The 288,358-nt window shown below is 34.0% G+C and overlaps 1 protein-coding gene across 11 annotated transcripts; it reads left to right on the forward strand.

Moving 5' to 3' along the window:
• Nucleotides 1-371: 371 nt before the first annotated feature.
• On the forward strand, nt 372-206,376 carry PMCA (plasma membrane calcium-transporting ATPase 3). 11 transcript variants are annotated; one of them, XM_088273876.1, is made up of 26 exons: nt 372-939; nt 1,187-1,327; nt 46,557-46,600; nt 100,797-100,872; nt 107,913-108,081; nt 113,637-113,828; nt 115,946-116,066; nt 118,061-118,226; nt 120,097-120,307; nt 125,674-125,709; nt 129,894-130,060; nt 131,050-131,265; nt 132,204-132,446; nt 133,868-134,106; nt 135,436-135,598; nt 136,664-136,765; nt 137,923-138,102; nt 139,766-139,960; nt 141,549-141,755; nt 142,416-142,614; nt 143,945-144,156; nt 145,274-145,425; nt 146,904-147,039; nt 191,859-191,927; nt 194,276-194,290; nt 206,047-206,376. In XM_088273876.1, the coding sequence occupies exons 5-26, from the start codon at nt 107,925-107,927 to the stop codon at nt 206,257-206,259; spliced, it is 3,591 nt and encodes a 1,196-aa protein (XP_088130002.1). In that variant the 5' UTR covers nt 372-939; nt 1,187-1,327; nt 46,557-46,600; nt 100,797-100,872; nt 107,913-107,924; the 3' UTR covers nt 206,260-206,376. The 11 variants fall into 11 exon arrangements, with proteins under 11 accessions (XP_088130002.1, XP_088130022.1, XP_088130056.1 ...); XM_088273880.1 differs by having other exon boundaries at nt 919-975; XM_088273888.1 differs by having other exon boundaries at nt 919-954.
• The last annotated feature ends 81,982 nt before the right edge of the window (nt 206,377-288,358 follow it).

Below are 288,358 nucleotides of genomic sequence, written 5' to 3' on the forward strand. Positions count from 1 at the left end.
GCTTAACTTCTTAATAATTTTTCTACATTACCTAAACGAAGACCAATATGAATAAATGATAAAGAGAGTGCTATATTACCATGCCTACTACAAAGTTAATTATGCTTTCAATATACAAAATTTTAACAAACCAATAGCGTTGATAAGTGTGATACAGAAAAGAGTAACAAAACAATTTTTACATTTATTGCACTGAAATGAAATGGCAAACAGTATTAAGGGGATGAAAAAATGCTTTAAGGACAAGAGAAAAAAAGGATTAATTGTTAAATAATTTATTGATTTTTCATTGACTTTGGGGAATAACATAAGGATTTAAATATAAAAATAAAACACATGTATAAGATTACTCTTAAGTTTATTCATGCAAACAACTAACATTGAGAACTACAGATGTTCTCATCAACAGGTGACAATTCGAACTGTAATGATGATACTAAATGAAAATATCAACTAAAACGATTTATGCAGCTCGACGTGATATTTTGAAATATAAAATAGTGTCAAATCACATAAATTAAGTCGTAGATAATAATGTTGTTTCAATTATTTGTTGATGAATTGATTTGTATGCAGTTCGTTGGCTTTCAAAAAATTAGATTTATCATACATGATTTTCAAATTGCAACATCCATCAATGAAAAGAAAAAATACACAGTCGTAGATTGAAAATGAGGGTAGGTACTCGTGAAAAGTGGTTTTTGAACAAATTTTTGACGTTTGTTACGCGTAGGTACTTTGAAGAGCGCGCATGACGTGCGGCCAGCGGCCATATTGTCTCTAGCCGCTCGGCTCGACGAATCGCCGCTCGGCTCGCTCCGTCGTCCGTCCGAGCGCGGAGTAGGCGCACGAAGCACAAGCGGCGGCTCCGGGCGAGTAGCGGTAGCGGTACCCGAGTGCGAGTAGCGAGCAGCGCCCAGTGCCAGCCAGCCAGCCCAAGTGAGATGGTGTAGTGTGCGTGTGCGGCCAGCCCAGGTGCGGGGCGCCGCGCCCCCGGCGGCGGCTCCGGGCGAGGGCCGAGCCGCGGCCCGACCCCCGCCCGGCGCTATATATAGCGCGCCTCCAGCGGGACTATTTCCGTCCAGTCGCCGCCCCCTGGCTCCCGATCGATACTCGCTATCGACCGGGGGCCCCGGCGCTGCGCCCCGAACCTGGCTGACCATCGCGCGTGTGTTCGTTCTTCCAGTTCGCGGGACGATGCGAAGGAAACCTATAATTAGGTCGAGAACTCTTTAGATCGTTCGCGTTATGAAGATCCACAGTGTCGTACGGTAACCTGCTTGGGATTATACTACTCGAGGACTGCTTCGCGAGCCGGCGGGCCAGGGTAAGTCTCCACTCTCCGCTATCCACCATTACGTCTCCGCGCCCGGATCGATACCATACCCTTCCGCGTAGTGACTTGGCCACTTCGCACTGCCTGCACACTCTAGCGTGCCACACCGCACGATCGATAACCCCTTTTTTCCTAAAACATTCGCCAAATTTTCTTTCCAGTCGTTCAGCTGTCAGAATTCGCGATAATGGCTCCCCCCGCGAGCCATTTGACAGATCGATATCTGACGTCCCTACCCCAAACCGTAAATACCGACCCGATTCTCATATTTTGTTCCAAATTTCGATCGATAAACTTAATACCGACCCGATTCACATTCTTGACATCTTGTTCCAAACTATAAACTTCGATCAATATTTGGAATGTAAGAAAATAATATTGACACAATGCGCCGAAAGTGTTCCGAGAATTTTCGTACATTATCGAACGTCAGCTGTTCGCGCCCATCGATTTTTTTTTGTAAACACCGATATTTTTTTACGGCCAACGAGCGTCCTTGACTCGGGTGCGAAAAATTAACTGGTACTAAATAAGTACTTACTCGAATTTAAATGAACCCGCATTTATGAGTTTTCCCTTTGAGAAATGTCTCCCGTTACATAATATGGCGCTCGAAACGAGACGTTAATAGATTTGTATAGATAATAAAAACAATGGAAATACTTGACGGTTTTGTCTATCCGTTTTGTCGGAATTAATGGACAGTTTAATATGCGTTACTATTTTTATCGTTTTTGAAATATTGCCAATTCGGCTGCCGACAAACGAATTATTCGAAATACGTTATATCTCCGCTCTCCGCGCCTACTGGCTCATAGGGCACTTTGCTAGATTAATACATAATTACGTACTACTACTACTACCATCACGCCGTTTCCCCGCAGGGGTAGGCAGAAAAGATGGAACGCCACACTCTTCTATCCTGACATATCCTCGCCTCCTCCACATCCATACATCTAGTCATACATGCCCTCCGATTACGCAGACTTTTGACACCACCAGATTTTAGGTTCTGATTGATCTGATATTGCCAAGTCTTTTTCGGCCGTTCTAGTTCTGTTTCCCCGCTCACATTCGCCGCATATATTTACGACTATTGCGAAAAGGCGTTATGCTTTACGTGCCTTTTCAAGGTAACATAACTGAAAACACAAACCTACTATACGAGTAGGTGTGTGATAAGTTTTTTAGCCAATTAGAAGATTAAACCTTCTACCGATTTGAGATTTTTTGAGAGATTTTAGAAAGTGAACTGTCCATCGGCATAGCGAGTGTTGCAAGAGTATTCATTTTTTGCATTTCATTTTATTCCTAACATAACGAGTTTTGGCAGATTGTGTTAAATATGGACGTCGATATTAACTAAAAACTATTTTTTTAAAAAAAAGCGTGGTTTGCAAGTGGACTATTCATATGTTTTACAGTACCATTGGCAGATTTTAATGGGAATTATGTTACATTGGGATGGATCATTTTCAGGCGGGAGGAATATCTAATTTAACATACTCAACCTATAAAGAATTGTATTAGACTCGTTTTGTGTTTATAACAGCCGATATACCTAATCAATATTTTCATTCACCATTTTCTTTTGGAAAATTCGCCTTCGTAAATAGGTTGTTTTCGTAAGTTGGTAATGAATGACGTCACAGAAACGATGGACTTATTTTAATATTGGTAGCATTGCTAAATTATTGGCGGCTCTATTTGTTGATGTCTATGGACCATCCTCCCTCCCCTCATATTTCTATGACACAAATGGTAGTGTAGTGGTAAACAAACAATCCACACTACTACTATTACAGCTCTATAAACCATAGACAATAAATCATACGATGTCGTAAAACGTTCGATGACGGCAGGTTAATGACGTATGCGGACGCACGTTTTTCGTTTTATTCAAATATCTAAAGTTTAAACCTTCATATCTCCCTTAGTTCCCTACAGATTTCAATCAGAATGTATTGGAAACAGTAATACCTCAGTGTTGTTACGAAGTTTTACTTCACCTATACTTGTACACTGTGCAACATTGTGCAATATCTGTTGCCATTAATAATTGACTATTATTTTTGACATCTCATCAAAGATGAAGAAGAATATGGAAGTCTGGACATTTACGGGGCTGACGACCGCCATAGGCTGGCTTAAGCGATCACTTTACACACGTGCAACATTCACCAATTCTGTCCATGATTGACAACCGCAATACTATTTTTTGAATTACCTAACGTCCAAGTGACAAGAAATCTGGCTACGGCTTATGCAACACCGTTTATCATGTCCCTACTCAGGCTTCAACTTTATAAGTTTCATAGCCTATGCCTACTTGTGAGTGGATTTACTCTTTATGTTAAAAGTTACTATAATTTCATGTAATTCATGAGTGAAAATTCTAGGCAAAAACACTCGCACCGCAATACTAAAATTCTTGGAAGTTCTATATATATGAACCAGTTTTGAAACATTGTTCTTGAATCACTAGAACTTCACCAGAGACATCTATTGGTGAGATGAAAAGAAGCTTTTTATTGAGCAGAAACTCTTTTATTAGTCGATGTAAAAGAGTTTCTTCTCAAACACAGATTTTTTTAGTCTACTGAGTTGTATAATATTTATTGTTAAAAACCATATTTTTTTTGAGAATTGTTTCGCCTAGTTATGGCATTTAAAATGCCTAGTAGACTCAAAAAAACAGTGCTTGATTTTATATTGAATATATAAATTCAAATTAATTTCTACAAATTAAACGCCAAATCTATAAATAAAAATCGTAGTGTAATACTGGTCGGAATGTAACACGGGTCTCGGTGTAACACTTCCCCCGCTGGTGTTACACTCGCGACACATTGACTCTGATATCACCGATGACCTCACAGATTGTGTCACAATTCTGTTATAGCATCTGAATGCAAATATTTCGCATCGCTATTTGCACTTTGAATGACGAAGAGATTGCAGTGTATACATTTTTTTTTACAATTTGCCAACTTTTAATGTGTTTTTTTTTTATCAAATAAAAAATTTCGAATGTATACTTACAATATTTTGAATGTGTCCAAATACTTGTTCACAAAATCTGGACTATCTCCAATTACAGGAGTTATTTTCATATTATTTTTTTGACATCTCATCAAAGATGAAGAAGATTTTTTCAACTCACCAATAGATGTCTCTAGTGAAGTTCTAGTGATCCAAGAATAATGTTTCGAAATTGGTTAATAGATATAGAACTTCCAAGAATTTGAGTAGTGTGGTTGTCGATAATGTGTAGAATTGGTGAATGTTACACGTGTGACAAGTGATCACTTAAACCAGCCTTTGACGGTCGTCAGCCCTGTAAATGCCCAGACTTCCATATTCTTCTTCATTTTTGATGAGATGTCAAAAAGTAGTATAAATGTAGACTTATTTATTTATTTAAATTTTACTTCATGTACAGAAAATAAATAAGTACATTGGCGAGTTTATTGCTAAAAAGCAATATCTTCCAACCAACCAAAAACAGACTAGTGATATTGGTCAAAACGTTTGATACCACATATCATAGTCACACAGGAGAAAGTGACCATATGCATTTTTTACAAAAACGTGATCATTGACTATTTGATATCTTACTAGCTTAATATTGCCCTGAAAAAACCCTAAAGTGATTTTAAACTTGGGAGTATATTACATTGTTTTTTTTTAATGTAACTGCATTGATTTTTATTTTGTTGCCAAGCAAAAGTGACTTAAATGACCCTCCTGAACATTTTCCGTTTAGTTAGTTGGTCACTTTCTCCTGTACGACTACTTTATACACAATAGGAGTTTGTGACACCTGTAGTATTGATATCGCTCACTCCTTTCAAGAACGTCATTAATCAGAAATCGTCAATTTTTAGTTGTGCATGTTTTCTGAATGCCCAAAAAATGTACTACATCCCAGCAAAAGTGGCATATTTTTAACTTAATATTTACCCGCTACAGGGCAGAAAGTGTTGTTTTTGTATTTTGAAGAAAATGTATTGTTTAATTATTTTTTTGAATATACTAAATATTTTTCAAATGGAGAAATAACCTTCAAGTTTTACCTAACAAGATCTGTTGCACAGTAAAAAATTTTAACTTGGAAGTATAATATATTGACTTGTTAAAAATGACTAACTGCATTGATGTTTATTTTGTTGCCAAGCAAAAGTGACTTAAATGGCCCTCCTGAACATTTTACGTTATGTTAGTTGTTCACTTTCTTCTGTACGACTACGATATAGCTGTTTGCAATCAGAGGGTAGATACAACATTTTGAGTGTGTCCAAATACTTGTTCACAAAATCTGGATTATCTCCAATAGCAGGAGTTATTTTCATATTATTTTTTGACATCTCATCAAAGATGAAGAAGAATATGGAAGTCTGGGCATTTACGGGGCTGACGACCGTCATAGGCTGGTTTACGTGATCACTTTACACACGTGTAACATTCACCAATTCTACCCATTATTGACAACCACACTACTCAAATTCTTGAATGTTCTGTATCCATGAACTAATTTAGAAACCTTGTTCTTGAATCACTAGAACTTCACTAGAGACATCTATTGGTGAGATGTATTGTGAGATGTACAGAGGGTAGATAGTACTTTAACCTTTCAAAAAAACATAAATCACAAATTGATGATAACGAGGAAGGCAAAGGAAAACAGGAGTTTGGGGAAGGAGGTAGAGGGAAAACTAAGGAGGTTTGATGGACAGTTAGGATTCTAATGACAGATAGTAATGTCTCACGCGTTTAAATAACTTAGTTGTTAATTTATTATACAAAATGCAGATTAACCGACAAATGTCAATACAAACCTAAATCTATCCATTCATGGATGAAGTTTCCGATTGAAGTTATCTTAGCAGAATATATTTATCATTTTATCGATAACCCTCTACTCTGCACTTCACTTGGGCTTCTGTTTCTACATGTACAACAATGCCTCGGCATAATCGTCCGTGAACAATCGAGACACCTTCCATCTCGGCCCGAAGAATCGGTTCCCAGAGCCCGCATTGATTACCAGATGCGACATCACCTGTTCAAGCTAATTGTCTCCTTTGTGCTTTGGGGGTGACGTCACACGCCGGCGAGCATTGTGACGCTCGCGCACAATCGGGTACGTGTTCATTTTTATGTGTAGATTCATTTCCAACGATGTACAGGGTGGCGCAAAATCAATCACCCTATCGGAAGGTGTCATCATTTTTGCAAATGGCGTCGTACGCCACTCATATCGCTCATTCCTTACAATAACGTCAAAAATCAAAAATCGTCAATTTTCAGTTGTGCATATTTTCGGAATGCCCAGAAAATGTACTAATATCCCAGCAAAAGAGATATATTTTTAACTTAATATTTACCCGCTACAGGGCAGAAAGTGTTGTTTTTACATTTTTAATAAAAGGTATTGTTTAATATATTTTTTTAAATATACTAAATATTTTTCATATGGAGAAAATACCTTCAGGTTTTACTTAAAAACGTTCTCCTGAAAAAACAAGTTTTTTGATTTATGACGTTCTTGAAAGGAGTGAGCGATATGTACGCCATAATACACCGTTCTTCAGTAATTCCTTCTCTGTCCAAGCGACCAGACTATGGAATGAATTACCTCTCCGCGTAAACAAATGCACCTTCTCTAATATGTTTTAAGAAACGTCTGAGACATTACTATCTATCATTAGAATCCTAACTGTCCATCAAACCTCCTCCCTCTACCTCCTTCCCTAAACTCGCTTTTTCCTTTGCCCTCCTTATTATCATCTTTTGTGATTTCTCTCTCTCTGGTCTCAATCCTGCGGATTGGTCTGTAGCAACAGATGACATCTCTTTCGCCATTCTCGCCTATTTTCGGAAGTCCTCTTCAGCTCCTCATACGTCGAGCAGCCCGTGTCTTCGTATAAGTCGCTAATTTTGTAATTTATGTTTTTTAAATGTTCAAGTACTATCTACCCTCTGATTGCAAACAGCTATATATGGTATCAAACGTTTTGATCAATATCACTAGTCTGTTTTTGATTGGTTGGAAGATATTGCTTTTTAGCAATAATCCCGCCAATGTACTTATTTCTTTTCTGTACATATTGTTTAAGTAAATAAATATTGGACATTTTTAAAGCTGTATGTTTGTAGTTTCGTAATATAAAATGCAGTTCCACCAATAAATTTCTCTGCAAAACTTAAACTTTTTAAAGTATATTAGATGTCGTACATCCCGTTGTAAACTAAATAGCTTTCCCACTCTGAACATTTTGTTAGATATACATCGCTCACTCCTTTCAAGAACGTCATAAATCAAAACACATGATTTTTCAGGAGAACGTTTTTAATGTTTAAAAATATAATACAATGTATTAAAAATAAATATCAAGCCACTTTTTACTGTGCAACAGATCTTTTTAGGTTAAAACCTAAAGGTTTTTTCTCCATTTGAAAAATATTAAGTATATTTAAAAAAATAATCAAACAATACCTTTTATTCAAAATGCAAAAACAACACTTTCTGCCCTGTAGCGGGTAAATATTAAGTTAAAAATATACCTCTTTTGCTGGGATATAGTACATTTTCTGGGCATTCCGAAAAAAGACATCCACAACTGAAAATTCACGAATTTTGATTTATGACGTTCTTGAAAGGAGTGAGCGACATGTAAGTTATCTCAAATGAGACTTTTTCTTTAATGTGAAAGTATGATATGCCACCTGTTGATAACTTGGTGAAGTTCATAGCTGTTTCCTCCTGACTCTAATAAAGAATTCACCCAATATGGAACTCTTAGCTATGAATTAATTCTATCAATATTTATCCACTTCTAATTTTGTTATATCAGGAATATTTTTGAAAAGTTGAAACACATTTATATTCTAATGAATTTTATATATCGCTCACTCCTTTCAACAACGTCATGTATCAAAAAACTTGATTTTTCAGGAGATCGTTTTCATAGTTTAAAAATATAATGAAATTTATTAAAAATAAATATCAAGCCACTTATTGAACTTTTTACTGTGCAACAGATCTTTTTAGGTAAAACCTGAAAGTTTTTTTCTCCATTTGAAAAATATTTTAAATATTTAAAAAAATAATTAAAGAACACCTTATCTTCGAAATGCAAAAACAAAACTTTCTACCCTGTAGCTGGTAAATATTAAGTTAAAAATATGCCGCTTTTTCTGGGATATTGTACATTTTCTGGGCATCGTCCGAAAACGACGATTTATGAAATATGACGTTTTTGAAAGGAGTGACCGATATGTGGTAATTTACAGAATTGAAAATAAATCGAATGTTGTGGTTCTGCGAACGTTACAGATGGTTGCCTAGAATAATAAGGCATAGAAACACGTTGTTATTTTCTTTTATTATTTATTTATACACGGCACAGGTGCCTTTTGCAAATATTACAGAAAATATAAATATTATAAGTACGTTGGAAAACTGCGAGTTAAATAAGAGTAAAATAGTACAATAATGAAAGTTTATTTTTATTTTATTTATATTTATGTACATAAAAGATATTGTAAGTAAGAAAAAGTATATTGGCGGGCATATTCCCAAAAACTAATATCTTCCAACCAACTATAAACAGAATACTGTAGTGATATTGGTCAAAACGTTTGATACCATATATAGCTGTTTGCAATCAGAGGGTAGATAGTACTTGAACATTTAAAAAATGATAAAAAGGAATGCAAAGGAAAAATGGAGTTTAGGGAAGGAGGTAGAGGGAAAAACTAGGGGAGGAGGTTTGATGGACAGTTAGGATTCTAATGATAGATAGTAATGTCTTGTACGTTTCTTAAAAGTTATTACAGGAGGTGCAATTTATACAAGGAATAAATAAATAAAATTGAAAAAAATCGTAAATAAATAAATAAAAATATGAGTTACACCAGAGTGAAAATAGCACAAAAACGAAACAGTAAAATATGAGTTAGATTATAGTAAAATAGTATAAAAACAAACAGTAAAACGTGAGATAAATAAGAGTTAGATAATGCAAAATTAAACAGTAAAACAACATTTTGAGTGTGTCCAAATACTTGTTCACAAAATCTGAATTATCTCCAATTACAGTAGTTATGATTACATTCTTTTTTTACATCGTGCTTTTTATTGAGTTTCTGCTCAATAAAAAGCTTCTTTTCATCTCACCAGTAGTTGTCTCCAGTGAAGTTCTAGTGATTCAAGAATAATGTTTCCAAAGTGGTTCAAGTATAGAACTTCCAAGAATTTGAGTGGTGTGGTTGTAAATAATGGGTAGAATTGGTGAATGTTACACGTGTGTAAAGTGATCACTTAAACCAGCCTATGACGGTCGTCAGCCCCGCAAATGCCCAGACTTCCATATTCTTCTTCATCTATGTATTAATTTTAATTTATGTATTAATTTTAAATCAAACACAGATTTTTTGAGTCTACTAAGTTGTATTTTATTAACAAAAACACATAAAAAATTATATTGTGACAATTGTTTCGCCTTGTTAGGGCATTATCAAACGAATGTCCAAATAATGCCCTAACAAGGCGAAACAATTGTCGCAATATTTTTTTTTAATGTGTTTTTGTTAATAAAATACAACTTAGTAGACTCAAAAAATCTGTGTTTGATTTAAAATTAATACATAAATTAAAATGGAGTTCTACAAATTAAACGCCAAATCAATAAATATTCTTCTTCATCTTTGATGAGATGTCAAAAAATAATATAAAAAATCAAACAGTAAAACGTGAGATAAATAAGATTTACATAAAGCAAAATTAAACAGTAAAACTTTACGACTAATGTAGTAGAAATAATTCACAGTAAAACACGAGTTGAACTATATATATATATATATATCATACGTGTAATATTATATTATACACACATAAGAGTAAATACACGTAATAAAACCGCTACTAAGAAGCCAACCCCATTTACCCAGTCAATAATTTAAATATAATTTATACCCTGAGAGCTTAACCTAAAAATGTCGTGTTCATGTTACAACATAACGTGTCTGGTTAGGTTAGGTTGTGAGAACATTTCTTTGGGTGTGAGTGTGTGTGTTGCAATATACCGTACGTCGTGTTCGGTCAGGTTAGGTCGCTCGGATGAACCGTCCTTGCAGTTAGGTTAGGTCACAATGATTAAAGAAAACACTTGTTTTATACCATTTGAGTTTTATTAAAGACTTCTAGTTTCGGAAGCTAAACTTCCATCATTCAGGTCTGAATAATAAAATAAAAATAATAAAACCCTTATCCCCACCGCAATGGTGCATAGGGCACTGTGTCATATTAACGCAGTGTTATCTTGATCGTTTACACATGAAGGAAAGGTGATCAACCCTCCGCTTCAGGTACCAGTCCAGGGTAATATTGAATAAATATTACAGTGAAAAAATCACTTATATTTATTTTACCCCCCTTGGGAATCGAACCCGGGACCTCCAGAACGGTAGCCGAGCGTGCTGACCATTACACTACGGAGCCGGACATACTGAATAATAACTATAATATAAAATGTAAAATTGTTCTATAAATAAGGAATAAAACTCAAGTAATATAAAAGCAGTGTTCGGCTGTCCAAACTTAAAACACAGTAAGGGACATTTTTTTTGTAGTACGTTTTTTTTTTTTGCATTTTTGGACTAAGTAGAATCTACTTAGTCCAAAAATGCAAAAAAAAACGTACTACAAAAAAATGTCCCTTACTGTGTTTTGAATTTGAACAGCCGTGTTGTCTTTAATCATTGTTACATGTCTTACCACAATGTTAATGCCGAAACAATCAATAATATTGGTTAGGTTAAGTTGAGGGAGCATTTCGCTATGTGCGTGCTGCAATATACCGTACGTTTAACTAACTAACTAATTTACATCACGCCACTTCCACACAGGGGTAGGCAGAAAGAATAGAACGGCACACCACTTATCCTTGCTAACATTCTTCGCCTCTTCCACGTTCATGCATCTCCTCATACATACCCGCCGATTGTCTCGACTCCAAACCTGGCTGGCCACTTTCAAGTATTTGACATACTTGATCGTGCCAAGTTTTTCTCGGTCTTCCTCTGCTCCTTTTTCCAATTACATTCGCCTCATAAATTTGTTTTACCGTTCTTTCTTCGCTCGTTCGTTCCACACGTCCAAACCATCTCAACACACCTTTCTTAATTTTATCGATAATGCTTGTCTCAGCTTTGCATTCCTTCCTTATTTCACTATTTGAACATCTATCATACATCGTTTTGTCGCACATTCTTCTGAGAGATCGAATTTCGACTGCATTCAGTCTACTTTCATCCTTCTTTTGCCAACTTAGGTTAGGTCAATTGATTTTTTTGGATTTTGATTGATTTTATCATTTACCTCGCTTACAAAGTTTAAAGATCATTATGTGGATTTTTGTTTCATCTAACTAAAATAATGTTTTATATTGGTCTGTGTTGGGAACAGGAGGGATAATCTAGTGTGGGCCAATCAGGAACTTGTAAGCATTTGCTCATTGCTGGGAGGAAACCACGTTGCACTCCTCAGGAGAAGCCGGACTGCTGACTGTCGTCAACAGGCCTTCCGTTCCACTAGAAGAGGGTTCGGCATTTTGTGTCCTAGCTTGGTTTATGGTACCAATATCCTTCACTAGTTTTATCATGTATGATACCACCTCTCGTGACAGTTCCTTATGAACTTTCACGGATCCGATGTCGGTTAGGTTAGGTTAGGTCTGCCACCCACGTGACTAGCATCTGATCGGGTCAGGCTAGGTTGAGAGAGAATTTCGTTATAGGTGTATTGTAATATTTTTTCACTCAAATATTTAATCAATATTACTCTGGACTGGTACCTGAAGGCTGATCACCTTTCCTTCATGTGTTAACGATCTAGATAACACTGCGTTGATATGATGCAGTGCCCTATGCACCATTGGGTTGCGGGTAAGGTTTTTTTTTAAGGTATTGTAATATACCGTATGTCGTGTTCGGTCATGTTAGGTTAGGTTAGGTTGAGGGAGCATTTCGTTATGCGTTTATTGCAATATACTGTATTTCTTGTTCGGTAAGGTTAGGTTCGTTGATCAGGGCGCTGTCGGGTGAGGTTAGTGGTGCCTACGTCACCGCGGCCCGGTTAGGTTAGGTTATGCCGCCCGCCCGAGGCGGCGGTGGCACTGGGCCGCGCTCGGTCGGGCGGCGGCGGCGGCGGGGGAGGGCGGGAGGTATTTATTGATCTCCAGCCTTGTCCCAGTTCCGGAGCCACCCCGCCCCGCCCCGCCCCCCCGCGGGCCCCCCGCCCGGCCACTACACCCGCCTGGAGAGATGTGAGCCGGAGTACGTAACCGCCGTACATACATACATACTCGAATACTAATTCAATAAGGGTTGAAACCAATTGAACTTTTGCATTGCCTTCTTTAGTTACTGACTAACTAACCAGCTAGAAATGCGATCCCTCAGACGAATGTGCGGCAAGACTTCTTTCGCACATTCTGTTTCCAATTTAAATCTCTAAAATTGGACATACCCACACGAAATGAGGGATACCTTGTGATGACGTCTCATCATATTCACAATTGGGGTTTTGTCCAATTTTAAAACGAAAGAGGTATTCTTGAAATGCACCATGACCCGTGAAAATTTGTGTCAACGCATGGTTCAATTTGTGTTTTTTTTTTAAGACCGACCACATTTCTCATCATTTGTCTTTTCCGCTGGTTAAAATTTGAAAATACAATTTAAATCATTAACCCCGTAGAATGCTCCCTCCGATAACGCGGTACCTATCTCAGCGTTATATGGGGATTAAGACTCAAGGGGTAAATAACAAACGGTGGAATTACTCATCTCGATCACTCCTTTCAAGAACGTCATATATCAAAAATCGTCAATTTTCAGTTGTGCATGTTTTCGGAATGCCCAGAAAATGCACTATATCCCAGCAAAAGCGGCATATTCTTAACTTAACCTTTACCCGCCACAGGGCAGAAAGCGTTGTTTTTGGATTTTGAAGAAAAGGTATTGTTTAATGGAGAAAAAAACATTCAGGTTTTACCTAAAAAGATCTGTTGCACAGTAAAAAGTTCAATAAGTGGCTTGATATTTATTTTTATTATATGTTTGAACTTTAAAAACGATCTCCTGAAAAATCTTTTTTTTTAAATATGACGTTGTTGAAAGGAGTGAGCAAACTGTGTTGTTTGCATATTTGTTTATTTTCTCGGTAGCGTTGTCATTGTTTGATTTCTTGATTCACGTATTCCTAGATTCAGACAACTCCACAATTCCGGGTATTCTGATGACGTACTTCGTCATAATATTCGCTCTGCATTCGGCTTGATCGATTTGACACAAACGTCATTTTTATAATCACATTTTACTGACATCGGACTGTCTGTCAATTCAAAATTTGATAACTCCGAATTGAATTCTCTAAGTATCGTTCATCAAAATTTGGTATCGTGGTTTCGTACGATTTGTCTTTGATCTTTCCCCTTTGCCCCCACATACTTTCTTGTTTATTCTCTCGTTATCCATTCGCTCCACATGTCCATAACACCTTAAAGAACTATTATACTAAATCTTTTCAATTATCCCTAGTTTAGCCTTACATTCCTTTCTTATATGTTCGTTTTTAATTCTATCATATATATATATATATATATATATATATATATATATATATATATATATATATATATATATATATATATATATATATATATATATAACGTGGTAATATTTTCCTTTTGAAAATTAAGTGTAAATAATATGTAAAGTGGGTGTATAATAATAAAATAAACAATGTGTTGCTTTGTAATTAAAGAAACGACAATAAAAGTTTATTCTTAATTAATCTTTATAATAATTTTTATATCTATCTATCTATCTATCTGATTCTGACAGTTAATAATATTATCGGAAGTCTTTTGTTTTATTCTGAGCGACGCATGCGACATCTAGTGGTAGAACTGTTTTGTGTAGGTACTTAATAAAATGTATAGGTAGGTACCTAGTTATTTTATTACATCTCCCCCCTTGGGGATGAAAATTCATAGTAAAATTTTCACTCGTCCTCCGGATCATCTTCTTGTAGTGAAGGGAATAAGTTTAGTGATATGATAAAGTTTTTTTTTCTTTCTTTCTTATTTTTCTTTCTTTTTTTCTTCTTGTTTTTTTTTTCTTCTTGTTTTTTTTTTCTTTCTTTCTTTTTTTTTCTTTTTTCCGTTCTTTTTTTTCTTTCTTTTTTTTGTATTTTTTTTTTCTTTTTGACCCTTTTAAAGTAGACACAGTTTTTTTCAATCCATTTGTTTTTTTCTTTTGAATTCCTTCCTTTTTATTCAGATCTCTTAAAGTATCTTCTAATTTAACCAAATTTACATCTTTTAATTGTTCATCTGCATTTTCATTCGAGTTTAATTCTGGATTCCTGCTTAGACAATCTACTTCTAAATTCTTCTTTCCTGGAGAATATTTTATTTTATCTTTCGTAGAAGTTTTTTCTACTTTATTTTTATTTTCATTTTTCAAGCACTGTTTCTGTGTTATTTGTATGTCGTTATTTTTATTCTGATCTTTTAAATTATCTTCTAATTTAACCAAATTTACAACTTTTAATTGTTTATCTGCATTTTCATTCAATTTTAATACTGGATTCCTGCTTAGACAATCCACTTCTAAATTCTTCTTTCCTGGAGTATATTTTATTTTATCTTTCGTAGAAGTTTTTTCTACTTTATTTTTATTTTCATTTTTCAAGCACTGTTTCTGTGTTATTTGTATGTCTTCATTTTTATTCTGATCTTTTAAAATATCTTCTAATTTAACCAAATTTACAACTTTTAATTGTTCATTTGCATTTTCCTTCGATTCTAATACTGGATTCCTGCTCACACAATCTGCTTCGAAATTCTTCTTTTCTGGGGTATATTTTATTTTATATTTTGTAGAAATTTTTTTCACATGATTTTTATTTTTAATTTTATCACTAGTTCTTAAATTTCCACGTCTTCTTTGATTATCTTCTAATCGTTTTCTTTGATCATCTTCTAATTTTTCTCTCTCACTCCGAACATATTGTAGTAATTGTTTTAATACATCTAATGTTTCATAATCCATTTCCAATTAACAAAATTGTCGTTTTATAACGTGGTAATATTTTCCTTTTGAAAATTAAGTGTAAATAATATGTAAAGTGGGTGTATAATAATAAAATAAACAATGTGTTGCTTTGTAATTAAAGAAACGACAATAAAAGTTTATTCTTAATTAATCTTTATAATAATTTTTATATCTATCTATCTATCTATCTGATTCTGACAGTTAATAATATTATCGGAAGTCTTTTGTTTTATTCTGAGCGACGCATGCGACATCTAGTGGTAGAACTGTTTTGTGTAGGTACTTAATAAAATGTATAGGTAGGTACCTAGTTATTTTATTACATATATATATATATATATATATATATATATATATATATATATATATATATATTTTGTCCGCCTCCATAGTGTAATGGTCAGCACGCTCGGCTACCGTTCTGGAGGTCCCGGGTTCGATTCCCAAGGGGGGTAAAATAAATATAAGTGTTTTTTTCACTGTAATAATTATTCAATATTACCCTGGACTGGTACCAGAAGCGGAGGGCTGATCACCTTTCCTTCATGTGTAAACGATCAAGATAACACTGTGTTTAAATGACGCAGTGCCCTATGCACCATTGGGGTGCGGATAAGGGTTTAATAATAAAAAATAATATATATATATATATATATATATATATATATATATATATATATATATATATATATATATATATATATATATATATATATATATATATATATATATATATATATATATATATATATATATATATATATATAAATATATATACACACATATACATATACATGTAGACAATTTATTTATATGGCTGTATAAGGGATTAAATTAAAAAGGGTGTTTTGAGATGGTTTGAGACCTAGCAAAATTTGACACGATCATGTGTGCCGAATACTTGCTCGTGGTCAGGTTGGGTTGATTTCGTTTTAATTCTGTCAGTACAATAATTTTCCACACATTAGTCTGAGGGAGTGCATTAATCGCAGCAATGTATACTGTATATTAAAAATTAATTAAATTAAACGGTTATTTTATTTCTATGTTTATTATGCAGCGGTGAGAAAACCTTGTGACGGTGTTCAATTATGCAACAGAATGAAGTTTTCACAAGATCTTCATTCACGCTACAGTGTCGTCAGATTGGAACCGGCGACATCAATCTCCAAATGCAGGCACGCCATCAATTTATCTCTCGGGCGTTTCAATCATCGCACGACGTGTATAAATTGTTTACACGCATCGCCATCAGGTCCACTTTGGTCACCTCGCGTTGTCGCACCGCCCGTTTAGTGGACTCTATTACAAACCCATTATTGGTTTATCAAATTATTTTCATATCACGATTCCATGATGGACAGGGCTGCCAGAAACAGTGGCGTGCACGGAGTTTTTAATCATGATAGGATGTTTAATAAACTTTATATTTTATTCCTGATAATTAGCTCTGTAGACTTCATAATTTCCAGTCTCTCAATGGCCAGTATTGCTGATGTCCTATATTTCAACGACCAGTATTACTGATGTCCTACACTTCAACGACCAGTGTTGCGTCTATCTCATATTTACGACTAGACTTTATTCAAAACTTCCAGTCTCTCAATGGCCAGTATTTCTGATGTCCTATATTTCAACGACCAGTATTGCGTGTTTCTCGTCCTTTCAACGGCCGACTTCCATTGCCTGTCTTCAAAATTTCCAGTCTCTCAATGGCCAGTGTTCCTAAAGTCCTACATTTCAACAACCAGTATTGCTGATGTCCTGTATTTCAATGGCCAGTATTGCTGATGTCCTATGTTTCAACGGCCAGTATTGCGCGTGTCTCATCTTTTCAGTGGCCAGACTCCCGTCAGGAGCAGAGTGTCCCCTTGCGATGGCGGCGCCGCGCGGTCTAGCGACTGGCTGCCGACACAATCATTACTGCCAATTCGCGTGTTTGCGTCTTGAATCCAAATGACGAATTGACGAATGCGTTGACCTCCGGCTGACGCGCGACGCTATCCACTGACCTGCGACCTTCCCTCGACACATCTTCAATTAGTGAACAAATTAAAAATGAAGATGAAGGAATAGTAAATAAAATTTTAGAATGAAAGAGGAAAGATCATGATGAAGATGTCCGCTTCCGTGGTGTGATGGTTAGCATGTTTAGCTACCGTGCTGGAGGTCCCGGGTTCGATTCCCATGAGGAGGGTGAAAATAAATATTAGTGATTTTACACTCTAATTTTTTTGACGAAGAAGCTTTTTTTTATTGAGCAGACACTCTTATATGTCTCACCAATAGATGTCACTAGTGAAAATTATAGTGATTCTTTTACAATGTTTCAAAATTTGATAATATATATATAGAACTTCCAAGAATTTGAGTAGTGTGGTTGTCAATAATGTATAGAATTCGTGAATATTACACGTGGTATAAAGTGATCACTTCAACCAGCCTTTGACGGTCGTCAGCCCCTTAAATGCCCAGAATTCCATATTCTTCTTCATCTTTGATGAGATGTCAAAAAATTATATGAAAAATGACTCCTATAATTGGAGATAGTCCGGATTTGTGAACAAATATTTATGAACAAGTATTTGTGAACAAAATGTTGTACATCCCTAGTTCAGTATTACATTCCTTTCCAATAATATCCAGTTAAGTACTGTATGGATTTAGTTGAGTACAATACAAAATCGTTAGACGAAGGTAAGTCTGGACTCTCCGGTATTAAAATATATACATATGTCGTGTAGTAGGTAGATTTTCCCAAATTAACGCGCTTCTAACATCTGCACAGTGTCCATCGTTCACACGGCTCGAAGCAAAAAGGTCTACTGTTAATTATTTATTTATTTAATATTTTTTAATTAAATAAGGTGAAATAAGGAAATAGATGCGAGGCTGTGATAAGATAATATTGATATAATTAGAATGTCTACCGGTTTCGAAGCTAACCGCTTCTTAATCAAGACTAATTAGGTAGTCTTGATAAAGAAGCGGTTAGCTTCGAAACCGGTAGACATTATAATTAAGTTATAATAAAATATTTATATTGATTTTAAATCAAAGTTACATTTTAATTATAAAATGGAAAATCACAAAGTTAGTGCTTCAAATATAAATTATTGAAAAAAATCACATTAAGAAGAGTTCTTTAAGGTGGTATTGACATGTGGAGCGAATGGATAACGAGAGATAGTGCTTCAAATATAAATTATAAAAAAAAAATAAAAAAAATATATGAAGAAGAGTTCTTTAAGGTGGTATGGACATGTGGAGCGAATGGATAACGAGAGAATGACTTAGAAAGTGTATGTGGCGAGTGTGAATGGGAGAACAGAACGAAGATAGCCGAAAATTACTTGACTTGACCACGCCCAAGTATTGGACATACTTGATCATGCTTTTTCCTCGTTCTTCCTCCGCTTCTATTTACAGCTACATCCGCCTCATAATATTTGCTTTACTGGTCTTTCCTCATTTGTTCCATATGCCCAAACCGTCTCAACACATATTTAAAAATGAATTAATAATGATAATGCTGATCTCAGCCTTGCATTCTTTCCTTGTTTCACCATTCGAACATATATTAATGGATAATTAAGGTTATATGTGGAAATTTTTAATTAATTTATTTATACGCCGTTATTCGACATTTACAATTTTTTTTTTTACACGATATGTATTATTCATTCTCCCAAGGCAAGGTATATGTTTGGAAGGGGAATATTTTAGTTAAGAGAACAGCAGTTCGATAGGGCACTAGGTTTTGCATACCCGTTCTCGTACTAACTTGTTAAAGACACTATAAATAACAGGAGTATAGTGGATGTTTTATTTTTCTATCAAAATGATATAAATAATATAACATTTATTTTTACGACTGAGGGAGTGACTGATTTTAGATACAGTCATCGAACACAGTAAGAATTTAAGTATAAAAAAGTTTAACACATTGTAAAGAAAAGAAATTAAGATAAAATATAAATTTCGGTAGTTTAATGAGGGGAGAGAAATACAAAATGATGAGAAATACGTATTATATTACAAGGTAAAGTGGAAGGTAAACTGTGCATAGGAAGAAGGCGTATATCCTGGCTGGGCACTTGAGAGAGTGGTTCCACTGTGGCACTGAGGTGCTGTTTAGAGCGGCTGCAGACAGAGTATTGCCATGACGCTTGCCAACCTTCAGCGTGGAGTGCCACAATCCTATTCTTCCTGACTCCATCTCAACTTATCGTCTCTGTAGACTGTTGGGGTCAGTTCTCCTCGTCCTCAGGTTGTAGGTCCTTCTGTCATGGGAAACGTCACCTAAGTCATATTTTCTGCAGCAACCATGAATTATTTGTTCTACCTCTAGATGTCTTTCAGGGAGGATTCTTGAGCGATTGCCTGGTTCACAATATGATCAGGTTCTCTGTGTCCTATATGCCCATACCATCTCAATTGCCTTTCCTCTACCTTAATGTTGACGCCTGTTGCAGCCAGGCTTCAACTCTTTATTTTGTCTCTAAGATACACTCCAGCTGACCATCTAATCATTCTCATTTCAGCAGTTTCTAGTTGCCTAGAGTAGGTGTTATACATCGTCCAGCATTTCGTGGATGTACAATTCGCTCACTCCTTTCAACAACGTCATATATCAAAAAACTTGATTTTTCAGGAGACCGTTTTTAAATTTAAAAATATGATAAAATGTATTAAAAATAAATATCAAGCCACTTATTGAACTTTTTACTGTTCAACAGATCTTTTCAGGTAAAACCTGAATTTTTTTTCTCCATTTGAAAAATATTAAGTAAGTATATTTAAAAAAATATTTAAACAACACCATTTCTTCAAAATGCAAAATCAACACTTTCTGCCCTGTAGCGGGTAAATATTAAGTTTAAAATATCCCGCTTTTGCTGGGATATAGTACATTTTCTGGGCACTCCGAAAACATACACAGCTGAAGATTGACGATTTTTTTTTATATATATGACGTTGTTGAAAGGAGTGAGCGGATTGTTTGGTGTACTATTTATTCTCTTTAGCTTGGATGGCATTTTTGGGTCACTTAGTTCTCTCGAAATGAAAGAAGATATACAGTAAGAACAAGAAAACTTTCTGATGTATTCTGAATTTTGAATTGTACTTCGTTTTTAATGTTGGTCTAGCTAATACATTTACCTTAACACGCCAATTCATTAAATATCAATTAAAACGAACTTTCCTTAATTACTCTATCACTCCTTGCCAACATGGCATGTCCCACCGCGGCCTGAATAACACATTTCGCTCACTCCTTTCAACAACGTCGTATATCGAAAATCGTCAATTTTCAGTTGTGCACGTTTTCGGAAGGGCCAGAAAATGTACATATCCCAGCAAAAGCGGCATATTTTCAACTTAATATTTACCCGCTACAGGGCAGAAAGTGTTGTTTTTCCATTTTGAAGAAAAGGTATTGTTTATGTAATTATTATTTTAAATAAACTAAATATTTTTCAAATGGAGAAAAAAACATTTAGTTTTTACCTTAAAAGATCTCGGCTGTCCAAACTCAAAACACAATAAGTGACATTTTTTTTGAAGTACGTTTTTTTTGCATTTTTGGACTAAGTAGATTCTACTTAGTCCAAAAATGCAAAAAAAAAAGTACTACAAAAAAATGTCCCTTACTGTGTTTAAAATTTGGACAGCCGATCTGTTGGACAGTAAAAAGTTCAATAAGTGGCTTGATATTTATTTTTAATACATTTTATTATATTTTTAAACTTTAAAAATGATCTGAAAAATTAAGTTTTTTGATATATCGCTCACTCCTTTCAAGAACGTCATAAATCAAAAATCATCAATTTTCAGTTGTGCATGTTTTCGGAATGCCCAGAAAATGTACTATATCCCAGTAAAAGCGGCATATTTTTAACATAATATTTACCCGCTACAGTTCAGAAAGTGTTGTTTTTGCATTTTGAAGAAAAGGTATTGTTTAACAATTTTTTAAATATATGAAATGTTTTTCAAATTGTGAAATAACCTTCAGGTTTTACCTAAAAAGATGTGTTGCATAGTAAAAAGATCAATAAGTGGCTTGATAGTTATTTTTAATAAAATGTGTAATATTTTTAAACTTTGAAAACGTTCCACTGAAATATCAAGTTTTTTGATTTATGACGTTCTTGAAAGGAGTGAGCGATATGACGTTGTTGAAAGGAGTGAGCGATTTATCGTTCCAACCTCTACGAATATTTTTCGCTTTCTCATGTACCCCTTCGTACATCCATAGCGACAAAGTATTATGCAAACATGTGGAATTATCATATTACGTCGCGTGTTTTTATTGGGATCGATTTTTCCGAGTACAATTCGTGTACGCTAGCTTCGGCGGTCTCGCCAGGACGACGCTTCCAACAGCGGCTTTCTGGAGAAATGGAAACTATCTACGTTGGAAATGAATGAACCTTGATTAAGACGGGAGTCCTAGTTTAAAAAAGTCATTATTTGCTTTTATTTATTAATGAAGAAGTTGGTATATCGCGGGCTTTCTTTCGTTATAAATTAATTGAAATTCATGTCGCACGAAGTCTAAATTAATACAGAACAAAATAATAATTAAAGAAAACACTTCGTTTTTTACCACTTGAGTTTAATTATAGACTACATGTTTCAGAAGCTAAACTTCCATCATTCAGGTCTGTATAATAACTGACAGTTATTATACAGACCTGAATGATGGAAGTTTAGCTTCTGAAACATGTAGTCTATAATTAAACTCAAGTGGTAAAAAACGAAGTGTTTTCTTTAATTATTGTAACATGTCTTACCACAAAGTTAATGCCGAAACAATAAACAGAAAAAAATAATTAAACATTCACGAATACAGCCCTAATTATTATCCTTGTCTTAGGTGTGTTGAGATGGTTTGGACATGTGGAACGAATGAGTGAGGAAAGAACGGTAAAACGGATTTATGAGGCGAATGTTAGTGGGAAAAGAAGCAGAGGAAGACCGCGAAAAACATGGCACGATCAGGTATGCCAAATACTTGAAAGTGGTCAGATTAGGAGTCGTAACAATCGGCGGGTATGTATGAGGAGATGCATGAACGTGGAAGAGGCGAAGAATGTTTGCAAGGACAGAGTGGTGTGGCGCTCTATTCTCTCTGCCTACCCCTGCGGGGAAGCGGCGTGATGGTTAGTTAGTTAGTTAGTTAGTCTTAGCAAACAACACAACAAGAGCAATTTACTAACGAGGGCCGTCGTAACCGTATATTTTTAAACTTTCTCATATATGATGAGAAATTTATACCATGGAAGAAATATATCGCAGTCATACAGGAGAAAGTGACCAAGTGTATTTTTTTTTACAAAAACGTGATCATTGACTGTTTGATATCTTACTAGCTTGATATTGCCCTGAAAAACATCCCAAAGGCTTTTAAACTTGGAAGTATAATATATTGACTTGTTAAAAATGACTAACTGCATTGATGTTTATTTTGTTGCCAAGTAAAAGTGACTTAAATGGCCCTCCTGAACATTTTACGCTTTGTTAGTTGGTCACTTTCTCCTGTACGACTACGAATATAAGTTTTAAAAATTTGAGTGGTGTGGTTGTCAATCATGGATGGAATGGTGAATGTTGCCCTTGACAAATAAGCCCTGTAAATACTAAGACTTCCATATTCTTCTTCATCTATGTTGAGATGCTAAAATGTAGAAATGAGAGAGACGTATCAAAAAAGAACTCCACCGACAAGACACACAAGGTGGCTTGGTGGGTCTCTGCAATAAAAAATTCTAAAATATGTATAATTGTGACTTAAATAAATGTATAGGAATAAAAAAATAAAAAAAATTCTTGAATGTTTTTCGCAGTTAGTTTGTGGATCATTTTATAAACTCTATAAAATAAAAACAACCTTGTTTTAACCACTTTTTATTGGTACACTTTATCCAACCGGTTTCTACAAGAACCTTGTCATCATCAGGGTTTATGTACTAAATTCTAAAACATTGAAATACTCATAGTCAATTACCCTTCCCTTACCAAAAACTTCCACTCGCTCCGTACACCATATGAAAATATGATTTAAAAATATGATTTAAAAATATGATTTAAAAAATGTGATTTTAAAAACTCCTAAATGTTGTTTTTATTGTTATTATAAAATAATACAAATTTGTTTTATTTTATAAAGAGAGAGATTATATTTCTTATAACGAGAACTGATGCATTACGTCTGTCATTCTAACACCGCGAATAGCTCCTAATGCCAAAACATTATGACCAATTCAGCACGCATTGATCTGCTGCTACTGCCAATTATTGTCACACACTCTACAAACGAATATATTAAACGAGTTATTCAAATATCGCTCACTCCTTTCAACAACGTCATATATAAAAAAACTTCATTTTTCAGAAGATCGTTTTAAAGTTTAAAAATATAATCAAATGTATTAAAAATATATATCCATCCACTTATTGAACTTTTTACTGTGCAACAGATCTTTTTAGGTAAAACCTAAATGTTTTTTCTCCATTTGAAAAACAATTAGTATATTTAAAATAATAATTAAACCATACCTTTTCTTCTAAATGCAAAAACAATAATTTCTGCCCTGTAGCGGGTAAATATTAAGTTAAAAATATGCCGCTTTTGCTGGGATATACATAGTACATTTCCTGGGCATTCCGAAAACTTGCACAACTGAAAATTGACGATTTTTGATGTATGACGTTGTTGAAAGGAGTGAGCGATATGTGTACAAGCGTCCATTGAACAAGCCGCTGTGATTTATTGCTTTCAGTTTGCAAGTGGGGAACGAAGGTACAGGGTGTTTAAAAACGTTATTATATAATTATTTACAATAACGCCAACGCTCGGCTATCGTTTTGGAGGTCCCGGGTTCGATTCCCAGGGGGGGATCAAATAAGTATAAGTGATTTTTTCACTCTTAATATTTATTCAATATTACCCTGGACTGGTACCTGAAGCGGAGGGCTGATAGATAACCTTTACTTCATGTGTTAACGATCAAGATAACACTGCGTTTAGATTATGCAGTGCCCTATGCACCATTGGGGTGCGGATAAGGGTTTGAATGAGAAAATAAAACAAAACCATTTTTTACTAGTGAAATTTCTAGTGATGCTTGTACTATGTTTCAAAATTGTATAATATATATAGAACTTCCAAGAATTTGATCAGTGTGGTTGTCATTCGTGGGTAGAATTGGTGAATGTTACGTGTTGTAAAGTGACCACTTAAACCAGCATATGACGGTCGTAAACCACGTAAATGCTCAGACTTCCATATTCTTCTTCATCTATGTTGAAAAAAAAAAAAAAACACACAATATAATATAATAAGTCATACATGTATCATTAATCTCATGATACTGTACATTTGAGTTCACTAGAGCCGTCTATGGTTGGATTCGGAAAACTTTTATTTAGCAGAGACCATTTTATTCGGATGTATGCAAGATCCTAACCGGATTATTTTTATACTGGGGAACGTCTGAAAACATGATTTGTGAACGAGAATTTGGACACAGTTAAAATGCTGTGTTTATTTACTTTTGGGTAACCCGGTATGTCTCATAATGCAACATTGATAAAATTTAATAATAATATTTCCACTACTGTAACTGCTGATAGTGGCTTTATTAAATTGAGTGTGCTTCTGTATCAGTGCTGTTCGTGGACATGTCGTCAGGGCTGCCACAAAAAGCGACGAAACGAAATAGTCGAAATAAAAAAAATTAAAAACTTACATCATTCTGTGTGTTCTAATACTTGTTCACAAATCTGGGTTCACAACGTTGTTTTTGACATCTCATCAAAGATGAAGAAGAATATGGAAGTCTGGGCATTTACGGGTCTGACGACCGTAGGCTGATCTAAGTGATCACTTTACACACGCGTAATATTCACCAATTTCACTAGAAACATCTATTGGTGAGATGAAAAGAAGCTTTTTATTGAGTAGAAACTCTTTTATTAGTATGTGAGATCCGAATCCTGGATTATACACCAAATATCTCAAAATTGACAAAAATGTAGTTAGAGCACTTAACATAGGGCATGTCGATATGTATACGTTCTTCTTTTCATCGTCATCATTTAACTTTTTTTTTTTCATCTTAAAAAAATCAACTGTCAACGTTACACGAGTGTACAAAGTGATCGTTTCTGTCATCATACGTAATTCATTATCGCGTTTTTGCGACCCCTGTCTTGTGGTACGCTCCTCGTACAATTGTGCCGAATGTCAACAGAAATTACTAGGAGACGACCCGTCTTGCAGCTTGCTGTTGCCCTAGGCGCCTTCGCGCGCTGATGCAGCACCGTGACGTCAGAGTGACGTCACGTCCGTCATCTTTGGCAGACGCATCATTTGTTGGATTTGGAGCATTTTCAGAAGTTAGTTTTTATCAGCTAAGGCAAATTAAAAGCATTCGCAAGAATCTGCCAGTTGATGCTGCCCGTCAATTAATAAATGCGTTTGTAATATCGAGAGTAGATTATTGTAACGGTATATACACGGGTCTACCAAACGATAAAATGACTCGACTGCAATCAGTGTTAAACGCAGCAGCGAGACTAATTTTTGGAATTTCTAAATTCAGTCACATCACCCCACTACTTCACAAACTCCACTGGTTACGCTTTCCCGAAAGGGTTGAGTATAAACTCTGCCTACTCATGTATAAATCAATACACAATATGGCTCCAGAGTATCTTAAGGAGCTGTGTATTCCAGATGAATTGGTTGATAGACGTCTCACGCTTCCATCGGCTACAACATCTGCAATGGGCAAAGTTATCTTACCAGCTCGCAACCAACGCACTAAATTTGGCGAGCGTGCCTTTGCTGTTGCAGGACCGACGGCGTGGAATGCTCTTCCACCAGTGGTTAGAAATAGTGAGAGGGAGATGATCTTTAGAAAAAAACTAAAAACACATTTGTTTGCTAAATCATTTCCACCATAATATTTTCCCCAATTCATTCACAGTGAAAGCGCCCTTGAGGTATTTTTTTACGAAAATGGCGCTATATAAGTTATCCAAATTTATTATTATTATTATTAGTCTGCGATATCTGTCATTCATCAGATCTCGAACCTCGGGTTTAGGAAACGTTTGGCCTTAGCGAAGTTCGTTGAACGGAGGTCCGTTATATCGAGGTTTTACTGTAATCAAGTGTCGGATAGAGTATTATATATATTTTAAAAAACAAAAAAATATCCAATCAACACTCTTCAAAAAAATCTGGCATGAAGAGACATCGCTCACTCCTTTCAAGAACGTCATAAATAAAAAATCGTCAATTTTCAGCTGTGCATGTTTTCGGGATGGCCAGAAAATGCACTATATCCCAGCAAAAGAGGCATATTTTTAACTTAATATTTACCCGCTACAGGACAGAAAATGTTTTTTATGCATTTTGAAGAAAAGGTATTGTTAATTTTTTTTTAAATGTACTTAATATATTTCAAATGGAGAAAAAACCTTCAGGTTTTACCTAAAAATATCTGTTGCACAGTAAATAGTTCAATAATTGGCTTGATATTTATTTTTAATACATTGTGTTATATTTATAAACTTTCTCCTGAAAAATCTTTTTTTTTTAAATTTATGACGTTCTTGAAAGGGGGGAGTGACATGTGACCTCTTTGGTGGAATGAATTCTGTGCTTGCGAATATCCCCTTAACAGCCCATTTAAAAATAAACTAGAACCGTCGAAATTCGTCATGATTTTTTTCCAAACCGCCATCTGATCGGTTCTGCTGGCAGCCAATGACAATCGAGAACGGAAGTGACGTCAGAGTGAAACGGAGATAACCGGGAACACTATCGGCATTCGGTGGAAACACGGGTACAGGAAAAAGGGGAGCCGATGCAGTCAAGTCACCGCAAATGGTTCAGAATGAAATGGGCCAAACGACTATTCAATTAAAATAAAGAAAAAAATATGCATGTGTAATAGGATCAGAGGAAGACCGATGAAAACTTGGTCGAGTATTTCAAATACTTAGGCGTGGTCCGCTTATCCGCAGGGGTAGGCAGAGCGTTAAGATATTTATTTTCCAAATAGCCGCAAAATTTTATTCATTTATTTTTTATTTTTTTTATTGTAAGGAAGAACAACAGTTACAATATATAATAAATCAGAATACAAAAAATATAATCATTAGTTCCAATTACAGTTCTTCACAACTATGCATAAGAGAGGTCTATATAAAGGAAGAGACATGAGACAAGGATGGGATAAAGAGAAAAGGAGATGACAGTGATAGGAAAAGAAGAAAAGGAAACGACAGGGAATAGAATTACCTTTTTAGGTTTATAAGATTTCGAACAATTTAGGTTTAAAGTTTGAAAGATTGGAGTAAAACATATCGAGGTGGGAACAACATTCATTGAATTTCCCATTTGATACATCGCTCACTCCTTTCAAGAACGTCATAAATCAAAAAACTTGATTTTTCACGAGAACGTTTTTAAAGTTTAAAAATATAATACAATGTATTAAAAATAAATATCAAGCCACTTATTGAACTTTTTACTGTGCAACAGATCTTTTTAGGTAAAACCTGAATGTTTTTTCTCCTTTTGAAAAATATTTAGTATATTTAAAAAAAATAATTAAACAATACATTTTCTTTAAAATGCAAAAACAACACTTTCTGCCCTGTAGCGGGTAAATATTGAGTTAGAAATATGCCGCTTTTGCTGGGACGTAGAACATTTTCTGGGCATTCCGAAAACATGCACAACTTTGACGATTTTTGATATATGACGTTCTTGAAAGGAGTGAGCGACATGTTTTGGCGAAAAGCATCATTTGAAGTTAACTATGAACTCGTTTATCTCAAAACTACTGTTTTTAACTTGCGGCTATTTGCCCGTGCACATTAGCAAATTTTTGTGAATAACTGTGAATAATGTTACATTAATGATTAAAGAAAACACTTGTTTTTTACCACTTGAGTTTTATTATAGACTACATGTTTCAGAAGTTAAACTTCCATCATTCAGGTATGTATAATAACTGACCTGAATGATGGAAGATTAACTTCTGAAACATGTAGTCTATAATAAAACTCAAGTGGTATAAAAGAAGTGTTTTCTTTAATCATTGTAACATGTCTTACCACAAAGTTAATGCCGAAACAATAAATAAAATGTGTTACATTAACAAAAGTAAAGAAAAAAAAAAATCAAATGAAATACTGCAGATATGGCAATAATTAAGAACCAAATAAATGGCGTCTAAGGAAGTGGTTTTGCGATTAGAATATTAAAATTTACGAGTGGAAATTATACGCAGATATTAGTTTACGACTAAATACAATATTTATTCTATGCGATATATAATTGGAGATAATCCAGATTTGTGAACAAGAATTTGGACACACTCAAAATGTCAAAATGTAAATAAATTATCTGGTCAAAAAAAATATGTGCTAAAATAGTAAAAATGAGAATGATATTTTCTGGAGTTTCTCATGTGTGTGATTGTAAGCCAGGATTCGGACCTCACATACTAATATAAAAGTTTCTGCTTAATAAAAAGCTTCTTTACATCTCACCAATAGATGTCTCTAGTGAAGTTCTAGTGATTCAAGAAAAAGGTTTCTAAATTGGTTCATATATATAGAACTTCCAAGAATTTGAGTAGTGTGGTTGTCAATGATGGGTAGAATTGGTGAATGTTACACGTGTGTTAAGTGATCACTTACACCAGCCTATGACGGTCATCAGCCCAAACTTCCATAGTCTTCTTCATCTTTGATGAGATGTCAAAAAATAATATACTTTTCTATTGGTACACTTTTTCTCCGACCGGTTTCGACAAGAACCTTGTCATCATCAGGGTTGATGTACTAATTCTAAAACATTGAAATACTCATAGTTAGGTGAGTGGGCGGGTTTAACCCTTCCCTTACGATGCCAAAACTTCCGCGCGCTCCGTACACCATATGAAAATGTGATTTAAAAAACGGAAAAAATGTGAAAACTCATAAATGTTGCTTTTATTGAGCATTGTTGAAGTTGATATGCATTTTTGTATTTAACCCTTCACTGCATAGTGTATCATATTTGTTACATACCCAAAAGTTAGTGTTAAAACGTCCTTTAAAAGTATAAGCAACCATTCTTTGTTGTGTGTTGAATATTAAAAGCATTAACTTTGTGGATCATATTGATATATTATTTCGAGAATTAAAAATACTTTGTGTTCTGATCCACTCACATTTTTACTAACCAACTAGTTTCGACAACAACCCGTTGCCATCTTCAGTCATAAATTAAACCCTGAAGAGGGCAACAGGTTGTTGCCGAAACTAGTTGGTTAATAAAAATGTGAGTGGATCAGAACACAAAGTATTTTTATTTCTCGAAATAATATATTCTTTGTTGTAACTGATTAGATACATTCATATCTCACGTACATAGTTTATAATTTAGCCAAAAGACGCGCTATGAACGCCAAAATAATAACTTCACTCGTCTCTCGAAGACGAACTGTCAATGCAGTTGTGCAGTCATGCAGTGAAGGGTTAAAACGGAAGAGGTATTCTCAAATGACCCGTGAATATTTTTGTCAATGCATAGTTCAATTCGTGTTTTTTTAAATGACATTCCTCTCCTTCCATTACCTACCACATTCGCGTCATAAATTTGTTTTACTTATATTTTCTTTGATAAGTACAGTGAAACCCTCTATAGCGTAGAGACAGGTACCGCGTTATCGGAGGTAAATTAGCCAAAAGACGCGCTATGAACGCCCAAATAATAAGTTCACTTGTCTCTCGAAGACGAACTGTCAATTGAGTCATGCAGTCATACAAAAAAAGTCATACAGTGAAGGGTTAATTTTTTTCCGGTGACCTTCGAATGGATGATAAATTGGAGTCGCCATCGTGTCTTGTTCCAGTCTCTCGATCACTAACTGTCCGCACTATGCAGAGTGCGCAGAGTGCGGCGTCGCGACGCCTGCCGTTAAATCATCCGTGAGTCGCTAATGCGTCCCTTCCGGGGTGGGGGGTGACTTTCCACCCAATCGAAATACGCCCCGAGATTAGAATATGACCGTCGAGCGGTATTCACTGATGCTGAGAACATTGGTACCATAAACCAAGCTAGGGCACGAAATGCCGAACCCTCTTCTAGTGGAACGGAAGGCCTGTTGACGACAGTCAGCAGTCCGGCTTCTCCTGAGGAGTGCAACGTGGTTTCCTCCCAGCAATGAGCAAATGCTGACAAGTTCCCGATTGGCACACACTAGATTATCCCTCCTGTCCCCAACACAGATTTAAATAAAACGTGGTTTTTAGCTAGAAGAAACATAAATCTTTTCTTAAATGTTTTTCGCAGATACTTTGTGGCACATTTTATAAACTTTATAAAACTAAACAACTTTGTTTTAACCACTTTTTATGATTAATACACTTTAACCTAACGGTTTCGACAAGAACCTTGTCATCATCAGGGTTTATTAAATTCTAAAACATTAAAATACTCATAGATAATTACATTCCCTTACCAAAAACTTCCACACACTCCATACACCATTTGAAAATATGATTCAAAAATGATTTTCATATGGTGTACGGAGTGTGTGGAAGTTTTTGGTAAGGGAAGGTAATTAACTATGAGTATTTGAATGTTTTTAATGTTTTAGAATTTTACTAAACCTGATGATGCCAAAGTTCTTGTCGAAACCGGAAGGTTAAAGTGTATTAATAATAAAAAGTGTTTAAAACCAAGTTGTTTAATATCATTTTTTGACATCTCATCAAAGATGAAGAAGAATATGGAAGTCTGGGCATTTACGGGGCTGACGACCGTCATAGGCTGGTTCAAGTGATCACTTTACACACGCGTAACATTCACCAATTCTACCCATTCTAGACAACCACACTACTCAAATTCTTGGAAGTTCTATATATATATGAACCAATTTAGAAACCGTGTTCTTGAATCACTTATTACTATTATGAATTATTATGAAAATAACTCCTGTAATTGGAGATAATCCAGATTTTGTGAACAAGTATTTGGACACACTCAAAATGTTATTAAAATGTAATTCATGATCTCTAAAGCTTGTACCTAATAAGCAAAGTAAACAATAATAAATGAAATTCCCATAAATATAAAAAAAACACTCATGCTGTTAAAATTTTAACTTGTTCGAGAAATTGATTGACTGTTTAACTTCGTCCAAATCTCTTCTTTCATCGCCGTTCCTACTCTTTCAACGCCAATCTCTCCGTATAGTTTACAGACTCTCGAGTCACCCTGTGGAGAGTGTGACCTCGCGACACTACGCCCCGTGACTCACCAAGCCAGATAACCCCCCCTGCCCACACCACATTCCCGCCTCGTCATAACGTCTTGTATTTCATTTTCTCGTCGCTTTTCATTCTATCACCTCCCCCCCCTGCATTCTTGGCATCGTTCCTCCGCTATGCGTACACGTAGGTACTGGGTTCTATGTACCCACATAACGCGCTTCCATTACGCCGGCTCGGTAACAAAAGGGACCAACTCCTCTAGCGGATCGTCTGTATATATCGGGATGGGTAAGAAAATTTCCCGGATAATCGATATTTGTATATTTTTATATTAAATGCTTTGTTGACTTTGTGGTATGGTCATATAACGCTCTTTATAAAATTAATCACCACTTTTTTATTCATATAATTCAACCTACCGGTTTCAACAGTACATTGTCATCATCAGGATTTATTTTAAATATATAAAATAAAACAAAAACATTAAAAATATTAGAATACTTTCACAAAAAAACATCCACACACTCCACAAAAATCCTAAAAATCCACAAAAATCCTATCTTTTTTAGAATTTTTATTTTTATTCCATAAAAATCCTTAAAAATCCGTAAAAATCCTATCTTTTTTAGGATTTTTATGGAGTGTGTGGAAGTTTTTGTGTGAAAGTATTCTAATATTTTCAATGTTTTTTATTTTTTTTATTTAAAATAAACCCTAAAGATGACAATGTATTGTTGAAACCGGTAGGTTGAATTATATGAATAAAAAAAGTGGTGAAAACAAAGTCTATTAATTTTATAAAGATATTGTAAAATGTACCGCAAAGTATCTGCGGAAAACATTCAAGAAAATATAACGCTCTCCTTATCTTCTATCTTTCACTTTGGATTATTGACCTACGGATGATGTACCAATATTGTGTTTCTCAATTCTCAACTAATATTTTTTTCAAATCTATTGTGACACGTGTTTCGACGCATTCAGCATCCTTGTCATTGCAATCATTTTCTGAACAATGATGGGCGGAATGGTGAACGTTATACAGGTGTGTAAAGTGATTACTCGAGTGATCACGAAATGCCAGGTCGTAAGCCCTGGGATGTTCAGACTCCCTCCTATGAACGATATATCGCTCACTCCTTTCAAGAACGCCATAAATCAAAAAATTGCTTTTCACCCTTCTTGGGTGTTATAGCCAGTGTCGAGTTATTTTTTATTTACACTTTTTACATTTGACTTTCAAGTGTTAGTATTCCTGTTAGTTGGGTTAGTTTTTTTAGTAATGTTAGTTTGTTTAGTGAGTTGTCATACACCTTTACAGATTTATACAATTATTTTTTTAAAGATATTTACAAATTATTTTATAAATAAGTTTGTTAAGGGAGGTTAGTAAGGTTAAGATGTTGGTGGGAAATGGAACGTTTATGCTGGAGAGGTCTGAAAGGAAGCTCGGGTAGCCGTCATTCAACGGGCACCCAAAGAACATGTGATCTAGATCCTCCTCTTCGAGACGACATTCACACATGGCAGTATCTAGAGATACTTGTAATATTACTGTATCTCTGTAGGGTGAATAGTCCAGTGTCCGACAGGGTGACTGACGGTCAGCATCCGTAGGGTGATCGGTCCAGTCACCGACAGGGTGACTGACGGCGAGGTGTAGACTGTAGACGACACGCTCCCGCCACGTGGCCGCCGCGACTGGCAGCCAGCCCGGCCCGCCCGTGCTAGTCTATATCCGGACGCAGCGCCCGGCCACGCGTCTCGACGCTTCTCGGCGCGTCGCGGCGCGCACCACTCGCGGCGGCGGACGGCGTCTAGCGAGGATGGACAGTGTCTAACTAACGCATTCCTCTTAAAGTCAATAGAACTTGTTGAGCTCTTTTGACTGAAAGAGGTTTGTGTTTTTTTTTTAAGTTTTTTTACTAGAATTTCGCTAAATAGGATTTTAAAAAAATTCAAACTTTTGAGCAGCGTAGTTGTGGTCATCTTGTGTATGGGTGAATATTACTACACGTGTGTAAAGTCATTACTGAAATCAGCCTTTGGTCATATCGCTCACTCCTTTCAAGAACGTCATAAATCAAAAAACCTTGATTTTTCAGGAGAACCTTTTTAAAGTTGAAAAATATAATACAATGTATTAAAAATTAATATCAAGCCACTTATTGAACTTTTTACTGTGCAACAGATCTTTTTAGATAAATAAAATCTGAAGGTTTTTTCTCCATTTGAAAAATATTTAGTTTATTTAAAATAATACTTCAGCAATACCTTTTCTTCAAAATGCAAAAACAACACGTTCTGCCCTGTAGCGGGTAAATATTTAGTTTAAAATATGCCTCTGTTGCTGGGATATAGTAAATTTTATGGGCATTCCGAAAACATGCACAACTGAAAATTGACGATTTTTTATTTATGACGTTCTTGAAAAGAGTGATCGATATGCTGTATAAATATTTGAGTAAATGCCTGATTGACAACCACAGTATTCAAAGTTTTGGAAGTCATATTTATGCTTCAATTAAAACCTTTCACATGCTCCTCCCCAATGCCACCTATCGTTAAGTTCAATAAGTTTTCATAAAGCCGAGACCTTTGTGAAGTGTATGCAAGGTTCTTCCCGAATTATTATACATACCAGGAGACGTCACACTACTTAATTTTTTTTTGTGAACAAGGATTTGGATACACTCAAAATATTGTGATATTTTTTGTTGTTGATTCTTTTTAAAACTGACTAACTAACCATCACGCCCCTTCTCCGCAGGGGTAGGCAGAGAGAATAGAACGCCACACCACTCTGTCTTTGCAAACATTCTTCGCCTCTTCCACGTTCATGCATCTCCTCATACATACCCGCCGATTGATACGACTCCTAACTTGACCACTTTCAAGTATTTGGCATACCTGATCGTGCCATGTTTTTCTCGGTCTTCCTCTGCTCTTTTTTCCACTTGCATTCGCCTCATAAATTTGTTTTACCGTTCTTTCCTCACTCATTCGTTCTACATGTCCAAACCATCTCAACACACCTTTCTTAATTTTATCGATAATTTAATAATCTTTTTTAATAATAATATTTTTTCCGCACCCAAATGGTGCATAGGGCACTGTCATATAAACGCAGTGTTATCTTGATCGTTTATACATGAAGGAAAGGTGATCAGCCCTCCGCTTCAGGTACCTACCAGTCCATGGTCATTTTTAATAAATATTTCAGTGAAAAAATCACTAGTATTTATTTTACCCCCCTTGGGAATCGAACCTGGAACCTCCAGAACGGTAGCCGAGCGTGCTTACCATAACACTACGGAGGCGGACAGAATTAATTTTATAAAAATAATATATTTTTATTTTGCGACGTTTCGACTCTGGTCACCGCTAAATATTCTTCTTCCTAGTTAATGAATTCGTCCGCCTCCGTAGTGTAATGGTCAGCACGCTCGGCTACCGTTCTGGAGGTCCCGGGTTCGATTCCCAGGGGGGGTCAAATAAATATAAGTGATTTTTTTCACTCTAATATTTATTTAATAATATCCTGGACTGGTACCTGAAGCGGAGGGCTGATCACCTTTCCTTCATATGTAAACGATCAAGATAACACTGTGTTTATATGAAGCAGTGCCCTATGCACCATTGGGGTGCAGATAAGGATTTTATTTATATTAGTTAATGAAACTATTATTCACCAGTCTATAGTACCGCGCTCCCCACTCGACACACCACACCAAACACTGGTGCTGTCCAGAAGGCGCGTGTTGACCCCTTCACCTCGACTTTTAAACACTTTTATATTCACATTCGATATCTCAGCATAGATGAAAACGGATATGGAAGTCCGGGTATTTACAGGGCTTATGACCTATCATAAGCTGGTTAAATGGTCAATAGCGAGTGTTTTTGCCTAGAATTTTCACTCATGAATTACATGAAATTATAGTCACTTTAAGGATGAAGAGTAAATCCACTCACGAGTAGGCATAGGCTATGAAACTTATAAAGTTGAAGCCTGAGTAGAAAACATGACAAACGGTGTTGCATAAGCCGTAGCTAGATTTCAGAGTCACTTGGATGTTAGGTAATTAAAAAAAATATATATATCAAAACGTCACTTGATGCACGTGTAACATTCACCATTCTACCCACGATTAACAACTTTACTCGTAATATTTTGGGTGTGGTCAAATCCTCGTTTACAAATCTTCTTCTTCTTCATGAGCTCTCTGTCCTCCACTGCTAGATATAGGCCTCTTCCCCTTCTTTTCATTTCCTCCGGTCGGTTGCTGCTTGCAGCCAGTTTCTACCCCCCACAGCGACTATGTCGTCGGACCATCTATTTTGGGTTTTTTTCCACTTATAAGTCAGTCCTCAGTCACTATAGGTCAGTCCTTACCATAAGATCTGTGACGAATGCAATAAAGAAGATCTCTCCCACCCGTTCAAGTGATCCGATATTTGGAACCGGATCTTTTGGTAGATCAGAATGACTGGTTCTTGCTCACCTTCCAGCAGTTTCAGGCGCTCGACTGCGCGGCTGAAAGGGTTGAATGTCGGTATTTGGGTATTTTTGTTCGGCAGCCGCAGTGTTTGTAGTGTTTAGTGTCGAGTTTCGGCAACGCGCTCCAGTCTGCACTTCACTCCTCACCCTTCCCCCTCTTTGCTCCTCGTTTCGTCATTGTTTCACTTCAAAGGGTTCGCAGAAGCCCATTCTACAGCCGGATACATAAAAACCATCTCTCACCGCGATTTTATAGCTTTTCAATATTGATAAATATGAAACTTTAATATTTTTATCGTGTTTTGTTAGTTTTTTCAGTGTTTAAATTGATCGGTTGAACCGGCCAGGTCGTAAGCCCAGTAAATACCCAGACTTCCCTTATGTCCTTATCATTTATTCTTTATAATGATGATTTATGTTGACATGGAATAGGTACTATACACACACACATACACACACACACACTCACCCCAACCAACATTACTTTCATAAGAATAGCATTATCGGTGGATTTTTTTAATTGGCTGTAGATTTGTTAATTGCTTTTGTATATTGTTTTGTAGTGGCTTTAAAAATCCCAAATAAATAAAATATAATAATTCAAATGTAACTTTGTTTTAAAATCACTATGAATATTTTATTTTTATAACTTAATTATAACTTAATTAAAATTAAGTTATAATAAAATGTTTATAGTGATTTTTAAACAAAGTTACATTTTAGTTTTAAAATGGAAAATCACGAAGTTAGTGCTTTAAATATAAATTATATTTATTCTTGATTAAGATGAAAAAATCCATCTTCTGAAACCGTTTAAGCTTTCAGCATTTTCATCAACTGGGCTGCAGAAGTCGTCTAGAACACTGAGGAATTGATGGTTTTTTTAGACGAATGCGTGATTTAGTCATTGAACACCAGTAAGGTTCATTGGTTCAAAAGTCAATTTCAATTTTTTTCAGGTAATATATATATATATATATATATATATATATATATATATATATATATATATATATATATATATATATATATATATATATTTATATATATATATATATATATATATATATATATATATATATATATATATATATATATATATATATATATATATATATATATATATATATATATATATATATATATATATATATATATATATATATATATAATATAAGTGATTTTTTTCACTGTAATATTTATTCAATATTACCATGGACTGGTACCTGAAGCGGAGGGCTGATCACCTTTCCTTCATGTGTAAACGATCAAGATAACACTGCGTTTATACGACACAGTGCCCTATGCACAATTGGGGTTGCAGATAAGGGTTTTATTATTATTATTACTTCATTATTGATCTGGCAGTCACTGTGGTAAAATCTATCCATTTTTACTGTAAGTATTACTTGGTAAATACCATTTTTTTCGTAAAATCTATTGTGACACGTGTTTTGAATACGGTGTTTGAAAATGATGCGGAATGCATCGAAACACGTGTCACAATAGATTTTTAGAGATAGTGTTTCCTTAATCATTGTAACATGTCTTACCAGAAAGTAAATGCCGAAATAATAAATTAAATAAGTAAAACTTAATTTTAAAAATTATCGATTTAATCAGTCAATAAACTTAGATTCTTCCGGGACATTAGATTGAATGCGACCGAGTTACTCCAGGGTATGCTTGGCTACAATAGTTTAGAGACTAGAAGGAATGTGTATTTGATTACGCAGTTATATCGATTGTTGCGCGATATGATCGATAATCCTGAAATTATCCGGAGCATTGGTCTGTATGTTCCCAATAGTTACCTAAGACAGCGTCGGCATAGACTGTTTCACATTCCTATACACAGGACCAACCTGCCGATGGTTATGCCTGTAGGAAGAGCTACCGCTATGTTGAACAATATCACATTGGATATTGATCTGTTCCATGTGTCTGAAGGAGTCTTCCGAAGCTGAATTCTTCTACACATTTAACAAGAGTCTTCTTGCTTACTTTTAATTTGTTTTTTTAGTGTATACGTCTTAAATGTTTGTAATGTATATATTAATTATTGAATTAATTGAAATTGAAATTGAAAAAAAGAAAGATATTGTGAAATGTATGTTGCATTCGTGAGTCCATTTTTAGAACTGGGACACGAAGAATGTTGCATAAAGTACATACTCGTCAGAATATTATTATTAGAATTATTTCGAGTAAAGTGATAGCGCTAATTAATCTACATATTAATTTAACTTAAATGTTGAATTTTCTGCGATTATTTTCGCAAACGGACGTTCTAGATAATGTCTTCGTTTTAAAGGTTGTTGTCCCGTGGTTAGTGTCGCGGGGTCTTAAGTCAGAGTTTCTCGGTTCGAGCCCACTCTTCCACAATTTGATAGCTATTTCGAATAATTAGCCGCTTAGGCTCACAGAAATAGTATGAAATTTAAATATTTGTGTAAATAATAAAAATACAAATATTTATCTTTAAATAAAAAAATATTAAAAAAATTAAATGAAGAATTTTTGTAAATAATAAAAACACAAATATTTCTTTCTTTAAAAAAATAACAAAAAAATAATTTTTTTCACTCTCATATTTATTTATAATTACTTCAAACCCTTATCCGCACACCAATGGTGCATAGTTCACTGCATCATATAAATGCAGTGTCATTTTGATCATTAACACACGAAGGAAAGGTGATCAGCATTATTATATATATAATCAGAAATATTTTGTAACAAATATTTCACTTTATCAATAAAAAAGTTTGATTCTAGCGTTACAAATGGACATCTCTAACGCTAGAAGCATGGGTGTCTTTTTGGAATAGGAAAATGTTGACGATTTAGATACCATTTTTGGAATAAAGAGTTTATTTTTTTTTAGTTGAGATCTTTTGGCATTTAACCAGCGACATGTTTTTATTTTTAAATCGTTTTTTATACTGTTTTAAACATAATAACATAATGAACAAATTCTTCCGAAAAAGGTGCTTATGTTTGATGAAAGCAGACTGAATGCAGTAGAAATGTGATCCCTCAGACGAATGTGTGGCAAAACGATATTTGAATGATGAAACAAGTAAAGAATGCAAGGCTGAGATAAACATTATCAATAAAATTAAGAAAGGTGTGTTGAGATGGTTTGGACATGTGGAACGTATGTGTGAGGAAAGAACTGTTAAACAAATTTATGAGGTGAATGTAGTTGGAAAAAGAAGCAGAAGAAGACCGAGGAATTATTGGCACAATCAAGTATGTCAAATACTTGAATGCGGCCTGGTCAGGAGTCGTTATAATCGTCGGGTATGTATGAGGAGATGCATGAATGTAGAAGAGGCGAAGAATGTTTGCAAAGACAGTGTGGTGTGGCGTTCGATTCCCTCTGCCTACCCCTGCGGGGAAGCGACGTGATGGTTAGTTAGTTAGTTAAAGGTACTTAAAACACTCGTTTCACTCTGTGCCTTATTTTTCAAACTTAGACTGGACTTAGGCGAATTTGATATTTACCGAAACACATTTATCACTGGAATAACAGCGACGATTTGCAGCTTCTAAAAAATTCTACAAATGTGAACTAGAAACATTTTTTCTCGATGACAAAATCGTCAAAATTTTGTACCGGACTATTCCACAGAGAGCCATTTCTCATTTTTTTTTGCTAGGCAGTTATATTACACATGAATAAATATGTTGTTTGTCCTTTTAGGGGCCATATGTCGCCAAAATCTTTGAGTCATACGAATTATATACAGGGCCGAAACGTAAAAACACTACACACTTCACCTTAGAAATTAATATTGATGGTTTATGTATTCATTTTAAATCAAACACAGATAGATTTTTTGAGTTTACTAAGCTGTATTTTACTGAAAGAACGCATTAAAATTAATATTGTGACAGTTGTTTCGCCTGGTTATGGCATTTTCAAACGAATGTGAAGATTAAATGGACAATTGTATAGAATTATATCGCTACATATAGCGGGTAAATATTGAGTTAAAAATATGCCGCTTTTGCCGGGATATAGTACATTTTCTGGGCATTCCGGAAACATGCACAACTGAAAATTGACGATTTTTTATTTATGACTTTGTTGAAAGGAGTGAGCGAAACGCCCTATATCTTACAATTTAGGGCGTTTAGTCAGTCAGTATGAATAAATTGATTTTTATTTTTATAATTCGTCTGTTTCACGTCGCGGGCCATGGCGGCGGATGGAGCTGCCCTCGCGGCTCACCTAATATTAGAGAATGCCAGTATCGCGTCGGGTAAACAATGGCGGTCCATTACGCTGTTTTGTTGACCGCCGCGTAAACAATGGCAACTTGGCAACGGGTCCGCGTAAATATATAAACCTCAATCTTTAATTAGACACCTTCGTTCGCCCCTTTTTGCGAGCCTGTAATCCGACACTGGCGCATATCGCACTGTCGCACATTCCGTACAAACATGTGGACAATTTTTTTTTAAATCTATTTTTTATTGGAAAAACAACAAAATATTTCACAAAAATAATATAATATAATAAAATACAAAAAAAAAACAATTCCAATCAGAGATTTCCACCTAAGTAATCTGAAAATAAAAAAAAAAAACAAAATAAACTGTTATAAAAGTATAACTATATCTTCTTCTTCTTCTGCTTGAAGGCCTTGTGGCCTGTTTTCAAGAGGGATTAGCCTCCTGCGATGTCGATTCCCAGCTGTCGATCCATCTCTTTGGTGTCTACCATGGGGTTGGCCGTACAGTGCAATGTGGGGGAGTCTGGATGGTTCCATTCTCCTCACATGCGCATACCATTGTCTCCTTCGTTGCCTTTCCCACCTAACGACATCTTCCATCTCGCATATTTCCCTGATCCTGGCGTTTCTTATTCTTCGACAGGAGACAATGCTCCTCTCGGATGAAATTTCTCTCTTCAAATGTTTTGCAAAAATCTTATTCTTCTTCTTTTGTAGGCCTTGTTTGGTCTGTTTTTTAACCCTTTGGTTTTGCTAAGAAATTGATAGGAGTGAGAATGTTAAATATTTGGATTAGTCGATATATAGAGGCAGAACAGGAAAAATCACGGAAATTTTGCTTCCGTACTTTGTAAAATTCCTCTCCTATTCCGAGAATTCTAAGACATGGCAATGAATACGGGCCATTGGTTGATAATTTTAGTACATCAATAATGTCTCCAAGACAAATTTTTATAGAGCACTATTTGGATCTTTTGCCATGAATTTTAAGGTGATTATTAGCTTTCCTAATCTGTATCAATTCTTTTTTTTTCACTTGTTTTTTGAATTTTTATTATATATCATTTATTATAATTTTGTGACTCGGTTTTTTCAACAACGGCAGTCTTATTTTATCCTTAATTCTAGTAATAAAGTCATGATAATTTTTGTATTAAACTATTTTATCCTTAAAATGTTTTGGTAATTTATCGTTAAAAATTTATGTATAAAGATCAGCATATTTAATTTTCAGAGTTTTTTATTTTATTTTTGTTTTTAATTGTCCGTTTTTATTTTAGTTTTTAATTGTCCGCCTCCATAGTGGAGTGGTTAGCGCGCTAGGCTACCATGCTGGAGGTCCCGGGTTCGATTCCCAAGAGGGTCAAAATAAATATTATGAATTTTTCAGTCACATATTTATTTAATATGACCCTGGACTGGTACCTGAAGCGAAAGGCTGATCACTTTTCCTTCGTGAATTTAACGATCAAGATAACACTGCTTCTATACGATGCAGTGCCCTATGCACCATTGGGGTGCGGATAAGGGTTAAAAGAAAAAAGAAAAAAAAATTAGTCTCTTTTTAGTTCTTCTCTCATTTTTTCCACATTATTATATTTATTTTTAGAAGCGAAGACGGATTAGTGTGGCGATCTATCATCTTTACGACGATTATATCTTGTCCTCTTGTCGAGTAGAAGCGACCCACAGTGCGGCGGCCCAAACGACAAATGCGATCCTGGCTTTTCAATTAACTGGACCTGTCAGAATTTTGACGTCGGTTTACATATTTCCTATTTACCGTAGGGCGAAATGTCTGACGGGCTGTTATGGTTTAATTTAAACAAGCTGATGTGTATATTTACGTGTGTGAAAATATAGGAAATCGTTTTCTCTCTGATATTACGGAAATCGTTGGGCGGACGCCATTATTGAAAACCGTTTTCAAACGTGAAATGCGATCCCTCAGACGAATGTGTGGCAAAACGATATTTGATAGATGTTCGATATGGAAAGGAGAGTGAATGCTGGGAACAAAGTGAACGGTGCACTGAAATCAGTTATAGCAAATAAAAACCTATCAGCGGAAGCTAAACTGGCAGTGCACAACGGAGTCCTGGTTCCAACTCTAATGTATGGAAGTGAAACATGGAGTTGGCAAAAGAAGGATGAAAGTAGACTGAATGCAGTCGAAATGCGATCTCTCAGAAGAATGTGCGACAAAACGATGTATGATAAATGTGCGAATAGTGAAATAAGGAAATAATGCATGCTGAGATAAGCATTATCGATAAAATTAAGAAAGGTGTTTTGCGATGGTTTGGACGTGTGGAACGCATGAGTGAGGAAAGAACGGTTAAAGAAATTTATGAGGCAAATGTAGTTGGAAATATAAGCAGAGGAAGACTGAGGAAAACTTGGCACGATCAGGTATGCCAAATACTTGAAAGTGGTCAGGTTAGGAGTCGTAACAATCGGCGGGTATGTATGAGGAGATGCATGAACGTGGAAGAGGCGAAGAATGTTTGCAAAGACAGAGTGGTGGGGCGTTCTTTTCTCTCTGCCTACCCCTGCGGGGAAGCGGCGTGATGGTTAGTTAGTTAGTTAGTTAGTTTTATATACCACTTTAATGAGTTTTATTTATATATGCGACTAGTTTCGAAAACTTACAGATGTTTTCATCTTCTGGTAAATGTTTTGAATTTTTACCAGAAGATGAAAACATCTGTAAGTTTTCGAAACTAGTCGTATACATAAATAAAACTCATCATGTGGTATATTCAAATGTTTAATTTAAAAAAAAAAAAAAAATAACGGATCATTCCACAAAGTTAATGCCGAATCAATAAATAATATGATTTCTTGAATGTTTTTCGCAGATACTTTGCGGCACATTTTAAAAACCCTTATAAAACAACTTTGATTTAACCACTTTTTATTGTTAGTACACTTTAACCTACCGTTTTCGACAAGAACCTTGGCATCATCAGATTTTTTTAAATTCTAAACCATTAAAATACTCATAATTAATTACATTCCCTTCAAAAAAACTTCCACAGATGAAATAAAATGAATTTACGGTACTAACTGATTTGAGATGCGAAATTTCCGGAGATTATCCGAAACACAAGTTATACAAAATAGAGATATAAGAAATATGGTGTTTGAATCTTTATGACAAGGTGTTTGAAAATGATGCGGAATGCATCGAAACACGTGTCAGAGTATATTTTAAGAAATAACGGTATTTATGAAGTAAAACTTCAATTAAAATTTTGAAATATATTTCGTCTACCGTACACCAATCATGTAAAATACATTTATTTGATCACCAACATTATTTCAATACCTTTTGACATTCTACCAACTTATGAGATTACAAACACAATACTTCAAATAATTATGTATGACTCACAGGATCACCTAACCGATTTTTAACAGAGAAATTGATACTTATAATACAGGAAGACAAGAAAATACATCGCTCACTCCTTTCACCATCAAAAAAATCAAAATACAGTATTTTATATTTTCTTCTTCTTCTTCTTCTAACCCTTATCCGCACACCAATGGTGCATAGGGCACTGCATCGTATAGAAGCAGTGTTATCTTGATCGTTAAATACACGAAGGAAAGGTGACCAGCCTTCCGCTTCAGGTACCAGTCCAGTCATATTAAATAAATATTGGACTGAAAAATCACTAATATTTATTTTGACCCTCTTGGGAATCGAACCCGGGACCTCTAGCATGGTAGCTTAGCGCGCTAACCACTACACTATATTTTCAGTATGTACCTACATTTTTTTTTTCATATTCTGGATTTTTATCCACTTGGGAGTTATTTATATAAAGATTTTTATTTATATCTCAACATAAATGAAGTTTACAGGGCGAATACGACGTGTCATGGGCTGGCTTATGTTTTTGTCGAATAATTTTTATTTTTATTTTATCAAATTTTCTTTGAGTGAGCGATATACCTTAGTTAAGTTACGAAATTAACTAAGGTATATCGCTCACTCCTTTCAACAACGTCAAATATAAAAAAAAAACTTGATTTTTCAGGAGATCGTTTTTAATGTTTAAAAATATAATAAATTGTATTAAAAATAAATATCAAGCCACTTATCAAACTTTTTATTGTGCAACAGATCTTTTTATGTAAAACCTGAATGTCTTTTCTCCATTTGAAAAATATTTGATAATATTAAAATAAAACCCTTATCCGCACCCCAATGGTGCATAGGGCACTGCGTCATATAAACGCAGTGTTATCTTGATCGTTTACACATGAAGGAAAGGTGATCAGCCCTCCGCTTCAGGTACCAGTCCAGGGTAATATTGAATAAATATTACAGTGAAAAAAACACTCATATTATTTTTACTCCCCCTGGGAATCGAACCCGGGTCCTCCAGAACGGTAGCCGAGCGTGCTGACCATTATACTACGGAGGCGGACAAAAAATATTTAGTATAATAAAAAAATAATTAAACAAAACCTTTACTTCCAAATGCACAAACAACACTTTCCGCCCTGTAGCGGGTAATTATTAAGTTAAAAATATGCCGCTTTTGCTGGGATATAGTACATTTTCTGGGCATTGCGGAAACATGCACCACTGAAAATTCACGATTTTTGATATATGACGTTGTTGAAAGGTGTGAGCGATGTGTGTGCGTGTGTGTGCCATGTTCGCTCGCAGTAGCGATCCATCGCGCATGTTTATTTTCATTGTCTTGTATAACCACTGGAAACACATTCCGGCATGTCGATACCGCGCGCGCTTGGCAGACACTACATTTTTCCACTACATAAAAAATAATTATCGACTAAATAACCTTTTTCTTATCCAACGCTGTAAACAAGCTCCTTAACCTTTTGGCACCGCGCTTAAAAATCTGAAAATTATGATTTTTTCGCCACCTCAACATAGACGAAGAAGAATAAAGGATTCACCAGAGAATATAATTTATAATATTCTCAATATTATTAATATTTAAAGCATTTACTTTGTGCTTAGTCATTTTTACTTATTTACTTTTTTTACAAAAATGTTACTTATATTAGTATAAAACCACTCACCGAGATTTTTATGTCTACCTGTTTCGAGACGTACCCGTCTCTTCGTCAGGACAATCACCATAGCACCATTTACACACTCAAAACTAAACAAAATTTCTAACACATGCGATGTTTGGTCGACCCGAAGACCAACATGCACTTAAGTGTTCGACACAGACGTGCGTTACGAGCCGAGGTTAAACATGCAATATAATTTATATTTACTTATATTATTTTTTGACATCTCATCAAAGACGAAGAAGAATATGGAAGTCTGGGCATTTACGGGGCTTACTACGTTATTCTTCTTCATCTTTGATGAGATGTCAAAAAATAATATGAAAATAACTCCTGTAATTGGAGATAATCCAGATTTTGTGAACAAGTATTTGGACACACTTAAAATGTTGTAATTTATATTTGACTAACTTTGTGATTCTCCATTTTGTAATTAAAATGTAACTTTGTTTTAAAATCCCTATAAATATTTTATTTTTACTTAATTATAATGTCTACCGGTTTCGAAGCTAACCGTTTCTTTATCATAACTGATTAATACTAAAACACTATCTACTTGACAAAATTCAAAATATTTTGACGGCTAGGCAAAGGAGCTTGGGTAGATCTCAGGTGGCTTTATTTTTTTTTATATTCCTCCCAGCAATGAGCAAATGCTGACAAGTTCCTGATTGGCCCACATAGATTATACCTCCTGTTCCTGTAACACATATTAGAATAAAACATTTTTTTGAAGTTATAAGAAACAAAAATCCCCTTGATAAATATGTCAATAAAATATAAAATCATATGTGTAACTTTCACTATTCTGCTTATCGATCATCCATATTGCATCAATTTTTAAACTTGTCTGCACTACGTAGTTAAACCGTCATCTTTTCACTTCCATACCAGATTGATTTTCTTTTTCTTCTATGCTTCTCCTACCCTCAACAAATGGTTAAAACTCTTTATCATCTCTTAGTTAACATACGTTTTTTTTTCTTTCCAGGTATCTGAGGTTGACAGACGTGCCTTTTTCCTAGCAAGATTAGGGTGAGTTTACATTTTACATTTTAAATCTCACGATTTCTTCGTCGTGTGTATTGGCGTCACGATCGTGTGTGGTGTGGCAGGATAATGTGTATAGTTATACGATCGTGTGAAGCATGACAGGGCAATATATATATATATATATATATATATATATATATATATATATATATATATATATATATATATATATATATATATATATATATATATATATATATATATATATATATATATATACACCCCTGGACAAAAAAATTTACGAGTCCTCAAAAAAACTAAAATTGACACATAATGAATTATTCTTGATATTTAATTAGTTTTTTTTTGTATTGTTTGACATATGTGATGACTACTCGTTACTTCAAGGTTAAAATAAAAGATCCTACTCATGAATTGTACTTGGAAATTGCCATTATATACCAGGTATCAGATTACCCGAACCTTAGAGACCCATAACGGTTCATTTATGGTCGAGTGTTTGTGATGAAATAATAAAAGACATGTTTTTTTTCAATTCATATTTAAGAAGTAGGTTCTAATCGCTTTATTTTAAATTCAGGTATTTTACATTAAAACATATTTATAACATTTAAAAATATTTAATACTTAGTGAATTCACCTTTATTTTTTATAACATGTAAAATTCTATTATTTAACGAAGCGTAAAGCGAATCTAAAATTTCTGAAGTTATTTCTTCTTCCCAAACTTGAATCTAGTTTCTTTTTAATTCCTCAATGTTTTTTGATTTTTTTTTTCCGACTTTTTTCTTCATAATAACCCATAAATTTTCTATCGGGTTCAAATCAGGACTATTCCCGGGCCACGTCATCGATTTTAAGCCAATTTTATCCTTGAATTCATTGATCTGTAAAAAAAACAATAAATTATTTATCAAATGGTCACAAAATGCATTAAAAAAATAAATATTTGTACTCACAGTGCGGGCTCTATGGCACGGCGCAGAATCGTCCTGAAAAATCGGGTCCGCGGTATACTGCGTAATGTCCTCGATTGTTGGAATAAGATGGTTTTTCAACACTTTTTTGTTCTGGATGGCATTCATCGTACCTTGTACAAAATTTAGAGGTCCCAAACCGTACGCTGTCATGCACCCCCAAATCATGACGTAGGGTGAATGTTTAACGGTTCGAGTGACGCACGACGGATGATATCTTTCCCCAGATTTTCGTCGAACTATCTTTATGCCGTCTGGACCAAAAAGGTTGAATTTTGATTCATCGGAGAAAATAACATTTTGCCAATCCTCCAAGGTCCAATTCTGGTGCTCCTTCGCCCAATCCAGTCTAGCCTTCTTCATTTTGTTCGTCAGTAATGGTTTCTTTGCGGGTCTTCGTGCTTGGAAACCATGCTCCAACAGCCGCCTGGACACTGTTTTTACTGAAAATGTTGATGTGCTGGTAGACTGCACCTCTGCGCGTATTTCAGATGCCGTTAAAAATCGATCGCGCATAAGTATTTTTTTTATTAAGCGATCATCTCGGGCAGATGTCACGCGCCCCCGTCCGCTTCCTTTTTTCCGTTCTATGGATCCAGTTTCTTGGAATTTTTTTAATAAAAACCTCACTGCACCTTCTGAATACCCAACTCGACGAGATATTTCACAATTAGATATGTTTTGTTGCGACAATGTGATTATTTTGGATTTTATCGCAATCGACATTTTCTTTGCACTTTTCATGATTGTCGTGTTATGTTCACTCAAACGCGGGTAAAACAAGACTGTTTGAGACATTTTTAAATATAAATATTGTAGAAAGGTGACACATAGTGTCCTTAATTTATCGAACAAAAGAAAGAGGTATCAAAAAAGGATTTCTTAGAAAAAGAGTTCAGTAAAGTCAAGGCGTGCGGTAGCAGGTAAACTCGTAAATTTTTTTGTCCTGCGGTGTATATATATATATATATATATATATATATATATATATATATATATATATATATATATATATATATATATATATATATATATATATATATATATATATATATATATATATATATATATATATATATATATATATATATATATATATATATATATATATATATATATATATATATATATATATATATATATATATATATATATATATATATATATATATATATATATATATATATATATATATATATATATATATATATATATATATATATATATATATATATATATATATATATATATATATATATATATATATATATATATATATATATATATATATATATATATATATATATATATATATATATATATATATATATATATATATATATATATATATATATATATATTATATATATATATATATATATATATATATATATATATATATATATATATATATATATATATATATATATATATATATATATATATATATATATATATATATATATATATATATATATATATATATATATATATATATATATATATATATATATATATATATATATATATATATATATATATATATATATATATATATATATATATATATATATATATATATATATATATATATATATATATATATATATATATATATATATATATATATATATATATATATATATATATATATATATATATATATATATATATATATATATATATATATATATATATATATATATATATATATATATATATATATATATATATATATATATATATATATATATATATATATATATATATATATATAAATATATGATGATGATCATGTGTGAGAGGACAATGTATGTTACAGTTCGTCCGTCTGTAGAATGACAGGACAATCTATTCGATCGTGTGTAAAATGACAGTACAACGTATGAAACGATGTAAATGTGTGTAGAATGGCAGGACAATGTATATGACGATGTCATCGTGTGTAGGATGACAGGACAGTATATATGACGATGTAATCGTGTGTAGAATATCAGGACAATGTATATGACAGTTCGATCGTGTGTAGAATGACAGTACAACGTTAAAGACGATGTAATCGTGTGTAGAATGACAGGACAATGTATTAGATTAAATATAAAATGTCATTTCAAAGCATAATAATTGACAGTTCAATCGTGTATAGAATAACAGGACAGCGTATATAATGATTTGATCGTGTGTAGAATGACAGTACAACATATCAGACGATTCGATCATGTTTAGATTGACAGGACAACGTGTACCGCGATATTATCGTGCAGATTTATCACAAATCGATATGCCACGATCGCCGGTACGTCGATACGACTTCGTGTATCGACATTTTAAAGCGTGATGAGCGATACAGCAGCAGCTTGTATCTTCGTCGAGCATTCCTCTGCTATGTGTGCACTGCCATTTAGCATAGCGTATATATCGCCACCGGGCCGTTATATCGCGAACACATTGTTTCTGAAGAAGATAATTGGTCCGCTGACAGGTTTATCGCCTCCCAAGTAAACCAATCCCCAATTATATTCGATGCAGATAGATACATTTAGTACATGGACTCGTTTGTTTATGTAATTACTACCAGTTCAGTTTGTGTTCATCATTTAAAAAAATCGATCGTATGTAACATATTTGATAAGTTATATCGCTCACTCCTTTCAAGAACGTCAAAAATCAAAAAATTTGATTTTTCAGGAGAACGTTTTTAAAGTTTAAAAATATAACACAATGTATTAAAAATAAATATGAAGCCACTTACTGAACTTTTTACTATGCAACAGATCTTTTTAGGTAAAACCTGAAGGTTTTTTCTCCATTTGAAAAATATTTATTATATTTTAAAAAAATAATTAAACAATACCTTTTCATCAAAATGCAAAAACAACATTTTCTGCCCTATAGCGGGTAAATATTAAGTTTAAAATATGCATCTTTTACTGGGATATAATACATTTTCTGGGCATTCCGAAAACATGCCCAACTCAAAATTGACGATTTTTGATTTATGACGTTCTTGAAAGGAGTGAGCGATATGTTGATCTGATTGATGTGTGATTACGATCTACAACCTAAACTCCTACTTTTAATAGCTACCTAAAAATGATTTAAGGGGATATTCGCAAAGACAGAACTCATTCTCCGGCCAATCGCCGAAGTGGTAACACGTCTTTCCACGCCCGATTTTTTTTAAAGAATGCATATTGGATATTTTTTTTTACAAAATATATATATATATATATATATCGTAAAATGTTCAGGAGGATTTTTTCATGGCAATACTAAGCTAGTAAGATATCAAATAGTCAATGATCACGTTTTTGTAAAAAAAATGCACTTGGTCACTTTTTCCTGTATGACTATGATAAAGTACATACATAAATATATATATATATATATATATATATATATATATATATATATATATATATATATATATATATATATATATATATATATATATATATATATATATATATATATATATATATATATATGTATTTTACCTCAATACCTTTCAATAACTCTTTTCTTTTTAAAACCATATAGTCATATAACGAACGTCATTCGTTTAAAAATGCCATAACTACGCGAAACAATGTCACAAAATTGATTTTTATTGTTTTTTTTAAACAACAAAATACAATTTCATTAATTGATTCCGCAGTCACTTTGTGGTAAAATCTATCCATTTTTAATTAATGTTTTACTTAGTAAATTCCACTATTTCTTAAAAACACGTATCACATTAGATTTGAAGAAATAGTGGTATTTACTAAGTAAAACATCAATTAAAAATGAATAAAATACAATTTAATAGACTCAAAAAATTAGTGCTGGATTTAACATTTAATACATAAAGTAAAACTTTAATTAGAAAGCTTCATCTACGTTGAGATGTAAGGTATACAAATATTTATCTTAAAAAAACATGCTATGTGAATTGAAGCACGCATGAGTCACGGGAGGCGGTCGCAGCTAACTAGAAGCTAGGAAATAAAATTTGTAAAGTGCGCCACTCGCGGTAATTCGGCGTTATGATAATTGCAGGAAATAGTAATTGGTGTGGCGGGCCGTCGGCCGATGGCTGCCGGACGGATGGACCAAAATTCACATCATTGTTAATTCAATGCCACTTGTTTTATCTTCAACGACTCCCGGCGAGATATCCAGCGCGGCCGCCGCGCCAGAGCCATCTGCATAGGCGAGTTGCTCGTCGTGCTATTGGTAATGGTTACTTATTGTGGTGGTAATCGTTACTTTATCGGTAACCCGATTGGGACGGTAATAGTTACTTTATCGGTTATAGGATTGGTATGGTACTGATTACTTTATCGGCTACTTACTTTATTAGTATCTGGATTGGGATGGTTATCGTTAATTTTTCGGGTTTTCGATTGGGATGGCAATCGTTACTTTTTCGGTTACCTAATTGGGATGGTATTAGTTACTTTTAGATTGCCTGATGGGAATGGTAATTGTTACTTGTTCAGTTATACGTTTGGGATGATAATCGTTACTTTTTCGGTTACCCGATTGGGATGGTAAACGTTACTTTTTTTGGAAATACGATAGGGATGGTAATTTTTACTGTTTCGATTACTTGATTGGGACGAAAATCCTTAATTTTTCGGTTATCCAATTGAGACACAAATCGTTACTTTTTCGGCTGCCCGATTGGGATGGTAATCGTTACTTATTCAATTACCCGATTGGGATGGTATTCGTCAATTTAGTGGTATCTTGATTAAATTTTAAAGTGATTTAAATTATAAATAAGACATATACCTACTGATTTTATAACAAAGTTATTTAAGTAATTTCAAGTTTTATAATGGATTTTGTGCAAATTGATCACAGTACGTCACTCGTCAACCGTACCACCCCACCCTATAATCGCAAGCTGCAGAGTAGACTGACATTTTAAATTTTCTTATATTTTTTCCATATAATAGACTTGCATTTTAATACAATATGTACATATAGCATCGGTGATATTAAAATAAATTAAATTCGTATTTTATCGTCCATTAAATGCCTGTTTATTTGCAAAATTTCGGCTTCATCTCCAGATGTGATCGATTCGAGCAATAAAATAACCATTTTATTATTGTAAAACAAATAATATCGTATAGAATCCCATTCCGATTGAAATGGAACAAAGGAAAAATATGTATTTCTATGTCGGATTATATTTTTAATGGATTCGCCAGTCCGTTGTGTTTCGCCGAGCTATCGGCGTAAATCAATCAAATTTCGGCGTTTTTTATCGCCGGGGATTTATTTTATTTGCGAATCCGGTCATCACTTTTATTTCTCATTTGCTGCAGTCGTAAAACCGCCCTAAATGTATCCAATCTCCTCGACGGCTATGGAAAATCGGCGGGCGAGACGTCATTTTCTCTCGAGACGGATTTTGCGCAGGAACGAAGACGTCTGGGCGAATTTTCAGTGGTTATATACCCGATCCAGGCTGAAATTTCAGAAATAAACTTACTTTAGACATGGGCAGTCGAATTACACAACCATGATACTCGATTTACCCTTTACAATTTTAATTCATTTTATAGACATTTCTCTTACAATCTTAAAATTAATAACACAGTTTTCTCTAATAAAGAGATTGAACTCTTGTGCTTGGAGAGGGATTTACACTTATTATTTACTGTTTATGTTTGTTGGTAATATAATTTATATTTATTATATTTTTCATTTTTCTTTTTTTTTATTTTTAGATTAACACCTATATAATTCATTCTTACATTCGACATTTTTTTCATCATTTTGAGCATTTTAATGTCTTCAATTTTTTTTGTATCTGTAGGAAGGTTTTTGAAGTACTTAGTTTCCAAACATTTAAAATTCGTTAATTTATCGATTCGGCATTAACTTCATAGAATGACATGTTGATTATTTAAAAAAAATACTTGTTTTATAATAATAATAAATAATAATAAAATTGGATAACTTATATAGCGCCATTTTCGTAAAAAAATACCTCAAGGGCGCTTCACGGTGAATGTTTATACCACTTAATGAGTGGTTTAATGCAAGTGTTTAATTTTTTTAAATAATTTGAAGTTGTGTTGGAATTGTTTAGTATTGCATTTTGATAGTGTAGTCATCTTTACATCTTGAAGATGAACTTTTCTCTAGATTCAAGTATTTTTCACCCTTAACCCTTACTGGTCCAATGTCGAATCTCATTCAACATCGATTTTTCCTCCCCCCATGTCGGATGTTATTCGACATTTTTTTCATCATTAGTATTTATTTAAATTCCAAGCTTACATTTTTGTCACTCGTATCTATTACAGCAGTATGTGGAGCAGAGGACAAAATATTTTTTTCCAATTGGACTGTAACTCAGCTGTCCAAACTAAAAACACAGTAAAAGACATTTTTTTGTAGTACGTTTTTTTGCGTTTTTGGACTAAGTAGAATCTACTTAGTCCGAAAATGCAAAAAAAATGTCCCTTACTGTGTTTTGAGTTTGGACAGCCGAACTGTCTACCTAGATTTTTTTTAATTTTGGGGGACCGGAAAGGTTTTCATAGATGGAGAAATGCTGTTTTTATATTCATATTTTCGATATTTTCCGTTTACGCAGTGATATTTTTCGCACAGTGTATTTTTCTGCGCCGTGAGCAGTACGCAGTAAGCAGTAGGCAGTATTACCTAGCTCCGTTTGGCGTATCTCGCGCGGATTGTTCTAGCGGTGAGTCGGCTATTTCTCGCATTATTTCCTCGTAAACCGGCGTTTGTTTGATGCCTATCGCGCCCGGATATGTCCAATAGCCGTTAATCAATCATCCCTCCCCGAGGGTAGGAGTCCCACCCCCCTACATCACCCCCCATCAACCGCCATCAACCCCGTAACACTAGCAATCCTATCTAGTCGTGTTTTATGTCAGCGAAATGTGTGGCGAATGTTGTTGGAAAAAGGACTAGAGGAAGACGGAGAAAAACTTGGCACGATCAGGTATGCCAAATACTTGAAAGCGGTCACGTTAGGAGTCGAAATAATCGTCGGGTATGTATGAGGAGATGCATGAACGCGGAAGACGCGAAGAATGTTTGCAAAGACAGAGAGGTGTGGCGTTCTATTCTCTCTGCCGACCCATGCGGATAAGCGCCGTGATGGTTAGTTAGCTATTTTTTTATGAGTAAATCTTAATTGATTGCTTTGGTTGTTTATACTTTTTCTAGATTATCTAAGCGAAGACCAGTTTTATTTGCATGTAAAATTTCTATACCCTTTGATTTATTAAAATTATGGTCTTCAATTTTGCAATGGATGATAAGGATAGTATTTTATTACCATACCACAAAGTCATCAATGCTTTTAATATACAAAATATCTAATTTATTTTTCTGCGTCCCATTTTTGTCTCTCTCTAGATACATATAGTAGCCGAATGCGTATTCTGCCTTCCCCTGTGTAGGGGTGGGACGGGTGGGAAGGGTGGCATTTTATTAATGTGTTTGCTCCGTAGGGGATGAAATCCCGACGTAAGATTGATACGCAATTAACGATTGCGATTTTACGAGGAACAAAACAAGGCTATGTACCCCATCCCTTTGAGATTCAAATACATAATGAAACTTTCATAAATTGTTTTGGCTTTTTCAATCACTTTGTGGTGGTAAAATCTATCCATTTTCAATTAAAGTTTTCCATGGTAAATACCAGAGGAAGACCGAGAAAAACATGGCACGATCAGGTATGCCAAATACTTGAAAGTGGCCAGGTTAGGAGTCGTAACAATCGGCAGGTATGCATGAGGAGATGCATGAACGTAGAAGAGGCGAAGAATGTTTGCAAAGACAGAGTGGTGTGGCGCTCTATTCTCTCTGCCTACCCCTTCGGGAAAGCGGCGCGATGGTTGGTTAGTTAGTTTTGGTAAATACCACTATTTCTTAAAAGCTGTTAAGACACGTTTTTCGATGTATTCCGCTTCATTTTCGGTACGGTCATCACATGCGATCCTAAGCGGATTATTTTACATACTGGTAGACGACAGAAAACGTGATTTTGAATCGCGAAAGAAGTTATGCAAACTTTTTTAGTTTTCATCTCATCATATTGCATTATAGACTGCACTTACGTTATAATGTTAGTAACTGCGTATAATGCATCACGGGGGGCCTGTGGATAAGTGCACTCCTTCCAGCAATGCACTTAACTCAATGAGGACGCGTTGAGAGGTAGAAGTGTGGGTGAATTCTGTTATACGAGTATCAGAAATCGAATTAAGTATTTTTTTCTTCATCTCACCAATAGATGTCTCAAGTGAAGTTCTAGTGATTCAAGAAGAAGGTTTTTAAATGGGTTCAAATATATAGATCTTCCAAGAATTTGAGTAGTGTGGTTGTCAATAATGGGTAGAATTGGTGAATGTTACGCGTGTGTAAATTGATCACTCAAACCAGACTATGACGGTCGTCAGCCCTGTAAATGCCCAGACTTCCATATTCTTCTTCACCTTTGATGAGATGTCAAAAAATAATATGAAAAATGACTCCTATAATTGGAGATAGTCCGGATTTGTAAATAATTTCTACCAGTATGTAAAATAATTTCTTCATTACAAGTAGTCGTCAATTCATTAGATATTTTTTCTATTCGATCATTCAACGGTTATCAGTGCACTAATTTGATTGCGTAGTGCATATTCTTTGATTCAACGATAAGATTATTAAGAGGTAAGGACAGTGTTATTTTTATCTTCAAGTATATCCGACAATTCCGCAAAAAGAAATTGAAATTGAAGGAAAAATAAATATAAATAAAGAACAAAAAAACAACGAAAACCATCCCTATCGGGTATTCGATAAAGTAACGATTACCGTCGCAATCGGGTAACCGAAAAGTTACGATTATCATCCTATTTTTTGACATCTCGTCAAAGATGAAGAAGAATATGGAAGTTATGTTATACTTCGATATTCTTCTTCATCTTTGATGAGATGTCGAAAAATAATATGAAAAATACTCCTATAATTGGAGATAATCCAGATTTGTGAACAAGCATTTGGACACTCTCAAAATGTTGTAGATTACCATTCCAATCAAGTAATCGAAATAGTAACGATTACCGTCCCAATAAAGTAACCGAAAAAGTAACGATTACCGATGGCTTGATGCGCCAACCCAAATACCATACATGATGATGATAACTAACAAACCATCTTGGCATTATTGTTGCGATGTGTTCTACTTGACTTCACCTCAAATAAAAGTAACAGTCCCTCGATTGTTTTAACTCGTTCCTCTTATATTTTTTCTTCCCTTGCCACACGCAGAGCGCCAATCGATAATGGATAAAATTTATACTCTGAATTTTAACGAGGGAAATGTGCCTATGAAAAGTTGTAGCCTGTTATTATCGAAGGACTTGTGTGGAATATGATATTATGGAAATAGATGTCTAAAAATACCATGGAGATACGTCGGCTGTATCGATTTGCCGGACACGGCATAGTGCCTCGTTTGCGCGCTGTACAATTTTGAGAAACAAACGTCAATTTCTATTAGAGTTAAAAATACAATTATTTATTTTATTTCTTTGGGAATTATAAAGCCACTACTCGGCTGTCCAAACTTAAAACACAGTGAGGGACATTTTTTTTGCAGTACGTTTTTTTTGCATTTTTGGACTAAGTAGATGCTACTTAGTCCAAAAATGCAATAAAAACGTACTACAAAATAAATGTCCCTTACTGTGTTTTGAGTTTGGGCAGCCGTACTACTACTACTACCATCACGCCGTTTCCCGCAGGGGTAGGCGGAGAGGATGGAACGCCACACTCTTCTGTCCTGACATACACTCCTCGCCTCCTTCACATCCATACATCTAGTCATACACGCCCTCCGATTACGCAGACTTTTGACACCGCCAGATTTAAGGTTCTGATTGATCTGATCGTGCCAAGTCTTTTTTCGGTCGTCCTCGTTCTGTTTTCCCTCTCACATTCGCCACATATATTTTCTTAGTCATTCTCTCGTTATCCATTCGTTCCACATGTCCATACCACTGTAAGGAACTCATCCTAATCTTTTCAATTATTCCTCGTTCAGCCTTACATTCCTTTCTTATATCTTCGTTTTTAATTCTGTCATACAATGATTTTCTACAAATTCGTCTGAGGGAGCGCATTTCAATTTATATTAGCTTGTACATAAAAAAAAATATAAAAAATAGCTGGATTATTTATTGTAACAGCAGACAGTTGGTAGAATTTCTTTTTAATTTTTTGGGTAATATATCCAAAATTAAAGATAGTACTATCAATTTTGGAGAGCCGATTCTTACAGATTGTCGATAGATTTTCAATTTAGTTTATGTCTGTCAAAATACTTGACCAGTCCAACACAGTTCATTGTTTTTGTGGGAAAATTTTATCTTTTTTTTGGATTTGCGGCAGGGGGTTAAATGCTGCTGAAATATTCCATTACCATATGACCTTCGTTTTAGTATCTCTGGTAGTATCTTTTCCAGTAGAATTGGGTGATACTTCTCGCTATTCACCATCTCAGTCACCGAAAGAAGCAGCCCTGGTCCATAATACGAGGAACACCCCCAATACATTTTTTAGAAGGTGTTGAAAATACGAAAAAAGCTTTGTTTCAATTAATCTGTTCGATACTTTATCGCCCACTCCTTTCAAGAACGTCATAAATCAAAAATCGTCAATTTTCAGTTGTGCGTGTTTTCGGAATGCCCAGAAAATGTACTATATCCCAGCAAAAGAGGCATATTTTTAACTTAATATTTACCCTCTACAATGCAGAAAGTGTTGTTTTTGTATTTTGAGAAAAATGAATCGTTTAATTATTTTTTTTTAAAATATACTTAATATTTTTCAAATGCAGAAAAAATCTTCAGGTTTCACCTAAAAAGATCTGTCGCGCAGTAAAAAGTTTAATAAGTGGCTTAATATTTATTTTTAATACATTGTCTTCTATTTTTAAACTTTAAAAACCAAGTTTTTTGATTTATGACGTTCTTGAAAGGAGTGAGCGATATGTATTAAAAATTTAATCAAACACTGATTTTTTGAGTCTACTAAGTAGTATTTTATTGTTTAAAAAAATACACACTTAAAATCTATTTTGTGACAAACATTTCACCTAGTTATGGCATTTTCAAACGAATGTCAGCATTCGTTTGAAAATATCATTTGATTAAATTTTTATTAAGTGTGAAATCAAGTTTTTTTTTTAGTATATCCGTAAATTTATAAAGGTCTAAAATTATATTCAAAGATAACTTGAATTGCAAACAGATATGGCTCTAGAAAAAAATTTATCGCTGTAACGTACATACATATTTGGCTCTAGTTAGCCGACTGCTGGTTTAGTTGAAAATCAATAACGATTGAACCAATTTACGTAGTGTCAGTAAACTGGGCTTATACCGAATATATTAAGGTATAAAATACGGTATAAAATAGTAATACGGCTACCGTTCTGGAGGTCCCGGGTTCGATTCCCAAGGGGGGTAAAATAAATATAAGTGATTTTTTCACTGTCATATTTATTCAATGAAAAACATGGCACGATCAGGTATGCCAAATACTTGAAAGTGGTCAGGTTAGGAGTCGTAACAGTCGGCGGGTATGTATGAGGAGATGCATGAACGTGGAAGAGGCGAAGAATGTTTGCAAGGACAGAGTGGTGTGGCGCTCTATTCTCTCTGCCTACCCCTGCGGGGAAGCGGCGTGATGGTTAGTTAGTTAGTTATATTTATTCAATATTACCCTGAAGTGGTACCTGAAGCGGAGGGCTTATCACCTTTCCTTCATGTGTAAACGATCAAGATAACACTGCGTTTATGTGACGCAGTGCCCTATGCACCATTGGGGTGCGGATAAGGGTTTTATTATTATTATTATAAAATACTTATATGGTAATATCTATACTTCTTCTTCTTCTTTTTGTAGATCCTAGGGATCTGTTTGTGCCTCCGCATGTCGCTCTTGGGATGTCGACTCTCAGCTGCCTTTCCATTTAAATACATTTAAAAAATCTATACATTTTAAATTAAAAATTCACTTGGTAATTACCGCTATTTCTTTAAATCTGTTGTGTTTTTTTTTAAATTACCTAACGTCCAAGTGACTCTGAAATCTAGCTACGGCTTATGCAACACCGCTTATCATGACCCTACTCAGGCTTCAACTTTTTATGTTTCATATGCTTATGCCTATTCGTGAGTGGATTTACTCTTTATGTTTAAAGTTACTATAATTTCATGTAATTCATGAGTGATAATTCTAGGCAAAAACACTAGCTATCTATTGTGATACGCGCTTCTAACCACCACGCTACTTCCCCGCAGGGGTAGGCAGAGAGAATAGAATGCCACTTTACCGTCTTTGCAAACGTTCTTCGCCTCTTCCGCATTCGTGCATCACCTCATACATACTCAAATTACTGTAGACTTTGATAATAAACATGACTGTAGTTGGAAAAGGGAGTAGAGGAAGACCAAGGAAAGTTTGGCATGATCAGGTATGTCAAATACTTAAAAGCGGTCGGGTCAGGAATCGAAATTCATTAAAGAACGCCATAATATACATACGAGAGGGCCAATATTATCTTCTTCCTGGCTCCATACCAACTGATAGTCTCTGTAGACTGTTGGGGTCAGCTCTCCTCGTCCTCAGTTTGTAGGTCCTTCTATCATGGACAACGTCACCTAGGCCATGCCTTCGAATCGTGTTATCTTTCTGCAGCATCCATGAATTATTTGGTCTTCCTCTAGATGTCTTTCGAGGAAGATCCATGGCGATTGCCTGGTTCACAATATGATCAGGTTCTCTGCGTCCTATCTCCCCAAACCATCTCAATTGCCTTTCCTCTACCTTACTGTTGATGCCTGTTACAGCCAGGCTTCCATGAATGCGTGAACTCTTTATTTTGTCTCTAAGGGACACTCCAGCTGACCATCATGCATTCACATTTCAGCAGTTTCTAGTTGCCTAGAGTAGGTGCTATACATCGTCCAGCATTCGTAGCTATAAAGAAGTGCGGGTCTGACAATTCGTTCACTCTTTTCAACAACGTCATATATTTAAAAAAACTTGACTTTTCAGGAGATCGCTTTTAAAGTTTAAAAATAGGTTAAAATGTATTAAAGATAAATATCAAGCCACTTATTGAACTTTTTACTGTGCAACAGATCTTTTTATGTAAAACCTGAATGTTTTTTCTCCATTTAAATAATATTTAGTAGGTATATTTAAAAAAAAATAATCAAATAATACATTTTCTTCAAAATGCAAAAAACAACACATTGTTTCCTGTAGCGGGTAAATATTAAGTTAAAAATATGCCTTTTTTTATTTTTTTCCATGTATTTATTTTAAATCAAACACAGATTTTTTGAGTCTACTCAGTTGTATTTTATTAACAAAAAAAACATAAAAAATTATATTGTGACAATTGTTTCGCCTTGTTAGGGCATTATCAAACGAATGTCATTCGTACATTCGTTTGATAATGCCCTAACAAGGCGAAACAATTGTCACAATATAATTTTTTATATGTTTTTTATCAATAAAATACAACTTAGTAGACTCAAAAAATCTGTGTTTGATTTCAAATAAATACATAAATTAAAATGGAGTTCTACAAATTAAACGCCAAGTCAATAAATAAAAATATGCCGCTTTTGCTGGGATATAGTACATTTTCTAGGCATTCCGAAAACATGCACAACTGAAAATTGACGATTCTTTCATATGACGTTGTTGAAAGGAGTGAGCGAATTGTTTGGTAGACTTTTCCCTTTAATTTCGATGGCATTTTTGGATGTTAAAATGTTCAATATTCGACATAGACCGTTATTCCTTCTCGCCGACGTTTAACGTGGTGGGGAGGGGTGATATCGATTAGCCTCCGGCGAGTAGCTCGCCGCCAGAGCAATACGACCCTTACGGCCAGCTCGCACAAGGGATGAGATCGCCCGGCAGATTCTGACTGCGAGATTTGCGAGCGGATAGCCAAAGTGGACCTTAGCAGGCTACGGAGGGCCAGCTCCGTAAGGGCGCAAGGCATTCAAAGCGATTGGCACTCAAAATTATGGCAAATGAAGTGTACTACTTATTGATGTCTCAACATAGACGAAGAAGTCTGTCGAGATTGGTATGTGGAAGTCTGGGGATCATACGTTTGCCTCATAAATTTGTTATATTGCTCTTTTATCACTCATTCGTTCCACGTATCCAAACCATTTGAACACACCTTTTTTTACCACTCTGTAGGCCAGACATTCTGGCCCGTATGATTCTAGTAGGCAGCTCCGTGGGCCACAATGTCTGGCCCGGCGAAGGTATAACTTTAATCACTGATTTCTCTATCACCCAAGTATATTCTACCAAAAAATATTTCAGATAAATACAGTTGATCTTAATTAACATGGTCTTAAGAATTGCCAGACAGAGCGTCCTAAAATAAGGGAAGCAAAATATTTATTTTAATGGTAGAAAAACGTCGCATTTTTTTGATCAGAGTAGCTGATCAGTTGTGAGAAGAAACGGTCAGAGTGGAAAGGGTTAATGTTATCGTATCCTTTCCTTATTTCACCAGGTCAGATCAGACGTCGGATTTAAATACTTGATCATGCCAAGGTTTTCTCGCTCTTCCTCTACTTCCATTTCCATCAACATTCGTTTTCACGTTTAGAATCACCAGTTAGCATTTCCATCCAAGGATCTGGCTCTAACGCCCTAAGGGCGTTTGTCCACTACACGGAATTTTACCGTCCGGCACGTCAGTTAGCGTTTTGAAACGATGATTAGCTTGTGCTTTTGTCCATCGTGAACACGTTGCGCGTAAAGTCGATCACGCTAAACTGTCGTAGTCGTTTTCATTTTTAAAGACCGGACTGCCGGACGATGAAATTACGGGTAGTGCTCAAACGCCCTTACTGTGTTTTAAGTTTGGACAGCCGAGCTATATCACATGGACATCATTTAAGTGCACATTCGTCTGAGAAATCGCATTTAGACTGCAGCATTTAGTCTAATTTCACCCATTTTTTGCTAAGTCCATGCTTCGAAAAATATTATTGTCATTAATTGGCCCTTCAAATATCAGCTTAAAACGTGACATATATTATATTGTCGTCTGGGGTGTAAATGCCAGCGTTAATATTTAACGATGTCAACTGGTTCTCCAACTGTGTCGGGTGGCGATTGGTCGAGGCGCTTCAAGTGTGTCCCAAAGGTTACGGCACATGCGCACCTCGCACCACACATATCGCTCACTCCTGTCAACAACGTCATAAGTATATAAAAAAAACTTGATTTTTCAGGAGATCGTTTTTAATGTTTGAGAATATAATACAATGTATTAAAAATAAATATCAAGCCACTTATTTAACTTTTTACTGTGCAACAGATCTTTTTAGGTAAAACCTGAATGTTTTTTCTCCATTTGAAAGATATTGTGCATTTAAAAAAATAATTAAACACTACCTTTTCTTCAAAATGGAAAAACAACATTTTCTGCCCTGTAGCGGGTAAAGTTAAGTTAAAGATATGCCACTTTTGCTGGGATATAGTACATTTTTTGGGCATTCGGAAAACATGCACAGCTAAAAATTGACGATTTTTGATGTATGACGTTGTTGAAAGGAGAGAGCGATATTAGCGTAGTTACCCGGCTCCAGGGTATGAAGACAGTGTTTCAATTATATTTTACTGACTAAGTTTTAAAAAAATATTAGAAAATGTGAATAAAAATTGTATCCCAATTTTACTGTGAATTTTCTTGTAATAGCTTTCAATGTCCCTGTCACTGCCAATCTAAATAAATACAAGTTTGAAAACCATCAACTTTCTAGAAGTGCCCCGGTGTAGGCAGTGAAAGGGATCAGTAGTCAGTTAGTTCAGTTAGTCAGCTAGATCCGATTCCAACCCGACGTCGGCCGGCACGCAGACGCCTCCACAACCGCGACCGGCACAGCAGACAGACACGGAACAGTGCCAAGGCGTTTGCGAAAAATGTTCAGTCATCGCATTTCGCGCTCGACCATTAACAAATGCCATACGTTTGGAATTCCCGTTGCACGTGCGTCGGCTGGGAATCCTTGCGGGCACGGCGCGGGCACGTCGCGGGCACGGTGCGGGCACGCTGCTGCATAGTTGGACCGACTGGGCGCCGGGCCAAGCAGCGCGTTCGTCGCACCCATTGTCGAGTCGACAGCGGTCGACAACAAGTGACGACTTGCTCATGTGCGCTTTTCTCTTTATTTTTACCACGAAATAAAGTGCTGACTAACTGACTTACTGACCATCACGCCGCTTCCCCGCAGGGGTAGGCAGATATAATAGAAAGCCACGCCGATCTGTCTTTGCATGCATTCTTCGCCTCTTCCACGTTCTTGAATCTTCTCATACATACACGCCGATTATTCCGACTCCTGACTTGATCACTATTTGAAATATTTGATCATGCCAAAATTTCTTCGGTCTTCCTCTACTTCTATTATCAACCACATTCGCATTATACATTTGTTTTATTGTTTTTTCTCCAGTCATTTGTTCCATGTGCCCAAACAATCTCATCAAATTTTTACTCGTTAAAAATGTAGAATTTTAAGAACAATTTAGTGTTTGACTTGTGAGATAAAGCGTAGGACGCAGCAAATCTTGGTCACATCTGTCGTCAAGAAAAGGCGATTCAGTTGGCTTGGCCATGTACTACGCATGCCTCCCGAGAGCCGCCATCAAGCTTGCCTCTTTTACAAGGCATCAGGTTCCCGACCACTGCTGACAATTCGTCGGCAGCTTTCGTCAGAACTTCGGGACGCGGATCTGACTTGGGAGGATGCAAGGGAGCTGGCGGCCGACAGAAGAGCCTGGAGACAGTATGTGGACTCCATATGCTCCACCTAGGGAGCGGATATGGTTTAATTACAACATTTTGAGTGTGTCCAAATACTTGTTCACAAACTGGTCAAATTATAAGCTAAAATAATAAAAATTAAAGTGATTTTTTCCTGCGTATCTCATGTATTGGATTATAATCTAGGATTCGGACCTCACATACTAATATAAGAGTTTCTGGTCAATAAAAAGCTGTTCATCTCACCAATAGATGTCTCTAGTGAAGTTCTAGTGATTCAAGAACAAGGTTTCTTATTTATTTTGTAGAACTCTATTTTGATTTATGTATTAATTTTAAATCAAACACAGATTTTTTTGAGTCTACTAAGTTGTATTTTATTAACAAAAACACATAAAAAATTTATGTTGTGACAATTGTTTCGCCTTGTTAGGGCATTCGTTTGATAATGCCCTAACAAGGCGAAACAATTGACACAATATTAATTTTCTAACTCTAAAAAATTCTGTGTTTGATTTTCAATTAATACAAAAAATAACAAGGTTTCTTAATTCGTTCATATATGTAGAACTTCCAAGAATTTGAGTAGTATGGTTGTCAATAGTGGGTAGAATTGGTGAATGTTACACGTGTGTAAAGTGATCGCTTAAAACCAGCCTATGACGGTCGTCCGCCCCGTAAATGCCCAGACTTCCATATTCTTCTTCATCTTTGATGAGATGTTAAAAAATAATATGGTTTAATTGATGGGGTGTAGTGTCGACCCCTGGAGATTGTGTCCCAGTCTGTGTGAACACGGCCAGCGCTTCGTGTTTGCTGCCAAAAACTAGCCGTGTTACTAAACACATTCACTTGGAGACACAGATATAGTTATGACATCGGTTGAAGAAAAAGTAAAGACTATCTGAGATTATGAATAAAATATAACTGTTTTAAAATCACTATAAATTTTTCTTCTTCTTCAAACCCTTGTCCGAACCCCAATGGTGCATAGAGCACCGTATCATATAAATACAGTGTTATCTTGATCGTTAACACATGAAGAAAGTGATGAGCCATCCGCTTCAGGTACCAGTCCAGGGTAATATTAAATAAAATAAAAATTAAACATTTTTTTAAAACCCTTATCCGCACACCAATGGTGCAAAGGGCACTGCGTCATATAAACGCAGTGTTATTAGATCTTTCAGAGTGAAAAAATCACTTTTATTTATTTGACCCCCCTGGGAATCGAAGGTCCCGACCTCCAGTGCGGTAGCCGAGCGTGCTGGCCATTACACTACAGAGGCATCTGTTGATTTGATTTAAAATAAATTTCACCGTGATTCAAAATATTCGATGAAATCCTATTTTTCTTAAATCATCATAATTTGATATGAAAAATTCACAGAGGACTAAAATTTTAACATACTTTTTAAAATATAAATAAATTTTTAGTGATTCTAAAACAAAGTTATAGCATAAAATTTAAGTATTTTTGTACATAGTAAAAACACAAATATTTCTCTTTAAAAAAAATTAAATACATATATTAATGGATCACTCTCATGATATTATGGCTAATAAATTAATATGAAAAATAACCAGACTATCAGTAACATTCTTATTGAAATCTGTAGAGAAATAAGGAAGATATGAAGGTTTAAACTTTAGATATTTTAATAAAACGAAAAACGGACACCGCTCTACGTCATCAAATTTTACGTTATCGGGTGTGTTATGGGGCGTATCCCTTTATGTATCTGCTTTATAGAGCTGTAATAGTAGTGTAATGGTCAGCACGCTCGGTTACCGTTCTGGAGGTTCCGGGTTCGATTACCAAGGGGGGTAAAGTTATTTTTTTACTGTAATATTTATTGAATATTACCATGGACTGGTACCTGAAGCGGAGGGCTAATCACCTTGGGGGTAAAGTGATTTTTTCACTGTAATATTTATTGAATATAACTATGGACTGGTACCTGAAGCGAAGGGGTAATCACCTTCATGTGTAAATAATCAAGATAACACTGCTTTTGTATGACACAGTGCCCTATGCACTATTGGGGTGCGGATAAGGGTTTTATTATTATATGAATAATAGTAGTAGCGTGGATTCGTTTCTGTGATGTCATTCGTTACCAACTTACGAAAACAACGTTTTTTCGAAGGCGAATGTTGCAAAAGAAAATGATGAATGAAAATATTGGTAATACTTAAATATAAATAAAAAATGAGTCTTTCACAAGCCTATATAGGTTGAGTATGTTAAATTAGATATTCCTCCCGAGTGATAATACCCTATTGAAAAGTTGGGGCATTAAAAAAAAACTTTTTATTAGAAAACCACCCTCAGCTGGTGTGATGTGTGATAATGGCAATATGTGGGTGTATCGCCTCCGCCAAGTGCTGAATATCCGGCTACTAGAATCGCTGCAACCGAAATCCCTGACGCAGGTTATGTCTCGGCTTAGGAAGCCCCGCCCGTAGACCACGAAGGATACTGTTGGATCCGATATTTTACTATTAATTCACCTTTATCGCTACACGCCCCCGATTTCATAGTTCAAGCTGTAAATAGCTAGCCTTAATCCTTTTTATTTCCAAAAATATGCCCATTATGCTGGTTTTTGCTTTTTTTTGTAAATGGAACATTTTTGGATAGTAGTAGCAGGGTGTAGACATTATTTTCTAACGCTTACCCGCACCCAATGGTGCATAGGGCACTGCATCGTATTGACGCAGTGTTATCTTGATCATTATATTGATCACATTTGGATTACTATTTATAGATCACATATAATTTGAATACCTACAGTGATTGCAAATAGAAATATGTTTAAAACATTGTGAGTGTGTCCAAATACTTGTTCACAAATCTGGATTACGGTACTATGTACTAGACTATCGGTAGCATTCTTATTGAAATATGTAGAGAAATAAGGGAGATATGAAGGTTTAAACTTTAGATATTTTAATAAAACGAAAAACGTGCGTTCGCATACGTCATCAAATTTCCGTCATCGGACGTTTTATGACGTCATATGGCTTATTGTCTATGGTTTATAGAGCTGTTATAGTAGTAGTGTGAATGAGAATAAAGTAGTAGTGTGAGCTGTTATAGTAGCTGTTATAGTGATTGTTGGTTTACCACTACACTTCCATTTGTGTTATACAAATACGATGGGTAGGGGAGGGGGGTGGAGGGTTGACATCAACTGACATAGCCGCCAATAATTTAGTAATGTTACCAATATTAAAATAAGTCCATCGTTTCTGTGACGTCATTCATTACCAACTTGCGAAAACAACGTATTTACGAAAGCGGATTTTCCAAATGAAAATGATGAATGAAAATATCGATTATATCGGCTGTTATAAACACAAAAGGAGTCTAATACAATCCTTTATAGGTTGAATATGTTAAATTAGATGTTCCTCCCGTCTGAAAATGATACATAATTGACATTTTAAATGTTACCAACTTGACGCTGCGAATTCGATTCAAGTGGAATGCGTTCGGATCAGATGATTGGGTCGCAGCGTGTCTCCGGCGTGTCTGCAGTGGAGATCCAGCCGATCGCACCGTTACGCGAACGCGTTACATAACATACATACATACTGGGGCATTCTACACCTGTAGCCTGCCAGCAGCGCTCTCCGCGTTGGGCAATGACGTCACGAAGATCCGCGAACCCACGTCATCGAGTGTTCTTGACATCCTAACGTAACCCTCCGTGTCCAGCTTTAAACGAATGACATCTAATAAATATTATAAATCCTAAACTTTCATATTATTTTTTGACATCTCATCAAAGATGAAGAAGAATATGGAAGTCTGGGCATTCACGGGGCTGACGAGCGTAATAGGCTGGTTTAAGTGATCACCTTAACATTTACCAATTCTATCCATGATTGACAACCACACTACTCAAATTCTTGGATGTTCTATACACAGTAGATGATCCAATTTCGAAACATTGTGCTTGAATCACTAGAATCACCCAAACTTGCATATTCTTCTTCATCTATGTTGAGATGACAAAAATAATATGAAACATACCTCCTTTAATTGGAGATAATCCAGATCTGTGAACAAGTATTTGGACATACTCAAAATGTTGTAAATAATTCGAACTATTGGAGCAAAAGTAAGAAAATCACAATTCGAAATAAAATTATTTTATATTTGTAAAAACTAACTTTGTGATTTTTTATTTTATAATTTAAATGTAACTTTGTTTTAAAATCACTATAAATATTTTATTATAACTTAATTATAATGTCTACCGGTTTCGCAGCTAACCGCTTCTTTATCAAGACTGATTAATATAAGGTATTAATATCAAGTTTATGTATTAATTTTAAATCAATCACAGATTTTTTGAGTCTACTAAGTTGTATTTTATCAACAAAAACACATAAAAAATTTATATTGTGACAATTGTTTCGCCTTGTTAGGGCATTATCAAGTATAGCTACATTAGGACCGTAGTCCATTTGATCTTCACATTCGTTTAATTATTGATTTGGCGTTTAATTTGTAGAACTCCATTTTAATTTATGTATTAATTTTAAATCAAACATATTTTTTGAGTCTACTAAATTGTATTTTATTAACAAGAACACATAAAAAAATTATATTTTGACAATTGTTTCGCCTTGTTAGGGCATTATCGATCAAGGTATAAATTAATATCAATGTATTAATCAGTCTTGATACTGAAGCGGTTAGCTTGGAAACCGGTTTACATTATAATAAAGTTATAATAAAATGTTTATAGTGATTTTAAAACAAAGTTACATTTTAATTACGAAATATCTTCAAGCAATTCATTCAATCACCCAGTCTACTCCATGACCACCTCTTTCATACCGTAAACCGACTTCAAACTCATTCATAAGACCATTTCTTCCTGTCGCTTCTAAGGCACGAATCAAACAGTTCATCCGATTGAAGTACGTCATCAGCGTGATAAGTTAGTAAATTTGCAAAACAGAAGTGATATCGCTCACTCCTTTCAACAACCTCATAAATCAAAAAACTAGATTTTTCACGAAATCGTTTTTAAAGTTTGAGAATATAATAAAATGTATTAAAAATAAATATCAAGCCACTTATTAAACTTTTTACCGTGCAACAGATCTTTTTAGGAGTACCTGAAGATTTTTTCTCCATTTGCAAAGTATTTAGTATATTTTAAAAATGTAATAAATCAAAAGACTAGATTTTTCAGGATATCGTTTTTTAAAGTTTAAGAATATAATAAAATTTATTAAAAATAAATATCAAGCCACTTATTAAACTTTTTACTGTGCAACAGATCTTTTTAGGAGTACCGGAAGAGTTTTTTCTCCATTTGAAAAGTATTTAGTATATTTTAAAAAAATAATGAGGCGCAGAGGGAGACAGAGAAAAACATGGCACGATCAGGTATGGCGAATACTTGAAAGTTGTCAGGTTAGGAGTCTTAACAATCGGCGGGTATGTATGTATGAGGAGATGCATGAATGTGGAAGAGGCAAAGAATGTTTGCAAAGACAGAGTGGTGTGGCGTTCTATTCTCTCTGTCTACCCCTGCGGGGAAGCGTCGTGATGGTTAGTTAGTTAGTTAGTTTTAAAAAATAATTAAACAATACCTTTTCTTCAAAATGCAAAAATAACATTTTCTGCCATGTAGCGGGTAAATATTAAGTTAAAAATATGCCGCTTTTGCTGGGATATAGTACATTTTCTGGGCATTCCGAAAACATGCACAACTGAAAATCGACGATTTTTTATATATGACGTTGTTGAAAGGAGTTAGCGATATGACATGGGGAATGGGCGTGGGATACGAGGAGCCGAGATCAATTAGTGGGATTCCTCGCTCATCAAAGGAGCGCGATGACCGCATCAAGCCCACCTGCTAATTGCTGCAGCCCGACCCGGTTATGTGTGACTTCACCGTGTCAGGGGATCAACGAATCAACGGGGCCATAGGTTTGCTCTAATAATAATTACACAAAAAATAGAAGGTCATATTCATGTAAATAACTATTTGTCATTAGAATCCTAACTGTCCATCAATTCTCTCCCTTAGTTTTTACCTCTACCTGCTGAGATGGCAGTGATAGGAAAAGAAGAAAAGGAAAGGACAGGGAATAGAATTACTTTTTTAGGTTTATAAGATTTCGAACAATTTAGCTTTAAATTTTGAAAGATTGGAGTAGAACATATCAAGGTGGGTACAACATTCATAAAATTTTCCACAACTTCGATAAATAAAGGAATTTTTTTAATAATTCTTTGTTGGTGCTGGATTATAAAATCAATATCACTACTCTGTTTTTGGTTGGTTGGAAGATAAGATGCCTTTTAGCAATAAGTCCGCCAATGTACTTATTTATTTTCTATACTTGAAGTTCAAATAAATAAATAAAACATGCACTATGGGTTGCAGCACAAACATGCGTTAAGGGCCGAAGTCAAACACGCACTAAGGTTAAAATTTAGAATTCATCGAGCTTATATACTCGTAGGTTGAAAGGAGTGGGCGGGGTTTGAATTGGATATTGACGAATCTTGCTTAACCGATGTTGAATCAAATAATGGACTATAAGTAAAATTTATTTGGTTGGTACATGAAGCTTGAATAAATAACCCTGTCCGCCTCCGTAGTTTAATGGTCAGCACGTTCAGCTACCGTGCTGGAGGTCCCGGGTTCGATTCCCAGGGGGAATACAAATAAATATTAATTATTTTATACTCTAATAATTATTTAATATTACCTGGACTGGTACGTTAAGCGAAGGGCTGATCACCTTTCCTTAAAATGTTAACGATCAAGATAATATTGCGTTTATATTATGCAGTGCCCTATGCATCACCGGGTGCGGATAAGGGTTTTTAAGATATATATATATATATATATATATATATATATATATATATATATATATATATATAAATAATATATATATATATATAATTATATATATATATTATATATATATATATATATATATATATATATATATATATATATATATATATAAATATATATAAATATATATATATATATATATATATATATACATATATATATATATATATATATATATATATATATATATATATATATATATATATATATATATATATATATATATATATATATATATATATATATATATATATATATATATATATATATATATATATATATATATATATATATATATATATATATATATATATATATATATATATATATATATATATATATATATATATATATATATATATATATATATATATATATATATATATATATATATATATATATATATATATATATATATATATATATATATATATATATATATATATATATATATATATATATATATATATATATATATATATATTTCTTAGTCACATAATAATTCTACTATGTCGGTAGTCACCTACTTGTAATTGAAATAGATAAGATTGATGTTCTAGATGGATAATACGATTATCGCGATAAATATATCGACTAATAGATTCCCATTTCTTAAAATCCACGTGGTGCGGACCCAATCAATCAAAAACAACATTAATCCCCGATTACGCAAATCAAACATCAAATGGATGTTTACAAATAGATATGATTTGAACCATTGGTTGCCAAACTTTTGCTCGCCTTATATTGAATTTTCCTGCAATGATCGAATTTAAATTTCATATTATTTTTTGACATCTCATCAAAGATGAAGAAGAAAATGAAAGTCTGGGCATTTAAAGGGGGTTACGACCGTCATAGGCTGGTTTAAGTGATCACTTTACACACGTGTAACATTCACCAATTCTACCTATTATTGACAACCACACTACTAAAATTCTCGGAAGTTCTATATATATATCGCTCACTCCTTTCAAGAACTTCATAAATAAAAAATCGTCAATTTTCAGTTGTGCATGTTTTCGGAATGCCCAGAAAATGTACTATATCCCAGCAAAATCGGAATATTTTACAACTTAATATTTACCCGCTACAGGGCAGAATGTGTTGTTTTTGCATTTTGAAGAAAATGTATTGTTAATTATTTTATAAAAATACTAAATATTTTTCAAATGGAGAAAAAACCTTCAGGTTTTACATAAAAAGATCTGTTGCACAGTAAAAAGTTCAATAAGTGGCTTGATATTTATTTTAAAAAAACATTACATTATATTTTTAAATTTTCAATAAATTGCGGAACTTAGTTTTAAAAAATGCTTAGCAAGAGCAGATCTGTCAGGAAGCCTAGATGCTTCTGTATCAGATCTGCGCATGCGGTGAGACAGCTTTCAATGTATAGTCCTGATCCCCGTCCAATCTCGTACATTTCGAAGCCAGGAGATCTGTCTTCTGCCCACACCTCTTCGACCCTTTTGCCTTTTATGATGCTGCAATAACTCGACACTCGGCAATTTTGTATGTGATCTGTGCACAGTATCTCCGGCACGCGTATTGACGTAATAGAGTTCCCACAGTGTAGAATTTAGTGCGTCGGGTTGTTATAGAATATATTTATATTGCTCCTCTCGGGCATCAATTATTCGCACGTGGAACATTGCCAACTGTTTCCTCCTTGGCATCCCAAGGCCCTATGCTCGACCTAACCACTCTTTTGTGCTCAAAATCATTTTTCTTGGGCTGGAATCCCTATTTAATAAAGCTATGAGAATAGTACTTAAGAAAAATAGATATAATAAAGTAGAAAAAATTAGAGAAAAACTCAACTGGATATGGAATATGGATCTCTCATGATGTTCCGTTAGCTAATAAATTGATAGGAAAAATTACAAGACTATCGGTAGCATTCTTATTGAAATCTGTAGGGAACTAAGGGAGATATGAAGGTTTAAACTTTAGATATTTTCATTAATTGATTCGGCAGCCACTTTGTGGTAAAGTCTATCCATTTTTAATTAATGTTTTACTTTGTAAAACTTAAGAAATAGTGGTATTTACTAAGTAAAACATTATTAAAAAATTTAGATATTTAAATAAAACGAAATGCACCTTACAAGGGCCCAGAGCAGCCGTGTACTAAGCTTTGAGAATAGGTGTTTGCGGAGAATCTTAGGCGTGCGGTGGTTTGACTTTGTGAGGAATGAAGAGATAAGGCGTAGGACGCAGCAAATCTTGGTCACAACTGTCGTCAAGAAAAGGCGATTCAATTGGCTAGACCATGTACTCCGCATGCCTCCTGAGAGCCGCCATCAAGCTTGCCTCTTTTACAAGGCATCAGGTTCCCGACCACTGCTGATAATTCGCCGGCAGTTCTCGTCAGAACTTCGGGACGCGGATCTGACTTGGGAGGATGCAAGGAAGCTGGCAGCCGACAGAAAAGCCTGGAGACAGTTTGTGGACTCCATATGCTCCACCTAGGGAGCTGATATGGTTAATTATTATTAAATAAAACGAAAAACGGACTCCGCTATACGTCATCGGGTGTGTTATGGGGCGTATTATCCCTTTATGTATCCGCTTTATAGAGCTGTAATAGTAGTAGCGTTGATTCGCTTATGTGGCGTCATTCGTTACCAACTTGAATTATGCAAAAGAAAATGACGAATGAATAAAATTGATTATATCGGCTGTTGTGAACACAAAACGAGCCTTACACAAACCTTTATAGGTTGAGTATGTTAAATTAGATATTCATCCCGGGTGATAATGCCCCATTGGCGGTCGAGTTCGATCACCGGGGTCCGCGTGAATTTCCGCATTCGTCTCTCTTCGATTACAAATTGATTTCTTCCATCTTCATCCTCGCTGTCATCTCTCTCGCTCGGGACTCGAACGAGCTTCTAATTCGGTTCGGCTTCTCGTTAGGCGCTACGCAAATAGCTGCGCGCGATACTCGTACAATATCGAACTCCGCGAAGTATACAATGCATAGGTAAAACGCGACGGTCGAACTCACCTAGTTTATCTCGACACAGATTGAGTAGAGCGTAAAATCTGGGTGTTTGCAGGGCTAACGACCATTGTCCTAGGCTGTTTTAAATCAATCAAACTTATTTTCTCAGGTTGTATTTTTGACATCTCATCAAAGATGAAGAAGAATATGGAAGTCTGGGAATTTACGGGGCTGACGACCGTCATAGGCTGGTTTATGTGATCACTTTACACACGTGTAACATTCACCAATTCTACCCATTATTGACAACCACATCAAATTCTTGGAAGTTCTGTATATATGAACCAATTTAGAAACCTTGTTCTTGAATCACTGATGAGATGTCAAAAATATTATATGACAAATAACTCCTATAATTGGAGATATTCAGATTTGTGAACAAGTATTTGGACACACTCAAATTGTTGTAAATATTTTCTCAGGTACCATTAGACGTAATTCATTTTATTTGCTTAAAACATTGTATTTGTGTTTATCATATAAATATCGAAAAAACTACAGAGTTGTTACTTTTATAAGAAAGGTGTGTTGAGATGGTTTGGACATGTGGAACGCATGAGTGAGGAAAGAGCGGTTAAATAAATTTATCAGGCAAATGTAGTTGAAAAAAGAAGCAGGGGTAGACCGAAGAAAACTTGGCACAATCGGCGGGTATGTATGAGGAGATGCATGAATGTTGAAGAGGCGAAGAATGTTTGCAAAGATAGGGTGGTGTGGCGTTCTATTCTCTCTGCCTACCCCTGCGGAAAAGCGGCAGGATGGTTAATTAGATAATGGCTCGCAACGCATGTCTGTGGTGAAAACTTTAGTGCATGTTGGTCTTCGGGTCGACCAAAAATCGCATGTGTTAAACATTTTGTGTAGTTTTAAGTGTGTTAATGGTGCTATGGTGGTACTGTTTGCATGCTGTAATAGTGATTGTCCTGACGAAGAGACGGGTACGTCTCGAAACCGGTAGACATAAAAATGTCGGTGAGTGGTTATATACTAATATAATAATAAAATAATAAAACCCTTATCCGCACCTCAATGGTGCATAGGGCACTGCTTCATATAAACGCAGAGTTATCTTGATCGTTTTACACATGAAGGAAAGGTGATCAGCCCTTCGCTTCAGGCACCAGTCCAGGGTAATATTGAATAAATATTGCAGTGAATAAATATTGTGAAAAAATCACTTATATTTATTTGACCCCCAGAACGGTAGCCGAGCGTGCTGACCATTACACTATGGAGGCGGACAAAATATCTACTAATATTATTAAGTAAAAATGACTAACCACAAAGTAAATACTTTAAATATTTATAATATTGAGAATAAGATAATGTCAGTTATAAAATTCAGTTCCACCATGAAATGTCAGTACAAAACTTATATTTTTGTTTAATGTTTTTTGCTGATAATTATTTATATAAAATTGTAAATTTTTATATACACTTCTAGCCTTTTCGCTTTCCAGCATCGATATTATGCAATTCCGCCGCGGCGACACGCCCCCGTCGGCCCGCGATTGATCTCCATAAAGTTTATATGGTCTAATGGTCGGATTGAAACGTTTCCACGTACGGGGACCGCGCTCGGCTCGCAGCGCGCAGGTGTGCCGCCCCTGGCCATGCAAAGTGACATCACCGGAAGGTCGGTTTTTCGCATACCTTGGCAGGGGTCGCGCGTCGGCGGCCCGCGTTCCTTGTAAATTATTTAACTAATAATAACGGGTATATTATTTCGAGAAATAAAAATACTTTGTGTTTTGATCCGCTCACATTTGAGATAAGCATTATCAATAAAATTAAGAAAGGTGTTTTATATTATCCACTGACACTTCGTGATGGAATTGCATTTTTAATTTATTATTAGATTAAAACCAATATTTTTAGCTTTTCCACTTTTTTATTTGACCAGCGACCGGGTTTCGTCGTTACCGACATCACCAGTCTGATGATGTCGGTAACGACGAAACCCGGTCGCTGGTCAAATAAAAAAGTGGAAAAGCTAAAAATATTGGTTTTAATCTAATAATAAATTAAGAAAGGTGTGTTGAGATGGTTTGGACATGTGAACGAATGAGTGAGGAAAGAACGGTAAAACAAATTTATGAGGCGAATGTTATTGGGAAAAGAAACAGAGGAAGACCGAGAAAAACATGGCACGATCGGGTATGCCAAAACCTTGAAAATGGTCAGGTTAGGAGTCGTAACAATCGGCGGGTATGTATGAGGAGATGCATGAACGTGGAAGACGCGAAGAATGTTTGTAAGAACAGAGTGGTGTGGCGTTCGATTCTCTCTGCCTACCCCTGCGGGGAAGCGGCGTGATGGTTAGTTAGTTAGTTACTTATGTGCAAAGAACAAATAGTCGCAAGTTAAAAACGGTTGTTTTGAGATAAACGCGTTTATAGTTAACTGAAATAATGCTTTTCGCCAAAACATGTATCAAATTAATACAATTTTGCGGCTATTTGGATAATGAATAGGTTAAGGAAAGAAATAGAGCAAAATCTGTGATGGTATATGATAGAGGCCAGTTATAAGAATGCTTTGAGCCATGTTACGCCAAACAGCTGCAACTTGAGTTACGGCTAGTTGCCTTTACACATTGCTATATTGAACTTATTTGTGTGGAAATAAGTGTATTTAGAAGTCGGTATAATAGTGAGTATCTAGCAATAAAAACTAGAGTAACATTTTGAGTGTGTCCAAATACTTGTTCACAAAATCTGGATTATCTCCAATTACAGGAGTTAAAAAATAATATTTAAAAAAACTAAAGTTGTATTCTGACCATATCGAACGTAATACGTTTACATTTTTGACATCTCAATATAAATGAAGAAGAATATGGAAGTCTCGGTGTTTACAGAGCTTACCACCTATCATAGTCTGGTTTTAGTGATCACTTTATGCAAGTATAAAATTCACCATTTTTATCACATCGAACAGAAAATATTTATGCTCGATTCCCCCCACAGATTGGATGTCCATTGCAAATTTTAAGTAAAAAAAATATTTTTTTACATTAGTTAGCAATTTTTGTAAATTATCCAGATTGTAAATTTTAGTAAAAAAATATATATTTTTTAATTTACATTTTTTTTATAAATTATACATACTTGTGTCCATTGTAAATTTAAGTTAAAAAAATGTATTTTTCTCCCGTAGTCTAGGGTTAAGCTCACTTTGTAGGTCGTAGGTCGTAGGTCCTTTAAATGGGCAGACTCCCATATTCTTCCACATCTGTGTTGAGATTTCAATAATTAAATAAAGATACACTCGTATGTACTAATTGATAAATCAAACACAGATTTTTCGAGTCTACTAAGTTGTATTTTTTTGTTAAAAACCCATAAAAATTAATATTGTGACACTTTAGCCATTTCATTAGACACGTCAGTCCATTTGACCTTCACATTCGTTTGAAAATGCCATTACTAGGCGAAACAATTGTCACAATATTAATTTTTGTGTTTTTTTAACAATAAAATACAACTCAGTAGACTCGAAAAAACTGTGTTTGATAAGTACATAAATTAAAATGGAGTTCTACAAATGAAACGCCAAATCAATAAATAAAAAAGATTTATTTTATAAATAAACCATTTTTAGTATTAGTTGAATACTCCTGCAGTTAGTTGACTATGTATTTAGCAGGAGTAATAATTCACTATCTCCACACTCGTGGAGTTACACAAGTTTACGTTTGTTGACCTGCTTTTATTACGATAGTGACAGTTAGCCGAGTAGTTGCCTAGGTACCTACTTATAATTTATCAATCAATTAATATATATATATATATATATATATATATATATATATATATATATATATATATATATATATATATATATATATATATATATATATATATATATATATATATATATATATATACGTGGTAATATTTTTCTTCGTAAATTGGGTGTAAATAATATGTAAAGTGGGTGTATAATAATAAAATAAACAATGTGTCGCTTTGTAATTAAAGTTTATTCTTAATTTATCTTTATAATATTTTTCTATCTATCTATCTGATTCTGACAGTTCAGAATATTATATTTTTTCTATCTGATGTCTTTTGTTTTATTCAGTGCGACGCATGCGACATCTAGTGGTAGAACTGTTTTATGTAGGTACTATTTATAAGTACCTAATAAAATGTATAGGTAGGTACCTAGATATTTTATTACACATATATATATATATATATATATATATATATATATATATATATATATATATATATATATATATATATATATATATATATATATATATATATATATATATATATATATATATATATATATATATATATATATATATATATATATATATATATATATATATATATATATATATATATATATATATATATATATATATATATATATATATATATATATATATATATATATATATATATATATATATATATATATCTATACATATATATATATATATATATACATATAATTATTATTTATTGAATTATATTTTTATAGGAATTCCCATAGTGTAGTGGTTATTGCATTCGGCTTCCATCGCGGTTCGATTCTCGGGGAATTTAATGTAAGTGATTTTTTTCACTGTAATACAGTGGAACCTCTCATAACGGGTTTAATTCGTTCCAGCATCTTACTCGTTAAGCGAAACACTCGTAAGGCGAAACATTTTTTTACCGTATAAATAAATGTAAAATACGATAATGCGTTCCAGGCTGATAGAATTTGTTTTTTTTAATATATTTTTGTAACGTTTACCCAAATAAAATTACTTATAAATTGTTAAGGAATGTTAACACTTCGAATATAATATAGATTTGAAAAATAACGTTTTAATTTTTTTTAATTAAAAGAAATAATGGATCCCTTTTAACTGGTAAACTGTTTGAAGACATTTGTTTTTGCCGACGCTTCTAAGTTTGGCGAAAATGTTTCACAGCATTATCAATGAATAAATTTGTATTTTTGCGAATTATTCGTTATGAGAGGTTCCACTGTATGTTTTGACATACAGTGAAACCTCTCATAACGAATAATTCGCACAAATACAAATTTATTCAATGATAATGCTGTGACACATTTTCGCCATTACTTGAAAGGTATGTCAAACACTCGGAAGCGGTCAGGTTAGGTCGAAATAGTGTTTGTGGCTAGCACTTTTGGCAACCCTACTGGAGGTCTCGGGTTCGATTTAATTTAAAATTAATTTAATTCATAATCACAGTCAAGTTTGTATGTGATCATGCCATGTAGGTGAATGTAGTTGGCATGTAGGTGAATGTAGTAAAATAGGAGCAGAGGAAGACCGAGGAAAACTTGGCATGATCAAGTAAACACTAAGTGTCAGGCGTGGTCCGGTCAGGAGTCGGAATAATCGGCGGGTATGTATGAGGAGATGCATGAATATGTAGAAGGTGAAGAATGTTTGCAAAGACCGAACGGTGTGACCTTCTATTCTCTCTGCCTACCTCTACAGAGTAGCGGCGTAATGGTTCGTATTTAGTTAGTTAATTTATATTTATTCAATATTACTCTGGACTGGTAGCTGAAGCGCAGGGCGTGTCACCTCCCCTACGTGTATTTGACGATCAATATAACGCTGCTTATATACGATGCAGTGCCGTATGCACCATTGGGTTCGGATAAGAGTTAGAAGAATAGTATTTGGTAATAAACTCGTGTTTCAAATTTATTGGATTTTCATCGAATAGAAGTAGAAACAGAGGAAGACTGAGGAAAGCTTGGTATACTTGAGTATTTTAAATACTTGGGCGTGGTCAGCTCAGGAGGCGGCTGAACGACGTATATAGATTTTCGAATGGTGTAGAAGGAATGCAAAGCTGAGATAAGCGTTATCGATTATACCAAGAAAGGTGTGTTGAGATGGTTTGGGCATGTGAATCGAATAAGTGAAGAAAGAACGGTAAAACAAATTTATGAGGCGAATGTTGTTGGTAATAGAAGCAGAAGAAGACCGAGGAAAACTTGGCATGATCAAGTATTTCTAATACTCGGGCGTGGTCAAATTAGACTTTGGAATAATTGGCGGGTAATAATAATAATAATAAGGACATACGTGAATGTGGAAAAGGCGAATATTGTTTGCCAAGATTGATTGGTGTGGCGTTATATTCTCTCTGCCTACCTATAAGAGAAAGCGGCGTGATGGTTAGTTAGTTAGTTATATTACTGTGTTTTAATTATTTTTTCTTCTTCTTTCCAGGTGAGTTCAACTACGAAAATTCTACAATAATTTTTTTGGAAGTAAGAAATAAATCTAATGAAGAAACGTGGTCGATGTCATAAAAAAGGTATGAGTAATTTTTTTAAATTACCTAACGTCCAAGTGACTCTGAAATCTAGCTACGGCTTATGCAACACCGCTTATCATGTCCCTACTCAGGCTTCAACTTTTTAAGTTTCATAGCCTATGCCTACTCGTGAGATGATTTACTGTTTTTTTATATTTAAATTTACTATAATTTCATTTGTAATTATAATTGGAGATAATCCAGATTTTGTGAACAAGTATTTGGACACACTCAAAATGTAGTAAATAAATTATCTGGTCAAATTAAAAGCATAAATGATTAAAATGAAAATGGTATTTTCTGGCGTTTCTCATGTGTGTGATTATAATCCAGGATTCGGACCTCACATACTAATATAAGAGTTTCTGCTTAATAAAAAGCTTCTTTACATCTCACCAATAGATGTCTCTAGTGAAGTTCTAGTGATTCATGAACAATGTTTCTAAATTGGTTCATATATATAGAACTTCCAAGAATTTGAGTAGTGTGGTTGTCAATAATGGGTAGAATTGGTGAATGTTACACGTGTGTAAAGTGATCACTTAAACCAGCCTATGACGGTCGTAAGCCCCGTAAATGCCCAGACTTCCATATTCTTCTTCATCTTTGATGAGATGTCAAAAAATAATATAATTTCATGTTATTCATGAGTGAAAATTCTAGGCAAAAACACTCGCTTGAGTAAATTCAATTCAATTAAAATTATTTATTTTAATTAATATATACACTACAAAGTATAAAAAATTTAAATCGTATACATTAAAAATACATTAAAATAAAATATATGCAAGAACTATTCGGCTGTCCAAATTTAAAACACAGTAAGGCACATTTTATGTAGTAGTTTTTTTTTTGCATTTTTGGACTAAGTAGACTCTACTTAGTCCATAAATGCAAAAAAACCTACTACAAAAAAATGTCCCTTACTGTGTTTTAAATTTGGACAGCCGTATTGCTTAAGGTGTAGAAGAATCCCGCTTCGAAAGACTCCTTTAAACACATGGAACAGATCAATATCCAATGAGATATTGTTCAGCTTAGCGGTAGCCCTTCCTACAGGCATAACCATCGACAGGTTGGTCCTGTGTATAGGAATGTGAAACAATCTATGCCGACGCTGTCTTAGGTAACTATCGGGAACATACAGACCAATGGTCCGGATAATTTCAGGATTATCGATCATACCGCGCAACAATCGATTAAAATACGTAATCAAACACATTCCTTCTAGTCTCTGAACTATTGTAGCCAAGCATACCCTGGAGAAATTCGGTTTAAATTTAAATAAATAATATGAAAATAACTCCTGTAATTGGAGATAATCCAGATTTTGCGATCAAGTGTTTGGACACACTCAAAATGTTGTAAATAAATTATCTGGTCAAATTATAAGCTTAAATAATAAAAATGAAAATGATGTTTTCTGGCGTTTCTCATGTGTGTGATGATAATCCAAGGTTTGGACCTCACATACTAATATAAGAGTTTCTGCTTAATAAAAAGCTTCTTTACATCTCATCGATAGATGTCTCTAGTGAAGTTCTAGTGATTCAAGAACAAGGTTTCTAAATTGGTTCATATATAAAGAATAAGTTTTATCAAGCCTTATGTAGTAATACAGTTTAGCCAGGTACCATGTCGCTTTTAATATGTAACGATGTTATTTAATCTTCCTTCCCGGTACGTGGCGACCGGCCGACGTCACACGACCCCCCAGTTTCATCCCCCTGTTGCAGTCTGTATTGAAAACAGAGCCAGGGCGCCTAGTTCTGCCACGGTAGCCGTCGCCTAGTTCCACCCTTCCGTGTGACGTCATCCCAATGACGTCATCCCTCGCAGCCTCCCTTGCCCTGAGCCAATCTCTCGCCGGCTCGAGTTTCATGCAAAGCCAACAGTTTGAAGGCCTCTTAGAATCAAGTGCTACATATTCCATTTAGGTTTTTCCTTTTTAAATCACTCATTATCATTCATCGTTCACAGCGCTCAGGTTCCTCGGGGTCGTCCTTTGCAGTTTGTGCCTTCGCGTATGCACAAAAAAACCTTTAAATGCAAATCCGCTCTGTTTACTGTATTCTATCGAAATCTTAATTAAAGTAGCTTTATAAATTCGCCACATCTGTTGCCTCGGTCTTTAAAATCGATACGGTCGCGTATTTGGTCACTCGAAGGTGTATTTTCAATTTTCCGCCACTCAAATCGTAAAAATCATCACCCGCAATGCGACATTTTCGTCATGGCCATGCCTGATTTCCTTATCTCAGCAAACAGATCATGCGCCGGCTATTATTAGCAAATATAATTATAATGTTACACAACCTTACTTTGCACGTTGTCACCCAGACAGCATGCTGATTGTGATGTCGTTTGCTCGCGCGCTGTTTTAAAAAAAATTAAAATCTAACTTTCGCGTCAAGTTTTTCTCGGTCTTCCTCTGCTCGTTTTTCTAACTTCATTCGCCTCATAAATTTGTTTAACCGTTCTTTCCTCGCTCACACGTTCCACGTGTCCAAACCATATCAACACGCCTTTTTAATTTTATCTACAATGCTTACCTCAGTCTTGCATTCTTTCCTTATTTGAAATTTTTTTCATTAATTGATTCGGCAGTCACTTTGTGGTAAAATCTATCCACTTTTAATTCATGTCTTACTTCGCCAACCATTTAATAGATAATGATCACAAATTTAACCACAATAACGTAGAAATCCTAAAAATAATCGATACGAAAAGCCATAAACTGCAACATTTTGAAACAATAGAAATTCATAAGAATATAAATAACAATAAACCCATAATTAACAATATGATAATGACTAAAGCCTCCCCCCTTTTGTCTATGTTCCCTCTGATAAAAAATAATAATAAAAAATGAAAATAAAATTAATAAATAAAAATAAGAAACAGCTACTACCCCCTCTTCAACCTTCAACGTCCCAAGGACCCAACTCTAAAATTTAGAATCAGCTTCACATACGGTGTTTGAAAATGGTGCGGAATGCATCGAAACACGTGTCACAGTAGATTTTAAGAAATAGTGGTATTTACTAAGTAAAACATTAATTAAAAATTAAAGATTTTTATTTTATTTCTTAAACAAAAGGCATATTTTTGTTTTTATTATTTACACAAATATTTCAATTTCATGCTATTTCTGTGAGCCTAAGCGGCTCATTATTAGAAATAGGTATCAAATTGTGGTAGAGTGGGTTCGAACCGAGAAACTCTGACTCAAGAGTCCGCGACACTAGCCACGGGACCACAGCCCGACACAAGTTTAAATTTATCGTTTTTTTTTAAAACCCTTATCCGCACCCCAATGGTGCATAGGGCACTGCGTAACACAAACGCAGTGTTATCTTGATCGTTAACCATGAAAGAAAGGTGATCAGCCCTCCGCTTCAGGTACCAGTCCAGGGTAATATCGAATAAATAGTACATTGAAAAAAATCACTTATATTTATTTTACCCCCCCTGGGAATTGAACCCGGGACCTCCAGAACGGTAGCCGAGCGTGCTGACCATTACACTACGGAGGCGAACTATCGTATATTGGGCCTTAATGAAAATTCAATGGATTTCAATGATGAAAATGCAATCCAGCAAATGAACGGATCAAATAATATCTCCAAACAAAATATGATTGCAATCAGTAGACCCAATATTATCTGCATACGTTCAATATTGGACTGTGTGAACGGCTGTTTATTTTGTAACCAAAGTCAACACTTGCTCATTTTAAAACATTAAACTGACTAACCATCACGCCGCTGACTGTAGGGGTGGGCAGAGAGAATAGAGCCCCAAGCAGATCTGTCTCTGCAAACTATATTCGACCCATGCATCCCCACTTTCAAGTATTACTTGATCATACTTGGACATACTTGATCATGCCTGGTTTTACGTGTGAGTTCACTGGAGCTATCCATTGTTGAATAGGGAAAGCTTTGGTGTATGGGGAACTGCATCATATAAACGCAGTGTCATCTCGATCGTTAACACATGAAGGAAAGGTGATCATATCGCTCACTCGTTTCAACAACGTCATGTATCAAAAAACTTCAATTTTCAGTTGTGAATGTTTTCGGAATGCCCAGAAAATGTACTATATCCCTGCAAAAACGGCATATTTTTAACTTAATATTTACCCGCTACAGGGCAGAATGTGTTGTTTTTGCATTTTGAAGAATAGGTAGTGTTTAATTTGTTTTTGAAATATACTAAATATTTTTCAAATGGAGAAAAAGCCTTGAGGTTTTATCTAAAAAGATCTATTGCACAGTAAAAAGTTCAATAAGTGGCTTGATATTTATTTTTAATACATTTTATTATATTTTTAAACTTTCAAAACGATCTCCTGAAAAATCAAGTTTTTTGATATATGACGTTGTTGAAAGGAGTGAGCGAAATGATAAATTGTATTACCAACAAATATAAACAAGAAAAATTTTCAACAAGCTTCTTTTCATCTCACCAATAGATGTCTTTAGTGATTCAAGAACAATGTTTCAAAATTGGTTCATATATATAGAACTTCTAAGAATTGGAGTAGTGTGGTTGTCAATAGTGAGTAGAATTAGTGAACGTTACACGTGTGTAAAGTGACCACCTAAACCAGCCTATGACGGTCGTCAGCCCCGTAAATGCCCAGACTTACATATCCTTCTTCATCTTTGATGAGATGTCAAAAAATAATATGTAAAATAACTCCTATAATTGGATATAATCCAGATTTGTGAACAAGTATTTGGACACACTCAAAATGTTGTCAATAAACAATAAATAATAAGCGTAGGTCCCTCTCCAAGCACAAGAGCTTAGTCTCTTTATTGGAGAGAACTGCGTTTTTAAGTTTAATATAGTTAGAGTAGATATATCTACAAAATGAATTAAAATTATTTAAAAAAACTTTTGTAACCATATGAAATGAAAATTATATGGTTACAAAAGTTACTTTTATAAAATTAAATATACTTTATAAAATTAAATAAAACAACCTTGTTTTAACCACTTTTTATTGGTACAACCAGTTTCGACAAGAACCTTGTTAATGTACTAATTCTAAAACATTGAAATACTCATTTTGTCTTATTGGATAAAGTGTATGTAATAATGTATGTAATAATCGTCGGGTATGTATGAGGAGATGCGTGAATGTAGAAGAGGCAAAGAATGTTTGCGTGATGGTTAAGTGATGCAAAGGAAGCTGCGTGATGGTTAGTTAGTTAGTTAGTTTGGATAAAGTGTACCAATAAAAAGTGGTTCAAACAAAGTTGTTTTATTTTGTATTTTTTATAAAATGTGCCACAAAGTATTTGCGAAAAACATTCCAGAAAAATAATAGAATCTATGAAGACCTACTTATTATCTTATTTTTTGACATCTCATCAAAGATGAAGAAGAATATGGAAGTCTGGGTATTTACGGGGCTGACGACCGTCATAGGCTGGTTTAAGTGATCACTTTACACACGTGTGTAAAGTGATCACCTAATAATATGAAAATAACTCCTTTAATTGGAGATAATCCAAATTTTGTGAACAAGTATTTGGACACAGCAAAATGTTGTACTTATTATCTATTTGGTTTCATACGAGCGTTATGCACTTGGAGTGCGGTCTGCATACAAATGCATCATGCGTTTGAGTGCAGTCGCAAATCGCGTATTGATTCGCTGCGAGCATAAAATCTGGAATCTGTTCAAACTCCGAAATAGATTCTGCGTGCTGTTAACATCTTAGCTGTGGTTTCACTCTTCAGCATTCAAATTTCTGAGGTATGGAAAAGAATATGGAAGTCAGGGTATTTATAGTACTTAATAACTAACTAACCATCACGCCGCTTCCCCGCAGGGGTAGGCAGAGAGAATAGAGCGCCACACCACTCTGTCCTTACAAACATTCTTAGCCTCTTCCACGTTCATGCATCTCCTCATACATACCCGCCGATTGTTACGACTCCTGACCTGACCACTTTCAAGTATTTGGCATACCTGATCGTGCCATGTTTTTCTCGGTCTTCCTCTACTTCTTTTCCCCACTAACATTCGCCTCATAAATTTGTTTTACCGTTCTTTCGTCACTCATTCGTTCCACATGTCCAAACCATCTCAACACACCTTTCTTAATTTTATCGATAATGCTTATCTCAGCTTTGCATTCCTTCCTTATTTCACTATTCGCACATCTATCATACATCGTTTTGTCGCACATTCTTCTGAGAGATCGCATTTCGACTGCATTCAGTCTACTTTCATCCTTCTTTTGCCAACTCCATGTTGTAGTACTTAATACCAGTCATTATTCGTCGGCAGTTCTCGTCAGAACTTCGGGAAGCGGATCTGACTTGGGAGGATGCAAGGGAGCTGGCAGCCGACAGAAAAGCCTGGAGTACAGTTCGTGGACTCCATATGCTCCACCTAGGGAGCGGATATGGTTTATTTGTATTAATACCAGTCATAGGTTGGTCAAGTGATCACTATACACAGTGCAACATTAATTTTTTTTTAAGAAAATCGTCAAGCACATATTTTTATCACACGTTAACATAGATGAAGAAGAATATGGAAGTCTTTATATACAGAGTTTATGAAACCTGACATAGGCTGATTGAGTGATCACTTTACACACGCGCAACATTCACCATTCAACCGATTGACATTCATTCAAACCCTTATCCGCACCCCAATGGTGCATAGGGCACTGCATCATATAAATGCAGTGTTATCTTGATCGTTAACACGTGAAGGAAAGGTGATCAGCCCTCCGCTTCAGGTACCAGTCCAGGGTAATATGGAATAAATATTAAGAGTGAAAAAATCACTTATATTTATTTGACCCCCCTGGGAATCGAACCCGGGACCTCCAGAACGGTAGCCGAGCGTGCTGACCATTACACTACGGAGGCAATCGATTGACAACCACACTACTATTTTTTTCTCATTTTTAAACACAGCACACATGAGTTCACAGCAGCCATCTATGTATCGCCTTTTTGGCGACAGATTTCTCAATTCAGTTGATGCTGCGTTCTCGCTTTTATCTTAATCCCTCACTTTGTTCCTTACATTCTGTTACTTCATATATAGAGTTTACACTCGCATTAAATTGATAATTGCTATCTCATTCGACCTTCCTCTTTCTGCTGTTAAATTTGTCGTATCTGTTTCTTAGTTTTATCTGATCAAATCGAGATGTGCCTGGGAGCATATATTACTCTAGCATATATTGTCTTCCACGTGTTTTTGGTCTCTAAGTTGATTGTTTTTTTTTAAGTTCCAGGGATCTTGCGACCATATAAGGTCTATTGTGACTTCTTCTGTATCATAGCTCACAGCAGACCTGCGTGAGTCATGTAGCCCACGACCTGTCTTGGTGGTAGGAGATTCACCTTCTCGGAGTCCAGTAGTCGTCCTCCGAGGATGTGACTTCGGTTGCGAGCGAGTGCGTCACAGTTATAGAGAATGTGGATTGGTGTTTCGTTATCCTCCATACAAAATCTGCAGACTGGGGAGTCATGTAGTCCAATTTTTATCATGTGTAGCTTTGTACATTCTGCATTATATTCTTACAATATCAAAAATTGTTTCCATATTAGCTCTACATTCTATGGGGACGCAGGGCTGTAGGAACGTATTTATTCATAGGGCTGCAAAATCTATAGACTGGGGAGTCATGTAGTCCAATTTTTATCATGTGTAGCTTTGTACATTCTGCATTATATTCTTACAATATCAGCATTGTTTCCATATTAGCTCTACATTCTATGGGGACGCAGGGCTGTAGGAACGTATTTATTCATAGGGCTGCAAAATCTATAGACTGGGGAGTCATGTAGTCCAATTTTTATCATGTGTAGCTTTGTACATTCTGCATTATATTCTTACAATATCAGCATTGTTTCCATATTAGCTCTACATTCTATGGGGACGCAGGGCTGTAGGAACGTATTTATTCATAGGGCTGCAAAATCTATAGACTGGGGAGTCATGTAGTCCAATTTTCGCCATGTGTTTCCTTAGTCTGCAGTGTCCTGTCAAGGTCCTGGTTAGGATCCTTATTTGTTTCTTGTTTAGTTAGTAGCTTCAGGAAGAACAAGTCAAGGTGGCCATCAATTCGTCGACTTTCGCCTTGAACAGATCTCTTGTTGAGTTACACTCTTGCTAATCTCTCTGGTTCTATAACCTAGAGATACGACGTCTTCCTGTGATGATAATTTTACCATGTATTTTGTGTATATATTATTCTCAAGGTCTCCATCTTAACATTTTAGGGGCCATCTTGTGGCATCTTGTCTTGCAACTTGTTCTGCCTATTTCCATTTGAGTCTATATAACACCCGTGTATTTACCGTTACAATAATCGACTCTAGATACTTCTCCGTATTATTCCCCATTACTGAGAGTTGTGACCCTTGTGGAAGCAAATACTCTTCTCCAGTTATCCCTTGACTGCGCTACACGTAGCGCTCCAACCACCGAGGTGCCTGCTGCCGACATAACTTGATCGGTTCATCGTCTGAGGGATCTTCCTCTCCCTCTTTTCCCCTCCAGGCTACCCATCACAACCAGTCGTTCTAGGCTATCCTCACTGCTACGCGCAACGTGTCCAAAGAACTGGAGAATCCTTCGTATACAGACACTGACCAGAGTCAAGCCATCCAAGTGTAACTCTTGACGAATGTCCACACAAGATTATCCCCCCTGTTCCCAAAACAGATTCAAATTAAAATATATTGAATTTGTTAGAAGAAACAAAAATCCACTAAACGATCTATAAACCTTGTACATAATAAGCAAGGTAAATAATAAATTCAATTCCCATCTAAACAAAAAAACTCCTGACGAATGGATTCGTTGGTGCGTCTAGCTGTCCATGGAATTCGGAGCATGTGCCTCCAACATATACTACAGACTTATTCATCTTTTGACGGGCAGCATCAACTGGCAGATTTTTGCGAGTGTTCTTGATTTGCAGCTTAGGCTTTTTGGTCTTCAGTAGAATTGTGGATTTACGCACCGCTATCTCTGGTGTTTACTCTCGCATCTCTGCGTTGTATTGTCGTCCATCAGTTGGTATCAGTTGACGCATTGCCAGCTAGCCTTATCTCATCTAGCTGCTAGCCTCGCTCTGATCTCTGGTCCCTCCTTGCCGCAGTAGCCTCTCGGCTTCCACAGCGGTGGGTCGTCTCTCGCGCCCGCTCTTCATCACTCGACTCTCGGTACAGTGCACTTCCTTTATTTATTTATTTACTTGTATATACATTTGTTTACGAAAATGTTAGCAATACTAGTAAATGTTAGTAATAAATCACTCACCGAGATTTTTTTGCCTACCAGTTTCGAGACGTACCCGTCTCTTCGTCAGGACAATCACTACAACAGTACTGCACGTCACCACCATAGCACTATTCACACACTTACAACTACACAAAATGTTAATCACATGCGAATTTGGTCGACCCGAGGACTAACATGCACTAGGGGTTGTAGAAAAAACATGCACTAAGACTCGATGTCTGACATGCTCTTTGCATACTGTTGTAGTGATTGCCCTGACGAAGAGACGCGTACCTCTCGAAACCAGACAAATACCTCGGTGAGTGGTTATATACTAATGTTACTACAATTTTTATAAAAAATATAAAAGTAAAAATGACTAACCACGATGTAAATGCTTGAAATGTGAATAATATTGTTTATTTTGAGTGATTTTAAGCAAAAAATTCATTTAGGTACATCAAATGTACCTAGGTTTAAAGAAATTTTAGTTGCGGGCTATCGAATATCCCGCCTTAACGATAAATTAAACACTGTCAGTCTGTTGAGGTGCCCTATGCACCACGGCTAGGCGTCAGAAAATACGTTGTTACGTGTATTTATTCTGTTGCTATTGTAATTTCATACGTAGCTCACTAATGTAATGCTATTTGTGTTAATGGATTGATAATATCGCATATTTGGAAATTCAGTCCGCTTATTGGAAATGCAAATTGCGGAGATAGCGTGTATTGCATATCTGCCCACGCTGCGGCTAGGGTGATAAGACCAATTATTGGCAGCGCGCCAATTATTGACAGTGCAAATAAAAACGAAACTTTGCCCTTCGGCCTATATATGTAAGTGTGTTGAACAATTGAAAATTTTATTATCATCGATTATATTAGACACTGATAATTCACCCCACGGATGGTATGTCTCTATTTGATATGAAGCATATATCGTTTCATATGAAAGAAGATGGACGTCTAGGCGTCCCAGGGCTTACGACCTGGCATTCGGCTGGCTTAAGTGATCGCTTTATACACTTCGCTCACTCCTTTCAATAACGTCATATATCAAAAATCGTCAATTTTCAGTTGAGCTCAATGTTTTCGGAATTCCCAGAAAATGTACTATATTCCAGCATAAGCGGCATACATTTAACTTGATATTTACCCGCTACAGGGCAGAAAGTGTTGTTTTTGCATTTTGAAGAAAAGGTATTGTTTAATTGTTTTTTTAAATATACTAAATATTTTTCAAATGCAGAAAAATCCTACAGGTTTTACCTAAAAAGATCTGTTGCACAGTAAAAAGTTCAATAAGTGGCTTGATATTTTATAATTAAAATGTAACTTTGTTTTAAAATCACTATTAATAGTGATTTTAAAACTAAGTTACATTTTAATTATAAAATGGAAAATCACAAATTTAGTGCTTCAAATATAAATTATGGACTTGATATTTATTTATAATACATTTTATTATATTTTTAAACTTTAAAAACGATCTCCTGAAAAATCTATTTATTTTTATTTTTTATATACATATGACGTTGTTGAAAGGAGTGAGCGACTTGTGTAACGTGGCTTACATCTTCTTTCACATGGACGATAGGAGTTTCATATTACATATGTTGAGACACCTACATATAATATATAACAGAAAAGTCCCTACGACAAATAATGAAAATTTCTCATTTTCATATTTTTTTTTACTTCTAACTAACTAACTAACTAACAGGGGTAGGCAGGGAGAATAGAGCGCCACTACACTCTGTCCTTGCAAACATTCTTCGCCTCCTCCACGTTCATGTATCTCCTCATACATACCCGCCGATTGTTACGACTCCTAACCTGACCACATTCAAGTATTTGGCATACCTGATCGTGCCATGTTTTTCTCGGTCTTCCTCTGCTTCTTTTCCCACTAACGTCCGCCTCATAAATTTGTTTTACCGTTCTTTCGTCACTCATTCGTTCCACATGTCCAAACCATCTCAACACACCTTTCTTAATTTTATCGATAATGCTTATCTCAGCTTTCCATTCCTCCCTTATTTCACTATTCGCACATCTATCATGCATCGTTTTGTCGCACATTCTTCTGAGGGATCGCATTTCGACTGCATTCAGTCTACTTTCATCCTTCTTTTGCCGACTCCATGTTTCACTTCCATACATATTTTTTCACTTCACACCATACAATAACTCTTGTCTTTTCAAAACGATATATTTATCTCGAAAAACTTCTTTTTTCATTATAATAGCGGTGATTTAAGCAGAAAATTCAATTGCATTTAATGTTACCTGGGTTCAAAGAAAATTATGTTGTGATTGTGTGTTTATTGATTTATATTTTGCCATGTATTACTTATAACCCTTATCCACACCCAATGGTGCATAGGGCACTGCATCGAATTGACTTTGCAGTGTTATCTTGATCATTACTTACATGAAGGCAAGGTGATCAGACTGGTCTGATGATGTCGGTAACGACGAAACCCGGTCGCTGGTCAAATAAAAATAAAGTGGAAAATCTAAAAATATTGGTTTAAATCTAATAACATATTCAATATTTGGAGGAATATGACCAAAACATCATGGGTCGTAAGGAAGTCCAACGAAAAGGTGTTGCAGGACGTAAAAGAAAGAAGAGAGCTTATAAATCATATTTTGAAGAGGAAGGCCAAGCTAATAGGGCACTCAATTAGACATAGCACCTTTCTTAGCAACATCTTCGAAGGAAGAATCTTGGGAAAACGAACAAGAGGCCGCCCAAGAACTTCATACTTCCAGGATTTGAAGCGACTCGCAGCTCAAGAGGATGGCGACTGACAGAGACAAGTGGCTGACACAACAAGGCGCTGCCTTTAGAAGATGATGATGATTCAATATACATTATTTAAAAAATCGGGCGTGGAAGACATGTCACCTCTCCGGCTGTATACCGTTGTTTGAATTATGTGTTTCGTTGTATCCCCTTAAGAATACCATGCAGCGCAACACTGGGCGCGTATAGAGACTAGAAGAAGAAGAAAATCTTGTCCGTCTTATTGATGCCATGAAACAAACGAAAAATGGTTTAGCGTCCGCGTTTGACCGGTGCCGGCTGTAAAGTGCGTACAGTGACGTCACCTCTCCCACATTCGCGATGTGTACAATTTCAATTTGAAATTCCAACAACATGTTGTACTTTGGGTCTGTCACTCTGAACTACTCCATATTGGTATTTGCTCAAAACAACAACGGTATGTTTTTTTTGAAATCTCAACATAGATGAAGAAGTTTCTTTTTTTGTTCTAACATTTACTTTGTGGTAAGATGTTAGATATATAAAACCCTTATCCGCACCACTTTTTCAAGCCACTTTTTGAACTTTTTAATTTGCAACAGATCTTTTTAGGTAAAACCAGAAGATTTTTTATTCATTTGAAAATATTTAGTATATTAAAAAAAAAATAAACTATACCTTTTCTTCAAAATGCAACTTTCTGCCCTGTAGCGGGTACATATTAAGTTAAAAATATCGTAGTCATACAGGAGAAAGTGACCAAGTGCATTGTTTTACAAAAACGTGATCATTGAATATTTGATATCTTACTAGCTTAATATTGTCCTGAAAAAATCCCAAAGGATTTTAAATTCGGAAGTATAATATATTGTCATGTTAAAAATGACTAACTGCATTGGTGTTTATTTTCTTGCCAAGCAAAAGTGACTTGAATGGCCCTGCTGAACATTTTACGTTTTGGTAGTTGGTCACTTTCTCCTGTACGACTACGATATGTCGCTTTTGCTGGGATATAGTACATTTTCTGGGCATTCCGAAAATATGCATAACTGAAAATTGACAATTTTTGATTTATGACGTTCTTGAAAGGAGTGAACGATATGTTAGCAGTAAGTTAAAAATATGTCGCTTTTGCTGGGATATAGTACATTTTCTGGGCATTCCGAAAACATGCATAACTGAAAATTGTCAATTTTTGATTTATGACGTTCTTGAAAGGAGTGAACGATATGTTAGCAGTAAGTTAAAAATATGTCGCTTTTGCTGGGATATAGTACATTTTCTGGGCATTCCGAAAACATGCACAACAGAAAATTGACGATTTTTAATTTTTGACGTTCTTGAAAGGAGTGAACGATATGTTAGCAGTAAGCGAAGCTGACGTTGTTGACCACACTGTGAGCTCGTATTACCATAATCTGACAATCCCGTTTTAAATTACAGTGTAATTCTTTCATGCCATATTAAATGTGTCGCACGTAATTATCGTCGATTATAATGACATATCGTCGATTGTGTCCAGCCGCGGCTACCGATTATCCGCGATATCTGTCGTAATCGTCGTAATACAGACGTCTGACGTCACGAGTATCGATATTTTACCGAAAGGCATTATTATATAAAAGAAGAATCCAATTAAATTTTCCGGTGCGGGCGTTTTTGCCTACAATTTTCACTCGTGAGTTACGTGAATTTAAATTAACTTAAGAAAATCTACTCACGAGTAGGTATAGGCAGTGGCGTGTACAGAGAATTAATTGGGGTAGGCAGTAGAGGTAGGTAGCAAGGTAAGCTAGGTACTACTTAGTAAGGTAGGGTAGGTACTGGTTGCAATTTTATATGTAAGCTAGGATTCTGCTTTTCTGTCTATATATTGTATTTCTGTGTATTTACACATATGCATATATTTTTTGTCCGCGTCCGTAGTGTTATGGTCAGCACGCTGGGCTACCGTACTGGAGGTCCCGGGTTCGATTCCCAGGGGGGGGGGGGTAAAATAAGCATATGTTTTTAAAAATATTTTTTCACTCTAGTATTTTTTCATTATTACCCTGGACTGGTACCTGAAGCGGAGGGCTTATCACCTTTCCTTCATGTGTTAACGATCAAGATAATGTTTATATGATTCGGTGCCCTATGCACCATTGGGGTGCGGATGAGGGTTTGAAGAAGATTTTTGTTTCTTTTTATATGTACATACGTACACATATACATACGTACACTTATCGCTCACTACTTTCAACAACGTCATATATCAAAAAGCTTGATTTTTCAGGAAAGCGTTTTTAAAGTTTAAAAATGTAATATATAATATTAAAATAAATATCAACCCACTTATTGAACTTTTTACTGTGCAACAGATCTTTTTAGGTAAAACCTGAAGGTTTATTCTCCATTTGAAAAATATTTAGTTTATTTAAAAAAATAATTAAACAACACCTTTTCTTCAACACTTTCTATCCTGTAGCGGGTAAATATTTAGTGAAAAATGTGCCGCTTTTGCTGGGATATACAATAGTATATTTTCTGGGCATTCCGATAACATGCACAGCTGAAAATTGTCGATTTTTGAAATACGACGTTGTTGAAAGGAGTGAGCGACACGTCAACAATGATAAATATTATGCAAGTATTTTTTTTAATCATAGAATTCCGCCCATTTGAAAAGTCTCTCCCTGCAAATCGACCGTAAAGCTATTAAAAGAGAGAAAAAGTTAATTTGGGTGCGCGGGAACAACGGCGTCCATTCTGCACCGTCGCGCTCCCTAGACGCCGCGGAATGCGACGCCGATCCTTGCAGACCGAAATAAATCATTATTCACTATAATCGTATTTATTGTCCCGGTAGTATCTTCATTTTTATACCGTGCCAATTAATTACGCGCTGACGTCACCGCGGCCGCTCCCGTGACGTCAGAGACAGGAAGATAGAGGGAGAGAGGCGTCCAGAACATTGCCAGCCCTTTCTAGAAGCTGGAATAGTCACCCGGCTGGCCAAACTTAAAACACAGTAAGGGACATTTTTTGTTGTACGTTTTTTTGCATTTTTGGACTAAGTAGAATCTATATTATTTCGAGAAATAAAAATACTTTGTGTTCTGATCCACTCACATTTTTATTAACCAACTAGTTTCGACAACAACCTGTTGCCCTCTTCAGGGTTTAATTTATTACTAAAGAGGGCAACAGGTTGTTGCCGAAACTAGTTGGTTAGTAAAAATGTGAGTGGATCAGAAGACAATGTATTTTTATTTCTCGAAATAATATATCAATATGATCCACAAAGTTAATGCTTTCAATATTCAAAACATAAGTAGAATCTACTTACTCCAAAAATGCAAAAAAAACGTACTACAAAAAAATGTCCCTTACTGTGTTTTACTGTGTTTTAAATAAATGAAATATTATAATTTATTGTAACTGCAGACAGTTGGTAGAATTCCATATTGAATTGTTGGGCAATATATCCAAAATAAAACAAGTTTTTTGTTGGATTGAATTCTACATTTATTTATGTATATGTTAATACGTTACGCGTTTGGTCTTCTTAGGACATTATCAAACACAGTGTTTGATAATGTCCTAAGAAGACGAAACGCGTCACGTATTAAGATATACATGAATAAATGTAGAATTCAATCCAACAAAAACATGTTTTATTTTGGATATATTCTATTATCAATTCAATATTATAATATTTTTTTATAAGCGCGTGGCTTCATACTGTGTTTTAATAATTCCATTAGCTGTTATTTAAGGTCGCGTCGCAATGTATAATAAAAATAACATTTAGGATTTTTTACGGAGTGTGGGGAAGTTTTTGGTAAGGGAATGTAATTATTTATGAGTATTTTAATATTTTAGAATTTCATAAACCCTGATGATGACAAGGTTCTTGTCGAAACCGGAAGGTTAAAGTGTGCTTATAATAAAAAAGTGGTTAAAACAAAGTTGTTTAAATTTATAAAGTTTATAAAAATATCCGCCTCCGCAGTGTTATGGACAGCACGCTCATTTTATAATTAAAATTTTATAATTAAAATGCAACTTCACAACATTTTGAGTGTGTCCAAATACTTTTTCACAAAATCTGGATTATCTCCAATTACAGGAGTTATTTTCGTATTATTTGTTGACATCTCATCAAAGATGAAGAAGACTCATCAATAGATGTCTCTAGTGAAGTTCTTGCGATTCAAGAATGTTGTTTTAAAATTATTTTGAATTTAATTTAAATTTAATTTTAAAATTTCCGCCTCCGTAGTGTAATGGTCAGCACGCTCGGCCACCGTACTGGAGGTCCCGGGTTCGATTCCCAGAGGGGGTAAAATAAATAAAAGTGATTTTTTCACTGTCGTATTTATTCAATATTACCCTGGACTGGTACCTGAAGCGAAGGGCTGATCACCTTTCCTTCATGTGTAAACGATCAAGATAACACTGCGTTTATATGACGCAGTGCCCTATGCACCATAGGGGTGCGGATAAGGGTTTTATTATTATGTATTATTATAAAATTAGCCACAAAGTATCTGCGAAAAACATTCAAGTAAAATATTATAATTTATATTTGAAGCACTAACGTTGTGATTTTCTATTATACAGTTAAAATGTAACCTTGTTCATTAACGTCGATACTCCTTAAAGGAAAATTCGCACTGACGTTCATTTACGTCCGTACTCCCGGACAGGTTTAAATCACTATAATATGTTATAACTAAATAACTAACCATCACGCCGCTTCCCCGCAGGGGTAGGCAGAGAGAATACTGTCTTTGCAAACATTCCTCGCCTCTTCCACGTTCGTGCATCTCCTCATACATACCCGCCGATTGTTGTAACCTGACCACTTTCAAGTATTTGGCATACCTGATCGTGCCATGTTTTTCTCGGCCTTCCTCTGCTCCTTTTTCCAATTACATTCGCCTCATAAATTTGTTTTACCGTTCTTTCCTCGCTCGTTCGTTCCACATGTCCAAACCATCTCAACACACCTTTCTTAATTTTATCGATAATGCTTGTCTCAGCTTTGCATTCCTTCCTTATTTCACTATTCGAACATCTATCATACATCGTTTTGTCGCACATTCTTCTGAGAGATCGCATTTCGACTGCATTCAGTCTACTTTCATCCTTCTTTTGCCAACTCCGTGTTTCACTTCCATACATTAGAGTTGTTTTTTTTTTTAAATAGTGATTAATTCGCTGACTAATATGTAATATGATGTTCTCGGTGGTAAGGTCACATGCATTCGTCTCTTAAAAAAACTGGTCTGGCCGTTCCGTACAATGGCGTTGATGACGTCCGTAACCCGTCACCGCCTCTCGCGCAGTAATTATAGTACTCGTATCACGCGTCGGTCGGTTTTACCCGCTTTCGTGGTCGCGCGTCACCCCACAGCTAAATGGGACTATCCGGCATTTAAAAAAAAATAATAATAAAAAAATCATTAATATTTTTCATATCATTTTTGACAACTCAACATTTTCAACTCAGTCGTCGGTTTGTGGTCCCGTGGTTAGTGTCGCGGACTCTTAAGTCAGAGTTTCTCTGTTCGAACCCGCTCTACCACAATTTGACACCTATTTCTAATAATGATCCGCTTAGGCTCACAGAAATAGTACGAAATTGAAATATTTGTGTAAATAAGAAAAAACAATATTTTTTCTGGACAAATTATAAGCTTAAATAATAAAAATGAAAATGATATTTTCCGGCGTTTCTCATGTGTGTGTTTATTATAATCCAGTATTTGGACCTCACATACTAAAAAAAGAGTTTCTGCTCAATAAAAAGCTTATTTTCATCTCACCAATGATGTCTCTAGTGAGGTTCTAGTGATTCAAGAACAATGTTTCAAAATTGGTTCATTTTTATAGAGCTTCCAAGAATTTGAGTAATGTGGTTGTCAATAATGGGTACAATTGGTGATTGTTACACGTGTGTAAAGCGATCACTTTAACCAGCCTATGACGGTTCGTCAGCCCCGTAAATGCCCAGACTTCCATATTCTTCTTCATCTTTGATGAGATGTCAAAAAATATTGTACAAGTATTAATCTTTAAAAAAAATGGATGAAGAAGAATATGAACATATTCTTCTTCATCTATGTTGAGATGTCAAAGAATAGTTTTAAAAATAACTGCTATAATTGGAGATAATCCAGATTTGTGAACAAGTATTTGGACACACCGAAAATGTTATTGTTTTCGTATAATAATTTTTTTAAACAAGATAATGAAATTCTAAAAAAAGGGCTAACAAAAAACCTTTCAGCTAACATAATTGAAAATTTTGGGCCAAAAATAACACGTTCCCAATATTTTTCTTTATTTTTTTACCCTTCCCATATCGCACTGTGCGGAATCTTCAGATAGCAGTCTCATCCAAGGACCTGCATCTGACAGTTGATCTTATCTCCCTGGAGAGAAGCCAAACTTTGAAACCGGGTACAATTGTTGACATTCGCTATCGAAACTTACAAATAAACTATAAGAAAGATCAACGGTTAAACAAATTTACGTGGCAAATGTGGCTGGGAAAAGATGCAGAGGAAGACCGAGGAAAATATCTCCTTGTTGCATATAATCCAGATTTTTTGCATTATTTTGAATTCTTTTGCGTTTCACAATTTTTTTTATTCATTTAATACATTTACATTTTTAAGTATAACATAATACATTTTCAAAACATTTATACATATGGCAAACTTTTATATTTAGATTCGCTGAGCCTCTCCAAACAAGAGACTGAGCTCTTGTGCTTGGAGAGGGACTTACACTCGTGGTTTAATGTTATATAATAAAAGATATAATAGTTTTTTTTTGTATATTTTATAATTACCAGTACAAAAAATATAAAATATTTATACAAAAAATATCCCACAAAGGCATGCCCTGTGTGTGGGTATATATTATATTTTAGGTTATAGTACAGGGCACTGGCAAGAATACAATACATACTAGAAATAAAATTACAGTGGAACTTCTCATAATGAGTTTAATTTCTTCCAGCATCTTACTCGTTACGCGAAACATTTTTTCCATAGAAATCAACGAAAAATACGAAAATGCCTTCCAGGACGAAAGAATTTTTTTTTAACGTTTATTCAAATAAAATTCCTTATAAATTGTTAAGGAGTGTAAAAACGTGGAATATAATTTAGATTTGAAAAAAAAACGTATATAGCAATTTTTTCAGATTTTTTGCTTTTTATGCGAATTACTCGTTATGAGAGGTTCCACTGTACAATTCTTCATTAATGAAGCCTGATGGGGCTTTGTGGGGGACCGAATTTCTTGTATAATTTGTATGACGCACAATTTTTTTCATACCTTTGATTTTTTCATGCAGATTGCATCCTATGTGCACATAAAACCAGTGGCGTGCGTTCCATATTCACTCATTAGTAGTGCCTACTCCTATTAAGTGAAATAAATGTAGAAATTTGTGTTAATGAAGGAAATGTGTTTTAAATTGTTAAAGATATTTGATCATATTTTTTTTAGTAAAAAGCTTGACATGAAGTGAGTTCTGGGACCTTTTTTGTTTAAAAAAACCTTGATTATCCATATCATCTCTACGCCACTGCTAAGAGCTTTGAAGCCAAAGTAAACAACGACAAAAAATAGTACTAGAGAAATAAAGGAGTAGTTTGTTGTATTGACGTATGTATATTGCCATTTATCGTCACTCTCCTGACAAACTGTGGTATACAAAATTTTGCAACCATTTTTTGTGTTAGCGGTTATTACCGTTAAGGGCGTACTCTCAAATACACAAATTCAGTACGCGACCTGAAGCCACACGTGTTGTCCGCGCATAATTTATTTCTCTAAATGTTAATTGACATTTTATTTTTGTATAGGATGTGTACTGAAATATTTTTTTAGAATTTTTTAACTATCCCTACCTTTCAATAAGTCTTTGCTCTTCAAAACCATAGATTTCTTTCAAAAAAAATTTTTTAAAAAAACGACGTTTTCTATTGTTTTAACTCATTTTTTAAACTAGAGTATTTTTAAATTTTGACATTTCAACATAGACGAAGAAAATGGGTAAAGTATGGGTATTTTCAGAATATAGTGTTTTATTGTTTTATTTTTATTGTTCCAGATCTTGCGTGAGTTAGGGCCGCGGCCGAGCTAGTGCCACGGCACTCACATACTAACGGCGGCTCCACGGAACATAGGTTTGTTACCCCTGACTTTTTTATAGAAAGATATCGCTCACTCCTTTCAACAACGTCACATATAAAAAAACTTGATTTTTCAGAAGATGGTTTTGAAAGTTTAAAAACATAATAAAATGTTTTTAAAATAAATATCAAGCCATTTTTTGAACTTTTTACTGTGCAACAGATCTTTTAAGGTAAAACCTGAATGTTTTTCCTCCATTTGAAAAATATTTAGTTTATTTAAAAAAATAATTAAATAATACCTTTTCTTCAAAATTCGAAAACAACACTTTATGCCCTGTAACGGGTAAATATTAAGTTAAAAATATACTGCTTTTGCTGGGATATAGTACATTTTCTGGGCATTCCAAAAACATGCACTACTGAAAATTGACGATTTTTTTATATATGACGTTGTTGAAAGGAGTGAGCGATATAAATATAATAAAAGTAGAATTTAATCCAATTACCGTATTAAATTTTGGATTTATTACCCAACAATTCAACACGGACTTCTACCACTGGACTAACGTTATGGGCGTTTGTCCACTACATGAAGTTACACGGAATTTTACCGTCCGGCACATCAATTAGCGTTTTAAAACGACGATTGGCGTAGATTGGCTTTTGTCCATATTTCTTCGGATCGGTGCTCTTGATCGGTGCGCGTAAATTCGATCACGCTAAACTGTCGTAGTCGCTTTCATTTTTCAAAACCGGACTGCCGGACGGTGAAATTCCGGGTAGTGGACAAGCGCCCTATGACTGACGGACAGACTGAAGGACCGTTAGTCCATTTAATCTTCACGTTCGTTTGGAAATGCCATAACTAGGCGAAACTATTGTCACAATATTAATTTTTATGTGTTTTTTTTTAACAATAACATACAACTTAGTACGGCTGTCCAAACTCAAAACACAGTAAGGGACATTTTTTTGTAGTACGTTTTTTTTGCATTTTTGGACTAAGTATATTCTACTTAGTCAAAAAGGGAAAAAATGTCCCTTACTGTGTTTTAAGTTTGGACAGCCGAGTAGGCTCCAAAAATCTGTGTTAATTGAATTAACAAACAAATTGATTCAACAATAATAGTGAAATAAGGAAGGAATGCAAAGCTGAGATAAGCATTATCGATAAAATTAAGAAAGGTGTGTTGAGATGGTTTGGACATGTGGAGCGTACGAGTGAAGAAAGAACGGTTAAACAAATTTATGAGGCGAATGTAGTTGGAAAAAGAAGCAGAGGACGACCGAGGAAAACTTAACACAATCAGGTATGTCAAATACTTGAAAGCGGCCAGGTCAGGAGTCGTAATAATCGTCGGGTATGTATGAGGAGATGCATAAACGTGGAAGAGGCGAAGAATGTTTGCAAGGACAGAGTGGTGTGGCGCTCTATTCTCTCTGCCTACCCCTGCGGGGAAGCGGCGTGATGGTTAGTTAGTTTTTTTTTATTTATTTAACAATTAATACATATATTAATATCCTTGTACATCTTCCAAGGATTTGTCGGCCGAAATAGACGTCGGTGGCGTCGTTCTGTCGAGATGCGAGATGTCTCTTATCCCGAGTGTCCCCTTCCATCCTCTGTAACTGGATACAGTCACTTAGGGCTGCGAGATGCGTCACATCGTCCACGTTGCGACATGGAAAACACACAAAAAACACACTTTCCCTCTGTTCTTGGCCGGTTTTTCAAAGGCGATTGTTGTCCGTTTAAATAATAGATTTTTGTCACGATGTGTGATTATTGGCTAGTAAATCAATATGAAAAATATCGATAAAATAAGGCATAATTATTAATAGATTTATATTATCCACTGACACTTCGTGATGGAATTGCATTTTAAATTTATTATTAGATTAAAACCAATATTTTTAGCTTTTCCACTTTTTTATTTGACCAGCGACCGGGTTTCGTCGTTACCGACATCATCAGACTGGTGAGAGGCTATACAAATTTTTATGTTATATATAAAAGAAGGCAGGAGTTGATAACCATGATTTGATATAATTTTATGAGAAATTAATTTAATTTGAGTGAATTTAAGTATTGTATGATATTTAAAATATTTTTTATAAAGGTTTTTTGTATTGAAAGCACGATTTTATATAAAGTTATAATAGATTTGCATTTTTTGTAAATGAATTTAAATTATGTAATGAGATATCAGGAAATGCTGGTTGACGGCTCCTTCCACTAAGCTGTGGTTGTCCGGGGGGAGTCCGAAGTTCTCTGAAATGTAAAAAGTGGAAAAGCTAAAAATATTGGTTTTAATCTAATAATAAAAAAATAAAAAAATAAAAAAAGCATAATTATTAGATAAAAATATCGATAAACGGAGAGTGAATGCTGGGAACAAAGTGAATGGTGCACTGAAATCAGTTATAGCAAATAAAAACCTAACAGCGGAAGCTAAACTGGCAGTGCACAAACGGAGTCCTGGCTCCAACTCTAATGTATGGAAGTGAAACATGGAGTTGGCAAAAGAAGGATGAAAGTAGACTGAATGCAGTCGAAATGCGATCTCTCAGAAGAATGCGCGACAAAACGATGTATGATAGATGTGCGAATAGTGAAATAAGGAAGGAATGCAAAGCTGAGACAAGCATTATCGATAAAATTAAGAAAGGTGTGTTGAGATGGTTTGGACATGTAGAACGAATGAGTGAGGAAAGAACGGTGAAACAAATTTATGTGACGAATGTAATGGGAAAAAAGAGCAGAGGAAGACCGAGAAAAACTTGGCACGATCAAGTATGCCAAATTCTTGAAAGTGGTCAGGTTAGGAGTCGAAACAATCGGCGGGTATGTATGAGGAGATGCATGAACGTGGAAGAGGCGAAGAATGTTTGCAAGGACAGGGTGGTGTGGCGTTCTATTCTCTTTGCCTACCCCTGCGGGGAAGCGGCGTGATGGTTAGTTAGTTAGTTAGTCAGGATGTTGGCTCATTGGTTAATAAATTAATATGAAAAATCACAAGACTATCGGTAACATTCTTATTGAAATATGTAGAGAACTAAGGGAGATATTAAGGTTTAAACTTAAGATATTTTAATAAAACGAAAAACGTGCGTTCGCATGCGTCATCAAATTTCCGTCATTGAACGTTTTATGACGTCATATGATTTATTGTCTATGTTTTTAAGAGCTGTTATAGTAGTAGTGTAGATTGTTTGTTTACCACTACACTTTCATTTGTGTGATACAAATATAAGGGGAGGGGGGAGTGGGAGGATGGACCATGGACGTCAACAAATGGAGCCGCCAATAATTTAGCAATGTCACCAATATTAAAATAAGTCCAGCGTTTCTGTGACGTCATTCATTACCAACTTACGAAAACAACGTATTTACGAAGGCGAATTTTCCACAAGGAAACGATGAATGAAAATATTGATTATATCGGCTGTTATAAACACAAAACGAGTCTGTATATAGTCCTTTATTGGTTGAGTATGTTAAATTAGACATTCTTCCCGCCTGACAATGATCCATTCATCGAACCCTTGGCTCTCCTATCGGAGGTTGGCGACCATCTCCTCGAACTCCACACGATCCTGGACCAGGGATGCTGCCTCCGGTATCCAAGATTTTTGAGCCGCGATATTATTTTACGCCCGTCTTCCCTCTACCTTGCCATCTACTAAAAGCGAAAAGCCACATACTACCCAAAGTATGTGGCTTTTCGCCTTTGACAGTATATATCGTGGGTGTACTGGCAAAAAGCGTTAACTCGAAAATATAAAATTTTTGACTTAATGATGCAGTATACAAAAGTTTTCAACGTCATTTTCAATTCAAACCCTTATACGCACCCCAATGGTGCATAGGGCACTGCATTATATAAACACAGTGTTATCTTGAACGTTAACACACGAAGGAAAGGTGATCAGCCCTCCGCTTCAGGTACCAGTCCAGGGTAATATTGAATAAATATTAGAGTGAAAAAATCGCTTATATTTATTTACCCCCCCCCCCCTGGGAATCGAACCCGGGACCTCCAGAACGGTAGCCGAGCGTGCTGACCATTACACTACGGAGGCGGACAAACGTCATTTAAACTGGCAAAATACGCTACGTAGTTTGTAATGTCACATTTACATATGTGTTTTCAAAAGTGTTTTTAAAACCAGCCTATGACGGTCGTGAGCCCCGTTAATGCCCAGACTTCCATATTCTTCTTCATCTATGTTGAGATGTCAAAATATAATAAGAAAAATTACTCCTATAATTGGAGATAATCCAGATTTGTGAACAATGATTTCGACGTGCCCTACGTAAAGTTCTCTAACTACATTTTTGTCAATTTTGAGATATTTAATAGTGGTACGTACTTAGTAAAACATTAATTAAAAATTGATAGATTTTACCACAAAGTGACTGCCGAATCAATTCATGAATTTAATCAATTCATGAATTTAAAAAAATAAATTACGCCTAGTTTTCAGGCGTATAAGTCGCTATCTACATCCGAATTGAACTGAACTCCTAAAACGCTAACTACTTAATTTTGACAGAGCGTAGTTTCAAAACGATTTAACGCATTATTTTATCGTGTTTTTGAATGTATAATACTAGTTTAGAATTTCAGATAAAACCGTTAATTAATAAAAAAAAATGCGTTGAAAAATCTTCTAAGCTCTCTCCTGTAAAGTAACAGATTTGCAGATAGAGTACTTTACGTAGGGGCCATCGATTTGAAAAAACTCAAAATGTTCCTTTATAACTAACTAACTAATTAACCATCACGCCGCTTCCCCGCAGGGGTAGGCAGAGAGAATCGAACGCCACACTACTCTGTCTTTGCAAACATTCTTTGCCTCTTCTACATTCATGCATCTCCTCATACATACCCGACGATTATTACGACTCCTGACCCGGCCGCTTTCAAGTATTTGACATACCTGATTGTGCCAAGTTTTCCTCGGTCGTCCTCTGCTTCTTTTTCCAACTACATTCGCCTCATAAATTTGTTTAACCGTTCTTTCTTCACTCATACGCTCCACATGTCCAAACCATCTCGACACACCTTTCTTAATTTTATCGATAATGCTTATCTCAGCCTTACATTCTTTCCTTATTTCACCATTCGAACATCTATCAAACATCGTTTTGCCACACATTCGTCTGAGGGATCGCATGTTCCTTTATCTTTTTTGATATTACGAAAGCCATGTATATATTTATCTACGCAGTTAGCTTTGGTTTCCCTTTGCGTTCAATTTCGTGTTTTGATTGTATCGTTGTACTGCTGGATACCTGTATTCCTCCTTTGTACTACCAGGTTTCTTCTTTTCCCCTCCTTTATTTCATCCCTTCGATCTCACTCGATCACACACAGGGTGACTACAACAAACAGGGCTCTTTTGTAAAAAAAATATATAAATTATTTATTATTATTTTTTGACATCTCATCAAAGATGAAGAAGAATATGGAAGTCTGGGCATTTACGGGACTGGCGACCGTCATACGCTGGTTTAAGTGATCACTTTACACACGTGTAACATTCACACTACTCAAGTTCTTGGATGTTCTATATATATATATGAACCAATTTAAAAACATCGTTATTGAATCACTAGAACCTTACTTGAGACATCTATTGGTGAGATGTAAAGAAGTTTTTTACTAAGCAGAAACTCTTATATGAGTATGTGAGGTCCGAATCCTGGATTATATACATACATGAGAAACGCCAGAAAATATCATATTCATTTTTATTATTTAAGCTTATAATTTGGCCAGTTAAATTATTTACATCATTTGAGTGTGTCCAAATACTAATGTGGCCTGTTTTTAAAAGGGATTAGCCTCTTGCGATGTCGATTCCCAGCTATCGATCCATCTCTTTGGTGGTCTTCCCGGGAGTCGTCTACCATGGGGTTGGCCGTGCCGCGCGATGTGTGGGAGTTATGAATAAATAATATATCCCTTCAACATTAGCCTAGTATATGTTTTCAAAGGCGTCCTCTTCCTCCTGGTCACCCTGTACTTCACCAGTTGGGATTCTAGACTCGTTGACTCATCCTGTTTTTTAAATATATGTAAAAGTGTGTGTGTATGTATGTATGTTTTTTTGTCAACCCTAGATTTCGGGACATTCGTATAATTTACGACGGATAATATTTTTTGTGAATTTTCATAAATTTCCCGATAACGCATAAGCCTGGGACCTTCAGTTCCCTCCTATTTAGTGCTACGGTAGACAATGTTAGTTGTGTTGAATCAGTGTCAACCTGAGGACGAGGAGAGCTGACCCCAACAGTCTACAAAGACGATAAGTTAGGATGAAGCCAGGAAGAAGGAGTAAATGTTTTTGTTTGTTTTTTATTGTTTTTTTAGATAGGATTTGCATTTATTATTTACCTTGCTTATTTAATGTACAAGGTTTATAGATCATTTAATGGATTTTGGTTTCTTCTAACGAAATAAAGATGTTTTGAATATTGAAAGCATTGACTTTGTGGATCATATTGATATATTATTTTGAGAAATAAAAATACTATGTTTTTTGATCGACTAAACTTTGATCCCTAAACTCCTTTTTTCCTTTGCCCTCCTTATTATCATCTTTTATAATTTATGTTTTTTCAAGTGTCAAGTTGTACTTTGTGTTTGTTTAAATGTTCAAGTACTACCTACCCTCTGATTGCAAACAGCTATACATGGTATCAAACGTTTTGACCAATATGGTATATCACTAGTCTGTTTTTGGTCGGTTGGAAGATATTCCTTTTTAGCAATAAGCCCGCTAATTGTTGGGTAATATATCCAAAATAAAACACGGTTTTTGTTGGATTGCATTCTACATTTATTTATGTATATTTTAAAACGTGACGCGTTTCGTCTTCTTAGGACATTATCAAACTCTCAGTGTTTGAAAAACCGTGTTTTATTTTGGATATATTACCCAACAATTCAATATGGAATTGTACCAACTGTCTGCAGTTACAATAAATAAGCCCGCCAGTGAATATATTTCTTTTCTGTACATGAAGTTTAAATAAATACATGGTTTTGTAATAAACGGTGGTGTTGTGTTGTCCGCAGTAAGCCGGCGCTATGGCCACTATAGACGGGCGGCCGGCCCAGTACGGCGTGTCGCTCAAGCAGCTGCGCGAGCTCATGGAGCACCGCGGCGCCGAGGGCATCCAGCGCCTCAACGGGCTCGGCGGCACGCAGGAGGTGTGCAAGAAGCTCTACACGTCGCCCAGCGAAGGTGGGTACACTGCTCCAAAACTTGTCCAAGACCACTTTTGAGTTAGCTTATGTAAACATGGCTAGTTTCGAGAACTAGAACGGTACGCAGGACGTGTGCAAGAAGCTCTACCGTGTCGCCTAGCAAAGGTTGGTAGCGCGCTGTGCATTGCTCACATTTAGATAACACTTGTCGAAGACCACTTTTGAGTTAGCTTACGTAAACACAAATTGTTTCGAGAACTAGAACGGTACGCAGGACGTGTGCAAGAAGTTCTACCGTGTCGCCTAGCAAAGGTTGGTAGCGCGCTTTGCATTGCTCACATTTAGATAACACTTGTTCAAGACCACTTTTGAGTTAGCTTATGTAAACACGAATTGTTTCGAGAACTAGAATTATAACGGTACGCAGGATATGTAAATGAAGCTCTACACATCCCCCAGCGAAGGCGGGTAGCGTGCCCCAGTCATTTCCATATTGACTGCTCTATATTTTAATATAAGAATAAAATACTTGGCTAAGACTAATTTTGAGTTTATTAATGTCAAAGTGGTCTTATACAAGTGTTTCGTTTTTACATTCAAATCATCGTTTTTTTATTGTTATGTGAGAATTATCTTTAAAATATAGGGCAGACCTTGAATGGTAGATCAGTATGGCAGATGTACCTGGAGTTGGAATAAGTGCAGAGAGTGAGCGAGAATTATCCATAGAATGGAGGGCAGACTACTCTCTGAATGATAGAATACCAATGGTGGAAAAGTGCATAGAGTAAGCTGGAATTATCCATAGAATAGAAGGCAGACTACTCCCTGAATGGTGGAGCAGTATGGTAGTATATCAATGTTGGAATAAGCATAGAGAGTGGGAGAGAATTATCAATAGAATAGAAGGCATACCTGAATGGTAGAACAGTTTGAATAAGTTTGAAACAATTCGAACAAGAGTTCAAATAAGTGCAGAGAGTGAGTGAGAATTATCAATAGAATAGGAGGCAGACTACTCCCTGAATGGTAGAACAGTATGGTAGTATAACAATGTTGGAACAAGTGCAGAGAGTGGGCGAGAATTATCCACAGAATGGAAGGCAGACTATTCTGTGATTGATAGAATGAGTACGAATGCTGGAAAAGTGCATAGAGTAAGCTAGAATTATCCATAGAATATAAGGCAGAATACTGAATGGTATAACAAGGCAATTGCACAAAGTTAATGCCGAATCGTATGACTGACTGCTGTGGATGTTCGCCCGCCCGCCGGCCAATCACCGGGCCGTACCTGCCGATTGTCTACCCGCTCTGCCGTTAATATTAATTTATTCCCAAAGTCTGTAATAATGGCGTCTATTTCGGGTGCATGCCGCCACGCTCCGATACCTCTCCTTGGAGGCGAGTCAAGTCGGGCCGACCTCGGCCGCTCCACTTTCATGCGAGTCAATTACCAAACTAAATCGTCTGAAAACGCGAACAAGAAAAAAACAATAACACACGGTCGATCTGGGGTCTTTAGACGATGTTTTGACTGTTGGAGCGTGAGGTGTGTCGATGTTATGTAGAATTGGTGCGATATGTATGTGATAATTGTCTATAGATACTGCTAATGTTGGGATAATTGCTGAGAGTGGGTGAGAATTATCCGCAGAGTCAAGGGCAGATTATTCCGTGGATGGTAGAACAGTTTGGTAGTGTACAAAAGTTAGAATAGGTGCTGAGAATCGGCGAGAATTACCCATAGAATGCAGAGGTGACTACTTTTCGAATGGTACGAGTAGACTACCAATTTTGGAATAAGTGCATAGAACAAGCTATAATTATCCATAGACTAGAGGCCAGATTACTTTCTCAATGGTAGAACGGAGTAATAGCGTACCAATGTTGGATTAAGAGCAGTGAGTGGGCGAGAATTATCCACAAAGTGAAGGCCAACTACTTACTGAATGGTAGATCAATGCGGCTGTTATATCTAGAGTTGAAATAAGTCAAGAGAGTGGGCGAGAATTATCCATAGTATAGAGGGTAGACTACTCTCTGTATAGTAGAACAGTATGGTAGAATACCAATGCTGGAAAAGTGCATAGAGTAAGCGAGAATTAACCAAATAAATAGAGTGCAGACTACTCCCTGAATGGTAGAACAGTATGGCAGATGTACCTGGAGTTTGAATAAGTGCAGAGAGTGAGTGAGAATTATCCATAGAGTGAAAGGCAGTCTACTCCTTGAATGATAGAATACCAATGCTAGAAAAAGCATAGAGTAGGCTAGAATTATCCATAGAATAGAAGTCAGACTACTCTCTGGTCCAGCAACCCTGTCTCTTTCCTTATACACTTTACATCATCATTACAAAGTAAGAGACACCCTAATCGTCTATTGCCACGCTAATTACGCAGATTTGTATTCCGGCCTCGAATGTTCGGCAATGTTCGCCCCTCCCTTCGGCAATGGTCGGCCAAATTCGCGCACGTGACCAGAATGGCAGCGGTACTATTGCAAAACTTCCCCTTAAGGAAGATCGTGGCTTCTAGCTGGGATCAGAGATCGACAGCTATAACTGTATTGTACAAAATATGCTTCTTTTTCACTTCTAATCCTTATCCGCATCCAATTGTGCATAGGGCACTGCATCGTAGCAATGCAGTGTTATCTTGGTCGTTACTTACACGAAGGCAAGGTGATCACTCCTGCGCTTCAGGGTAATATTAAATAAACATTGGAGTGTAATATCACTAATATTTATTTTCACCCCCCCCTGGGAATCGAACCCGGGACCTCCTGCAGGTATCTAAACATGCTAAGCATTACACCACAGAGGCAGTTTCTTCTTCTTTGACGCCCCTGTACCTAGATGGTGCATAGAGCACCGGATTTGATCAATAAAGTATCAACTCGATCGTTAATTATAAAAAATGTAAGATGATCAGCCGTGATATCCAGATTCTTGTATCTAAGAGTTGTAATACATTTGGCGGGATATAGATGACGAGAGTGAAGGAGCTTATCTAGGGATATTACTGTTGCATAGGAAAGGAAATGGAGAAGTAATGTAAGGTAGGAGGAGGAACAAAGCGGTAACGGTTGCATACACCTTGCTAGTCTAAAAATAATTTATTGAGAGATTTAAAAATATTTTTCGTTTAGCACGTTTAGGATCTTTTCGTTCTTCACCGACGACATGCACGTGCCTCATAATTCTCAGCCCTTGCAACGTTTCCCATGGCGTTTAATTAAAGAAAGTGTCTAATTTTTCTTGGTTACGGCGTGCGGCGCTCCCTTAGTAGTGGTACATTACTATCTGCCCTAGCACTGATACGCTAAATACAGGGTGTAATTTATTCATTCAACTTCCTATGAATAAGTTTACAGGTTTTTTTTACTTCAAATTGGACATTTTAAAAAACGAATTGGACTTTATATTGTATTTTATAAAAAAAAACCTTCTTCCTTTCCCAGAAAATAAATATAAGGGTACATACCTACATCCCCCATTAGCTACTGTTGTCTCCCATAAATTATTGCTGCACGTGTTAAAACTGTCACTTAGAATTGTATAGCTACATAAGGACCGTAGTCCATTTGATCTTCACATTCGTTTGATAATGCCCTAACAAGGCGAAACAATTGTCACAATATAATTTTTTATGTGTTTTTGTTAATAAAATACAACTTAGTAGACTCAAAAATCTGTGTTTGATTTAAAATTAATACATAAATTAAAATGGAGTTCTACAAATTAAACGCCAAATCAATAAATAAAAAAAAAACCTTTGAAATTTGAAAAATATATTCATATTAGTACAACATAATCGTATACCGTTAATGTGAACACCTGTCTACATCTTTTGTTCTCAAAACTACCAAGTCGTCAAGTGGGCAAGCCCGCGTGGCGCGCTGTCATCGTCTAGGCGCGCGATGTGCACTGAAGTTTTCGGACTACTTTGAATCACGAGAATATATTTTTAAAAATTCCAATTCAAATTTCGATATACAAGGCATCCAATTCGATTTGTTAAGCGTCTAATTTAATTTAATTTAATTTGGTAGTAAACGTCCAATTTGATTTGTTGGTCATCTAATTTGGATTGTAAAACGTCCAATTTTATTTGAAGGACGTTTGATTTGATTTGTAGGGCGTCCAAATTGGATTTCAAAACGTCAGATTTGATTTGTTTGGCGACTAATTTGGATTTATAAAGCTCCAATTTGGTTTGTAAAACATTTAATTTCATTTGTAGGGCGTTCAATTTAGATTTTAAAACGTCCAATTTGAATTGTTTGGTGATCAATATAGATTTTAATACGTCCAATTTGATTTGTAGGGCGTCCAATTTAGTTTTCAAAACGTTCAATTTAATTGTTTATACGTCCTATGTATTTCTAAGGCTTCCAATTTGATTTTGTAAACGTCAAATTTGTTTATAAGGCGTTCAATGTGATTTGTAAAACCTCCGATTTGTTAATAAGGCTTCCAATTAGATTTGTAACACGTCCAATTTGTTAATTAAATTTCCAATTTGATTTGTAAGACAGTCAATTTGATTATAAGGCGTCCAATTGGATTTGTAAACGTCCAATTTGAAGTGAAAAACCTGCATAATTCTGATTTTTCGATACCGCGAATAGTAGGGTGTCTAGTTTAATTCAGTAATAACACCGTTTGTACAGCACTAAGAACGGAGCCCGAGTGACTACCGAAACGCAATTAATATGCGCTAATCGAGGAAGGACATGCTATGTCCTAATTTTTCCAATTCCGCTAAAAGCACGAACATTTCCTTTCATACCATACTTAATGAAAAAGGTTCATTCATTATTTTTACATACTTCAAGTGCCTGAAAACCTCGCACGCTCCAAAGAAGGTGTTTGAAAGATCCCAGTTCTATGTATAGAATTGTTCTTCTTTCTTTGCTCCATCCAACTTATCGTCTTTGCAGACTGTTGGAGTCAGCTCTTCTCGTCCTCAGGCTGTAGGTCCTTCTATCATGGACAACGTCACCTAGGCCATGCCTTGGAATCACGTTATCTTTCTGCAGCATCCATGTATTTTTTTGTCTTCCTCTAGATGTCTTTCGAGGGTGATCCATGGCGATCGCCTGGTTTACAATATGATCAGGTTCTCTGCGTCCTATGTGTCATATGTATGGAAATATTGTGTATAATAATAATAAGGTGACAAAGCACGTGCAGTCAGTAACATGTTAGCAGGTCGACTGCGCGAATGATTTGAAGAACGCAGTTCATGATCGCCGTCTCGCTTCCGCACAGTTGAGGCGCGCAGTAGTTAGAGTGAATGAAATAAATAAAATTTCCAAACATAAATTACACACGGTGACACGGATCGTTCGACCATCGGATCGCGTGTCGATAGATTTTATCGTAAATCGCGGTTATATTTATCGAAACAATAAATTGAAGATCACACTTTTTGATATTTCAAAATGAAAAATGGGTCAATTTTAATACGATTTCAATTATTGTCGTCGAAAAAAATAATGATATTACACGTGATGACGTCACGAATTGTTGATTGAATGTTGATTACCAAGACAGAGGTTAACAAAGATTGTTTCCGTCCGCAGGGCTTCCCGGGTCCAAGGCGGACACGGAGCACCGGCGCGAGACATTCGGCTCCAACACCATCCCGCCCAAGCCGCCCAAGACCTTCCTCACGCTTGTCTGGGAGGCGCTGCAGGACGTCACGCTCATCATCCTCGAGGTGGCCGCGCTCGTCTCGCTCGGCCTCTCCTTCTACCAGCCCACGGACGACGAACGTGAGTAGCTCCCGCTCTGACCTGACCTGATCTGATCTGATTCTGCTCCATAACATCCTTAGTAGCTCTGACTGATTCCGCACCATCTCATCTTACATCATCCTGAGTAGCTCTGACCGACCTTACACTATCCTGCATAGCTGTCATTGATCCAACACCATCCTCAGTAGCTCTAACTGATTCTATATCATCTCGCTACTGAGTAGCTCTGACTCTTCCAACATAATCCTGAGTAGCTCTAATTGATCTTACACTATCCTGCATAGCTGTCATTGATCCAACACCATCCTCAGTAGCTCTAACTGATTCTATATCATCTCACTACTGAGTAGCTCTGACTCTTGCAACATAATCCTGAGTAGCTCTAACTGATCTCTAATACTACTCTCATAGCTCTTACTGGCCCAACGCCATCCGAGTAGCTTTAACTGATCCAACACCATTCTGAGTGGCTTTATCTGATCCAGTACCATCCTGAGTAGCTCAAACTGATCCAATACCATTTTGAGTAGCCTTAACTGATCCGACACCATCCTTAAAAACTTTAAATGATCTAACACTGTCCTGAATAGTACTGACTGAGCCAATACCATCCTTCGTAGCCCTAACCAATCCGACACCATCCACAAGTAGCAAGTTTCTTATCGGCAGAAAGAATGCAGTATCCCTTTGGGTGAAGGTGGCCGGAGATTAGTTTGGTTACTTGAACTACCCTGATACAATATAATCAATTAAATTCAATTCAATTCAAATTATTTATTTCAATTAATATACACATTACAAACTATTGCTAAAGGTGTAGAAGAATCCCGCTTCGGAAAACTCCCTCAGACACATGGAACAGATGAATATCCAATGAGATATTGTTCAACATAGCGGTATTATGCATATGTACAGACGTGTCATCCAAGTGCAGTGTAGATGTGATAATTTCGCACAATGTCATACTTCCTCATTGGAATGTGTGGGCAAACGTGTTTCACCGGACATTGTTTAAGTTTGGTCATGAGGCCTTTTTTGGTTTCAGCGTGGGTGACATTCCAAGCACTTTCAGATTTGTCTAAGCACATTTCATCGGTAATACATTTGCAAAGTGTAGGTCCGCCTCCATAGTGTGGTGGTTAGCGCGCTAGGCTACCATGCTGCAGGTCCCGGGTTCGATTCCCAAGAGGGTCAAAATAAATATTAGTGATTCTCCAATCTAATAATTATTTAATATAACCCTGGACTGCTACCTGAAGCGGAAAGCTGATTACCTCTCCTTCGTGTATTTAATGATCAAGATAACACTGCTTCTATACGATGTAGTGCCCTATGCACCATTGGGTGCAAATAAGGGTTAGAAGAAGAAGACATTTGCATCTGTTTTTTCATTTGTAATTTACATCAGACTCATATTTGACTAACTAACTCACCATCACACTGCTTTACTGCAGGGGTAGGCAGAGAGAATAGAATGGCACACCACACTCCCTCTTCTTTGACAAACATTCTTCGCCTCTTTTACATTTATATGTCTACTCAGGGGCGTGCATTCCATACAGGCAGAATAGCCGTGCCTATCCTAACTTACACATTGCTCACTCCTTTCAAGGACGTCGTAAATCAAAAATTGACAATTTTCAGTTGTACATGTTTTCGGAATGCCCATAAAATGTACTATATCCCAGCAAAAGAGGCATATTTTTAACTTAATATTTACCCGCTACAGGGCAGAACATGTTGTTTTTGCATTTTGAAGAAAAGGTATCTACTGCCTACCTTATTAAGTATGTCGTACTCGCTTACCTTACTTCCTATCTCTACTGTCTACCCTAGTAAGTAGTACCAGCTTACCTTACTTCCTATCTCTACTGCCCTAGTATGTAGTACCAGCTTACTGCCTACTTTGTCTCCTCATACATACCCGCCGATTATTCCGACTCCTGACCTGAACAAGCCACGATCATGTCAAGTTTTCCTCGGTCTTCTTCTCCTCCAATTTTATGAGTATTTCCTCTGTGGATGCTTGAATCGGATGACATTGTTATTTGGAGTTACTGAAAATACATTGCTGACCCCAAATCTGGGATTGTTATTTTGTCTTGATTACTGATAATTTGTTTTTCTGTTTGCAGCTTCATTAGAAGAAGAAGAAAGTCACTATGCGTGGATCGAAGGCCTCGCCATCCTCATTTCAGTAATTGTGGTGGTTATAGTTACAGCGTTCAATGATTATACTAAGGAAAGACAATTTAGGTACGTTCTTATATGATCTATATCATTTTATCCTCAAATGCTCTGGTTTATGAGATATTTGGTCCACTGGTCTCTAAGATTTATGGTCCATTGCTCAAATGCTCTGGTCTCTAAGATATATGGTCCATTGCTCAAATGCTCTGGTCTCTAAGATATTTGGACCACTGCTCAAATGCTCTGATTTATGAGATATTTGGTCCACCACTCAAATTCTCTGGGCTCTGAGCTGTTTGGTCCATTGGTCAAACGCTCTGGTCTCTAAGATATTTGGTCCACTGCTCAAATGCTCTGATTTATGAGATATTTGGTCCACCACTCAAATACTCTGGGCTCCGAGCTATTTGGTCCATTGCTCAAATGCTCTGATCTCTAAGATATTTGGTCCACTGCTCAAATGCTCTGATTTATGAGATATTTGGTCCACCACTCAAATACTCTGGGCTCTGAGCTATTTGGTCCACTGCTCAAATGCTCTGGTCTCTAATATATTTGGTCCACTGCTCAAATGCTCTGGTTTATGAAATATTTGGTCCACCACTCAAATTCTCTGGTCTCCGATCCATTTGGTCCATTGCTCAAATGTTCAGATTACCTTCTCTTTAAACAAGAAAGAAACAGTCAAATTAACGTTGCATCAATTGGATGCAGTGCCCAATGCACTATTGGTTGCGGACAAGTGTCAGTAGCAGTTGCCCTGCTAACTTGTGAATGCCCTGACTTGCATATTCTCCTTCATATTTCCTGGCTTTACTAGCAAAAAACGTTAACTCTAAAATCCCTGTTTGAATAATCCCTGAAAGTCTGGGTATTTACAGGACTTACGACCTACGATTAGGCTGGTGATTACTTTATACACGTGTGACGTTCACCATTCTACCCATGGTAGATCACACTGCTAATAATTTTGTAACTCCTACATATACCTCATTTTTCCCACAAATTATTTGTTTCCGTCCCTGAAAATGAATAGCTATATATCGTATGTATACTGGCAAAAAACGTTAACTCTAAAATCCCTGTTTGAATAATCCCTGTTCTTTAAAGCTTTAAGCCTGCATAAAATTTCAATTAATTTCAATTCAAACCCTTATCCGCACCCCAATGGTGCATAGGGCACTGCATTATATAAACGCAGTGTTGTCTTGATCCTTAACACACGAAGCAAAGGTGATGAGCCCTCCGCTTCAGGTACCAGTCCAGGACAATATTGAATAAATATAAAAGTGAAAAATCACTTTTATTTGTTTGACCCCCCCTGGGAATCGAACCCGGGACCTCCAGTACGGTAGCCGAGCGTGCTGACCATTACACTACGGAGGCGGACAAAATACCCGCTATCAAACTTGAGTTGAATTTACTTTTAAAACCACATAAATATGACATTTCAAACTACTTAGTGTATTTTGTCAGTTTATAGAATGTTGAAATCTTTGTAATATGCATCGTTAAGTCAAAATTTCATATTTTCGACTTAACGTTTTTTGCCAGTACACCCACGATATGTTGAGATATGGATATGATAATCTTAATATTAATGAGAATGTAAATAGAATGTCCGCCTCCGTAGTGTAATGGTCAGCACGTTCTGGAGGTCCCGGGTTCGATTCCCAGGGGGGTCAAACAAATAAAAGTGATTTTTCACTATAATATTTATTCCATATTACCCTAGACTGGTACCTGAAGTGGAAAGCTGATCACCTTCCCTTCATGTGTTTACGATTAAGATAACACTGCGTTTGTATGATGCAGTGCCCTATGCACCATTGGGTGCGGATAAGGGTTTGAATGAAAAACAGAAGGTCAGAAGGCAGACTTCCACGTATCGCCCTTCAAGGAAACCCTGAAGGACGCAGAACCCCAGGCAGATCTCCGAAAGGTAAAGAGATAGCTGGCGGTCAACATCCCAAGAGCGACAGGCGGAGGCACAGACAGATCCTGAGGATCTATAAAAAGACGAAGAAGAAGATTTGAATGTATTTTTGTTTTATTTGCAGAGGTTTACAATCGAGGATAGAAGGTGAGCACAAGTTCTCGGTGATCAGGCAGTCGGAGGTGAAACAGATCAGTGTCGGGGACATTGTGGTCGGGGACATCTGCCAGATCAAGTATGGGGACCTGCTGCCCGCCGACGGCGTCCTCATCCAGAGCAACGACCTCAAGGTAAAGTGTCCTTCATCATCAAAACCTACACCAAAGAAGTTATAGGCACTCTAAAGAAGGCAAGAAGGTTGTCCGCCTCCGTGGTGTAATGGTCGGCATGTTTAGCTACCGTGCTGGAGGTCCCGGGTTCGATTCTCAGGGGGGAGGTGAAAATAAATATTAGTGATTTAACACAGTAATATTTATTTAATATTACCCTGGACTGGTTCCTGAAGCGCAAGAGTGTTTGCCATTATTACTTACATGACCTTGCCTTCATGTAAGTAATGATCAAGATAACACTGCGTCAATTTGATGCAGTGCCCTATGCACCATTAGGTGCGGATAAGGGTTATAAATAAACAAAAAAAAAGAAGGTAACTAATACTATTTTCCACTGCTGGATATGGCCTCTTCCCCTTATTTCCATTTCCTCCGGTCGGATGCTGCTTGCAGCCAGTTTCTACCCCCCACAGCGACCATGTCGTCGGACCATCTCTTTTGGCGTCTTCCGACACCTCTTTTCTTCTCCCAAGGTCTTCGTTGCGAAATTCTTGGGGTCCATCTTATGGTGTTACTGCTAACGGTACTGGAACACTTTTGATTAGGAAGACGGAAACGCGCAAATGAAGACAATCTTTTATTTGTTAAAAATTACAAAGTTTTAAATGTGAAAATAACAAAATTAAACCAATATATTGAATGTTACAAAACACAAGGGGCGAGAAGAACAAAGCGACACCAATATAAAAACAGAGCGAGCGCGGCGTATACACGCTTTGAATATGTACTGGAACACTTTTGATTAGGGAGACGGAAACGCGCTAATGAAGACAATCTTTTATTTATTAAAAATTACAAAGTTATAAATGTGAAAATAACAAAATTACACCAATATATCGAAAATTACAAAACACAAGGGGCGAGAAGAACAAACCGACACCAATATAAAAACAGAGCGAGCGCGGCGGCGTATACACGTTTTGAATATTATTTAATCTGAGCACACATAACTTTGTCCGCCACCCCTTATATACGATTTTAAAGGAGTTACATGTGGTGGGGACAATATTATAAACAAAATATAAGTCGATGAACTGCGTCTCTTTGTTCTTCTCGCGTACATTTATTAACTAACTAACTAACTAACTAACCATCACGCCGCTTCTCCGCAGGGGTAGGCAGAGAGAATAGAGCGCCACACCACTCTGTCTTTGCAAACATTCTTTGCCTCTTCTACATTCATGCATCTCCTCATACATACCCGACGATTATTATGACTCCTGACCCGGCCGCTTTCAAGTATTTGACATACCTGATTGTGCCAAGTTTTCCTCGGTCATCCTCTGCTTCTTTTTCCAACTACATTCGCTCCATTAATTTGTTTAACCGTTCTTTCTTCACTCATACGCTCCACATGTCCAAACAATCTCAACACACCTTTCTCAATTTTATCGATAATGCTTATCTCAGCCTTACATTCTTTCCTTATTTCATCATTCGAACATCTATCAACCATCGTTTTGCCACACATTCGTCTGAGGGATCGCATTTCGACTGCATTCAGTCTGCTTTCATCCTTCTTTTGCCAACTCCATGCTTCGCTTCCATACATAAGGGTTGGAACCAGAACTCCATTGTGTACTGCCAGTTTAGCTTCCGCTGATAGATTTTTATTTGCTAAAACTGATACATTTATTAATACTATTTTAATACATGAATTATTCTGAAAAATACACAGATTTTGGAAGAAACATATGGTCTTGCAATATGTGTCGCCTACTTTCAAAATCCCCCAGATCCTTTTGACGATTTTTGATTTATGACGTTCTTGAAAGGAGTGAACGATATGCTTCAAATATTAATGATGGCTCTTTCCTAATGGTTCCAGATCGACGAGTCGTCGCTCACGGGAGAGTCGGACCATGTGAAGAAGGGGGAGTCCTTCGACCCCATGGTTCTCAGCGGGACGCACGTGATGGAGGGCTCCGGGAAGATGCTGGTCACTGCGGTGGGCGTCAACTCGCAGGCCGGCATCATCTTCACACTCCTGGGGGCCGCCGTGGACCAGCAGGAGCAGCACAACAAGAAGATGAAGAAGGGTAGGTGGACCGATCAGGTCTGGCCACTTAACTAATGTCTTATATCGTGGTCGTACAGGAGAAAGTGACCAACTAACACAACGTAAAATGTTCAGGAGGGCCATTTAAGTCACTATTGCTTGGCAACAAAATAAACACCAATGCAGTTAGTCATTTTTAACTAGTCAATATATTATACTTCCAAGATTAAAATCCTTTGGGATCTTTTCAGGGCAATATTAAGCTAGTAAGATATCAAATGTCCGTCTCCGTAGTGTAATGGTCAGCACGCTCTGTTCGATTCCCAAGGGGGGTAAAATAAATATAAGTGATTTTTTCACTGTAATATTTATTCAATATCACCCTGGACTGGTACCTTAAGCGGAGGGCTGATCACCTTTCCTTCATGCGTAAACGATCAAGATAACACTGCGTTTATATGACGCAGTGCCCTATGCACCATTGGGGTGCGGATAAGGGTTTAAAAAATATAAAAAAAGATATCAAATAGGCAATGATAACGTTTTTGTAAAACAATGCACTTGGTCACTTTCTCCTGTATGACTACGATATGAGGAAAACCTGTCTGGGAGTGTGGAAGTACATAGTCTTCCAAGCAACGCTTCTTTTAAGGTGGGGACTGGCTTCCACATTTCATCGTAACGTAACATTCGCGGCGAGCATCCGACTTCGGATGGAGCACTCGGAACGCTGTACTGACTATTCAACTCAATTTATTCAATAATTAATATATACATTACAAACTAACATTTAAGGCGTTAAAAGTAAGCAAGAAGACTCTTGTTAAATGTGTAGAAGAATCCCGCTTCGGAAAACTCCTTCGGACACGTGGAACAGATCAATATCCAATGTGATATTGTTCAACATAGCGGTAGGTCTTCCTACAGGCATAACCATCGGCAGGTTGGTCCTGTGTATAGGAATGTGGAACAATCTGTGCCGACGCTGTCTTAGGTGACTATACGAATGCTCGCATCGTAACGTGTTACGTTACGACCAAAGGACTCTGGTCAGTCCCCAGCTTTAGAGGTGTATATCGCTCACTCCTTTCAAGAACGTCATAAATCAAAAATCGACAATTTTCAGTTGTGCATGTTTTCAGAATGCCCAGAAAATGTACTATATCCCGGCAAAAGAGGCATAATTTTAACTTAATATTTACCCGCTACAGGGCAAAAAGTGTTGTTTTTGCATTTTAAATAAAATATGTTGTTTAATTATTTTTTAAAAATGTATTTAATATTTTACAAATGGGGAAAAAACCTTCAGGTTTTTTCTAAAAACACCTGTTGTACAATAAAAAGTTCAATAAGTTCTTCATATTTATTTTTAATACATTGTATTGTAATTTTAAACTTTAAAAATGTTCTCCTGAAAAATCAAGTTTATTGATATGTATGTATGACGTTCTTGAAAGGAGTGAGTGATATGGGCATATATGAACAGGTTTGTCATGTATCACTCAACATTGGGTGCTATGCCAAAAAAAAAAAAATTACAGTTTTGTCTGCGGAATCTCTCCTGGACAGGTTAAGTAAGTCGATAGAGTCTTGATGATCTCATTCACTGGGGACTGTATCCACCCTGCTGTGGTTCCATGAGCTATGGCGTACTAGGGCGGGGAATCCCCCAGCACCCAGTAGCGAGATATGATGACCAAAATTTAATTTTCAATTTGGGTCAAACGGGATCTGTGATTCGTCTGTCAAATATATATTTTAAAATTCATAATCTACTTATTATATGAACGTTTAATTCTTTTTAACTAAATCTACTTGTTTAAATAATTTTAAAATGTTGAATTCGTGCCTGTTTTCTTGTTGTAACATTGACACGTCCAATGAATAATGTGTGATCTGCAAAACACTTATTTACCAGGGAAGGATTAGTAATTTTTGGTACAATTTTTTTATATAAGTACCGATATAAGAATGTGTGTGTCATACGTGATATCACTGTTTACTGAAACTCAAAAATATCACTGTAATGATTTGCAATGGTATTCAAAGTATCTCTTTATACTGGTACTCAAAGTATCGCTGTATACTGGGACACAAAGTATTACCGTATACTGGTACTCAAAGTATTACTGTATACTGGTACTCAAAGTATCACTATATACTGGTACCTCAAATTATCGCTGGGATAATCCCAAATATTACCATGGGGACTGTATCAACGATGCTGATGCACGCCTGCATTGTCTGCAGATCTGGCATTGTTCATCGGACTTGTCGATATATTAGGTTTCTGTAATTCAAAGTCGTCCATTCTCACATATTTACCTTTGAATTTTACAAATTCAAAATTTAACCTTTAAAGGTTGGCACACAGTTTGTGACACATTTGATTATGTTCAACCTTTTAAATTAGATGTATACTATCTGCCTACCCTTGCAGAAACTGGCGTCATGGTTCGTCACTTAGTATTTAGAAATGTTGAATATATTTTAGACATTTTGAATTGAAAAAATTATAATTGAATTTAAAGTTATAGCCATGATGAATTTGGGCAATTTCGGGTTGAATTTTGGCCATTTTGCGTCGGATTGCAGATATTTGAAAATGGACGACTCCGAATTTGAATATGTGTCCCCTCACTATCTAGTAAAACTCCCCCACCCCCCGCCCCTAGATGCGATGTCACCTGTATCATAATATTTTTTTATATATAATATTAATATTTTTTTTAAATTCTTCCAAAGCGACTGAATTCAAGAAATCATGTCGAAAGTACACATGCATGACATCTTTAACCTTTCCCTTCCGGTGCTAAAATAAAACGCGCGTCCCGGTGTTGGGTAGTCACTACACAATAAAAAATTAGCGATTTTAAATCGGAAAAATACTGACATTCACAGCTAATCCCCTCAATCAATTATAAATGAAGTAAAAAATTATAATAATTTAGATTTATTTGCTGAAAACATTAAAAAACCATCTGGCAACGGTCACGGAACAAGCATAGGTCCATTCCTACGTGAAGCTCCTACCATCAAGACAGGTCGTGAGTTACATGACTCACGTAGGTCTTGGCAGTGAGCTGTAATACGGAGGGAGGTCGCAATAGACCTAATATGGTCGCGGTGACATAAGGGATGCAAGATCCCCTGACCTCAAAAAAAAAATAGGTCCACTCTTGTCGGGAGCCCAAAAGCTACTGTCGCTAGCCCGCTAGCCAGAGAACATTGAGCTTTGAGCTCCTCATGTTTGCACAGTGCAAGTATGCAAGAGTGAGATGCGAATATAGTGTCGCGGTTCCCGCACACTCTTCACGCGCTATTTATATATGTAATACCTCCGGTGTACCCCATAAATTCTGATTATTATTTTTTAAATCAATGAGTAAATATGTTATGGAGGAATACCTAAAATATTAGCCTTGTATTTATTATATTTATAGAGATATTAATGGTTTTTAGAAGCAATGTGTACGAGGTACACAACACCGGGAAGGGAGGGTTTAAACCATATTATATAAATAAAATCTCACAATTTGTTTTAATGGCAAAAATATTATCAAGACACAATTTATGCAATTTTTTTCTAAATTATCTTTCGCATTCATTTTATTCCATACTTTTTGATAAGCCTGTCAGAATTAAAATTTACTTATTTTGAGAAAAATTTAATCATTATATTAATACAAGACGAAACACGAAAATAGATTGTGTTTTAATATTTATTAATTATAATCAATTTTGAAATTCTTCAAAGTGAATCCCAATTTATATAATGAATTTTTAATTATGCAAATTATGTAATTTGAATTGTATGATATTTAATAGTTTTTCATTTAAATGTTGGAGTGGTATAAGAATACTTCGTTGCAGTGTTTTACCGATATTTTAACCTTTTAACCGCGTTAACTTTGTTCCTGAGAGACGCCCGTGCGCGGCGGTATTTCGCCGTTTTTTAAATGATTACTTTTATCATGTATTTAGTTAAGAAACTATTTATTTTCCTAAACAAAAACGTTCAATGGGATTCATTGTGCCTTATTGGTACACTATAATACGCTTGTGTCACATTATTCTTGAAATATATCGTAATATAAACAAATAAGATCGTAACATAAATAAATCAAAGCACGCATCGTGTGTCACTCTTACCCACTGGCGATGCGTAGCGTCGAGAGTGAGACAGATATAGGGCATGATTATGGCGCGGACTAATTACCGGCCGCAAGAAAAATCAGGGATCTGTTCTTTTATTTATCCTTGCGATGTTACAAATCATTAGTCAGATATTTCAACAGATGTCATAAGGCCAAGGATTGACGTATTATTTTATCCAAAGTTCCACACCATGAAAAAATCCCTCCAAGTTGAACTGAGGTTCGAAACTTGGAGCAATGTAAAAACACATACGGTTATGTCAGCCGCGTATGGGGCATGTTATATGAAAACACATACGGTTATGCGAGCCGCGTGGATCCGGTTAATATGGATTGATTTATTTATTTAAACTTCATATACAGAAAATAAATAAGTACCCTAGAACGGGGCTACATGATCTTTGATGTGTTACTTGAGCCCAGTACAAAAAAAATATTTAGATCGTGGTATTGATCGAAGTATCGTGACAATAAGTGTCACCTGTCAGGGAAACAATGAATCGTGTCAATACGTTTATTATTGTAGACCAAATACAGATTTAATTTTTTTTTTGTACTGGGCTCAAGTAACACATCAAAGTCCAAGTAGCCCGTTCTACGGTACATTGGCGGGCTTATTGCTAAAAAGTAATATTTTCCAACCAATCAAAAACAAACACCTCCAGAACGGTAGCCGAGCGTGCTGACCATTACACTACGGAGGCGGATAAAAAATATTATTTATTATTTCAATATTGTTTATTGTTCGAAGCGCCCGACTACAATGTGTTAATTCCCCTTCACATACGAGCGTACGTGATACGCGTCTTTTTTCCGCACCATTGCGCTAACCCTGTACCAAACATATTCAATGCGCGGCAGAGAGGGAACACGCTCACCAAAAAGTACATCAATTCCGTCCTAAAAGCATGTATTGTGACAAAAAAAATCAGGTAAAAATATACAACAAACTTTGTTTTCATAATTCTGTAGAATTTTTTTTTTCTACAGACTCAGAAAATAACCTGAGCTAATGAAGGTCATTCGTATACCGGTCCAACTATACTTGTAATATTTACTATTTTATAATTTTTTCTTTTTTCTTTTCATTTTCCCCTCTCCACCACCCGATGCACGTTGATGTCACCCAACAACCATTTTAAAATTTGAAAAAAAAACACCCACCAAAATACCTGCCTGCGCCGTCGTAAAAATGTAAACAACACTCTTGGGCGCATGTCGCGTTACGGCAACACCGCTCGCCCGACAGAAGCCAAGAAGTTAAGGAAGAAGAAGAGCTTGACAGGTAATCATTTTATCGATCTATTTATTTATATTGGATATTAAAAGCATTGTTAACTTTGTGATATGGTAATATAACACTCTCCTTATCATTCATCGTTCATTTAGTGTAATACCACTTTCAAAACACTACTTTGTGACCGCCGGTTTTGGAATAATCATTCCGTCATCAGGTCAAACGTAGATCAAAGTAAAATTGTTACGGTCAGACATTTATACAATACTAAGATTTGAAAGAGAGAAAGAAGTTAAAGGAACATATGGGAATGTTTTTAAAAGTGGACTTGAAGCTTAATTAAATTGGTTATTTACTATGGGTAACCAATTGAAAAGATTCTACTTCACGACTACTGGTTTCGGAATTACTATTCCCTCATCAGGTTGACTGTAGACTGTTTAATAAGAGTGTTATATTACCATACCATAGAGTAAATAATGCTTTTAAAATATGTACAAAATATATTTCCATCCCAATCAGGTAGCCAAAAAGTAACCATTACTCTTTTTCTCCTTATCATTCATCGTTCACTTTGTGTAATACCAGTGAACGATGAATGATAAGGAAAGGATGGTAATATGTTTTGTATTTTAAAAGAATTATTAACTTTTTGGAATGGTAATGTAACACTTTCCTTATCATTCATTGTTCACTTTGTGTAATACCACTGTAATACCAGTGACCATAAATGATAAAGAGACGGATGGTAATATATTTTGTATTTTAAAATCATTATTAACTTTTTGGAATGGTAATGTAACACTCTCCTTATCATTTATTGTTCACTTTGTGTAAAACAACTTTTTCTGAGTGGTATTACACAAAGTGAACGATGAATGATAAGGAGAGTGTTATTAATTTTTTTATAGGCTGGCTGTTGATAGCTTTATAGTTTCCGACTTAGTTTTAAAAATATCAATACATATTGTGTATATGTTTAAATCTTTGTTTTAAAATTTTATACCCCAAAGGGAATTGTTATCAGGATTTTAAATATTTATTTTAGAAAGACTATAACAATTACTTATATCGGATTTCTATAAAGCTTTTAACAAACCATGTTTTTTGTTGTATTTTATGCATTTTTCTTATTGTCTATTAAATCCTTCTAAAGTAATTTGTTTCTGCATACTTCGCTCACTCCTTTCAAGAACGTCATAAATCAAAAATCGTCAATTTTCAGTTGTGCATGTTTTCGGAATGCCCAGAAAATGTACTATATTCTAGCAAAAGAGACATATTTTAAACTTAATATTCACCCGCTACAGGGCAGAAAATGTTGTTTTTGCATTTTGAAGAAAAGGTATTGTTGAAGTATTTTTTTAAATAATTAAATATTTTTCGAATGGAGAAAAAACCTTCAGATTTTACCTAAAAAGATCAGTTGCACAGTAAAAAGTTCAATAAGTGGCTTGATATTAATTTTTAATGCATTATATTATATTTTCAAACTTTAAAAAGGTTCTCCTGAAAAATCAAGTTTTTTGATTTATGACGTTCTTGAAAGGAGTGAGCGACTTATAAAACCCCATAGATTGATGTTTTTATCAACAAAAAAATACTTAATATTCTTTGTTGCGAAAAATCGTAAATATTTATTTATACCCTACCGACAACGAACCCAGGGCCTCCAGTTTGACAGCCAATACGCTAAACACTACATCATTACTTACATGAAGGCAAGGTGATCACTCTTGCGCTTCAGGAACCAGTCCAGGGTAATATTAAATCAATATTACAGTATATTATTTTCACCCTCCTGGGAATCGAACCCGGGATCTCCGGCACGGTAGCTAAACACGCTGACCATCACACCACGGGGGCGGACAGAAAGACATTTTAAGAAATAGCGGTTGTCAACAAATGAATCTTACCTTACTTTACCTTACCTATTCAACATTACCAGAAATACTACAATTAACCGCATTATGGATACTTATAATGAAATGTTTAATGACGTAGATATATTTGGGAAAAGCACTAATTCCATAAAAAATTATATAAGCAGGAAATCAGGTGAATGATTGATCGTTGGCGTTTGTTCAACAAGCCAACTGTTTATAATCCCTGTTTGCTGGATGATTTATGTTGACATGGAATAGGTACTACACACACACACACACACACACACTCACCCCAACCAACATAACTTTACAACATTTTGAGTGTGTCCAAATACTTGTTCACAAAATCTGGATTATCTCCAATTACAGGAGTTATTTTCATATTATTTTTTGACATCTCATCAAAGATGAAGAATTTGAGTAGTGTGGTTGTCAATAATGGGTAAAATTGGTGAATGTTACACGTGTGTAAAGTGGCCACTTAAACCAGCCGATGACGGTCGTCAGCCCAGTAAATGACCAGACTTCCATATTCTTCTTCATCTTTGATGAGATGTCAAAAAATAATATCAACGTAACTTTCGTAAGAACAGCATTATCGGAGGACTTTTTTAATTGGCCATAGTTTTGTCAATTAATGTTGTATTATATATTGTTTTGGCTGTAAAAATCCCAAATAAAATAAAATAAAATAAAATAAAAATAAAATAAAAATTACCCAATCAAACCTTACCAAACCTAACCTCACCTTACTGACTATAAAAAAAAATTATAATGACTTATAAATATCAATCTCTTGGGTTTAATAACACAAAATACTTTGAAATTTTCTTACATATTTTTTCTTTATATATAAAATAAAAATGCATTTTTAGTCTTAGACCGTTGCCCCTCTGCATTTTGATGGAATTCATATTTGAGGAAAAATAATGAATTCTTTGATGTGATTTTAGACTTTTGTATTCTTTTCTGTTTTCCTTTTTCTCTTTATCGTTGTACAATACCCATTTAATTGCTTGTTAAAAATTTAGGTGAAAATGCATTTTGTTAGTTCTCTAATCGGCTGTCCAAACTCAAAACACAGTAAGGGACATTTTTTTGCATTTATGAACTAAGTTGATTCTACTTAGTCCAAAAATGCAAAAAAAACATACTACAGAAAAAATGTCGCTTACTGTGTTTTAAATTTGGACAGCCGTAATGTGTCTGCATTTTTGGTGTTGTGATTTAAACCATTTTTTTTAAATATTTTAAAGTTTTCACTTGGCAACTGATTCCCTTGTGATCTTATTAAATATTCAAATTTATTAGTGATGATAATAATAATAAATGCTTTATATTCGTAATAATTAATTTTAAAAATGGTGTGGCTTTGGATTCTTTCTGCCTACCTCTACGGAGAAGCAACATGGTTAATTAGTAAGTTTGTTAATATTGTATTTTGGGAATCGAAGTGCTGATTGAATTTGAGCCATTTCGAGTTGAATTTGAGCAACATCGAGTTGAATTTGAGCCATTTCAAGTTGAATTTGGGCCATTTTGAGTTGAATTTGAGCCATTTCAAATTTTATTTGGTCCATTTTGAGTTGAATTTGAGCAATTTTGAGTTTAATTTTACCATTATGTGTTCCATGGCTAAAATTCAACTCAAATGACGAAAACTTGGCATTATCCAAGTATTTAAAATGCTTGGCCATGGTCAGGTCGGGAGTCGGAATAATCGGCGGGTATGTATGAGGAGATGTGTAAATGTGGAAGAGGCGAAGATTGTCTGCAGAGGCAAAGTGGTGTGGTGTTCTATTCTCTCTGGTGTGGTGGTTATTTAGTTAGTTAGCCTCGTTTTTTTTCTTTTTCTAAACGTAAACTAAACCAAACAAACCAACCCGTCTTTTCTCCACAGACAGAGAGAACAGAACGCCTCACCAATCTATCTTTGCCTCTTTTACATTCACGCATATCCTCATACATCTTCTTCTTTGGTCTCAATCCTGCGGATTGGTCTGTAGCGACAGATGACATCTCTTTCGCCATTCTCCCTATTTTCGGAAGTCCTCTTCAGCTCCTCATACGTGGAGCAGCCCATGTCTTGGTTTAAGTCGCTCAGGTGTTGGCGGCGTGGGCGTCCTCTGGCGTTTATTCCCTCGATCGTCCCCTCTATCATTTGGTGCAAGAAACCCTCTTGTCTTCGCACGTGGCCAATCCATTCGGCGCGTCTTTTGGAGATCCTTTCCTTATTCTGGCTTCTGACCTGAATGCGCCCGAGTATCTGAAATTATTGTTAGGTCAGCGGTATTAGCTTGACCGGTAGCTAGGGTTACTAACCGAGTTTGGTTGTGGTCGCCCCAGGGGACGAGGAGACGGGCACGGCGGGCGTGACCGGCAACAACCACATCCCGGTTGAGGAGGACAACCACGTGGAGAGCAGCGCCCCGGCCAGCGGCGGCGGGGGAGAGTCCGGCCACAAGAAGGAGAAGTCCGTGCTGCAGGCCAAGCTCACCAAGCTGGCCATACAGGTCTCTATCATTATTTTTATTTTATTTCTATAAATGTAATGATATCGCTCACTCCTTTTAACAACGTTGCATGGACGATGGATGTTTCATCTCAAGATGAGACACCTATAATACTGATATGTCATAATTTAGTGTCTGAATAAATTAAATAAAATAAAAATATATCGCTCACTCCTTTCAAGAATGTCATATATCAAAAATCGTCAATTTTCAGTTGTGCGTGTTTTCGGAATGCCCAGAAAATGTGCTTTATCCCAGCAAAAGCGGCATATGTTTAACTTAATATTTACCCGCTACAGGGCAGAAAGTGTCGTTTTTGCATTTTGAAGAAATGGTATTGTTTAATTATTTTTTAAATACACTAAATATTTTTCAAATGGAGAAAAAACATTCAGGTTTTACCTAAAAAGATCTGTTGCACAGTAAAAAGTTCAATAAGTGGCTTGATATTTATTTTTAATACATGTTTTTATATTCTTAAACTTTAAAAACAATCTCCTGAAAAATCGAGTTTTTTGATTTATGGCGGTGTTGAAAGTAGTGAGCGATATGTGTATTTATTCATTTACGTTTTTGAAAACTAACAGAATATTTACAAAATATAATAAAATGATGATGAGATGGTTTGGACATGTGGAACGTATGAGTGAGGAAAGAATGGTTAAACAAATTTGTGAGGCAAATGTAGTTCGGCTGTCCAAACTTAAAACACAGTAAGGGACATTTTTTGTGTAGTACTTTTTAAGTAGAATCTACTTAGTCCAAAAATGCAAAAAAACATACTACAAAAAAAAAAGTCCCTTACTGTGTTTTGAGTTTGGACAGCCGAGTTGGTAAGATCACTTTACCTATAGCAGTTGTTGTAGCCGATCGAAGCGTGAGAAGTCTATCAACCAATTTGTCTGGAATACACAGCTCTCTTTGAAATATATTTCAAATTTCGCCACTAGACTTGATGATAGATTTAACTTGGTTCATTTGGTTTACAGATTGGCTACGCCGGCTCCACCATTGCCGTGCTGACGGTCATCATCCTGGTGATCCAGTTCTGCGTGAAGACCTTCGTGATCGACCAGAAGCAGTGGAAGACCACGTACATCAACAACCTGGTGAAGCACCTCATCATCGGAGTCACCGTGCTCGTGGTGGCCGTGCCGGAGGGCCTGCCCCTTGCTGTCACCCTCTCCCTGGCCTACTCTGTCAAGGTCAGTCCAACTTACTTACTCCGGCCTTCTACTTGGACCCAGTATTGAACAAAGGCCTCCCTCTTGGACTTCCACAGTTGTCTCTCTTCCAGTGCAGACCTGCCTCTTTGCTAATGCCATCGGACCATCTTGTCACGCTTCTAGGCCTCTAGTCAAGCAGCTGCTTCGTCCATCTATCATCAGACATAGATGCTACATGACCTTCTCTTTCTTTAGCTTTCTTCTTGTATCCGGTATTGAACAAAGGCCTCCCTCTTGGACTTCCACAGTTGTCTGTTGGACGCAACTCTCTCCCAGTGCAAGCCCGCCAATTTCTTGACCATCTTGTCTGGGGCCTACCCACGCTTCTAGGCCCCTAATTTTAGCAATTCGATGAATTCAGCTATTTTTTTAATGTGAATTTATTTAGATATGTCTCTCACTCCTTTCAACAACGACATAAATCAAAAAACTTGATTATTCAGGAGATCGTTTTTAGGGTTTAAGAATATAATAAAATGTATTAAAAATAAATATCAAGCCACTTATTGAACTTTTTACTGTGCAACTGATTTTTTTAAGTGAAACCTGAAGGTTTTAATCTCTATTTGAAAAATATTTAGTGTATTTAAAAAAATAATTAAACCATACCTTTTCTTCAAAATGCAAAAACAACACTTTCTGCCCTGTAGCGATTAATATTAAGTTAAAAATATGCCGCTTTTGCTGGGGAATAGTACATTTTCTGGGCCTTCCGAAAACATGCACAACTGAAAATTGTCGATTTTTGATTTGTGACGTTGTTGAAAGGAGTGAGCGATGTGTCTTACTAGTGGTTCATTCATTTGTATATTTTATACAAATTTATCGAACCACTGGTAAGTCACAAGTAAATGATGAAGGACAACGCCTGGTGTAAATTTGTTTAATTTTGGTCTAATGGGTTTGTCGGATTGCAGAAAATGATGAAAGACAACAATCTGGTGCGGCACCTGGACGCCTGCGAGACCATGGGCAACGCCACGGCCATCTGCAGCGACAAGACGGGCACGCTCACCACCAACCGCATGACCGTCGTGCAGTCCTACATCTGCGAGAAGCTCTGCAAGGTCACGCCGCGCTACTCCGACATCCCGGCCCAGGTGGGCGAGACCATCGTGCACGGCATCTCCATCAACAGCGCCTACACCAGCAAGATCATGGTGAGCCACACAACTCCACTAGTCTATCCTGCAAGGTCATGGTGAGCCACACAACTCCACTAGTCTATCCTGCAAGATCATGGTGAGCCACACAACTCCACTAGTCTATCCTGCAAGGTCATGGTGAGCCACACAACTCCACTAGTCTATCCTGCAAGATCATGGTGAGCCACACAACTCCACTAGTCTATCCAGCAAGGTCATGGTGAGCCACACAACTCCACTAGTCTATCCTGCAAGGTCATGGTGAGCCACACAACTCCACTAGTCTATCCTGCAAGATCATGGTGAGCCACACAACTCCACTAGTCTATCCAGCAAGGTCATGGTGAGCCACACAACTCCACTAGTCTATCCTGCAAGGTCATGGTGAGCCACACAACTCCACTAGTCTATCCTGCAAGGTCATGGTGAGCCACACAACTCCACTAGTCTATCCTGCAAGATCATGGTGAGCCACACAACTCCACTAGTCTATCCAGCAAGGTCATGGTGAGCCACACAACTCCACTAGTCTATCCTGCAAGGTCATGGTGAGCCACACAACTCCACTAGTATATCCTGCAAGATCATGGTGAGCCACACAACTCCACTAGTCTATCCAGCAAGGTCATGGTGAGCCACACAACTCCACTAGTCTATCCTGCAAGGTCATGGTGAGCCAGACAACTCCACTAGTCTATCCTGCAAGGTCATGGTGAGCCACACAACTCCACTAGTCTATTCTGCAAGATCATGGTGAAACTAGTCTATTCTACGCAAGGTCACACCGCACTACCATCGTGCATGGCATCTCCATCCACACCGCCTGCACCAGCAAGATCATGGTGAGCCACAAAATCACAGCCGTCCAACACCACTTGCCCAACTTGCCACTTGCCCAACAAAAATGCGGACCTCGCGTCTCAAATATGGTACTCTCGAAGGACCAGTAGAAATACAAGGAGAATTTTGGTTTATCCCTATTAAAATAATTGCTATATGTTATAGCTAAATATAAGAGCTATGTATAAGAGGACGGTTCCAAACAAGTGAAAGATGTATGTTCTTTATTGTTAGTTTCCATCGCACTGTGTCAAAACCAACATGAGTTTCTTCTGTGGATTAGTGTGCAGGAACAAATGACATCTCCTTCGCCATTCCGGTCTACTATGCGAAATCCTCTTCAGCTCCTCATACGTAGAACAGCCCATATCCTCGTATCAGGAAGTTGATAACATTCTGTGTTCTTTTGAATTCTGTAATCTTTTGGACTAGTCTGCAACAACAAATGACACCTCCTTCGCCATTCTGGTCTACCATGCGAAACCCTCTTCAGTTCCTCATATGTTGAACAGCCCATTTCCTCGTATGAGAATATGGGCTATTGGCAGCATTGCTAATGAATGGAGAAAGTAACGTTGGTGACGTTCTGTTTGCAGCAATCGCAGGACCCGGGCGGGCCCATCATGCAGGTGGGCAACAAGACGGAGTGCGCGCTGCTGGGCTTCGTGTCGGCGCTCAACCGCAGCTACCAGGCCGTGCGGGACGACTACCCCGAGGAGTGCTTCACGCGCGTCTACACCTTCAACAGCGTGCGCAAGTCCATGTCCACCGTGGTGCCCTACAAGGGCGGCTACCGCCTCTACACCAAGGGCGCCTCCGAGATCGTGCTCAAGAAGTAAGACCATTTATTTATTTTTTTATTTATTTAATATATTTACATTTTTAAGTATAACATAATACATTTTCAAAACATTTATACATACGGCAAACTTTTATATTTAGATTCGCTGTGCCTCTCCAAATAAGAGACTGAGCTCTTGTGCTTGGAGAGGGACTTACACTCATGGTTTAATGTTTTATATAATTAATGGTGTAATAGTCTTTTTTTTATATTTTTTCAAGATTTATATGTAATGGGTTTAAATTTTTTTCTCAAGAATTTTTATATCTTCTAATTTTTTAATTTCTTTGGGGAGTAATAATAATTAAATTTAATTATTATGATAATAATTATTAAACCATATCCGCTTCCTGGAGCATATGGAGTCCATAAACCGTCTCCAGGCTTTTCTGTCGGCTGCCAGCTCGCTTGCATCCTCCCAAGTCAGATCCGCGTCCCGAAGTTTTGACGAGAGCTGCCGACGAATTGTCAGCAGTGGTCGTCCTGGGCGGCGCGAAAAACCCGCTTTGTGTTGTGCAACAGCTCATGCCTAGATGCCCAACAACCCTTTATGTTGAGTAACCAGCGCAACGAAAGGGTCGAGAGTTTCAAGTACTTGGGAGTGTACGCGACTGGAAATGGCAGCCTTCAAAAGGAACTGGGAGTGCGATTAGGACTCGCAGGGTCCGCATTTAACAGTATGAAGGCTGTCTGGAGATCGGATTTACACTCGGTGAAGACCAAATGCCGCCTATACATTGCCTGCATTGCTTCTGTTCTCTTATACGGCTGTGAAACATGGCACCTTACAAGGGCCCAGAGCAGCCGTGTACTGAGCTTTGAGAATAGGTGTCTGCGTAGAATTTTAGGCGTGCGGTGGTTTGACTTTGTGAAGAATGAAGAGATAAGGGGTAGGACGCAGCAAATCTTAATCACAACTGTCGTCAAGAAAAGGCGATTCAGTTGGCTTGGCCATGTACTCCGCATGCCTCCTGAGAGTCTTAATCAAGCTTGCCTTTTTTACAAGGCATCAAATTCGCGCCGCCCAGGACGACCACTGCTGACAATTCGTAGGCAGTTCTTGTCAGAACTTCGGGATGCGGATCTGACTTGGGAGGATGTAAGGGAGCTGGCAGCCGACAGAAAAGCCTGGAGACAGTTTGTGGACTTCATATGCTCCACCTAGGGAGCGGATATGGTTTAATAAGATAAAATATTATATAAGCCGCATATAAGCTACAAATACATATTTGATTTTAACAGAAAATAAAAAATCAAAAAGATTGCTTAGCCCCTTAGATCGTCCCTGACCGAGTTTTTACTGAGTTGTCTGTGTGTTCCTAGGTGTGCGTTCATCTACGGGCACGACGGGCACCTGGAGAAGTTCACGCGGGACATGCAGGAGCGGCTGCTGCACCAGGTCATCGAGCCCATGGCCTGCGACGGCCTGAGGACCATCTCCGTGGCCTTCCGCGACTTCGTGCCCGGCAAGGCTGAGATCAACCAGGTGAGGATGCAACCACATCACAATCGTAATTTAGCATTGTCATTAGATACTCCCTCAAGGATGCTTCGCTGCGTTTATACGAAAATTATTCAAATGCTTTGGTGAAAAATTAGTTTTTAGTTTTTCACATTCTCACTGTTTGTATCAGCTAATTGAAGATCGTTCCATGGCATTGGGCCCGCAACAGCAAAGAAACACTCGCCAAATTTGTTGCTGATTCTTTTTTCTTCTTCAAACCCTTATCTGCACCCAATGGTGCATAGGGCACTGCATCATATAAAAACAGTGCTAAGTAGTGCTGTTGCTCTGTTAAGCAAAGAAATGATATTTATTGATTTAGTATTTAATTTATAGAACTCCATTTTAATTAATGTATTTATTTTTAAATCAAACGCAGATTTTTTGAGTCTACTAAATAATATTATTGATCTGTATTTGATTAAAAAATTAATACATAAAAGAAATGATATTTAAGTTTATCTTGCCTGATAATCTTCTTAGAGTCTTCATTTCTGACACTCTAAGCGCGTTTTTTGTGGCATCGGTGTCCGCTCTACTTTCGATTCCATAGTCTTGGAGATAGAATAAGAAATGCCAGGATCAGGGCTTAGAGTGTCAGAAATGAAGACTCTGAGAAGCATAACAGGCAAGAGTCTTCAAAATAGAATCAGAAATGCCAGGATCAGGGAAATATGCGAGATGGAAGATGTCGTTAGGTGGGGAAGGCAACGAAGGAGACAATGGTATGCGCGTGTGAGGAGAATGAAACCATCCAGACTCCCCCACATCGCTTTGTACGGCCAACCCCATATTAGACGATTCCTGAGCAGACCACCAAAGAGATGGGTCGATAGCTGGGAATCGACATCGCAGGAGGCTAATCCCTCTTAAAAACAGGCCACAGGCCCTACAACAAGATGAAGAAGAAGAAGTTTATGGAGTCCTTCTCAGAGCTGACGTAACATTGCCATCTTAGTTTTTCTGTCGCAAAGTGCTTTATCAGCGGAATGCTATTCATTATTTTTTTCAAATATATGTATATATAATTTATGATTCTCTTTTCAGGTCCACATTGACTCCGAACCAAATTGGGACGACGAAGAAAACATTGCCAACAACTTGACCTGCCTGTGCGTCGTGGGAATCGAAGATCCTGTCCGACCGGAGGTGATTATCCCCTATTTCTCCAATGGTGCACCGGGCACTGCACCAGGTGCTCTGTCCTCTTGACCAGCAAGATGTTCTTCAACTGCCAGATCTTCTACTTTAGCCTTCTGTCCTTCACTGCTGGATATAGGCCTCTTCCATATCTTTCTATTTCTTTCGGTCTGTTGCTGTGTGCAGCCAGTTTTTACCCTACACAGGCGGCTATGTCGTAGGACCATCCTTTTTGAGGTCTTCCCACGCCTCTTTTATTCTCCCAAGGTCTCTATCTTAAAATTTTATGGGTCCATCTTGTGGGGTCCTGTCTCCCAACGTGTTCCGCCCATTGCCATTGACTCGAGTGAGTCTAATAAAAAAAAATTAAAATTAATAATATAAATAAATTGACAGTTTGAATTCATTGGCCCTTTGCCCATAGCACGTATGGGTAAAATAAATGGGCCCTCGCGAATTTGCCCGTACCTAGTACATACCTGGTATGGGCACTCTTGTGAAGAAATAGTTCAAACTGATTTTACGATAGTAACACGATATTAATCGCAATATGTCGTGTTTAAATTGAACACGCGTTATCCCAGGAAAATTTTTAAAAAATATTTAAAAAATAAAACTATCTTTGAAATACCACACTAGTTTCAAACCACTTTCATGTTCAATATACCAATAAAAGGCTCGTTTGATATCAAACATACCTATTAATGGGTAAAAAAGTAGACTTGATAAAAAATATGTTTTCATTAATTGATTCGGCAGTCATTTTGTGGTAAAATCTGGCCATTTTTAATTTAAGTTTTACTTAGTAAATACCACTGTTTCTCAAAATCTATTGTGACACGTGCATTCCGCATGATTTCCTACAGTATTTGAACCTGTTTTTATACGGTGTTTGAAAATGATGTGGAATGCATTGATTACTAAGTAAAACATTAATTGAAAATAAAAATATGTTGCTGAAAAATTACTTGCAGGTTCCTTTCAACATTCGATAATTTTATTTAATTATTATAAAATATTGGCTCCCTAAAAATTTTCTAACCATTTTGCTACTCACGTTTCGCTCTTTTGGTCCAAGAGGTCGCTGAGCCCTGCCTTAGTCAATGGTGATATAAGGAAAGACAGTTTCCCGCAAGCAACGTGTTAATAAAAGTGAATTTTTCAAGGTGCCTGACGCGATTAAGCAGTGCCAGAAGGCCGGCATCACCGTGCGCATGGTGACGGGAGACAACGTCAACACGGCGCGCTCCATCGCCACCAAGTGCGGCATCCTCAAGACCACCGACGACTTCCTCATCCTCGAAGGCAAGGAGTTCAACCGGAGGATCAGAGACGCCAACGGAGACGTAAGTGCGCTGCTTCTATCAGGGTCTGTCGGAGCCAGACTATCAGATCGTAAGGATCTCCCATCAGAGGCGGTGTCATAGTGCTCGCTGGTGAAAAAGCGTCATAACACAAAATGAAAATGAGATATTTTGTGTATTAACACACTATCTGCGGGCGGATTCGCGCTCATAATAGAGACAAACATCTCTGAAAAGAAGTGATAACATTTAACCATACTGTATCCACCGATATGAGATCAAAAGATGCCGCAAAATTCATGCGTAAAAATAACTTACACGCAATTTACGACGAGTCGAGTGAAAAGGTAAAACTACCCTTCCCGCAGATAGTGTGTTAAAAGCATCTATAACACTCTCCTTATCTTTGATTTATGTATTATAAATTTTAAATCAAACGCTGATTTTTTGAGTCTGCCAAATTTTATTGACGAAACATATAAAAATCAATTTTGTGACAATTGTTTCGCCTAGTTTTGACAGTCAGGTCATCAAAATCAAATTATTTCAATTTGACATTTCGCTCATTCCTTTCAAGAACGTCATAAATAGAAAAAATTGATTTTTCAGGAGATCATTTTTAATATTTAAAAATATAATACAATGTATTAAAATACATATCAAGCCACTTATTAAACTTATTACTGTGCAACAGATCTTTTTAGGTAAAACCTGAAGGTTTTTTCTCCATTTGAAAAATATTTAATATGTTAAAAAAAATAGTTAAACTATACCTTTTCTTCAAAATGCAAAAACAACACTTTCTGCCGTGTAGCGGGTAAATATTAAGTTAAAAATATGCCTCTTTTGCTGGGATAAAGTACATTTTCTGGGCATTCCGAAAACATGCACAAACTGAAAATTGATGATTTTTGATTTATGACGTTCTTGAAAGGAGTGAGCGATTTGTGTAAAAATAAAATTTTCAAAGAGAGAAAGAAGACAAATGAATCACAATGGGAATATTTTCAATATAAATTCTCATTGTGATGGAATGATTTTCCGAAACCGGTAGTCACGAATAAGTGTTTAATAAAGTGGTATTACACAGAGTAAACAATGTCCGCCTCCGTAGTGTAATGGTCAGCACGCTCAGCTATCGTTCTAGAGGTCCCGGGTTCGATTCCCAAGGGGGGTAAAATAAATAGATGTGATTTGTTCACTGTAAAATTTATTCAATATTACAATATATTGATGATATTAATTATATTATCTTCATGGAGTCTTCCAATCTTTGTTGGTCATATCTAACTCTATGAGAAAAACTTTGCCGAGCGACGGTGACTGACTAGAAAATAGTGTGACTTTAAATGGATGAGTAGTGTGATGGTCAGCACGCTTGTCTACCATTCTGGAGGTCCCGGGTTCGATTCCCAGAGGGGGTCTAATAAATAAAAGTGATATTTTCAATCTAATATTTATTGAAAATTACCCTGGACTTTCCTTCATGTGTAAACGATCAAGATAACACTGCGTTTATATGATGCAGTGCCCTATGCACCATTGGGGTGCGGATTAGGGTTTTATTATTTATTTATTATTTATTAATTACTAAACAATGGATGATAAGGAGACTGTTTTCTCTTACTTGTCTGTATACCTCGTGTAGTAGGAAGGTGTGTAGTATTGTGGACGTCGAGCCGATTGGTGTGTGTTTGCATTGCAGGTCCAGCAGCACCTGCTGGACAAGGTGTGGCCCAAGCTGCGCGTGCTGGCGCGCTCTTCGCCCACGGACAAGTACACGCTGGTGAAGGGCATGATCGACTCCAAGCTGTCCGAAGCGCGTGAGGTCGTCGCCGTCACCGGGGACGGCACCAACGACGGCCCCGCCCTCAAGAAGGCCGACGTCGGCTTCGCCATGGTACCCGACCTAACCTAACCTAACCTAACCTGTTTATTATAGGTTGAGATCTCTCCTAACCGAACCTAACTCTATGTATTATAGGTTTGAGTTGAGAGAAACACTGATTTTTAAAGTCTACTAAATTGTTTTTTACCTGGGCTTTTTTTTAGCAGAAACCGTCCCGGAATAAAAAAAAAATTCAAATATCACTTAACCTTTTAACCGCGTTAACTTTGTTCCTGAGAGACGCCCGTGCGCGGCGGTAAATAAGATCGTAACATAAATAAATCAAAGCACGCATCATGTGTCACTCTTACCCACTGGCGATGCGTAGCGTCGAGAGTGAGACAGATATAGGGCATGATTATGGCGCGGACTAATTATCGACCTCAAGAAAAATCAGGGATGTGTTCTTTTATTTATCCTTGTGATGTTAAAAATTATTAGTCAGATATTTCAACAGATGTCATAAGGCCAAGGATTGACGTATTATTTTATCCAAAGTTCCACACCATGAAAAAATCCCTCCAAGTTGAACTGAGGTTGGAAACTTGGAGCAAAGTAAAAACACATACGCTTATGTCAGCCGCGTATGGGGCATGTTTTGTGAAAACACATACGGTTATGCAAGCCGCGTGGATCCGGTTAAGTACTCATTACAATACCATATTTTATCATTTATATCGATTTTTATCGATTGTTGCGCGATGTGATCGATAATCCTGAAATTATTTGGAACATTGGTCTGTATGTTCCCGATAGTTACCTAAGACAGCGTCGGCATAGATTGTTTCACATTCCTATACACAGGACCAACCTGCCGATGGTTATGCCTGTAGGAAGAGCTACCGCTAAGTTGAACAATATCTCATTGGCTATTGATCTGTTCCATGTGTCTGAAGGAGTTTTCCGAAGCGGAATTCTTCTACACCTTTAGCAATAGTTCTTGCATATATTTTATTCAAATGTATTTTAATGTATACGATTTAAATTTTTATAGTTGTAATGAATATATGAATTGAAATAAATAAATTGAATTGAAAAAAAAATAATTGAATTGAATTGAATCATTTTGACGAATTATATAAATATAGATTGTAATAACGTAAGCACAAACATTGTTTCGAACCCGCGATGCCAGTTTCACAGTCCAGCGTCTACCCAACTACGCCACGGCTCCTGCTTAATGAGTAAGATTCTGGAACGAATTATGTTCTTTATGATAGATTCCACTGTATATATATATACAGAGGAATGAATATGTGAAAAGGTGTGTTGAGATGGTTTGGACATGTGTAATGTATGAGTGAGGAAAGAACGGTTAAACTAATTTACGAGGCGAATGTAGTTGGAAAAAGAAGCAGAGGAAGACCGAGGAAAACCTGGCACAATCAGGCATGTCAATTACTTGAAAGCGGCCGGGTCAGGAGTCATAATAATTGTCGCGTATGTATGAGGAGATGCATGAATGTAGAAGAGGCGAAGAATGTTTGCAAAGACAGAGTGGTGTGGCGTTCTATTCTTTCTGCCTATCCCTGCGGGGAAGCGGCGTGATGGTTAGTTAGTTTTTTTTAGGAATGAATATTGAAGATGTTGTTTGTTACAGGGTATTGCTGGAACGGATGTGGCCAAGGAAGCGTCTGACATCATCCTGACTGACGACAATTTCTCTTCGATTGTAAAGGCCGTGATGTGGGGCCGCAACGTGTATGACTCCATTGCCAAGTTCCTGCAGTTCCAACTCACCGTCAACGTGGTCGCCGTCATCGTGGCCTTCATCGGCGCCTGCGCCATCCAGGACAGCCCTCTCAAGGTAAGCCAAGCCTTCCGGATGGTCTGGCCACGTGAAGAGAGAGAATAATGCTAACTAAAACTCACTTAATTTCTTACTTCAGCCTTCTTCTTGTGTCGAGTGTTGAACAGAGGCCTCCCACTTCGCTCACCCCTTTCAACAACGTCATAAATCAAAATAGTCAATTTTCAGTTGTGCATGTTTTCGAATTGCCAAGAAAATGTAATATATCCCAGCAAAAGCGGCATATTTTTAACTTAATATTTATCCGCTACAGGGCACAAAGTGTTGTTTTTGCATTTTGAAGAAAAGGTATTGTTTAATTGTTTTTTTTAAATATAATAAATATTTTTCAAATGGAGAAAAAACATTCAGGTTTTACCTAAAAAGATATGTTGCACAGTTAAAAGTTCAATAAGTGGCTTGATATTTATGTTTAATACATTGTATTATATTTTTAAACTTTAAAAAGGATCTCCTGAAAAATCAAGTTTTTTTTATGTATGACCTTGTTGAAAGGAGTGAGCGATATGCGTCCATGGATTGCGTAGCATTCTACGATGTAGCCACATTTGGGATGCATCTAACCGGTTTATAGTGCTGATCTTGAGGGTCTAAGATACAACTCCGTATGAAAGTAGCGACCAGATGATATTCCTGTGTTGTCGTTTATGTCTGCAGGCGGTACAAATGCTGTGGGTGAACCTGATCATGGACACGCTGGCCTCGCTGGCCCTGGCCACGGAGATGCCCACGCCCGACCTGCTGCTCCGCAAGCCCTACGGCCGCACCAAGCCGCTCATCAGCCGCACCATGATGAAAAACATCCTCGGCCAGGCGCTCTACCAGCTGTTCATCATCTTCTCTCTGCTCTTCGTGGGTGAGTTCCTCCTTCCTCCTCCCTCCTTCTTCCTTCTTCCCAGTGTCATCGGCTCCTCGTACGCCGAGTATGTCGAAGACACCAGCCTCCCTGGACAGAAATCGGAGGCAAGCCAGGTACCTGAACATGTTATTCTGATACGACATACGGATCGATGCCTGTATTTTGTAAACATGTTAAAAGTTATTTATACATATATAGATTTGGCGTTTAATTTGTAGAACTCTATTTTAATTTTTATATTAAATATTAAAATCAAACACTGATTTTTAGAATCTACAAAATGGTATATTATAATAAAAAAGACTTGACTGTAATTTATTGTTAAAAACATATAAAAATTAAATTTGTGACAATTGTTTGATAGTAGTTTGAAAATGCCTTAACAAGGCGAAACGATTGTCACAAGTTTTATTTTTATATGTTTTTAACTATAAAATTCAGTTTAGTCTTCTTCTTCTTCAAACCCTTATCCGCACCCCAATGGTGCATAGGGCACTGCATCTTGCACAAACGCAGTGTCATCTTGATCGTCAACACATGGAGGAAAGGCGATCACCTTTACTTTATGTGTAAACGATTAAGATAACACTGCGTTTATATGATGCAGTGTCCTTTGCACCATCGGGGTGCGGATAAGGGTTTGATGATTTTAGTTATAATGTCTACCAGTTTCGAAGCTAACCGCTTCTTTATCAAGACTGATTAATTAGTCTTGATAAAGAAGCGGTTAGCTTGGAAACCGGTAGACATTATAATTAAGTTATAATAAAATATTTATAGTGATTTTAAAACAATGTTACATTTTAATTATATAACGGAAAATAACAAAGTTAGTGCTTCAAATATAAATTGTACTTACTTATTTATTTTTTTAAAAAAATGTTTATAATATTAGTATATAACCACTCACCGAGATTTTTATATCTACCGGTTTGGAGACGTACCCGTCTCTTCGTCAGGACAAACACTACCACAGCATGCAAAGTGTGCATGCTGTGGTAGTATTTGGTAGCATTGTCCTGACGAAGAGACAATGCTACCAAACACTACCACAGTATGCACACTTTGCATGCTGTGGTAGTGTTTGTCCTGACGAAGAGACGGGTACGTCTCGAAACCGGTACACATAAAAATCTCGGTGAGTGGTTACATACTAATATTATTAACATTTTTGTGAAAAAATTCAAAAGTAAAAATGACTAACCACAAAGTAAATGCTTTAAATATTAATTATTATTTTGAGAATTATTATTATATTATCAATATTTTGAGAAAATTTTAAATTATACTCCTTGAAGAGCTTGATGTGAGCTTTGGATCCCTCCAGGCGACAAGCTGCTGGACATCCCGTCGGGGCGCGGGCAGCAGCTGAACACGGAGCCGACGCAGCACTTCACGGTGATCTTCAACACCTTCGTCATGATGACCCTCTTCAACGAGTTCAACGCGCGCAAGATCCACGGCCAGAGGAACGTCTTCCAGGGCATCTTCACCAACCCCATCTTCTACTCCATCTGGATCGGCACCTGCATCTCCCAGGTAACCTCTCCTCCGCGGATCACCATCCTGGATCAGAATGTGAAAAAAAAAAATCTTTTTGTTGGGTAATATATCCCAAATAAAACACGGTTTTTTGGATTGAATTCTACATTTTTTTATGTATATTTTATGTATATACGTGACGCGTTTCGTCTTCTTAGGACATTATCAAACACTGACTTAAAAAATTTACAAAATGTCTTTATATACTATCAATAATTGCTTTTATTAGGTCTAGGAGTACATATGATGGTGGGTAATGGGGATTTCTATGAATGTTAGGATAAGCAATGTAATTAAATGACAATTAAGGTACATGAATACAATTTGTATGGTTAGCACGTGTGAACAAACACGTGGGACCGATGGTTTCGCTACAGTGCGGATGGTTCGATGGCCACCACGTGGTACCGACACGTACGTTAGAATCTCATATTCTCTCTGTTACCGAGAGGACGATTCTAAACCAAGGAAATGTGGTGATCGTTATTGGAGTCGTGAAATCCCGGAATCCCCAAGAAGAAGGGACGGCAATCCGATAAAAGCTAGCACTACAAAATGAAATAAAATAACTGACCTCTCTTATCTTCTTCTTCTTCTTCTTATTATAGGCCTTGCGGCCTGTTTTTAAGAGGGATTAGCCTCCTGCGAAGCCGATTCCCAGCTATCGACCCATCTCTTCGGTGGTCTGCCCGGAGTCGTCTACCATGGGGTTGGCCGTACAGTGCGATGTGGGGGAGTCTGAATGTTTCCATACTCCTCACATGCGGATACCATTGTCTCCTTCGTTGCCTTCCCCACCTAACGACATCTTCCATCTCGCATATTTCCCTGATCCTGGCATTTCTGATTCTATTTCGAAGACTCTTGCCTGTTATGCTTCTCAGAGTCTTCATTTCTCACACTCTAAGCGCGTTTTTTTCTCTTATGCTTTCTTGATATTTGATCCAGCGCTGGGATCCTGGGTAATTTCTCTTGAATCGGTGTGTTCCTTGTCAGTAGCACAAAAAATATCAAGTAGTTAGTTAACGGCAGTATGCGCATAGAGGCTAGGTCTATGGAGCTCATCCTGCAGTTGATCGATCCGTTGTGTAATGTGTGTTCATGCTGGTGGCAGGTGTTCATCATCCAGTTTGGCAAGATGGCGTTCAGCACCAAGGCGCTGACGCTGGAGCAGTGGCTGTGGTGCCTGTTCTTCGGCTTCGGGACCCTCATCTGGGGACAGCTGGTCACCTCACTGCCCACCAGGAAGATTCCCAAGAAGCTCTCGTGAGTTACAACTACTTTGACTGTATCTAAAAATATTAAAAACCAAATTTGGCATTGAAAAACACTTCGCAACCTATTTTGTCCAAACATAGTTTGTACCGTAGAATGGGGCTACTTGAGCTTTGATGTGTTACTTGAGCCCAGTACAAAAAAAATCTGTATTTGGTCTACAATAATGAGCGTATTGTGACAATAAGTGCCACGATACGTTCATTATTGCAGACCAAATACAGATTTTTTTTTGTACTGGGCTCAAGTCACACATCAAAGTTCAAGTAGCCCAATTCTACAGTATGCAAAACCTTTGAAATTATGTTTTACTACTGTAGAAACACTTCTTAGTCATGTTTTACTGTATAGTAAACTGTCCGCCTCCGTAGTGTAATGGTCAGCACGCTCGGCTACCGTTCTGGAGATCCCGGGTTCGTTTCCCCCCTTGGGGGGTAAAATAAATATAAGTGATTTTTTCACTGTCATATTTATTCAATATTACCCTGGACTGGTACCTGAAGCGGAGGGCTGATCACCTTTCCTTCATGTATAAACGATCAAGATAACACTGCGTTTATATGACGCAGTGCCCTATGTACCATTGGGGTGCGGATAAGGGTTTTATTTATATATATTAAACACTAATGGTTTTTTTAAAACAAAAAAGGTCCTAGAACTTACTTCATGTCAAGCTTTTTACCAAAAAAATTATATTCAAATACCATAGAACGGGGCTACTTGAACTTTGATGTGTTACTTGAGCCCAGTACAAAAAAGAGATTTAAATCTGTATTTGGTGTACAATAATGAACGTAAAGTGACAATAAGTGTCACCTGTCAGGGAAACAATGAATCATGTCAATATGTTCTTTACTATAGACCAAATACAGATCTAAATATTTTTTTTGTACTGGGCTCAAGTAACACATCAAAGTTCAAGTAGCCCCGTTCTACGGTACCTATCATTTGAATATTTATTACAGTACCATATTTTATCATTTTGACGAATTATATAAATATAGATTGTAAAAATGTAAGCGCAAACATTGTTTCATCTGATTTTGAAAAAAAAATATATATATCGTAGTTGTACAGGAAAAAGTGACCAACTAACAAAACGTAAAATGTTCAGGAGGGCCATTTAAGTCACTTTTGCTTGGCAAGAAAATACACAACAGTGCAGTTAGTCATTTTTAACAAGTCAATATGTTATACTTCAAAGTTTAAACTAATCCTAAAGGATTTTAAAATCCTTTTGGATTTCGTTCAGGGCAATATTAAGCCAGTAAAATATCAAATAGTCAATGATCACGTTTTTGTAAAAAATGCACTTGGTCACTTTCTCCCGTATGACTACGATATCTGTGAAGAAAGTGGCAAAACGCCAAAAAAAAATTCCTTTGAAACGCTTCTTAACCAAATAAGATATATTTCTAGACCAAGTTTTATTGTATTTCCGTACTTGATTGATTAATTTTGTTGACCAGCTGGGGACGCGGCCAGCCCGACGAGTACACGGAGGCCATCCACCTCGGGGACGAGAAGTTCGACCCCGACTCGGACAAGAAGCCGCGCGCCGGCCAGATCCTCTGGATCCGCGGCCTCACCCGTCTGCAGACGCAGGTACGCACCTCCCCGCCTCCCCCCGCCCCCACCGCCGTGCCACACACGCACGCGCCGGGCGCGCGCCCACGCACGCCGCCGCGCGGGAACCCAACCGGCCCTGCAATGCCCGTGTGACTTAGAAACATTAGTCCGCCGATCCGGCCCTGCAACGGCCGTACGACATACAAACATTAGTCCCCGAGCCGGCCCTGCATCTGCCGTGACAGAAACATTAGTCAAATGTTAATTAGTGATTTATTGTAACTGCAGACAGTTGGTAGAATTCCATTTTGATTTGTTGGGTAATATATCCAAAATTAAACAAGGTTATTATTGGATTGAATTCTACTTTTATTTACATATATATTTATATGATGATATGTGACGCGTTTCCTCTTATTATAACATTATCAAAGACATAGTGAGTTTGAAAGATTATTTGATAATGTCTTGATAAGACGAAATGCGTCACATATTATCATATATATCGTTGTCGTACAGGAGAAAGTGACCAACTAACACAACATAAAATGTTCAGGAGGGCCATTAAAGTCACTTTTGCTTGACAAGAAAATAAACATCAATGCTGTTAGTCATTTTCAACAAGTCAATATATTATACTTCCAAGTTTAAAATCCTTCGGGATTTTTTTCAATTAAGCTAGTAAGATATCAAAGTGTCAATGATCACGTTTTTGTAAAAAATGCACTTGGTCACTTTGTCAACAATGATTAAACAATGATTAAAAAAAACACTTGTTTTTTACCACTTGAGTTTTATTATAGACTACATGTTTCAGAAGTTAAACTTCCACCATTCAGGTCTGTATAATAACTAAAATTCCTTATTTATAGAACAATTTTATATTTTATATTTTAGTTATTATACAGACCTGAATGATGGAAGTTGAACTTCTGAAACATGTAGTCTATAATAAAACTCAAGTGGTAAAAAACAAGTGTTTTCTTTAATCATTGTAACATGTCTTACCACAAAGTTAATGCCGAAACAATAAATTAAATACGATATATGTAAATAAAAGTAGAATTCAATCCAATAACCTAGTTTAATTTTGGATACATTACCCGTCAATCAATGTTGTGGAAACGTCGTTAGATGAACCGAACTGGCCCTGCCTCTGCCATACATACACAATCGCAAATTAGGCATAGAAGCATTTTTCAAATCTGATGTAGAAACATCGGCTAAATGTCAATAAGTGATGTAGAAACATCTCTTGTTGATAGGCGTTTACTTGCGAAAAACGGCAGCTTGTCAAACGCTATAGGCAGTTCAAATGTCTACTCGTTGCGAGAATGGCGAATCTTCATCTTCGCATTTGGAAATGCCATTTTAACGCATCTCGGTGGGCCTATTGAGCGTAAGTCGATGGGGTTGTGTGCAAATTTTGCTCGTGTGATTTTTTTATTGCGTCATTATATAGAATCGATACAACATCTTTCCGATATAAAATCTACGAATTTTGACAAAAATTCATTGTAAACCTTGAATATCGCGATATAATAAGCAAAATTCTGAATTTTTCTCCCCCAACTAAGATGTGCTAAACCAATTTTTTAGTGTAAACAAGATTTTTTTACATTTTTAACAGAATCAACGGCATTTTTTATTATTTTTAATTATGAGATCAAGGGATCATGCACCCCTTATGTCACTGCGACCATATTAGGTCTATTATGACCTTCTATGGATAGGTCTATGGCATTGTCTAGTGTTAAAATTGTCGTGTTTCATTGGTTCCCGCGCGGCCTAGGGCGTTTGGCCGCGTCGCCCGTGCTAGACATTCCGGGTTCTCTACCTAGCCTTTGTGTGTCTTTACCTCTCTCTTTCTTCTATACATATTTCCAGTATCTCTGTCTCTATCTATGTCTGTCAGTAGCCATGAGATTGGACTCATCTCTCATTCTATTTTTACTCACTTTTTAACGTTCCTCAATTTTTTATTATTATTTTTTTTTACTACTCTCCGACACTCCTTGTACCCTGAGACAATTATCAATACATGAAAAATCCTTCATAATTCATTGGCAATATGAGTCCTCTAAATTAATCAATAAATTAGACAACACTTTCCTTATCATTCATCGTTTACATTGTGTAATACCACTTTTATAAAAGTTGTATTACGCAAAGTAGACGATGTATGATAAGGAGAGTGTTATATTACCATACCACAACACATCGAAACAAGTGTCACAAAAGATTTTAAAATAGAGTGGTATTTACCAAGTGAAATTTTAATATTAAAAATGGATAGATATTACCACATAGTGACTGCCGAATTATTTAATGAATTTTATATGGAGTTCTTTGATATTAATATGGAGTTCTTTAATATTTATATGGAGTTCTTTTATATACATATGGAGTTCTTTTATATTTATATGGAGTTCTTTTGTATTCATATGGAGTCTTTTTATATTTATATGGAGTTTTTTAAATTATTGTACAATTTTAATTCTCCGTCATTAAAATACTTTAATTTATTGGGATTACTTTCGATTGATTTTCATGAAAAAAGCCATTATGGTGTTTATGATAATGTGTCTTAGGGTGCAAAATGTCGTAGCAATTTTTCCTTCCTTTATTCCTTCTCTTCTTATCCTGTCCGATAAATCTTTCGTCTTATTTTCATCATTAAAAAATACCTTGATTATATTACATATTATAATATAAAAATATATTTAAATATATTTAAAAAATATATATATTTATTGAATTATTTACAGCATCTCTTTGAACATCGTTTTTTTGGATCGTGAAGAACGTTTGTGTTATTTTTTTTAATTTTATTTATTTTTTAAAAATAAAGTTTCAAATTTTTTGTAATTTTTCATACTTAAATGTTTTCATGTACATTCAAGTATTTTAAATACATTTGATTTGGAAATTAAACAGTCTTTTTTAAACGATTTTTTTATATATATTTTTTAAAATTCAACTTTTTTTTTCACAGTCCAATGGTAAATGTTTTCAAAGAGATGGCTAGTAAAAATTAAAACGTTTTATTTTTTACATCTAAGTAATTATTATTTTTATTAATGTGAGGTGTTTTTGCCGCATAAATTTATATTTTTCTAGGTACACACACTATTTGTATAAAACAATTTTTTTCCATTTTTTTAATCCTCCGTTAGTCTTTTATTTTGGGTGTCTGTGCCTCCCGAAACCATAGCGCCAAGTGCTTATGTCAAAAATTGGTTCATTTTACACTTGTTGCTAGCGTGGCTCCCCAAACTATAGTAGTAATAGTGATGATTAACTAAAAAAAATGGCATTAAATTAATTATTTTTTTAAAGACTTATTTTCGTTTGTGACTAACTGGGGGTTAATTATTCTTATACTTTTTTACAAAAAAATTTAAAAAAAACATTAAAATGTACATACATATAAAAAAATATAAATAAATTATACAGTACACATTATTATATATTTTTTCTAAATATCTTACACTAAAAAAATACATTTATATATTAATTCGCTTCGAAATTTCTCGCAACAATTTTTAAAATAAAAAAAATAAAAGCACCTTTTTTTTCAAAATACAAAAAAAATAAATACAAAAGTTATCATTCATTTGATGTTCCCTAAGTGTGCACTGTTTTTTTTTAAAGAAAATTTTTATTTCGATATTTTTTTCTATGCATGATTTTTGTGTTTTTCAGCGCCGCCTATATCATTTTACGAAATCACTCTCGAACTGCACAATGGCCGCTTTGAGTAAACCTGTATTTGAAACGTTACATTTGAAAATTTAACCAGTGACAAATCGAACATGTTTTCACAACAATAATAATATTTTTTATAATTTAATATAAATATTAATACTATCTTATAAAAAAAACAACTACATGGTTTTATCCACATTTATTTTACTAACATTTTTTTGACATCTCAACATTGATGAAGAAGAATATGGAAGTCTGACATTAACAGGGCTGTCATAGGCTTGGTTGCCTATGACCAACCATATGCCTATAACCACGCCTATGACAGGTCGTAAGCCCTGTAAATGCTCAGACTTCCATATTCTTCTTCACCTTGTTGAGATGTCAAAAAAATGTAAAGAATAAATCCTATGCGGAGATAATTCAGGTTTGTGAACAAGTATTTGGTCACACTCAAAATTTTGTACAAATATTTTATTTGACCGGTGACCGGGTTTCGTCGTTGCCGACATCATCAGGCTGATGGGAGGCTAGACAAGATTCTATGTTATATAAACCACAAAACACGATTAAACCATGATATATAAAATTTTCTGAAAACCGTATTAAAATTGTCAGAAATATTTATATAAAATCATGGTGTTGAACCTCTGCTTTGTTGTATATATATTGAATTCATTTAAAAAAATCTAGCCTCCTACCAGTCTGATGGTGTCGGTAACGACGAAACCCGGTCACTGGTCAAATATGTGGAAGAAATACAAAGATGTTATTTTATTATGTCAAATTCAGTTCCACCTAGAAATGGCAGTACTAAACTTACAATTAATACTGTGGTAAAAAATTAAATTTTTAGTTTGGATTTTTTTGTTGCTATTTTTTTTCTTAGTATATAAATGAGTTTAAAAATATGTAAATATTTATTTATAAATACTTATAATATAAAAGTTTCACAAGATTGAATGAGATTTTCGTATTGAAACTGCCGGTCTGAGGCAGCTCAAAGCAGTCTCCCGCGACAGCTCTAAAACTGCTGTATTCCAGCACTTATCGGCCTATTTTCTAAACTAGTGTTGTGCTTGAAATATTCTTCGTATTAAATGCAAAGGTTTACTTTAAGCAGCCGAGGTAGCGTCGCCAAATCTACAACGAGACGTGATCGAATGATCTAGGCTGCGCTGGTTTATTTTATTTTATTCTTTGTACATATCTTTTGCTTTGTGTGTTTATAAAACTGTTGTCAGATTTAAATATTAAAAAAAAAACATCCATATTTAATTTTTCTTTTTTTCATTTTGTAAATAGTTGTATATATTTATATATATATATATATATATATATATATATATATATATATATATATATATATATATATATATATATGTATATATATATAAATATATGTATATATAAATATATGTATATATATTTCATTCAAACCCTCATCCACACCCGATGGTGCATAGAGCACTGCATCATACAAACGCAGTATTATCTTGATCGTTAACACATGAAAGAAAGGTGAACAGCCCTCCGCTTCCGGCATCAGTCCGGGGTAATATTGAATAAATATTATAGTGAAAAAATCACTCGCTCGGCTACCGTACCGGTTCCCGGAAGGTCCCGGGTTCGATTCCCAGGGGGGGGGGGGGGTTTAATAAATATAAGTGATTTTTTCACTCTGATATTTATTCAGTATCACCCTGGACTAGTACCTGAAGCGGAAGACGGATCACCTTTCCTTCATGTGTTAACGATCAAGATAACGATGCGTTTATATGATGCAGTGCCCTATGCACCATTGGGGTGCGGATAAGGGATTGAAGAAGAAGATATAAATATTATGATCAAAGTCAACGTATTCATTGTATGTTATTAGTCATATCGTTTGTAATGTCTTATTCATATGTCTACCGTCAACCTTTAATATGAATAAAATACATATTTTTGTATATACAGTATCGAACAGGTCAATTGAAACAAAACTTTTTTTTTTCGTATTTTCAACACCCTCTAAAAAAATGTTTTGGGGGTGTTCCTCGTATTATGGACCAGGGCTGCTTCTTTCAGTGACTGAGATGATGAATACCGAGAAGTATCACCCAATTCTACTGGAAAAGATACTACCAGAGATACTAAAACGAAAGTCAAATGGTAATGGAATATTTCAGCAGGATTTAACCCCCTGCCACAAATCCAAAAAAAATATTAAATTCTTCACACAAAAACAATGAACTGTGTCGGACTGGTCAAGAATTTTGCCAGACATAAACCTAGTTGAAAATCTATCGGCAATCTGTAAGAATCGGCTCTCCGAAATTGATTGCACTACGGTGGAAAAGCTCATTTTGTCCATAATTCAGGTATGGTTTCGAGACGAAAAAATGGCAACCACGTGCCAAAACCTTATATAATAGATGCCAAGAAGAGTGAAATCTTTGACCGTGCCCAAATGAGATCATATTAAATATTAACTTGTGATATAACTAATAAACAAAATATTTTATAAAACTTTTTACGAAAATACGTCAACAAAAAGTTTTGTTTCAATTAATCTGTTTGATACTGTATGTAACATACTCAAAAACTTGCATTTTTTTATTTTTTTTTATTATTTATATAAAAAAATAATTTGTATAAAAATTAATCGTCTGAATATTACAGGTTTTTAAAATTAATTTAATAATTAACTTTTAAAACTTAGATGTGATATTCGATAGCCAGCAACTTAAATTTTTTTAAACATAGGTAAAATTTAACGTTAATAATTTTTTTGCTTAAATCACCGTTTTTGTATTGAAAAATAAGTTTCTCTTCCAAATTAATATTTGGTTTTGAAAATAAAAGAGTTATTGAAATGTAAGGAGTTTTATATATATATATATTTATATATATATATATATATATATATATATATATATATATATATATATATATATATGTATATATATATATATATATATATATATATATATATATATATATATATTCTAAAACAAAAATTATGCGCGAAGACACGTGTGGCTCCCCGCACGGCCGGTAGCGTACTGAATTTTATGTTTGCGAGTATCCCCTTAACTGTTTTAAAATAAATCTCTTTCCGGTCTTAAATAATACCATATCATAACTAACTTATAAAAAATATTTTATACATAACCGTGCAATTCCTTTCAATAATTGATATTTATATTTACCTAATAATTGAATGATATTTTTCGTAAACTTTTCACCCTTAAAACGCAACCATTGGTGCATAGGGCATTGCATCGTATCGATTCAGTGCCATCTTGCACTTGTCGAACCACTCCGAGGAGATATTAAATAAATATGAGATTAAAAATCATATTAACTTATTCTGACCGTCCTGGGAATCGAACCCGGGACCCCTGGTGCGGTACCCAAACGCGCTAATCGCTACACTACGGAGGCATACACGAAATATTTATCTCTTGTAAGGCAAATTTATGGTATCTATGTAAAAAAAAAAACATTTTTTTAAATATGAATATTTGTGTTTTTATTTTTCTCAAAAATACTTTAATTTCTTACTATTTCTGTGAGCCTAAGCGGCTCATTATTAGAAATAGGTATCAAATTGTGGTAGAGTGGGTTCGAACCGACAAACTCTGACTCAAGAGTCTGCGATACTAACCACGGGACCACAACCCGACACTCGTTATATGGAAGATCAACTGCGCTTATTTTGACTCCTCTAGGAATCGAATCTTGGATCTTCAATACGATAGCCGAACGCTCTAACGACTGCACTATATGTGTTTAGATTTTTCTATACACTATACGTTTCTTCCATATTTTATTTCTGACACATTTTCCAACTGACTTTAAAATACACGTGTTCACAAAAAAATATACGTATACCGCACACCCACACCCACATATTATATATATATATATATATATATATATATATATATATATATATATATATATATATATATATATATATATATATATATATATATATATATATATATATATATATACATATATATATCCGCCTCCGTAGTGTAATGGTCAGCACGCTCGGCTACCGTTCTGGAGGTCCCGGGTTCGATTCCCAAGGGGGGTAAAATAAATAGAAGTGATTTTTTCACTGTCATATTTATTCAATATTATCCTGGACTGGTACCTGAAGCGGAGGGCTGATCACCTTTCCTTCATGTGTAAACGATCAAGATAACACTGCGTTTATATGACGCAGTGCCCTATGCACCATTGGGGTGCGGATAAGGGTTTTATTATTATTATTATTATGTATATATATATATATATATATATATATATATATATATATATATATATATATATATATATATATATATATATATAAATTATGCATAAAGGTTGACGATAGGTTCTAATTTAAGACTTGTATTATATTTTCATCTTTTCCTCGCTTTTCTATGAATTTCCTTTTTCTCTTTCGCCTTCCAACTACTAAAAATTAAAAAGAAAAAAAAATATTATGAAATTTTACAACAGTTTTATGTGTGTACTTATGTAAGCATGTTTTTATTTTATTTTTAGTTATTTTCTTTTGACGATTTTTATTTTTGAAAAAAATCAAAACTGTTTTTAATTTTAAAAAAATATGTTTACACGTATATTAATTAATATGAAAAATGGTTTTGATTTTTGTTGTAATTTGCATTAAATGCTTCTCATATAAAACAATTTTTTTTTAAATACAAATATTTCAATTATTTGAAATTTTAGTATGGCATTTATTATATTTGAAGCATTTACAAATATTTTTGATTTTTTTTAAAATTCGACGGTGGAATAATTTTTTTACGTATTCATATATTTTTAAATTAAATATTTAAAAATAACATATGAATAATTTTTTTTAAAAATATGAATGAACTATAATATATAACAGAAAAAAATAATTGCCTACCCCGAGACTCGATTCAAGATAACAGACTTCGAAAAACTACTCAGTCCTTGACCACGAATTCAACGAATTCCCATAGATTTGTAATGCGTTCTATCATTTTCATCAACTTCTATAACCAAAAGGAGGCTTTACACGATGTTGTGAAAAAATCAATGGTCATCTATGGTTGTAAAGTTGTTCATAGGGCACCATTACGAATTCTATTGAATCGTTGAATTTAGATTAGGATAAAATACTGATTAGTCCAGTGGTAGAGCTGCTGGCTGGTTTCCAGACGGTCCCATGTTCGTGTCTCACTGTAGGCAGTTTTTTTTCGTTGTAACAAAATTGGTTGAATCGTTGTAACCATATAAAATACAACATTAAAAAAATCATTATAAATTCAACAATATTGAACGTTATAAATATTTTAATACATGTAAATTACAAATTTTGTGTACTGTCTGTTAGCCTCCACAGTGGTAGCTGTTAGCTTGTTTCGTTACCGTGTTGAAAGTCCTGGGTTCAATTACCAGGAGGAGAATCAACAAAAAATATCATTTAGAAATCGAAATCATTTTTTTATATTACCTTAGACTGGTACCTAAAGCTCAAGGCTGATCACCTTTCCTTTGCAATTTTATTTAACGATCAAGATAAAACTGCTTCTTTACGATGCAGTACCCTATGCACCTCTGAGTGCGATATTGTAAAACGAACTATGTTAAAAATAGTTTATTTTACAAGATTAAAAAAATATTTTAAAAAATGTATTTCATTACCTTTGTATTAAATTATGCATCGTCTCTGTTGAGACATGTATCTTGATATTTAATATTTTTTCTATCATCTGAGGAGTTTTTGGCTTGTGACGTAAATGGTTTTACTTATTTTCAATCAATAATGTTACAACGTTATAATATGATTTTTTATTAATTGAAAAAATTCCAAAATTTTATTTGAGAATATTCGAAATTTTATTTTTTGAAAGTTCGAAAAAATATTTTTGAGAGTTCGAAAAATATTTTTGAGAGTTCGAAAAAATATTTTTGAGGGTTCGAAAAATTATTTTTAAAAGTTCGAAATTGAATTTATTAAATTATTCCACCGATGAAGAATGTTTATAAACATGTCTAAAATTTGATGTTTTACAGTTTTCTTTTTTTTTTTAGTTAACATTGCTTGTTTTCCGAACGCCGCCCTGCTCGAATTGTGATAATTATTTTGTTAATTTTCCGTGCATTTTATTTATCCATTAAGTACAGTAATTTTGTTGAATTACGCTCGCCCCATTTCATCATTCGAGACTGATTTGTGTGATTTTTTTAGACACCGACTACTAGCCGTTTGCATCTTTGATTTCTAAACGTTCAACTGGCAACTCCCAACTTACGAATCGAATTACGAACGACGCTAAACCCTTCGGACGAGCTTGGCTCGTGTTCGTCAGACGCCGAAGTGAAAACTGCGAGTCTCAGTTGTTATTTTATTATATAAAATGCAGTTCCACCAAGAAATGTCAGTGTAAAACTTAATTTTTTTAAAGTTACAATACTTGGGTCACTAAAAGCACTAAAGGATATAGCATCCTGTAAACTGACTGTCAGAATGCCGCGAAATTTCGACACTCGTCGATTGAAGGTTGGCACTATCATGAAATAATATTATTCAGTCTACCATATGTGTGTCAGATCGGAGACCTATCGAGGGGTGTGCTATTTCCTACTTAGAATAGCAATATTGCGACCTCTGTTATCGCGGAGTTTACGCACTCTGTTGACGCATCTGACGCCTGTGTAATATTTCACGCGGTGGTTTTAACGCCACTGCTTCCGATTTTTCAAAAATCATGCGTGTGCGTAATGATACAATATGCTTTATAAGCGAATTCCGCTTATGAACATCGTGAATTAAATTAAATTTTTCATATTTAAATCAAGTTATAATTGTGATATATTTGACGTTGAAATAGTCGGAAAAAAATATTTTTTTCTACTAAATATCGTCGCTCGTTCTGCCGTTAATGCGAATATTCGTAAATCGAGAGTTGCCTTTAGTTATTTATTGTATCCAACAAACAAATGAATGAAAACTCTTTACTCAATGTCATATTATGAAAAAAAAAAAAAATACACTCCGACAACCTCTAAACCAGAGATTCTAAACATTTACGACGTCTTTTAGCTGTGGTTACGCTGTTTCTCAAACATTAATCACTTAGGCGCCTTGCGAAACTTGCCGAGTGAATTAACAACGTTTTGAGTAGGTTTTTAGTATACAAAAAAATACATTCGTCAAAATACAACATCTTTATTACGATATTTGTTTTTTTTTTTTATTACATAACATACTTTGCTGTTTATTATTTTAAACTATTGTCATGACTCTTTTGAGTTTTACAATAATTTTAGGTATTGTGAAAATTTATGTTTATTTAAAAAAAATATTCATAATTTATATTTAGAAGTGGTCCATTAATATCCCTTTTTGTCTCGTTTTTAATATAATTATTTATTAATTTTTTGTTTTGTATTTTTTTATATTATTTTTGAGTTATTCGTCTTTTTTATTGTACCGTTTTATAACAAATGTGAGTGTTATTATTATTTAAAAGTTAAAATAATTGATATATTAGAAACAGCTAAGCAATTTTTGCTCATTCTGTTTTATAACTTGTCGAAACAAACCGAATTATTACCACATATTACTCATACAGTACATTACAACTTATATACATTACCACTTATAGAATATATTCCAAGTATTGTTTTTTCTTATATATCACCACTCAATACTCAAAGAATAATTCAAAATATTGCTCGTATTATGCATAACCACATATCGCTCATACAAGACATAACAAAATAATGCTCGTAGTATACATTACCACATTCTACTCATACAATTTATTACCGAATAATGCAGAGCATTGTTATAAATAATGTATGAGCAATATGTGGTAATGTATAATACGAATTATACATTACCACATATTACACATTATCAAATTTTACTCATACAATTTATTACCAAGTAATGCTCGTATTATACATTAACACATATCGCTCATACAATACATTACCAAATACGAATTATACATTACCACATATACACATTATCAAATTTTACTCATACAATTTATTACCAAGTAATGCTCGTATTATACATTAACACATATCGCTCATACAATACATTACCAAATACGAATTATACATTACCACATATACACATTATCAAATTTTACTCATACAATTTATTACCAAGTAATGCTCGTATTATACATTAACACATATCGCTCATACAATACATTACCAAATACGAATTATACATTACCACATATACACATTATCAAATTTTACTCATACAATTTATTACCAAATAATGCTCGTATTATACATTACCACATATCGCTCATACAATACATTACCAAATAATGCTCGTAGTATACATTACCACATATCGCTCATACAATACATTAGTAAATAATTCTCGTGTTATACATTACCACATATTACTAACACTACCAATTAATGCTCGTAGTATACATTACCACATATCGCTCATACAATACATTACTAAATAATACTCTTATTATACATTACCACATATTGCCAATACTATACGTTAATAAACGTGTGTTATAGGATACATCACACAATTTAACAATAGCGTATCAATCACAAAAATAAGTTTTATTTTTATTTATTTTAAAACCCTTTTAGTGTTATTTTTTTGCATTCTGCTAACCAATACACGCGAGAGATTCGTGTGATTAGAGCTGTTGTGTTGATTAGATTGTCCGCTTTTTAAAATTTATTGTATTGTGTGTTATTTATTGTATATTTTAAAAATTTTCCCATTAATAAATATTAATTAAATTAAATTTAACACTAACATTTAAACGACGTAAAAAAAACATTTAAATAACCTTACTTTATTATTTTAAAAAATTAAGTATGTAATATGTTTGATATGTATTTAAAAGATATGTTTAACCTTTCCCTCCCGGTGATATGTATTGTATTATATTTAAAACCCGACTTTTAAAATGAGAATATCAATATAAAATATAATAAATTGTCTGGTCAAATTATAAGCTTGAACAATAAAAATGAAAATGGTATTATCTGGCGTTTCTCATGTGTGTGATTATAATCCAGGATTCGGACCGCACATACTAATATAAGAGTTTCTGCTTAGTAAAAAGCTTCTTTACATCTCACCAATAGATGTCTCTAGTGAAGTTCTAGTGATTCAAGAACAAGGTTTCTAAATTGGTTCATATATACAGAACGTCTAAGAATTTGAGTAGTGTGGTTGTCAATAATGGGTAGAATTGGTGAATGTTGCACGTGTGTAAAGTGATCACTTAAACCAGCATATGACGGTCGTCAGCCCCGTAAATGCCCAGACTTCCATATTCTTCTTCATCTTTGATGAGATAAAAAAAATAATATAAAATATAATAGATACAGGCTCACAATTTTTGTATTCCCCGGTATATAATTATGTAAAACATGAAAGTTTTATAATATAAAGTTAGTCAGTAGGGAATAGAATCACCAATACACAAACGTTTCTCAGTGTGTTTCTCATGTTGTGGCGTGTTTAGTAGCGTCATTACTGGTCGTCGTGCCGCTACGCTAGCTATTGCGGCTACTTGCAATGTATTTTTTTCTCGTTTTCACATGCTTACCAGAGCTGACATTACAAATTTGTTATATTTCAACTTTAACTATGGTCGATTAAAGCAGCATTTAAGAATATTCACATTTTTACCGTTTCTAAACCACATTTTCATATGGCGTACAAAATACATATCAACGTTGCGCGCGGAAGTTTTTTAGCAGCGAAGGGAAAGGTTAAATTTATATTTTTTTAATATAAATTAAATTAAATATTGTTTTTCGATATTCGAACTACCCACAATGAATGTATCTGGTTCCCCGTTTATTATTATTTGTTTTTTGTCCCCACCCGAACAATTTGAGAACATCGTCCACCGTTACCTACGGACAATGTCTCCGAAACGTCATCAAGTCGTATGATAAAGTGATAGGCTTATAAATGTCGCTAAGCACTACACCAGATGGCAGTAGAACCCAGGTTCGAATCCTGGGGCTAAAGATTTTTTAAATATTTTTTTAACATGCATAAATTTTTTTGAGCTACCCTCATTATCAAAATGCAATGGTCACCCTCGTAGATGTTATAGCTTATAGTAATTTTATTTATTTATTTTTAAATCTGTATTAAAATCTCATAAGTACCATTTTTCACTGTAGAAATATATATATATATATATATATATATATATATATATATATATATATATATATATATATATATATATATATATATATATATATATATATATATATATATATATATATATATATATATATATATATATATATATATATATATATATATATATATATATATATATATATATATATATATATATATATATATATATATATATATATATATATATATATATATATATATATATATATATATATATATATATATATATATATATATATATATATATATATATATATATATATATATATATATTTATATATATATATATATATATATACATATATATATATATATATATATATATATATATATATATATATATATATATATATATATATATATATAATATATATATATATATATATATATATATATATATATATATATATATATATATATACATATATATATATATATATATATATATATATATATATATATATATATATATATATATATATATATACATATAAATTTACTAGGCTTTAAAATGCATTCCAACATTAGCTTCTCTTATCCTTTGGTTTTATTTTATTTTTTTATTTATTTTACCAAAAGAACATTTAAATGCAATTTTCCGCAATAGCATTTTTTTAATGGTTTCAATAAATTAAATATAACGGTTTTTCAATCGTAGCTATTGAATTTGTGAGTCATTTTCGAACTCTCAATTTTGCGTCACATGATTTGTGACAGTTTCATTATGCTACATATAACGCTACGCAGTTCCAATACACCTATAAATCGTTCATATTTCTCTTTGAAATTTAATCTTTTGAATGTAAAAATGAAACACTTTTATATATAAGACCGCTTTTATTTTATTCGTGTAAACACGACTAGATTCGAGAACTACAGATGTTCTCGAAACTAGTCGTGTTTACATAAATAAACTAAAAAAATGGTTTTCATAAGTGCTTTATTTTTATATTTAAATCATCATCTCAGCTAATGCCTCATCAATAAAATATATTGAATTCATCTTTTTACATATGACCTCGGATGTGTTTCTTTATTTTATATTTATATTTATATATACTATTTGTATATATATATATATATATATATATATATATATATATATATATATATATATATATATATATATATATATATTTATATATATATCTATATATATATATATATATATATATATATATATATATATATATATATATATATATATATATATATATATATATATATATATATATATATATATATATATATATATATATTATATATATATAGATATAGATATAGATGTATATTTTTAATGTTTTATTTTAAAATGAATTGATTTGAATTTTCAGTTGCATTTTTCTTTCGTTCCACATCACCATGCAATTTTGTTTTATTTTTTATTGTTATTTATATCAAAATTATAAAATCATATTGTAAACCAACATTTAGGCATAAAAGAAAAAACACGTAAAAAAAGTTTTTTGAAAAAGTAAAAAAAAAACAACAAAAAAACGATATTTTGTACAATTTTGGGGCTACGGAGCTATATAAAAAATCGTCAATTTTCAGTTGTGCGTATTTTCGGAATGCCCAGAAAATGTACTATATCCCCGCAAAAGCGACATATTTTTAACTTAATATTTACCCGCTACAGGGCAGAAAGTGTTGTTTTTGCATTTTGAAGAAAAGGTATTGTTTAATTATTTTTTTAAAATGTACTAAATATTTTTTAAATTGAGAAAAAACCTTCAGGTTTTACCTAAAAAGATCTGTTGCACAGTAAAAGGTTCAATAAGTGGCTCGATATTTATTTTTAATACATTTTACTATATTTATAAACTTTAAAAACGATCTCCTGAAAAACAAGTTTTTATTTTATTATGACGTTAATGAAAGGAGTGAGCGATATGATAGTAAATGATGGAAGATGCGATGAATAGAAATGTGTCCGTTGAAGCTGAACTGCGCATGCAGAGCGGTGCATAACGGCGCGCTAGTACCAACACTGTTGTGATGTTATGTAACGCATGACATTATGTAAAGTAACAAGTAAATGGTGGAAGAAGGATGAAAGCACAGTGAATTCTGATTAAATGCGATCCCTTAGATGAATGTGTGGAATAATCAATGTATGACTGAGTTGGAAATGAAGATTTTTTCATTACTCTCTATCCAATGTGGTGCATAGGGCACCGGATCGGAATGATGCAATGGTCAATAATTGGTCAATTATATACACACAAGGTCATTTGCTTTTTTGTATGTAAGTGTATATTTGATAGGATACTGATGACGTAAGTGAAGAAGCTTACGCTGAAGGACATTATTGATATTGGGAATAAAATAGAACATGATCAATATGTACCGCCAATCCAAGAAGAAGATAACATGAATAGCAGCGTTGGTTGAGGCACTCGGGGTGACATACTCATACCCCTACAAGTTTGTGCAATCCAAAATATGAAATGATTCTGCGGCATTATCGAATCCTAGCAGAAGCGGAAGATAAACTAGCAGTACAATACGGAGTCCTAGTACTAACCCTAATGTATAGAATAGAAGCATGGCAGAAAAAGGATGAAAGTAGACTGAATCCAAAAATGCGATCACTCAGACAATTGATAGACGTTGAAATGGTATAATAAGGCAATAATCCAAGGCTGATAAGCATTATCGATACAATTAAGAAAGCCGTGCTGAGATGGTTTGGACGTGTGGAACGAATGGGTGAGGAAAGAATCAAAATAATATGTGACACGAATGTAGTTAAAAATAGAAGTAGACGAAGACTGAGGAAACATGGCAAGACCAAGTAATTAAAATACTTGGGTGTGGACAGGTCAGGAGTCGGAATGATCGGCGGGTGTGTATAAAGAGATGCACGATTGTAGAAGAGGCGAAGAATGTTTACAAAGTTTGTTCTATCCTCTTTGCCTACCTTTACGGGGGAGCGGCGTGATTAGTTAGCAAAAATCTGATTTCTTTTATGTCTACTTGTTGGTTTAAATTCTGAAGTTGCGGTTTTTAAATTCTGTTGTGTTCACTTCTGATTTGTCGTGTCGTGGATCTGATCACTTGTGGCTGACGTCAGACGTGGAGTTGATCAGATCTCTCGACACGATTTCAGAAGTTTTGATTCCACCCATTGATCGATTTGCCCATGGTTTCCAAACAGTTTCAAACACTAGTCCAAGACGAAACTTGCTACCTTGGGGAACACCACATTCGCCTTTTCTTTATTAAAATCCATTATTATTGCGAGGTTATATCGAATCAAAATTTGAATTTATAATCATGTATGTTTATTTTGAGCCCCTGGAAATCGAACCAGGGATCCCTAGCTTAGTAGCCAAACGCGCTAAACCCAAGAATATGAAAAAAATGCTTGTTTTTGCTTAGATTGGCAAAGGCCAATTTAAGCATTATTGCCATAGGCAAATGACCACCTTGAGCATCGATGCAAGTTCAAAAAGATTCGTGGGACCTTGTTTTTAAGAAGACGAACGAGCACATGGCTATTTCTGTCAACAATGACCGTTATACAGCTGTGCTATGCTATGTTTGGTACAAGAACTGGAACAACTTGCTATGAGAGGTCTATTCATTCACCGGGATGATCCCACACAGCCCATGAAACAATGATTATTTTGGACACATCATTTCTATATTGTATATATTCACTTCGTGTCAATTTTTAACGTGATTCATTGTAAAAACAACGTTTTACGGTTGAAGATTTTGTGACATTTTTGTATCGAATGGACATCAAATTGATGATATATATCTAGTTAAGCAGGGACACTTGGTACTTTCAAAATATTCTGTTCTAAAATTAGAACTTTATAGTTTTAAGACGTTGATCAAACATCGGAGTTAAACTCGTAACTATGTTAGTAGTATTAGGATTTATATCCTAGTGAGTGGTTATCCACTCACTGAAAAAAGAACTAACCACAAAGTAAATGCTTTAAGTATTATAATAATATTGAGAATATATCTAATTTTACAATGGCTTTTGTTGTTGGAGAATGTTTGGAAACTGGACGGGTAGAATCGGCGATGCCAGAATGTCTCGACCCGGTGGACGATCTGATTAGTGCAGAATTGTTGATGGTTGTTTATTGGTGCACCCACCCCTAGCCTGTCCGCTTCGTCCTGGAGACAGAGGTGTAACCGGGGACATTGGAGGCCGCGACTCGGCGCCTACGGTACTGTCCTAGACCAACCAACCTAGACTCTCCCCCTCTCCAACCAACCACCTCGTAGACTGTAGAGCACAGCCCAAATGTGTCAGCCGATCTCTGTGGTTGTGTGCGTCAAAACCAGTAGACTCCCCCTCTATCCGACCAACCGACTCTTCTCTTATCCATCCGACCGACAAAGACTCTTCTCTTCTCCTGTCCAACCAACCACCTAGTAGACTGTAGAGCGCAGCCCAAATGTGTTTACCGATCTCTGTGGCTGTGTGTGTCAAAACCAGTAGACTCTCCCTCTATTCGACCAACCGACTCTTCTCTTATCCATCCGATCGACAAAGACTCTTTTCCTGTCCAACCAACCACCCGGTAGACTGTAGAGCACAGCCCAAACATGTCAAGCTCTTTGGTCCATAGTAGATTCTTCTCTTATTCAACTGACATAGACTCTTCCGATATCCAAACCACCACTTTAGACAACAGCCCAAACATTTCAACCAATTTCTTTGGTTTTATGCTTCCTAAGACAGCTAGCCAATATAGGCTCTTCTCTCCAAACAATCAGTTTATAGGTTTATTTGAGCCACCAGCACAAACTCTCCTATCCAATAAATTTGTTTGACTCTTCTATCCAACCAACCAATAAACGCTCTTCAAATTTCCATCCAACGAACGTAGAGTCTTCCCGTATTCAACCGAGCAATTCTTTCTTCACCCAAACAATTTTCGTTTAGGCTACAGAACAGTCCAATTTCGCCAAGCGTGCTCTATCACTAATTATGGATTTTCCTCAATTCAATCCTTATTATCTGCCAATATCCAATGCCAATGTTTTCCATTTTGTTTTCTCTAAAATTCAAAATGCGATGGTTCACACTTCGACTGAAATATCTCTTTATTCCCCTTTTTATCGTAATTCGATGAAATATACCAAAAAGTCCTATTCCTCAAGTACTCTCAATGAGTCATTTTCAATTTTTGCATTCTAGCAAGTCTAACTCTTGCTTTTGTAATACTGATTTCAAATTGATATAGTTCATTCAAATTGATCACTTAATCCACATTCCCTCCTATGTCGAGTATATGGAGTCCATAAACTGAATTCAATCTCTTCTGTCGGCAGCTTGCTTTTTTTTATCCTTCCAAGTCAGGTCCGCGTTTCGTTGTTCAGACAAGAACTGCCAACAAATTGTCAACAGTGGACGCTTGATTGAGACTCTCACGAGGCATGTGCATTGCCTAGGCAACTGAATCGCCTTTTTTGATGACAGTTGTGACTATGGAACCATCGACCATGCAAAGTATGTTTCAAGTCGTGATGGCAATTGGTGTTGGACCATCATATTATATTTCCATATTGTCCTTATCGCCTAATTTCTTTTAGCAACTAGTCGATCCACTCTTTCTTCACCCGACCCAACTTTTCCTGACAAAAATCACCCTGACCTAACCGTACCTAGCCTATCTCAAGCCATCGCGTTTGGAAGGTATTGACTGTTGAACTAACTAATAGAAGAAAACCCCCTACAGCAAATCCACATAGACCGAATTCGTGCTTGCAATCTTCATTATCCAAAATTACACCAGCGAGAATGTTTTTGACGTCTTCAAACTAACAAATACATTTACAACATTTTGAGTGTGTCCAAATACTTGTTCACAAATCTGGATTATCTCCAATTACAGGAGTATTTTTCATATATTTTTTTTGATATCTCATAAAAGATGAAGAAGAATATGGAAGTCGGGGCATTTACGGGGCTGACGACCGTCATAGGCTGGTTCAAGTGATCACTTTACACACGTGTAACATTCACCAATTCTACCCATTATTGTGACAACCACACTACTTAAATTAGAACTTCCAAGAATTTGAGTAGTGTGGTTGTCAATAATGGGTAGAATTGGTGAATGTTATACGTGTGTAAAAGTGATCACTTAAACCAGCCTATGACGGTCGTCAGCCCCGTAATTTGCCCAGACTTCCAAATTCTTCTTCATCTTTGATGAGATGTCAAAAAATGGTAACAAATACATCAAATTCAACGATTATCATTGTAATTTTTACCTTTTTGACCATCGATTGTAAGTTTGACCGTCCAAAATCATTCTCGCTTTGGTCAATGATCAAGATTGATCCAAATTTTGTTTGATTCATGATTTCGCATCCTCCAAAACATCAATATGGCTTGTGAATCGCTGTGTACCCCTTTAGATGTTCCGTTTTCGAGTGTATGGTCACACTTAGTCCACATATCCGGTCCAATAATTGAAACCTCCAGTCTCTTCGATCTTTATTTAGTCGATTCCGTATCGAGAGAGTAATCTCCGACATTGTTATGATAGGAAAAACAACTGGCACAGTGCAGATTCAAGTTTTGATGCAATCAACACGGCCATTTTGTCTTCATACACCGTCAGCAAAACTTGTCCAAATGATTGTCATATTTTAAAAGCTGTATTTTGATTCATCGTGAACTGTGTTTTGATTTTTCTAACATCAGCAGTGTATGGGTTTCCAAGTTACTTAAAACGTATTTCAATTTTCACCGTAGAGTATAAAACTTTAGTTTTTGATGATGTACAATTTTACTTGTCATTTTAAAAGAATTTTTTATTACTATTATCTATTGATTATTATTTTTTCTGTGATTCCCAAATAATAATAAAAAAATGACATCACTTTTTTATGGTCAGATTACAATTTAAATATATAAAAAAAAACGCGTGTATAAGACCTGTTTTTGAGCTTATCAATGTAAACACGACTAGTTTCGAGAACTACGGATGCTCTCATCAACAAGTGAAAATAGAAACTGTTCGTTACAAACTTCCGTTTGTATTTTCACCTGTTGATGAAAACATCTGTAGTTCTCAAAACTAGTTTTGTTCAAATTAATAAACACATAAAAGGCTTGTATAAGTGATTTATTTTAATACTTAAATCATTATTCCAAATCAACAAATAAATCAGATTACAAGATATTTCAATTTAATTTTTCTGGTTCAAATCTCATTTGAAATTTTCAAGTGGTGTCATGCATTGTTATGTAATGAGTTCTATCTCATTCTGTACATCATTTTTCTACTGTTGTATACTCTACGGTCTTCAAATAATTCATTTTGGTATTTATTTCATCCCTGTGGTCGACCGCTAGAGTCTTTTTTCTTCATTTTTTTTTACTGCAATGATATTTACAGAAACAATATATTTAAGTCTCGACACGACGTTATGTTTGCAACACGTATTTTTCATCTTCATCTTCCATCGCACATTTTGAAATGGAATCACTATTGGTTTTGGCTGTTTTTGGCGATCGGACATCATGGATTGACACCCAATCGAAATTGGGTGCAAACACCAGTTTTTCATCAGTCAGCGAATGATTTTTTTTATTAAAAATATGCAATATTTACGAATTATCGCTAATTTTTGTTCAGCTGATGTCTATTTTTCCCTGTAAAGTTTGAAACAGCTCTTATAAGGTGAAATAACTGTCACTTCAACAAAACCTCAAATCGTGAATCGCGTGTTTGCAGGAAAGAAATCCACGTTCCCAAAAATTGTCCGATAATCAAAGTGATTCTGGCCGCTATCTTTTTCCCTGTTTCGACTTTTTAGCACTTAGAATTACCACGGTTTGATACCACGATTAGTTTAAATTATTATGTCAAATGATATCATACGTTTTATATATTATAATACACTTATATATTTAAAAAAATATCTTAGACGTTCGAAAAAAATTATATTTTTTGATTTTGTATAATTCTCTGCAACTCGAATTAAACCCCATACCGTTTTTTAAATCGTTAAAGCTTATTACACATCGAAGATCGGTTTCGAAGCATACAGCTTCTTCCTCAAAACACTAATTCATCTACATCTCACAAAATAGCTCTGTTATAATATCACTTTATTAAAACTAAATTATATTTTCGGCCGGTTTCGAAGCAGACAGTTTCTTCCTCAAAACTAATTCATCTTCATCTTACAAAATAGCTTTGTTATAAAATCACTTCATATCTTAATATAACTCAATTATGCTGTCGGCCGGTTTCGAGGCAGACAGCTTCTTCCTCAAGAATAATTAATGTAAATAACTGTGTTATAAAATCACCATATATCATTTTATAATTCAATCATATTGCTGACCGGTTTTGAAGCATACAGATTCTCCCCAAGACTAATAAAAACTTTAAACTATCCATATGAAAATATTGTTTTTTTACAATTATCAGTCCCTTTACTGAAAATATTTACATTTTTTTAAAAAGTTTTTAAAGCCAACAGTACAAATCTTTTAAAATTACAAACTGTCATATATACATCTAGATCTTTAAAAAATTGATGCAATATGGATGTTCAATAATGGGCAGAATGGTGAACGTTACGCAAGTGTTTAATTTATCACTTAAGCCAGCCAAAAAGCTCTGGAATGCTCAGACTTCCATCTTCTTTTATACAAAAATAATAGATGCTTCATCAAATTGAGGACAGCTATAATATTAGTTGATATATCATCCGTAGGGTGAATAATCCGATGTTTAAAATTGTCAACTGTCGCAATTAGATTTTTTATTTTACTTTACTTCTTTATATCAAGGTTTGGGGTTCGATTCTAGTTGATGTCGTTCTGAATAAAATCACGCGGAAACGAATTGTATGGTCAGAATTTTGGCACAATATTCCTGAATAGTTTTTAGATTTGGTAGTCCTGTATCCTGTATTAATCCCCATAGATTCCGTAAAGTGTTATTTTTAAATTGCTTAGCTGACGATGGACATTGAATAGAATTGCCTAGTTTAGCCCTTCTAGTTGACAAAAAAAATACGAGAGTTCTAAATTTCCTTGGTATCCTAGATGACCAACAATTTGCATGCGATTTAGCACAATTTGTATATAATGATTGTTTTTTTGATATTTAGTTCATCACTTGGTGGTGTTTTTACTCATCTCTACATCATTTGTGTTTCATCCACTTTTACATTCTTTTCAGTTTTTGTGAACAGATCTCTTCTGTCGACATAACTTTTCTCAAAGTGGTTTAAATATCTTAGCGTTTATTCAATATTTTACTTTAAATGATTTAAAACCCTTACTCAAAGCAAAGGTTAAATGAATTGATAGCTTTTCATAGAGTGGTATTTTTTATTTATTTATATTTTTCTAAATAAAATATTAAAGAATGTATTTATTTGATTAAGTTTTTTTCGTTTTAAAATAAAAATCACACAATTTTCAGTCTTCATATTCATTCATATTTTCGCCCTCGACAAATTTTCACACGTAACAGTCGTAAATTTAAAAAAACGACTCATCTTCGAATGTGTCCGTGAAAATGTTTTCTTTATTAGGCATCGTGTACTTTTGTTCGCGGATTGCCAAATTCTGCTGTAAAGGGATCGTTTGTTGCACTTTTGTTCGTAGCGTGTCTTCTTACCATTGTATCACAAGTTTGCCGTGAGTCTGCATCGCTATGACGCAAGTTTTCATCACTGTGCCGTAAGTTTGCATCACTGTGACGCGAGATTTCATCACAACGCAGTAAGTTTGGACCACTATGACGTGAGTTTTACATCACAACGCTGACATTTGAGCCGGGCGGGAGCGGAAAACAACCAAGAAACGAGATTTCGTGTATGATAACGCCACACGTTGGGCGCCACTTCTTCTCGGCTTTGAGCTAGCCGAAGTGCTGTGGCATTTTTGAATATTCCCTAGCGATTTTCGGTATTTTTCCGTCAATATTTCTGTTAAATGTATGGACGGGCTTTAAAAAATTCTTGAAAAATTGGGTGCCAATGAATTTTATTCTAACGATACCTAAATTGTCAGATTATCAACTGAAAAGAATGACAATCGTTACCAAAAACTCGGGTACTATGCTTCTAGATTTTATTTATCCTTCATTACCAGATTGTCTTAGTAATCTGCTAAAAATATGATAATCGTAAAATTCAAGCGCCAGTGAATTTTACTCTAAAATTCCTAAACTCTCTAATAATCGGCTAAAAAGTATGATTTTCTTAGCCATATTTCAAGCCCCACTTTGGGCGCCAGTGTATTTCATTCTCAAGAACTACATGAACATTTTAATTTCAATTTGGGCCCTATGTAGGGTGCCAGTGTATTTTATCCTTAAGGTACCTGGAAGAAAATTGTAACCTTAATCCAAGCCCCAGTGTATTTAATTCTTACGGTAGCCAAACCGTCTGAAAAGTATGATATCTTGGCCTTGATTGGTGCCCCACGCTGGGCGCCAGTCGGGTATCCAGACGGTCACGAAAATCGCTATCGGATTTCAAAAGCCCGCGTCGCGGGTTCGGGGCTAGGCCAGCGGATGTACTGCGACTGCGTCGTCATTTCAGCTGCGCGTCGTGCGCGCTTTCAAGTCCACGCTCGAGGACCTGGAGGAGCGGCTGAGCGTGCACAGCGCCACCAGCGGGCGGGCCGTGCTGCGCGGCGGGCGGATCCCGGCCGACATCGCGTACATCGACTCGGAGGACCCGCCGCAGCTGCACCTGCAGCCGGGCGTCAAGTCGCGCTTCCTCGGCCCGCCGCGCCGCCCGCAGCCCAAGGCGGAGACGCCCATCTAGGGATCCGCACGAGCCCCGTCTACAGATCTGCGCGACCGTCATCTATGAATCTGCGCGACCCCCATCTACATATCTGCGCGGCCCGAGATCTGCCCGGCACCGTCTACAAATCTGCCCGACCCCCATCTACAGATCTGCCCGGCCCCCATCTAGATATCTGCCCGACCCCCTCCCTCACGCATTCGTTCACATTTTATTTACATTGTTTATCAGAATTTCTTTCGACGCATTTAACAGCGCCCTTCTTCGTGCACACATTATCCTCACCCAATTGTTCTTCTCTTCTCCCGAAATATACAGTACATCTTCTATTATTCTTTAATACAGTGTCACCTCCATTTTTACCAAAAACAATTAACACATTCAAGCCTTATTACTTTGTCTTCTTAACATCTGTGATATTTCTATAACCATTTTTTATATATACAAAGAAATTTAACACACTGGTTATTAGATATTTCGCTATATGTTGAGAAAATCGTTTAATAAGGTATTTTGAAGAAATGTTGCATTCGGTGAACTTTAGACCTACACTTTATTGCGATTAATCGTAAAAAGGTAAAATCCTTTGAATCACAAGCTGAAAAGTCTTAAAAAGATGTGTTCCTTGTTTACTGTTGCATACTTTGTGTCTTCAAAGTATCAACAAGGACAATGAGATTTATCACCTTTGTAGGTCTTTGCAGGACTTAGTGGGCTAAAGAGTTTTATCTATTTACAGTCGATATACTATGTATTTTACAGGGAAGATAAGAATGTGATAGGGTTAGCGATAATTTAAGTGCTGCGACGAGTCTGAATTTCGTAATGCGTAAAAAATATTTTTAATCGATTTTTTTCATTATTTTTTTCTATTAATTTTATGTTCTCGTCGAAAATGGCGCTTTTTAAATGTTCTTAATATTGTTGAGTGTCACACTGAATTCGTTTTTAATTTTTACTTAATTTTTTTTCATCATAAGTCTTAAATTAAAATTCATGGAAATGTGTTTAAATATGATTAAGTGTTATTTTAATTTATCTCATCACACTTTACACTCGAATCTTTTAAAGTTTTACTTGTATCATTTTGGTGATTTGATTAAAAAAATTGAGATGGCCTCGTATGAATTTTGTGAATTAATTCAATGATATGAGACAGTCTCGTTTGAATTGGTGACTTAATTTGTTTTTAAAAATGTCAAATAGCTTCGTTCGAATTGGTGGCTTAATTCAAACATATTAGATAGCCCCGTTCGAATCGATGACATAATTCAAAACTTTAAAATAGCCTCTTTCGAATCGGTGACATAATTCAAAACTTTAAAATAGTTTCGTTCGAATTGGTGACTTAATTCAAAAACTTGAGATAGCCTCATTCGAATTGGTGACTTAATTCAAAAATATGAGATAGTCTCATTTGAAACGTTTTTAATTGTAAATTTAACACATGTTTGTGTTTTTAGTATGATACTAAAATTAATTCATGCATATTATTAAAGAATATATATAGTCATATATATTTATACTAGCTTTTTTTATTATATTGTAAATTATTGTCTAATTTTTAATTCGTATAATCTTTTATACATATTTACTCATTCTCGTTTATCTTTCTTCTTACTAATTAATCACGTGTTCGTTTAAATTTAAATTTTAAATGATACGTTTAAACAATCGTATTATATACTAATGTTATAGTATCCATTTTAATTAGTAGTAAAATCACCACAATTTGAAAAATTTATTAAACCATTTCACTGTTTTTAGACTTATTAAAAGAATTATATCATATAGGCTAAAAAAATTATAACTTATTTTATTTTTTAAAAATGTATTTAATTATTTATTAAACTTTTTAGAAATTCACCTTTCAATCTTTCTCTTTTTTTCCTTTTCTATTTCCATCACGACACAAGGCACCAAATTTACCAGATTAATTCTGAGGAGATTACCTTTTTTAAAAAAAGAAAAAAAATCATAATTGTCACGACCAACTTCGAATTCGGATTTTGTAAATATAAAATGAAAGATAAGTATTTTTTAAAAATTTGTTTCAATAACGAAATCGCTTTAAAGCACTTTCAAATAATATGGCACTTCTCACACGATTCCGATATTTTCGCATCACCAAATTACACATCAAACAAATATGGCTTTGATTTTTTATCTTGTTTATAAAAAAAAAGTATACATATCGAAAGAATATATCACAAAGATATTGTATATCACATTTGTGATTTGTGATACAGAAATACCAGAGGAATTCAACAGGCCTCAAAATATTTATATATTCAAATCACTGCGACACTTTTGTACAAATCAAAACACATTTTATTATGATTCATACAAATTTTTTTTTTTTTTAACATTTTCTTAATTTTTTAACATTTTATTAATTTTTTTACATTCTCTTTACTTTTTTTACATTCTCGCTAGTTTTAGATTCATTCTTTTGTTTTTCCCTTCTTCCTTTTCAGTGCTGTGTCTATCTGCGGTCTTGTCTATATGAGCTGTCGCTTTTGTCTGTCTTACGTTCTGTCAGTATCTCTTGTAGCAGGGTGTTGTCCGCCGCTCTGTGTATCAGTTGAACAAGTCTTTCTGGATTTTCCAACTAGCCGTTTTTGGAATCAACCGCCTATCAACTCATGAAGAGTATTTGCAATATCCACTTGTCTTCGCTATATTTTTCTCTCTTCACAGTTTAAATATTTCACACAAGGGTATCGCACATTTTTTCATATGTATCCATACATTTTTTGCATTTAAAACAATCTCATTTTATTTTCAGATTGTGCTTTATACAAATTTAAAAAAATATATTAATTTTTGGTATTTTATTATTATTTTTCAGTACCGTTTCGTCAGAAAAAAATGTTATGTAAAAGATAAAACCACTCTACAAAAGTTCGAACGATATTAGCCTTCTAATATTATTTATTTAAAAAAATATATATTTTATCATGGTTGGCTTTTTTTCTTAATTCTATATTAACCTTCAAAAATATTTATTTTATTATTAACGCCTTTTCTCTTATTTCGACAAATAAATTAACGCTATTTTTTATTTTACTCTGAAGTCGATGAAAATGACTTATCTTTTTATTTCGACAAATAAATTAATGTAAAAAGACAAAAAGTGTGCTATTTTTTATTTTACTCTGAAGTCGATGAAAATGACTTATCTTTTTATTTCGACAAATAAATTAATGTAAAAAGACAAAACCACCATACAAAATTCAAACACTATTAGCCTTCTAAAATTATTTATTTTCAAAAATAAAATTTTATTAAACATGGCTTTTCTCTTAATTCTGTGTGCTATTTTTTTACTCTTAAGTCGATAAAAATAACGTATCTTTTTATTTTTTATTTTATTTTTATGTAAAATGATAAAACAGCTACACAATAATTCAAACGTCTTCAGGAATAATAAATTTAAAAATATATTTTTAATTATGATTTAAAATTGATTTTTCTTAATGGGCTTTTTTATTATTATTTGAAGTCGATAAAAATTCCTTATTTGTTTTTTTTTCAATTTTGTCAGAACTAAAATGGAATATAAAAAGATAAAACCACTCAAAACTAAAATTCAACCGTTATTAGCCTTCACAGATAATTCATTTCAATTCCAATTAAATTTTGTGGGCGTTTTTTTTTTTACTTTGAATTCGATAAAATTACATGTCTAGTAATTTAAAAAAAATTGGTCTACGATAGTGATTTTTCTGCGTTTTGGAGTGTACAGTTATGAAGTTTGTTGAGTGTCGCAACAGAGACGAAAATCTTTCTTCTGAATGAGTCTGACTTCCATATTCCGTTTGTATTAAAAGATTAAAGACACTTAAACAACAAAGTAATATACATATTTTTATCACTCGCAGAAATAAAATCCATCATTTGCTATGGTAAAATAAATTAAAAATAATTAAAAAGTAATTTAATTGTGGTGATTTTTCGGGTAATTAATAAATTATTAATAAATTTTAAAATTGTTAAAAGCTTTTTTTCGAATTTGGTTGCATAGATGGCTACGTATATATTAAATATTAAAAAATAAAAAATATATTAAATTCGAATAGTCCGTAAGTGTTAAATATTTAATGTACCTGTAATTCAAACCGGGTTTTATGAGTAAAATATTTATTGAAAGAAATGTGTTTTTTTTTTGTAAATTCAATAACAATTTTCTTTTTTAATATTTTTCCAAGTACAGTAAAACCTCAATATAACGGATCTTTATTTAACGAACTTTGGACATGACATATAAACAGCAACGCCACTTCACGACGAGTGCCCAAAGACAATAAGTAGAATTTTGTTTGTGTTCTGTATTCGGCTGTCCAAACTTAAAACACAGTAAGGGACATTTTTTTTGTAGTACGTTTTTTTTTGCGTAGTAATCAACTATTTATTTCTTCAATATAACACTGGACTGGTACCTAAAGTGGAGGGCTGATCACCTTTCCTTCATGTGTAAACGATCGAGATAACACTGCGTTTATATGAAGCAGTGCCCTATGCACCATTGGGGTGCGGTAAGGGTTTTATTATTTTTATTATTAAAATCTACTTAGTCCAAGAATGCAAAAAAAAGCGTACTACAAAAAACTGTCACTTACTGTGTTTTGAATTTAAACAGCCGTATTGTTTATTTATTTCTAATTACAGTGTTCATATTTTCAACAACAACAAAAATATTCATTTTAAACCTTTTTTAATAACAGACTCTCGTCTTTAACGGACACCCTCTCCTCACCCCAATTAGCCCGTTATATCGAGGTTTTACTGTGTGCATATTTTTAAAATAAACACATTCAAATTTCTCAGTACTTAAAGATCAATTTATTCTATTTTTTGTATATTTTTAACTCCCGCAAGTAACAACTCGGAATACAATATTTTTAATATAACATTTAGCATTTTCGTTACTTAAGATATTACACAGTAAATATTATTTATTAATATTTTTTTCGATTAATTTATTTTATTAATTATTTATTTGATTAATTCGTTAATTAAATGTTTTATTCATTTAATTCAATGTACTTAATGTCAGAATAAATTTGTGGTTATAATGAAATGAGAGAGATATATATATATATATATATATATATATATATATATATATATATATATATATATATATATATATATATATATATATATATATATATATATATATATATATATATATATATATACATATATATATAACAAGAATTTTAAATTTAAGGAATATCAAATTTTAATATGTTATTATAATGCATGTATAGTCACTTTAAAAATACACAAATTTTAACAATATTTTCGCGTTTTTATTAACACATTCATTTTTCAATTATAAAAAAATGATAGGGTATTTTCACCGTTTATTATTGTCCGCCTCCGTAGTGTAATGGTCAGCACGCTCGGCTACCGTTGTGGAGGTCCCGGGTTCGATTCCCAGTGGGGGTTCAATAAATATGAGTGATTTTTTCACAGTAATATTTATTCAATATTACACTGGACTGGTACCTGAAGCGGAGGGCTGATCACCTTTCCTTCATGTGTAAACGATCAAGATAACTCTGCATTTATATGAAGCAGTGCCCTATGCACCATTGGGGTGTGGATAAGGGTTTTATTATTGTTATTATTATTGAAAAATAATTCATTTAAATTTTACAAGAATATCGACCATTCTTGTCGAAGTCTGTAAAGAAATAAGAGAGATATGAAGAATTAAAATTTACACTTTTTAAATGGCGGGAATGCGGACAATTTGTGACGTCATCGCGTGTTCAAAAAATCTTATTTCCCCATGAACCTTGCGTTTTATGTTGTTATATTCAAATGTATCTACATAATTTTATGGCCAAGAAGTGATGCAATATGTAGCCAACTAAATAAAATGGTGTTATCCAATTTACAATCAAAATTGTGGTTGATGTTTCGGTTTTTTTTTTATCATGCAAAAAGATACTTTGAAAAATGAAACATTTTAAAATTTTATTTTACACGAATTCATTTGAGTGAAAATACCCTATAGAAAAAAAAAATTATTTCTAGAGGTTATAATTGACTGATTTAAATAAACAAATCGATTATAAAACATTAAAAATAATAAAAATATTTTAAAGCATTTTTAGATTTTTAAAGATGATAGTCAATAATAGGGTTGTGGGAATTAAATTTATTAATAAAAAATTAAAAACTCTAATTTGTTTATTTTTATTTTTTTAGAATGATTGTTTTTGATGTTGTAAAAATTGCCTGCATTTGATTCATCTTATAAGTTAATAAAAAGAAGTGTGAATTTTCGTTTGTTGTTTTTTTTGCACTAAAAAAAATATACTAACCCTTTAATATGTATATTGACACAAAACACACACACACACACACACACACATACATCGCACACTCCTTTCAAGAACGTCATAAATAAAAAAATTGTCAATTTACAGTTGTGCATGTTTTCGGAATGCCCAGAAAATGTACTATATCCTAGCAAAAGCGGCATAATTTTAACTTAATATTTACCCGCTACAGGGCAGAAAGTGTTGCTTTTGCATTTTGAAGAAAAGGTATTGGTAAATAATTTAAAAAAAAATACTAAATATTTTTGAAATGGAGAAAGAACCTTCAGGTTTTACCTAAAAAGATCTGTTGCACAGTAAAAAGTTCAATAAGTGGCTTAGTATTTATTTTTAATACATTGCATTATATTTTTAAATTTAAAAAACGTTCTCCTGAAAAATCTAGTTTTTTTGATTTATGACGTTCTTGAAAGGAGTGAGCGATATATATATATATATATATATATATATATATATATATATATATATATATATATATATATATATATATATATATATATATATATATGTTATAAAATAACTAGGTACCTACCTATACATTTTATTAAGTACTTACAAATAGTACCTACATAAAACAGTTCTACCACCAGATGTCGCATGCGTCGCTCAGAATAAAACAAAAGACTTCCGATAATATTATTAACTGTCAGAATCAGATAGATATAAAAATTATTGTAAAGATTAATTGAGAATAAACTTTTATTGTCGTTTCTTTAATTACAAAGCAACACATATATATATATATATATATATATATATATATATATATATATATATATATATATATATATATATATATATATATATATATATATATATATATATATATATATATATATATATATATATATATATATATATATATATATATATCCTCATATTTATAAAGTATATATTCGTATCGGTATCGGATACATACTTTTACACATCTACATTTTTTCAAACATATGTATAGGACACTCTTGCAAAAAATACACATAATATATAAATTTTTAATAAACTTGCCCTGGCGGTTTTTCAAGTTTTATTTCAATTTACGCGTATTGTTCTTCACTTGAATTTTTTTCTTCAAAGCACGCACACACGCTAGTTTTTTATTCACTTTTAAATCTCACCCCTCAGTATATGTTTTATTTTTAATTTCCCAATTACTTTGTGGTGATATCCATGTATATTAAAATGTTGCGTTAAATTCTTAAATACTACTACTACTACTACCATCACGCCGTTTCCCCGCAGGGGTAGGCAGAGAGGATGGAACGCCACACTCTTCTGTCCTGACATACACTCCTCGCCTCCTTCACATCCATACATCTAGTCACACATGCCCTCCGATTACGCAGACTTTTGACACCGCCAGATTTTAGGTTCTGATTGATCTGATCGTGCCAAGTCTTTTTCGGTCGTCCTCGTTCTGTTTTCCCTCTCACATTCGCCACATATATTTTCTTAGTCATTCTCTCGCTATCCATTCGCTCCACATGTCCATACCGCCGCAAAGAATTATGAAATACCATTAATTATAATACTTTATTACGTGGAATCGTGATTCGATGCACTCTAAATTGTTATCGAACGGTGTTTGATAACCATATTTAGCGCATCGAAACACGTGTGACAATAAAGTATCGCAATAAGTGGTATTTATAAATCTGACGTTATATAAAAATACAGAAAAATAATCAATTTCCCAAATTTACACTCCACCCAATTTATATACATCTTATACCATTTTTACAGCAAAATTTCCTCAAATTACGTTAGCTTTTATAATTTTTTTTTTATATTTCACTATTACGTTGTAGTCTGTTAAATGAAAAATATTAAAAAAAACTGTTATTCAAACTTATACTCTACTCAAATGATACATTTTTACACCAAAATGCCCCCAAATTACGCTTTTATTTTTATTCCATATTTCACCGCTATCACTACAAAATCTATACAATTTACGCACTGTTTTATATCTTATGTATAATATAAACAATAAGTTACTTTAAAAAGATCATTGAAGATAAAATTTTATGTTAATTATGATTTGCCACTGAGAGATGGTGACAGATGGTCAAAATTTTGTCATTTTTTAGCGGGAAAAATCGAACATTGCTCTTTATCAATCAATATATATATATATATATATATATATATATATATATATATATATATATATATATATATATATATATATATATATATATATATATATATATATATATATATATATATATATATATATGTGTGTGTGTCTGTAAAAGATACCTAGTTATTTATGTAGATGGGTAAAATGTTTATCCATGTTCCTAAAACTTGAATTTATCTATCTTCATAGATAAAGCATTCATAAGAGGGATACAGATACATATATTATGTTTTTAAACATAGGCAATTCAATATAAGATAAGAAAAATTCTTATGAAACCATTCAATATTTATTTATCGATATTTTATAGGTGTCTCAACTCGAGACGAAGCATCTATCGTTTTTATACGAAAGAAGATGGAAGGCTGAGCATTCCAGGGCTTACGATCTCACGGCCTACGATCAGACTTCCATTTTCTTTCGGATAAAAACGATAGATGCTACAAGACGAAGCATCTATCGTTTTTATACGAAAGAAGATGGAAGTCCGAGCATTCCAGGGCTTACGATCTCACGGCCTACGATCAGACTTCCATCTTCTTCCGTATAAAAACGATAGATGCAACAAGACGAAGCATCTATCGTTTTTATACGAAAGAAGATGGAAGTCTGAGCATTCCAGGGCTTACGATCTCACGGCTTACGATCAGACTTCCATATTCTTTCGTTTAAAAACGATAGATGCTTCGTCTATTTGCATCTATCGTTTTTATACGAAAGAAGATGGAAGTCCAAGCATTCCAGGGCGGGCTTACGATCACACTTCCATCTTCTTTCGTATAAAAACGATAGATGCTTCGTCTATTTGCATCTATCGTTTTTATACGAAAGAAGATGGAAGTCTGCGCATTCGAGGGGTTTACCTTAGACTTCCATCTTCTTTCGTATAAAAACGATAGATGCTCGGTCTCAAGTTGTGTCACCTATAATAAATATTGAAATGTCATTAAAGCATGAATGATCCAGTGTCGGATATAATAAATACTTAAAACAATGACACTGATTTTCTTAGTATTGTTATATCTTCATTTATTTTAAAATAATAATATTTATTTATTTTATTTTGTCTGATTTAATTTTAATTTTAAAGCAGTATTGGTTATGTACGGAATCACTTCTCCACCAATCAATTAAAGGGTTAAACCTTTGGCATAAAAAGACACCTTTCCTCCTAAAAAGTAGAATTTAAAATTGAAAAGTAAAGTTTAATATTTTTTTATAATGTGAAATTTTGTCATACATTGCGACCTGAATTCTGCATTTATCGGTTGAACGTTGAAGAAGTCATAACTTGGCCGCATAACTTAACATATATATATATATATATATATATATATATATATATATATATATATATATATATATATATATATATATATATATATATATATATATATATATATTGGTCCAAAAAATGTTACTTGTATAGTTACTAAATGTGTCATTAATAATAATAAAACCCTTATCCGCACCCCATTGGTGCATAGGGCACTGCGTCATATAAACGCAGTGTTATCTTGATCATTTACACATGAAGGAAAGGTGATCAGCCCTCCGCTTCAGGTACCAGTCCAGGGTAATATTGAATAAATATAACAGTGAAAAAATCACTTATATTTATTTTACCCCCCTTGGGAATCGAACCCGGGACCTCCAGAACGGTAGCCGAGCGTGCTGACCATTACACTACGGAGGCGGACAAAATCAAATGTGTCATTAGTATACTTAATTATGCCATTCAGTGCCAAAATATGTCACTCGAGTGTTATTTTTACAAATACCGAAATGTGACAGTGGTTTTTTTTAATTGGTATATTTTTTGTCGTTAAAATATGTCACTTTTGGTGAAATGTGTCATTCGATACCACCGATCTAACGTTTGTTAAATAATTGGCCAGTTTTGTGCTTCAGTATTGTTATCGAATCCCTTAAACGTAATTTCGAAGAATATCCAATTTTCAATAAAAAAGCTATCACAATTTTTATTGTTATAAATATTGGAGCTTTTGGTAATCAATATTTTGTTAATGGTATTTACATTAACTCATGTTAATGGTATATGTATATATGGTCTTTTGTGAAACAAATAATACGATAATGGTATTTCGAAACGTGCTATTGAGCGACGTGAATATGCTTACGGTATTTCGAAACGTGCCATTGAGCGGCGTAAATATGCTAATGGTATTTCGAAATATACTTATAGTGACGTAAAAATGCTATTGGTATTTCAAATCGTGCCATTGAGCGACGTGAAAATGCCATTGGTATTTCGAATCGTGCCATTGAGCGACGTGAATATGCTAATGGTATTTCGAAACGTGTAATTGAATAATGTTAATATGCTAATGGTATTTCGAAGCGTACCATTGAATGACGTTAATATGCTAATGGTATTTCGAAGCGTGCCATTGAGCGACGTCAACATGCCAACGGTTATTAAGCTAATTGCTCGGTAGAGAAGTGGTTCTGTACGGTCGACATATGAGGCTAGTGAAAACAAACAGTGTAGTAAGTGAAAAAGTAATTGATGTTACTTTTTCAGCAACATGCCGAGTTGGTGATGGGCCGGCGTATGCTCTTAAACAATTTTTTGGCCGAACACCGACGCATCAGCATCCAATCCCCGACAACTAGCGCTATTGCCGTGTTGCCCGGGCCCAACTAACCTGCCAAGCCCCCCACTAATAGACAAGCCCCCCCCACTAAAACAAGCCCCCTCACTAAAAACAAGCCCCTCAATAAAAACAAGCCCCTCGCTAAAATACAAGCCCCTTCGCTAAAATACAAGCCCCCTCACTAAAAACAAGCCCCGTCACTAAAAAGACAAACCGCCTGCTAATATATAAAAATAGACAAGCCCCCGAAATTAAATGTGTAATTCATCCCTAAACGCGTCCAGTTCGAGATAAAATTAACCCGTTGTTGACAATATTTTATCACATTTCTGTTAAAATTTAAACCATACATTGGGTCATCTTATAAGTAATGCTGTATTCGAGTGATATGACCAAAAGTTTGTCGAAATATTTTTAACAAAGTAAATATATATTTTTTCAATTGGCATTTTTTAGTTCAAAATAGAAAGATTTTTGTTTGCCAAGAAGTTTGAAAATGAAATCGTAAATATAATGTAAAGCATATTAAACATTTTAATCTAATAATAGTATATTTATTTATTTTCGAAAGAGTTAAAAATGAAATAAAACACGTTACTTATAAGATGATCTAATACTGCAAATTAACATTTAATAATTCAATATATTAATTTTTAATAAAATTAAAATAAAATAAATTTATCCCAGTTTAACCTAAGATAAATTATATTAAATACATTCCTTTTATTTTTCGTCCAAAATAAAATAATAAAATAAAAAATCAAATAATAATTATTTTAAATATAAAAAACAATATTTCAATAAACGTTATTTTTTTAAATATTTTATTCCTCTCTTAGTTTAAATTGTCAAACATGCTATACACACAGTTCGAATATTCAGTATATTTCGTGACGTTAAATTGTCAAACATGCTATACACACAGTTCGAATATTCAGTATATTTCGTGACGTTAAATTGTCAAACATGCTATACACACAGATCGAATATTCAGTATATTTCGTGACGTTAAATTGTCAAACATGCTTTACACACAGTTCGAATATTCAGTATATTTCGTGGCGTTAAATTGTCAAACATGCTATACACACAGTTCGAATATTCAGTATATTTCGTGACGTTAAATTGTCAAACATGCTATACACACAGTTCGAATATTCAGTATATTTCGTGACGTTAAATTGTCAAACATGCTATACACACAGTTCGAATATTCAGTATATTTCGTGACGTTAAATTGTCAAACATGCTATACACACAGTTCGAATATTCAGTATATTTCGTGACGTTAAATTGTCAAAAATGCTGTACACGCAGTTTGAATATTCAATATATTCCGTGACGTTAAATTGTCAAACATGCATACTCGTACACACAGCTTTATATACATTTTGAATATTCGGTATATATCGTAATCATAGAATAAAATCACAAAAATATACTGACATTAAAAAATATATATTCACTCTTTAGCTATGTTTAAACGGGACTAGCCCAATATACTAAAAATTAAAGGTCAAAATATAAAATAATAAAATAAAATAAATGCTTAAAAAAATGTTTGTTTCAAAATATTGTTGTTCGTACCGCAAAATAGATTTTGGATGTCAACACAAATATTATAATAATAGAACTTACCCTTAAATTATTCTTAAAAACGTATTAAAAATAACCTATTCTTTAATTTTGTGTTTAAACTGTATTTGACCATTTCAATTAATTGAATCAACTACTACCCTTTGCTGATGAATTTAATTTAAATTCATTTTCACGTCAGCCTTTTTTATGTATTGGATTCATTAAATGTCAAGTAATTTATGTAAAGCTAAATGTCTAAAATAAATTTCATAAAAAATGCTTGTAGGAATTTAATAATAAAGTTTTAAAATTATATATATAAAAATATCTAAATGTTAAAATAAAATACTCTTAAATGGTTTTGATATGCGCTTTTTTTGTATACATTTTATAAATTGATGTATTTTTGGTATCTTTTAATTACCTGAACTTTGATGAGCCTTAAATTTATAAACTGTGATGTTTTTCGTTCAGGAAAAAAGTCCGTTATTCTTGTGCATTGGTGTTCAAGATTGTTAAAATATTTTTATTTATTGTTACTATTTTTAAAAGCGTATAAAAATACGGTGACAAGTTAGTCAGACACTAATGAAATCTGTAGTGAATCAATAAGGCACTATTTAAAACTGTTATACATCAGTCAGGCATCGTTCAAATCTCTGGCAAGCCATTCAGGCATGGTTAGAATCGAGGCCAAACCAACAAAGCATCGTTTTAATCTAGGGCAAGCCAATAAAGCTTTGTTTAAAATCTAGAGCGAGCCAGTCAGGCATCGTTTAAACTCTGGCAAGGCAGTCAGGCATCGTTAGAATCTAGGGCATGCCAATAAAGCATTGTTTAAAATCTAGAGCAAGCCAGTCAGGCATCGGTTAAACTCTAGCAAGGCAGTCAGGCATGGTTAGAATCTAGGGCCAGCTAATAAAGCGTTGTTAAAATCTAGAGCAAGCCAGTCAGGCATCGTTGTTGAATCGCTGTCAAGCCAATTAGGCATCGTTCAAATCGATGCCAATTCAACCAAGCTTCGTTAAAAACTAGGGCAAGCTAGTCGGGCATCGTTAGAATCTAGGGCAAGCCAATATGGCATCGTTCAAATCAAAAATCCCATCCAAATTTGTGGTCAGCCAGTCCGTCATATTTCATACCACATTTTTCTAAATAGATATTTTTTGGACATATATTTCAACAATAATAATAAAATAGAACTAAAATAGTCCTCTTTTAAATTTTATTTTGTCTTTTTTTATGATTTCCTCGTTTGTATTTGCTGTCTTCATTCTCTCCAAATAGTCCCCTACACTTTTATTAACTTTTTTTTAAAATTGATAACTTAATATCCATTTTATTTAATTGCTTAAAAAATCTTTTTTGCATACATATTTTTCTGTTTTGTCGTTAGTAGCTCAAAAATTCTTCTAGTTACCTATATCTAAAACTATAATTAATTTCAATGTATTTTCTATACCCTAGACGTGACCTATAGACGTAGAAAACGCACCTATTTCTTAACCTAGTTCTTATAATACCTCGCTTAATGAAGAATGGTTTGATTCCATTTATTTAATTGAAATAAATTACGACGCACGTTCAACCTTACCCCGAGTAGAATTTTTGATTCAGGCGCGTGTTGCCTTCAGCCGGTCGTATTTTTTTACACGTCGGCGTATCCTTGATGGTGCGTCATTGAATGCGTTTAATATAATTTTCGATTCGAGAAATGGCGAGGTATTCATTGTATTATTAGTCCCCTACTTATGCTTCTAAATCTAAAGCTCTTTAGAGAATACATAATTTTGATAGATTTAGATGAAGTTGTGTCCACTTTGATATGGAAAATCTTTAGATAATTTAGGTTATTACGTTCGTTAGTGTCACCTGTATTCTGTTATCATTATACCTTTAAAACCTTTTTCACAGCTAAGCATATAAACAAAATATATATACTAGTAGTATCCTTTCAAATTTCCTCAATTTTTTATTTTTTAGTAATGATTCCTTAAATTTTCAATCCTTTTTAATATATTTTATAAATTTCGGGAGATTTTAATAAATTAATTGATAATTTTTGATATTGGAAAATATTAAGAAACCTAAATTTTTTTATAATTTTTTTATACTTAAAAAAAATCAACTTTTAAGATAACTGTCTTTTCCTTTTAAATCATCCCATTCCTCTCTTATTTATTTAAACTTTTACATCTTCCATTTTTTCTGTCAATCTTTTTCATATTTAATGCCAATATCAGTTTTTATTATATTTTATTTTAATAAATTCACTTCACTTCTTCAAACCCTTGTCCAAAGGTGCAAAGAGCACTGCGTTGTTTTGACGTAGTGTTATCTTGATAGTTACTTAGTGAGCGCAAGGCGACCAGTCCTGCGCTTCGCGTACCAATCCAGGGTAATATTAAATGAATGTAAGAGTGAAAAATCAATATTTTTGACCCCCTGGAGATCGAACCCATGGCCTCAAGCACAGTAGCTAAGTGTGCTAACCATCACACTATGGAGGCGGAGAGTTTAATAAATAAAAAATAAATTAAATTTAACCTTCGCTTTTTCAGTCTTTCGATGTTTATTTTTTAAAATTTTATTTTTAAATAAAATCACTTTTAAGATAACGGTCCCTTTTCCTTTTTAAATCATCTAATTCCTCTTTTTTTAACCCTTTTTACCTTCCAATTTTTTTCATTCCACTCCTCAATCTCATTTATTAATATGTATAATTTTTTTATATGCTTAGCCGGAAATTGGTCTAAATTCAGTCAAAAAATTAATAAAGAATTTATATGGAGAAAAATAAACTTAAAAGACATTTTATATTTAGAATTTACATATATTTTTAATGTTTTTTTTTATAATGACAGCTTTTTTGCCGTTCAATAACACGGTGAAACAAATGCCCTTAATATAGCTGTCTGTTTTTTTTAAAATACATAATCGAGTTTGACAACAAAAAACTCCCTTATATGTCCACTTTCGTTTTTTGAACGCCAGAGATATTAGGATAAAATGAATATCTGCTTTAAATTTATATATTTTAATAAGTGTTGCTTATATTATTAACATTTAAAATATATAAACTGCTAAAGGCATTTTAAAATGCATGATGTTGATAAAATATATAAATATATACATACAATTATATGAATGTTTATTGGAATAAAAATATGATAACTAACTCAACCGCTTTTATTTCGACGTCTTTAAAAAAGAAAACATAAAAAAAAAACAAAAAAAAACAAAACAGATTCACAGGAAAAAAAGTTAAAAAAATAAAAACAAATAAAAATCCATTTGGACGTCAACTAAACACGAGGTAATGTTGTCAAATAACTTTGGTGTCTATACGTAACTCTGTTTTTGATAGAATTGAATGTTTTATTTTTTATTTTTTTTTGTTTTATTATATTCTTATTATGGTTTCATTTTTACAAGACAGAAGCCAAGACAAGATTGTTTATGAGCACACACCGAATGCACCAATCTATTTGTGTCCTTTACTGCTATTTCGATATATTTATTTATTTATATATATTTTTTATGTATTCTAAACAAGGACGCAGTTGCGAAAGGTTAACTAATATATATATATATATATATATATATATATATATATATATATATATATATATATATATATATATATATATATATATATATATATATATATATATATATATATATATATATATATATATATATATATATATATATATATATATATATATATATATATATATATATATATATATATATATATATATATATATATATATATATATATATATATATATATATATATATATATATATATATATATATATATATATATATATATATATATATATATATATATATATATATATATATATATATATATATATATATATATATATATATATATATATATATATATATATATATATATATATATATATATATATATATATATATATATATATATATATATATATATATATATATATATATATATATATATATATATATATATATATATATATATATATATATATATATATATATATATATATATATATATATATATATATATATATATATATATATATATATATATATATATATATATATATATATATATATATATATATATATATATATATATATATATATATATATATATATATATATATATATATATATATATATATATATATATATATATATATATATATATATATATATATATATATATATATATATATATATATATATATATATATATATATATATATATATATATATATATATATATATATATATATATATATATATATATATATATATATATATATATATATATATATATATATATATATATATATATATATATATATATATATATATATATATATATATATATATATATATATATATATATATATATATATATATATATATATATATATATATATATATATATATATATATATATATATATATATATATATATATATATATATATATATATATATATATATATATATATATATATATATATATATATATATATATATATATATATATATATATATATATATATATATATATATATATATATATATATATATATATATATATATATATATATATATATATATATATATATATATATATATATATATATATATATATATATATATATATATATATATATATATATATATATATATATATATATATATATATATATATATATATATATATATATATATATATATATATATATATATATATATATATATATATAACCTTTCTAAGCGAGTCACATTTTTATCTATAATTTATCTACTTAAAATGAATGCTGTAAAAAACAAAACAAACTCGACATATATACGGTAAAAAATCTTCTTTTTATTTTATTATTTAAAAAAATGATATTTCATATTGTGTATTCATACTGCTTCTTTTTATTATTTTAAACTGTTATTTAAAAAAATCAAATTGTTTTAATTTTTTATTTTTAAATTAGCTTTTTTTCATCATACGTGTATGGAAAAATGTCTTTAAAAATAAAATAAAACAGTATTAAATGTTGTTGGTGTCAAGATTGCACGCATTTGAAACACGTGTGTTGTGTTGAAACACGTTTTAAATCATGTTTATATACATACAATTTGTGTAAATTTTCGATCACCGCTTAAAAATGCCACACCGTGTTTTATATTCAATCATTTACAAGCTGACAAAAAATGTACATTAAAATGTTTTAATTTTGTTTGAAAAATATTAAAACGCATTTTTATCATGACAATTCTTTTAAAATTGCGTTTAAAAATTATAAAATTGATTCTTTTTTTATTTTTTTGCATTATTAACTTAAATTTATAAATATATATTCATATGTTTAGGTCGCTTTATTCGGATCAGTTATTATATTGTAAAAAAAATATTTTTTGAAATATTTTTTTCTACGCTTTTAAAAAGAGGTTAATAGTAAATTTTACAAAAAAAAAAATTAAAATATGTTCCCACTTTGAGAAGAGAGACTTTAGTCGCAGATATTTTTTTTTAGATTAAAAAAAAAAAAGCTTTTTTTATATCGCTTTTACTTAACCGAATAAAATATGATAAAGCGATATATGAGTTAAAATTCTTCTTCATATCCCTCCCGAACTCCCCTTGGTCGAGTCGATGTCCCCTTCGCTGTCAGATCCCCGTCCCACTCTTCTGAATTAGCGTTTTGTTCATTTTGTAGACTTATCTTTTTGTACCCCTGAACCCTTGAACCCGATAACTTACCGTAACGTACAACGTTGGATCGCTTCAGCAGCAACCCATTCAGTAACCTTGCACCATTCATTTGTTATGACTATTACAGGAACCACTTCCTGTATATCTTTGTCTCTCTCTTACAACCATGAACACCCTCTTCCCATTACATTCTTTTCTTGTGCTAAAGTCTTGTAATTTTAGTTTTTTTTTCATAAATCATTTTTTGTATTTCTTGTACTAGATTTGGTGTCGAATTTTATTTACGTATCCGAATCCGCCCAACCGAAGTGTCGTAACTGTATCGCCGAATTCAAACTGAAATATTCAATAATTGTTACATATTTAACCTGTGACGCGACGTCAGTGTTACAATTTGAATATTTTTTATATTCGAAATGTAACGTTAATCGAACTCGCATAAAACATGTTTGTTTAATTACTTACCTTATATTGTATATGTTACGTAAAAAAAATAATGCTGTAAAGAATTCAATATTATTCAGTTGATGAAAAAATTGAAATCTTTTTACTTAACATCAAAGTATTTTAAATTAAAATATATTTGTTTAGTGCTGATTCGTGTGAATGTAAGTTCATATTTATCGTTTTTTTTTAAACAGATATTATAAAATTGATATTTGTGGATAAGATTGAAACTATAAAGACATATTCAATTTAGTATATTAAATCCTAAATAGAGAAATTCTATCACACATATAATAATATTGTTGATTTTTTTTAACTTTTCTTTTTTAGATTTTTTAAATCGTGCATCGATTTGGTACTTCAAAGTGAGAGTTTTAAATGTATTCAAAATTGCGTGGGATACAATGATGATATTTAAAATGTATGCGGTTGCAATGAAGACATTTTGAATATGTTCAAAATTCACGCAATTATAATGAATACAGTTTGAATGTATGCTAAATTCACGCAATTCTAATGATTACAATTTAAATGTATTCTAAGTTCACGCAATTCTAATGATGACAGTTTGAATGAATTCTGAATTCAGGCAATTCTACTGATTACAGTTTAAATGTGTTCTAAATTCATGGAATTATAATGAACACATTTTGAATTTGTTCAAAATTCACGCAATCGTAATGAATACAATTTAAATGTATTCTAAACTCACGCAATTATAATGATTACAGTTTGAATGTATTATAAATTCACGCCAGTACAGTTTGTATATATTCTAAATTCACGCAATCACAATTAATACATTTTGAATGTGCTCTGAATTCACGGAATCACAATGAATACAGTTTGAATGTGCTTTAAATTCGCTCAGTTGCAATGATTACAAATTGAATGTATTCTAAATTCACGCAATTACAGTTTGAATATATTCTTAATTCACGCAATTTCAGTTTGTATATATTCTAAATTCACGCAATCATAATGAATACAGTTTGAATGTGCTTTAAATTCGCTCAGTTGCAATGATTACAAATTGAATGTATTCTAAATTCATGGAACTACAGTTTGAATATATTCTAAATTGACGCAAATATATTGAATACAGTTTGAATATGTCCCAAATGAGAGATTTGGGCGCACAGTTTGCAGCGCTACAGTCACGACCCTCCCGTTGGGCGCATTCGACTCGCTGTCTGTTTGCCCACGACGTTGGTGTCACCGTACTCTGTCCATCTCTTGTCCTCTTGTTGATGTCTCCCGAAGGAAGGGTCCTGTTTTTACTCTGTGATTATACGCAGGTCATAGGGGGCGAGTTACAGGAACGCCTCATTCCAGTACCATACAGCAAGAGCTCCACTGATCAAGCTGTAAGAACCAATATCTCCGCCCTGCATACTGTGTTACACTTCTTTTCTTTTTCTTTTTCTAATCCATACTCTTGTATATTTATTTACGTATTGTTTTTGGCCGCCGAGACTCGTGACAGCGCAAAAACCGACATCAAAGGTTAAAAAAAACTTGTGAAGAAAAAACTATTTTTCTTTATCTTGATACAAATGTTTTAAAACAAGATAGCTTTGTGTAAGTACAATTATACACTTGTGTATGTACGTATATACATATATATTGTGCTAGCATAAAACCTCAGAAATTAAGGAAGACCTGGAGTTTATCCTGGAAAGGTATTCGATCCTTCTGAATATCCTATCAATATCCAGCTCGTTTTTTGCTGTTCCAGGATTTATTTCATTTGAAATTTCTGTCTGATTTCGGCTGTAAAACAGCTAGAATTTACAGCTTTTTTGCCTTGAAAATTTTCCAAAATACAAGTAATTCAGAACAAATATTCATTTAGTTTATGAAAAAAATACCCAATTATGAATATCGTATTATTTTATTTAAACGATGAATAAACCACTCACGATAAAGTAACAAAATGGTATTAAATAATCAATTTTAATATACTTACACGTATATATTTTTTCAAATATAACACGAAAAATTGGTTATCAAGCAATTTTTTTCCTCCTTTGATAAAATGTGAATGGCTCAATTTAAAATGTATATAAATTTATTAAAATTAATTCGCGGTACTTCAACAAATGTAATTCATCATATTCTCAAGATACCTTCAAATAAATGATTTAAAAAAAAAAACAACTTAAAATTTTGTTCACTCTTTTCCAATGTTACATTACAAATATTTTTTGTATCGTATATTTCTGAAGGCGACTATTCGTATTATAATACATTTGAATATTCGAACTGTTACTTTTGAGAATTGGGAATATTTGAGCTGTTACATTTGTGGAGCCGGAATATTCTAGCTGTTGCATTTGTGGAGTTGAAATATTTGAGCTGTTACATTTATGAAATGGGAATATTCGAGCTGTTACATTTGTGGAATCGTAATATTTGAGCTGTTACATTTGTGAAATGGAAATATTTGGGCTGTCACGAGTCCGGCGTAGAAAATATCACTGTTTGGCAAATCTGGCTGCAAGATTACAAGTAGGCGCATGACCGTATCTCCTTATGGTTTTCCTCTAGTTTTGTTGTTGTGTTCCGTTTTCAATGTTGTGTACTCTGTCTACATTACCCCACCCGTAGATACCCCCTTTTCCCTTCCGAGGCCGACGGGCAAACGCCGTCATCCTGTGTGTGTGTGTATTTACATTTTTTGTGTTCCAGTTACCAGATTACCCCGTTTTGCGATGGTGTTGTGTACGAACTTTCCCCAAATTTGGGGAAAATGTTTTTTGACTGCGGGTCGACAATACCACTTGCACTTGCATGCCCTCGCGACGGTGTTGCTACTCGGCGGACGAAAATAAACCTCATTTATTTTAGTACCCATGTTTATAAAATCCAATGAATATTAATCGATGCAAAATAACCCCAAAATCACCAATATTTGTTACACTAAAAATACCCATACGATAATAATAATAAAATTGTGTATTAAAAATGCAATCAGTGAAATAATATTTTATATTTTATCATTCAAAATATTTTACTTAAAAAAATAATATCAAATCTGTTTGCAACTTTGATACACAACCGATTTAAAATAATTTTAAAATTTTGCTATAAAAGTCACAACGTTACATATTTAAAAAAATATTTTTCAATATTCACATTTTCACATTGTGTTACATTTTAGAGCAAAATTTTATATATTTAAATCCTCCATATGTATTTATTTAAATAACCATTCCTTTTGAAGCAATAATTCACAGTTGGTAATTTTTTGAATGATTTTTTAAATTATATTTATCGAATGAATCCAGTAAGTTTGACAATTTTTCGTTGAAAAAAAATCTTTTTTGAAAAATTGCACCACTCCTAGTAGCTCAAAACACACTTTTGGTATAAAATTTAATTACTTTTATACTAACTTTTACAATGTAGAGTAGTTTTGTTTTCAAAATTGATTTGTTTACATCGATTTTTACAAAATATTCCACATGTAACATTCCATGCATATTGAAATATTCAAAATGTAACATTCTGTTGATATTTAAATATTCGAGTTGTAACATTCCTTTTATGATGTGAAAAATCCAACGTGATTTTCTCTGTGGAAAACTGATAGGATTTTCATGTTAAAATTCTCCAATTTTTTTTAATATTTATAACTATGCAAAATTGATATATGAATAACATCTCATTTAAATCATGTTTTGCTTATTTTTTTATTGCTAACAATCTTTAGCAAATACCAATGCAAGTAAGTAAAAAAAACATACTCAAAATTGTTTGTCTTTTTTTATATATAGTATATATATATATTTTATTTCGTGGGTAATTGTAACATGAATGTTCTATGTTTAAATGTGTTATATTTTTCTTCTGCCTTTTTTTTAAAAAAAAGTCCAGTCGCTATGTACCGTAAAATAGATAATAAATCTCATTAATCATACACACAAATTTTATTATTTTATCGTTTGGAGCATTGGTGATCTAAGTCTAGTTTTTGGGACCCCAACTCTGTTGCGTAAGTAACCATCTTGAATAATACCTATATTCAACTGAAAACTGTTTTTTTTTTACTTTTGTATGCTTGCAGAAAATTTCATTTTCTACAACTTTGATTTAAAATTTTTAGACTAATATCTAAACAAGGTAGGTTAAAATTTATTCGTGTGTAAATAGGCATAATTCAAGGCGGCTAACGCAACAGGGTTAGAGTCCCCAAAGTCTGCATTCAGGCTACCAATGCCCGAACGATTACAAAAGAATAATTTTTGTGTTTTATTAATGAAATGTCAAATGTAACGATTGGACTAAAAATTAATACAAAATTTTATTAAAATTTTATCTGATTGTTGTTGTTTTTTTTGAGAAAAAAAGTATATTTCGCTCACTCCTTTCAAGAACGTCATATATCAAAAATCGTCGATTTTCAGTTTTGCATGTTTTCGGAATGCCCAGAAAATGAAAACTATATCCCAGCAAAAGAGGCATATTTTTAACTTAATATTTACCCGCTACAGGGCAGAAAGTGTTGTTTTTTGCATTTTGAAGAAAACGTATTGTTTAATTATTTTATTAAATACACTAAATATTTTTCAAATGGAGAAAAAACCTTCAGGTTTTACCTAAAAAGATCTGTTGCACAGTAAAAACTTCAATAAGTGGCTTGATATTTATTTTAAATACATTGTGTTATATTTTTAAACTTTAAAAACGTTCTCCTGAATAATCAAGTTTTTTGATTTATGACGTTCTTGAAAGGAGTGAGCGATTTGTGATATGAAAAATAGATTTATGTTGGATTAATAAATTGGTTTGGATCCTGTTGTTATGCGAATGTTTAATTTTGACTTGGAAAAAAATACATTTGAATTCTTTTTTTAAAATACGTATTTATTTGTAATGGGTCGTTTGCATACGGGACAATCGTGAGAACAGGCCACAGGACAAATCGGGATAGCATACCCGCACTCTTACTAGCATTGTGTCGCTTATGAATATTTAAAAAATAATAATTTTTTCATCTGTGAATGGAATATTTTACACGGGCAACAATACAGTAAAATTAAAGTTATATTTTTAGTTTTTGAAAGGTTTTAGTATGTTTCTATATAACGGTTTTAGAAAGGTTCTTGAACAGAATTGCACCAATTGTATGCAGTGCCCTATGCACCATTGGGTGTGGGTAAGGGTCGACAGTAGTATGGTCTCAATACAGTAAAATTAAAGTTATATTTGTAGTTTTTGAAAGGTTTTAGTATGTTTCTATATAACGGTTTTAGAAAGGTTCTAGAACAGAATTGCACCAATTGTATGCAGTGCCCTATGCACCATTGGGTGTGGGTAAGGGTCGACAGTAGTATGGTCTCAATACAGTAAAATTAAAGTTATATTTGTAGTTTTTGAAAGGTTTTAGTATGTTTCTATATGACGGTTTTAGAAAGGTTCTTGAACAGAATTGCACCAATTTTATGCAGTGCCCTATGCACCATTGGGTGTGGGTAAGGGTCGACAGTGGTATGGTCTCACATATCAACGTGATATGCCAGACGTCAGGGTTCTCGCCAAAGTTTAATTTAAGCTTCACTTGTTAAATACCACTGTTTCTTTAAATCTAATGTGACACGTGTTTCGATGCATTCCGCATCATTTTCTAATATCGTATGCGTAATGCATCGAAACACCTGTAATATTTATACATTAGATTTTAAGAAATGGTGGTATTTACCTAGTAAAACTTATTATTTTTTGACATCTCATCAAAGATGAAGAAGAATATGGAAGTCTGGGCATTTACGGGGCTGACGACCGTCATAGGCTGGTTTAAGTGATCACTTTACACACGTGTAACATTCACCAATTCTACCCATTATTGACAACCACACTACTCAAAATCTTGGAAGTTCTATATATATGAACCAATTTAGAAACCTTGTTCTTGAATCACTAGAACTTCACTAGAGACATCTATTTACATCTCACCAATAGATGTCTCTAGTGAAGTTCTAGTGATTCAAGAACAAGGTTTCTAAATTGGTTCATATTTATAGAACTTCCGAGAATTTGAGTAGTGTGGTTGTCAATAATACACGTGTGTAAAGTGATCACTTAAACCAGCCTATGACGGTCGTCAGCCCCGTAAATGCCCAGACTTCCATCTTCTTCTTCATCTTTGATGAGATGTCAAAAAATAATATGAAAATAACTCCTGTAATTGGAGATAATCCAGATTTTGTGAACAAGTATTGAGACACACTCAAAATGTTGTAAGTAAAACTTAAATTAAAATGGATAGATGTTACCACAAGGTGACAGCCGAATCAACCAATGAAACAACTCTTGCAATGGCCTATCGTAGATCCCAAGTGGACCGTCCTCACAATCGTCCTGTGTGTAAATGACGCGTAATTTATTAACCCTAGATAACTAAACATTCGTCCACGCGACGACGCCCTTCTGGGTGCAAGTCAAGTGCACTTACTTCCCTGCACCCCGCACCCGCCAGGCTTTGTTTACGAAATACTGATTTATTGTTAAATGTCTCTTACATTCATTCCTAATAAACAAAACTTAGTGTCATGTAACCAGTTACCATTTTTAATAATACTTTTTATAATTTTAACTTTTTTAATTGCGTCGTCCGTCTGACGAATGTTTAGTTACTATGTACAAATATAGTTTAGTTATCTAGGGTTAATGTTGCTGTTAGAAATTAGTTGTTTTTTTATAATATTATCGTTTTATTAGCAGTAAACTTCGACAAGAGCTTTCGTCCATATCACCGATGGAAAACGAATTTATGACAATTAGTATTCCTTCATTTATATTGATTTTACTATCCAAATGAATTTTAGTATTTAATCTATACTGTTCTCATAAAAAAAAACATGTTAAAAAAAATATTTCTTTTTAGCAATACGAATTATGATATATTTAATTAGTAATACTTAATATTTACTCAATAAAAAATATATTCAAATCAGTCCCCAAAAAAAAAAGTCTGTGTCAGTTCACATAGCGACACAACGACGTAATTTAAATGTCAAAATCAAATTTATTGTAACTGCAGACAGTTGGTAGAATTCCATATTGAATTGTTGGGTATTTTATCCAAAGTTAAACACGGTTATTGGATTGAATTCTACTTTTATTTACATACTCTTAAGTGATGTGTGACGCGTTTGAGTGTTTGATAATAACACTTGAGTGTTTGATAATGCCTTAATAAAACAAAACTCGTCACATATATCGCTCACTCCTTTCAACAACGTCATAAATCAAACAACTTGATTTTTCAGGAGATTGTTTTTAAAGTTTAAAAATATAATTAAATGTATTAAAAATAAATATAAAGCAACTTATTGAACTTTTTCTGTGCAACAGATCTTTTTAGGTTAAACCTGAAGGATTTTTCTCCTTTTGAAAAATATTAAGTTTATTTTAAAAAATAATTAAACTATACCTTTCCTTCAAAATTCAAAAACAACACTTTCTGCCCTGTAGCGGGTAAATATAAAGTTAAAAATATTCCACTTTTGCTGGGATATAGTACATTTTATGGGCATTCCGAAAACATGCACAACTGAAAGTTAACGATTTTTGATATATGTATGACGTTGTTGAAAGTAGTGAGCGATATATGTAAATAAAAGTAGAATTCAATCCAATAATCGTGTTTAATTTTGGATATATTACCCAACAAGTCAAAATCAAATACTGATTTTTAGAGTCTACTAACTTGTATTTTATTGTTTAAAAATACATAAGAAATTTGTCATAATTGTTTCGCCTAGTTATGGCATTTTCAATCGAATGTACGACGTAATCATTGTTGGTCTAAAGGTACATTTTCGAAGCTCGAAAATGTGACAAATTACGTTTAAACATGTGTCTAATTTCGGACAGTGTTCACACGTGAAATCACAGTGTCAATAACTGGGAGGGTGGCAACTGTCCAAAAGAAGGAGTGTTACCCTATTTTTCATTTATTTATTTGCCTCCGTTTTTTTTTTATAAATTTGGAGTTATCACAATTTGCCTTCCATCGATGATATTTTCATGTATTAGAGTTTTTCAAATGTTTCTATATGTAAAAATTACACTCAATATTCTATAACTTTTTTATTTACTAAAAATAAATTATATACTTTTTTAAGCGTATATAGAAGCCATGTCCGTAAAACCATAAAGTCCGGGGTTCGATTCCCAGTGAAGTCAAAATAAATACGAGTATACCATACATGATACTTTCACATTAAAAAAATTGATAATACCCTTATCTGATATCTGAAGCAGAGAACTGATCACTTCGCCATTTCGAGGTAGGTGATCAAATCAACGTAGCTTCTTTTGTATCCGGTGCCCTATGCACATTGGATGTGACAAGGGTCGAAAGAAGTACAGGTTTCAAAATGATGCGGAATGTATCGAAACACGTATCACATTAGATTTTAGAAACTGTGGTATGCACCAAGTAAAACTTAAATTAAAAGTGAAGTTTTGGTACCTATGAAATAGGGATGTTTCTTAGAGGTGGTTATATATATATATATATATATATATATATATATATATATATATATATATATATATATATATATATATATATATATATATATATATATATATATATATATATATATATATATATATATATATATATATATATATATATATATATATATATATATATATATATATATATATATATATATATATATATATATATATATATATATATATATATATATATATATATATATATATATATATATATATATATATATATATATATATATATATATATATATATATATATATATATATATATATATATATATATATATATATATATATATATATATATATATATATATATATATATATATATATATATATATATATATATATATATATATATATATATATATATATATATATATATATATATATATGAATATTGAGTGAAATTTACTAAATGTCAATGTATATACATCCGTACTAAGAACAGAGGCCGTATCTACATTTGAACCGAGTTTAACCCTTTATCAACCGATAATTGTGTTTTGGGTTTTAATCTTTTTGTAAAACCACTTTGTCAGCTAATGTTAAAACAGTGTAATTTTTCTAAAGCGTTTTTATCAAATAAATAAAGCAAATACGACTATTTCTCATGCGATATCTTCAGAATATGAAGCCATATTCGAAGCGTATAATGCAAAAAATTTGAAAAATGTCAGGTACTACCTCTGTGCTCAGTGTGTCGGAATTATTAGATCAACGATGATGTTTAAGATAAAAAAAATCGTTAAAAGATAAAAATAAAAATAAATGTTCAAAGGGTAGTAGTGGATCATTAAAAAAATCGGTAATTTACCAAATGTAATAAATTCATATATTTGGTGGACGGAAAATAAGTATTATAAAAAATACTGCACGAGACACAGGTAATTGAAGGTCATCTGTGTCTAATACAGTGCCCTATGCACCATTGGACTGAAAGGAATGAAAAAAGAACCGCATTTTTTAATGTAAATTAAGGCGGGATAATTTTCTTCTGAACCATGTAACATTTAACGTTATTTAATTTTTTGCTTAGACTACCGTTTTCGCATTGAAAAAATAAGTTTTTAATGAAAAAAATATATATATGATTTTGTAAAGAAAAGAGTAATTGAAAGGTAAGGAGTTGAAAAAAAATTATAAACAATATTTTTACCATATATATATTCTAAAAAAAGTCTTATTCCTATAAAACAGTATAATTAAGTAGTATAATTCATTCACAGTGAAGCGCCCTTGAGGTATTTTTTTACGAAAATGGCGCTATATAAGTTATCCAATTTTATTATTATTATTATTATTAAAACCTTTTTTAAATTCACAATTTTGAGATGCACACGTGTGGTTTCTCGCGCAGCCAGTTGCGTACTGAATTATTTATTTAAGAGTACACACTTTATACTGATTGCGTCATATTTGAACATACTGCCCTATGGGCTATTTTTATATGTATTTTATTTTTATTTTTTTTATCTTGAATTTCCGTTGATATATGTAATGTGTATGTTGTAATTTTAACGTGAATGTGTTAGTTTGTAATGAATTTGTATTTTGTTGTATTTAATGTAAAACAACTGTCGTTTTGGTAAGTATGGTAAAAAAATAACTCATTTTACGACTGTAAAATTAACTGTCCGCCTCCGTAGTGTAATGGTCAGCACGCTCGGCTACCGTTCTGGAGGTCCCGGGTTCGATTCCCAGGGGGGGTAAAATAAATATAAGTGATTTGTTCACTGTCATATTTATCCAATATTACCCTGGACTGGTACCTGAAGCGGAGGGCTGATCACCTTTCCTTCATGTGTAAACGATCAAGATAACACTGCGTTTATATGACGCAGTGCCCTATGCACCATTGGGGTGCGGATAAGGGTTTTATTTTATTATTTATTGAATTTTAAATTATCATCAATTACTTGTTCAGCACAAATTCCTGCCGAAACCGACGCGTTGTTCAATTTCTAGAAATGTATGTAGCGAGCAAGACTGCTACGGGCTATTTTATCTAAATTTTTTACAAAATTTACTTAAAAACATCATTTTAGTAAGTCAAAGCGAAAATTATCTTTTTTTTTTTAATTTTTACTTCATACTTATCTAAAACAAGGAACAAAAAATTATAATATTTTTTTACCATACTTATCAAATGACATATGTGTACGATCAATGTTGTATTTTTGTATTTGCAAAATTACGAAAGAAATCAATCAAATGATGGAATGCTTATGAAGTCACGAAATAAATCAAGAGTTTATTTGTGTCGCCTACTTTCAAAATCCGCCAGATCCAATTTTATAAGATTTAAAAATAAATACTCTATCGGAATGCCAATTGTGGGTTTTATTGTTTAAAATATTTATATACTTGGAAACCCTGCTAAAAAATACTTAAAAACAGCGTTGTATTTCAAATTCCGCTATATTCATGGAACTTGCCTTCTGACCCATATCGGCCAATCAGAGAGCGGGGATAGGTCAAAAATTAAGATGACGTCATTATCGGTTTGTGTCTCGTGTATTTTTTTTTAATACTGAAAATAATCTTAAAAAATGTTAAATTTCTTTATTTCATAATATTTTATCTAAATACTAATCTTTTAAACATAAATGTTACCCGGTGAATTTTGCATTTTTTGGAAAATTGACTTACATGGATTTGGCGGATTTTGAAAGTAGGCGACACATTTATCAAAGGGTGAAAACTACAGTGGTTCAAACGACAGACACTAAAAAATATGCAGTTAAAATGTTTAAAAAATATGTAATGAGTAACAAGGTAAGGATATATATGTATAAATATATATATATGTATATATATATATATATATATATATATATATATATATATATATATATATATATATATATATATATATATATGTATATATATATACACACCAATTAATAATAGGAAATAAATATATTTTTCAAATAACTGGTCAAATCATAAGCTTCATAGAAATTTTAAATCATGTTTTCAGGCGTCTTCCACTATGTGAAATAATTTGGGAAGGAATCTTGCATACATTTTAAAATAACGGTGTTTGCTAAATAAAAAGCTTACTCGAATCAACCATAGATGTTGCCAAGGACTCACGCATATTATGACGTGTGAATTATATGAAATATGTATATAGGAATTTCAAGACTTTGAGTAGTGTGGTTGTCAATCATGGGTAGAATAGTGTATGTTACACTTAAACCAGCCTATGACGGGTCGTAAGCCCTGTAAATACCCGGACATCCATATTCTTCTTTATCTATGTTGAAATGATAAAATTATAGTTTCAATGCAGTTTAAAAATGTCCGCCTCCATAGTGTAAATGGTCAGCACGCTCGGCTACCGTTCTGGAGGTCCCGGGTTCGATTCCCAAGGGGGGGGGGGTCAAATAAATGTAAGTGATTTTTTCACTCTAATATTTATTCTATATTACCCTGGACTGGTACCTGAAGTGGAGGGTTGATCACCTTTCCTTCATGTTTTAATGGTCAATATAACACTGCGTTTATGTGAAGCAGTGCCCGATGCACCATTGTGGTGTGGATAAGGGTTTAAAAAAGAAGAATTAATTTTAAACTCATTTTGAAATACTGAATTTTATAAATTAAACCATATAATAATGTAGATGTGCGAATAGTGAAATAAGGAAGGAATGCAAAGCTGAGATAAGCATTATCGATACAATTAAGAAAGGTGTGTCGAGATGGTTTGGACATGTGGAACGAATGAGTGAGGAAAGAACGGTAAAACAAATTTATGAGGCGAATGTTAGTGGGAAAAGAAGCAGAGGAAGACCGAGAAAAACATGGCACGATCAGGTATGCCAAATACTTGAAAGTGGTCAGGTTAGGAATCGTAACAATCGGCGGGCATGTATGAGGAGATGCATGAACGTGGAAGAGGCGAAGGATGTTTGCAAGGACAGAGTGGTGTGGCGCTCTATTCTCTCTGCCTACCCCTGCGGGGAAGCGGCGTGATGGTTAGTTAGTTAGTTAGTTAATAAGGTAAATTTTAAATTGTGTAAGTAAGTAAGCATTCATTAAATGCTTTGAGAAGTTTGCAAATTTAATATGACGCTTTTTTTGGTAGATATTAACACAACCTCCTTATCATTCATAGTTCACTGTGTATAATACCTCTTTGATAAACGCCAATTCGTGACTGCCGGTTTCGGAATAATCGTTCCATCATCAGATCATCGAAATGAAATTATTATAATCTGACATTTAAAGAAAAATAAAATGTTGGTTTTTATACAAAGTGAACGATGAATGATAAGGAGAGTGTTATATTACCATACCACAAAGTTAACAATGCTGCTTTTAATAAATAAAATGTGATAGATATTAGTTTGAATAAATAAATAGTTTTAATAATTTTCCGTCGTATGTATTTTGTAGTGTATTTGGGATTAGATATTATACTCGCCACTGTCTAATTATACAAAATCTTATATATATATATATATATATATATATATATATATATATATATATATATATATATATATATATATATATATATATATATATATATATATTTGTTCGCCTTCGTAGTGTAATGGTCAGCACACTCGGCTACCGTTCTGGATGTCCCGGGTTCGATTCCCAAGGGGGGTAAAATAAATATAAGTGATTTTTTCACTGTCATATTTATTCATTATTACCCTGGACTGGTACCTGAAGCGGAGGGCTGATCACCTTTCCTTCATGTGTAAACGATCAATATAACACTGCGTTTATATGACGCAGTGCCCTATGGACCATTGGGGTGCGGATAAGGGTTTTGTCATTATTATTAATATATATATATATATATATATATATATATATATATATTCTAAAAATATCTTACTTAAAAATAATAAAATAAAAACACAATGTACAGTATGTAGTTTTAATAACTATGGTCATAAATAACTCAATTTTCTAATTCATTTTTAATACAATAATATTTCGCTAAGTAGTTTTATTATTTTAAATGTGCTCTTTAAAAAAATAATATGTTATACTTCACATTTTAAAAATATTAAATGATTGCTCATATTTTATGCATTAGGCTTTCTTGCGCGCGGCCTTTAGGACCATTGTTGAGGCTTAGGACCATAATTGAAGCTAAAGACCATAATTAAGGCTTACGACTTTGATTTACGCTTAGGACCATAGTTAAGGCTTTGAGCCATAATTGAGGCTCTGGGCCATAATTGAAGCTTAATACTTTGGTTAAGGCTTATCACCCCTAGAACTAGGTTAAGACCATAATTGGGGCTTTGACCCACAGAAGAGTCTTTGGGCCATATTTAAGGTTTTGGACCATTGTGGAGACTTTAAGCCATAGTTGAAGCTTTGGGCCATAATTGAGGCTTAGAACGATTTTCGAGATTTTGGACCATATTTGAGGATTATGACCAAAGTTGTTAGAAATTACATCACCAATTTGTATTTATTTTATTTTTATATTTAAAAATTAATAACACATATATGTACTAAGTATTAGACAGTGGTGATTTTATATATTTGCCCCATTAGAGGTATTTTAAAATTAGTTATGTTTGTATTATAGTATATGAAATTATTTGAATGAAAAATATAAAAATAAGTAGTTACATTTAGAATAGAATACAAAAATCTTTGTATGTTTTAATGATTTTTTTCTTAAGTGACATATTTTTACATTAAAAAAAAATTGTATTTAAAAAATATATGCATATACTGATATTTGCTGTCACTAAAAGAAAAACGTTGTTTTGATAAAAAAAAATAAGTTGTGCTAAAAATTTTTTAACTGGAATTTTCTTTGGGGAAAATTTGAAAAAGGGATCATAATCCCACTCAATTTATTTATTTGGTGACACCATTGTTGCCCCAGGCACACATATGTTGCATTACCATCCTTAATCGGAATGTAAACATCTCTACAAGGGTTGATTACAATAATAATCAGTGGCGAGCATTCTATGTGGGCAGAAAAGCAGTACATACCCTGGATTACTTGCGTTCCATATAGAAACACGACCAATGCCTACTATGGCTTATCCTCACCCAACCCTTACTGCGTACCCTGATTAAAATTTCTTCGCACGCCACTGCGTATTATTATTAATAATGTTTTAAGAAAATGGTACGAAAAAATAGTTACCATAAATTTATTTCTTTTTTGCCCTATTCGCACCAAATGGTGCATAGGGCACTTCAAAGATGCCGTGTTACATTGGTCGTAAATCACTTGAAGGCTGACCAGCCTTCTAAGTGATATTTATTCATATTTATTAAAGTGAAAAAATCACTTTTTTGAAATCACAAACAAAATATTTTTTTACCACCCTCAGAATTGAACCCAAGACCTCGTACCCAAATGTCTTTACCACTTAACTGCGGAGGGGGATATTATATGTTACGAATATATTTTATACATTCCAATTATTTTATATTTTACCGATGCTAGACCTCTAAGCTTTAAATTTCAATCCCTCTTCTACCACAACTTGATTCCCTTTGACGCAAAAAAGAACAAAAAAATGACGTTTTTGCTATTAATGACTGGATAGGGGAAAATATTACTTATTTTGGGTGTTTTAACTTGAGATGAAACATCTCGTTTTATATGAAAATAAATTAAAGTCTGAGCGTCCCGGGGCTAAAGACCTGACATTTGGCTGGCTTAAGTGATCACTTTTTACATGTGTAACGTTCACCATACATGGGCAGAATGGTGAACGTAACACACGTAGGGTGACAATTTAGTGTCTGAATAAATAAAATAAAATAAAAATATATGTTTTTTTGTGTAAAAAAAATAAGTTCATATGGTAGATGTTTTATCTCAAGTTGAGACACTGAAAATATTGATTTCAAGGGATAATCTAGTGTCTGAATTTAAAAAAAAATTGGTGCCAAAAAAATTCATGTGTACGATTGCCCCGCTCTGATTTTGGATTGTGTGCGCAGATCCGGGTGGTGAATGCGTTTAGACAAGGGCTGGACACGCGGGGAGCCGACGCAGCCCTCGCGGAAGCGATGCGGAAGCAGGCCGTCTTCTCCAAGAGGCTGTCGCAGGCTTCCGCCTCCATCGAGTACGTGGACCACGCGCCGGAACTGACCATACCGGAAATAGACGTCGAGCGCCTGTCCAGCCACAGCCACACCGAGACGGCCGTTTAAAAACCCCAGAGATAACCTCAAAAGACAGTCTGCATTATCAAATACTCCCTCTAGACTGATGGGCGAAGCAACCAAACAAAAAACCAAACATCAATAAATAAATTAAATTAAAAAAAACTAAATAAACATTGCGTTCAAAACGCGACGGCGATCTGTATCGCTTCATGGATTTGTTATTTTTAAATAGTTTTTAAAGTTGATAGATCTTATGCATAATATTTAATATATGAACAATTTACCTTATATGTAATTAACATGTTTAAAACCTGTCGAGGAGTGAGCGGAATACCCTGTTAGCGGGCAGTGAGAATGGATTGGGCGACGCGGAATCTGGTCGGGAATCGCCGACCGCCGGCTGTTGGGAATGTGGTGACGCCGACCGCCAGCTGTTGGGAATGTGGTGACGTCAACCGCCAGCTGTTGGGAATGTGGTGGCGCCAACCGCCAGCTGTCGGGAATGTGGTGACGTCAACCGCGGGAAGCCGAGATCGTGGTGTCGCCAACCCCCAACTGACGGGCATGTGGTGACTCCAACGGCCGAATGTCGGGAAAGTGGTGACGGCGACCTACGGCCGTCGGGAATGTGGTGACGCCAACGGCCGGCTGTCGGGAGTGTGGTGGCCGCGAGTTAGTCCTGATCGCAATACGCTGAAAGTTGATGTGATATTTAACCGGAACACTAATGTAATAGTTGGGAATGTCGCCTGGCTATCTCGTTTGATCATGCCAATATTTATACTTTCCTCTCTCGCTCTTATATACTATAATAAAAGTAATTTCTTCTCAACTTTTCATACTTGTAAGGGAACTTAGATTAGCCAAGTATTATAATAAATAGGACAAACGAATCATTTTGGAATGTTATTTCTAACTTATATATGTACGACGTCCGGTGTGTTTGTTTTTATTGAATATATTTATAGTAATATTATCAACAAAGGGTGCTTTGTGGACGATGAGATGCTGCGGAATGCGAACTTCTCCGTCATTCTTTCAATGTTCTCTGTTCAATGTTCTCGGAATCTACTAAACCTTAACCTTCGGGGCTCAAAATGGAGCGAATTCACGAGTTTCCTGTAAATATAGCTCCAGTTCTTATAAATCAAGCCTTCTTATAAATCAAGCTTATAAATGGAATTTCTGTAAATATAGCTCTGGTTCGTGAGATTCTTGCAATTACATGTCCAGTTCATAAAATTCCTTCGAATGTAACAGTGAATCATGAGATTCCTATAAAAATATGTCCAAATCGTATATTTCTTGCAAACGTAACATGAGATTCCTGCAAATACATGTCCAATTCACAAGATTCTTGCGAATGTAACAGTGAATCACGAGATTCCTATAAGAATATGTCCAAATCATATATTTCTTGCAAACGTAACATGAGATTCCTGCAAATACATGTCCAATTCACAAGATTCTTGCGAATGTAACAGTGAATCATGAGATTCCTATAAGCATACGTCCAAATCATATGATTCTTGCAAATATAACATGAGATTCCTGCAAATACATGTCCAATTCACAAGATCTTTGCCAATTTTCCATTTCGTGTGAGATTCCTGCAAATATGATAAGATTCACGCAGATGCAAGTCCAATTTGTGAGATTCAGTCTCGCAAAAATAGCACCGACTCTTAAATTCCAGCTAAAAATAGCTCCGGAATCTCGAATCCTTCATTATGAGCCCCGAAAACTTAAAATTAAACCTATTAACACTTTTATGAGAATTGTAAATCTCTCACATTCTGTCAAGTTTAATTTCTTTATATCTATATGTGTTGTGTGTAAGCGGAACGGAAATCTTGAGTGATCTTGTAATTTCAAAAGAAATTTTAGGATTATCTGTCCCTCAAGACATGTTTCTATGAAAATGTAAATAAATCTATACATTTCTTCAAATTTCAAATAATTTTTAATATAATTTTAATTAAATTCATATTTATTTTATTCTAACTTATTTATATTTTTTAAACAATGTAAATATTGATTTGAGAAACAGAATTAAGGATGTATCTTTGTTTAATTTATTAGACGCTTTATATGTAAAAAATCAAACACAAATTTTGAGTAAACAAGGTTTTTTTTTACTTGTTTTCTGTTTTCAGGCAAATCTATCGAAATATAAGTTGATTTTTTGCCCTATTTAGGCAAAATTATAAATAAATATCATCCTTTTGATGGCAAAACTGTATTTCTGCGTAGCGCAGTGGCCAACGCATTCGGCTACCGCACTGGAGAATGTCCTGAGTTCGATTCCTAAGGATAATAAAAGAAAAATCACTTTTGATAAAATTTAATTACTTATATAATATTTATTAAATGTCGTATTTGAGTGGTACCTGAAGCGAAGGACTGATCACCTCGTCTTCGTGTAGTTGACCAACGTGATAATATTGCGCCTATGCTATGCAGTGCCCTATGCACCATTTGGGAGCGAACAAGGGTTATAAAATTACAAAAAAGAGTTTTTTTTTAAAAATATTTTAAAATAATAATTTGCCATCATTTACAAATTCTGAGATTTTCAGTTTTTTTTCGCATTGTTCGCAATTGGACGTTTTTATTAATTTTTAGTATACATGTTGAATTGTTTAAAAATTATTTGAGAATAGAACTATCGCCATTTTTCAACCGTCGACAGATGATATTGAACCAATCCAAAATTTGTGTTTTTTTTCGTATAAAGTGCCTAATTTAACCTCAGATAACTAAACTACATTTGTAGATACATAACCAAACATTCGTCAGGCGGACTACGCAATAAAAAACGTGAGAATTATCAAAAGTATTAATTAAAAACAGTAACTGGTGACATGACACTTAAGTTTGGTTCTTTTTTTTTTTTTTTTTTTTATCTGTAATTGGAGATAATCCAGATTTTGTGAACAAGTATTTGGACACACTCAAAATGTTGTAAGTTTGGTTCAGTAGGAACGAATGTAAGAGACATTGAACAATAAATCAGTATTCCACAAACAATGCCTGGCGGGTGCGGGGTGCAGGGAAGTAAGCGCACTTGACTTGCGCCCAGAAGGGCGTCGTCGCATGGACGAATGTTTAGTTATCTAGTTATCTAGGGTTAGAACAAAAAATACACCATATTTATAATAAATATTTAAGTAAACGAAATTGTATTTTATGTTTTACGGTTTCTCAAAGTTGGATGTACTTATTTCTAGTCAGGAGTATTAATTGTTGGGATATTTTTTCTTGTTTTATGTAAATTATAGGTAAATTGTTAAAAAAATCCACCTAATTAATATATAAGGGCACCCAACATATGGTATATTGTTAAATAATGCTATTTTTTAGAATTATTTATTTGTAACCAGTACTTGCGTCACTCCGACATTCAGAAGTAAGAAGATGCGACACCAATTTATCGACTAGAGAACCAATTAGATGTGTCGGGAATTATTTGCTGTTTTTAGATTTTGGTTTCGATTCGTCAAGTTTTTACAATTTGTTCAAGGATTTTTCGTAAATTGTTCAAAGAAATACTTGATTTGTTCAAATGATCACGTGATTTGTTCAAAGAATTACGTGATTTGTTAAAAAGATATCATGATTTGTTCAAAGTATCACGTGATTTGTTCAAATGACCACGTGATTTGTTCAAATGATCACGTGATTTGTTCAAATGATCACGTGATTTGTTCAAATATTCACGTGATTTGTTCAAATGATCACGTGATTTTTCAAATGATCACGTGATTTGTTCAAATATTCACGTGATTTGTTCAAATGATCACGTGATTTGTTCAAATGATCACGTGATTTGTTCAAATGATCACGTGATTTGTTCAAATGATCACGTGATTTGTTCGAATTATCACGTGATTTGTTCAAATGACCACGTGATTTGTTCAAATGATCAAGTGATTTGTTCAAATGATCACGTGATTTGTTCAAATATTCACGTGATTTGTTCAAATGATCACGTGATTTGTTCAAATGATCACGTGATTTGTTCGAATTATCATGCGATTTGTTCAAATAATCACGTGATTTGTTCAAATGATCACGTGATTTGTTCAAATGTACACATGATTTGTTCAAAGAATCACGTAAATTGTTCAAAAAATCACGTGAATTGTTCAAAGAATCACGCATTAAAAATAAACCACGTCATTTTTTTCAAAGAATTACATGATTTGTTTAATGCATTGTATCATTGTCTTGATCGCGAGAGATCAACTGATGTTTCAAGACGAGGAATAGTTGAAGATGGAAAAAAGTAATAGTTATGGCACTCGGGGGTCGCATACCCGTCCCCGTACTGCTCGATTGATGAAATTGGATCAGAAAATGAAAACTGCAATTACTTTCGTACCGACAATGTTAGAGTTTCTGAATTCCAAGTTATAGTTTATCTTTTCTTTTATCGCTCGCGTGGCGGCCATTTTAATATTTTTACAAACGTAAACAGAAAAAACCGCTCTCAAGAAAATAGCTAATAGGGTATTTTACTATACGACAAAAGCAGTGCCTTCTTTATTTTATGCAAACCGTGCCGTAAATTTGGCAATGTCGTGTCCGCTGTAAGTTGTAAACCCGCTGCAAATGTTGCTGTCTGAGAACCATATACTCAGAAAGTCATTAAATATTAACTAAAATAATGATTTGATACTTTTATTATTTTTATTCAATTAATATAGTTACATTTTTAATACAATTTAATATATTTTCTTTTCATTTCTACTTAATACAATCTTATTCTTTTAGTTGCGCTGAGCCTCTCCATAAAAGAGACTGAGCTCTTGTGCTTGGAGAGGGACTTTTTTTTCGTCTTTTTCATTTTAAAAAATATATATGACTGGAGAACATATATTTAAAGCGGTACGAGGGACATACAAGCTAATTTATTTTTAAAATATTTGTATTACCATTTTGGTGCATATGGTACTTTTTTTCATACTATCCTCATACATACCCGCCGATGATTCCGACTACTGACCTGTCCACGACCAAGTTTTTGAAACACTTGATCACGCCAAGTTTCTTTCGGTGTTCTTCTTATTCTACCTCCAACTACATACATTCACCTCATTTATTTATTATACCGTTCTTTTCTCACCCATTTGTTCCACGTGTCCAAACTGTCTTAATACAACCTTCTTAATTTTATTGAGCGAAATTTTCTCTTTGTAATTTTTTTTTATATCTCATATACCGAGCATCGTTTTGGGATACATTCCTCGGAGTGATCGCATTTCGACTGCTTTCTTTCTACTTTCAGCCTTCTTTTGCCAATCACATTTTCGCTACACACTTGGTGGGTACCAAAACCATTTATTCGACTCATAGATTACATAATAGAAAACAATTTTCGCGGGTATATTTCTTATAATCCATATCCATACATCTCTTCACACATGCACGCCAATCATTCTAGCACACCAAAATTTCCTCGGTTCTCTTCTGCTCTTATCAATAACCACGTCATAATACACACATCATTGTATAGAAGAAACCCTTATCCGCACCCCAATGGTGCATAGAGCACTGCTTCATATAAATGCAGTGTTATCTTGATCGTTTTACACATGAAGGAAAGGTGATCAGCCCTCCGTTTCAGGTACCAGTCCAGGGTAATATTGAATAAATATTACAGTGAAAAAATCACTTATATTTATTTGCCCCCCCTTGGGAATCGAACCCGGGACCTCCAGAACGGTAGCCGAGCGTGCAGACCATTACACTACGGAGGCGGACATCGTCATTGTTTACACTCAAAAATAAATATTTGTGATGTTTTCCATTTTTTTGACCGGATGCATCGTTGCCCAACTATTTTATTTTATTTATTTATTTATTTATTTGGCGTTTAATTTGTAGAACTCCATTTTAATTTATGTATTATTTATAAATCAAACACAGATTTTTTGAGACTACTAAGTGTTATTTTACTAACAAAAACACATAAAAAATTATATTGTGACAATTGTTTCGCCTTGTTAGGGCATTATCAAACGAATGTTTTCGTTAATAAAATACAACTTAGTAGACTCAAAAAATCTGTGTTTGATTTGAAATTAATACATTTATTTTATTTTACATCACGGCGTTGTATTTTCTGTCAAGGAGGCACTGGAAAAGACACATAGTACCTATTTGTTTTAATGTATTCTCGAATGCCACAAATAATTATATATTTTTGCCATCCTATGGTAATTTTATACAAACTGTAAGTGTTAAGTTATCTTTTTAAGGTTTATTTCCTTCGCTTGTGACACTCCCAGCTTATTTTTTTCACTATCGCTTTTTACCTTATTGTTTTGTAACATTGTATAATAAATTATTGGCATTTTTGTTGTTTTTTTCTGTTGTAACGAATATTTGAGTAGCCTATCAAATATTACACATTGTTAAATTGATGAGTACAGAAGTTCATGAATAAAATAGTGAAATATTGTTAAATTTTATGTTTGTGTATCTTTTTTTTTCCTTTTCCGTTTCATTTTTCATTGCTTTTTGGCTGATTAGGGTAAACCGTAAAGAAATGTCTGGTAAATTGGGGTAAAAATCTGGCAGATTGGGGTAAAGGCCTGGCAGATTAGGGTTAATATCTGGCAGATTGGGGTAAAGGCCTGGCAGGTTGGGGTAAAGGTATGGCAAATTGGGGTAAAAGTCTGGCATATTGGGGCAAAGGTCTGTCAGATTAGGGTAAAGTTCTGGCAGTAACACTCATGGCTATTACGGCTGTCCAAACTTAAAACACAGTAAGGGACATTTTTTTTGTAGTACGTTTTTTTTTGCATTTTTGGACTAAGTAGAATCTACTTAGTCCAAAAATGCAAAAAAAAACGTACTACAAAAAAATGTCCCTTACTGTGTTTTGAAGTAGGACAGCCGATTACCCTACACACCCAATTACTATAATAGGTCATATTTGTAGGTGGCCAATTACTATCATGGCTATTAACCGTACAAAGTCAATTACTATCATGGTTTAAAACCGTAGGTGGCTAATTACTGTCATTAATTATAAGTCTCAATGACTGGACATGGCCAAGACCAATGACCGTACGTAGCCAAGATGTATAATGGCCAATAATGGCCGATTTATCTCATGGCCAGTGACTGTACGTAGCTAATTACTTATCATAGTCCAGTTGCCGTTGGTAGTCGATTACTTTCATGGTTTAATTACTATCATAGTCTAGTAACCGTTGGTAGCCGATTACTTTCATGGCCAATGACTGTACCTAACCAATTACTTCGTAGTCCAGTAACCGTTGGTAGCCGATTACTTTCATGGGTAATGACTGAACCTAGCCAATTACTATCATAGTCCAGTAGCCGTTAGTAGCTGATTACTTTCATGACTAATGACAGTACCTAGCAAATTACTATCATAGTCCAGTAGCCGTTGGTAGCCAATTACTTCCATAGCCAATGACTGTACCTAGCCAATTACTATCATAGTCCAGTAACCGTTGGTTACCGATTAGCCATGATAATGACTTACGTAGCCAATTACTATCATGGTCAATAACAGTACATTGCCAATTACTATCATGGCTTATAATTTTAAGTGGCCAGTTGGTATGACTTATGGAAAATAACCGTACGTATACAATTACTTTCAATATCAATAACCGTACATGGCCAATTACTGTCATGGCCAATCACTGTTTTGCTAACTATTCAGTAGGAGAATTTTAACAAAACACGGTAAGTTAATTTTTTTTTCAAATTGATTACTTGGAGTACCAAATAATGATGAATATGCCTTACTTTATATATTATATCATCAGACTGACGATGTCGGTAGCGACGAAACCCGGTCACCACTACTTGCCGTCGTTTTGAATAGTATTTGAATCGGTGTTCGCAAGAAGAAATAGCGATGCATGGCATAGTAACCCAGAAAAATAAGGCATCATTTTTTTTTGCGTATATTCAAGAAAATTTTAAAAGGAATTTCTTCGTATTCAATTTAGAAGGCAGAGAGAATAGAACGCCACACCTCTCTGTCTTTACGTTTGCAACTGTTTATTTTTCGCCTCTTCCACATTCATGCATCTCATACATACCCGCCGATTATTCCGACATTACACAAATCGCAAATGACAACATTTTTTTTTTTTAAATGCACGAACATTTTTGACATTAAATTTAATAAAATTATTTGTTTAATTTTTATTATGATTTAAAAATTTGTCAACGTAAAACAAACAGTTAAAGAATATATTCTCCTTATTATAGTTTTAACCGTTATCCACACCCAATGGTGCACAGGGCACTGCGTCGCATCGACGCAGTGTTATCTTGATCGGTAGTTAAATAAAGACAAGGTGCAAATAGTCCAAGGTGATTTTTGATGATATTGGAGTTGAAGATAAAATCAGTTTAAATAATTACTAATTTTTTTTTAAATTCATCAATTAATTAATTTAATTTTGACCTTTGTTTTTACCGTAAATATGTAAGTAGTTTAAACAAAGTATTTAATTAAAATTCATTAAGTATTTTTTTTAAGTAGTGGTTTTCCTTGCTTCTGGGTGTCCGCAGTGGTAGTTTGTACAATATTTTAAATAATTCTTGAAAAATATAACTGGATAAATTCCAGCAGTAAAATAAAACACTTGTTTAAGACCACTATTGAGTTTATAAATATAAACACCAGTTTCGAGAACTAGAGATGTTTTCATCAATAGCTGAAAATACAAACATCTGTTTGATGCGAACATCTATATTTCTCGAAACTAGTCGTGTTTATATTAATAAACTCAAAAGTGGTCTTACACAAGTGTTTTACTTTTTATTTTATTTAAATGATCATGTTGTTCCACAAAGTTAATCCATTTTTTGATTTACATATTTGATGTCTTTTCAACATACATAATTTTTTTCTCGTTTAAACATTTTACAAGTACAAAAAAAGTCATTAGAAATCTGTTTATTTTAAAAAAAAATAAAACAGTCAGTGTTAAATTTTTAAAGTTACAAAAAACTTTGTTCTACAAACTAGTTGTATATGTTATAATTAACTATACAGTCACTTTGTTTAAAAAACCACTTTTTACATATAAACTAATATAAAACAAGGTGTTTAAATAAAACTTTATTTAAATAGTATACAGACAATTTTGGTGAATCATTCATTATCAATATTTACTTATTTATTGTAACTGCAGACAGTTGGTAGAATTCCATATTGAATTGTTGGGCAATACATCCAAAATTAAACACGGTTATTGGATCAATCCAATATATGTAAATAAAAGTAGAATTCAAATTCTACTTTTATTTACATATATCGCTCACTCCTTTCAACAACGTCATATATCAAAAGTCGACAATATTCTGTTGTGCACGTTTTCGGAATGCCCAGAAAATGTACTATATCCCAGCAAAAGCGGCATATTTTTAACTTAATATTTACCCGCTACAGGGCAGAAAGTGTTGTTTTTGCATTTTGAAGAAAAGGTATTGTTTTATTATTCTTTTAAATTTACTAAATATTTTTCAAATGGAGAAAAAAAACTTCAGGTTTTACCTAAAAAGATCTGTTACACAGTTAAAAGTTCAATAAGTGGCTTGATATTTATTTTTAATACATCGTACTATATTTTTAACTTTAAAAAAATCTCCTGAAAAATCAAGTTTTTTGATTTTTGTTGTTGAAAGGAGTGAGCAATATATGAAAATATTTACATATATATGATGGTGTCTTAATAAGACGAATCGCGTCACATATTATCATTTATATGTAAATAAAAGTAGAATTCAATCCAATAACCTTGTTTAATTTTGGATATATTACCCAACAATCAATCTTTACACCTTTTCAATTTATAATATTTTTTTTAACCCTAGATAACTAAACTATATTGTAGATACAAAGTAACTAAACATTCGTCAGGCGGACTACGCAATAAAAAACGTGGAAATTATCAAAAGTATTTATTGAAAATAGTAACTGGTTACATGACACCTAAGTTTGGTTTATTAGGAATAAATATAAGAGACATTTAACAATAAATCGCGGGGTACAGGGACTTAAGTGCACATGACTTTTTCCCAGAAGAGCGTCGTCGCGTGGACGAATGTTTAGTTATCTAGGGTTAAAATTGACATCTCATCTGTTGGTTGAATAATCCAGTGTCCGATATAATAAATATTATGAAAATTGTTTGTAATATTCTGATGGGGAAATTGTGCGTTTGTAGAATCGTATTCCCATGAGTTCTTGTTATATATAACCATACATATCGTAGTCATACAGGAGAAAGTGACCAAGTGCATTTTTTACAAAAACGTCATCATTGACTATTTGATATCTTACTAGCTTAATATTGCCCTGAAAAAATCCCAAAGAATTTTACAGTATAAAGATAAGTATAATATATTTTATAATTTATATTTGAAGCACTTACGTTGTCATTTTCCATTTTATAATTAAAATGTAACTTTGTTTTAAAATCACTATAAACATTTTATTATAACTTAATTATAATGTCTACCGGTTTCGAAGCTAGCCGCTTCTTCATCAAGACTGATTAATACAAGAAGCGGTTAGCTTCGAAACCGGTAGACATTATAATTAAGTTATAATAAAATATGATTTTTTACATTTTAATTACATAATATATTGTCTTTTTAGGGATGACTAACTGCATTGGTGTTTATTTTCTTGACAAACAAAAGTGACTTAAATGGCCCTCCTGAACATTTTACGTTTTGGTAGTTGGTTACTTTCTCCTGTATGACTTTGATATTTGTAATGCGTTTTTTTTTGTTTGTTTTAAATTATTTTTTAATGATTTTTAGAAGTAAGCGAATCAAAACAACCGTACATACTGTTATTTGCACTTTAAAATGTAATGTAAGATATATAATAAGTGTATTTTTACTATCTGTCTATGCAACTTTTTAAAAATATTTCAACCAGACAAAGCGTATGCAATTGTTTGCACCAATTCGCACGACAGGGACTGGATGTTAAAATGTTCTAATTAGGAACCGCTTGATTTTTTAAAATTCTCCGGCACTTGGAAGATGGGTTGTTAAATTGTTCGTTATTTTGAGAGATCGGTTGTTAAATCGTGTTTTATTGAGCGACGGGTTGTTAAATTTTCCGAGGCAATTTGTTAAATTGTTTATTATTTACCGCGACGGATTGTTATCGGTTAAATCCGTAGGTTTTAGAAACTTGTATTTTATAATACATTCAGTTTTGGCATCGAGGCGTTGACTGAATTTGGATCAAGTCCTTTCCGGATAGGCTTCCAACATTTTCACGAAAAAATGCAGTTTATATCAGATATTACAAGTATGTTAATGATAGAAGGAATGTACTCCGTGGTTATGGGCTAGAAAGTCAGGTGGACGAAGCGCTACCACCCAGAAGTGTTCCTTTAAAAATGCTCACATCAGCGGAAATACGATTATTAGAAAGCCGGAAGACGTCGGAAGTGACGTCGTCTTCCTTAAAAAATTTAAAATAAATGACGCAGTGACAAATGTTTCAATTGCCTTTTCGAGGATAATCTAACTTTAGGTGATGTATATAATCACTATTTACTTCGACAACTTTGTACGTGCGTTCGAGTCGGACGAAGGGCGAATCGCGACAGTTCGCTATTCGTCTTTCAAATGTTAGATTGGTGCTTTATTTTCTCCTTTTGTAAGAGCCTAATGTTCGACCGCTGTGAAATAATTAATAACACGTCTCGGAGGCACCTCGTCAAAGTTGTCAATACTACACCCTTATAATATAATATAGAAGTATTCGTATCGGGGACCCTTTTCTAATCGTATTAAATTTCCCAGTTTTTTGTCAATTTTTGTCGGATGTAAGGACAGTACGATATTCTTAATTCTAGTCGTAGATACGTTTTTCAATCTAGCATATACACCATCTTCTTTAACACAAGTCTTAGGTGTCATACTTTGTCGTAAATTGAGCGTACCGCGTTTTTTCGTTGGATTTTGATATTGGTAGTTAGACTTCGGCCTTAGGGATGTGAAACAGTGATGAAGTAGTCTTATTGGATCGTAACTATGTACCATTGTAGCGCTGCAAAGCTGCGCTACGATTGTAGTGCTGGTACATTGGACCGAGCGGTTGAATGAACCACTCGAACGCTACATTCGTGCGTCTGGACCTCGTGAGACGTCTGAAAACCTAACCTAACCTAACCTAATCTTACAAACATGATGTTTGAACCAACCCAACGCTAAAATTCGTTCGTTTGAACCTCGTGAAATGTACTGAAATCTAATCTTACCTTACCAAGGCAGTGAATGAACCAGTCAAACGCTACATTCTAAAATTTAGACTTGTCTTCACATACGGTGTTTGAAAATGTTGCTGAATGCATCGAAACACTTTTTACGATAATTTTAATAAATATTGGTATTTACCGATTAGGACCATCCAAAAGTACGAAAAAGACCGGCTTGAAGCATTTGAAATGTGGGTTTGGAGGAAGATGACCAAGACATCATGGGTCGTAAGGAAGTCCAACGAAAAGGTGTTGCAGGACGTAAAAGAAAGAAGAGAGCTTATAAATCATATTTTGAAGAGGAAGGCCAAGCTAATAGGGCACTCAATTAGACATAGCACCTTTCTTAGCAACATCTTCGAAGGAAGAATCTTGGGAAAACGAACAAGAGGCCGCCCAAGAACTTCATACTTCCAGCATTTGAAGCGGCTCATGGACGTCTCCTCCTATTCGCAGCTCAAGAGGATGGCGACTGACAGAGACAAGTGGCTGACACAACAAGGCGCTGCCTTTAGAAGATGATGATGATGATTTACCGAGTAAACGTTACAATTTAAACGCATAGATATTATTGCAAACTGACTGCTGAATCAATCAATATAATTTTTTAAAAAAACCAGCCTTATCATAGAGAATTCATTCTACTAACAAGGCATGATTGTCATATATAAGGGTATTACCAGGGCTGGGGAGTCTAGATGCTTACTAAATACAGAAACACAACATCGACCAAATGGATAGGCCATAATATAAGACACCCAGAACTGCTTCTTAGGATTACGGTGGGCATGTGCGAAGGCACAAACTACAGAGGACGACTCAGCAACTACATGGACCAAATTATCTCCGACATACGCTGCAATGGATACGCCGAACTAAAGAGACGAGCGTAGGATAGAGTTGGGTGTAGACTGATCATGAAAGAAGCACACCAATAACACAGTTGAAGAAGATGCGAAAAATCTGGATTCTTTAACCGGGTCTCCAGAATTCAAAGCTACAAATGTAGCGTTCGGTTACTTAAAGCCAGCCGCTACATTGTACCAACACTGCGTCAATGAGTCAAACGGATAGGCCCTAATATAAGACACCCAAGCCTGCTTCTTACGATTTAGGAGGGCATGTGCGAAGGCACAAACTACAGAGGACAACCTAGAGTCTTAACCTACATGGACCAAATTATCTCCGACATACGCTGCAATGGATACGCCGAACTAAAGAGACGAGCGTAGGATAGAGTTGGGTGTAGACTGACCATGAAAGAAGCACACCAATAACACAGTTGAAGAAGATGCAAAAAATCTGGATTCTTTAACCGGGTCTCCAGAATTCAGAGCTACAAATGTAGCGTTCGGTAACTTCGAGCCAGCCGCTACATTGTACCAACACTGCGATTGTAGCCCACGCGAAATTTTATTATTTGGAACCTATTTGAGGCTAGCGGTCGGTCGCTTCTTTGTTCCCTATGCACTTTTATTTCTTAGCTTATGGTAGGAAAACGGTGAACTAAGAGAGTGTACATGTAAAACTTTATGTAATCTTAATGGCTTAGGTATACAAACTTCAGAAAAGGCTTTAGGACATTTGTCGTGTTCAACGATTATGTATCATGAATCGGTATGATCGATGTACTGGATTGTAACATATATTCGTCCATATATTTTTGACTTTTATAATTATTTATATCCTAATTTGATTGTATGACTGGGCCATTTCAAAAGCCGGTATTTTTGACCTGATTTTTCTGGTTGAATGGTATACACATTTTCATAATCGATTATGGTAACATAACCTCAAACCTTCGAGCTTCAGCCACAAACAGATGAAATTTTCACCAGGAACATTCACTTCTACTCAAAATCATAATAGGTTCAATGTCATTTATGCGATTATCATAAAATTCATAAATAATTTCAACATTTAAAAAAATCATTATATTTCAATCCTTTTTTATTCGCACCACATCTGACTGCGAGCAGATTGTATTCGCAATTTAAAATGAGTAAAAAGGTAGCATGATTGTTTGTACAAAAATGTTGGTAAATGATTTTAATTGGGGAAATATTAAGACGAATATATGTTAAAATCTATTAGGAAAAAAGCTTATTAGAAGCCGAAAAACTCTTTCGAATCTCTTTCGTCACTTCTCGAGGATGAATATTACCAGTATTTATCACTTCTCGTAAATGAATATTACCAGTAATTATCATTTCTCGAGGATGAATATTACTACTAATTATCGCTTCTCGAGGATGAATATTACCAATATTTATCATTTCTCGAGGATGAATATCATCGTTATTTATCATTTCTCGAGGATAAATACAACTAATAATTATCACTTCTCAGGGATGAATATTACCAGTATTTATCAATTCTCGAGGATGAATATCACCAATATTCATCACTTCTCGAGGATGAATATTACCAGTAATTATACGAGTATCTTCTCGGAGATAAATATTACCGGTAATTATCACTTCTCGAGGATGAATATCACCAATATTTATCACTTCTCGAGGATGAATATTACCAGTAATTATACGAGTATCTTCTCGGAGATAAATATTACCAGTAATTATCAATTCTCGAGGATGAATATTACCAATATTTATCATTTCTCGAGGATGAATATTATCAGGAATTATATCTTCTCGACGATAAATATTGAAATATGTATTACTAGTAATTCTCACTTCTCGGGGATTAATATTACCGGTAATGATCACTTCTCGGGGATGAATATTACCGGTAATGATCACTTCTCGGGGATGAATATTACCGGTAATGATCACTTCTCAGGGATGAATATTACCAGTATTTAGTATATTAATAAAACTCCAATTAGACAATTTATAAGTGTTAAATTTTGCGATGTTTCATATAGTGTAATGTCATTAATTAAATTATTATACATAAAATAGATTCTTCTTTAAAATCGAGTACTTAAATGTTGTAATAATGATTATCGTAGTATTAGTGGGCTTCTGAACTCTTTGTGGTGGTGTGAATTGTCAAATTTACAATTTTCTGACAGCTTTTTTGGGTTTAGTTACAATACAAATATACAATATATATATATATATATATATATATATATATATATATATATATATATATATATATATATATATATATTTATTTATATATATATATATATATATATATATATATATATATATATATATATATATATATATATATATATATATACATATATATATATATATACATATATATATATATATATGTATATATATATATATATATATATATATATATATATATATATATATATATATATATATTTATATATATATATTTATATATATATATATATATATATAAATATATCCGCTCTTTAACCTATGTATATGTTAAGTAAATTTGCTACAGCTGTTACTGATCGTTATATGCACCCGATGGTACATAGGGCACTGCATCGTATCGACGCAGTGTTATCTTGATCGTTAATTGCATAAAGGCAATGTGATCACAGTATATATATATATATATATATATATATATATATATATATATATATATATATATATATATATATATATATATATATATATATATATGTACATATAATACAATATATGGCAGAATGACCCACAAAGCTGTCAGCATCTTACGGTATCCAAAGTCGATTTTTTTAAATATCTTTTTGACTCTTTTTACGAGTGACTATTAGTGAATATAAAATTGTTACTATATACAAATCCACTTTTGGCAATTTACATTTTCACGTAACGAATTCATTGTTAATGCTGTTTTTTTTTTATATATTAATTATGTTTTCAATTTGATAAAAATATTTAAACAACATTTTTGAAATTTTCAACGTATTATTGAGAAAATTTTCAATTGAAATTACACTGCACATATGAATGAAAAATATGTGTTACTGATTTTGTATACGTCTACTCTTGGTACTATGTTTATACTGCTATGCTAAGGTCAGAGGGGGTATCTGATGAATTTTGCAGATCTTTAAAAATATTTGTCAGTAAATTTTAGTCATTTTTTATTATTATTTTATATAGTTACATTTTTTTATAAAATTTCAATACATCTCTACTCAATACAAGCTTTTATGTAATTTTAGTCTCGCTGAGCCTCCCCAAAAAGGAGACTGAGCTCTTGTGCTTGGAGAGGGACTTTTTTCTTATTTTTTTTGTTTGTACATAGTATCATGTTATACATTTAAAAAAGTCATATTTGGTATAAATAAAAACATACGGTTTTTTATCGAAAATACGAAAAAAACACACTTTTTAAATTATTATACCCATAAAGACTATCAAAGTTTAAAAATTAAATAACACATATTAAGAAATATTATCCGCCTCCATAGTGTAATGGTCATCACTCTCGGCTACCGTTCTGGAGGTCCCGGGTTCGATTCCCAAGGGGGGTAAAATAAATATAAGTGATTTTTTCAATGTAATATTTATTCAAAATTACCATGGACTGGTACCTGAAGCGGAGGCCTGATCACCTTTCTTTCATGTATAAACGATCAAGATAACATTGCGTTTATATGACACAGTGCCCTATGCACCATTGGGGTGCGGATAAGGGTTTTATTTATTATTATTAAGAAAAAATCATTTCAATTCATTGCTCAAAAAGTTTGAAGGATTACAGATAAAACCTTTTCTTTGATTAATATATTTGTTTAACTCGTACGAAACACATGCCCAAACTATCTTAAAACTATACCCAATTATAATGTATGGAGGTGGCAAAAGAAGGATGTATGGTAAGCAGGCTGAATGCAGTCGAAATTCGATATTTCAGTGCTGCAAAACCATATATGATATATCGCTCACTCCTTTCAAGAACGTCATAAATCAAAAATCTTGATTTTTCAGGAGAACGTTTTCAAAGTTTAAAAATATAAAACAATGTATTAAAAATAAATATGAAGCCACTTATTGAATTTTTTACTGTGCAACAGATCTTTTTAGGTAAAACCTGAAGGTTTTTTCTCCATTTGAAAAACATTTAGCATATTTAAAAAAATAATGAAACAATACCTTTTTTTCAAAATGAAAAAATAATACTTTATGCCTTGTAGCGGATAAATATTAAGTTAAAAATATGCCTCTTTTGCTGGGATATAGTACATTTTCTGGGCATTCCTAAAACACGCACAACTGAAAATTGACGATTTTTTATTTATGACGTTCTTGAAAGGAGTGAGCGATATATTCCAATGGTGATATAAGGAAAGAATTTGATGTTTTGAATATTGAAAGCATTAACTTTGTGGATCATATTGATATATTATTTCGCGAAATAAAAATACTTTGTGTTCTGATCCACTCACATTTTTATTAACCAACTAGTTTCGGCAACAACCTGTTGCCCTCTTCAGGGTTACATTTATTACTTTAAAATATATAAAGAATTTAAGGCTGAGATAACCATTATCGATAAAATTGAGAAAAACTTTGAAGTTATCTACATTACGTCGTTAAAACAGTAACTTCCGTATGCAATCGATACTAAAAAAGTGACATGCTGAATGTGTTATCTTTTCTGTTCATTTTAGTTTAAATATGTAGTTTGCAAATACGCCCTCTGACTTAGTATATAAAATGTAATCGCAGTATATAAAATATAAACTATTGGTGTGTGATTTTAATCAAAAGTCTTTTTTTGACAGGCATAGTTCAAAATTCAAATGATATCGACAAGGCTATATTTTAAAATGTGTTTTTGTGTCGGGTTGTGGTCCCGTGGTTAGTGTCGCGGACTCTTAAGTCAGAGTTTCTCGGTTCGAACCCACTCTACAACGATTTGATACCTATTTCTAATAATGAGCGGCTTAGGCTCACAGAAATAGTATGAAATTAAAATATTTGTGTGAATAATAAAAAAATACAAATATTTATCTTTTTTCAATAAAAAAAAATATATAAAAAACTTTCAACATTCGTTTGAAAATGCCAATGCATTTTTTAAAACTTATTCTTTAATACACTAAAAAAACTATTACATTATATACATAAATTAAATTCAGTTATTTATACTTTACATTTTCGAGGAGGTAGTCTAAATCCAGATTATCGGGACTCCAACCCTATTGCGTTGGTCCTTATTTCAAATTATGTATTTTTATGACTTTAAACTGACTCAATATTGTCAAATGCTTATAAAATGTATTGATTCAGTGTATTTAATTATAAAATAATTTTTTAATGAATTTTTTTGTTGAATTTTGAGTTTTTGTTATATCTTACAACCCCGATATAGTAAATTTATATATATATATATATATATATATATATATATATATATATATATATATATATATATATATATATATATATATATATATATATATATATATATATATATATATATATATATATATATATATATATATATATATATATATATATATATATATATATATATATATATATATATATATATATATATATATATATATATATATATATATATATATATATATATATATATATATATATATATATATATATATATATATATATATATATATATATATATATATATATATATATATATATATATATATATATATATATATATATATATATATATATATATTCTCTCGGAATAAAAAAAAACGTCAATACGACATGGCAAATGTCATTTTATTGACTTATTATTCATTTCATTTTCTATTTAAGTTTTACTTGGTAAATACCACTATTTCTTAAAATCTACTGTGACACGTGTTTCGATGCATTCGTATCACAATAGATTTTAAGCAATAGTGGTATTTACCAAGTAATATTTAAATTAATAAAGGATAGATATTGTCACAACGTGACTGCCGAATCAATTAATGAAGTCATTCATTTCGGATCACTTTGTCATATTAATTTATAAAATTTCCGAAAAATTTATTTTTCATATGGTCAATCGTTTTTCTCTACAAATTTTTGTAAAATTACCTATCTAACATCGGGCAGATACTAGTGAACCTCTATGATTTTCACCCTTTCATTTAAAATTCACGATTACTTCCCACACCAATAGTTTTTATATATATCCATAATATACACTAGTGGACATAATTCTGGATACATAATATTAATTAATTTAAATTAAAATTATGCACATTTTTAGTGTCAAAAAATTTCACAAATCTGGCATTCTCCACTTACTACAGTGTAGGAGTTATTTTACATTTTTGACATCTCGATATAGGTGAAGAAGAATTTGAAAGTCTCGGTATTTACACGGCTTACGACCTGTCATAGACTGGTTAAGTGATCATTCATACACGTGTGTATCGTTCACCGTTCTACCCATGATTGAGAATCACACTAACTAAAATTAGCATACAAATAAAAGATTTACTGCTAAATGAAAGTATTCTCAACCTTACATAGATGGCTGTTGTGAACTCGTATGTATTTTTTCGCGAGATTGATCATAATATATTTTAGAGTTCCGAAGTCGTACATTTATGATCTCATGACGTTTCATGATTCAGTTCGCAACAGCCATCTATGATTTGATTTAAAAAGCTTATATTTAGCAGAGACCCATTATTTGTATGCGAGTTCCAAACTTGGATTATTTTATAGACTACAAAACGCCTGAAAACCTAATTTTAAAGTTTAAGTGATCATAATCAAAATGTATTTTGTTTTAAAATCACTATATATAGTAATTTTAAAACAAATTTACATTTTAATTATAAAATGGAAAATCACAAAGTTAGTGCTCCAAATATGAATTATTTGAAAGTGATCACTGAACCAGCCTATGACGGTCGTAAGCCCTGTAAATACCAAGAATTTATCTTCTTTTTATATGTTGAGATGTCAACAATATAATGCATACGATAGCACTGCATTCGTTAGGGTCAGTGGTCAATTTTTTATCTCGGTTTAGCATCTCTAAAGGTGTTAAACAGGGATGTGTAATGTCACCGTGGCTGTTTAATCTATACATAGATAATCGCATGAAAGAAATGAAAGGCATAAAAAATAAATATTAAAAATAAATATTCAGTAAAATTATGCTGAATGTAAAAAAAAAAATTAAAACAGTAGGTACATAAATTGTTTTCAACATAAAATTATATTAAATGAAGTATGTTGTCCAGAATTATTTCCATTAGAGTATTTTTTAAAATATAGCAACGTTTTTGATATTTTGACTTCTTATTTTATTTTGCACTTAAATAGGAAATACAAATAGTGTAATATATTTCAAATTTCTGCAAAGACTTAGAAAACTGCAAAATAAATTCGTGTATTGAATTATTACTATTAAAAAAATGTAATTGAATTTCTATAAATGCCAGGAGGTATCCATAATCACAATTAAATTGCATATATTATATATAGTATTATTATATTATTGAAAGGAAATCGATTTGATAGTTTTTATTTTGTTTGTTGATGTGAAAATGCTGCGAAACATTTCATGCACTCCGTAGATAAGAATTTTACAAAAAAAAAAAAAAAACAAATCTTTTTGGAACAACGTTTTAGGTCTGAAGAAAATATTATAAAAATACACTAATACCGTATATAAATCTTGTGTTTAATACACTATGACCGTATAAAACCTGTGTTTAATACAATATGACCGTATAATACCTGTGTTTAATACAATATGACCGTATAAAACCTGTGTTTAATACACTATTATCGTATAAAACGAGGGTTTAAGTTCACTTTACCGTGTATAACCTATGTTTAAGTACGCAATTACCGTATAAAACCTGTGTTTAAGTACACTATTACCGTATATAACGAGGGTTTTAGTACACTATATCCGCATAAAACGCTTTATCATACACTAAATACAGTGTTTAAGTGCACTTTTACCATATATAACTAGTGTTTTAATATTTTCAAAAAACAATTGTAAAATACCCATTATTCAGTTTTATTTCATTACACACGAATAGTTTTGAAAGCCACAGTTGTTTTCATCGACTTGTGATTATTAAAACAGTTTTGATAATCACCTATCGATGAAATCAACTATAGATGTTGAAACTGGTCGTGTGTTATGAAATAAAACTCAATAAGTGGTATCTTATACAAGGGTTTTTTTTTTTAACAAATAAATGTCATTCCACAAAGTTAATGCCGAATCAAATAATAATATCGTGGTTAGTACACAATTACTGTGTATATACAACATCGCATCAATTTTATGCAGTGCCCTATGCACCATTGGGTTCGGATAAGTCTCAATAGTATAAAAGTCTTATCAACGGAGTGCATTCATGTAATCAATTCACGTTATACCGACCAATTTTAACCGCAGTCAAATCTGTCATTTGGGCCAAAGAAAAAATGCAAAGAAAAAAATCTAAAATGTCGTAGTCTTCCAGGAAAATAATAATATTAAAAAAATGATCATTAAAAAAAAAGTCTTACAATGACATTTGGTATATTCGACAAATTTGGCCGATTCGACACGATTTTGCTGTGAATTGTGTGTTTTTTTAATTGTTCCATTTCAATTTTGTATATACCTATACTAAAAAAAAATACCGCACATGTGCGGGTGATATAAATAATACATATATATATTGTTAAAATAAAAATACTCACGTTTCGATAATGTAACAATTACTCTAACGACTAGGACTTGTAACATTTCTAACACGGGAATGTAATTGTTATAGTTAATCTAGCCGTTGTGACGGTTGCCCTTGTAACACCACCCGCGGTTGGACTTGTAACGTTTTGTAACAGCTCCGTCCGTGTTACAACCGCAATCGGAGAGAAATGAAAACAAATTTCGTCAGCCTGTGAAGTTTATACTACATATAATAAATTGTCAAAAAATGTAATTGACATGTTTGAAATTGTTTTTTTTTGGTTGTTTTTTAAACGCCATTTTTGTTGTTTTTTTAACACATAAAATATAAACAGAACGTTGATTTGTTTTTGCGTATTTTGTGACGATATTTAATATACTTATTTTTTCGTACTTAAATGAAAAATATACATAAATATCCATCATAAAAAAATATTTTTTTTGGAGTTAAATACAAAAATGATCACAAAAATACGTATTTATTTAATTGATATCTTAGCAGAGATGTAAAAATTATCGAAATATAATAAAAAGTGGAATATTTCATCTTTAATATTACTTCGTCTCTGTCGAGGTATAATATATAGTGAACTTTAAATGGCAATAGATTACTCGACTGATCATGATAAAATACACAACATAAAATATAATTTAAATTAATAAAATGCCCTATGCACCATTTGTCAAACAAATACAATAAGAGTGATATGTATATTATCATTATTAAATATTTATATTGCAGTATAATATGTTCATCTCACTTCCTCGCGCTTCCAACTGTACGCGAGGGAAGAGGATGGCAGAATCAACATTTTCGGTACGTTAAAACGTCGTAACATACGCAAAAACACTGTCACGTTGACAGGTTTGTATGAAAAATGAGAATTTCATTGTAGGTATTACGTGCAAAGTGCTATTTATATTATAACAAAGGCCTTCAGCAGTTTTATAAATAAAATTATAATTAAATTATTAAATAAACCAGAATTGAAAAAAAACACTATATAAAAACATGTTTTTTATTCTTCCTTTTCTCGAATTTACAGATTTAAAGGGCTACAAATGTATACATGAGTATTGCATAATTTAAACTGTATATTTTTAAAGGTATGTATGTATTAAATTATTTTCAGATGTTTCAATATGTAGACGTCTCAACATAGATGAAGAATAATATGGAAGTCTGGGTATTTACAGTCCTTATAACCTATTATAGGTTAGCTAAGTGATCACTTTACACAAGTGCAACATTCACCATTCTACCCATGATTGATAACCACAATACTCAAATTTTTGGAACTACTATATGTCGCTCACTCCTTTCAAGAACGCCATAAATCAAAAATCGACAATTTTCAGTTGTGCATGTTTTTGGAATGCCCAGAACATGTACTATATCCCAGGAAAAGTGGCATATTTTTAACTTAATATTTACCCGCTACAGGGCAAAAAGTGTTGTTTTTGCATTTTGAAGAAAAGGTATTGTATAATTATTTTTTAAATATACTTAATATTTTTCAAATGGAGAAAAAACATTCAGGTTTTACCTAAAAAGATCTGTTGCACAATGAAAGTTTAATAAGTGGCTTGATATTTATTTTTAAAATATTGTATTATATTTATAATCTTTAAAAACGTTCTCCTGAAATATCAAGTTTTTTGATTTTTGACGTTCTTGAAAGGAGTGAGCGTTGTATCATTAATCTCATGACACTGCATATGAGTACATTTATGTTGGATAGAGAAAGATTTTTTTATCAGGGATCTTTCAAATATTATTTAAATAAATATCATCAATGTTGAGATGTCAAAAACATAAAGTGAAAACGTTCAGGAAATTGAGATAGTATGGGCACATAGGACGCAGAGAACCTGATCATATTGTGAACCAGGCAATCTCCATGGATCTTCCTCGAAAGACATCTAGAGGAAGACCAAATAATTCATGGATGCTGCAGAAAGATAATATGATTCGAAGGCATGGCCTAGGTGACGTTGTCCATGGTAGAAGTACCTACAACCTGAGGACGAGGGGAGCTGACTCCAACAGTCTACAAAGACGATAAGTTGGGAATTAGTCAGGAAGAACACATTTTAATAACTAACTAACTAACTAACTAACTAACTTACCATCACGCCGCTTCTCGCAGAGGTAGGCAGAGAGAATAGAGCGCCACACCACTCTGTCCTTGCAAACATTCTTCGCCTCTTCCGCGTTCATGCATCTCCTCATACATACCCGCCGATTGTTACGACTCCTAACCTGACCACTGAATAACTGACCTGAATACTTGAGTATTTGGCATACCTGATCGTGCCATGTTTTTCTCGGTCTTCCTCTGCTTCTTTTCCCGCTAACATTCGCCTCATAAATTTGTTTTACCGTTTTTTCCTCACTCATTCGTTCTACATGTCCAAACCATCTCAGCACACCTTTCTTAATTTTATCGATAATGCTTATCTCAGCTTTGCATTCCTTCCTTATTTCACTATTCGTACATCTATCATACATCGTTTTGTCGCACATTCTTCTGAGAGATGGCATTTCGACTGCATTCAGTCTATTTTCATCCTTCTCTTGCCAACTCCATGTTTCACTTCCATACATTAGAGTCGGAACCAGGACTCCGTTGTGCACTGCCATTTTAATAAGATTTAATTAATGTAGATCAAATAATTTACTTATTATTTTCCTTGTATTCAATTATTTATTGATTTTTTTTTATGTTTTCCTTTCTCTACCTTCTCTTATACCCATTATTATTATTACAATGCATTTTTTACAACATTTTTATTGTGTCCAAATACTTGTTCACAAATCTGGATGATCCTCAATTCTAGGAGTTATTTTTATATTATTTTTTTACACTTGTTTGAATCACTAGAATTTCACTAGAGACATCTAGTGAAATTCTAGTGATTCAAGCACTATGTTTCGAATTTTAACAACATATATATATAACATTTTATATATATATATATATATATATATATATACAAATTACAATCATTTGAGTAGTGTGGTTGTCAATCATTGCTAGAATTTGTGAATTTTATACGTGTGTTAAGTGAACACTTAAACCAGCCTGTGGCGGTCGTAAGCCACGTAAATGCCCAGTCTTCCATATTCTTCTTCTTTCTTGAGATTTCAAAAAAATAATATGATAAATAACTCCTTTAATTGGAGATAATCCAGATTTGTGAACAAGTATTTGGACACCCTCAAAATGTTGTTAATGTATTTTGTCTGTAAGAGTCGAAGTCACTTGCAAACGAGTGATGACTTAAAAATAATAAAAATATGCCCTTCTGTATATGTAGAGGCCCTCACCAAAAAGTTACGTTTCCAATATTGCACAAAAATCCTTTAAATGCAAATCTGTTCTGTTTACTGTATTCTATCGAAATCTTTATTTAAGTTGCGACAAAACGTGACCAATCCTGTGTTCAACCAATATGAAATCATTCAATCGCACCAAAACGTAACAATTTTACAAGCTAGAATTCCTGATTACTTAAAATCATTTATAATGTAAATGTAACGTTTTGCTGAAGACCTCCACATATTTTCAACACCTTGACGCTCAAATAGAGAACACCGCAAAGTGTGTTATTTCTATTTATGTACAATACTTGGAGGGTTGGTTGTTAGGAAGCCTGGCTTGTTGTTAATTAAAAGGTCAAAAGGCACTCTGCGACTCTCTTTGTGGGAGGGGGCCTTTGCAGAAAGGGGAGCGCTATCATAAGGGCGTGGGGGCGCCTGAGGAGTGCGAAGGTGGCCCCCTCACGACTGGAAAACCAAACTGTGGGTCGGGAACATGCACTGTAGGTCCTCTACTTACGCGATTTCGTACTAACACGATTTAAAAAAAAATGTGTAATAAATAAATAAAACCCTTATAATATGTGAAATAATTCGGAAAGAATCTTACATACATTTCATGAAGGTAAAAATAATAAAAAATAATAAATATATAACCCTTTTCCGCACCCCAATGGTGCATAGGGCACTGTGTCATATAAACTCAGTGTTATCTTGATCGTTTACACATGAAGGAAAGGTGATCAGCCCGCCGCTTCAGCTACCAGTCCAGGGTAATATTGAATAAATATTACAGTGAAAAAATCACTTATATTTATTTTACCCCCCTTGGGAATCTAACCCGGGACCTCCAGAACGGTAGCCGAGCGTGCTGACCATTACACTACGGAGGCGGACACAAAAAATGTGAGAGATAAAAAAATCTTAGAAAATCATTCCACGTTTTTAGTTTTGAAAAGAAACCATTATTAGTATTCTCAATATTATTAATATTTAAAGCATTTACTTTGTGGTTACACATTTTTACTTTTTTTTTTTAAATGTTAATAATAATAGTATGTTATCACTCACCGGTGAATGGTTATATATTGTACTATTATTATCAACATTTTTGGGAAAAAATTCATAAGTAATTATTAAAAGAATTAACCCGCAAAGACTTTAAAGGCTTGTCTGTAGGTAAGTGTCCGCCTCCGTAGCGTAATGGTCAGCACACTCGGCTACCGTTCTGGAGGTCCCCGGTTCGATTCCCAGGAGGGATCAAATAAATATAAGTGATTTTTTTACTTTAGTATTTATTAAACATTACCCTGGGCTGGTACCTGAAGCGGTGGGCTGAACACCTTTCCTTCATGAGTTTACGATCATGATAACACTGCGTGTATTTGATGCAGTGCCCTATGCACCATGTGGTGTGAATAAGATTTTGAATGAATGAATTGAATATGATGATAATAAATAAATAATTCATTTAAAAACCTTAAATTTGTCAACATTCTTGCCTGTTTTTAAGAGGGATATTAATCCCTATAGACTAATTATAGCCTCCTGCCAATTCGATTCCTAGCTGTCGATACATCTCTTTAGTGGTCCGCCCGGGAGTCTTCTACCTTGGGGTTGGCCATACAGTGCAAATGAAAAAAAACTATGAATATCAAATTTCAAAGGTTGTTTTTTACAATACCCTTCCCCACCTCTGCATTTTACATCAATTAAGTATTTTTTGTCCCCTTTTAAAACGTAAATTAGGGATTTCACTGTAAACAGAAGGCACAGAAGGAATCCATCATCCCAGAGACGGTGCTCTTCTTCGATTCTGTTGAGAACCTTGCAATTCGTGATGTGGTCCCTTATGAAATTCCTGGAACTCTTCTATATGACCACTGTTATATAAAGATCTACGTACACATTTCGTACATCTCTTTTGAGCTGCTAGCGTCAAGTGCTGTGAGGTCTTATATGTGTCACAATACTTAACCTAGTATTCATTCCTTCTCTCCATTCAAATATATTTTATACACCTAACAATTTTCATTATATATTTACATATATATATATATATATATATATATATATATATATATATATATATATATATATATATATATATAAATATATATATATATAAATATATATATATATATATATATATATATATATATATATATATATATATATATATATATATATATATATATATATATATATATATATATATATATATGTATATATATATATACATATATATATATGTAGATATATATATATATATATATATATATATATATATATATATATATATATATATATATATATATATATATACATACATATATATATATATATATATATATATATATATATATATATATATATATATATATATATATATACATAAATATATATAAATAGGTATATATATATTTATATATATATATATATATATATATATATATATATATATATATATATATATATATATATATATATATATATATATATATATATATTTATACATACATATATATATATATATATATATACATAAATATATATATATATATATATATATATATATCCGTTTATGTCTTAATTCAATAAATTCGACTGAAATTGACTGAATTCAATTCAATTCAATTCAATTTATTCAATAATTAATATATACATTACAAACAAATATTTAAGGCGTATACATTAAAAAAACAAATTAAAAATTTCACAAGAAGACTCTTGTTAAATGTGTAGAAGAATCTCGCTTCGGAAAACTCCTTCGGACACATGGAACAGATCAATATCCAATGTGATATTGTTCAACATAGCGGTAGCTCTTCCTACAGGCATAACCATCGGCAGGTTGGTCCTGTGTATAGGAATCTGAAACAATCTATGCCGACGCTGTCTTAGGTAACTATCGGGAACATACAGACCAATGCTCTGGATAATTTCAGGATTATCGATCATACCGCGCAACAATCGATAAAAATGCGTAATCAAATACGCATTCCTTCTAGTCTCTAAACTATTGTAGCCAAGCATACCCTGGAGAAACTAGGTCGGGTAGAGCCAAGGATAATAGCCGTACTCTCTCATGTAGAGATACCTCAAAAACTTATTTTGGACTTTCTCTACCATAAGAGAGTACTTAAGCTCGTGTGGCCCCCAGATTACAAACGGTGTTTGAAAATGATACGGAATATATCGAAGCATGTGTCACAATAGATTTTAAGAAAAACTTAAATTTAAGATGGTTAGATGTTACCACAAAGTGACTGCCGAATTAATTTATCAAAAGAATTTAAAAGAAAAATTCATATAATGTGGAGCGAACGGATAACGAATGAGTTTATTTGACGAATTTGAACGGGAGAACAGAACGAGAACGGTCATAAAGACTAAGCACGACTAGATCAATCAGATATTATTTATTCTAAAAGGATTGTTGACTTTGTGGTATGGATATATAAGTGGTATTACACATAGAGAACGATGAATGATAAGGAGAGTGTTAGATCAATCAGAACCTAAAATCTGGTAGTGTAATACTACTGCGTTACGATGCAGTGCCTTATGCACCATTAAGTTCAGATAAAAGTTAGGGCAAAAGCTTATTAAAAAATATTGACGAAAAACTCCACCCTTCCACGTAATTTTAAATTGTAAAAAGTACCTACTCATGTTTATTGCAAAATTTGATCGCACCAGTACGAGTACTTCCATACGATTCAGTGCCTTATGCACCATTAAGTTCAGATAAAGGTTGTGATACGAGTTTTTTTTAATATTGAAGGAAAACTCCACTCTTTTATGTAATTTTAAATTGTAAAAAGTACCTATTTATGTTTATTGCAATATTTAATCGCGACAGTATTTATGTTTTGAATGTCTGTAACCTTATAAAGCTCACAATACCGCCACGCTTCGTTTCTCCAGCCGCCATTTGAAGTTTGATAATAACAAAACGAAGGGCTACTCCAAATGCCACGGTGTCCTTTGCAGCGGTTGGCTGGCAATAGGTCGAGTCCATCGACCATAAAGTGCTGCGCGTCTAGCCCCGCTGACGGGAGTCGGCCATCTTGGATCCGCGCTTTACGACTTTGACAGCGATTTTGGCGGGATTTGACTGCTTCGACTTTGATTATTTGCGTCATAGCGGAGGGGATAAAAATGTAACGCCGCGCAAACACACAAAGTGACGTTTATTATCGCGAAGCAAGGATTGATGGCGATCAATTTAGAATAACGACTCGTTAATTAAATGTTTCGTAATATAAAGGGCCTCCCATACTTCTTGTCAGCCTCACACGCAGCCATCTTCGTCTATGTTAAGATGTCAATATACAGGTTAGCGCAAAGGTGGCCTTTGTCAGGATGTTGGATTATTGGCTAATAAATTAATATGAAAAATCACAATACTATCGGTAGCATTCTTATTAAAATCTGTAGGGAACTAAGGGAGATATTAAAGTTTAAATTTTAGATGTTTGAATAAAAGGAAAAACGTGCGTCCGCATACGTCATCAAATTTCCATCATCGAACGAATAAATATACTAAATATTTTTCAAATGGAGAAAAACCTTCAGGTTTTACCTAAAAAGATCTGTTGCACAGTAAAAAGTTCAATAAGTGGCTTGATCACAAAATCTGGATTATCTCCAATTACAGGAGTTATTTTCATATTATTTTTTAACATCTCATCAAAGATGAAGAAGAATATGGAAGTCTGGGCATTTACGGGCATTTAATGGTTCATATATATAGAACTTCCAAGAATTTGAGCAGTGTGGTTGTCAATAATGGGTAGAATTGGTGAATGTTACACTTGTGTAAAGTGATAACTTAAACCAGCCGATGACGGTCGTCAGCCCCGTAAATGCCCAGACTTCCATATTCTTCTTCATCTTTGATGAGATGTTAAAAAATAAGTGGCTTTTAATACATTGTGTTATATTTTTAAACTTCGAAAACGTCCTCCTGAAAAATCGAGTTTTTTTTATTTATTTATGACGTTCTTGAAAGGAGTGAGCGAATTGAAACGACGTTAATTCTCTCTGCCTACCCCTGTGGGGAGGAGGCTTGATAAGCTTAGATTAGTTTTTATTTAATAGACAATCATTTTGATGGTCTTAATTCGGTTTACCAAATTCGTTCTTATATCGTTTAGTTTTTCCCTAACTGAACGTATAAAGGTGTGGCCTTGCGCTGTTACTAGCTATCTGTAGTTTGTACCTTTCCCAATACCGTCGTACTACGCGCATATGGGGTAACTGACAATTTTCAGATAGGTGTACCGCTTTGAGTGCCATGTTGTAGCTCCCGCGTTCGATTCCCAACGGATAAAAAATGAACTTTGCTATCGATAAGAAATTTATTATAATCTGCCAAGAAACCCTTAGATATGAAAAAAAATCACTTTTTTAAACTGTTGTTGTTCTTGTTCTGTTGTTGTTATTGTTCTCATTAACCCTTTCGGAACAACTGGTTACTGCTGCTAACCACAAATTTAAAAAAAATGCGATCTCTCAGAAGAATGTGCGACAAAACGATGTATGATAGATGTGCGAATAGTGAAATAAGGAAGGAATGCGAAGCTGAGATAAGCATTATCGATAAAATTAAGAAAGGTGTGTTGAGATGGTTTGGACATGTGGAACGAATGAGTGACGAAAGAACGGTAAAACAAATTTATGAGGCGAATGTTAGTGGGAAAAGAAGCAGAGGAAGATCGAGAAAAACATGGCGCGATCAGGTATGTCAAATACTTGAAAGTGGTCAGGTTAGGAGTCGTAACAATCGGCGGGTATGTATGAGGAGATGCATGAACGTGGAAGAGGCGAAGAATGTTTGCAAGGACACAGTGGTGTGGCGCTCTATTCTCTCTGCCTACCCCTGCGGGGAAGCGGCGTGATGGTTAGTGAGTTAGTTAGTTAAAAAAAAATTGTCTCAGTGTCTACAGGTTTTTTGTTAAAAACCAAAGTGCAATATGTGTTGCCTATGTAACAGAAATAGTGCTTGTATAGATTTCATGTCGGTATCATTGTCTTGGAGCTTATTTCAGACTATTTATTGTCGCGATGTGCACATCTCGGGATATTTATAGGTTATCTGTATCTTGGTTTATCAATTTTGTGAGCTTATTGAACGAAATAAACAAATTGACAGGTGTGTTATTATAGTCATAATAATACTTAAAATAAGTAGTATTATATATTACCTCATATTTTCAAGAATAAATGCTTTTATTTATACTTAATAAAACATGGTCTTTGTTGCTAACCACCAAGCACGCAATTTTGTTGAGGGATAAATATTGTATCAATCTGTGTGCACAATTTTCAGTAAATTTTCAGTTGCTATATACACTTATTTGTAAATAATTTCTAGAAATAAAAATGTGTTAAGTAAAATATTTTTTATTCTGTCATCAAAGGGTTAAACCAACTTACTAACCAACCACCCTCTCTTTGCAAACATTCTTCGCCTCTTTCACATTCATGCATCTCCTCATACACACCCGCTGAATATTTCGACTCCTGACCCGGCCACTTTCAAGTATTTGAAATACCTGACTGTGCCAAGTTTTCCTCTGTCTTCCTCTGCTTCTTTTTCTAGCCTACATTTGCCTCATAAATTTGTTTAACCGTTCTTTACTATCTTTGTTGAGAAATAAAAAAAACGCCAATAATTGAAGATAATCCAGATTTGCGAACAAGTATTTGGACACACTCAAAATGTTGTAAGAAGAATATGGCTAAGGTTTTTTATTTATTTGGAATGGAGTGGAATGTAGATACCCCCGAACGTCTAGTACAGCCAGTACTAACCCCTTTAGTAATAAATTCGCCCTAAAGTCCAAAAGCTTTCTAATTACGCAATTCCGATACAGAAACGGGGCATTGGAATCAAATGGTCGTCATCCCTTATCTTTCAGCTATAAATCAATCTAGTTTTCAGCTAATCAACGATAATAAGCTAGAACGCAATTCGGGGCATATCACCCAAAAGTTAACGCCATTTTAAATGCTGTTCTTTGGTCTAAAACAGGAAAAAACAATAAAATATCAGCAAAAAATGCTGTGAATTTTTAAATACGTTACAAATTGCGTCTTAAACCGATCTGGATATAAAAAATACTCCCAAAATACCTAAAAATATAGTTCACAATATATAAACATTAACTTTATACATTTTGAGTGTTATTATTTTTAATTTTTTTCAAATTTTTTTTGACATCTCATCAAAGATGAAGAAGAATATGGAAGTCTTTACATCTCACCAATAGATGTCTCTAGTGAAGTTCTAGTGATTCAAGAACAAGGTTTCTAAATTGGTTCATATATATGGAACTTCCAAGAATTTGAGTAGTGTGGTTGTCAATAATGGGTAGAATTAGTGAATGTTACACGTGTGTAAAGTGATCACTTAAACCAGCCTATGACGGTCGTCAGCCCCGTAAATGCCCAGACTTCCATATTCTTCTTCATCTTTGATGAGATGTCAAAAAAATAATATGAAAATAACTCCTGTAATTGGAGATAATCCAGATTTTGTGAACAAGTATTTGGACACACTCAAAATGTTGTACATTTTGAGTGTGTCCAAATACTTGCTCACAAACCTGAATTATCTCCAAAGAAGGGTTATTTTTTATATTATTTTTGACATTAGGATATTTTAAAGCGTTTCTCATGTATGTGAACATAATCCAGGATTCGGAACTCACATACAAATAAAAGAGTTTCTGTTCAATAAAAACCTTCTTTCATCTCACCGATAGATGTCTCTAGTAAAATTCTAGTGATTCAAGGAATTTGTTTCGAAATTGAACCATATATATATATATATATATATATATATATATATATATATAGAACTTCGAAGAATTTGAGTAGTGTGGTTGTCAATCATGGGTAGAATTGGTGAACGTTACACAAGTGATATATTAAACCAGCCTATGACGGTCATAAACCCTGTAAATGCCCCAAAATCCATATTCTTCTTCATCTTTGTTGAGATGTCAAAAAAACGAGAAACAACCGTAATAACATGATACTATAAACAAAAAAAAGTCCTTCTCCAAGCACAAGAGCTCAGTGTATTTTTTGGAGAGGCACAGCGCAACTAAAGTTATAAGATTGTATTAAGGTAGAGATGTATAGAAATTGTATTAAATTGTACTAAAAAAAAATTCTGTCCGCCTCCGTAGTGTAATGGTCAGCACGCTCGGCTACCGTTCTGGAGGTCCCGGGTTCGATTCCCAAGGGGGGTAAAAATAAATATAAGTGATTTTTTCACTGTAATATTTATTCAATATTACCATGGACTGGTACCTGAAGCGGAGGGCTGATCACCTTTCTTTCATAAGTAAAACGATCATGATAACACTGGGTTTATAAGACACAGTGCCCTATGCACCATTGGGGTGCGGATAAGGGTTTTATTATTATTATTATTTTAAAAAAAAATATTAAAAAAAATAACACTCTTCTTATCATTCATCGTTTACTTTGTGTAATACCACTTTTAAACTACGACTTTTATAAGTAAACGATGAATGATTAGGAGATTGTTATATTACCATACCACAAAGTTTTTTTTTAATATTTAATAAACCTCCTAAAAATAAAAAATAAATAAAATTTTAAAAAACCTTCATGAACAGACTTCCACCTATGTCAAGTGTAGATGCCAATATATGTAAATAATTCCTAAGTGCACTTACCCTGATTTGGTCACACTCAATTTTATTTTTTGCAACAGCAAATTATTTAAAATAGCCAGCAAGGCGCGTTTGCTTTGCCGGAAACTAGACCAATGCATCTTTCAAACAACCGATCGAACTCAAATTGGTCGAATGCTCACTTCCGGGTCATTACACCCAATAAATAAATAAAAAAAATAGTCGAATTCCGACGGTAGGTACATACTTTTACTCATACGCCTGTATCTTTTATGGAATTTAGATTATGAAACGTGTAATAATATATTATAGATATCACAGCGTCGGCACACTGCCAAAAGTTGATAAGTCGACATTTCGTACGCCTACAATGGTGAATAGGGCACTTTTCTTCATTAGATATTTGTCACGATGTTGGTTTATTGGCTAATAAATTAATGTGAAAAATCACAAGACTTTCGGTAACATGCTTATTGAAATCTGTAGGGAACTAAGGAATATATTAAGGTTTGAACTTTAGATATTTGTATAAAACGAAAAACGTGTGTTTGCATACGTCATCAAATTACCGTCATCGTACGTTTTATGACGTCATATGGTTTGTTGTCTGTGGTTTATAGAGCTGTAATAGTAGTAGTGTGGATTGTTTGATTTCCACTACACTACTATATATGTGTTATACAAATATGTGGGAGGGTGGACCATGGAGCCGCCTCTAATTTAGCAATTTTACCAATATTACAATAAGTCCATCGTTACTGTGACGTCATTCATTACCAACTTACGAAAACAACGTATTTACGAAGGCGAATTTTTCACAGGAAAATGACGAATGAAAATATTGACTATATCGGCTGTTATAAACACTTCACGAGTCTAATACATTCCTTTATAGGTTGAGTATGTTAAATTAGATATTCCTCCCGTCTGAAAATGATCTATTCTCATTGTCTATTATGTGCAAGGATTTATGGCATATTTAGTTTATAAACTACTATTTAGAAAACTATATAGAAAACTACTATATAGAAAACTTGGCACAATCAGGTATGTCAAATACTTGAAAGCGAATGGTGTGGCGTTCGATTCTCTCTGCCTACCCCTGCGGGGAAGCGGCGTGATGGTTAGTTAGTTAGTTAGTTAGTTTATATGTCATAAAAATGATAGTGGATGTGTATAGTTGATAATAAATTAATAAGGTTGATCCCTTAAAACAATACAAAAGATACAACAATACAATACACAATGGATTCAATATCTTATATCAATCAAGACTTGTCACATAGCTCATTTATTCGTCTTATTCGTCTTGTCATAGTTTCTAAATAAGACACCACTAAATCTAATAGATCTATATGTCCTATTGCCTCATCAATTTTGGTCAGCAGAATACCTTCTTTTGCAAATTCTGTTTCCAATTTAAATCTTTCTGTTTAAAAATTGGTCATACCCACATTAAATGAGGGGCATCTCGTGATGATATCTCATCACATTTACTAGTAGAGTTTTGTCCAATTTTAAAACAGAAGAGAAACTAACTAACTAACTAACCATCACGCCGCTTCCCCGCAGGGGTAGGCAGAGAGAATCGAACGCCACACCACTCTGTCTTTGCAAACATTCTTTGCCTCTTCTACATTCATGCATCTCCTCATACATACCCGACGATTATTACGACTCCTGACCCGGCCGCTTTCAAGTATTTGACATACCTGATTGTGCCAAGTTTTCCTCGGTCGTCCTCTGCTTCTTTTTCCAACTACATTCTCTCCATAAATTTGTTTAACCGTTCTTTCTTCACTCATACGCTCCACATGTCCAAACCATCTCAACACACCTTTCTTAATTTTATCGATAATGCTTATCTCAGCCTTACATTCTTTCCTTATTTCATCATTCGAACATCTATCAAACATCGTTTTGCCACACATTCGTCTGAGGGATCGCATTTCGACTGCATTCAGTCTGCTTTCATCCTTCTTTTGAATCAAAAATCGTCAATTTTCAGTTGTGCATGTTTTCGGAATGCTCAGAAAATATACTATATCCCAGCAAAAGAGGCATAGTTTTAAGTTAATATCTACCCGCTACAGGGCAGAAAGTGTTGTTTTTGCATTTTGAAAAAAGGTGTTGTTTTATTATTTTTTAAATAAACTAAATATTTTTCAAAAGGAGAAAAAACCTTCAGGTTTTACCTAAAAAGATCTGTTGCATAGTTAAAAGTTCAGTAAGTGGCTTGATATTTATTTTTAATACATTGTATTATATTTTTAAACGTTAAAAACGTTCTCCTGAAAAATCAAGTATTTTGATTTATGACGTTCTTGAAAGGAGTGCGATATATCAAAAAACTGAATTTTACAGGAGATCGTTTTTAATGTTTAAAAATATAATAAAATGTATTAAAAATAAATATCAAGCCACTTATTGAACTTTTTACTGTGCAACAGATCTTTTTAGGTTAAACCTGAATGTTTTTCTCCATTTGATAAATATTTAGTATATTTAAAAAAATTATTAAAAAGTACATTTTCTTCAAAATGCAAAAACAAAACTTTCTGCCCTGTAGCGGGTAAATATTAAGTTAGAAATATGCCGCCTTTGCTGGGATATAGTACATTTTCTGGGCATTCCGAAAATGTGACGTTGTTGAAAGGAGTGAGCGGTATGTTTTTGTTTCAATGAAAATTCAAACAATTTTGTATAGTCGGGAAGAAATTTTTCAAAAGAATAGGGCACTGCATTGTTTATAAGCGGCGTTATCTTGATCGTTAAATACACGAAAGAAAGGTGATCAGTTCTGCGCTTCCGGTACCAGTCCAAGGTAATATTGAACAAATATAAGAGTGAAAAAATCACTTATATTTATTTGAGATCAATAAAACACTGCGTTTATATGATGCAGTGCCCTATGCACCATTGGGGTGCGGATAAGGGTTTGATTGGATAGCAAAATAAAAACCTAACAGCAAAAGCTAAACTGGTGATATACAGTGGAGTCCTGGTACCAATCTGATTAAGAAAGATGAAAGTAGACTGAACGCAGTCGAAATGCAATCTCTCAGTGCGGTAAAACTATGTATGATAGATGTTCCAATGGTGAGATAAGGAAAGAATGCAAGGCTGAGATAAGCATTATACATCCAATGAAGAAAGGTGAGTTGAGATGGTCAGGGCATGTGGAATGAACGAATGTAGATATGGGGCGAATGTAGTTAGTAATAGAACAGAGGAAGACCGAGGAAAAATTTGCATGATCCAACAAGTTAAAGTTTTTTTTGACATCTCAACAAACATGAAGAAGAATATTGAAGTCTGGGCATTTACGGGGCTTACGAATGTCATAGGCTGGTTTAAGTGATCACTTTAAAATATTCAACAATTCCACCCATGATTACCATGATCACCATGCTACTCAAATTCTTGAAACTTATATATATATATATATATATATATATATATATATATATATATATATATATATATATATATATATATATATATATATATATATATATATATATGTATTTTATAATTCCAAAGATTTTGCATGAATTTACTAGAATTTCACTAGAGACATCTACCTATTGGTAAAATGAAAGAAGCTTTTTTTTATTGAGCAGTAACTCTTTCATTTGTATGTGCGGTCCGAATCCTGAATTATATTCACACACATCGCTCACTCCTTTCAAGAACGTCATAAATAAAAAAAACTAGATTTTTCAGGAGAACGTTTTTAAAGTTTAAAAATATAACACAATGTATTAAGAATAAATATCAAGCCACTTATTGAACTTTTTACTGTGCAACAGATCTTATTAGGTAAAACCTGAAGGTTTTATCTCGATTTGAAGAATAATTAATATATTTAAAAAAATAATTAAACAAAAACAACTTTTTTGCCCTGTAGTGGGTAAATATTAACTTAAAAATATACCTCTTTTGCTGGGATATAGTACATTTTCTGGGGATTCCAAAAACATGCACAACTAAAAATTGACGATTTTTTATTTGTGACGTTCTTGAAAGGAGTGAGCGACATGAGAAACGCCATAAAATATTGTTTTTATGTTATCATTTTAGCTTATAATTTGACCAATCAAGTAATTAACAACATTTTGAGTGTGTCCAAATTCTTGTTCACAAATCTATGTTGATAAATCTATAAATGTCAACAACAAAAAAAAAACTTCTTATTGGAGATAATCCAGATTTGAGAACATGTATTTGGACACACTCAACATGTTAAAAGTTAAAGTTTAATTCACAACGTAGTTTAAACGTCAACTTTTCACTCTAGTTCCATGCCTGGTTTCATATTCCTAAAAATACGATTAGTTCAAAACAAATATGGTACTCAGTCCGATGCCCCTGTAAGGTCAACCTATGGCACCACCACAGCTTAAATCTCTATGTACAAACTACGAATTCGTCTCGTTTTTATATGCGAGGGCGCCGAATTCACGTGGAAGGATGATTCTACAGTTCCCGATTGCTCCAGCACGATTCTGACGGGAACCTATTGTGAAAAATACCATTTGAAGACGAAGTAGACGAAAAAAAGTCGGTTCAAACGTAGCGTCTTGACGCTCATGGTGTCTCTTTCTCTCCTATGGGAAAGACGCGGTGAGTACAGCGTATACTCTGTTCGTTTGAAAAAAGTTATATTTTTGAATGGACTATTTTGACATAAATACATACTAGTATACAAAGATACATAACTGTGAATAAGTATTTGGACACACAAAAAATTTTGTTAATAAAATAACTAACAAAATTATAAGCTGAAATAAATTGATAATCATATCATGTATTAAAGCGTTTCTCGAGGATGTGAAAAAATCCAGGATTCGGACCTCACATACAAACGAAAGAGTTTCTGCTTAAGTAAAAGCTTTTGTCATTTCATCATAGATGTCTCCAGTGAACTTTTTGCTATTTCAAACATTTTGTTTCGAAATTAATCAATATAATTAAATGGTAAATGTTACGCGTGTGTAAAGTGATCATTTAAACCAGCATAGGACGACAGTCGTAAGCCCCGTAAATGCCCAGACTTACATATTACACTTACGTTATGTATAAATACACATATATATATATATATATATATATATATATATATATATATATATATATATATATATATATATATATATATATATATATATATATATATATATATATATATATATATATATATATATATATATATATATATATATATATATATATATATATATATATATATATATATATATAAATATATATATTTATATATATATACATATATATATAAATATATATATATATACACATATATATAAATATATATATATACATATATATATATATGTATATATATATATATATATATATATATATATATATATATATATATATATATATATATATATATATATATATATATATATATATATAAATATATATAATATTAATACATGCCTCCATGCCTCCGTGGTGTAATGGTTACCGTGTTTAGCTACCGTGCTGGAGGTCCCGGATTTGATTCCCAGTGGTAAGAGTCGAATGAATGTGAGTGATTTTTCACTCTGACATTTATTCAATATTACACTGGACCGATACCTCAATCGGAGAGCTGATGATAACCTTACTTCGTGTATTCACGATCAAGATAACACTGTGTTTATATGAAATACTGCCCTATGCACCATCGGGTACAGATAAGGGTTTTGGATTTGGGAAATTTAGTCACAAAACAAAATTAGTTTGTATTAAATGTATTGTATGAAAATATAACTTAACAATTTTTGTTTAAATTATGACAATAATAAAAAGCAAAGTAAATAACAAATCCAACTCCCATATAAAAAATGCAAATATGTATATACTTGTGTACATATTTGACAATATTAATGGTGTGATTTTGTCGCCTCGCATCCACCGAACGTACTATACCCGACTCCTTTTAGGGCTTAATGCGCTACAACAAACGAACAGACTACAGACCCGACTCGGCGCTCGGGTGCACGACTCCAGTACTGTCACATCCGCGCCGTCCGCCGCGGAGAGCGGACTTGTCGCGCGTCTGGACTTCCTCCGCGCAGACTATACACACCGCTCCAGCCCGTATAAGTATGTAGCAGTCTGGAGTAATTTCTTTGTTCTGGCGCGGGCAAAACGCACAAACCCGGTCTCTGAACATACGAACGCGATGTTCAGAAACCTACCTGTTGGATGTTCAGACTTCGGACGTGAGGCGAGAGGGTTGTACGAGGGTTCAAGATCCTGAGATGCAGCCTTTGTAAAGAAGGTAACAATTTCTTTTTATATGTAAATTACGACTCTTATTTGTTCAGCTGAATATCCCCTCACCGGCCGACTTTGTATATGACTCTTTTTTTCTTGTTACGCCGAACTAATTTCAAATTTGAATGACTCTTTGTTGAAAAAACGAACTTTTTCTTGCATTTTTTGTTATCTGTTAGATTCAGTCCGTTCCGTAGATGAATTTAACATTTTAAAAATGTCAGCAGGTAGATGGATGTCGTAACTTTTAATTTCTTTTGTGTTCCGATGTAGATACAGTTAGAAATTAGAATAGGCACATATTCTATACAATTTTATGACTCAAACATGGTATTTCAAATATGGTACAATACTGAAAGGATTTTTTTGAACTTGGAATTAGATCCAGTCAAAATATTCAATGTTTAATTTTACTTTGAAAATGTACTAAAAACTGATACTCAAATTGTACAGTGTTGAATTTCGAATTAGATTCAGTCAGAATTTTGATAGACACATTCTAATCAATTTTATGTTACAAAGATGGTATTTACAATATTGAAAGGATTTTTTTGAACTTAGAATAAGATCCAGTCAAAATATTCAATGTGTATCTTACTTTGAAAACGTATTAAAAACTGATGCGTAAATTGCACAATACAATATTGAAGCCAAATTTTAAATCGATTTTGTATTTCGAACTAGATTCAGTTATAATTTCGAATAAGCACACATTGTATACAATTTTATGATCTAAAGATGGTACCTGTATTAAATATGGTACAATATTGAAAGGATTATTTTCGTATTTGGAATTAGATCCAGTCAAAATATGCAATGTTCAATTTTACATTGAAAACCTTTTAAAAACTAATGCTCAAAATTGAATTTCGAATTAGATTCAGTCAGAAAATACACGGTATTTTTGAGCTAACATTTTTACAAAATTTAAGCCGAATTCGTACTTTTAAATTTGTAATTCTAACTGATGTAGATTCTATCAGAATTTAGAATAGGAACACATTCTATTCAATTTTATTATTCAAAGATGATCTTGGTATACGAAATATGGTGCAATATTGAAAGGATTTTTTTTTTGTATTTTGAATTAGACCCAGTCAAAATATACAATGCTCAATTTTTACTTTAAAAACGTTTTAAAAACTAATTGAACAATAACGCAAATTATACAATATTGAAGCAAAATTATAAATTTATTCCGTATTTCGAATTCTATAAAGTAAGAATTACGAATTGCCATATTCTATTCATTTTTAAATTTAAAATTTAAACGGGATGTACAAAATTTGAAGGATTTTTTAAAACTTGGAATTAGATCCAGTCAAAATATTCAAATTTCAATTTTACTTTGAACACCTTTTTAAAACTGATGCACAAATTTAAAAAAAAATGAATTTCTAATTAGATTATGTCAGAAAAATATATTTTAGGCTGATATTGTAAATATATTTCGAAAATATACCGAAGCGAATTGCTATCATAGTTTTGTATCGTTTTGAACCCTTTTATAGGGCGGATTGCGACGTATTATTTTTATTTATTTATTTAAATTTCATGTACAGAAAAAAACATCAGTACATTGGAGGGCTCATTGCTAAAAAGCAATATCTTCCAAACGATCAAAAACAGACTAGTGATATTGGTCAAAACGTTTGATACTATATATAGCTGTTTGCAATCAGAGGGTAGATAGTAATTGAACATTTAAAAAAAAACATAAATTAATGATAATAAGGAAGGCAAGGAAAAAGGGAGTTTAGGGAAGGAGGTAGAGGGATAACTAAGGGAGGAGGTTTGATGGACAGTTAGTATTTTAATACCATACATATTTCTTTTATCATGAACTTTTAACTTACGAGTGATATATTTAAAATATTTAATCAAAATTGATTTTAATATTCATTTATTCATACTATAAATACCAATAAAATTTTATGGTTTGTAGTATGGTTGTGGTGGATGTCGCACGAGTATAAAGTGCTCGCTTTAACCAGCTTATGACGGTCGTAAGCCCTGTAAATACCCAGACTTCCATATACTTCTTCATCTATGTTGAGATGTAAAAAAATAATATTGAAATATCTCCTAATTGGAGATAATACAGATTTGTGAACAAGTATTTAAACACACTCAAAATGTTGTATTAATGTATTGTGAACTAATTTTAAGGTATTTTAAAGTTAATATTAATGTATTATGAACTAATCTTTAGGTATTTTTAAGTTAATATTAATGTATTATGAACTGATCTTTAGGTATTTTTGAATTAATATTAATGTATTATGAACTAATCTTTAGGTATTTTTAAGTTAATATCAGTGTATTGTGAACTTATCTTTAGGTATTTTGATCTAGATCTGGTTCAAGACGCAATTTGTAACTTATTCTTAAAGTTAGAGCATTTTTTGCTGTAACTTAACTGTTTTTTCATATTTTAGAACAAAGAACAACATAAAAATGGTGTTTTTAGTGTAAATTTCAAACAATGCTACAAGCTGTGTCGGTCTTAATTGAGTGTAGCCAGCTATTTTACAATTTTACAAAAAATGCGCTTAGCTAATTAATAAAAGAGTCTAGTTGCGTTACTATGGTTAGTGTCTCGGATTCTTAGTCGGAGATCATGGGTTCGAACCCACTCTATCACACCTTTATTCTAAGTGGTAGTGACAAATAAGACACTTATATTTATATTTCATTGAATAAAGAAAAATATAAATAAGCTTACTTAAATCAACCATAGATACTTCCGTGAACTCGCACAGTAAGCGACGTGTGAATTATATCATATATCGCTCGCTCATTTCAACGTCATATAACGTCATAAAAAAAATTTAGCAAATCATTTTTAAAGTTTAAAAATATATAAAAATGTATTCAAAATAAATATCAAGCCACTTACTGAAATTTTTACTGCGCAACAGATCTTTTTAGGTAAAACCTGGAAAAATTTTTTCCATTTGTAAAATATTTAGTATATTTAAAAAAATAATTAAACAATACCTTTTCTTCAGAGTGCAAAAACAACACTTTCTGCCCTGTAGCGGGTAAATATTAAGTAAAAAATATGCCGCTTTTGCTAGGATATAGTACATTTTCTGGGCATTCCGTAAACATGCACAACTGAAAATTGCCGATTTTTAATATATGACTTTGTTGAAAGGAGTGAGCGATATATGAGTTACAAAAATTTCTAGAATTTTTACTCATAAATTTTATGAAATAATAGTAACTATGTAGGTCTTAAGTCATATAGAAGTTAATTTTGATTTTACCAATATACTAGCTGTATCCAATCACGAGCTGTTGTGGCTCAGTCTGATGAAACGGAAAAGAAAGGAAATATAAAGCACACATTTCTAGTATGTTTAATTTCACGATGCTTGTGAAGCAATAGAAATATTTTAAATCCATAGAATAATGATGTAATCGAAAACATTGATAATTTTACGATAAGTGACAGCAACTGTCAAGAAGCACGCTGTCTGCCATGATCAACGATCAGTATTAGTGTTACGTTCATGAGATACAGTCGAACCTCTCATAACGAGCTAACTCACATAACGTAAAATGTTCAGGAGGGCCATTTAAGTAACTTTTACTAAGCAAGAAAATAAACATTATTGCAGTTAGTAATTTTTAACAAGTCAATATATTATGCTTCCAAGTTTAAAATAGCTTTGGGATTTTTTCAGGGCAATATTAAGCTAGTAAGATATCAAATACTCAATAATCACGTTTTTGTTAATAAAATGCACTCGGTCACTTTCTCCTGTATGACTACAATATACTCATATCGCTCACTCCTTTCAAGAACGTCATAAATAAAAAACGTGATTTTTCAGGAGAACGTTTGTAAAGTATAAAAATATAATACAATTTATTAAAAATAAATATCAAGCCAGTGATTAAACTGTTTACTGTGTAAATATTAAGTTAAAAATATGCCTCTTTTGCTGGGATATAGTACATTTTTTGGGCATTCCGAAAACATGCATAACTGAAAATTGACGATTTTTGATTTATGACGTTCTTGAAAGGAGTGAGCGATATTATATTATATTATACTCAAAATATTACGTAGGATTGAGTTTTCTCGATCGCTTTTTACGATGGCAGAGTGCGGAACATATTATGTTTATAATAATTCCTCCTTTAGCAGGATGTTTGGTTTCTGTAACAGCGATGTTTACGCTACCACATCGGGAGCTAAAAATAAAATAAAATGTACATACACCGAACTCGAGTTAGCCGAATTCACACGTAGAAATAACGATTTCGTTCAATTTTCACTTCAAATTGTGCATAAAAATTTGTAATATTTTTATTTTAATTAGATATTTTATGTTTCATTGATTTTTTTGACAAACCTGACGTTTTTAGGCTTAAAACTAACGTTGTTAGACACATAACTGACGTTTTAGGCAGCTCAATTGTTTTTTTGTTAGATTTTTGCGTTTACTGACATTTCTAGGTACCAAAACCTTACGGTTTTAGACAGCTTAATTGCTTTATGTTCGATGTTTGTGTTTACTGACATCTATAGGTACAACCCTGACGTTTTTAGTCTAAAAACTAACGTTGTTAGGCACATAACTTACGTTTTAGGTATCTTAAATGTTGTTTTGTCCGATATTTGCGTTTACTGACATCTCTGGGTACAAACCTGACGTTTTCAGCCTAAAAACTAGCGTTGCTAGGCACATAACTTACGTTTTAGGCATCTAAATTGTTGTTTTGTTCGATATTTGCGTTAACTGATATCTCTAGGTACAAATCTTACGTTTTTAGGCTTAAAACTAGCATTGTTAGGCACATAGTTTACGTTTTAGGCATCTAAATTGTTGTTTTGTTCGATATTTGCGTTAACTGATATCTCTAGGTACAAATCTTACGTTTTTAGGCTTAAAACTAGCATTGTTAGGCACATAGCTTACGTTTTAGGTATCTAAATTGTTGTTTTGTTCGATATTTGCGTTCGCCGACATCTTTTGGTACAAATTAACGTTTTAAGGCTTAAAGACTTACGTTTTTAGGCACATAACTCACGTTTTTAGGTACCTCAACTGCTATTTAGTTCGATATTTGCATTTACTGACATCTCTAGGTACAAATATTACGTTTTTAGGCTTAAAACTAACGTTGTTAGGCACATAACTCACGTTTTAGGCACCTCAATTGCTGTTTAGTTCAATATTTGCGTTTACTGACTTCTCTAGGTACAAATCTTACGTTTTTGTTTAACTCTGTTAGGCAGATAACTTGGATGCGGAGACTTGAAGAAAGGTTATTTATTGTAACTGCAGACAGTTGGTAGAATTCCATATTGAATTGTTGGGTAATATATCCACAATCAAACAAATTTTATTGGATTGAATTCTACATTTATTTATGTATATGTTAATAAGACGAAACGCGTCACGTATTAACATATACATAAATAAATGTAGAAGTCAATCCAATAAACCTTGTTTAATTTTGGATATATTGTATTACCCAATAATTGAAGAAAGGTACCGCGTTATCAGAAGGAACACTATACCGTCTATAATGTTCCTTCTGATAACGAATATTTAAATCGAATTTTCTACATTTTCACCAGCAGAAATGACCGAAATGAGTCATTATTAAATTAAATTACAATTTAAAAACATTTACCCTCTATAACGTTCCCTCCGATAACTCTGTACCCTATCTCACCGTTGTAGGGGGGTTTATTATATTTACAAAGTAAAACTTATATTAAAAATTTAAATGTGATGTTACATATCGTAGTCGTACATGAGAAAGTGACCAACTAACAAAACGTAAAATGTTCAGGAGGGCTATTTAAGTCACTTTTGCTTGGCAAGAAAATAAACATCGATGCAGTTAGTCATTTTTAACAAGTCAATATATTATACTTCCAAGTTTAAAATCGCTTTGGGATTTTTTCAGGGCAATATTAAGCCAGTAAGATATCAAATAGTCAATGAAAAAAATGCACTCGGTCACTTTCTCCTGTATGACTACGATATAATATAATAAGCCTTGAATTTTGAGTGCGGTGTTGAAGAAAAAACACATATTCATTATTTTTACTATAAAAGAACACCTGTAGTTTATCATTTGATAATTTCCTTATAACAAAAGCCGTGAATCATGAAATAAATCGATCAGGAAGTGTTTCCATACACTCGGTAAACCAATACCCACATACGGCTTATTCATGTAGGTGTTCAAAAAAACAATAATTTCAATGAGCGATAATGTTCTATACTAACTAGAAAAATTTAATATTAAAAACAACATTTCAAGGTATGGTAAATACTTGAAAGCTGTCAGGCAGGAGTCAAAATTATCGACGGGTTTGTATGAGGAGATGCATGAACGTGGAAGAGACGAATAATGTTTGCTATGACAGAGTGGTGTGGCGTTCTATGCGTTTAGGCATTTCAATGACTTTTTAATAAGAAATTTACATGACTTTGTAGTCGATGGTACGTTTAGCTCTTAAAAACAATTTTAAGGTAGTAAAAATGGATTTTTAGTACTATGTTTTAGGCGTTTCGACTACTTTTTATTCGGGCATTTTGTCGGCCTTTTAGACAGCCATTTAGATTTCTTTTAACCAGGCATTTTGATGACTTTTCGATGAATTTTAAGTCAGGCAAATCATTTCGACTTTTTAATCACGATGACTTTTTAATCAGGCATTTCATTTCGATTACTTTAAATCTTTCGTTTATTATTAGATTAAGACCAATATTTTTAGCTTTTCCACTTTTTTTATTTGACCAGCGACCGGGTTTCGTCGTTACCGACATCATCAGACTGGATAATTTAATCTAATAATAAATCAAAAATGCAATTCCATCACGAAGTGTCAGTGGATAATATAAATCTATTAAATCTTTCGTTTTATTTCTAGTAAGTTAAGAAACACGTAAATACATTGAATTTTGACTATTGACTAAAATTAATGTTCAATCCTGTATTTTATTTCCACCTGATTACTTAATTCAGCCTATGAGTGGTCGTAAGCCCTGTGAATGCACAGACTTCAGTATTCTTATTCATTTTCGTAGAAAAATAAATAATAATAAAAAATAGAAAAATCACAAATTTACAGCTTTTGATTTTCGGAAAAATGGAACAAGTCTGATGATCCTAAAAAAAGTCGTAATTGAATCATTGACGCTATTTTTTTTAACAAGAAATGAATCACCCATTAGCAACATGTGTTAACCGCCTCAAAGGCAAAGCGATACAAGTCAATTTTGCACAAAAAAAATAATATGTTATAAATTATTTTTGGGATGGAAAAATTGATAAAGTTATAGAAATAAGAGTGAATGCTGGGAACATAGTGAATGGTGAACTGAAATTAGTTATAGCTAATGCAAACCTAACAGCATAAGCTAGACTGGCAGTACGATCCTTGTACCAACGCTAATGTATGGAAGTGAAGCATGGAGTTGGAAAAAGAAGAATGAAAGTGGACTGAATGCAGTCGAAATGCGATCTCTAAGTGCGGCAAAAACATGAATAGGTAGATGTTTCAATGGTACTATGAGGAAAAAATGCAAGGCTGCAAATGCAAAATTTTGAAAAAGTGTGTTGAGATGGTTTGGACATGTGGAACAAATGAGAGAACAGTAAAAACAAACCTTGCATACATTTAAATAAGGGTCTCTGCTAAATTAAAACCTCACTTATCTCAACCATAGATGCTGCCGAAAACTCATTCTGTAGTTCACATTTAGACCTGAACATGGAAGCATAGCTTAATAACCGAAACTAATCATAAAATAAACTCAAGTGGTAAAAAAACGACTGTTTTTCATTTAAAAGTTAGTTACTTACATAGTATTGTTTGCATGCTGTTGTAGTGAATGTCCCGACGAAGAGACGGGTACGTCTCGAAAGCGGTAGACAAAAAATCTTGGTGAGTGGTTATATACTAATATTACTAATATTTTTTTGTAAAAAATATAAAATCAAAAATGACTAAACTAACTAACTAACCAACCATCACGCCGCTTCCCCGCAGGGGTAGGCAGAGAGAATAGAACGCCACACCACTCTGTCTTTGCAAACATTCTTTGCCTCTTCTACATTCATGCATCTCCTCATACATACCCGACGATCATAAAGACTCCTGACCCGGCCGCTTTCAAGTATTTGACATACCTGATTGTGCCAAGTTTTCCTCGGTCTTCCTCGTCAAAAATGACTAACCACAAAATAAATGCTTTAAATATTAATAATATTGAAAACATTTTTTTTGCCATCGGAGTTTGTAAAATATTTGACTTAACCCGTTTTTCCCTCGCGCCCTCGCTAGTACAGCAGTGCACAGAGCGCCGTATAGTCCGTTCCGTAAGCGTTGCGTCATAGCGCGCTCTCAATATTGTGTTTTGTGTATCTAGCGAGCCGAGCAGGGGTGACGTCACCTCGCCAGTTGTAGGCGACTTTGTGGAAAGGTAAGGGGTCGACCACCGTAGGAAACGAGAGCCGAAAAACGCACCTATTTATTGATATCCCAACAATATATATTTTTTTAAACCGTTCAATTGAAAATATGAAATTTTGACTTGTTGACACATATTATAAACTTTTCAACGTTCTACAAACTGGCTAAATACACTAAGGAGTTTGAAATGTCATATTAATGTGGTTTTAAAAGTAAATTATATTTTTAATTTAATAGCGGGTATTTTATGCCAAAAGCTACAAAGAAATTATTATTATTGATTATTCAAACAGGGATATTATGGTAGAGTCAAAGTTTTTTATAATTTATATTTGAAGCACTAGCTTTGTAATTTTCAATTTTATAATTAAAATGAAACTTTGTTTTAAAATCACTATAAATATTTTATTATACTACAGTTAAAGTAAAATATTTATAGTGATTTAAAAACAAAGTTACATTATAATTATATTAAAGTTTTTTGCCAGTATACCCAGGACATTTTAATATTGAAAAATATAATCTATGTTTGTTAAAAATAATTCATGGATTTTTAAAAAAATAAATATAGATTAAACATTTATTATTAGATTAAAACCAATATTTTTAGCTTTTCCACTTTTTTATTTGACCAGCGACCGTGTTTCGTCGTTACCGACATCATCAGACTGGTCCAGTCTGATGATGTCGGTAACGACGAAACCCGGTCGCTGGTCAAATAAAAAAGTGGAAAAGCTAAAAATATTGGTTTTAATCTAATAATAAATTAAAAATGCAATTCCATCACGAAGTGTCAGTGGATAATATAAATCTATTAAAAAATAGATTAAACAAATGTAGATTGTGTCGGGTTATGGTTCCGTGGTCAGTCACGAACTCTTAAGTCAGAGTTTCTCGGTTCGAACCCACTCTACCACAATTTGATACCTATTTCTAATGATAAGCCGCTTAAGCTCACAGAAATAGTATGAAACTACGTATTTGTGTAAATAACAAAAACAAAATATTTTTTTTTTTAAAAATTAAAAGTTTCAGTATCCCTGACACATAGAGTAATACAAAGCCAGCACAGAGGGGCCAAATAGGTTAGTCAGCGAACTGTGACCGCACCAAAAGGATGTAAAACCATTGTCTCTCCATACACATCGCATTCTGCGTTCTCCAGCACATTCGGCATTCAGATAGAACCGTTGGCTTCTAGACCGACAGCCAATTATCCCTATGTCTTCTCCTCATTCACGCCCAATGGTGCGCAAGGCACTTCTTCGGGCGCTTGCCTACATTATTCGCTCAAAACTTACATGATAAGATTACTAGCAGCGAAAGCTAAACCGGCAGTATACGATGGGGTCCTGGCACCAATCTTGCATAAGCTGAATGCAGGCGAAATGCGATCTCTTAGACGAATGTGCGGCAAAACGAGGCATGACATATCGCTCACTCCTTTTCAAAAAAATATTTTTCAGGAGATCGTTTTTAAAGTTTAAGAATATAATTAAATGTATTAAAAATAAATACCAAGCCACTTATTGAATTTTTTAATGTGCAACAGATCTTTTTAAGTAAACCTGAAGGTTTTTTCTTCATTTCAAAAATATTTAGTATTTAAAAAAAAAATTAAACAAAACCTTTTCTTCAAAATGCAAAAACAACACTTTCTGCCCTGTAGTGGGTAAATATTAAGTTAAAAATATGCCGCTTTTGCTGGGATATAGTACATTTTCTGGGCATTTCAAAAACATGCACAACTGAAAATTGACGATTTTAGATATATGACGTTGTTGAAAGGAGTGAGCGATATGTTTGAATGGTCAATTCGGAGTCGGAATAATCGGCGTGTATGCATTATGAACAGATGCATTAATGTGGAAGAGGCGATTTTTTTAAAGACAGAGTAGTGTGGCGTTCTATTCTCTCTTCCTACCCCTGCGTGGAAGCGGCGTGATGTTTAGTTAGTTTAATTCTATTTTTATTTTATATTTTATATCACGTTGAAGAGCATGTCTGATCACCTCACCTTTGTGTAATTAGCGATCAGAATAACAATACGTCAATGCGATGCAGTGCCCTATGCACCAGTTGTGTGGTCCGTGTAGAAGAATATATCAATGACATTTGCCCCCTTTTAAAAATTCAGCCTCATACAAAGGCACCATTGAAATTTTAATAGGCGTCAAGATATTGTGTGTTCGCTGACCTCTTTTTTATGTATGAATGACTTTATGTAAGATACGAGTCTATGCAAATTCCATACAAGCAGATATAATAATTCTGAATAAATTAAACCATTTAACCCTTTGTTGACGGATGGCTTTTAAACGTGTTTTTTTTATTATTTTAAATTCTTTAATTTATTATTAGATTAAAACCAATATTTTTAGCTTTTCCACTTTTTTTATTTGACCAGCGACCGGGTTTCGTCGTTACCGACATCATCAGACTGGTCTAAAAATATTGGTTTTAATCTAATAATAAATTAAAAATGCAATTCCATCACGAAGTGTCAGTGGATAATATAAATCTATTTAAATTCTTTTACCTTTCTCAATATAATTCAATTCAATTCAATTTAATTTTAATTCAATTTATTTTCAATTAACATATACATTACAAACTATTTTATTAAAGCGTATACATTAAAATACATTAAAATAAAATATACGCAACAACTATTGCTAAGATGAAGAAGAATATGGAAGTCTAGGCATTTACGGGGCTGACGACCGTCGTAGGCTGGTTTAAGTGATGAATTTACACACGTGTTACAGTCACTAATTCTACCCATTATTGACAACCACACTACTCAAATTCTTAGAAGTTCTATATATATGAACCAATTTTGAAACATGTTTCTTGAATCACAAGAGACATCTATTGGTGAGATGAAAAGAAGATTTTTACTAACGAGATAATCCAGATTTTGTGAACAAGTATTTGGACACACTAAAAAATGTTGTGAATATATCCTATTGGATTGAATTCTACTCTTATTTACATATATATGATAATATGCGACGCGTTTCGTCTTATTAAGACATTGTTAACACTTTTAAAATAAATTATTATTTACAGTACTACGTCGGGAATCGAATCTGGTACCTTCTGCACAGTAGCCTAACGCGTCAATCACTTCACAAAAGCGGACAATTGTATAAATGGTTGAATGTTGATATATTCCAATATGATTCTGTAAAACGTTACTTAATTTATGCGGACAGACTATCCGAGATGAATTTGAATTTCAAATCGTATTGTCACAAATAAGCGAACACAGTATACCGTGCAGATGAATTGAGATTACCGTGCGATACGTTCTCAGTTCATGAGTTCGACTCCCAGAAAGGTTAGACATAAAAAGAACCTTTGAAAATCGACTGACAAACACGTCAGAGAGTACAATGGATGAGTTGTTTTCAAAATCCGGTTTATTAGAGGTCCTAGGTTCGACTCCCAAAGAGATCAAACTAAATATAAGCGTTTTTTTACTCTTAAATTTATTTTCCGCCTCCGTAGAGCAATGGTCAGCACGCTCGGCTGCCGTATTAGAGGTCCCGAGTTCGAATCCTAGGGGGGGTCAAATAAATATTGAAGTGATTTTTTCACTCTAATTTTTATTCAATATTACCTTGGACTGGTACCTGAATCGGAGGGCTGATCACCCTACCTTCATGTGTCAACGATCAAGATAACACTGCGTTTATATGATGCAGTGCCCTATGCACCATTGGGAGCGGATAAGGGTTTGAAAAATATATTTATTTTATCAAGTCGAAATAATCAGCGGGTATGTATGAGGAGACGCATGAATATGGAAGGGGAGAAGGATGTTTGCAAATACAGTAAGTAGTGTGGCGTTCTTTTCTCTCTGCCTACCCCTGTCGTTAGCAGACTGACGGTTAGTTAGTTTGCTAGTAACGTGAATGTCGGCAAATGACGACATAAATTACCGTCCGGCCCTTTTAATTTATGTCTGTGCTCACTTGATTTGCCGAGATTTGAACCATCGACCTTTTTATCCGTAGGCGAGCGTTCTGCCCACACCTTCACGCAACTAATCCGTTGTTTTTACGAACGTTACATCAATGAATTACATATCGCTCACTCCTTTCAAGAACGTAGCCCCGTAAATACCCAGACTTCCATATTCTTATAATAACTTTTGAGATGTCGTAAAATATGATGATAAATGCTAAAAGAACTCCCATAAACTCCCATAAAAATAAAAATAAAAATCACGCTGTTTTTCGGAAAGGGTAGGCAAAGAGAATAGAACGCCACACCGCTCTGAATGCCGCAGATATTCACAATTGAATTCTGAATTTCTGCGGCAGTAATTTGACGCCATATTTATATATCTTTAAGGGGGGTTGTTACGTCATAGGGAGGTAGGGTGGACACCCAATACTGACTTCAGACTGACTCATCTCTGGAAAAGTACGCATCTATTGCATCATCCGGCTTCTCGTTATCCTAGAGCAGGGGTGGTGAACCTTTTCATTTCTAAATTAAACTCAGCATATAGTAGTACGTTTTTTAGTTTGTCCGCCTCCGTAGTGTAACGGTCAGCATGTTCGGCTGCCGTACTGGAGGTCCCGGGTTCGATTCCCAGGGGGGCCAAATAAATATAAATGATTTTTTCACTCTTATATTTATTCAATATTACCTTGGACTGGTGCCGGAAGCGGAGGGCTGATCGCCTTTCCTTCTTGTGTTAACGATCAAGATAACACTGCGTTTATATGATGCAGTGCCCTATGCACCATTGGGTGCTGATAAGGGTTAGAAGAAAAATACATAATAATATGAAAAATAACTTCCATAATAGGAAATAATCTAGATTTGTGGACAAGTATTTTGACACACTCAAAATGTTGGAAAATTGAAATCTATATTTGAAATATAACTAAGTAACCGTCACGCCGCTTCCCCGTAAAGGTAAGCGAGAGAATAGAACGCCACACCAATCTGTCTTCGGAAACAATTATTTCATTTGTTATTCGCAGAATTTCGTTTGATTTCGTCTGCCATATGACCTTGTTTTGCATCTTAACGTGTCCCCAGTTGCCCCACATTCCGCCGAGAGCGCTGCGCAACAGGTCACGCGACTATCGGCTCTATCCACCCCTTGCTACCCTATCGCACTACCCTTCTCTTAGGGGGGGATGCTGGAAAGATCTACGTACCACGAATGCTAATAACGTGACGTCACATTCGTCCGCGCAAAAAGGAACCTTAAGGCCAAGTATTTATTTTATTTAATCTTGTACAGAAAATAAATAAGCACATTGGCGGGCTTATTGCTAAAAAGCAATATCTTCCAGCCAACCAAAAACAGACTAGTGATATTGATCAACACGTTTGATACCATATAACGTTTAATACCATATACCATACCATATACTGATATATTGATATTTATTGATTCCATATAACTTTTGATACCATACGTTTGCAACCAGAGGGTCTAGTACTTGAACATAAAAAAAAACATAAATTACAAACTGATGATAATAAGGAAGGCAAAGGAAAAAGGGAGTTTAGGGAAGGAGGTAGAGGGAAAAACTAAGGGAAGAGGTTTGATGGACAGTTAGGATTCTAATGATAGGTAGTAATGTCTCAGACGTTTCTAAAAAGTTATTAGAGAAGGTGCATTTGTTTACGCGGAGAGGTAATTCACTCCATAGTCTGGCCGCTTGGACAGAGAAGGAATTACTGAAGAATGATGTGTTATGGCGAGGACTGGAAAGTGTTCTCTCTTGGGAAGAACGAAGTGATAGACCAAGATCTGAGAGGTATATATAAAAAAGTTATTAAAAGGTAAAGAATGAAAAAAAAATATGTACATACATTTTTCTATGTATTTATATATATATATATATATATATATATATATATATATATATATATATATATATATATATATATATATATATATATACACATATATATAAATATATATATTTATATATATGTATATATATATATATATATATATATATATATATATATATATATATATATATATATATATACATATATACATATATATATATATATATATATATATATATATATATATATATATATATATATATATATATATATATATATATATATATATATATATATATATATATATATATATATATATATATATACATATATATACATATATATAAATATATATTTATTATATATATGTATATATATATATATATATATATATATATATATATATATATATACATATATATAAATATATATAAATATATATATATATATATATATATATATATATATATATATATATATATATATATATATATATATATATATATATATATATATATATATATATATATATATATATATATATAAATATATATATATATATATATATATATATATATATATATATATATATATATATATATATATATATATATGTGTGTATGTGTATTTAAATATATATGTATATTCTAAAAAATATCCAATTTAAGCCCATTTTTTTAAATTACCTTACGTCCAAGTGACTCTGAAATCTAGCTACGGCTTATGCAACACCGCTTATCATGACCCTACTCAGGCTTCAACTTTTTAAGTTTCATATGCTTATGCCTACTCGTGAGTGGATTACTCTTTATGTTTAAAGTTACTATAATTTCATGTTATTCATGAGTGAAAATTCTAGGCAAAAACACTCTCTCCCTATGCCCACCTCCGCTGAAGATAGCTTAATACTAACAGCAGTCGATATAGCTCGATTTTCTTCATCTACATCGTATATCGTTAATCTGAAGATTCGAAACGATCGGCGATAATCCTTTGATGAGGTAACCTTGCCATCGCGTGAAGCTCCACAGCGAGATAAGGTACATACTAGATGGAATGTGATTACAACCTCTTAATCCTGTAAGGATATTGTTCTCGATAACTAGAAAATTAATACGGCGACCGGATCTAGGAAAAAGCGTATTTTTTATTTTTAAATTTCTTTGATTGACAACATTTTGAGTGTGTCCAAATATTTGTTCACAAATCTGGATTATCTCCAATTATATGATTTATTTTTCAAATTAAATTAGTGCAAAAATATATAATCAATCAAACCCTTATTCGTACCCCAATGGTGCATAGGGCACTGCGTCATATAAAAGCAGTGTTATCTTGATCGTTTACACATGAAGGAAAGGTGATCAGCCCTCCGCTTCAAGCACCAGTCCAGGGTAATATTGAATAAATATTACAGTGAAAAAATCACTCATATTTATTATTACCCCCCCTGGGAATCGAACCCGGGTCCTCCAGAACGGTAGCCGAGCGTACTGACCATTACACTACGGAGGCGGACAAAATATATAACTTTCTTAAAATCGGCACAGCTTCTTAACTAAATAATATTTTTTATTTGAATTTTCAAAGAAATTATGCGTAATGTTTGGTCATCATAGATAAAATATCAATCAATTTGATTATATTGTTTTTTGACATCTCATCAAAGATGAAGAAGAATAAGGAAGTTGAATTAATGAATGAGTAAATATATGAATGATAAAATAAATGAATAAATTATGAGCTAAAATAATAAAAATGAAAATGTTATTTTCTGGCGTTTCTCATGTATGTGATTATAATCCAGGGTTCGGACCTCACATACTTATATGTTGAGAATAGTTTCTGCTCAATAAAAAGCTTCTTCGCCTCACTAATAGATGTCACGAGTGAATTTAGGTGACTCTTGTCAAAATTGGATCATACATATATAGAACCAAGAATTTTAGTAGTGTAGTCGTCAATCATGGGTAGAATTAGTGAATGTTCGTGTGTAAACTGATCACTGAAACCAGCCTATGGCGGTCTTCAGCCCCGTAAATGCCCAGACTTCCATATTCTTCTTCATCTTTGAATGAGATGTCTAAAAACAGTTTAAAAAATAACTCCCATTATTGGAGATAATCCAGATTTGTGATCACTTTACACAGTGTAACATTCACCAATTCTACCCATTATTGACAACCACACTACTTAAATTCTTGGAAGTTCTATATATATATGAACCAATTTTGGCACATTGTTCTTGAATCACTAGAACTTCACTAGAGACATCTTTTGAAGAAGCTTTTTATTGAGCAGAAACTCTTTTATTAGTTTGTGATAGTTATTTTATTGTTTCATAAAGGTCTCTGCAAATAAAAATAAAAACTAACTAATTCAACAATAGATGGTGCCTAAAAAAAGTACATTTTGGCGGGTCCTAAACGTCCTGATTCGGCACTGTTACTGAACCTAAATTAATTAACCCTCTCTATAGTGACAGTTAAGGTTAGACGATAATTAAACTATTCCAGGGTTGGATTAAGCCCGGGTTGGTTGTCGTGAGGATTAGGGAAGGGGCCGATTCAATCGACATTGTATGTAAAATCGATATAATAGACAGCGCGTTAATATGCGTCATTAATTTATACGTGTAGAACGAATGAGTGAGAAAAGAACGGTAAAACAAATTTATGAGGCGAATGTAATTGGAAAAAGGAGCAGAGGAAGACCGAGAAAAACTTGGCACGATCAGGTATGCCAAATACTTGAAAGCGGTCAGGTTAGGAGTCGAAACAATCGGCGGGAGTGTATGAGGAGATGCATGAACGTGGAAGAGGCGAAGAATGTTTGCAAAGACAAAGTGGTGTGGCGTTCTATTTTCTCTGCCTACCCCTAGGGGGAAACGGCGTGATGGTTAGTAAGTTAGTTTATTACTCGGGAAAACTTGTTTAGGGCACATCATTGAAAATTTTAAATCTTAATCATGTATGGAAGGTCTCAACAGAGACAACAACATCTTTATACCCGAAAAGAATATGGAAATCTGGGACCCATCCATAGCTTTAAAAATCTGACATTAGCTGTTTTTAGTGATCACTTTCGACTGTTCATGGTTTTTGAGTTCAATTTAAGCTCGTTTTCGCTATGATACAACAAGAACTCTGTAGATTTATCCACTATTTATTTTATTTGACTAGTGACCCGGTTTTGCCGTTACCAAAATCATCAGACTGGTCATGTAAAATAAACGTGGAAAAAACTATATAGTTAATGTTTTTTGGTAAAATACAGTTCCACAAAGAAATCTCAGTTCAAAACTTAAAGCTGGTACTTGATTTTTTTTAATTACCTAACGTCCAAGTGACTCTTAAATCTAGCTACGGCTTATGCAACACCGCTTATCATGTCCCTACTCAGGCTTCAACTTTATAAGTTTCATAGCCTATGCCTACTCGTGAGTGGATTTACTCTTTATGTTTAAAGTTACTATAATTTCATGTAATTCATGAGTGAAAATTCTAGGCAAAAACACCCGCTAAGCTGGTATTTGTGCAACTAGTGAGGGTTATATGATGCAGTGCCCTATGCACCAATGGGTAAGAAGAAGAAGGAGAAGAGGAATATATGATGATAGTAATGTCTCGTAATTTATCTCGCTCTTCTTTATATAATACTGGCCCAGTCTACTATGATGGGTGTACATAGTATTTGCGTCGCAATTAAAGCTCGCATTTGCGTCTTGGTTTTAATAATATCCCCGGCGCCTTTATTCATTTCCGTTCTCCCCTTTTCATTGTTACACATCCCCCCGTAATCCCGATATATACAACTTGACATATATTCGCGTTCCGGGGAGGTTATGGACCTCTTTATGGGCCAGTCGGTCGGGCGCAATCGATAGTCTCGGAGGGGTGCCGCAGGGAGCGCTTCTGGGACCAGCTCCGCCCGCGAGAAGAAAGCGCCCCGCATCCCCTAACACCGCTTTCCACCCCCATAGAAATGCCTCGACCCCTAGGAAAATTAGCCACCTAGCTATACACACGCTACACGCGCACAGAACGGTCGTAAATTTTCAAACCATATTACATTATTGCTTGTAATATTTATGTTACATTGTACTTCTTAAAACATTTTATAACTATGCACTTATATTTCGGACCTTCGATGATCCATATACATATAAATATATCGCTCACTCCTTTCAAGAACGTCATAAATCAAAAATCGTAAATTTTCATTTGTGCATGTTTTCGGAATGCCCAAAAAATATTCTATATCCCATCAAAAGAGGCATATGTTTAACTTAATATTTACCCGCTACAGGGTAAAAAGTATTGTTTTTTGCATTTCGAAGAAAAGGTAGTGTTTAATTATTTTTTTCAAAAAACTTAAAATTTTTCAAATGGAGAAAAAACCTTCAGGTTTTACCTTAAAAGATCTGTTTCACAGTAAAAAGTTCAATAAGGGGCTTGATATTTATTTTTAAAACATTGTATTATATTTTTTAAGTTAAAAAACATTCTCCTGAAAAATCAAGTTTATTGATTTATGAAGGTCTTGAAAGGGTGAGCGATATATTGAAATAAAATCTAACTAGCTAACAACCATCACGCCGCTTCTCCGCAGGGGTAGGCAAAGAGAATAGAACGCCACAACAGTCTGTCTTTTTCACCTCCTCCACGTTCATGCATTTCTTCATACGTCCACCACTGTACTGTTCAGACTTCTGAACTGACCACTTTTAAGTATTTGGAACACTCGATAATGCCAAAGTTTTCCTCGGTTTTCTTATGCTTCTTTTACCGAAAGCATTCACCTCATAAATTTGTTCTATTATTTCACTTTGAAGTTTTTGGAATACTCGATAATGCCAAAGTTTGCCTCGGTTTTCTTATGCTTCATTTACCAAACGCATTCGCCTCATGAATTTGTTTTTATATTATTACTTCACGCATTCGGTTCACATGGCCCAACCTTCTCAACACTTCTTAAAACTTCTCTCAACACTTCAACTCTTCTTCTTCTCTGTGTAGACCTTGTGGCCCGTTTTTAAGAGGGATTGGCTTCTTGCCGTGTGGATTCCCAGCTGTCAATCCATCTCTTTGGTGGTGTGTTAAAAATAACCCCTTAGTGGAGAAAACCCATATTTGTGAATAAATATTTGTACACACTCAATATGTTGTAGTAGAATATAATATTTTAACCCCTCGTATCTGCAAACTGCTAGAATTAGACCCTTTTTCTTGGGGAGAAGCGATTTGTAGTACCGAAGGATTCCAGAAATCAACACGTTGTCCATAATTTCTGCTCCCATGGGAGGAAAGGGTCCAGGATCAACAATTGTCTGACAATTGTTGAATAAAGGAAGGCACCTCGACAAGGGAATCCAACCAAATACTTGAAAATGCAGTCAGTTGATCTAGAGTTGTGTAGGAACATTTTGATGAGCAAAGATCATGAAATAGGCTTTTTATCGAGCAAAGAGCTTATTTCTTATAAAAAGATTTTTTTTTATCTCACCAATAGATGTCTCTAGTGAAATTCTAGTGATTCAAGCACAATGTTTCGAAATTAAATCTTATATGTATTATATCTATTTTTACATTATTTTTTGACATCTCATTATAGATGAAGAAGAATATGGAAGTCTGGGCTTTTAGTTCTAATATGATAATAATAATAATAATAATAAAACCCTTATCCGCACCCCAATGGTGCATAGGGCACTGCTTAATATAAACGCAGTGTTATCTTGATCGTTTACACATGAAGGAAAGGTGATCAGCCCTCCGCTTCAGGTACCAGTCCAGGGTAATATTGAATTAATATTACAGTGAAAAAATCACTCATATTTATTTAACTCCCGCCTGGGAATCGAACCTGGGACCTCCACAACGGTAGCCGAGCGTGCTGACCATCACACTACGGAGGCGGACAAACAAGCTGTACATAATAAGCAAGGTAAATAATTAATGCAATTCCCAACTAAAAAAACGTGTTTTAAGAAAAAAATTCAATTACCTATGTTTTGCCGTAGGTTACCTGGGTATATAGAAAATCAAGTTGCGATTTAACGAATACTGGGCCTTAAGTGAGTTCTGAGATGTTTTTAAGGAGAAAATTAGGTTTTGTGACAATCCTCTATAGTCCTTGGTCGTGTATGTGAGTATTGATTCCACATATCCGCGCAATGTGTGTTATTACCGATGGTCCAACCCATGAGTAATGTGGATTCTGGCAAAGATCCAAAATTCTAGCTTACTCGTACAAATCAACGCAAAATTTTAAACAGGAATGATATTTCAGACGTTTCCCAGTATATGAATTTCATTTTGACATCTCTACATATCTAGATTGAGAAGAATATGGAAGTCTGTGTTTACAGGGCTTATGACCTGTCGCAGGCTGGTTAACTGTCGGGTTGTTGTCCCGTGGTTAGTGTCGCGATCTCTTGAGTAAGAGTTTCTGGGTTCAAACCCATTCTACCACAATTTGATACCTATTTTTAATTATGAGCTGCTAAGGCCCACAGAAATAGTATGAAATTGAAATATTTTGTAAATAATATAAACACCATTTTTTTTACATCGTTATTATATGTCCGTCTCCGTAGTGTAATGGTCAGCACGCTCGGCTACCGTTCTGGAGGTCCCGGGTTCGATTCCCAGGGGGGGCTCAAATAAATATAAGTGATTTTTTCACTGTAATATTTATTCAATATTACCCTGGACTGGTACCTGAAGCGGAGGGCTGATCACCTTTCCTTCATGTGTAAACGATCAAGATAACACTGTGTTTATATGAAGCAGTGCCCTATGCACCATTGGGGTACGGATAAGGGTTTTATTATTATTATTATTATATTAAATTTATTTATTACCATAACTTTTAAATTATTTAATTAAAATGTGATCATTTTCAAATACCGTTTTTCGTGAAATGCATCGAAACACGTGTAACAATAGATTTTAAGAAATATTGGTATTTACCAAGTGAAATTTAAATTAAAAAATGTATAGATATTACCAAAATGTCACTGACGAATCAATGATAAAAAAAAGATATTTCATTATGTAAAAATCGGCTGTCCAAACTTAAAACACAGTAAGGGACACAGGGGATCTGTTGCATAGTAAAAAGTTTAATGAGTGGCTTGATATTTATTTTTAATACATTGCATTATATTTTTAAACTTTAAAAACGTTCTCCTGAAAATCAAGTTTTTTGATTTATGACGTTCTTGAAAGGAGTGAGCGACGTATCACTATTGATTTTAAGAAATTGTGGTATTCACCAAGTAAAACTGAAATTGAAAATGCTATTTTTGTTATTGTTTCTTATTAGATGTTGCTTTTTTTTTTAAGAAAAAATGGTGATATTGTTTTTTGTAGTTGAAAATAAGGGATGTACTGTATAAGAAGTAATTTGTTCAACCCTCAGTCGCATTAAAATGATGGATCGATTCCATTTCATATCAATTTTCAGGGGGTGCCGAGGGGATGAAAAGGGATACGACCATATATCCTTACCTACCCATGTGAAACTGAAATAAATCACATATAACGAACCCATAGGTCTAACACAGTCACATATCGCTCACTCGTTTCAAGAACGTCATAAATAAAAAATCGTCGATTTTCAGTTGTGCATGTTTCCGGAACGACCAGAAAATGTACTATATCCCAGCAAAAGAGTCATATTTTTATCCTAATATTTACCCGCTACAGGGCAGAAAGCGTTGTTTTTGCATTTTTAAGAAAATGTATTGTTTAATTTTTTTTTTTAAATATACTAAATATTTTTCAAATAAAGAAAAAACCTTTAGATTTTACCTAAAAAGATCTGTTGCACAGTAAAAAGTTTAATAAGTGGCTTGGTATTTATTTTTAAAACATTGTATTATATTTTTAAACTTTATAAACGTGCTCCTGAAAAATCAAGTTTTTTGATTTATGACGTTCTTGAAAGGGGTGAACGATATAACCTTACCTACCCATGAAAAAATGAAATAAATCACACATAACGAACCCATAGGTCTTACACGGTCACATATATAATACATTTTGGCATCTCAAGGTAGATAAAAAAAAAACAAGAAAATTTTCTTCCCAAGTATATACAAAGTTTCATTAATTGATTCGGCAGTCACTTTGTGGTAAAATCTATCCATTTTTAATTAATATTTTACATAGTAAATACCACTATTTCTTAAAATCTACTATACGGTGTTTGAAAATGATGCGGAATGTCAATCACATAGCTGTCTATTTGTGTGTACACAGTGAAGTTAAGTTGGACGACTATCGCGTTCGCAGTGCGCAGGACGGGTCGATATCGGCACTTGTTGCTGGCTCCCCCCACCCACCACCCCACACATTATTCCATCGTCTGCGATCTGACAGACGCGGATTCGGCTGTCACCCTAGGGTCGAAAAAAACCCGGAGCCGACACTGTCAATTTACCCTTTGGGCGTTTGTCCAATCCACGAAATTATACGGAATTTTACCGTCCGACAAGTTAGTTAGCGTTTTAAAACGACGATTGGCTTGGATTGGCTTGTGCTTTTGTCCATATTTCTTCGGATCGGAGCTCTTAACGTTCACGCTAAACTGTCGTGGTCGTTTTCATTTTTCAAAACCGGACTGCCGGACGGTGAAATCCCGTGTAGTGGACAAACGCCCTTTGCCTGTAACTGTACGGGGAAAAATGGGCCTTTATGTATTTGCCCGTATCTGTTAGGGCAAAAGCAGCCTTTTTATTTCAATAAAACTGGTATTTTTTTTAGATAATCTACAATAGAAAAATTAAAATAAGTAAACCAATTAATAAACACTTACCCATGATAAATATATATTTTTTTAAATTTAAACTACAAGTCCACTTTTAAACATATTCCCATTGTGATTCATTAGTATAAATGTCAGACCGAAACATTTTCATTTTAATCTACATTTAACCTGATGATGGAATGATTATTCCGAAACCGGTAGTCACGATGTGGTGTTTTTTAAAGGGGTATTACGTTAAGTTAACGATTAATGATAAGGAGATTGTTTTTATTGATTATTAAATTTATATATATATATATATATATATATATATATATATATATATATATAAATATATATACATATGATATAAAATTAAGAAAGGTGTGTTGAGATGGTTTGGGAAAGTGGAACGAATAAGTAAGGAAAGAACGGTAAATCAAATTTACGAGGAGAATTTTGTTGAAATAGAAGCAGACGAAGACCGAGAAAAAATTGGAATAACCGAGTATTTCAAAGACTTGGGCGTGGTCAGGTCAGGAGTAGTTTTTTCACTCTTATATTTATTCAATATTACCCTGGGCTGGTACCTGAAGCGGAGGGCCGATCACCTTTCTTTCATGTGTTAATAATCAATAAAACACTGCAATTATATAATGCAGTGCCCTATGCACCATCGGGTGCGGATGAGGGTTGATAATATGTACGAGGGATGCATGAATTTGGATGTTAAAAATAGTTTTCAAAGACAGAGCGGGGTGGGGTTCTATTCTCTCTGTCTACCGCTACCGTGAAATGTCATGATAAATCTATAAAAAATACTAGCGATATAATTTTCTGAAATATTCAAAGAAAATTTCTTGTTTATGTTTTAAATTTAAAAATTTTACTTTTAAAATTATAACAGTACTTTAGCTGAAGATTCATCGCGACGTAATTTGAAAATAACGTTTTAATGGAAAAATTATTTTTATCTGCGAAAATACGCCCCTATTTTTACTTAATCTAAAATTTATGATAATTTATGCCCTAATGTGATAAAATTACAAATTAAACACATTATTTTATAGCACATTTTACTAAAAACACTTTTTCCTTTTCCTCTTTCTCTTCTTCTTCTGAATCTTGTCGGCTTCTTGGTTATACCGATAACGCTGAGATTATAAAGAACAAGTCCTGGAATCGAATCCCAGTTGTTATTAGTTACTGTATTGTAGTATTTAAAATTAGAAAAAAAGGTAATTATTTAAGAGTGAAATTATAAAATAAAACCCTTACTCGCACCCCAATGGTGCATAGGGCACTGCGTCATATAAACGAAGTGTTATCTTGATCGTTTACACATGAAGGAAAGGTGATCAGCCCTCCGCTTCAGGTGCCAGTCCAGGGTAATATTGAATAAATATTACAGTGAAAAAATCACATATATTTATTTTACCTCCCTTGGGAATTGAACCCGGGACCGACAGAACGGTAGCCGAGCGTGCTGACCATTACACTACGTAGAGTGAAATTAGAGGACTTTAAATGATTATAATTATTTTATTTATAGATTTGGCGTTTAATTTGTAGAATTCCATTTAAATTTATGTATTAAATGTTAAATTAAACACTGCTTTTTTTAGTCTACTAAGTTGTATCGTGTCCGCCTCCGTAGTGTAATGGTCAGCACGCTCGGCTACCGTTCTGGAGGTCCCAGGTTCGATTCCCAGGGGGAGGGTCAAATAAATATAAGTGATTTTTTCACTGTAATATTTATTCAATATTACCCTGGACCGGTACCTGAAGCGGAGGGCTGATCACCTTTCCTTCATGTGTAAACGATCAAGATAACACTGCGTTTATATGAAGCAGTGCCCTATGCACCATTGGGGTGCGGATAAGGGTTTTATTATTATTATGTTGTATTGTTAAAAAAAACAATTTTGTGACAATTATTTCTTCTTGCAGCATTTTCAAACGAATGTTAACTGCGTAGCTATGGACCGTCAGTCCATTTAATCTTCGCATTTGTTTCAGAAAATGCCTTAACAAAATTGATTTTTATGTTTTTTTTTAACAATAAAATACAAGTAGGTAGACTCTAAAAAATCTGTGTTTGATTTATCATTTAATACATATGTTAATTATAATTCTGTTTATACAATAGTTATATATAAGACATAGGAACACAGATAATATTGTACTCTAATTTATTGCATAGTTTCACGAGTAACCTGCTCCGCGCGTATTCACTGTATTGTAGTATTTAACGTTAGAAAAAGGTCCCTATTTTAGAGTGAAATTGGAGGACTTTAAATGATTATAATTCTGTTTCTACAATAGTTATAAGACATAGGAACACAGATAATATTGTACTCTAATTTATTGCATAGTTTCACGAGTAACCTGCTCCGCGCGTATTCACTGTATTGTAGTATTTAACGTTAGAAAAAGGTCCCTATTTTAGAGTGAAATTGGAGGACTTTAAATGATTATAATTCTGTTTCTACAATAGTTATAAGACATAGGAACACAGATAATATTGTACTCTAATTTATTGCATAGTTTCGCGAGTAATATCACTGCATTGTAGTATTTAACGTTAGAAAAGGTCCATATTTTAGAGTGAAATTGAAGAACTTTAAATGATTATAATTCTCTTTCTACAATAGTTAAAAGACATAGGAAAAATAGATAATTTTGTACTAAAATATATAGGTCGTATTTTGTAATCCATTTGGAGAATTGAAGCACTCGTTTTATCACGTTTTTCTCCATTTTGCTTTTTGTACGGAATGAATGAAAGTATTATACATGGAACGACTTGGGTGGCGCCCATTCTAATTGCATACGTCTCAACAAAGACGTAGTCGAGTGCGATGAGAATGGTGGATTCTGAATACAAATAACTTCATTACGTTCGAAGCCATGAAGCGGGGGGGATTATTGTGACCATTAAATTATATATATTCATATTATAGCGACATGTACCAGATATGGGAGGAAAATCGCTTACTTCATTCGTCAGACTCGACTGACCAATACGGGTCCTAAATTTACATCGATTTCAGATGCGAAAAAAACATGTATGATAGATGTTCCAATGGTGATATAAGGAAAGAATGCAAGGCTGGGATAGTGATTATCTACAAAATTAAGAAAGGTGTGTTGAGATGGTTTGGACATGTAGAACGAATGAGTGAGGAAAGAACGGTAAAACAAATTAATGAGGCGAATGTTATTGGAAAAAGTAGCAGAGGAAGGCCGAGAAAAACTTGGCATGATCAGGTATGCCAAATACTTCAGAGTGGTCAGGTCGTCAGAGTCGTAATAAACGTCGGGTATGTATGAGAAAATGCATGACCGTGGAAGAGGCGAATAATTTTTACAAAAACAGAGTGGTGTGGCGTTCTATTCTCTCTGCTATGTGATGGTTAGTTAGTTTATATATATATATATATATATATATATATATATATATATATATATATATATATATATATATATATATATATATATATATATATATATATATATATATATATATACATATATATATAAGAAAGAAGGTAGCTGTCTGAGCATTCCAGAGCCCGTTCATCATTCTGCCCATTATTGAACATCCATATTGCATTAATTTTTTAAATTGCAAATATGTACTGTTATTAGATTCCATTCGTATGCGGGAAACATTAAAAAATTAATTCTCAAGAGACTGATACATATTAGCAAGATTGGAATTAGCTTTTAAGGTACCACGATTTTCGGAGATCGCGTGTTGGAATTAAGAAATTAAAACGAGTACATACTTTATGTCCACCCTGTGAGTGGTGGAAAGAGATAGCATGATGAAAATGGTTAAGGAACAAACAGCACAGAGTTTGCGCATGGTGGTGAAAAAGTAAATTGACGTGATGTAATCACTTAGTATAGACACACCTGGTCTAGAATCGACTCATCCTTATGAGGGTGCAAGTAATATCGAATTTACAGTTCACCGAGTTCTCCGCCTCCGCAATGCAATGGTCAGCACGTTCGGCTACCGTTCTGGAGGTCCCGGGTTCGATTTCCAGGGGGGGTCAAATAAATATAAGTGTTTTTTTCACGCGAATATTTATTCAATATTACCCTGGACTGGTACCTGAAGCGGAGGGCTGATCACCATTCCTTCATGTGTTAACGATCAAGATAACACTGCGTTTATATGATGCAGTGCCCTATGCACCATCTGAGTGTGGATAAGGGTTAAAAAAAGATAGAATTCACTTGAGGCATCTATGGTGGGATAAGACACATCCCACCATAGATGTCTATTGTGAACTCTCGCATATCGTGTTTCGATTTTGATCAATATATATAGAAGTATCGAGAATTTGGTGAATGTTGCACGTGTGTAAAGTTGTCATATTACGGCCCATGGCGGTCGTAAGCCCTGTAAATGCCCATTCATTAAATGGAACTCATACATTTATCGTATAATTCTCACGTCGCTTAATGTATGAGTTCGCGGCAGTGTCTATGGTTGATTTGAGTAAGCTTTTATTTAGCAGAGACCTTTTTATTTAATTTTTTATTAATATTTTACTTCTTATAATCTACTGTGGCACGTGTTTCGATGCATTCCGCATCATTTTCAAACATAACCGTACACGTGTTGAAACATGTGTCACAGTAGATTTTAAGAAATAGTGGTATTTACTAAGTAAAACATTAGTTAAAAATGGATAGATTTTACCACAAAGTGACTGGCCAATTATTAATGAAATTTTTTATTTTAATTTAAGATATTTTCCCGAATTATTTTACTTAATGTGAAACGCCTGAACACATGATTTTAATCTTTTATACTGCTTATAATTTGACCAGTTATTTTATTCACGACATCTCATATAATTGACACGTTCTTTCACGTGTGAGTTCTCATTAGTATCTATAGTTGATTTGTGTAATTTTTTTTATATTATATACTCATTTTAAAATATTGACATAAATAATTTCAAACAGTGGTCATTTAAAAGTGTTTTATTTTTGTATTTTAATAAAAATATTTAAACACATTTCTGCAGTCTTAAACTCGATATTTTTTTATAAATAATTAATTAAATTCTAACCCTTATCCGCACCCAATGGTGCATAGGGCACTGCATTGTATCTGCTTCTAAGCAGTGTTATCTGGATCGTTAAATACACGAAGAAAAGGTGATCAGCCTTCCGCTTCAGGTACCAGTCCAGGGTCATATTAAATAAATATTAGACTGAAAAATCGCTAATACTTATTTTGACCCTCTTGGGAATCGAACCCGGGACCTCCAGCACGGTAGCCTGGCGCGCTAACCGCTACACTATGGAGGTGAACTAAAATTTGTTAATTGCTCGTAATTTTTGCTATTAGTACAAATTTGCTTGGTTTTTAAGGTAAGTCTTTCAAAAATTTGTCGGAAAATAAATAAAATAATATTTGTTATTTTATAAATAATAATAATAAATATTTACAACATTTTGAGTGTGTCCAAATACTTGTTCACAAATCTGTGTTTTCACACTTAAGATGAATTTTTACATTTTGACCTCTTAACATAGATGAAGAAGAATTTGGAGTCTGGGTATTTATAAGGCTTATGACCCGTCATAGGCTTGTTAAAATACCACTTCCACTACTACTACCGTCACGCCGTTTCCTCGCAAGGGTAGGCAGAGAGGATGGAACGCCACACTCTTCTGTCCTAACATACACTCCTCGCCTCCTTCACATCCATACATCTAGCCATACATGCCCTCCGATTACGCAGACTTTAAACAGCGCCAGATTTTAGGTTCTGATTGAACGTAACATTGCTGTAAATACCCAGACTTCCATATGCTTCTTCGTCTATGTTGAGATGTTAAATTATATTAAATTGTTTTTAAAATAAAAATAATTATTTACAACATTTTGAGTGTGTCCAAATACTTGTTCACAAAATCTGGATTGTCTCCAATTACAGGAGTTATTTTCATATTATTTTTTGACATCTCATCAAAGATGAAGAAGAATATGGAAGTCTGGGCATTTACGGGGCTGACGACCGTCATAGGCTGGTTTAAGTGATCACTTTACACACGTGCAACATTCACCAATTCTACCCATTATTTACAACCACACTACTCAAATTCTTGCATGTTCTATATATATGAACCAATTTAGAAACTTTGTTCTTGAATCACTAGAACTTCACTAGAGACATCTATTGGTGAGAATTTGAGTAGTGTGGTTGTCAATAATGGGTAGAATTGGTGAATGTTGCGCGTGTGTAAAGTGATCACTTAAACCACCCTATGACGGTCGTCAGCCCCGTAAATGCTTAGACTTCCATATTCTTCTTCATCTTTGATGAGATGTCAAAAAATAATATGAAAATAATTATTGTCTTGTACCCTTATTACTCTGTGCCTCTTAAATGTGACTTATATTTCCTTGTATGCATCGTGATATTTGTCTATTCTCCTCTCTTTCTCGCTTGTTATCTGTTGCTTCCGTGCGAAAGAGATAGAGATACAGACACGATCTCTATGACCGACATCAATTTCCATTGTCCGTTTGAACTAATTTGAACGAGTGCGAAGAGTACGTCTATATGTTTGTAAGTGCGTCTCACCTTTGTTTTCTGCGTCTTGAAAAGAAATTAGTCAGAATGGGACAAACGTTTTAGGTGCCATTTTTCGTTATTGGCGGGATGACCCAAATCCATTTTATTTTATTACTATTTACAACATTTTGAGTGTGTCGAGTTATTTTTCATATTGAATAATATGAAAAAATACTCATAATATGAAAAATAACTCACATAATTGGCGATAATCCAGATTTGTGAACAAGTAGTTGGACACACTGAAAAAATTGTAAATAAATTATCTGGTCAAATTATAAGCTAAAATAATAAAAACGAAAATGATATTTTCTGGCGTTTCTCATGTGTGTGATTACAATCCAGGATTCGGACCTCACATACTAATATAAGAGTTTCTGCTCAATAAAAATGCTTCTTTTCATCTCACCAATAGATGTCTCTAGTGAAGTTCTAGTGATTCAAGAACAATGTTTCAAATTTAGTTAGTAAATATAGAACTTCCAAGAAATTGAATGGTGTGGTTGTCAATAATGTAATAACAGGCACTATCAGATGTCAAATTTAAAAAAAAAGAAGTTTGATTTGTCTCAGGACTTTTGACCTGTCATTGGCCGGTTTAGGAATCTTTTTACACACGTGAAACATTTACGCCTTTAAAAAAAAGCGCCCTTGAGGTAGTATTTTACGAAAATGGCGCTGTTTGAATTATCCAAATTTATTATCATTATTCATTCATTTATTGTCCGCCTCCGTAGTTTAATGGTCAGCACGCGAGGCTACAGTTCTGGAGGATCCGGGTTCGATTCCCAGGGGGGATCAAATAAATATAAGTGATTTTTCCACTCCAATATTTATTCAATATTACCCTGGACTGGTACCTGAAGCGGAGGGTTGATCACCGTTCCTTTACGTGTTAACGATCAAGATAACATTGCGTTTATATGATGCAGTGCCCTATGCACCATTTGGGCGCGGATAAGGGTTGAAGAAGAATTATTAATTACTTGAATGTTGTTCCATATTCTTCTTCGTCTATGTTGTGATGTAAAAATGTAAAATAAAACATTTTTTTGTAATTTTGTAATAGACTAAAATAAAATGAAAATATGTTGAATTTAAAAAAAAATGCCTTTGTATCGTCCTTAAAACTAGTAAACAGCTGAGACAGAAGATCGAGAGACCCACGAGTGCGACAGAGACAGAGAACGCACGTAACATCGGCGAAGGCAAGACGGTATTACATCACGTTATGCCATTGACATTAAAACGTGCGAGCGGGATAGATAGCAGTTATGTGTGACGGGTGAAAGAGACGGAGATAGCAATTGAATGGAGTGGGAGGGAGACGGGGCGATGCATTGTGTTTCCGAACGGCGCATGCGCCAGACCGTGTTTCCGCCGGCAGAGGGACGCGTTCCGATTTCAAATTATTTTGAATTAAAAAAAAAAACATTCGAAATCTGACGTTCGCTGTCAAAAGTTACGAAAACCGTTGCGTTGGCGCCGACAGGTGAGATTAATTCACTAACTAACTAGCTAACTAACCATCGCGCTACTCTCCGCAGGGGTAGGCAGAGAGAATAGAACGAAGCAGCAATCTGTGTTTACAAATAAACATTATTCGCCTCTTCCACATATCGCTTACTCCTTTCAACAACGTCATTTATAAAAAAACTTGATTTTCCAGGAGAACGTTTTTAAAGTTTAAAAATATAATACAATGTATTAAAAATAAATATCAAGCCACTTATTGAACTTTTTACTGTGCAACAGATCTTTTTAGGCAAAACCTGAATATTTTTTCTCCAATTGAAAAATATTTACTATATTAAAAAAATAATTAAACAATACATTTTCTTCAATATGCAAAAACAGCACTTTCTGCCCTGTAGCGGGTAAATATTAAGTTTAAAATATGCCACTTTTGCTGGGATATAGTACATTTTCTGAAAACATGCACAACTGAAAATTGGCGATTTTTGATTTATGACGTTCTTGAAAGGAGTGAGCGATATATACATGCATCTTCTGATACATATCATTTCAACTCCTGACCTGACCGCTTTCAAGGGTTTTTTTTCTACTTTCATTATGCCAAGTTTTCATCGGTCTTCCTCTGCTCGTATTTTTAACCACATTCGCATAATTTGTTTGACGGTTCTTTCGTCGGATTTCGTCATTACTGTAAGTATGTGACATAATTGATCAGGTCACGTTATTCTCGGTCTTCCTGTGCTTCTATTACCAACCACATTCACCTCATAAATTTGTTTTTCCGCTATTTCTTCACTCATTCGTTCCACATGTCCAAACCATCTCAACGCACCTTTCTTAATTTTATCGGTTATACTTATCTCAACCTTGCATTCTTTCCTTATATCACCATTTGAACATCTACCATACATGGTTTTGCTGAGAGATCGCATTTCGACTGCATTCAGTCTACTTTCATCCTTCTTTTGCCAGTCATTTTTATTGTGCATTGCGTAGCAACTCCAAATAACAACTACGAACGGAATCAGCCAAAAACAGTGTGAAGCCGCGCACGCATACGTAAAGTGGAGCACACACAAAAACCTACTGTGAGGAAATTTTCTATCTAGGAACAGAAATTGAAAAAATATCAAAAATAGGACTGTTACTTAAATTTAATTGATTATTAATAATATTTAAATTTTCTTTTATCGCTTTTTTTTTTAATTTCCAAAATCTGTAAATTATGCAATGAGTTTACTTTTTTTAATACAATGTATTATTTGAATGCCATTCTCAAAATTAAAAGAATAATTGTTATTTCATATGTGATGACAAGGTTCTTGTCGTTCTAATAATAATAAAAAGTGGTTAAAACAAAGTGATCACTTAAACCAGCCTATGACGGTCGTAAGCCCCTTAAATGCCCAGACTTCCATATTCTTCTTCATCTTTGATGAGATGTCAAAAAATAATATGAAAATAACTCCTGTAATTGGAGATAATCCAGATTTTGTGAACAAGTATTTGGACACACTCAAAATGTTGTAAAACAAAGTTGTTTAATTCAAAAAGTTTATAAAATGTGCCACAAAGTATCTGCGAAAAACGTTCAAGAAAATAAGATTGAATTTCCCCATTAAACTCCCTTGTTCTTCCAGCTTCCATACATTCATCTACCATACGAAAATATCTTCATATTTTGAGCGTTTAATATAGCGTTCAATGCGTTTTCGTTCGTCGAAAAGTTATAAAACCGAACGGTCGTAAATATTTCCTCGTACCGTTTTGAGTGCGTTATGGGAGAATGCGCGGTGTGCCAAAACCTCGTGACTCCATATAACTTCTCCTGGTTTCCGTTTTCGAGAGGATGAATCTTCAAAACTCGGAAATTGTCTTCTCAAAGGAAGTAGCAGACGGGTCAAACAAGTGCAAATAAGCATTATCGAAAAAAAATTGACATCTCATCAAAGATGAAGAAGAATATGAAAGTCTGGGCATTTACGGGGCTGACGACCGTCATAGGCTGGCTTAAATGATCACTTTACACACGTGTAACATTCACCAATTTTACCCATTATTGACAACCACACTACTCAAATTCTTGGAAGTTCTATATACATATATGAACCAATTTTGAAACATTTTTCTTGAGTCACTAGAACTTCACTAGAGACATGTAACGGTGAGATGAAAAGGAGCTTTTTATTGAGCAAAAACTCTTTTATTAGTATGTGAGGTCCGAATCCTGAATTATAATCACACACATGAGAAACGCCAGAAAATAGCATTTTCATTTTTATTATTTAAGCTTATAATTTGACCAGATAATTTATTCTTTAATGAGATGTCAAAAAATAATATGAAAATAACTCCTGTAATTGGAGATAATCCAGATTTTGTGAAATAGTATTTGGACACACTCAAAATGTTGCAAAAAATATTAAATTTAAACATAGATAACATGAGAGGTGGTATCATACATGATGAAAATGGTGAAGGACATTGGTACCATAAACTAAGCTTGGACACAAAATGCCGAACCCTCTTCTAGTGGAACGGAAGGCCTGTTGACGACAGTCAGCAGTCCGCCTTCTCCTGAGGAGTGCAACGTGGTTTCCTCCCAGCAATGAGCAAATGCTGACAAGTTCCTGACTGGCCCACACTAGATTATCCCTCCTGTTCCCAACACAGATTAATATAAAACATGTTTTTAGCTAGAATAAACAAAAATCCACTTAATGATCTATAAGTCTTGTACATATTATAATAAGGAAGGTAAATAATAATGGCAACTCCTATCAGAAAAAAATTCTCTCTAGGGCAAATTATAGAGTTGGTTGCCTCAGTCATACCTTCCATCACAGTATCTAAGGGGTTTCCATGGCGTATTATATGGGGCTATCCATCTGGCCCGCCTCCCTGAGATGGTGCTTTTCGACACGTGTATAAAGTGATCACTTAACCAGCCTATGATAGCTCAAAAGCCCTGGAATAGCTAATAATTTATATCAATCATTATCCTTTTCATCATATTATATTATCCTGTAATGTCTGTAAATGTGCCCTTTAGGTAGTATTTTAGGAAAATGGCGCTATATAAATTGTCTAAATTATTCGTCATATTCCTCTTCATCTATGTTGACGTCGTATCAGTTTGATTTCGAGTGACTATAAGTTTTGGGGCACCGAGTATAATAATATAAATCATTCATATATCGCGTAGAGCCGACTATTGCTTGAAGCTCTGCGTTTGTAGTCCAAAGCTGAGGCGAGCTTTTGAAACCGTCAGCCATAAGCAAATGTCGATTTTAAATTTATTATGGAGAAACAGGTCGACAACCATCGTTAGAAACAGGTCGAAACATCGTTAGAAACAGGCGAAACAGGTCGACAACCATCGTTAGAAAAATAATATGGAAAAAAGCTTTGTTTTGAAATTTGCAAAGAAGTTTACTGATTTATTTTGATGACAATTTTTTTATACATAGCGCTCATTTGGTGTAACAATGACCTAATTTGACATTTAAAAAAAGAGTTAATTATGTCAAAATGTGCGGAAACTATTTATTTATTTTTTTAAACTTTATGTACAGAAAATAAATAAGTGCAATATATCGTTCCGAACATTTTTAATTTGTTGCCGACGGATGTTAGAGGTCAAAATAAAATATGGAACAAAGGCAAAATAAAGGAATGGGTAAATGATCAAGAGTTAATTATATGAAAATTGTAAAATGTTTATATTCTTATTTTTTTTTCTTTTTTGTGTGTATATTAGGTTAAAATCGTTAAAAACAATAAAAAATGTATTAAAAAAGAAATCCACCGACAAGACACACAAGGTGGCTTGGTGAGTCTCAAAAAAAAGTTCTAAATATGTATAAATTGTTATTTAAATAAATGTATACAAATAAAAAAAAATAAAAAAAAGTAAATTGGCGGGTTTATTGCTAAAAAGCAACATCTTCCAACCAACCAGAAATAGACTAGTGATATTGATCAAAACGTCTGATACTATATACAGCTGTTTGCAATCAGGGGGTAGATAGTACTTGAGCATTTAAAAAAACATAAATTACAAATTGACATAAATTAAAAACATGGTTTAGGGAAGGAGGTAGGGGGAATTTAGAATCACTCAGATACCATCATATTTGCTATAAGAATCCTTACATAATTGCTATTAGTTCCCGCATCTTGGACTAACACAAGGTTTATAGATCATTAAGTGGATTTTTGTTTCTTCAAGCTACAAACATGTTTTATTTGAATCTGTGTTGGGAACAGGAGGGATAATCTAGTGTGGGCCAATCAGGAACTTGTCAGCATTTGCTCATTGCTGGGAGGAAACCACGTTGCACTCCTCAGGAGAAGCCGGACTGCTGACTGCCGTCAACAGGCCTTCCGTTCCACTAGGAGAGGGTTCGGCATTTTGTGCCCTGGCTTGGTTTATGGTACCAATGTCCTTCACTAGTTTTATCATGTATGATACCACCTCTCGTGAGAGTTCCTTATGAACTAACACGGATCCGATTTCGGATAGGTCCTCACCCAGGCTCCACACACCTTTGATCACTAACTCCTTTAAACAACGTCATATATCAAAAATCGACCATTATCAATTGTGCATGTTTTTGGAATGCCCAGAAAATGCACTCTATCACAGCAAAAGCAGAATATTTTTAACTTTAATATTTACCCGCTGTAGGGCAGAAAGTGTTGTTTTTGCATTTTGAAGAAAAGGTATTATTTAAAATTATTTTAAATATATCTACTAAATATTTATCAAATCAGAAAAAATATTCAGGTTTTACCTAAAAAGATCTGTTGCACAGTAAAAAGTTCAAAAAGTGGCTTGATATTTATTTTTAATACATTTTATTATATTTTTAAACTTTAAAAACGATATCCTGAAAAATCTAGTTTTTTTTTATATATGACGTTGTTGAAAGGAGTGAGCGATATGACCTTCCGTTCCACTAAAAAAGGGTTAGGCATTTTGTGCCTTAGCTTGTTTTATGGCACCAATGTCCTTCACTGTTTTTATCGTGTAGATTCAAGGATCTATAAGAAGGAAGATGAAGTAGGATAGGATGGCGAGTGTTTTTGCCTAGAATTTTCACTCATGAATTACATGAAATTAAAGAAACTTTAAACATAAAGAGTAAATCCACTCTTGAGTAGGCATAGGCTATGAAACTTATAAAGTTGAAGCCTGAGTAGGGACATGATAAACGGTGTTGCATAAGCCGTAGCTAGATTTCAGAGTCACTTGGACGTTAGGTAATTAAAAAAAAAAGAAGATAGTTCCCATCTCTAAAAAAGGCTTGCTGTGACCAAACGGTTCATCCGATCGGGTCATTTTTTTAACCAAGCTGCGAACCCTTGATTCTTTATCCTGTTTCGACCACCGGAAGTTGGTTACTGCTGAACGGAACTCGGTTACTGTAGCCAGTACTCACTGCCGCAGCGGCCATCTGGTTATCGTCATAAAGATGTTTAAAATAAAACCGAGAAATAGCGGCGGGAAATAGCGCGTCCTGGCAACACAGCGATGAACTAACCAACCGTCCCGCCGTCCGGCAGGGGCAGGCAGAGAGGCCAGCGTTAACCCTTCACTGCATAGTGTATCAAATTTTTTAAATACCCAAAAGTTAGTGTTAAAACGTCCTTTAAAAATGTAAGCAACCATTCTTTGTTGTAACTGATTAGATACATTTATAATGCCTGAGCAGGGACATGATAAACGGTGTTGCATAAGCTGTAGCTAGATTTCAGAGTCACTTAATCACGTAATTAAAAAAAAACTCACGTATATAGTTCATAATTTAGCCTAAAGACGCGCTATGAACGCCAAAATAATGACTTCACTCGTCTCTCGAAGACGAACCGTCAATGCAGTCATGCAGTGAAGGGTTAAGCGATGATTTAAATCGAAAAAAACAGACTTCCTGGTTTAAACTATGGTCCGATGACGCATTACAATGGCGAATTGAAGATTTACGACGTTTGCTGGAATTTTGACGATCATTTTATGAACTTTACAGCCTTTATGAGACGTTACACGAGCTAGTTATATTATTTATTGTAACTGCAGACAGTTGGTAGAATTCCATTTTAAATTTTTAGGTAATGTATCCAAAAATCAACAAGGTTATTGGATTGAATTCTACTTTTATTCACATATTTATAAAAATATGTGACGCATTTCGTCTTATTAAGACATTATCAAACACTGAGTGTGTTTATTTACATGTGTCATATACTACGATATGTAAATAAAAGTAGAATTCATACAATAACCTTGCTTAATTTTGGATATATTACCCAAATGATTACAATTTAGTTAAATTATAATTAAAATGTAACTTTGCTTTAAAATCACCATAAATATTTTATTATAACTTAATTATAATGTCTACCGGTTTCGAAGCTAACCGCTTCTTTATCAAGACTGATTAGTATAAATCATGTTTTGAATATTGAAAGCATTAACTTTGTGGATCATATTGATATATTATTTCGAGAAATAAAAATTCTTTGTGTTCTGATCCACTCACATTTTTATTTAACCAACTAGTTTCGGCAACAACCTGTTACCCTCTTCAGGGTTACAGAGTAATAAATGTAACCCTGAAGAGGGCAACATGTTGTTGCCGAAACTAGTTGGTTAAATAAAAATGTGAGTGGATCAGAACACAAAGTATAAATCAGTTTTGATAAAGAAGCGGTTAGCTTCGAAACCGGTAGACATCATAATTAAGTTATAATAAAATATTTATAGTGATTTTAAAACAGAGTTACATTTTAATTATAAAATGGATAATCAAACGAATTTATTTGAAAATATCATAACTAGGCGAAACAATTGTCACAATATTAATTTTTATGTGTTTTTGTTAATAAAATACAACTTAGTAGACTCAAAAACTCTGCGTTTAATTTAAAATTAAAACGTAATTCAAAATGGAGTTCTATAAATTAAACGCCAAATCAATAAATAAAAGAATATTATTTATTATGGAAATTTCCCTCAGTTATGATTTATGGCGATGGGTGTTCTAATTAAACTCGCGGGAGGCCCTTTTAGGGGCCACTGCGGCGTCCAAACGGAAAATGATGATTGTAATTTCATTTTGTAATCTTCTCTAATGGACGGTTAAGGTGAAAGGGGATCGCACGCGAATAGAGGCAGGAATCACGAAGTCGACACGGAAATATGAAACAATTGATATAAATTCGGAAGATGACGGAGTATTTGACGGATAGGCCCTCAAAAGGGCCACTGATTTGATGAACTGGAACGAAAAGTAATATATCAATTTGATGGACGATTTTCGACACGCCATTGCGTGTCGACTTTGAAGCATGGAATCTTCGGACACTCGTTCGATCCATCAAATTATTAAAAGTATAAACTTCTACATTAATCACAACAAAAAAAAAAACTAATTGATTGTGAATCCAATGAGCGAAGGAAGGAAATTAAAATGAATTTAGGAATCGAATGTGGTTGGTAATAGAAGCAGAGGTAGACACGTCATGGAAGAGTGTGTCAAACATTTGTGAAGGAAGATCGAAATGCGATCTCTCAGTGCGGTAAAACCATGTATGGTAGATGTTTAATTATTTTTTTAGTAACATAAATTGTATACATTTATTTAAATCACTATTTTGAACATAATGCTCAGTCCTTTCAACAACGTCATATCGTAGCCGTAGAGGAGAAAGTGACCAACTAATATAACGTAAAATGTTCAGGAGTACCATTTAAGTCACTTTTGCTTGGCAAGAAAATAAACATCAATGCAGTTAGACATTTTTAACAAGTCAATATATTATACTTCCAAGTTTAAAATCCTTTGGGATTTTTTTCAGGGCAATATTAAGCTAGTATGATATCAAATAGTCAATGATCACGTTTTTGTTAAAAATTTACTTAGTCACTTTCTCCTGTATGACTACGATATATGTGTACCATTAATTAACGCTTAACTTAACATAACGGTAAAAGTTCTCTTTCGTGTAACGAAGTGTGGCCAGTTTCGTAACGCGTCATTGAGATTTTACCTCGTCCAATTATCGATTATAAAATTTCCGTCTACAAAGTTTCACTTAAAAAATTGTATTTCTTTATTTGAAAAATAGTTTTTAACGACATTTTGAGAATAGGCCCACCATAGTTATCCATTTTCGACGCTGTTTGATACAAAACCACCCACCTTGTTGAAATTGAAAAAATTCGCGTTGTGGGCAAAGCTCTGGGTGAATCATGGCTGTAAATAGAATCTAGAAAAGCTCGTTACTAACTCATATTCGGGGATCAATCTGATAGAAGGTCCAGTTCAGACGAACTCCGAATGGACCATTCTCGTGGTGTGTTATTATTGGCTTATAAATAATATGAAAAATCACAAGACTATCGGTAACATTCTTATTGAAATCTGTAGGTAAATAAGGGAGATATGAAGGTTTAAACTTCATGATAAACTTTATGTTGCTATTTTAATAAAATGTAATACGTCATTAAATTTTACGTCATCGGGTGTGTTATGACGCGTATCCCTTAATGTATCTGCTTTATAGAGCTGTAATATTAGTAGCTTTGATTCGTTTCTGTGACGTCATTCGTTACCAACTTACGAAAAATACGAAACTTTACGAAAACACCATTTTTAAGGAATTTCGCAAAAGAAAATGATGAAAATATTGATTACATCGGCTGTTATAAACACACAACGAGTCTTTCACAATCCATTATACGTTGAGTATTTTAAATTAGATAATTAATAATTAGATAATTAGATCCCGAGTGATAATATTCTATTGCAGGAGAAAATCTCAGTAAAAAATCCTTTTTTTACATTTTACAATTTTTATTTATAAAACAGAGTTTTCTGAATGCAGTCGAATTGCGATCCCTCAGACGAATGTGTGGCAAAACGATGTTTGATAGATGTCCGAATAATGAAATAAGGAAAGAATGCAAGTTTGAGATAAGCATTATCGGTAAAATTAAGAAAGGTGTGTTGAGATGGTTTGGACATGTAGAACGTATGAGTGAGGAAAGAACGGTTAAACAAATTTGTGAGGCGAATGCAGTTGGAAAAAGAAGCAGTGGAAGGCCGAGGAAAACTTGGCACTATCAAGTATGTCAAATACTAGTCGTAATAATCGTCGGGTACGTATGAGGAGATGCATGAATGACAGAGTGGTGTGGCGTTCGGTTCTCTCTGCCTACCCCTGCGGAGAAGCGGCGTGATGGTTTGTTAGTTAGTTAGTTAGAGTTTTCAAATCAGTTCTGTATTTTTAGGTTAGGTACGTCAGAAATTGATCGGAATATGTTTTTTGTCTGTTGGAAACCACAAGTCGATAACCGACATTTATTTATTGAACGGAGTATAAATGGTTTAACGAGCCGGTAAACCAGCTATTTCAGTACTACATCAAACGCCGGGGTATAGTCTGTTCAGTGTAACATCGCGCGACACTTTTGTAAATAATGTAAAACTATTCGTTTCTTTGCAGATGTGACTCGAGTGAAGTGAGCCTTCGAAAACAAGAAGAAAAAAAACAGTAATTGGTATTTTGCAGGCAGTACAGGTAAGTAGGTTTATTTATTCCAGTTTATAATGTTTTTTGATATCTCAGTATAGATGAAGAAGAGTATGGAAGTCTGGGCATTTACGGGGCTTACAACCGTCATAGGCTGGTTTGAGTGATCACTTTACACACGTGTAACACTCACCAATTCTTGCAATGATTGACAACCACATATAAGTGATTTTGTTCACTGTAATATTTATTCAATATTACCATGGACTGGTACCTGAAGCGGAGGGCTGATCACCTTTCCTTCATGTGTAAACGATCAAGATAACACTGCGTTAATATGACACAGTGCCCTATGCACCATTGGGGTGCGGATAAGGGTTTTATTATTATTATATATATGTATATATGTATATATGTATATATGTATATATATATATATATATATATATATATATATATATATAATATATTTATCAAATTTGAAGCATTGTAATTAAATCAATAGAATTTTACGTTATCTGTTGGTGAGATAGATGTCTCTAGTGAAAATTCTAGTAATTCAAGTACAATGTTTCAAAATTGGATCATATATATAAAACTTACAAGAATTTGAGTACCTCCCTTGTGTGGTTGTCAATCATGGGTAGAATTGATGAATGTCACACATGTGTAAAGTGATCACTTAAACCAGCCTATGACGGTCGTAAGCCCCGTACATACCCAGACATCCCATATTCCTTTCTCACCTACGTTGTGATGTCAATTTTTTTTCGTGTTTCTTTATTTTTTATAACTTTTTGTGTTATTTTATTTTTTATTCTATTATTACACCTACCCAGCGGAAATATACTCTTCAAGTGTACATCAGGATATTTTTACATCTATGACGTCGATACTATCATGTTATTGGTCGAGACGCTGTCACTTTTAGGCCAATCAAAGCGCTTATTGGAATTGACAGAGATTAATCGAAGATTCGTATCAAAACCGCTAGACTTATTGGGTTTATAATTTAACTCGGCTTAAGTACTGGCAACTTCAGATCGAGAATTCTATTTGTGTCTCAACATAGATGAAGAAGTTTATCGATACGAGGCCTCGTATCGATAAACTTCTTCTATGTTTTAAGTCTTCACCCAGACTTTCAAATCCTAGCAAGGATTTTTTCTTTGAATTACCTAGCGTCCAAGTGACTCTGAAATCTAGCTACGGCTTATGCAACACCGCTTATCATGACCCTACTCAGGCTTCAACTTTTTAAGTTTCATAGCCTTTGCCTACTCGTGAGTGGATTTACTCTTTATGTTTAAAGTTACTATAATTTCATGTAA

This window comes from Brachycentrus maculatus, unplaced genomic scaffold (genome assembly GCF_059751285.1).
Source record: "Brachycentrus maculatus isolate JH-2025_06_01 unplaced genomic scaffold, ASM5975128v1 h1tg000033l, whole genome shotgun sequence".
Lineage (NCBI taxonomy): Eukaryota > Metazoa > Arthropoda > Insecta > Trichoptera > Brachycentridae > Brachycentrus > Brachycentrus maculatus.

Bases quoted from the DNA above. Each gene is read 5' to 3' on its own strand.
- PMCA (XM_088273876.1), top strand. From the start codon at position 107,925: ATGGCCACTATAGACGGGCGGCCGGCCCAGTACGGCGTGTCGCTCAAG. The intron at 125,710-129,893 runs GTAATCATTTTA...TGGTCGCCCCAG, and splicing joins GAAGAAGAAGAGCTTGACAG to GGGACGAGGAGACGGGCACG. The intron at 138,103-139,765 runs GTAAGTGCGCTG...TTTGCATTGCAG, and splicing joins TCAGAGACGCCAACGGAGAC to GTCCAGCAGCACCTGCTGGA.